The following is a 288,358-nucleotide window of genomic DNA, read 5'->3' as shown; positions in this document are numbered from 1 at the left end:
GTGGGCTCTGGCCCCCCCTCCCCCCCACGCCCCCAGGGAAAGAGTTGCTTTCCTGACCCACTAGAAGATCTAGGGAGACCTGTGGGAAGGACAGGTGGGGAGCAGGATCAGCAGGGGTCCAATTACCCAGCAAACTTAGGAGATGATTTTGTGCATGTAATTGCCTTTGGCACAGGTTTCTGAACAAACTTTACCTCCTCCCCATCTTGTCTTTGTGTAAGACAAGTAGATCATGTCAGGTGAGTGTTTGTTTGCCTTCTGGCTTTCATACAGAAGTGGAGAAAATTTGGAAAAAGGAAGGAGGAGTAGCGAGTCATGATATCTGTTGCTGCCCTTTGGGACAGAAGAGTTAAGCAAGGGTCACAGAAAGTTCCCTTACAGAAAGTATGGAAGTGGGGAGGAAACGGCCTTTCTTGACACTACAGGCAACACCCGCATAGTGCTCTTAATTGGTTCCTGAAAAAACAAGCATTAAGCAAAACGAGCACTAAGTGAAACTGAAAGTATCTGACGACCCAAGATGGTGAATGCAAGCATTATAACAAAACTCACTGAGTGCTAAGTGGAATCAGGTATTAATTTAAAATGAGCATTAGAGCAAAATAGTGCTAAGTGAAACAAATTGTTAAGCGGGAGTTGCCTGTATCACCCTGGGCGCATCTACACATACAGTTAATGTGGCCCAGCCCCAAATGGAAGATGTGAGATGTTAAATGTATTGCTGTCAGCATTTTTTAAATTAGTTCCTGTTTTCTCCCCTGTCTTTCCTCTTTTCTTTTTGAGAATGCTCATGAACATATGTTTTTTCTATAAGAGATGCTATAGTTTAACCAGAAGTTATGGGCTTGATGAAGCAGGATTCCCAACCCAAGACAATTTTTTTACTGACAATCTGCAAACATTTTACTGACAAACTTCTTATTTCCACTGTCAGTTAAAAAAATGTCTTGGGTTAGGAATCTGCGTGAATGCAGCAGTGCTTTTATACCCTGCACCCTCACCACAGCGGTCCTTTAGCCACCCTCACACACTGATACCCCAAATGTACTTTGTGCCACACTGCTCCTCCAAGCCCAACCAGCCTGACCCCTATCCAGAGGCATAACAAGGTATTTCAGTGACTGGGACAGAGGTGGGGGGACAGAGAGGGAAAATATGCTGATCACCTATGAGTAGGTGGGGATGGTAGGGGAAGGGGAATCTTACCTCAGGCACTCAGGCAGAAGCTGCTACAGTTACTGTGTGAGCATGGGTGTTGTAGCTGAGGGATGGGCTTGATGCATGCTGTGGCAGCAGTCCTGCTGTTGCAGACTCTATGGGGCTGGTTGTGCTGCCTCATTCTGTTCAATCCTCTTCCATTTCCCTTCCCCTTCCCCTGTACACGTCTGGATGCTTTAATTATGCTGCTGCCCCCAGTGACTCCTCTCCTCCTGTCCTGGCACAGACCCCCACCAGCATCTCTTCCCCTGCTTCCAGCCCCACAGCTCCATCTTTGTCCTGACCAGCCCGGTGACCACTTGGACACTCAATGGCAGCACTGGCTAGGATGGGAGGGGAGAAGGAGCTTTGGACGCAGTTCACTGCTGGGCTGCGAGCAACAGTACCTTTTGGACACCATGTGGTGCTGCTCTGCTCTGCTCTCTTTGCCAGCACCAACACTTGAATGTAGCTTCATTCTGACACAGATCTTGAAACAAGCTCAGTGCTTTGGCTTTTTACAGATGATTTAATTGCTCTTACAGACATCACAGACAGGCGTTTTTAGGCTGTATTTTTATGGACCATCTGTAAATTTACAGGAAATTGGCAACCCCTTGATGAAAGGATCATTTGTTGAAATCCCATGGCCTGTATTATAGAAGCATTCAGATTAGATAATCATAATGGTCCTGTCTGGCTTTGATATCTATGACTATATTCATCTGCATTTGGCATCTAGGAATATATGAATATACAAAATTAAGAGCTTTCTAAAACAAAAGTTGAGGAGGGAGACGAGAAAAGACTCTTTTCATTCCCTCTTTCTGTGGTTAATCCTAAATTCTACAGACAGCCTAGATGTCCAAGTAATTATGGTACACTTTAGTATTGAGATTTATGTTGTGAGTATCTGAACACCATTGCACAGAAAGTCCATGGCACATTTTACAATACTGCAATAGTAGTGGTCTTCAATTTGATTTATTTTTAATACAGACTATGCCCTTTCATGATAGGTTTAACAAGAATTACATGAAAATATAACTTCTCTAGCAGCAAGTTTGGGCTGATATATGATTACATGCAGAAAGTTAAGGTTTGGTTTGGTGGCTGGAACAAGTTTAAATAACCAGAAATAAGCGTGGTAAAATGGGTTGCTGTCATCAACTGAGTCAAATAAAAATGAACATTTTCTTTTGGGGGAATATTCATGAATGATTGAAGTATCAATTTAATTTGCTTGATGATTTAATTTGCATGATTTACTTGTCTTACACAATTTAATAGCTATTCACGCACAGTCATTATGTAAAAAGTAAAAAGTGTAAGAACTCCTATAAATGGCATTTTAGTTTTACTCTGTTGTATGCTGTCTGTGTTTTTTATATAAAGTGCACAATGTAATTTGCTTGTATAGGCAGGATAGTAAGTCTTCATAATGCAAAACAGAAGTTTTGCATACTACACTTAAGAAATGCACATGTATATTGCAAATTACTTCATTACAAATCATTTTGTGATGGCTTGGGGAATCTAGCTGCAATTTATGATTTCTGGTTGATACTATGAAATTGGTGTTTCAAGTTATACCTCAGTATGAGGTGAACCTGCCTTGAATTTACTGGGGTCATGTCATGTATCTGCCAGACAAGAGGCAATGATCAATAATTTGGCCACTGTTATATCCAGTTTTGATGGACTGTCTATTGGCTGAAGCTAGGAGATCTAGTTTCTTCAGCTTCTCCACAGAAGGAAATTTCCCAAACAGGAAAGAAATAATAAAACAGGAATTCAAAGCAATGGGCAAAAGGGATTAAAGCTGCACTTCAAAAAGGTGTTAATTACAGGAAGGATAAAAACTTATGCTTTTGGAGGATCAGGGAACTATAGGTTAGAGGGAGCATCACAGGGGCATGTTTTGGTGACAACAGGCTTTTTCAGCTGTGGGACCAGTTAAGGTTAAAGTCAGCTTGAAGTAAAGAATGAGAAATAAGAGACAGGGGCTAACTATGAATTAGAAGAGAAATATGAGCTGCAGGAGAAGGATCCCTACCTTAATCCAAGAATGCTCCACAAAAGTCAGGAACTTTAAGAATATATATATATATATAGATATATATATAGATATATATTAGAGCTGTGTGAAATTTCACTGGGTGTTTCACTTTGAGGCTGTTTCAATGTATTTTGAACTTGAAACAATGAAATTGAAATGAAACAAAAGCCTTCGAAACAGCTTTGAAATGAAACAAGGGCACTTGAAACAGTTTGGAAGTTTCAAAACTTTCCAAGTTTCAAAGCCGGGCTTGGCTTCAGCACCAGTCCCCGCTGGCAGCAGCAGCCTCCTGTCATCTGGCGCAGAGTCGGGGACTGTGTCCCCCAGGAGGATTCTGGCACAGCTCCCAGGGGGTGCCAGCCACTGGATCTGCTTGCCGGATGACAGCATGCTGTTGCTGCCGGCTGGGGCCAGCGGCTGCACCAGTCTTTCAGGTGCTGGGTGTGGGCTGCACCCAGCACCAGTCCCAGCCGGCAGCAGGAGCCTCCTGTGATCCGGCAGGCAGATTGGGGCTCACCTGCACCCCTGAGAGGAGTCCAGCAGAGCCCCACAGCCCTCCCATGTGTGAGCCCCTGATACAGGCCAAATCCAAATCTTAATAAAATAGGGTCCACTTTGCACAGCCCTAGTAGAGATGTATATTTTCTCCCAAAAGTGCATAATGTAGCTTAATGATACTTTTTCACATTTGTGAAAAATGTCAGAAAGCAGGTAATTTCATGCCATTTTAGTAAAGAGTGATTGAGCTTAGAAACTTTTGCAGTGCACATGTCTATTGCTCATCTTTGGAGAGTTGAAATGTAAACCCAGAGAACCCACAAAATAGAACTCTGGGAAAGCGTGCAATTTAAACAACAGGTTACAAGAGCCTAGGGCTCTGTGGGACTATGTTGCCCCACTTCTGTGAAAGTGTAAGATGGAGAGAGAGAGGCTTTGTTTAAGAAATGAACTGAAAAATTTACAGAAGGGAAAGAGTGGTGCTGGGTGAAGGCCAAAGCACATGATCCCAGCATGATGGGACACAACCACTTCACCCTGGTGAGTATCTAGCAGACAAAGCTCCACCAAGAGCTGTCACACTGACCTGACATTTTTCAAGGTTACGAGGAAGTTTCAGCAGGACTTGGGCTCCCCTTGAACATCCTTCAGACCCATGCCAGGACTCTGGCAGGATAACCAGTCCAGCAGAATTTAGGTCTGCAGCTCCATTGAGCTATGAAGGTGTATGGCTGAAGTGTAAGTCATACAGGAGTAGAGGATCCCAGCTTACAGTAAGATCTTGCTGTGGCTGTTTTAAGACTTTCTTGTTGTTTTAAGTTATCTTGCATCTTGCATTTTGAAACATGATTTGAGATGCCACAGAAAATGTAGTTTAAGTAGCAAACACTGTTTAAATGCTAAAAAGATAATGAAGGGTGGGAGACCGAGCAAATGGCTCTGCCCCAAGGCAATCCTGAGAATCATAACCTGATACCATGGGAGCAGTGTTTCAAAATCTCTGCCTGAAGAAAGAAAAGAGTAGTTAGCTATGTCAACTCTTTTCTGTGCCTTGGTTTCCTAGTTTTAAAATGAGGAGAATGTTGTACAGCTAGTTGAAGATGAGAAATCCCATTTTACATACAAAGTATTTTCATTATCATTATATAGCAGGATATGTGTCAACGCTGCTACCATTTGTATTTCTATTGTAGTTAAGCTATTCTGTATTTTGTTATAAAAACACTTGAGGTTTTTTTTTACATGCCTTTTATTCCTTAACTCTTGAGTAAAAACAGAGTATGAGCTTATACTTGACAGAATTATATACAACTCAGTAACTAATGTATGGCAGTTCAATGACTGATACCCATTTTGTCTTTCTAAGAATGTTTATTAGATTTTTTTCTGAAACATTTTTGCTGCTGTAATTTTACTTTGAAAACAGAAGCAATAAAATCATGTTGTGCCTTTAGCATTAATCCATTTTATTTGTTTGTTGTTACAGGTAGCCTAAAGGTCTTTCTTTCAGTCACTATATTAATCCATTTTTAATAGTTGATCTTATCAAGCTATAGGAAATTAATCCAAAAAAACAGAATAATATAATTAAATTATACTAAAATGGCCCATATGTTTTCAGTCCTGCTTGGTTGTGGCTTAGTTTATTAATGCTATTATTTTAGCTTTTGATAGTTGTAGTCAAATGCTGAAAAATATTAATATCAATATGTCATGGGGATACTGCCTGTATCCTAGTACTTCATTAGAGAAGTGTATATAATGATATTATTTCTTATTTACATAATCATTTTGTTAAAATTTCTAACTTAAAACATCAGGTTGAGTCCAGAAAGAAATTACACCCAAAAATTTTTGCAGCAAAATGTTCAGGTTTTTCTTGAAAAATTAATTTTAATGGACATTTTTTATTAGAGCAGATTTTTCTTTTATTGAAAATATTCACAGGGAAAAATATTTCCTATCCAGTTCTAATAATTAGACAGTTTTCCCATGAATAGAAACTCATAAGACAAAATTCTCTACTTGTGTATATTGGCGCCACTTCAGTGACTGTAGCAGAGATGTGATAATATTTACCAGCAGATAATTTTTTCCCTTGAAGTTCTCTCAGATTATATAAAGAAGGTTGAAATTATTGGGGTGCTTTTTTGTTTAATCACTATCCTCCAAAATTAAGCAACCAGGTGACTTGGGTTCTACTATTTGCTCAGGCACTGAGCTCTGCTGCTTTGTGTTTTTAGTTTCATTACCAGTAAAAGAGAGCTAGGTAATGACTCTTACCTACTTTTGTGAAGTGAGTGAGACTATGAATGAAAAGTTCTACATAAACATTTTCATATATTTTCTAGTTTATTTTGTTATTTCCTTGACAACAATGATCCTGATATGTTTGAACTTATCCCCAGCTTCTTTTATTGTAGGGCACCATGAGGAATATTCCCATGAGATAAATGTCTGGTTAAAAAGACAAAGGAAATATCATTCATTATATTTTCAACACATTAATCATTGAACTGTATAAAACATGTGTAAGCCACACCATCAGCTATAAAGAATGAGGAAATTAAAGGGATTTTTAAAGATTCCCAACTGCTTTGATAAGGAAGCGTATCTTTTTTTGTTTGTTTCCCATAATCTTCCTTCTTTGTCCTCAAAACCTCACTCGTAATCTCCTTTCCAAGCTTTCTCTAACCATGACGTCCCAGCTTCTTGAATCATTTCATGGCCTTCCCGGTTTTTACCACATCAAGATCCTTTCCTCCCCTGGTAGGCTTTGCACAGATTCTTTCTGTCTATTTATCTGCTTGTAGGTCTTCCTGCACTATTCCTCTTTTGTGCATTGGCAGTAAGACTATGTCACATTTTGTTCCATGATAGGCAAATGAAACAGGTTGCCATTAACAACATTTGATCAGGTTCTTTGGAGATTTCTGTCACACCAAGTATGGGGGGAAGCATATTCCAAAATGAATGTGTTTCCTGAGAGATACTTTGTATAACTCTTCCACCCTTAATTTCATCATCAGTGCTAAGGACAAAGAGATCGTCTCTTCAGCTGAAGAGACATTGCATGCTAGAATGCAATCATTGCCTTTCAATCTCTCTGGAAATAAAATAATCTTTTAAGAGGAAACCATTAGAAAGAGAATATGAACAAACTGTTTGAAACCAGCCTCCAATAAATACAAAATATGACAGTGACCAAACCAACAGGACCAGAAAAAATGAGTGTTAAGCTCCCCCTGGCCAAATACAGATCTTCTCTACTAATAAAAATGGCAGTTTTATCTGCTTATCCCAGTGCTGAATTTGGTACGCTATTCTTAGTACATCCTGATCCCTGTGGAAATAGAAGAGATGTCTGTGAGAACAGAAAGCTTTTAAGAAATACACACATTCTTATATCTAAAGCTACTTATTTGTATGAATTATAGTCATCTTGGAATTATTGTTTTCGACTCCATGTTCTCTTCTTCATGTACAGCAGATAAGTACAGAGGAATTGTAAAATCATTGTGCGTGTATTTGTTTTTACTTTTTTCAGACCTTTGGGTTGTAGCTTCCCTTCCCCCCCTGCCATTTAGCCTTCCTTAGCTCTGGCAGATTAATTTAGCCTCCTTAACCTTTTCTTTTGGCTCAGTTTGATAACTTTACATCATGGGGACAACATCAAGGAAATTAAGTAATTGTGTTATTTCATTTATATAATTGGATTGGTCTGAACTATATTTGAACCTGAATCCAAACTTGGGGAGTATAAATATTTGAAAATTTATAAGGAGGGAAAATGGTTTCTGGCTTTGAGACTAACATTTTGGTGTTTACCGAGGATACAGGACAACATGGACTGCAAAAGACGAGGTCATAGACCTAAATAGGAGTCACAGGGCCATACCCTTATAAAGCCACAAAAGTAAGGCTTATGTTGTCCTTGATTGTCCTGGCTAACAAATACTTTAGAATCTATTTCTTACACTAGTGTCCACTATAAAGTTGGGGAAATACAGTACATGATCGCAGACACAGCCATGCTTCTTTGTAAACTTTGTGGCATGCAATTGTCTTCATAGTAGTTCCATACTAGACTCTGTCACTAGTATAAAATGCCCCAGACATCAGAATGGCTCTGCTGCTGAGACTAGTCTTTATTCTTGCCTGTCATATGCTATAGGAAACTTTTTTCCCTAAACCACAGGCCTCTCTAAGATTAAAGAGTACCTGCCAAATTTGCCCATGCTTTGGACAAATTCTACAACCCACTTATTTTTATCTTGCCATAGTCCCAGAAAGACAAATCTTCCAACTTGTTCCCAGACTCTAAAATTAGAAATAAATGTTCCCAGAGAGTTTCAATCCCAGAGTATACATACATTTAACACACAATCCGGCACCTGCTGCCACATGTCCAGCATGAGACTCGATCTCATTGACTGATCTTATTTGGAGGGACAGAAATCAATATGTGCAGGAAGGGGCAGGCATGGGGATATAGGGTGGCAGGTTGGCTTTGATCCTGCCAAAAGAGTTCTGTGCCAGAAGCAAACAGCCCATTATGCTGGCAGTAGTAACTACAGTATTTACTTTCATCTTGAATTCACTTGGTTTTGAGACAAAAGGTTAAAACACCCTGTAAGGTGTGAGGTTTTGTCTTAGGTTTTCTTTTAATGTCCACTGCTATTAGGTTTAGAAATAAAGTGAGCTTAGATAACGGAAATGCCGTTGGTACTTTTAATGAGCAACATGTGTGTACTACAGAATCGCCAGTCAAGGCTATATAACACATTCCAAAATTATGTCCTTTCCCATCAAATTCTATCTATATTCAGATAACACAGCTTAAAAATAGCAGTTGGTGCCTCTTACAATATTGTTTCTATGCATCAGAAACAAAGAAAGGGCATTGATTCAGCTGATCTAGTACCCGTCTAGTGCCTGTCTCTAACAGTGGTGTGTATTAGCTGCTTCAGAAGAAGTCAAATGAAACCACATAGTAAGAATAGCCTGCTACCCCCACCATGAAAGTTTCTTACTGAAACATTTGGTTATGCCTTGAAACATGACAATGTATATTCCTTCCCAATGTTCCACTTTAGTTACAAACCCCCCCCAGATTGGCTGAAAGATTTAATTAAAATACCATAATGCAGAAGCCATTTGAATGGAAAGCATGTTATGCTGCATAGCAGCAGCATCAAATTTGTGTCCAGCACCAGGCCAGATCCAGAAAAAATGGTTCCTTGGGACTGGATTTGGAACTCAAGGAGCCTCCTTGGGGCAAATGACAGCAGACGAGAGGTTGATGCAGCTATCATTGGTAAGGCTGAGCATACTCTGTTAGAAAATATAAACTCTATTATTTCTACAACCTGCATTTTGAGGAGGGAAGAGTTACATAACAGTATGTGACACCTCATCCAGAATAATAAATCAACAGATGCCACTATACTTTGTTGTGTGCAATTCATGATCAGTTAAGTGGTAACATGGTATAAGAAAGATAACGTGGGGCTTTTGATGTTTCTCTGAGTCTACTTTCATAATTTTTATTTTTTACTGTAATCTTGAACCTTTTCATATCAGCTCATGCACAGTGAAGGGCTGGCATTCTGTGATGGTAGAGGCCATGTTCAATCATCTATTGTAAATTAATTAATTTAATGCTAGATTTTCATGTGGTTCAAAGGCCAAACAGTTGTCTTTGTAAGGAACGGTGGCAGTGAGTGACAGAGCATCTAGTACTTTCCCCACAAATATCCCATAAAGAAATTGGAAATGAAGTAGAGCTGATTTTGCATCTCTCTGGTGTTGTGCTCAATGCATAATCTTAAAAAGAAGTCAACAATTGCTCAAAACACTTGGAGAGCCAATATTTTAGATATAGTTAACACCATGCAAACATTCCACATAGCTGATTAAATGAAAAGCAACACTAAATAGCACTCTATCTATAGTACATATTTCATTCATTGCTCAGACCTGGCCTCAGGCTTGTTTAAAAAAGTACCAGATGTTTCTTTGCGAAATGTATTTGTCTTTGTGTGATGACAGATGCTCTTTGAAATCCTAAAGTATGTAATAGCGGAGTTTGCCATCTGAAATCAGGAAATTCAATTTGTTTTCTCAGAGGCACTACTGAAGGGCAAAACCCAGTAAGAATTGCTATATAAACTAATGCTTTTTAACATTATGTACAAGTCCTGCCACTTTGAACCTTGCTTCCAACACTGTTCCCAGACACAAATGGGAAAATTGGTTTCCAAACTCAAGGGACTTGTGCCAGTGAGAACCCTCTTCTGGTCCTGTCTTGTATGTTGTTTTTCTTACACGCAAGTTTACCTTTCAGATTAGCCACTTAAAATGGCCTCAGACAGTGAGTTTTTAATAAACAAATCACATTGCTAATGGGAAGAGAATGCTCTCTCTGAAGAGCAATTAAACAAGAGAAATATGGACACTTCATTATAGGGGCTCTTAATATTTTCAGTAAAGTCAATTAAAATGTCACTGTGCAGCTAAAGAGAAATACATGGTATTTGCCAAACTCAGTAAGAGCAGAATGGATTTTCCTGAACCTTTCCAAAACAAACAAACAACAAAAAAATTGCCATTAAGATGAACTCAGTATGTGAAGTTATAGTCTCTTATACTCAGTTAAAGTTATTGAGAAAGTGATGAGTGAGCAGAAACAGGAGGCTGGATTGAAATAAGTTTTTGACTAGAGTCAAGCCATACTCTCCAATGACTGAAGAAAAAAAATTGCTGTGCTTCAGCTTCTATTGCAACCCCAAAGCTTGTGTGAAGTTTATAGCAAAGTTTGTCAAGGTTCACAAACTGGATGATTTTCATGCCAAATGAGTTAATTAGTGGTTTGGGGTAGAAATTGTGTAAATCTCAGTGGGTTTGGCTGTAGTCAAAGCATAATTATGAGTCTGAGCTGCTGAAAAGGGAAGCCAGAGATCTGAAAGCTCTCTGACACACTGTACAGGGAGAAAACATCTCAGTATACAGTAATGCATCTCTCATCGTAGTCCATGGAGTTGATGGCCAGAGGATGAATCAACAGTATTACTATATTGTAAAACACATAGGTTTATGAAGATACATTTTTAATGTATTAATGATCTAAATATTCAGAATTTGTTTGGATTTAGCTTTGATGAATATCCAATACTTATAGTCTTCCTTTTTTTTAAATTATTGGTTATGTTAATATAATGCTCTGCTACTTAAAATTAGATAATGGATTACTTGTGTCTATCTGGTCTTCAACCATTGTCTAGTAATATTAATTATTAACACTTTCCATGTCCTTAACTAACAACTGGTTGTTATGGTAATATTGCCAGGGTACTTTTATTTCTTTGTCTTTCCCTGCACCTTTAGATTTCAAGGCCTTGTCTTTTCTCACCATGCTGGAATTTTTTCAATGAGTGTAAAATCATTGCTGCTGTCCTGCTCATTTAAAATCTCTACCTTTCCTAAAAGGACATAAAGCAAGGCATCAAAAATGATAATATATACTCTTATAAATACAGCATGAAAGGGTGCTAACCCACTAGGTTTACTATAGAAGTAGTGAATCTCTAGAGGGAAATTGCTTTTAGGAGTGACCTACTGGAAAACCCAAGTATAAAAACTTAAAGTAAGTTGCATAACGAGCATCTTGCACATCATCTATTCTTGCTAACTATAGTGAGTTTTCTTCATTCATTCCTTGAGAAATTGTGTAATTTTTATTTGAAGAAATCCTGACTCACCTGGAGTCAATGACAAATTTGTTATTGACTTCTGTGGGATCAAGATTTCATTGTGTATGACACCTCAGGAGTTTAAAGTTAAGCTGAAATATGTCCCTTATGAAGACCTTTTTCACTATCTTTGGTTTCCAGGTTTCCAATAAACTCTCCTAAACCCTGGATTCAAAGCTGCATCTGACATAATACTGAGAGGGACTTACTGGCTCATGGAACCCAGTTTCCTGCCATCAGAGATATATCATATAATTCTGTTAATTAATTTATCTCATGTCTATCACCACAGTACCAGGTTAGTGTCTTCAAGTTTTGTTTCATCTTTGGAGCTTTCAAAGTGTGCTGTATTTTATACTGTTTTATTCTTTTGATATTCTGCCAAAGTGGGATAATTCCACTGATTTATAGCAGCCAGTATATAAGGGACATGAAGCATCAGTGCAGAACAGATACAGACAAAATTATTACCAAATGTTTTTTTGTATATTATTTACAAAATTGATAAACAAACACAGTGTCTCATGTGACTTTTCAACATGACCATGTAATTTCTTACTCCTAGAATAAAACAAATGGATCCTTTTACGATTCTGAGTTCCTTTCAAAGCAAGGTATAGAGGATTTCCAGTGGGTGGTCTAAGAATATTGTCTTTTGTTCAACTAAATGTCCTGAGATGTGAATAGATCTGTGTTTACTAAATGCGTCAGTGCAACAGGAATATATTATCAGATAATTCACAAGGAAAATTGATGACGATAATGGGGTGAAACGTGAATGAACATCTTTTTGTGCAAGACTAATGAAGCTAGTGGCTACTGGTTATGAGCTCCAGACATCTCTGTTGGGGTGATCAGACCAGGAAATGCCTTGGGCTAGATCATTTAAAAAGGAAAAAAATAGACTTTTTAAAATCCTGCATGGCAGGCCTGCCTTTGGCAGCATAGTTTCTGAAAGAATTGCATTAGATGAATTGTACTAAAGATGATTCATGACTTGGTGGGCCCCTCCTTGTTTAAGATGTTAGTCCTAATGTTGGTGCCCTAATTTCTGGATCATGACAAGGGATATTTAACCAAATGTCCTAATCTTTTAACAGGTATCAGACAGAAACAGCCACTCCTCTTCTCTATAGTTCTGTATCTGTTTTATAAAATTATGCAAAAATTAAGCATGCCAACTTGGTCTCAGCTGATGGCAACTTTTAATTTGTGTTTTTTATTAGGATTTAGGGACCAGTTGATTTTTGTGTTAAAGCCCTTGGGATTTCAGACTAATAAAAGGAAAAACTTGGACTCCTACCAAGTTCAATAGAGGGCTTTGATTTTATAGTATATTCAGAAAATCAAGCTTTTTTTATTTTCCAACCGCTAAGGGAGATTCCATTCTGACAAAATCTGGGAAAGCAATGACATTCAAACAAGTGTTTAATCTAGGGCTAGACAGTTATTAAAAAAAAAAGGTCCCAAGAAGGACCTTTGCCAATGTATTCAGTAGAATTTTTTGGAAATTACCATTTCAGTGTTTGCTGTGAAGATATGGAAAACTGGACTATTTTGCTACCTTTTTATCTAGAGACGTCATGGGTTTGGGAATGTGGGATTCAAAATAATGCAGTCATTCATCATTTGTTATTTCTCATTCTCCTCTGTTGAATTTCTTTTCTGACCAGGCTTATTTGGGAAACTTGGTGTGGGATAGAAATCAGCTGGACTGTGAATAGATTAAAATTTTTACTTTCAAGGAGTCCTTTTCAGTACTTTTCTCCAAAATGCCAGTGATCAAAAGGTAAATATGTATGGGTACTGTTAAACAACAGTAGTAGCTTGTAAAAAGAAGGAACACATCTATAACTAAAGATTTTATTATTGGCAGATCAGAATCAATGGTTTCATTTGGCAGATCAGAATCAATTGTTTCATTTAGCAGATCACAATTTGGACTGAGAAAATTCATAACATACGTTCTTTGTAAAGACTCAGATCTCTGTAAGAAGGTACATTTTTGTAGAATATAAGTCCAAAATAACTATTATCAATGTTTTCAAGAAATTTGTTTGCAATCAAGATACAAGTGGGTAACTATTTTTTGCTAGATATTAAAAATGCAAAATCATGGAGGGGGGAACTCATTATCACTAAAGTAGACAGTAAGTCATTTTGGCTTCTTGCTTTATCATGATTTATTAAATCCAAAGCCAGAACCATTGATTAGGAAGTGACTGCAGAGGAGTTTGCTTCAATAACATTTATTGCCTCTTTTATCAAGCCTAGTTTCAAGGCCTGTATCTCAAGGTATGTATGGACATTGCATTTAGATCAACCTAACTAAAGTTAGGTCATTCTAAATGCCCATCTGTGCAGATGTTTGTGTGGGGGGGTGTTAAATTGGGCCAAAAATGTCTAAGTTACATTGGGAATCGGTTAACCCCATCTAGGGAATGTCTGCATGGATCCAGAGCATAGCCTGGGCTGGGAAAGCCTAACCACTCACCCCAACCCCAGGGCTATGCTCTTCCTATCTCCTCTACCCTGAGCAGGCTGTTTTTAGTTCTTCAACACACCCCCTGGCAGACCTGACATGTTTCACTGATACTGCTAAACCCACACCCCCACAGACCCTCTAGCCTCCTCTAACCCTGTTGTTCCCCCTCCACCCCTAGTTACTTACATCAGGTTCCCCACAGCTTCCAGCACCAGGGAACATCTATGCATGCCACTCCTGGTCTACTATCTCACTGCTTAAAGTAAACCATGGGATCATAGACCAAGTGTGGCAAATGTGTGTACACCCTCAGAATGTGAAGTTGTTCAGTGGCTGTGGAGGAAGTTCTCAAACACAGAATTTAAAATGAAAACACATCTTTACAGTAGTAGCTTGGATTCTGACTATACACAAATGCAATCTCTTAGAACAGAAGCTAGCTAAAATAAATATATATGGAAGCTGAAGATTAGGAAGTTGTGAATCATCTTTGGTGTCTGATTCTACAATGTGCATAGGCATTAAGGGTGCTTAGGTTTTGTAGAAGGGGCTTAAGCCTTTGCAATATGGGACAGTTTAGTTTCGAAGGTGATTGTCTACAAAATTTGAACAAAAAGGAAAAAATTGAAGGAATGTTTCTATTTCCCTAAAATGCTGGCTATCACTGAATGTGAAACACTTTCCACTCTACTAGAAATCCAATTTGTGCTCAGAGATATGGGTTGAACACTGAACAGTGACCATTAGTTAACAAAAAAAAGAAGTAAATCAGTTTTGCTTTTTTCACTAATCTGCCGGATGGAAACTCTACTTAGTCCATAAGCTAGTTCCAGAAATCCAAAAATTTGCCTGAATACTTGGTAGGAAAGCAGGAAAGAACACAACATAAAATCCGCTGCATGTAAACTTTCCTCTTTAAAAACACAACTCTTTCATGTGAGCTGACTTCCTAACTGCCTGTCTCTTTCAAAAAGCCTAGTCCTGGTATTTAATATTATATTAGTAAGGAGTTATTATTCAGTAATTGTTACTGGCTAATTATATTAATTAGAAGAGGCAAATAAGTAGAAAGAATCATGACTGGCTAATTACAGTAAGTAATATATAATTAAGTAAAGGGATAGGAAAACCTCTACAAGAAACTCTGGCCAGTAACGGAAAATGAACAAGAAAGGTTTTAACTGAAAGCCTTCTCTGAATACACAGATCCACATTAAAAGATCTTTTTATCTTTTATACAGTCATACTTTTGTTTTGTTTACGGCAATTCATTCATTCATTCATTCCCAAAGTTCAGTCCAGTCCCAGACTGCTTAGAGCATGACCCCGCAGTTCTTTTGTTGTCCTGAAGTTGCCACACTGACAAGAAAAATTTAAATGTCATATTTATGCTCAGAAAGTTGGCAAGTGCATCTTGAAACAAAAATGCTCACATCAAACAGACATCTATCTGGGGAAATGCTTTCCCGTCCAGAGACCAGTATACATTAGTAGCCCAAGTAACTAAGGCTTGGCAAGCAGACAGCGCTATGAAGAGATCCTGAAATGACCTTACGAGGTCAACAGTCTGAGATAGCACTGCAGTGTGTGTGGGTGTGTATTATACACCCTCTGAATATGCTTTAATGTTGTTGCTCTAAAAGCCTGCTCAGATTTTTTTCTGATTGTTTTTGGCGCGTTCCCTTGGCATGAGACTATCATCGATGTCAAAATGATCAAAGAACCCATTGTTATAGTGGAGTCAGTGACTCTGAATCACCCATCCCTTGCATATTTGTTTGTTTCTATCATTTATTTGAAGATCAGTAAAAACAAGGATGCTCCCTTGTATCTATTTTGTGCATCTTGGTATTTCTTTTGCTTGACACTAAGTTTTCCCCTTCAAGGATTGCCATAGGTATTTTCATACAAGGAATTCCTCTTCACAGTAATGTCCTTTGAAAAACAAATATGGCATTTTCTGGGGAAATTTACATGGAGTAATTTAGTTCTGCAAGTTTAAATATGCACATATTATAATTAACTTCGGCATCATTAGAATAGTTGGTGCAAAAGGGTGAGAGTGAAGAGGTGGACGAGAGTGGAGAGCCTTGGGCATAAAAAAGATGGAGGCAGTAAGCAGAATGCAAATCTGCCAGAGGCAGAGGAATGAAAGAGACAGCAGGTAGGATACATCCATGATCACTTGGAGGTGTGGAAGAATCAGTGGATGGAGTAGGGCAAGGAAGTCATTCCAATTTGAAGGGAAGGAAATATTCTGGGAGATAAAGCAGTTTGGGGAGTGAGTCAGAAAGAATAACACGCAGAAAGGTAGAGCTGGGATGTGTTTTTTAGCTGAATGGAAGATCCTTTATGGGGAACAAACGGTAAACTGTGTTTGCAGAATTCTTAGACCAGAGAGGCATTTGGCAGTATCTGAGGGAGGAAGAATATACTTATAAATGTCTGACTTGTTCAGACCTTAAATCAAACCTCAAACCTTCCAAAATGGTTTGCAACTGCAGAGGATCCCAAACCTTAAGAGGAATCTGAACATGACACCCAAGATTTGAACACAGTAAGAAATTGGCTTCCTTTGGATTGAAATACCATATTAAGTTAATCACTAGTTCTTTCTCTCACATTTATTTTGAAACTTCCACTGGACAAGTTAGTATAGTTCCTTGTTTTAATTACTAGATAATTTTTCCCTTTTAAGCATATCATTATTGATTGTGGTTCACTGTATTAAAACTGGATGTAGCAGAGCATCAGGCTTCATGTAAATGGATTACAAGTATGCACTCCTAGGAGTTCATACTTCATCCATTATCTTTCCAGCAAATACACACCTCTTAAAGTCTAGTTGCTGCCAAGGACCTTATGAGCTAAAATGTTTCCCTACTCCTACAAGGTCAGCATTTTCCCTGTTCTCTGGAAACTATGCTTAGATACAGCTGGAAGCATAAAACCTCTTTTTGCCTTTCTTACTGTTATGTTGAGGAATTATAAAAGGGGCTGCCAAAAGTGGTTGCGTCTCCTAAGGAGTTCAGTACCATTATTTAAATTGTTTGCATAAGCTTCTTTAAGAAGAGAACACATGCTCTTTCCTAGGGTATGAGAAAATAATATCCCTGCAAAAAGAATATTGGTTTGGATGTAAGGACAATATAAACACCACCTCTTCTTGCTGCAAGTCCATGGATCAAATTGTTGTTCAAATGTACAAATTGTGTCAATATCTAATAGTGTCTTAAAGATTCCAGCAGATAAGTTTTTGTACCCCATGCCAGTGTAGCCCAGAGACCAACCCACTGTAGTTAGTCTTCTTCGTGGTGTAAAAAACCAGAATCTCTCCTATTTTATTTGCCCTGAGCTATTTATTGCTGCAGCTCTCTTCCCTCATAAAAAACTATTTTTCCTTAGCAAATGAGTTAAATGTGTTAAGTTTCGTTCCTGCCCAACACAGATATCTGCTCATTAGGCATCTGCATTATGGAGTAAGCTGTAGATCGGCAGTTAAATATGAAACTTAAAGCAGATCTTTGTTAACTCTGGTTTGTTTTAAGCCCAACACAGATGTTTAACTGTTCATTTTCATTTAGTATCTAATATATCCCTGAGGTTTCAGTATTTAAATATCATTATTTTCCCTTCCATGCCTCAATCTTCATTCTGCACCTTCTTATTAAATATTGTTTCCAGCCATGATACTCAACTTACGGTTATTTCATTTTCCTTCGTTTAACTTTGGAACTGTATTTTCCCCAATATGTTCTCTCAATCCAAAATTGGAACCTTGACACTGGGTGAGATCCTGGCAAAATTCTATTAGCTTCAATACAGCTAGGATTTCACTCCCTGTTTTCATTCAGACAAATTCCCTTTGGTGCTGGATGGCATATAATCCTGGATGCTAGGTGCAGCCTTGTCCCACAGGCAGTCTGACCAAATAAAATAGAGAAATACTGGGCAGTCTGACCAAATAAAATAGAGAAATACTGAAGACTTGGCCCATATGGAATTGACTGCTGCTGTTTTATTCTACTGATTGTCATTCATGCCATCAGGGGAAGACTCTCTAGCAACATTATATTTGGAAGCTGTGCTTACTGTACTAGTTCACAATTGAAGATCATTGCTTTCTTGAGCACCTTGATGTTATGCGAAATCTTATTATATACAATTATAAAACAAGGACACATCTCCTTAACATTTATGCAGTCTTGTGCAATTTCTACTTCTGTATAGACCAAGTACAATCCTTGAACTTTCCAAGTCAGTGTAAATCTACAAGAAACAAGAATTACAGACGATAATGCTTAGATTTCAGGAGCTGGGTGGAGGGAGAAATATAACAACATGAATATGACATAGGAACAAATTAACTTTAAATTCCCTGCTGGCACCTTAAGCTTGTACATGTGTTTGGCAAAAACAAAATACTTGAAATCTGAAAGCAAGCAGTGTTGTGGTGCCAGATGTGCGTAGCATTATAAAGTATTCTTCCAAATACTAAAAGCTGTTGGAAAAACAGGCAAGTTCTAATAGCAAAATATAACCTGTAGCTGGGAGTACATGTGTATAATTTCCATTAATAGTAAAACATGTATTGGTATGTATATGTATTCAGGAGAGACTAGATATCATTAAGTAGCAAATGAGGGCCTCCATTTTGCAGATTTTCTGGCAATTTGACTCTATTCCATCCACAATACTAGCATAAAGTCAATTGCTAATGAAAGTTAGTGCCAACAAAGGTTCTCTATCTTTCAGCAAATACTCTGCTTTCTCGTGCCACTGTTTCAGCTTCCACATTGATCATAAAACAGAAAGTCAGTGGGGTCATCTTGAATTTAATCCTTGTAATCTTGTCAGATTTTTAATAATACAGATACATAAGATACACATTTTATTCCATTAAAGTAATTCTTTTAACTTAATTTCACATTCAGTTGATGTCACGCCATCTAGAATAAGTGTCCATGTCCAGAATACTGTGAAATGCTGAAGGTCACTTGGAGGTAAACTTTCAGAGCTCCCATGCACACTACCACTTAACACTAACCATTGTGACGCTGAGAAATACTGATTGGCATTTTTTGGTCATGGTGGCTTGAACATTATGTTGACTTTGAGTTTGCAGGCAGTTGCTGGAGGCAAGAGGAGGAAGGACAGGAGGAGGAGAGAAGCCAGGCAGCAGATCCTGCCCAGGAAATGTAAGTGATCCAGCTGCCTGTACCTTTGGTTTTGCTGGTTGTTTGTTTGGTGGCCTGTGTGTATTTGGGGCATGTGCTCTGAGAAGATGGGAGTGATTTCTGACTGGTGAGTGATTGCTAATTGTTGTGGGATTGCTGACTGCTGTATGATTGCTGTCTGGGCCTGACAGAAGTCCTAACAAAGGGGCTGAGTCAGCCAAGGCCCAGAAGGGTATAAAAGGAGACTCCCTGGTGACCTGTGACCAGGGAGCCAGGGAACAGGGACTGCAAACAGGGGAAGCAGTTTTCAGGCCATTTGCAAGCCAGTTCATGGGTAGTAGCATAACATGGCTTATTACCATACAGTGGTGGGGAAGCATCATACTCAGTGGCTTCCTTCCTAGGCCACAACTGGTGCTCCCTTCCCTTGCACCACTGAGGCCTCCACCCAGATGGAACCCATGGTTTCAGCCTCCACCCAGATGGAGCTCCTGGCACCAGACTGCAGGGGCTGCCTGGCAAGGCTGTCAGCAACTGGGAATGGGAGCAAGAGCACCCCCACCTGTGGTGTATGCCCTGGAGTGAGGTCTTTGGAGTCCCAGGTGACTGAGCTCCAGGCCCAGGTAGGCAGACTTCATGCCATCAAGGCCCATAAGCAGGAGAGTGATGACAACTACAGTCAGGTCCTTCTGAAGAATGAAGAAGAAGAGAAGATAGAGGAGAAGGTAGCCAAGAAGAAGGCTGGCCAAAAAAACCCACCTGGAGCTACCTGGAGGATGGTTGTCTCAGGCTCCAGAACATGCAGGGTTAGGGCTGCCCCTCCCTTGGCATTACACAATAGGTATGCTTCCCTCACTATGCATGAGGAGACTCCAATGGAGACACTGGAGGAGGAGGTGGGTAGCCAGTGAACTGCTACCCCCAAGGGGAGATGCAAGGTGGTGGAGGTGGGGGACTCCCTCTAACAGGGCACCATAGGACCCATCTGCTGTCTGGACCCCTTAGCCCATGAGGTCTGGTGCCTCCCTGGGGCCCATATCTGGGATGTTGCGGAGAGGATCCCAGGTTTGTCTGGCTCTCCAACCAATACCTCATGCTCCTCATCCATGTGGGCATGAATGACATGGCCAGAAGTAATCTGGACCGGGGCATGAGCGACTACAGGGCTCTGGGAGCTGGGCTCAAGAGGTTGGGGGCACAGGTAGGCTTTTCCTCTGTGTTTTTGGTTGCAGACCTAGGAGGGAAGGATGCATCAAAGAAGAAGATGACTCCAGCGGTGGTGCTACTGAGAGGGTTTCAGTTCCTTCAACCATTGCACACTTCAGGGAGAGAGGACTCTTGGGAAGGGACAGCATGAACCTCACATGGAGGGGTAAGTCCCTGTTCTTGGCCAGGATGTCCAATCTTCTAGATAGAGCTTTAAACTAAGGTTGCTTCGGGGGGGGGACACTGACTGGAGCATGCCCAGGGATGGGCACACAAGAAAGCTCTGAAGTTGGGGACACTAGGAGAGCCACTCTTGCAAGAGCTGAGGGAATAGTTCAGTGACAGGAAATTAAGGGTCTCAATTGGAGGACTCAGGTGTTTGTACACTAATGCCAGGAGCATGGGGAACAAGCAGGAAGAGCTAGCCCTCCTACTCTCCAGTGGGCATTATGATCTAGTAGGGACTACGGAGACCTGGTGGGACTTCTCACATGATTGGAATGTAGACATAGAGGGCTATACCCTGCAAAGAAGGGACCAAGTTGGGAAGAAAGGTAGAGGTGTAGCTCTCTATGTGAGGGAGCAGTTCACCTCCTTGAAGGCTGACACAGGCACCAAAGAAGAGCAGATTGAAACCCTCTGGGTCAAATTATGGGAAGCAAGTGGGGGGTGCTGTGAGAGACCTCAATTATCCAGACATCTCTTGGGAGGAACAATCAGCTAAGTCAGATCAGTTGCATTGCTTCCTGACCTGTATCGAAGAACTCTACCTGACTCAGGTAGTGCCTAGGTCAACCAGAGGTAACACTCTCCTAGACTTGGTCTTGGGCAAAGGAGACGATCTGGAGAGTGACTTGAATATAGAGGGTAGCCTCGGCAACAGGACCACAAAACCATCATGTTCACTGTCCATCACAAGGCAGGAAAATTAGCTAGCAGGGTTGAAGTTTTGAACTTCAAAAAAGCAAATTTCAACAGGCTCAGGATGCGTAGGGGAAGCGCTGCAGGACCAGGGAATGAAGGTGAAAGGAGTTCATGAAGAGTGGTTGTTCCTCAAAGACATAATCCTTGAAGCACAAAAGAAGTCCATTCCCAGGTGAAGAAAAGGTAGCGGAAGGGCTGGTAAACCCTCTTGGCTTAATAGAGATATCATGGTCCTCTTGAAAAAGAAGAAAGAGGCATACGAACAATGGAAGCTTGGGACAGCCTCCAAGGAGGACTATACAGCAACAGCCCCACTTGTAGGGAGCAGATTAAAAGCCTAAGGTGGTGACTGAATTTAAACCAGCAGCACAAATCAAGGATAATAACAAGTCCTTCTTTAGGTATATAGGGAACAGGAGGAAAACAAATGGAAGCATGGGGCCATTGCTTAACAACTCAGGACAGCTAGTTACTGATACTCAGGATAAAACTGAACTGAATGACTACTTTGCTTCAGTATTTCACTGGACTAAAGGGAAAATCATACTAGATAAGGTTCAGAATGGGCATAGTGGGTATGACCACCTTCCTACTCTTGATGTTGAGCTTGTGTGTGACCAGTTAGAAAAGTTAGACATTTATAAGTCAGCAGGCCTGGATGAACTTCATCCAAAAGTGCTAAAGGAGCTGGCCGAAGTCATTGTGGGACCTCTGGCAAAACTCTTCCAAAACATGTGGCGCTTGGGGGAGGCCCCTGAAGACTGAAAGAAGGCCAATGTTGTGCCCATCTTTAAGAAGGGGAGGAGAGAGTACCTGGGCAACTATAGGCCAGTTAGCCTAACTTCTATCCCAGGGAAAATCCTGGAAATATTCATCAAGGAGTCTATGTGTAATACGCTTGCAGATGGGAGGATTCTGAATGACAACCAGAATGGCTTTGTCACAGGCCAATCTGTGGTGGGGACATGGCCACAAATCAAAACCTACCTCTGCCAATGGAGTGGCAAGAAAAGCATCTGCTGCCAAATACCAGCGAACATCAAAGACGTGGTGGCAGAGACGACGCTGTCGGAAATCACGCCACACCAGTGCCAGAGAGGGGAGGAGAACAGCAGCTGCAGAATGCCACTGGGGATCAGGCGCACACCCCAGAACTGACATGGGCATGTCTTGTAGTTGTGTGCTGATGCTGGTTTGTCAGCCAGCCCTCAGAAAGTGGGATAAAAGCCCCACCGACCCACATTCAAGGAGGACCAGAAGTGAGGCCTCCTGAGTGCCTGGAGAGGTGTGAAACTGAGAACTGCCCTGGCAGGGGAGAGTGGTGGCAACCCCAAGGAGCATGATGCCCTGCTAAGACTGGCTTGGAGGAATAAACGTACTTACCGGTCCAGTACCCAGATGAAGATTATACCAGGAGCTTGAGCCCTTAGTCTCAGGGCCCTCGCCACCAGTGCCAGGCATCCTCCTCAAGAGGAGTGCCTACTTAGATCTCCTTATTGCTGAGGGGCTGGGAACTGCCCATTCCCAGCCTGGTGCCAGCCATAGCTCGCATTCTTCTGCCGTGGGGCAGTGTCAGCAGAGCTGCTGTTGCTGACACATGGAGCCTCCCTCCATCCAGTGTGCTCCCAGTCGGCTCTCCTTCTGCTGGCTTTCAGTGGGGTTTTTAAATTCCCCACGGTGGTGGCTCCACCCCCACCCACTCTGGAGATGAGTTCCCTGAGGCGTGGGTGTCTCTCCTTTCTGAAACTCCGGCATTTCTGAGGCCCATGGGGGTTTCTCACAGCCATAACTACCAAAAGGACGGGACTCTGTCTGAACCAGGACCAAGATTAGATAAGGGTCAGGCCCAGCTGTAACAGATTGACTTTGCTTTAGCTTTGGCCGAGGACTAACAACATCACTAGTTGGCATAAGGTGGGTTGTAGAGGAGCTGGAGCCACGAGACAACAACCTAAGTGAGAGACCAAAGAAGCAACCAGGAGAAGTTGGATTAGAGAACTCCGTAATTTCATAGATTTCATAAACATCAGGGCTGGAAGGGACCTTGGGAGATCATCGAGTCCAGCCCCCTGCCCAAAGGGCAGGAAGTCAGCTGGGGTCATAGGATCCCAGCAAGATAAGCATCCAATTTACTCTTGAAGGTGTTCAATGTAGGTGCTTGAACCACCTCCGCTGGCAGACTGTTCCAGACCTTGGGGGCTCGGACAGTAAAGAAATTCTTCCTCATGTCCAGTCTGAAACGGTCTTGCAGGAGTTTGTGACCGTTCGACCTCGTCATCCCATGGGGCGCTCTGGTGAACAAACATTCCCCCAGATCCTGGTGGTCACCCCTGATAAACTTATAGGTGGCAATCAGATCACCCCTGAGTCTACGCTTTTCCAGGCTAAAGAGCCCCATGGCTCTCAGCCTATCATCGTAAGATCTGTTTTCCTGACCTCTGATCATGCACATGGCTCTCCTCTGGACTCTCTCAAAATTCTCCACATCCTTTTTGAATTGTGGAGCCCAAAACTGGACGCAGTACTCCAGCTGCGGCCTCACCAAGGCCGAGTACAAGGGGAGAACGACGTCCCGGGATTTGCTCGAGAAGCATCTATGGATGCAAGCCAGCGTTTTGGTCGCTTTATTAGCTGCAGCATCGCATTGCAGGCTCATGTTCATCTTGTGGTCAATGATGACCCCCAAGTCTCTTTCTTCTGTAGTGCTATCCAACGTAGCACTGCCGAGCCTATAAGGATGCTACAGGTTTTTCCTCCCAAGGTGGAGAACCTTGCATTTTTCGGTGTTAAACACCATCAGGTTCTCATCTGCCCATTTGCTGAGCTTGTCCAGGTCAGCCTGGATCGCCCGCCTATCTTCTGGCATGGATGCTTTGTCCCAAAGTTTGGTGTCATCGGTGAACTTGGCCAGTCCACTCCTGACTCCAATGTCCACATCAATAATGAAAATGTTGAACAGTATGGGTCCAAGGACAGAGCCTTGAGGGACCCCACTGGTCACAGGGCACCACGATGAGTGACTGCCATCAATTACAACCCTCTGGGTCCAACCACGGAGCCAATTTCCCAGCCAGTGGATCGTGGTGGAGCCAAGGCCACAACTGGCCAGTTTGGCCAAGAGGTGATCATGGAATACCAGATCAAAAGCTTTTTTGAAGTCAAGATATATGACATCAATCTCATCTCCCTCGTCCAGGTGATAGGTCACCTGGTCATAGAAGGAAATGAGATTGGTCAAACAAGACCTACCCACAACAAACCTGTGCTGGCTATCCCTTAGGATGTTAGCCTGGGCCAGTCCATCAAGGATGGTCTCCTTAATAAACATTTCTAAGATCTTCCCCAGGATAGAAGTCAGGCTAATGGGCCTCTAGTTAGCTGGATCCACTCTCCTCCCTTTCTTGAAGATCGGCACCACATTGGCCTTCTTCCAGTCTTCGGGCACTACACCAGGGCGCCAGGAGTTTTCAAAGATCTGTGCCAGGGGCTGGGCTATGACGCTCGCCAGCTCCTTGAGTACCCTGGGGTGCAGATTGTCAGGGCCGGCTGACTTGAAGGTATCCAGCTTCTCAAGATGTTCCTTCATGAGGTCAGCATTTATGGAGGGTAGGGGATCCCCATCACCCAGATCTCCCTGTCCCATAGCAGGCATGGGCGTCCCATGGGACTGATGAAAGACTGACGCAAAGTACCTATTTAATAGGTTGGCTTTTTCCTGGGCATCAGTTGTCAGTTGCCCCGTCTGGTTTAGCAGGGGTCCAACGTTGCCCTTGCTTTTCCTCTGGCTCCCCACATTATCTGAAAAAGGACTTTTTGTTGTCCTTGATGCCTGAAGCTAGTTGGAGTTCAGTTGCAGCCTTGGCTTCCCTGGTTTGCTCCCTGCAGGACCGGACCAGTGCAGAATAATCCTCCTTGGAGGTGAATCCCGTCCTCCATCCTTTGTAGGCTTTCCTTTTTAGCCGCAGGAGGTCCGCTAAGTCCCTGGAGAGCCAGGAGGGCTGCTGTGCCTTCTTGCTGCCTTTCCTCCGTGTTGGAATAGATTTAGCTTGTGCATTGAGGATCGCTTCCTTGAGAAGCAACCACTCTTCTTGAACTCCCATCTCCCTGGGGTCATGGTGCCTAAGGGCCTGACCGACAAGCCTCTTGAGCTTGTCAAAGTCAGGCTTTTCTGAAGTCAAGGACTTCTGTGTTGCTGACTGACTTGCCAGCTTTACAGCGGATGGTGAAGGTGATCAGCTTGTGGTCGCTGTCACCCAGCTTCCCATCGATCACTAGGTCGCCGATTAGGTCGTCCCCCATAGCCAGTACCAGGTCGAGCAGCGCTTTGCCTCTCATTGGCCCATAGACTTCTTGAGTCAGGTAGAGGTCATCCACGCACGAGAGAAAGCTTTGTGACCACTCGGATTTTGCTGAGTGGTCTTCCCAGGAGATGTCTGGGTAATTGAAGTCACCCATGACAACGAAGGTCCTGGAGCAAGTGGCCTCAGTCAGTTCCCGGGCGAACTCCTGGTCAAGCTCAGGACTTTGAGTGGGAGGTCTGTAGTAGACTCCCACCGTTGTGTCCCCTGTGCCGTATTCCCCATGAATTTTTACCCAGAGGGTCTCTAGCTGTCCATGCCGGTCGCCAACATCAGCTTGCAGGGACATGTAGCTTTCCTTCACATAGAGAGCTACACCCCCGCCCCTTTTGTCAACACGATCCCTCCTGTACAGGGTATAGCCCTCTATACCCATGGTCCAGTCATGGGTGGAGTCCCACCAGGTCTCCGTTATCCCAATGATGTCATAATTCTTTGCACTGAGCAGGAGGATGAGCTCCTCCTGCTTGTTGCCCAGGCTCCTGGCATTAGTGTACAGGCAGGCAAGTGTGCCCTTAGGGGCTCTTGCCTTGCCCACAGATTGTGCCAGGGCTGGGGCAGGGGTGGGCTCCCTTAAGTGCCTTGGTCTGCTGGCTTTGCAAGGGTCGCTCAGTGGGCCAGCTGTGGCAGTAGTCCCCCCATACCCAAGTGGGCTTAGTTTAAAGCCCGGTGGAGCAGGTCAGCCAGCCTGGCTGAGAAGAGCCTCTTCCCCAGCGGGGAGAGGTGGAGGCCATCTCTTCCCAGCAGCTCGCTGCCTCTCTCGCCAAAGAGCAGGCTGTGGTCATGGAAGCCAAAGCCTTCCCGATGACACCAGCTCTGCAGTCTTTGGTTCACTGCATGGATCCTCCTCTCCCTCCTCAGCCCATGGCCCAAGACTGGGAGGATTGATGAAAACACCACCTTAGCTCCCAGATCCCTAAGCCCTGCTCCCAAATCCCTGTAGCGCCTCATGACCTGGCTGGGGGTGCTCCAAGCCGTGTCATTGGTGTCCACATGAATAAGGAGCATGGGATAGTGGTCTGTGGACCAGAGAAGCTCTGGGATCCTCTCCGCAATGTCTCAGATGCGGGCCCCTGGGAAGCAGTAGATTTCCCGGGCGAAGGGGTCGGGGCGGCAGATTGCCCTCTCAGTCCCCCGCAGGATGGAGTCTCCCACAACAAACACCTTTCGTTTTGTCTTGGGGAGAGCGGGGGCAGTAGCTGTGGTTGAGCCTGGGTTGCCTGCGGGAGCTGGCAACTGAGCAGGCTCTGCTGGGGCTGCAAGAGGTGCGAACCTGTTGCTAAGCTCCGGTGAGGGAGGGGCCTTGGTGTGGCAGGCCTTGGGGCCCTTGATCACGTTGGTCCATGCCCCTGACTGGGCAGAGCAGGAGGTCCCAGAGTCCTCCTTAGTCCTGGAGGGAGACGGTGCTCTACCCTGTGGCTCCTGGGGGAGAAGGGCCTGGCAGTAGGAGTCTACCTCCTGCTTGCAGTCCCTGATGGCACGCAGTTTCTGGACTGTGGCCTGGAGCTCCTCCAGCTGGTGTGCCAGAGACCCCAGTAGGGAGCAGACCCTGCAAGGGGAGGTGGCCATGCTCCCGGGCCCCAGAGCCTGAAAAAGGGACAGGCAGCCCCCGCAGCCAAGAGCCAGGGGCTCCATCTGCATGGAGCCTGGAACCATGGGCTCTGTCTGGGTGGCCATCTCTGAGGTGCCCAATGGGGGGGGCCCCAGAGCCCGAGGGGACCCTCAGGGTGCGGCGCGTGCCCATCCGTGTCATGCCTCTGGTAGGCTGGCTACAGCTGGGGCTGACTACTCTTGGGGGGTCGCAGGCAGGGTCTTGTGCCCTCCCACGCCCTCTCCTGCGCGAACTCTGTGCTAACTCGAGTGCCTGTTTACGCAGCCTGTTCGCGCGGCTCCAGTCGTGTGGCTCCCTGGGGGGCTGGGCCAAGTAGGGGCCTGGGCGGGGGCTTGACCCGGCCCAGCTCCACGCAGCTGCCTCCTCGCAGGGTGCGAGGAGTTAACCACTTCCCACCACAAGCCCGCTTACCTCTGGCTGTGCTGGGGGTTGGCAGGGGGCTCTGCGGCTGCTGAGGGGGTGTCTGGGGGGGCTTCGGGGGAGCGGGGGTGCAGCGGGCTTCACCCACGCATCTCTCACCACTCCAGAGCCTAACTGAGCTTTTTTTCCCTGTTTGGTGGCCCTTTTAAACTGTGCGCATGCGCAGTGAGCCTGCTGTCGGGGAACTCTGATTTCTCAGGCCATCAAAGACATGGCAGGAGAGAACCTCTGGGGACCCTTTTAGTAAATCTTGCTGGAGGGCAAGCTCTTGACCTGAAAGGAGACAGCTGTGTCCAAAGAGCTCAAAACAGCAAAGCATTCAAGTGAACGTCTCGGGTGATTACACAATCTCATCTCCTCCTACAACCATGTAACTTGTCACCTGGATAAGAGAGAGGAGGTTGTCATTGTATACCTAGACTTCCAAAAGGTCTTTGATCTGGTTTCCCATGATGTTCTCATGGGAAAATTGGAGGATTGTGGGCTTAGCTGCTCAACAGTGAGGTGGGTAGGAAGCTGGCTGCAGGGTAGGATCCAGACAATTCTAATGAATGGATCTGTGTCATCTGGCAAGAAGTGGCCACTGCTGTCCCTCAGGGGTCCATGCATGGTCCAGTGCTTTTCAACATTGTTATCAATGATGTGGGGCTGTAGAGTTCACTGGCCAAGTTCACAGATAATGGGGGAGCATGATAACGCTTGAAAATAGGCTGAAGATACAGGCAGACCTAGACAGGTTGGAAAGCTGGGCGGATTGGAACCAGATGAAGTTCAACACTGAGAAGTATAAAGTGCTTCATCTGGGGACAAACAATCCCCAACCTATTTACAGGCTGGGTGGCACCAAACTGACTAGCACCATGACTGAAAAGGGTCTAGGGGTAATGACAGACCATAGTATGAATATGAGCCATCAGTGAGATGCTGCAGCCATCAGGGAAAACAATTCTCTGGCATGCATCAACCAAGGCATCTCCAGCAAAACCAAGCAAGTGATTCTTCCACATTACTCAGCATTCGTGAGACCGCAGCTGGAGCATTGCATCCAGTTCTAGGCACTGCACTTCAACAAGGAGGTGGAAAAGCTTGAGAGCACCTAGAGAACAACCACCCATATGATCAGAGACTTGCAAAGCAAGCCATATGAGGAAAGACTGAGGGACTTGGGTCTCTTCAACCTAAAAAAGGGAAGGCTGAGAGGGGACATGGTAGCAACTTACCTCTATATTAGGAGAATACATCAAGGGCTCACTGAACAAGTGTTCACCAGGGCACCCTGGGGGAAAGCCAGGAGTAATGGCCACAGACTCCTGGAAGACCATTTCAGGCTTAACACTAAGAAAAATTCTTCACAGTTAGGGTGTACAGGTGGTGGAATAAACTCCCTCTGGAGGTGGTGCAATCACCTACCCTGGAAATCTTTAAGAGGAGACTGGATGGTCACCTAACTGGGGTCATCTGACCTCATTTGTCTTTCCTGCCTAGTGCAGGGGGGTTGGATGGGATGATCTCACAAGATCCATTCCAGCCCCTTACATTCTATGAATCAAAAATTAAAAAAGCATCCAAAAAGAGCATTTTAAAATGCCATGACATTTCTGAAATGATGTTTCACATTTTCTTTTTAGATTAAATTTAATTATTTAGTTTTTAATATTAAAAAATTAGAAAGCTTTATAAGCTCCACATTGGAACAAAATAAAATATTTCAGTTAAGACAATTCTCTCACTCTCTCTCTTTGTTCTTTTTCAGAATTTTGATTTTAGGCAATTTCAGCATTTTTGTTTCCACTGTTTCTAAAGGGAAAAATACAGCTATTGTGGATTTTCCCACAAAATGGAAAATCACCTCTATAAAGGCATTTTTGAACAGAGGAGGACTGTGAAACTGCCTGAAGTTGGTACATCCCAAGGACATTATGAGTCTAAGAAATTACACACTAGGAAAAATACGAAAACCCTAAGATTCTTGTGTAACCTCCTCCCCAACTTCATAGCATGAGTTATGACACAAGGACATTCAAGACTCCATGATGCTTTTCACAAGGTCAAGGAAGCAGTTTCTGCCTATGGCTTATTTTTAAAAATGTAGGTGAAACACTGTAATCTTTTTGAGTTATCATGTGATCATGGAGAACATCTAAAACTTGTTCTTTTGTTCTTTGCTTATGGCTACAGGGTAGAATCCCTACCAGGGCTTCTTCTGTCTCGATAAATACTACTGGCAAAAAGAGGAGCAATGTGTCCTCCAATGGATTCTTCACAAAATATTTGAATTTCTGGCAGTGGTTGACATGCACAGAATTAGGATGTCGATCCACTCTTCTGTTTCCTTCTTCATTCCGAATCTGTGAAGTACTTCTCTAACAGAATTCTCATTGGTTATGCACAGTCCTGGCCATGCTCCAATTGGGTAAATGTTTCAATTTGGTTTTAAAATTTCCATCTCCAATTGAAGCAGGTATTTTTTGCACCTGGTATAGTATTGCTGTATTTCCTTCATAATGTGTCCAACTTTGGAACCCACATTTCAAGCAGGATGTGAACAGTTTGGAAAGAGTGCGGAGCAACAAGAATGATCAGGGGCCTGGGAGACAATATATCTGAGAAAAGGATGAAAGAATTAGGGTTATTTAGTCTGGAAAAGAAAAGATGTAGGGTGTATTTGATAACCAACTTCAAATATCTGGAGGACGGAGAGAAGGTGGAGATTGGCTTTTTTTTCTGTGACTGAAGGAGACAGGACTAAGAGCAATGGTCTTAAATTATAGCAGGGGAAATTTAAGCTGGAGATTAGAGAAACCTTTTGAATACAAGGGTGGTCAAGTATTGGAACAGGCTTCCTAGAGAAGTTGTGGAATCTCCATCCTTGGAAACTTTCAAAAGCATTTAGACAAGACTCTTGACTGGGGTGGTGTAGTCAGAGATGATTCTGCCTTGAGTAGGGCATGGGCCAGATGACATGATGAAGTCCCTTCCAGTCCTGCTTTCCTATGATCATATATATGTTTATATAGATATTATGGTAATATTAAACTTGCATAAATTATACTTTTATTTGCAAAGTATTGCATTAGTGTTGCATCAAGTATACTTCTACTTTCACTTAAAAATTATACTTTTTGAAATGTATTTTTATGAACTAAAAGGGATAGAAACCCTGAGGCTACAGGGTGTGAATCAACCTATACTTAGAAGGGATGAGAGGACACTTCTCTGAGTTCAGATTATCCTGCAAATACTAGCAGCATGTCTGGTACTAGGGTTTGTGTGGATCTTGTCCTAGGTTTCCCATCAATGTACAGAGGTGAACCAGTAGTGTATTATGGGACAGTTATGTCCTTCCTTCACAGTAATTAAGCCAGCAATGATTTTAGTCCACCAAGACATGGAATTCTTTAAGCACTACCAATTCCTTAATGATATCCATTTGAACCATTTGGCCAAGCCATAGATCCAGTACATAAGCTGCTCTTGTGTGTCTATGGGATAGGTGCTTGATGACCCTTTGGGCTTATCTGAAATGTAGAAGTTTGTTGGACTTAGAGGAAAACGATGATATATTCATAGTGGATTGGCCAGTAGGCTTCTGAATCAGGGAGTCACCATAGTGTAAGGAGATCATTTTATCTTGCAGACCTAGGATAACCAGAAATGGCTCCAGAATTTCCACTTGGCAAGAAGACTGCAATTGGCTGGTGGCCTGTTTAACTTGTACTTTCTTTCATTGTCTTCTTAAGTTGCTTTTCCTGTTAGAACTCTCTGTTCTGGATCCTTAGTGAATGACTTATGTGAACTGAAAGAATCCTAAACTCAATAGATTGGATTTTACAGAGATGTGTAGAAATATAATTTGGTGTAAGGTACGTGCTGAAGTTTGAAGGAAAGTGCCAGTTGCAACAACTTGGAGTCCTTTAAACATCCATAGGAAGACTTATAGTCTTCAAAGGGTACAAGAGCTGAACAATAAAACCATGAGCTACATGCAGTGTTTCCTCTTAATTCAATGACAGACTCTTAGACTCTGTGGAAATTTAGTTTTTAAAGACCAGCCTGCATTTCATTATGCCAATAAACTCTGTAGGTCTATCTGCCTATTAGAGAAAACATCACTGGCATTGTTTTTAATATAATGTTTTTAATTTACTTAAAGGATACTAAAAAGGAGTTAAATCCATCATCCTCCAAGCAGTGTCTGAGAATTTTCAGCAGCCTGACATGCAATTTTCCTTCTTTATCGCTAACTAATGCAATGGAATATAGAAACATAAATAAAATACAGGCAAACAAAGGAACATCCTAGTATGGCCAGTATGGCTTTTGGACCCTTTAAAAGTGGAATTTGTAGTTGCAGAGCACAAGAATAGGAGTAAACATGAAACCTATTGGAAGTAAATATAAGGCTTTCTGCCTTTGGGGTCAGAAGTAACAGAGAGGAAAGACCCCAGGTTAAGTAAACTACAGTGTAGGTCTCAGTAGTAGGCAGGAGAAGCCAGCAAAGAGGAAGGGTATACATCCTCTGCTCCCACTAACAAAACTTGGATAAGGAAATCTGAAAAGCCTCAAGAGACTGGTATCCAGTAGTTTGACTTTATTCGATCTTACCCTGGAACTCTTGTATGAATATAAAATTGATCCCCAAAATAGATGTTCTGGACTGAATAGCTTTGAAGTGACTTATTCTACCTGCCCAACCCCTGTGTCTATTTATTCACAACTTGAAAGTTAGCCTCTCTTTGCCTATTCTATAGTCATTCTCTAACTTTTCATTCATATCACTTCACTTATAATTTCCACCCTTCCTTTTTCTCTTTCCCTTGTATTGTCTCTGTTTAATTCCTTAGTCATCTCTCTCCTTCCCTCCCCCCTCTCTCTCAAAAATAGTATTTCCCTGACCTATCTGCGGCCCACTTTTCCTCTTTTCTCCTCTCCAAAAGCCATTCTCTTTCTTAACTTCTTCCCCAGCTTCTCCATTAGTGGTACCCATCCATCCCTTTTTTCGCTCACTTTTGTTTCTCCTCCAACTTCTTTCTTCATGGCTTCTTCCTGCTTTGAAATAGGTCCCTGAACTCTGGAGTGCTTCAGGTTGCTTACTTCCCAGGCAATGTCTTCTTGATGCGCATTATCCATACTCACAGTCAACTGAGTGGAGCTGATCCAAAACCCATTGTGATGGGAGCCTTTGTATTGCTTTCATTGTGTACAGGTGCACTCATTTAAATCTGGTCTGTTGCAAAGAACATGTTTCTTTTTTTTTCTAGTTTGATCTGCAACATTAAAAATCTGTAATTCCATAACAATCTCAGGTTTTCTCCTTTTTTTAAAAATGTGAGCAGAATACACTGATCTTTTAGATATTTAAACCTAGCTGTGTTGTACAGTAACTAACTTACATTTCCCAACAATTAGCAATTAGTCTTATCAAAGAAAGAGCCTGAAATGAATGTGTTTTATTAAAGCTTCAGAAAGGATATAATTACCAAAGAAGCCTCTTGGAAGTAAGGCTTTTGGAAGCTTATTCTGTTTGACATTGGTAAAAGGCAAAAGCCCCAGTTAAAATAAAATGACAGCTGTTTATATAAGCAGATCCTAGTTACTTTAATTATTGCTTTTGGCAGGATACAGAAAGATTAATCTTGCTTAAATCTGACTAATGTCTGCAGGGTTCAGTTACCCTGAAAAATCTTCAGCCACTACCTAAGTTAAATATAATGTGCACTGGGCAATGTTACCCAAGATAGTTTCACTTGGATAAAGTGGTAAAATTGTTCTAATTGACTAATTCAGTTAGAAGCCTGTGGAACATGAGACACGCACAAATCTAATTTCTACAGCACACTGGTTTCTTGTTAAAAAAAAGACTTTCAATATTTGATGTTAAAATATTTTATTTCTATTTCCTGATGTAAATCAATTACCTCGGTATCATTTTTCTCAGCCACCCTTTTTAGAAGCCACTACATATAAACAAAAATATGTAATTTATACTTACAATGTGGAAAAACTGAAAGTGTCATGTGATTGGCTGACAGAGGAGGATCCCAACACATACATTAAGAGCATTTAATTTCAACTGTATTGCCAGATCATCAACATGTCTTTGAGTTGATAAAACAGTGCATCAGTAAGCCACAAGAGCCTGTGCACTGTTCTGGTCTACAGCTAGGCCAGGTACAGGCATCACACGTCTTCTGGTTTAGTTGGTTGGAAACTGCTCTATACCCATAACAGAAGTTCAGAGCACATAGACTGCTTTAAAAGTGTCAGATCCTGGTCTTAGATAGACCTGGATCAATGTGGTATCACATTTAATTGATCTAGGTTAAATAAGTGAATCGAATTGGAGTACCAGGTCCACTCACAAATCAAGGTAGATAGCTGTCTGCTGGCATCCCAGAGGCCTTTGCGAGTCTCTGCTAGTCCCTTTCCTCCTCCCCCTGCTCCCCACAGGGAGCTGGGTGGGCTGTAAAAACCTGTCACTGACATACTGCTGATGATGAGCAGGGAAGGGAAGGGGGCTCTGTCGTGCTCTGCTCCCTGGCACTGTGCCAGTTCACGGGGGGCATAGGCATACCCACCAAGAGACCCCCACAAGCCACTGCAGTGCCAGGGAGCCAGGCACAGCTGAGCCCCCTCCCTCATCAGGAGTGAGCCTCAGTGACAGGCTTCTGCAGCCAACCCAGCTCCCTGGCACTATGCCTGCTTGCAGGGGTATGAGTGTCTCTTGGTGGACTCACACACCCACCAAGGGACACCCACAGTCCTGCAAGCCAGTGCAGTGACAGGGAGCAGGCAGACTGGAAATGCCTGTCACTGACTCAGCAGTGCTTGGAAATCACTGGCAGCCTGGAGAGGTTGTGTGTCATGCTCAAGTACCCTCAACCTGCTGCCCTCAGCCAATGCAGGCAGCGTCCTTCCTCCCATCCTCAGTGTGAACTTCTGTTCTGTTCTGTTCTGTTGGCTCCCAACCTAAACTAGGATGCTTACAAAAACCTGCATAGGCTTGAGCGATTACACCTCGGGCTTTTTGAATGTCTATACCCAGCCCTAAAGATTTGAAGCCATTAGCAAGGAGTTCATTCAACTGCGGAGAATAGAACTTGATAGAACTTGAATTTAAACAACTTGGCCATTACCTTAGAAAGTACCTTAAAGCTGTGTAAATAAACTTCTGCTGAAATGTCTTAGTGCTTTTGTGCAGGAGGATGGTTTAAAGCTGTCAGTTTTTCTCTATCATCTTCCCACTTCTCTTTACCCACGATTGCCTTTCCTAACCAAGGCGGTCAGTTTTGTGTCCTTCTCCCATTGCCTTTTGTACTCTCGTCACTTATTTAACAGAGAATGTGCCAAAAAATTGTTGTTGAGATCCCACTTGTGCACTATTGGAAGCTGGAACTCAAACATGTTGAAAACATTTTCCCCAGTTCCCAATTCCTCAATGAAAACTTTCACATGAAAAAAAAAATTGTATAGAGGAAATGCTGAAGTTGAAATTAAATATTTTTTTTTCTGTTTAAGTTAGAAAATTTGCTTTGTATTTTGGTTTATTTTTAGAATGTAATTTAAATTGAAAAATAGTTGCAACTAAAATTATTTGTTTTTATCATGGTTTTATTAAAAGTGAGATGGAATTTTTGTTTTATTAATAAATTTCCTATAAAAATAAAATCTTAAAAATCACAATTTCCAGCAAAAATGTCACTGCCTATGGCAAGGGTGGGCAATTATTTGGACCTGCGGGCCACAAAGTAAGTCTTGGTGAGATGTCATGGGTTGGGTCAGTGCAGCCAGAAGGAGCCATTGCCACTGGTATTGTTGGGAAGCGAATCCAGCCACCACACTGCCCCATTCTTGCTGCACACATGGGGGTGGTGGGACTGGCCGCACACACCACAGCCTGGACTGCCTCTGTGTCTAGGCTGGGCAGGGCCAAGGGACCCACCATGAGCCAGACAAAACCCCTTGGTGGGCCGCATCTGGCTGTATTCTTCCCACCCCTGATCTATGGAATGGAAAATCAAAGTGTAAAAATAATTGGAGAAATATAACTGTGCAAGGTATTTTTTCACTTGAAAATAGTAACTTATACCAGCCCCTGGCTTCTTTACTATTCATTCCATCCAGGAAGAGCACATACCAACTGGAGAATTTTTCCAGCTATTTGAGTTGATTTAATAAAAGACATCAGAGTTACCCAAAGAACCTTGTCTGCCATGCTCTTCTAAACATCTTTTGGGTGATTAGATACAGATATGATGTCTATGGATGTTGTCATAGAAATATTAAAAACAATAGAAGGTTTTTTTCCTCTTTTTTTAAGGTTCAAGACCTGAGCAAACACGAAGGGAAAAAATAATTCCAGATGATTACCTAAAAATTTACTGTATACTGTACTGTACGTACTTCTTAGACTACAAACTTTGCAAACTCCTTGGGGTTTGGTTTTTATTTGTTATGCTTAAGGTCATTCTTTTGAAGTATTTTGAAGCTGGCAAACATTCATGTTATAGGGATAAAAACAGAGGTTCATTGTTTTTAAAAAAAAATTGTCAATCCCACCATAGATAAATTCAACTACCATAATGAGTATCTCCTTTTTGAGGTTGAGAACTCCCTGACATGTGAGCTGTACTCTCTGCAGGGCTGCAATGGGCTATGAAAAGGTACCTTTGTGCAATTTATACTGACTTGAGGATGCCCTAAATTGTGCCCAGTTTCCACGAAAAACCCTCTCAGTTAGGGCTTGTAGGTCTAACATAGACATGCTAAACTGGTAAAATCATTCAAATAGTCTTCTAATGTGGAGCTAGTCTTCAGATCCATTAAGTCACTCTAGCTATCCCTTGGAGCTCCTGGAGAGCTGGGGGTCACCATTTTAATGTTCTGTGGAGAGACTGTCTGTTGGAGGAGACATTACATTTTGAATATTTACATTTTTGTAATGCCTTTCCAGTGTATAAGTCATCTCTATTGCGCTAACAAACATCATGTCACTAGTTTTGGAACATTCTATAAAATTCTCGGATCTCAGAATAGAATTCTGCTACAAGAAATAAAACGTCTTTTATTTTCAAGACATCTATCATAATATCCAGAGGAAGCAGAGCCACACTCCACCTAAAACAATGAGATCTTGCTCTCTTCCCTATGAATCCAACTCCTAGTAGATCTTACAGCTCTTTTGACTTGCAAATTCTTCTTCCAAACCCCAGAAAAGTCTGAAGATATTCTACATACATTTACGTAGGGAGGGTAGAAGGGCGGTAAAAATGAAAAAAAATATTCTGATGGCTACATATCATGCAAAGAGTATTCTTCCTTAGCATCTGAAAAACAGGTAATGATCAATGTAAACAGAGAAGTAAACATACCCCTAACCCATTTATTTCTGAGCTTATTTAAAACTTAAACTGTTGTAATGCATTGATTTCTCTTTTGTATATTACTGAAGAAGAAAAGTTATCTAAGATTATCCTTAAAGGAAGCATCCAAAGAGCGATCATCAAATAGAGATATTTCGAAGTCAGCTTTAAAAAGAAAATTACTTTCCAACTGGGGGAAAAATATAGTGTATAATTCTAGTTATAAGTTGACCTGTTTTTTTCTTCCAAATGACCATAGAAATTGCACTGTACTTATACACAGGGCCTATAATCAGGCCTCCAAAATCTCAAATTTAGACTGGAAGTATTTTTTGAACATATTAAAAACACCTTTCAGCAAGCTGCCAGATAATTTCAGAACCAAGCAGTTAGCCATTCCTGTTTGGCTAGAATGGCCCCAGCCCGCCTCCCCCCCGCAACCAGCTGTGAGCTGTGGTCAGGGCCGTGTGGCGAGGGGGTTCCATCCAGCAGTAGGACAATTTTAACTGTTAGGGCAATAGTCAGACAAGTACTCTTTAGTTATTGCAGGCTCTGTGTTGCCCTTAGGCAAGGCATTGCACCCATCAGCCTCCTTTACCAAGGTTATGGTTGAAGTCATTGGATGTGCAGGATGATGGATCATCTGATTTGGTGGATGCCTGCAACTGGGACAATAATAGAGGAGATTTGCACAAGTTAGCTGAGCACTGCAACCTGCAACAAGAAATGGCAACCTGCTGCAGTATTTTGCTAAGCACAACCCATGGTATTTCCAGAATTAAGAAAATCACACAATGGTATTAAAGGGGTTCCTAACAGAAAAGGTGAGGACACCTTGCCTGGTAAGGATAGTTATATGCGACAGGTGACTCCTGACCATCAGCATGCTACCATTTGCACTCAGAAGACAGCAGTCTAAGTGGCAATGTGGAATGTGAAGACTCTACATCAAATTGGGAAATTGGATAATGTCAAGCATGAAATGCAGAGATTAAAGATCAGTATTCTAGGTCTGTGAGAAACACATTGGAAGAAGGCTGGAATTATTGTTTCAGAAGATGTGAAGAGCATCAATTCAGGACGTCAGATGCATGAAAGACGATCTGGGTTTATTTTTGATGAAGAAACCTCAAAATGTTTGCATGTTTTTTATTCATAGATTCATAGATTCATAGATGCTAGAGTTGGAACGGACCTCAACAGATCATCGAGTCCAAGCCCCTGTTTAGGCAGGAAAGAGTGCTGGGGTCAGATGACCCCAGCCAGGTGCCTATCCAGTCTTCTCTTAAAGACCACCAAGGTAGGGGAGAGCACCACCTCCCTTGGAAGCCCATTCCAAATTTTGGCCACCCTTACCGTGAAGTTTTTCCTGATATCTAGCCTAAATCTGCTGTCTGTCAGTTTGTGACCATTGTTCCTTGTTACCTCAAGAAGAGCCCTGGTAAACAGAGCATTTCTGATCCCTTGCTGCAGCCCACTAATAAATTTGTAGGTGGCCACAAGATCACCTCTCAGCCTTCTTTTGCAGAGGCTGAAGAGGTCCAGGTACCTCAGTCTCTCCTCATAGGGCTTGTCCTGTAAGCCCCTAACCATACAAGTGGCCCTCCTCTGGACCCTCTCAAGTCTATCAACATCTTTCTTGAAGTACGGTGCCCAAAACTGGACCCAGTATTCCAACTTCAATCTGACCAAAGCCGCATAGAGGGGAAGTATTACCTTCTTGGTTCTATTTGTCATACATTTGCTGATGCATGATAAAGTGTGTTTAGCTTTGCTAATGATTTCATCACACTGACGACTCATGTTCATCTTGGAGTCCACTGTGACTTGGAAATCCCTTTCAGCTTCTGTGCTGCTGAGAGGGTCACTTCCCAGCCAGTAGGTATGCTGGATATTTTTGCACCCTAGATACAGCACTCTGCACTTGTCCTCGTTGTACTGCATCCTATTGTATACTGCCCACTTTTCTACTCTATCCAGGTCTGCCTGCAATTGTTCCCTACCCTCCAGAGTATGCACGTCACCCCACAATTTAGTATTGTCCACAAACGTGGATAGAGTACACCTCACAATCACATCCATGTCACTGACGATGATATTGAAGAGCACAGGTCCAAGGACTGAACCCTGCAGGACCCCACTACTCACATCCTTCCAGGTTGATACCAATCCATCTACTACCACTCTCTGGGTGCAACCGCTAAGCCAATTTGCCATCCACCAGACCATGTAAACATCTATGTCACAGCCTCTTAATTTATTTATGAGAATGGGATGAGATACCATATCAAAGGCCTTACTAAAATCCAAGAAAATGACATCCATCTCTACTCCTGCATCTAAGCATTTTGTGACCCTGTCATAAAATGAAACCAGATTGGTCAGGCATGATCTACCTGCTATGACTCCATGCTGGTTTCCCTGCTGCATTATTTTTCCTGCTAGAAATATTTTGGGCAATATCTGCTAGAGTGATGCTTGTGAAAATAAAGGGTAAACCATTTAACATTGCACTAATACAAGTCTATGCACTGACAGCTGAAAGTGGAGAAGAGTACATTGATCATTTCTATGAAGACCTTGATAAAGCAAGAAAGCAGTGCAATCCTCAAGAAGTGGTCATAGTGATAGGAGATCTAAATGTGAAAGTTGGTTGTGAACAAGTGGATAATATTGTTGGAGCCCATGGATTTGGGGAAAAAAAAGAAAGAGGAGAGAGATGGAGTGACTGATGTGTTGTAAATGATCAAGTCATTATGAACACATGGTTTGAATACTACCCAAAAAGAAGGTATACATGGAAAAGTCCTGGAGATAAAGTTATAAACCAAATTGATTAAATCACCATGAACAGAAGTTTCAGTAATGCAGTTCAACAATGGAAAACTTACCCAGGGGATGACTGGAAGTGATCATGTACTTGTAGTGCGCACTATCAAGATAAGGTTCAATAAACTTAAGAAACTAAAAGTGACAAAGACGCTTGATTATTCAATTTTAATGGAAAAAAGTTCTGGTTAAAGAAACGTACACAGTTGCAGTCAAAAATCATTTTCAAGAACTTGAAGATGAAGGAAATATGTAAAACTGGGAAATTTTCAAAGAAGTACTAACTGAAACAGTTAAAGAGTTTTCCATCATAAGTAAGGCAAGAATACCCGAAATGGATGGGCAAAGAAGTCCTTGAACTTACGGCAAAAAGAAGAAAGATGAAAAACTGTAGTATGGAAGAGGATAAGAAACTAGACAAAAGAATTCAATCAGTGTGCAATGAAGAAAAGGAAAAATGGCTTAATAAAAAAAGTACAGAGTTAGAAAAACAAGAGAATAAAGATGTTCCATCAGTGCATAGGAATATCAAAGCCTGGGGGCTTTCTGCTCCTTTAAGACAAGCAGCAGCCTAGCCAGGTTGTTATGCAAGTTAGGCACAGGGCAGCAGCTGCAGGCTGCAAGGGCAACAAGGAAATGAGACAATTAGCGGGCACCTGCAGCCAGCCCAGGTGGTCACCTGACTGGAAGGGGGCAAAGCCCTGGAAGTACATAAGCCTGGGGCTTAGGCTGACAAGCCAGTCTGACCCTGCTAGCTGCAGGGTTAGAAGCTCCAGGCACTCAGGGACACTTGTCTGACCGCTTCACTGCCTGCAGGAACACTGAGATTCAGAGAGCTCAAAGAAAGCCAGGCTGGGAGGTATGCCAGCCCAAGGGTAAAGGAAGGTTTGCCCTTTGAAAGGGGCAGAGGGCTGCTTGCACTGTTGTGATTTACGTTATAGCCTGGAGGCTTATGTTTATGTTACTGCTTATACTGGCAGCTTGGTTTGGGACTGTTAGGGGTGGTTATGGAGGCCCCATTAGTGCCTGTGGGGCACCTGATAGTGTTGAGCCCTGCCAGTGCAGGCTCAGGACTTTAGTGAGTATTGAGCCCAGAGCAGGTATACTGCAAGGTGTCAGCCACACAGGAGCCAAGGGCATGGCACCTAAGAGGGGCACTGTGAGAGACAGGACCCAAAGGCCCAGCACCAGAGGGTGGCATAGCCACATGTGGGGCAGGGACCTGGCAGACAGGCCCAGGGACCAGGAACGACAAGTGAGAGCTAGTGCCTTAGAGCCAGATCTGATACAGTGGGCCCAGGACAGAAGGCCTAGCAAGATTAAAGGAGCAGAAGCTGAGGAGGCTAAAGCCTCAACAGAAGACACAAGGTTACGGTACCACCCACGAGGCATGGGGCATGGTATAGGGGAAGATTTGGAGCCATTCAAGTAGCCCTTAAGGCTTTGGGTGCCCTGCAGGGCACAGTTCACTTGAGTGGTTCAGTGAGGGACCTGTGAGGCCCAGTTCAGTTCCAGGGACCCTAGCAGGGGGTTCAGTCAAACTGGGGCCACACAAAGGCCTGTGGGTAGCCTCCCTATTTATCATTATACCATGAAGGCATGGTAGATAAGATGGGAAGGCGCCCTAGGTGCGGAATAGGTCACAGTTGCAGAGCCACCAGGGTATGTCATGGCCACCCTGGGACCCCAATGTGCTACACAGGTGAAGGAGGATATACTGCTACGGGATGTATAAAAGCCAAGTAATGAGGATGTAATTATGGAATGAGAACAAGTATTGAAAAGATGGGCAGAGTATATTGAAGAGTTATTCCATGACAGTTGAGAAGAAGAGCCATATTAAGAAGAACATGGATGGTTTACAAACTCTTAAGTCAGAAGTATGAACAGTTATCAATAGAATGAAAAGCACTAAAGCTACAGGACCAGTTGAGAGTGTAGTAGAACAAATCAAATGATTGGTATAGAAAAGTTAACACTGTTATCAATGAAATTTATTGAAGTGGAGAAATAACTGAGGACCTCAGTAGACCAATCTTTATCGCACTCCCCAAAAGACCTGAAGCCATTGAATGTGAACTCCATTGAACCATCGGTTTAATAAGACATGTGACAAAGATCCTATTAAAGGTACTGATGTTGAGAGCTAGAAGTGACTGGAAGAACTGGATACTGATGGTAAAGACTAGAGAATTTTAAGAAACCTCTATTGGGACCAAACTTCAGCAGTGAAGAATAAAAATAAGTGATTTCATCCAAATTAAGAAAGGCATGAGGCACGGCTGTGTTTTTCATTTGACTTGTTCAAATCATACAGTGAGAGAGATTTACCAGGGCTGATCACTGGCAGACAGAATTTGAACAATTTGTGTTATGCTGATTACAAAGAAGAAGATCATTCCTGTATGCAACATCAAAGTGGAAAAGGAACAGATAAAGTAGGTCAATAAATTTAACTACTAGGGAAGCTAGATAAAATCAGATGGTAAATGCGATCATGAAATAAAATGCAGAACTGGGATGGCAAAAGATGCATTTCTGAAAATGAAAAACATATTAACAAGTAGTAAAACTTCTATGGGGACCAAGTTAAGAGTATTGAATTGCTATGTTATACCAGTCTTCATGTATGTATCAGAACGCTGGACAATATTGCCAACTATGGAAAAGAGAATTGAAGCAAATGAGAAGTGGTTTTTAAGGCACATCTTGAAGTTATGTTGGACAAGTCACACTTCAGATGAAGATATGTTGTAAAGAGCAGACTGCAGGAGGAAGCTGCTGATTAACATGAGAAAGAGATAGTTGGAGTTTCTTAGACATGTTACAAGGAAAGAGGAATTGAAAATCTGGTTGTAACTGGAAAGACTGAAGGAAGGAGTGATCATGGAGGACAGAGGTTGACTTATGTCAAGAGTCTATCCAACAGGTGCATGTATTGACACTGGAAATTCTGTATGCCTCAAAGAGAAGAGATCTGTGGAAGACCATGGTCACCAACGTCCTGTTTGGATATGGTACCAAGAGAGAGAGACAGTAGTCAAAAAAACAAGTGAGCATTATTGTGCCTTCCTTCGGGTCTGTTTTAAACCAGCAAGAGGTCGGGGACAGACATTGCATAAACTGGTTTGACCCAAATTAGTTAAGTCTGATACTACATTCAACCAGATTTATCTCAAAGTGGTTTCAGCCATTTTCATACTGAACATCTGTTCTGTTTATCTGTTCTGTTACAGGTTTAAACCAGTTTCTGATCACTTAAACCAGTTTATGTGTAATGTTTGTCCCTAGCCAAGAACAACTCCTTTCTGACCATATTTGTCAAAGTGTCTAATGATGTCATAAGCCTTTGTTTGAGATGGGGGTTAAAAGGGGCTCAGTGCACTGCAAAGCATTCATAGAATCATAGCAAATTAGGGTTGTAAGGTACTTCAGGAGCTCATCTAGTCCAACCCCCTGCTCAAAACAGGACCATCCCCAACTAGATCATCACGGCCAAGGCCATGTTTATCCAGGTCTTAAAAATCTCCAAGATGGAGATTCCACAACCTCTCTGGGCAATGTGTTCCAGTGCTTTACTATTCTCCTAGTGATAAAATTTTACCTAATATCCACCATAAACTTCTCTTGTTGAAACTTGAGACCATTGCTTCTTGTTCTGGCATCTGTCACCACAAAGAATGGTCTGTCTTGCTCCATCCTTTTTGGAACTACCCTTCAGGTAGTTGAAGGCTGCTATTAAATCCCAACTCAGTCTTTTCTTCTCCAGACTGTACAAGCCCAGTTCCCTCAGCTTCTCCTAATAAGTCATGGGCCTCAGCCTCCTAACCATTTTTGTTTCCCTCCACTAGATTTTCATCAATTTGTCTACATCCTTTCTCTAGTGAGGAGGCCACAAGCTGGACACAGTACTCCAGATGTGGCCTCACCAGTGCCAAAGAGAGGGGAAGAATCACTTCCTTCAACCTGTTGGCAACACTCCTACTAAAGACCCTCAGTATGCTGTTAGCTTTCTTGGCAACAAGGGCACACTGCTGACTCATATTACTCTTATTGTCCACTGTAACCCCCAGGTCGTTTTCTACAAATCTGCTGCTTAGCCACTTGGTCCGCAGCCTGTACCAGCGCATGGGATTTTTCAGTTCTAAGTGCAGGTCTTTACATGTGTCTTTATTTAACCTCATGAGATTTCTTCTGGTCCAATCCTCCAATTTGTCTAGGTATCTGAATCCTAGCCCTACTTCCTCCAGCTTGGTGTCATCTACAAACTTGCTGGGGTGTACACCATCCCATCTTCCAGATCATTGGATGTTTATCTTGCTGGGATCCTGTGACCCCAGCTGACTTCCTACTCCTGGGGCAGAGGGCTGGACTCGATGATCTTCTGAGGTCCCTTCCAGCCGGAATGTCTATGAAATCCATGAAATCATTGAAGATACGGAACAAAACCGGCCCTAGGAATGACCCCTGGGGTACTCAGTTTGATACTGGCTGCCAACTAGACATCAAACCATTGATTAGTATCCTTTTTTCCAACAATCCAGCCAGTTTTCTATCCACCTTAGAGTCCATTCAGCCAACGCATACTTCCTTAGCTTGTTTGCAAGAATGTAGTGGGAGACCATATCATCTATATCAAAGAATTATATAATCTATGGCATCCTTTGCTGCAGTTGTCATCTGCAGCTGTAATGCTTCTTAGAATTTAGTCTCCAATTTTGGTAAGGTCTCCCTGATAGCCTGACCACTTGTTTGAATTTTTTAGGATCTTAAGATGTAGGGATTCTCAGTTGTAAGACTTTATTTCTTTTTGGATAATAACAGTATATCTAGATATGTATTGTGTTATACCAAATTTGGTAGCAGTTTTTGCAACTGGATAGTTCTAATTAATTTTGCTTTATCTCTATTGAAAATTTCCTTTGCATGAGGATAGAAATCCTTAGCCCTCTAAATATGCTCTGTGGGTCAACACTAAAAACCCATATAGAAGCAAAGAATGGGCTTAGAAGATTACAAAGTATGTCAGCAAAATGGTGACTTAGGGCACTTCGACATGTTGCCCTATGGCGACGTAGCGATGTGCTACATCACCATACGGTGCGCTAAGGCAGCATAGCAGTTGCATGGGTCTACACATGATCAGCAGCTATGTTGCCATGGCAGCATGCTCCCCTGTTTCATTGTGCTGCCATGGGAACAGTGGCAAAATCTAATTGTGCGCTGTGCGCTTTAGTACTTCCAAAAGGAAGTACTAAAGCACTGCGCTGTAGCAATGTCCCCATACATGTAGACATGCCCCTAAGGATTCTGTTGTTTACTCCCAGACCTTTTTGCAACAGGAACAGACTAACTGAGAGATGCTGGGGAATTAGCTTCAGATTATCTCAACTTTATCATCAGTAGAAGGGGGCTAGGAATGCTCTTCAATGTGTCTGGAGATCTAAAACAAAATGCTCTGCACTATGAAGTGCTTGTTCTTGTTATTCATTATTTAGTATCCTCTCTTCAGCCAGTGGCCTTTACTTAATAGTTCATTGGAAGGTTAAACATGTCTAATGCACCTGGTCAATTGTGCAATGCTACACAAGGATAGGTTAAAAAAAATCATTTCTGATGTAGCTGGAAATTATGCTATGCCCTGAAGAAGGAAGGCAATAGTTTTGTAATTCTTTATCTTACTGTGTCTATCTTTGTTGCAAATGTTAATCATTTTTTTTAAAAAAGGTTTTTTAGTTTTTTCCTCAATTGAATTTTCAATCAATTAAGAACAGGAGATATAGTTTTCCCCTGAAGTAGAAAAATGCGTGAAAAACAAAAGTATACACCAAAACCTAAGTGAAGATAATATTACAAACAAAGTTTAGTTGTGCAATTATGACTGTATAAAGCCCAGCTCATGTGATTTTTAAATTCAATTTTGTATATTTAAAGCTAAGCAATGTTAAATAGGTATTTAATTTCCCTCAATAGCTGTACACATTTATGTATGAAATAAGAACATTAGTTCTTTATAGCATATTGCATCAAGATTATGTATGTATTAAGTATATGTATAAATATACAATATAATATATAAGGCTGTAAAATTATTCACATAAATATACTTCTTAACCTTCTTGTAAACAGACTATTATCTCAATAATCAGTTCTCCAGAGGAGATATATTTTGATAATGGTTTAATGAATCTTTTAATTTTTTAAACATCAGATACAATGCAAACAAAAAGTTCCAAACATTTCCAAACTATGTATTTCAATTATTTTTGATACTTTGGGCTTAAACAGTGTAACCTTGATGAATTTGTAGAATGTGTTGTTCTTATTTACAGCAATGGCTGTGCAGTTTTTTACAATCGTGTGGATCTAAGATTTTGAAAATGGGGGTGGCAGAATGCTTAGTGCATTGTAACATATCATACAACATCTATTTTTTATTGAATTAAAGAGAAATTAGAAGCTTTATTCAGATGCTAAGGGAGTTAGCACTATATTTTTCAGTTTACAATCAAAGGAAAACCAAATATAATTATTGGAGTAAGACTGATTATATATATAGTTTTAAAAAATACAACAAACAAGGCAAAATAGTCAAAAGATATTGTGGTATATGTCTGGCAGTCATTACAGTTAAATGTGCATCACTTATTCAGATTCATAATGTAAAATGTAGGTGCCAAAGTGCTTTTCAAAAGTGTGTTTATGAAGTACCTGTGCTAAAGCTTACCTTTTTTTTTTTAAATTGCTGTAGTATGCATCAGTTCTGAATAAACCAAATGCATGGGTACTATAGCAAATTCCTACAGCCATGTTTCATTTCAAGGTTATTGCTTTCAGATTTGCCCCTTGCTTCCATGTGCTCAGGGAGAGCAGGGTCTGACAGGGGGGAAAGGGGGAGGGGCTGCCAAGGGAAAAAGTTGGGTGGAAGCAGAAAACAAAGGCTATCTGGCCCAAGATTTATTCTCCCTTCTACAGCAGTGGGAAGGGGACAAATTCAAGGCAAATCTCCTATGATTAGATTCTATATTTGGAAAATTATAAGAAATGTATACATTTTCCTTATATAGAATCTAATTATTGCGGGGGAGGCTATCTTATAATTAGGGTCATCTATTTGAATAAATGAAGTACTGGTCTGTTTTCTTGATGTGAAATGCTTCTCCTGACCTAGAAGCAGTTGTGGCTCTGAGTAATCCCTCATTGGCAAACACAGGCACGGTCACAGCAGCTACCAAATGCTCTTTTGTCATATTGCCGAGAAGTAGAATAATTTATGATGTTAATAAACTCTTCTGTATCCTCAGCTTGCCTTTTCCCCCTGGCATAGTATGGGAGTTTCTGTAATTGCCTGTCTTGAAACAGTCAGGAATTGCTTTTGGCTTTACATTCTGCCAATATGTTATACACAGCTTATCAGGCTGGTGGGTTTGAGAAGTGTCTAAACATACAGTTTGGGATCTGTGTCCATGGCAATAGTAATCTGGTTTGGGACCTTTACTAATTTCACTTCAGGTTCTTAATCACACTGATCTCTAGGTTGCATCAGAGACATTGTGTTTGGATGTAGGAACTTGCTGAATATTAGTAAGAACCACTCCAACTGAGTGTGCTGAGGAGTTGTATAATAAGAAGTAAATCTTACAGCTCTGTATGTGGAGCTGACAACCACTAGATGAAAATATCAGCTGGCATCCAGGCATTTGCTGATTTGTCATAATTAGGAGGAAGCTTAGTAATTTCCTTCATAAAGGATTTAGGATGTTTTGGCTTCCTAATCATCAATAGTTGGCACAGATAAGCAAAATTAACCCAACCATTGAAACTTTCCCATCTTCTGGTTTTTCCCTTTTCCTCATGTGTCTTATGTCATGGAGTCTTTTCAAATAAAATCCTATCTCATCTATATTGTAGCTGTCAGAGAGGAAAAATTTGTCAGCAAACTGAAGTCGTCATTCAGTTTATCACTGTGTGGTTGCTGGTTTATCTGCCAGCTTACTCTAACTGTGGGTCTTTTTGGTTCTTTTGCTGAAGAAACGTTTGAGCTATTGACTTAACTGTCCCTTGCCTTAAAATCATTCAAGCCACCTGCATTGGCAAGCTAATGGCTTCTTTTCTTTTAATGAGAGTTCAGAAAGTACTGCTCCCTGTGTCTTCTCCATAGAGAAAGAGGCCCCAAAACGTCAAGAGTTTTTCCTTCGCATTTATATTTGAAATTGCCCTTCACTTGGTCTTCTTCACAGTTGGTCCATAGCTTACCTCTGTACTTCCAGATTCTGCACCACCCTATGAACATCCTTCTTGACTATAGCTTGATTCTTGTTGGGCGCATCTGTATGTGCTTTTTAACGTGCATTAGGCTATCTTAATATGCATTAAAGTATCACTAAAAACAGTGCACTTTCACTAATGTGCATTAAAATAGGCTAATGCACATAAAGCATCACTAAAAACATGGGGTGCCTGTAATTACTGTGTGTTGGAGGAGCTCGATTAACCGAGTCTGCTGGAGTGTGGTAATTATTGTGTGGTAATTACTGTGCTTCAGCCAGCCTCTGTGTCTTGTGTTTTAGGGTCCCCACACTAAAAAATGGTGGCAGGGTCACTTTAACAAAAGCTCATCGAATGTGCTTTAGTTCAAGTGTCCCCACTGCCATTTTGAAGTGAGGAGGTGCTAATACATGAGACACTTCAGGCTTTAATTAGAGCTGCTTTTGGAGCCACTCTAATTAAAGCACCCCTCACTCCTCCCCTGGAACATGTGTAAAAGTGCCCATGTTCTTTAGTTAATGCGCTAATGCTCATTTTCCTAGTATCGCACAATGGAGGTACAGTAAAAACTCCATTAACCAGCACCTTACAAGCTGGCATGCTCTATTAACCTGCATGTCAGCTTGTAAGGTAAAGTGAAACTAGAAGTGCCCACCGTGGCACCCACCTGGTTTCTCTGAGCCCCCATGGCTCAGGTTGGAACATAGCAGGCTGTGTGGGACCCACCTCCTTGTCCTGCAGGGCCCACAGAAGAGGTGGCGACACCCTGGATGCAGCGGGAGAAGTGGCGGCCCAAACAGGCATCCTTGCTAAATTAACCAGCATATTTTGTTATCCAGCATCCCCTATTCCTGGGGGATGCCTGATAACAGAGCTGTTACTGTACTTGTTTTAATGTGCATTAATGGAATTGCTTTAATGCACACACAGATGTGCCCTGTGAGTACCAGAAGCTTGACACTCTCAGACAATGTTGACTTATTTTTTAGGTAAGCGACTTACCAGCATTTTGTCTTTGGGATGCTGGGATGTCCCTCACCTAATAAAGAAGTCAACATTTCTTCCACAAAAGAACCAAAACAGATATCTGCTCTTTAGCCTGGTGCTGAGCTTAGCAAGGACAAGTATTTTCCAGTCCAAAATTGTTGCTCTTATGCAGCTATGTTGCTGATATTGAATAGAAAGTACATAACAAGGAAAAGTGATCCCAAGGGAAATGATGCTGATCAGTAGCATTTGCTCTTACAAGATATTACTTCAGATGGGTGTCCAGCATATGAAGAAAGAAATAACTAATTTCAGTAAGCAGAAGAGATCCTTGAATGACCTACAGACCACTTGAAATTGGGGAGATTTTCTAAAAGTGTTTGAAATCTATACAGCTAAGCCAGTTTTGAAAACCAGCTGTAGTAAATTTCCAGTGTGAGATATCCTAGAGCTAGTTAGAAACTGTCCAAAAAAAAAAGTTTCATTGGAAAATGCTAGTTTATTAATCCTATGATATTTTGTCCAAAACAACTTGTCTTCATCAAAGTTTCTGTTTGGAGTCCTGGTGGGTCTATCCCAGAGAAGATTATTGGAAAATCCGGGTCCCTACCCTGAAGGCGGATGCATCTGGTGCCAGGAATATCCAATTAAAGCAGCTGAAAGGACTGGGGAGCTTTTGGTTGATTGGAAATTTTGAAAAACAGTTGGATTTGGTCCAAATCAAGACTAAAAAAAAGTATGCAAACCAAAAACCGTGCTTTTCTGTTAACTCCAATCTCAGTTCATTTTTCTACTGAAATAATTTCGAGTTGGAAAACCTGTTCAGCAAAACCCAGCCAGATTCTTTTACATAACCTAAAACTCTTTTTGTGCTACAGTTCCAATCAATTTAGCTAAATCATTTTTAAACAAGTTAGAAATATCTTCTGTGTAGATAGACCATAAGCTTCAGCTTCTGGTGTTTGTTTTTTAGCTGGTGCAATTTTTTACTCACCATACCAGCTGCGTAAAATGATCAAACCTGATGGTAATTCTAAATATGGGTATACTTTATGCAATCGCTTCTTAAAGTGTCATTTAACAGTTGTGCAGTCAGTAGCAGAGTGACCATATTGTGGCTTGACACTGTTTTGAGTAGTGATGATTTGGTAGGAAGTGGGCCTCAAGTTCCCTTAGCAACAAGTGAAGGATAAATGAAACACACAATGAATCATAAGGAGATTTCTGCTTTCAGTTGTTGACCTTTATTCTTGAATAATAATAGTTTTAATGTGATGGCCCCAAGCACGTATTTGGCTGTATAAAGAGTTTGTTTGCTCAGGTATTATAACTATTATTAATGCTTAAAATATAATGAAAACAGACAATTAATAAAGCTTTTCCTACTTCTTGCTCTTCAAATCAGCATTCACTATTTCCTTCTACTGAAGCATGCTTAGATAGTTTTATAGAACAAAAGCAAAAACTAAATAACTAAATAAATGGGAGAAGCCTGGCTCCATTGTAGTCTGTTACAAAACTATGACTGATTTCAGTGAGGCCAGAATTTTTTACCCATGGTTTATGCTTCTCAAATCCATAGTCTAAGAACTGGATCATGCAGACATGGAATGCTTCTGACTGTGATTTAATGTAATGAATTTTGATTACTGGGGTTATCTCTTGCAAGTGTTTCTTGACACTAGCCCTAATTTAGGGCATGAGGCAACGAATGAAAGCAAAAAAATAGGAGGCTGGGGAAAAGAGGAAAGTATGCTTATTTTGTTCCAATTCACAGTTCATTATGTGTATGCCTTTCCAGGCCCATATTGGAAGCAAAAGTTATTGCATAATGCAGTTCAGAACTGGATTAACGCACTTTTCATATATTAGAGTACATAAATGAAGTCCTATAGTGACAATATAAAGTAAAAGATGATCATTATGCACAGTATAAAGAATATTTGGTATGAGTGCTGGCTTAAGAATTTGTTAAGGAGCCAGTGTTTCCCAATAATTTTGTGCATTACCTAGGGAAGGAACCGTTTTAGACTTCAGAGCAAAAATAATGTTACAGAAGACCTTGCTTCAGCAGTTCTGTCATACACTCACATAAAACTCCAAGGCACTGACATTGTCTTATTCTAAAAGCCTACATACATTATTATTGTTTGGTTTCAGAACTGCAAAATTGTAAGAAACTCTTGGTATCCTGTGCAGGATTTTGAACTGGAAATTCTCTAGTGCTCATGTTTATTCTATATCCTTCTTATACTGATAGCCTAAACGTACATTTGATCTTTTTTGTGATTTGACTCAAGTTGGTTGCCATGTGGTCATTTACTGTATATAGCTTTTCATTGGGAAACCACATAAGGGCTAATATACTCTTCTATTTTTCTATTCTCTGCAGGTTCTCAAACCATTGCCATAGTATCTCTGAGTGCCCTGTAGTGAAGCATTCAGCAACATGAACACATTCTTTTATATTCTCCCTCTCATCTTCTATGACAGGGAGCATGGTGCAGTGTACTGTTTTCTTTTGGTTGTTGTTTTTATTTGTATCTATTTTAGCAAAGCAAGATCAGAGAAGCCTGTGAGCAGAAGGGAGTAAAGTTTGTGGTGGCTCATAATTCCTGGAGAAGTAGGGCCGGAAGGGACCTCATAAGGTCATCTAGACCAGCCCCTCACTCAAGGTAGGATCATCCCTGACTAAACTACTCTAGCCAAGAGTCTGTCTAAACCCTTTTGAAAGTTCACCAGTATAGAGATTCTACAATTTCTCTAGGTAGCCTGTTCCAATGCCTGACTACCTTCATAGTCAGAAATTTTCTCCTAATCTCCAATCTAAATTTCCCCTGCTGCTGTTTGAGACTATTACTCCTAGTCCTGCCTTGTACCACCACAAAAAAGCTCATCTCCATCTTCTCTATAATTGCCCCTCAGGTATTTGAAATCAGTTATCAATACCCACTCAGTTTTCTTCTGCAGACTAAATAACCCTAGTTCTTCCAGCTTTTCCTCGTAAGTCTTGTCTCCCAGGCCACTAATCATTTTTATTGCTCTGCACTGGACTCTTTCCAAACTGTCCACATCTTTCTTCAAATGGGGGGCCCAAAACTGGACACAGTACTCCAGATGAGGCTTCACCATCACTGAATATTATCATGGATACATCCATCTAAAAATATAGGTATGTGCATTTGTTCAGTAGCTCCTAAACAGCTAACCCTCCCCATTTCATGTATGTATGTGAAAGGGGAGGAGATTCTCAGATGGTGTTGTGTGTTATAGGCCTACTGAAGCTAACAGAGTTATAAAGTTATGTTATGTCTAGTTAACTTTCCTAGACTTCTAAACATTTTTGTCACTCTCTACTGGAAGCTTTCCAGTCTGTCCACATCTTATTGAAGTATGGAGCCCAAAACTGGACATAGTACTCTAGGTGAGGCCTCACTAGTACGAAATAGTGTGGAAGAATCACTTCTCTTGCATTGCAAGTGACCTTTTGGTTAATACAGTCTAGGTTGTTGTTGGCTTTTCATGCACCAAGAACATGCTGTTGGCTCATATTCAACTTGTGGTCTACTGCAGTGATTTTTTTTCAGCCAGGGTGCCATGGCACCCTGGGCTGCCTTGACATCCCTGCCAGGGTGTCACAGAGTCACAAGAGTATGCAAACATGATTCACAAGATAAACCCAGAGATCTCAATTAGGCATTCGTGGCATTGAAAATGTTCTGACCTGCTGTGGTCTGTCTGAGGTCTTGGTAACAGAAAAATGGCTGCATTATTTTTCTGTAGTAAAAAAATGAGTAAAACTAAGAGCTTCCATTTTCCCCAAGGGTGCTTTTAGTCTAAGTTGAGAACCCCCTGCAATCCCCACATCCTTTTCTGCAGTACTGCAGCCTAGCCAGTCATTCCCTTGTTTGTATTTGTGCATGTAATTATTCTGTCCCAAGTGCAGGGCTTTCCATTTGTCCTTGCTGTATTTAGTCTGATTGATTGAAGATAATTTTCCAGTCTATTCAGGTCATTCTGGATCCTAGCTCTACCCCCCATGGTGTCTGCAACTCCATCCCACTTGCTGTTATCAGCAAATTTGCTAAGTGTGCACTAGATCCCATCATCCAAATCATTATGGAAGATGTTAAATAATACCAGACCCAGGCCTTCTCCATACATCATCTTTATCCTTGCAGTGGAAAGCACTATTGTGCCTAAGGAGCAGAATCTTTAATCACTTACTTGATCCCAGAGCTTAATGTTATCTTTAGACATCCTAAGTGTAAGCCATTTTATGAAAGGTAAGTGTTGGAAGCACAGGACAATATAGTCAGAGTAATCTGTATTGCTGAGAATGTGCTACTGCATTCTGTACTAGCTGGAGTTTCCTGAGAGCTGACTGTGTCCATCTCCTTCCTACAGATATTGCACAGCTGTGGTCCAACTAGGAGGTAAAAAAAAAATCATATTTACCTCAGGCTACATCAGGATGGACTGTATCCAAATGAAATAATAGAAACAGTTTCTCACAGGCATGACTATATGAAAGCCTAATGCCATTGAGAAAGCTGAGAACATACAAACTCCTGATGAACTGATTATTTGTTGGTGTTTATCTTTGACCAAGGAGGCTGCTTCATAGCTACAGATTCCTCAAAGCACTTGTCAACCAATCCACTTAACCTCTGTCACCCTCAATACTGTTTTAACCAGGTATTTTTCATCCATGTATTAGTATGTGATTGTTAATAGTGCAGGCCCAAAAGGCAGTGACCTGTGAAAGTCATAGAGCAACAGATGAAGAAATGAGATGCATTTATTTTGCAGAAAAGCCCATATAGAAGAGAATATTGACAACAATATTTGGATATTTCACCAAGTATCACCAACTAGGAATCACTAAGGGCTTTTAGAAACCTTTTAGCCTCTAAAAATAAGCACTAGATCTAAATTAGTTTTGGCTCTGCTTTCTATTGCTAACTGAGTGAGTTCAATTACAAGGGCTCCTGGCATATTTCAGTCATATCTGTGTGATGCTAATCACATTATCATCTCTCATTATCATATGTAACACAGCTGAGTGAGCACAAACTGAGGATGCTTATAGAGCACCATGACTTCAGTGACACTGTGCATGTGAGTAAAAAAAAAAAATTAGTCTTGGAGACATTTGAAGTTATATGGTCCACCTTAATTCGCCCCATGTTTTTCTTTTACCTGTCCCCTGTCACACTGTGTTTCTACCAGCAGCACAGTTCTGTAGAGCAGAAGCATATGGTGTATCAGGATGATTTCTCTGTTTCCTAAAAAACTGTTTTGTAAAACCTTTCATTCTTGCTAAGAGAAAATGAAAGAGTGCAAAATTGCTTCTGGCTACCATCCCAGGGCACACAAAAAGGTTAGTTTAAATTAATGTACTGGCTTTCATATAAGGAATAACAGTATCATTGCTTTTATTGACTTTTCACTTTCTTTGGGTATGCTTTAAATTATAGAAGCACATTCACATATGAAAGATATGACTAGGTCATGATATACCCCTTATTTTCTGGGCTGAGCTCAGCTATAAAAAGTTTGCTTCCTTATAGCTGAAACTGAGTACAGAAGTTTCAAAGCCAGGACAAATTGTCTTTAACCATTTTCTCTCTCACCCTTATTGTGCCAGTGTAGGGCTAGCGTTCCCCAGGAAGGATAGATCTTATACCAAGCTAAGTAGTGTCTTACTCCACGGGGATCCCACTGATTACTGTAGGACTATTTGAGATGAGACACAATGGATGGTGTGACAGAACACCCTTTAGAGTGTCTGACACTCCTAAGAGCTGGAGCAGGGAGCTGCCAGGTTGCTAATGAGAGTAGCCATTTTGGAGAGTGGCCATTTTGGGAGAGTTGTTATAAGAGCAGAACATTTTGAGATCAGCCAGCTGGGAGTAACGTTCCCTGGTGGAGCTACTGTTGCAGAAATATCTTGGAGGTAAGGGTGAGGCTATGGGGAAGGAGGAGGCCTCAGTAGTCACTGGCATAACCAAAACTTGCACCCTGCTAGGATAGGGTGGCCTGGTGGTCCTGCCTGTGGTGAGGCAGAGCCACTTAAATACCAGGACCAAGGACCTCTCAGATGTAAGGTGGGTTGGGGCACCTAAAGCCCTGCTCCCACCTTTGGGTGGGTTACTGGGGGTGAGGGGCAGGTAAAGTTATTGAGAAGCGCCTGAGTCCCATGGGGTTTTGGACCCTGGAGGTGGGCCAAGAACACTTAAAGAGGGGCACCTGAGCCCAAGGGGGTGTAAGACCCTGGGCCCTGAGAGTTGCAGGGCAGAGTTGGGGAGCCAGTTAACCTCAGAGAGGAGTGGCTGAGTCCTAAGGGGTGTGTCACAGGGTCACGCAGGTGCCCTGTTCCTATGAAGGAATAAGGGCTGCTGAAGCTCCCTGAGACAGCACAGGTGGTGGTTGCCGGAGCAACCAGGCTGGTCACATGGCCAGAAGGGGGCAGGGCCGGGCCTTTACAAACAGCCCAGGCCGGAGCCTTAGTTGGCAGTTCCCTTCTGGCAGCCTGAGGTGCAGGAGCTCTGCAGGAGGGCTGACCAGTGCAGAACTGATTACTGCAGCCTGACCACCCAAGCGGCTACAGCATGGTGAGGGTGGAGAGGACCCTGACTGGGAGGCCTTTGTGAGAGAGCCAGGTGGGCTTAGATCTTATGATAGCCAGGAGGCTTATTGTTGTGTTTCAGCCGTTTGGCTTATGGTTCTGTTTAGTTACTGTTACACCGGAGGACCGGGTGAGGCTATAAGGGGATGGAAGAGGCCTCATCTAGGAGTGCCCCAGTAGAGTGGGGGTGCTCCCAGCACCGGAGTGTGGTGCTACATTGCGGGGTGTACTACCCCAGCCCTGGGGAGGGGCACAGTGCCAGTGAGGGCACTGTAGTTGGGGTATAAGACCGTAGCCCTGAGAAGGGCAAAGAGGATTTTGGGGGCCAGGCATGGCTAAGGCCACCTGAGCCCCACTGCAAGGAGCACCAGTGAGAAGCCTGAGGGGCTCGTGTTAGGCTTCAAGGGGAGAGCCACATGAGGAGAAGCCTAGGGTGGGTGCTACTAGAGAGATGAGCCCGGAGAGGGTGAGTCCATGATTATAGAGAGCCCGGAGGGGGCAGAGAGAAGCCCCAGGAGCAGGCGCATACTTGAGGGAAGCCCCACGAGGGGGCGAGTACAGAGAGAAGCCCCGGTGGGGGCAGGTTTTAAGCGAAGCCCCAGGAGTGGGCATATACTATTGATAGAAACCCCAGTAGGGTTGTGGACCAAAAAGGATCCCAGAGGGGCTCCCAGTGTCGGGGACCCCGAAGGGTCAAAAGGGCCAGGGAAGGCTCAGGCCGCCTGAGCCCCATTGGGAATCGATAGAAACCCCAGTAGGGGTGTGGACCGAAAAGGATCCCAGAAGGGCTTCACAGTGGTGGGGACTCCGAAGGGTCAAACGGGCCAGGTAAGGCTCCGGCCGCCTGAGCCCAACTGGAAAGAGTACTGTCAGTCAGCCCGAGTGGGCTAACGGACAGAGGGGTGCCGGCTGTGTGACAAGCCCAGAGGTGCCAGCGAAAGGGGCGCCGGTTGCGTGACAACCCCAGGGGCGCCAGAGAAAGGGGTACTGGTTGCGTGACAAGCCCAGGGGCGCCGGGCAGGGTGCAGAAAAGGACCTGATAACGTCTGGAAGAGCTGCGAGGCTTGGGGCGTGCTAAAGGGGAGGTAGGAGGCATGCATTGCCCATAAGGCTGGGGTGCACCGAGTCACCTCATACGGAACGGGGGATAGTTCAACATAACACCTCGTATCAGGGGATCAAAGGCAGCCTCCCTTCTAGAACCATATAACAACAAGATGTGGTGGGCGAGATAAGAGGGTGCTGGATCGCCTAATTGACACGGTAGGGGGCGCTAGTGGGATCACGGCCGCTCCTAGGCCCCACGCCGTGACACAGTGGTGCACTGGCCGGGAAAGCCGGCCGTGCGCGGGTAAGTGACCCGTGTTCCCCCTTTTTAAGGGGGAAGAATGAGCCCAGAGCGGGGCTAAAATCGAGATGTTATAGAAAGAGAATTTTTACCATAGCTCGACAGGGGGAGATGAGTAAAGATACCCATTGCTTAGAAGTCCTGAACAAAACTGAGGCCCTGGACCAGAGAAACTGGGTCAGGGTAGCTATGGCTCAGGACAAAATTATGGGGCATCAGGAAAAATTCCTCTGGTGGCTTAGACTTGAAGAGTTGACAGAAAGTGTAGCCCAGCTAGAGTGTGCCTTAGCCCTAGCTGAGGCCCAGAAGAAGGGGGCCGAGGCTAAGGTTGTGACGCTAGAGTGGCTGGGCAAGAAAGAAAAGGGAACAAAAGAAATTAGGTGCCTGATGGCAATAGAGGCAGAGAAAACCAAGGAATTAGAACGGCTGTGTACCCTAGAGGCCCAAAAGGGTCAAGTTGGAGAAGAAAGGCTGCGAAGGCTGCAGGCAGAGATGGATGACTGGATGGCACAGTCTCCAGAGGCCTGCGTAAAGGCGGCAGGGTAACTGCAGGAGATGCAGCAGAAGCTAGACGTAGCCAGGGGCATAGTAGCCGTCCTGCAAAAGGAAATTGACACCCAGGTGGAACAGATAGAGGGGCTCCATAAGGATATGGAGAGCTGGCAGGAGAGATGCCTGGGGACCGAACGTCTGGTTGACGAGTGGCAAGCAGAATTAAATGAGAGCCGGGTCCAAACACAGCAAAATAGTAAGACCATAGCAAGAGAGATGGAAAAAATCAAAGTCTTTATGGCAGAAAAGGAAGTAGAATTAGCTGACTGTAAGAAAGAGAAGGAGGAACTAAGTGTGCAAGTGCAGAGCCTGAAAGTAGAAAATGATCTCATGAAGGAACAGGCTCAGGCACTGGAGAGAAAGAGACAGGGGTTCTTGGAGGCTAATACCCAGCAGGTCCTAGAGGTCCACGAGGTTAGGGAAGTGGAGGAGCTGAAGGCCATGACCCTAGCAAAGAGAGAAGCACAGGTCTTAGAGATGATGAGCCTGCTCAGGCAGCTGTTGGAAGATCTTGAAGGGCAACTAACAAGGGAGAGGGAAGCTGTCGAGAATGAGATGAGAGAAAGAGAGTTGCTTATGAAAGCTCTCCAAAACGTGGAGACAAGTGTGGAGAAGGCTGGGCCTAAACTAACAGCAGGCCTAAAGAAAGAGGGCTTCATAATGGAGCGACTGGAGGTCTTAAAGAAGAAGGTTCTGTTGTCAGCTCACATGGGATCAGTGGCGGAAACAGCACGCCCAAGACATGAGCCATGTAAAGGAACAACTGAGAAGGCTGTCCTTACCACAGGGTAGGGTAGAGGGATCCGTATGTGGGGTTGAGAGGCCAGAAACAACTAACTTGGCAGTAGGAGCTGTAACTGAGGTGGCTAAATAAACTTCCCCTTACTTCGTTGGGTAAGAAAGAGGCAGCAAAGATCCCTAGCCCACGACGGCAGAAAGGAGAAAAGGGCTCAGTAAACAGGGACACAGTCCATCCAAAGAAAGGGGACAGAATGGAGGGTCTGGGGAAATGTAAGAAGGAGTCATCAGCTAAGAGAAGCACGGGGATCAAGGCCAAACCTCAGCTATGTGTGACTGGCCTACCCAAGAAAATAGGATGGAGGACACTGAGGAGGGTCCTAGAGGCCAAAGTAGGAGAGGTGGCCTTTGCTGAAATTTTTAAGGGACCTTGCCGGAGGTCCACTGGCCAGGGGAGAATTGAATTCTGGAAGAAAGAAGATGCACAGAGGGCAATAAAGTGCCAATGGGAAATATGGAGTAAGCTGCAAAATATCCAGAATGGAAAGACAAGCGCCAGGAATAGACCCGTGACTGCAGAGAAAAGACCCAGAATGTTGGACGGAAGAAGGAGATTTCAAAAAGCGAGCGGACACTCAGCCAGCGTAGTGGACAAATTACCAAGGTTAGCTAATGTGGAGGGACTACCTGTGGCAGGTATATCCCAAGAAATCCCCCATGATGCACCTCGGGTAAAAGGCGAGCAGGAGGCGCCTAAAAACCTCCGCCTCCAGTATATGTGCTGCTGAATGTCGGAAGAAAACACAAGAGCAGAAAGGACCTTGGAGCAAGAACACCTCTTGTGAATTGGAAGACCGGGCCCGGTGAGTGCTGAACTTAAGGGGGAAGGTATGTCACAGGGTCACATAGGTACCCTGTTCCTATGAAGGAATAAGGGCTGCTGAAGCTCCCTGAGACAGCACAGGTGGTGGTTGCCGGAGCAACCAGGCTGGTCACATGGCCAGAAGGGGGCAGGGCCGGGCCTTTACAAACAGCCCAGGCCGGAGCCTTAGTTGGCAGTTCCCTTCTGGCAGCCTGAGGTGCAGGAGCTCTACAGGAGGGCTGACCAGCGCAGAACTGATTGTTGCAGCCTGACCACCCAAGCGGCTACAGCATGGTGAGGGTGGAGAGGACCCTGACTGGGAGGCCTTTGCGAGAGAGCCAGGTGGGCTTAGATCTTATGTTATAGCCAGGAGGCTTATTGTTGTGTTTCAGCCGTTTGGCTTATGGTTCTGTTTAGTTACTGTTACACCGGCGGACTGGGTGAGGCTATAAGGGGACAGAGGAGGACTCATTTAGGAGCGCCCCAGTAGAGTGGGGGTGCTCCCAGCACCAGAGTGTGGTGCTACATTGCGGGGTGTACTACCCCAGCCCTGAGAAGGGCAAAGAGGATTTTGGGGGCCAGGCACGGCTAAGGCCACCGGCGCACCAGTGAGAAGCCCGAGGGGCTCGTGTTGGGCTCCAAGGAGAGAGCCACATGAGGAGAAGCCTAGGGTGGGTGCTACTAGAGAGACAAGCCCGGAGAGGGTGAGTCCATGATTATAGAGAGCCCAGAGGGGGCAGAGAGAAGCCCCAGGAGCAGTTGCGTACTTGAGGAAAGCCCCACGAGGGGGCGAGTACAGAGAGAAGTCCCGGTGGGGGCAGGTTTTAAGCGAAGCCCCAGGAGTGGGCATATACTATTGATAGAAACCTCAGTAGGGGTGTGGACCGAAAAGGATCCCAGAGGGGCTCCCAGTGTTGGGGACCCCAAAGGGTCAGGGGGGCCAGGTAAGGCTCAGGCTGCCTGAGCCCCATTGGGAATCAATAGAAACCCCAGTAGGGGTGTGGACTGAAAAGGATCCCAGAGGGGCTCCCAGTGTCGGGGACCCCGAAGGGTCAAAGGGGCCAGGTAAGGTTCCGGCCGCCTGAGCCCAATTGGGAATTAATAGCAACCCCAGTAGGGGTGTGGACCGAAAAGGATCCCAGAAGGGCTCCACAGTGGTGGGGACTCCGAAGGGTCAAACGGGCCAGGTAAGGCTCCGGCCACCTGAGCCCAACTGGAAAGAGTACTGTCAGTCAGCCCGAAAGGGCTAACGGATAGAGGGGCACCAGTTGTATGACAAGCCCAGGGGCGCCGGTTGTGTGACAAGCCCGGGGCACCAGAGAGGGGCACCGGTTGTGTGACAAGCCCAGGGGCGCCGGGCAGGGCGCAGAAAAGAAAAGGATCTGATAACATCCGGAAGAGCTGTGAGGCTTGGGGAATGCTAAAGGGGAGGTAGGAGGTACGCATTGCCCATAAGGCTGGGGTGCATCGAGTCACCTCATACGGAACGGGGGATAGTTCAGCATAACACCGCATATTAGGGGATCAAAGGCAGCCTCCCTTCTAGAACCATATAACAACAAGACGTGGTGGGCGAGATAAGAGGGTGCTGGATCGCCTAATTGACATGGTAGGGGGCGCTAGTGGGATCACAGCTGCTCCTAGGCCCCACTCTGTGACAGGGCAGACGACCCTAGGCCCTAGTGTAAAGGAGTGGAGTTGTGGCCCAAGAGAAGGGCATAGTGGTTTGGTGAGGGGACAGGGGTGAAGTAGGCCTGTAGCTGAGAGCTCAGTCCCGTTCAGGTGAGGGTCACAGGAGACACCCAAAAGACTGCACCAGGGCTGACCAATGGAGTGTAGAGAAAAGAGTAAGGATCTCCATGGAGTAGGGCGGAGTGAGTGTGGCCTGGATAGGCACTATGCAAGACACCAAGTGAGGGAGGGGTGGTGTGTGTGTGGCCCCAAAATGGGCAGTATGATGATGATACAGCTGTGTGCCCAGTTTGGCCCAGCCTTTAGCCGAAGTATCATCACACAGTGAGACATCAGCGAGGCACAGGACGTGTAGGGGTGGTGGAAGTGTGTACTAATCTCTCACCGTCATTTGGGTGCACAAAGGTCAGCCTCCTGCCTATTTGCTATCATAATCATTTATCAACAAGGCGTGGCAGGTGAGCAAGGCAGGCCGTTTGCCCAGAGATGAGGGCAGGGCCATAATAGTACCAGGCCTGGAAGGTGGCTGTCCCAGATGGTAATATTAGCATTAAAACAGCATCTGTATTAGACAAGTTGGAACCCATACCTCTTGTGGTATAGTTCCACGGGGTTCAGGCCACTTCTACAACAGTGACACAGAAATGGCGGCCATAAGCATGTATAAAAGCAGAAAGTCAAATACTAAGCAAAGACAGCTATGAGTTGTGCTGTTTGAGCTTTCTCTTGTTTCAAGGGTAGGGCTCAAACAGGGCTTTCTTTATCTAATTTTGGGGGCTATACCAAAAGCAGTTATACCGGTTGCTGACCACAGATTACCAAACTGTAGCTAGCCAAGTACAGGCAAAGCCCCAGATACTTCTAGAAGTATGTGACATTATGCAGAACTGTCAAAAATGTCTGGACCTGTCTATTCTGCAGCCTCTATCATTGCTGCCATCAGTGACAATTTGAATATTCCAGGTCCTAGGCTTCCTAATGTAGTCAAGGCCTAAGGCACTATGGCTGTGTCCACATGAGGAGATTTTCCTATAGTTTTGGTCACCAGTCCAGCTCTATCAGTGGCAATAATGGTGAGACTGGCTGTCAACATTTATATCACCATTTTGCAAAGATCAGTTCTGAACAAGGTCAGACAAAATGTTGGGAATGTTAGGACTGCTAACCAGCAATACCACCAGTGAGGTTACGTGAGACTTGGATCAGTGGTAAGAAAATTCCTTCTGTTTCTCTAAGGGAGGAAGCCAGACATGTACATGTAGCCTTTATACATTGCTAAATATAATGTGTGTTTACTGAAACATTTAATTTTATAAGTACAAAGTTTCTTCTTTTATGCTTTAATTTTTCCCCATCTCTAAAACAAAGTCATATTATTTTTTGTGATCTATTGTGCAATTTTTGTACTGTTGCTTCTGCTTCTTTTGTTAAAGGGCAGAATAAAGGGGAATAAAAAAAAAACTACCTTGGGAGTTTAGGAAGTTATTAAGACAAGAAACTTATTCAGAAAAGGAACTTCTTGTTTCCCAGAGATGCTAAACTCATACATAAGACTTCATGTTTATTTTAAGCTCGCCACATCTCTGTACATTAGTGAGAACTGCTGCCTGTGGCTCATTTTATTCCATCAACAAAGATGGTAAAAGGCTGCCTTTTTTCCTCTCTCTTTTAGATCTTGGTCCTATATCTAAATACACAGATTATTTGAGCCAGCTCTTTTTTTTATTCTAATGTTTACAATTTCACCTGGTTAGCCCTTGGTGTCACAGATGGGAATCATTTTTCTGATTTTTTTCAGTGTTATTGTTATCTCTGCAAATAAGAGATAACAGATAAGCCATTGTATTCTCTGAAGGGAAATTGTTTTTTCTTGTGCTAAAATGAGATTATGACAAAGATAATGTTGTCAGTGTATAAAAATGTTATGCAGATGCATACATGTTGGTAGCCTAGTCTAATATTATTTGTTGTCCTTATTTAAGCATCGTTTCATCCTAAATAAAAGGAAAAAAATATGAATTATTATTATGAAATAAAACCTTCATACATTGAACATTTATGGACAAAAACACAACTACACCTCTGCTACATGTTACATATTACACAATTAACCAAATTCTGTAATAAATTTAGGCCAACCTCAAAATAGTTATCACACAATAAAAATATGACTACCCATCTATAAAAAGAACCAATTGGCTATAAAGTTAGCACTTGAAAATGCAACAACTATATAGTTGGTTTGTATCCAGCCTTAATTTGAATGTGTAGTTGAGGTCCTGATAGTAGCCACATCTACATCAGGTGTGGCTGCCCCCAGGATGCTCCACCACCCCACCAGTCTGGGTTCACCAGCTGCACCTGTTTTGTGCAGTAGCATTGCATGGCACAAAGCATGATGCAATGCTACTGCACAGTAGTAATGAACTACTGCACAGTCAGCATCACCTAAAAGCCATTCAGTGATGCTACTGATTAATAACTCTGGTTGTGTATACAAGTACTAAATAACTGTGCATTAACAACTGTGCAGTCAGCATCTTATATAGACGTGGCCAGTAAGCACAATCTTAAGTCCCACTGAAGTCAATTAAACTAAAACACATACTTAAAAGTGAACTGCTTTTCCAAACAGGACCTATCTTAGTGTTCACCTTACAGCAGTAGCATAACTAGGGCAGAACATACAAGGCACCAGCCCTGGGCCAGACTGCCAGGGGGTTCCAGAATTGCCCCTTCAAGAGTCTACCATGGCAGCAGCCCTGTGCTGCCCCTGTCAAAATGCATCAAAAGTCAGAATAAAACCACAAGTCAGATTTTTTTTTTTTTTTGACACTATGGCTAAAAACAGACTGTCAAAAAGCCTGAAGCTGAATAGATTCAATCTTTATAGGTAAGTCCAAACTGTGTAGATTGAACTGGTAAGCAAGTGAATAGACATTCACTTTTGATTCCAGAAATGCAGCCAGATGCCCACAGTGGCCCAGGCCAGGAGCTGTGGAGTGCTAGAACATACTTTCCTACTTGGCTGGAGCAGAGAGCTTGGGCCAAGGTTAGCCCACCCACCCTGCAAGGTGGGGTTTGCAGTAGAGATGCAGAGCATCCTGGGATGCTGGGGACTGTAGACCTAGAGGGGATCAGGGACAGAAGTTCAATAAACTGATTTAACCTAAATCAGATACGTCTGTACTACATCCATCCAGGTTTATCTTAAACTGGTTTCAGCCGTATTGGAAGTAGTTTGTGTGTGCTGAACTTTTGTTGTGTTACAGATTTGAACCAGTTTCTGATCACTTATACTGGTTTATATATCATTTCTGTCCCTAGCCTATGGATTCCTATCCAAAATCTCTGGGTTTATCTTGTGAACTATGTGTATATTTGCACACCTTATAGTGCTAATATTGTGTGGCTCTCTGTGGCACCTTGAAAAAGATCCTGTGGCACCATAGTGGAGAATTACTGGGCTAGAGTCACAAACCGGGTCTAGTGGGAAGTATCACTTCTCTTTTAACCAAGAGTTAGAGCACTCAGTTGGAGGGTTTCAATTACTTTTTTTAGTCAAAGGGGACTGGAATATCTCTCTCCCACTTCTCAAAAGAATGTATTAACCACCATGCTTATCAGGTATTCTGGAATGGTGCCATTCAAAATGTCCTGTGGATTTCCTGTTCTCCAATTCAATGACTATATAATGTATACAAAGTGGAACAGTCCCCAAATAAGGGAATGATAGATTGGAGACCCAAGTTCAAATACACAGTCTACATAATGTAGAGGAGGAACTTTTGAACTAAAGTCTACCTTTAAGCACTGAGGTATAAGGTATTCTGAGGCAGGGTTCCTTCAACCTCTCCTTTTGGAGTTGTTCCATTTGGTATAACATAGTTAACTTATAAAATACATTGAGCAAGAAAGAGAGATTGACTCTTCTGTTGTGGATGGGATGATTTCATATTACACAGTTTATAGTGAAATATTAGAATGATGATTCATAGCACGCTTAGAAATTTTGAAACTTTAAAGGAAATGTGTGGTGGTGGATTGCTAAGCAGTTACAAACTGGCTATTTGTTGGAACTGGATATGCATTACTAAAGTTGATGAAATCTTATTACATTTATTTTGTAGTTTAATCCCTCAGCAGATTCAAATGCCATACAACTTCCCTTTTTAACAGTGTCACAAACTGAATCAGAATGCTTCTGTTTCACCTTCTTTTATTTTAACCATGTTCATCACAGTGTGGATGTAAGCACATCTGGCCAATGCTTTCCTAGCCACATTCATGTTCAAATGTCTGAAAGGTTGAGAATGTGGGCAGCCTACCCAGATGGCCCAGACAAGTCCATTTCCCTACAGCACCCATTACAGGATACAGCAGTGAAGTAGAATGAACATTTTTGTGGTTTTAATTGGTTTCTGAAGTTTACTTAAAGTCTCAGTAGTAGTGTATGCACTGTACCTTTAAAGAACTGTAAAGCAGGCGGTAGCAGATGGAGGAAGCAGGAGCCAAGAGGAGGAATTGGAAGGAAGAGAAGTGACCAGAATGGGAGTTTTAGATTTTGGAGAAAGCCCAGAACCAGCAAGTAGTAATTTGTTGATGTACTGTGCTGATTACATCTAGCCTAGGCTAACAAAGTGAAATAAAGTTACAAAAAAGACAACATGTAGTTGGCATTACTTCTGTGGAATGCAAGTCAGTAAAGCTCATCTTAGTTATTTCAACAAAAATGAAATGAATTCTGCTAACTGCAGGAGAATCATGACTAGTTTCTGGCATGGGGGAGTTTAGTGGGTGAAAAGGCAAATATTAGTAGCCCAACATTTTTACTCAGATACAAATATTAGACAACTTTAGCTTTGGTCAATTAGGAAACTGCCTCACTACTTAGTTGCCTACTCTGAGCCACTCTTCAGATTCTTCAAATGTGAAGAGAGAATTTTGAAAAATTTTTATTACACACAGTTTGACATTTTTAAAATTAAAATAGCTTTCAGGGGTGCTATTAAACATTTGCTATGGTGACAGTTTATGGGAATTATCAGAAGAAATGTTTATAAATTATTTATTTCTCAATAAAGAATTATGCAGTTGTGTATCTTGAGTGCACTGGCACAGTTTGCTGTATTGTGTATCAAATGTTTTCATTCTTAGTCATCTCTTCAATAAAGATTTTTTTTTTCAAGGGAACATACTGCCCTAAAGCACTGAGTGGAAAAGCCTAGCATTTCACAGAAGACAGGCTATTTATTTAGATAAAAAGATATTATTTCATTCTGAAAGTAGATGCTTATTTGAATGAGAACAAATGATCCGGATGGGATGTTAACTTAAGTTACTTATACAATGATTGACAAAACAAAACACATAATGGTAAGATTTCACCTCTGTAATGAGGCTTAGTTATTTATATTATTTATATTCTAGTAGATTATAAGAACATGACTGCAGTTTTGGACACAAACCTACCTGGAAAAGAATTCTTTTCTGTAAAGGGAAATCACCTGAATTCATATCTTATTTATGCTGCCTGTAATGAGATGCATGGCTTAGGGGCAGAAGCCCAGCTGCAGGGGGTTAAAAAGATGATAACCTGTGCAATGAGGTATGTGGCTCTGCTGCTGAAGCCCAGCTGCAGGGAGTTAGAGACAAGGAGTCTGCTGACTTAGGAGCCTGGAGTCAGCTGATTGATTGATTTGATTGACCGATTGGCCCTAAGAGGAAGTTAGTGGGTGCAAAGGGAGGGAGGAGCCTGGTGTGTTGAGGAACTAGCACTGAGCTAGGAGTCTGTCTCTCCCAAGGTCTGAGGAAAGACCGAAGGGTTTACTTTTGTTTGCTATTTGCCTATTGCTTGTATGATTGCTTACATTGTTTGTTATAAGGACAAGCATTCCCTGGTGGAATAAGTGGACTAAAACTGAAAGCTGACTGGACTTTGAAGAAACCAGCTCTGGAGTTGGTCTAATGGAGAGACAGCATGATACAGTACCTTATATATTTGGTGATCAGACTGCTTCTTCAAGGAAATTTATAAAGTTGCTAGAAATGTTCCCTCTCCAATGGTCCTCTACCAGTATGTTAAAAGATCTTCAGTTAAGACTTCCAGTCTTAACATCACAATATTATTGTGAAGCATCTAATGTGGCAATCTTAAGCATCTTTTGTTTGAAGAGAGAAGTTATTATGTGAGACATTACCATCCTTCAATTTTTCCATCAAAAAGAGGATCAAATTAATGCAGAAAAAATAAAATTATTATTCTGATAAATTACTTTGGAATGAGAAGTATTAAAGAATCTTTCAGTCATCTTATCTGTTAGACTGTGGGATTGCTTGTATTGTGTCTTGCTTAAAATTGATCACTTCAATAATGAAAATCTGTCTGGCCGCCTCCTTCCTGGGTGTGCTCATATACAATGGCACCAATGTAATCTCTTGTTAAAGGAGAAGGCTTAACCCTGTAGTCAAATCAACGAAAAAAATTTCTAGTCAAGAAACAAAAGAAACCTGAAAAGGAGAATGTTGGCTCAAGAAAAGTTGAAAGGGGAACAGCTTAACCAATTTTGGCAGGTCTGAGAAGCTATGTGGCTTCAGTGGAACTACTCGTATGCTTAAAGTTTAAGCATGTGATTTACAGGCTTATAAACAAGTGAAAGTTCTTATTGAATTAGCAGCCCACTGAGCTAGAATGGTAAGAGCATGCTAGTTTTTGTAGCCCACAGGAGAACAATGTAGAAGACAATGGAATGGTACACAAGAGAATTATGTGGCTAGCGTAATATCCAGCCCCCTTTGACACCTCAGCCCAAATGACCATATACTTATTGTCACAGATTCCCTCAGGTACTTTCTCAGGACCCCTCTAGTCTCTCTTATTACTCCTTGAAGCTAGCTCTGATGTGGCTTCTAAAGTGGGGTATGTCCCTGGCTCCTTTAGTCTCTGAGACCCAGGCATTCATTGCCTGACCATCCTTGATGACACTTCTAGGTCAGCTCCTGAAAGAGGGCCTTTACCTCTTCAAAAGTTCCAAGAAGCAAAGCAGACGGCTTCTCTTCAATAAAAGCAGTTATTGTGCAGAAGAAGTCCTTACCCCCTCCAAAGCAGTCCCTCTGTTCTCATTCCAGCCCACATAGCTTCTCAGACCTGCCAAAATTAGCTAAGCTGTTCCCCTTTCAACTTTTCTTGAGCCAACATTCTCCTTTTCAGGTTTTTTTTGTTTGCTTTTTTTTAACTGTCCTTATCCACATTCCCTTTCCCCTCTGCCTGCCTCCCACCCACTGGCTTCCAGGTACAGAGACAGCATCTCTTCCAGTGTTTGCTGATTGGAGTCTACTTGATATGTCAAAAAAGGCTATTCAGCTCTTTGTTGCTGGATGTACATCCTGTCTTGGTATATAGGCAGCTCTGGGGCCTGACAAGGACACTTAGCTTTTCTTTCCCTATGTACGAGCTAATTAGGAAAACATGCATGGAGCATTGTCACACCATGAATCTGGCCATCTGGAGAACAGATATGCAACCCTAGCAACAGAGGGGGAGGAGCACATTCCATTAGTGGAGGAAGACAGGCCAGACCTCACTAAGGTGGGAAGGATCAAAACTATGGCCACCAAAAGAAAGCGATGGGTAGTGGTGATTGGAGACTCCCTTCTGTGAGGGATGGAGGGAGCCATCTGCCAACCTGACCCGTTCTCTTAGGAAGTCTAATGCTTGGCTGGAGCCTGGATCTGAGCTGTCACAGAGGGATTACTGAGACTCATCTGACTACTACAGAGTTCAGGATCCTGAGGAAAGGAAGGGTGGAGAGCAACGGAGTAAGAGCCCTGAACTTCAGAAAATCAGATTTCAACTTGCTAAGGGAACTCATGGGCAAGATCCCCTGGTAAGCCAGTCTAAAGTGGGGGAGGAGTCCAGGAGAACTGGCTGTACTTTAAAGACACCTTACTGAGAGTGCAGGAACAAATCATCCTAATGTGCAGGAAAACTAGTAAATATGGCAGAAGACCAGCTTGGCATAGCAGGGAACTTGTCAATAAACTAAATAACAAAAAACAAGCTTTATAAGAAGTGGAAACCTGGACAAATAACTAGGGAAGAATATAAAACCGTTGCTTGGACATGTAGGGATGAAGTCCGGAAGGCCAAAACGCAATTGGAGTTACAGCAAGCAAGTGATGTGAAGGGTAACAAGAAGGGTTTCTACAAGAATGTCGGTACCAAGAAGAAAATCAGGGTCTCTTGAAGAAAGTGTGGGTCCCTTCCTGAATGGTGGGGGCAACCTTGTGACAGAGGGTGCAAAAAAGGCTGCCAGTACTCAATGCCTATTTTGCCTCAGTCATCATAGGCAAGGTCTGCTCTCAGACTACTGCATGGGGCAGCACATGTGGGGAGGAGGTAAGCAGCCAACAATGGCAAAAGAGCACATTAGGGACTATTTAGAGAAGCTGGACATATACAGGTCTATGGAACCAGATGGGATGCACCCAAGGGTGTTGAGAGAGTTGACTGATGTGAATGCAGAGCCACTGGCCATCATCTTTGAAAACTCATGGCAATCAGGAGAGGTCCTGGATGTTTGAAAAAGGGCAAACATTATGCCCACATTTAAGAAAGGGAAGAAGGAGAATCCAGGGAATTACAGACCAGTCAGCCTCACCTCAGTCCCTGAAAAAATCATGGAGAAGATCCTCAAGGAATCCTTGGATTTCTAAGTACTTGGAGGAAAAAGGGGTAATTAGGAATAGTCAGCATGGATTCACCAAGGGCAAGTCATACCTGACCAACCTGATTGCCTTTTATGACAAAGACAATCAGGTGACTGGCTCTGTGGATGCGAGGAGACCGGTGGATGTGGTATAGTTTGACTATAGCAAAGTTTTTGATACAGTCTCCCGTAACATTCTTGTAAGGAAGTATGGGTTGGATGAATAAACTGAAAAGTGGATAGAAAACTTGCTAGAGCATCAGGCTCAGAGTAGTAATCAATGGCTCAGTGTCTAGTTGGCAGCCAGTTTCAAGTGGAGTCCTCCACTCCTCAAGTGAAGTACTTCAGTCCCGGGGCTGGTTTTGTTCAATGTCTTCATCAATGACTGGAAGATGACAGAGTGCACCCTCAGCCAGTTTGCAGATGACACCAAGATAGGGGGAGTAGTAGATATGCTGGAGGGTAGAGCTAGGATTCAGAGTCAGCTAGACAAATTGGATGATTGGGCCAAAAGGAATCTCATGAGTTTCAACAAGGACAAGTACAAAGTCCTGCACTTAGGACAGAACAATCTTATGCACCAGAACAGGCTGGGGGCTAACTAGCTGGGCAGCAACTCTGCAGAAAAGGACCTAGTGGTTACAGTGGACAATAAGCTGAATATGACCCAGCAGTGTGCCCTTGTTGGCAAAGAGGCTAATAGCATACTGGGCTGCATTGGAAGGTGTGTTGCCAGCAGGTCAAGGGAAGTGATTATTCCCCTCTGTTCACCACTGGTGAGGCCACATCTGAAGTTCTGTGTTCCATTTTGCTCCCCAGTATAGAAAGGATGTAGACAAATTGGAGAAAGTCCAGTGGAGGGCAGCAAAAATGGTGAAGGGGCTGGGGGACATGACTTATGAGGACAGGCTGAGGGAATTGGGTTTATTTAGTTTAGAGAAGAGGAGACTGAGAGGGGATTTAATAGCAGCCTGTAACTATCTAAAGGGGGTTCAAAACAGGATGGAGCTAAGCTGTTCTCGGTGGTGGCAGATGACAGAACAAGGAACAACAGTCTCAAGTTGCAGCAAGGGAAGTTTAAGTTAGATATTAGGAAGAATTTTCCCATTAGGAGGGTAATAAAACACCAGAACAGGTTACCCAGAGAGGTTGTGAACTCTCAGTCCTTGGAGGTATATAAGACCAGGCTAGATAAAGCTTTGGCTGGGATGATCTAGTCCAGGATGGTCCTTCTTTGAGCAGAGGGTTGGACTAGAAGACCTCCTCAGGTCCCTGCCAACCCTAATTTTCTATGATTTTATGATTCTACACCAGAAGTATCACAGCTAAACCAGTCTGTCATACTTGTTTAAAGCTCCCCCTGACTAGGATCAGCCTTTGCCTTGTGTCTGGAGCAGGGCTCAAACCTCATACTGCTGCAACTATTGCAAGGCACCTTAGCTGCTCTCTGATCATTTTATAGGTAAATAATGATATAAGCTGATCCCAAGGCATAGTATTCTAGCTGTTGTCCTTTAATTAGGTTTAAGTAGGAATGGTGGGGGGTGGGAAAGAAGTAGAGAAGAGAGAACTAATGATTTGAAGTTGGACCTAGCCAGGTTACAGGGGTGGGCGGATGAGAACAGGATGAGAATAGGATGGGATTCAACACTGACAAGTGCAAGGTACTGCACCTGGAGAGGAAGAACCAGCACCATACCTACAGGCTGGAGAACTCCACTTCTCATCACTGCAGAGGCCGAAAAGGATCTTGAAGTCATCACTGATGCCAAGATGAACATGGGCCGGCAGTGTGGGGATGCAGTCAGGAAGGCCAACCGCACCTGTCCCGGGGAGCCAAATAGTAAACGGGACTTACCGGCAGAACTGGACGACGAGCAAGCGATGCTGAAGGAAAGACCCGCGCAGCGTGTCGGCCGCCTTCTTGTACAGATATGCCCAGCTGGTGACGTCAGAGAGAGGCACCAGCCGGCAAAGTTAAAAGCGGCAGCTGCAGCCGCAGAGGAGGCAGATAGCCCCATGGGAGAGCAGCTACCGGCTCTGCCAGTGATAGGGGTGGATAGCCCCACAGGAGAGTGGCTACTGGCTCCGCCAGCGAGAGGGGCGGATAGCCCCAGGGGAAAGCAGCCACTGGCTCTGCCGGTGAGAGAGGCGGCAACTGTGATGGCTGAAGAGGTAGAAGAGGCTCCGAAGGGGTGAAGACAGACCACGTGGTGATAGGCTGCTCAGGACGGGGAAGGAACGGGAAGCGTGGCCATGGAGGCCACGATGGAGCACAAGATGGACAACAGCGTGGCCCACAGGGGGAGTGCCAGAGCGACACTGCATAGGCTTAGCCTCACAAAGGGGGAGAAACCCTGGGAGAGCCCCAAGAGGGTGCAGCCGGGTGGGTATCACCGCCAAGCCACGGTGCAGTGAATCGAGGGAGGCACCAGGGAAGCTGGGGCCAAGGACAGCCCAGAAGGACCAGTGAGGTCCAGATAGAAGGCTCAGCAGGTTGAGGGGCTGAGTAGTGGGTTTTAGGTTTGTTTTGTTGTATGGGATGTCCCTGGTTGGAGAGGGAGAGCTAAGGTAGCATCCCTATAGAAGGGGGGTTGATGGTTTCTTGGTGAGGCCAGAACCTGTGTGAAGACCCTGTGCGGGGTCAAACAGGGAGGAGGCCAGGGAGACCGTGGGTCAAGCTTACTGACGAGCTCCACAACAGGGGCAGGCTAGGTGGGGAATATTACTCTACGGCTGAGGACCTGGACCCGTGAGAGGAGAACGCACTAAAGGTGGTGTGAGGCCGGGGTGCAGGGGTGGTGGAGCCCCGTGATGTGACCGCCAAGGGATCCTGGGCCACGGAGTGTACCACGAACCAACCTTGACACTGAAGAACATCAAGTCGTGGCAGGAGAGAACAAGGTCGGGGACTTGGGCAAGAGAGAACTGCTTCAATACCAAAGTGATCCCAAGAGGGGGGTGTCATCTACCTACAGAACTAGAGAGAACCACTTGAGAGCGAGGAATCAAAACCCGGAGGTCACAGCACCTTGTCATGCATCCACAGATGCATCTCAAGCAGGTCCAAGGAGGTGATCCTCCCCCTCTATGCGACACTGGTGAGGCTGCAGTTGGAGTACTGCATCCAGTTTTGGGTGCCGCACTTCAAGAGGAATGTGGACAACATGGAGAGGGTCCAGAGGAGGGCCACTCACAGGGCAGGCCCTATGAGGACAGGCTATGGGACCTGAACCTGTTCAGCCTCCACAAGAGAAGGATGAGGGGGGATCTAGTGGCCTGTTACAAACTAGTCAGGGGGGACCAGCAGGCATTGGGGGAGTCCCTGTTCCCTCGAGCACTACCAGGAGTGACCAGGAATAACGGTCACAAGCTGGCAGAGGGTAGATTTAGGCTAGATATCAGGAGGTGCTACTTCATTGTCAGGGCGGCTAGGATCTGGAGCCAACTTCCAAGGGAAGTGGTGCTGGCTCCCACCCTGGGGGTCTTTAAGAGGAGGCTAGACAAACACCTTGCTGGGGTCGTTTGACCCCAGTACTCTTTCCTGCTATGGCAGGGGGTCGGACTTGATGATCTGCTGAGGTCCCTTCTGACCCTACCAGCTATGAAACTATGCAATGGAAGAGAGGGAAAGACATAAAACAGCAAAGGAAAGAAAATGATTTTTAAAAATGAAAAGAAGATGGGATTGAGTTTAAGAAGTAGAATGGAAAAAATGACAAAAACTAAGAAGTTAATAAAGGTATAGGGATAACCCCAGTAAAAGAGAAGGCACACAGCTGGTCTGACCCAGTAAAGGTTCTTAAAGTGCCACTCAATAGGTAAATCTACATGTGCAATTAAGGCAAAGAAATAAACTCTGGCAGAGTTCAAACCAGAGTTTACTTCTTCTCGGCACAGTATTTACACACGTGTCCAGGACTGTAGCACACTGAACCGGGATGGAGTAGCCCCACCTAGGTTTCAAATGGCAACATTGGTCGATGGGTTGGATGGGGCACAAGAGTGCTACGGTGTGGAGCTATCCAGCAGGCAGCCTCCACATTATAGCATCCTCATGCCCCAGACAGTCCTGATCACTATCTACACATGCATTGCGGCAGGATAATTTATTCTACCATAGGATAGTACTTGTCCCAGACAATACTATCTTACAGCAGAGTTAAATTATTGCACCCTAATATGAGCGCATGTGTAAACAGTAATGCTTTACTGAGGACCTTATTAGTCAATTCTTCAGTAAAGCTCATGTGTAGATACACCCAGTGTGTTAAATTTGTATATGTCCCTTTGAGGGGAAAATAAAAGTTTGGTGTGCACTGAGGTGGGATGAGATTTGGGACTCATCTTAGGGCCAGGTGTATCCTTGTAGATAGAAGAACAGAATGGAATATTATCAGCATATTTTTACTTCTCCGGTTCTAACATACTTACAGAGAAACATTTGAGTAAATTGAGGAAGTGTAAATACATGGTATATAATCCATTTCTCCTTTCTTAACACTAACCATATACATCCTATTATTAGAGATGGAGAGACACAGGATTTTCATACTAACTTTATCAGCTTCCTGGTTACTATATCTGGTTATATAGCTTCTTACAAATAATGGTTAAAAAACTTTTTCTTAAAAGAAAACTGCACTGATAATTTTGCAGGTGATCTTACCTACTCAGCTTTTAAAGGTTCACTGAATAAAACAGGAAAAAAAATCTTCCCTTTTTCTGTTTGCTATATACATTCCTGTTTCAAGGTTTTGTGACAGTGCCTCTCTCAAAAATCCAGTAAGCATAGATCTCTGAATGCTATCCCTGTATTATTTAGCTTTACCTTTTTAATATGCAGACTCCAGCTTTATTAGCTGCTATGGCTCATTCTCATAAATAGAGCTACAAAAAATAGTCATTTGGATACATTTGCTGAGCCAAGGGTCACTCCACAGTGAAGGATGAATGAGAATGGCATTTCACCCTAGACTTTCTTTTGTTTCAGACTATATATCCTGAAGTATTTTCAGTGCTGTTCAGCAAGTAAAAGAAGTGCCATACTGTATCAGACCAGTGGCCCCTCCAATCCAGAATCCTGTCTCTAGTAGCTCTAGAACTGCATGTTTTAGAGGGAGAGAGCACTGATGCATCTAGAGCGTTCTGCCTCCTGTTCATTTCCCTCTCTGCTATCCACCGTTAGTGTTTTAGAGACACCAGAGGAAATATTTCTATCAATAGATCTATCATCTATGAATTTCTCTAGTCCCTTTTTGAACCTGGATATGTTGCCTTCCTCTGCTGTCTCTTGTGGCAATAAATTCCATAAGTTAACTAAGTTCCATAAAAAAGTACTTCCTTGTATTAGTTGCAAACCTTCCTCCTGTTCATTTCAGTGGGTGCCCCCTAGTTCTAGTATTTGGGATCTTTTGTTTCCTGTTCACTTTGTCCATACTCCTTATGATTTTATAGACCTCTATCCTATCCCCACCCCTTAGCAGTCTCCTTTTCAAATGGAGTCCTAGCCTTTTTAGTTGCTCCTGGTATGGCAACTGCTTCATAGCCCAGATCATTTTGGTTATCCTTCTCTGCACCTTCTCTACTTCTCTGCATCTCAAAGAGGATGTAGTAGACAAGAACTGCACATAGAATTCAAGATATGGGAGCACCATTGAGTTGTATAATGGCATGATGCTGTTCACTATTTTGTTTTTAATTGCCTTCTTAATGATTTCATAGATTTCATAGACATTAGGGCTGGAAGGGACCTCGGGAGATCATCGAGTCCAGCCCCCTGCCCAAAGGTCAGGAAGTCAGCTGGGGTCATGGGATCCCAGCAAGATAAGCATCCAATTTACTCTTGAAGGTGTTCAATGTAGGTGCTTGAACCACCTCCGCTGGCAGACTGTTCCAGACCTTGGGGGCTCGGACAGTAAAGAAATTCTTCCTTATGTCCAGCCTGAAATGGTCTTGCAGGAGTTTGTGACCATTCGACCTCGTCATCCCTTGGGGCGCTCTGGTGAACAAACGTTCCCCCAGATCCTGGTGGTCACCCTTCATAAACTTATATGCCCTGTATTATTTAGAAGCCCTTATTGGGTTTTTTTGGTCACTGCTGCACATTGGGCTGACATATGTAGACAACTCTCTCCAATGACTCTAAAGTCTCTTTCTTGAGTAATGACAGCTAATTCAAAATCCACCATTGTATACATACAGTTAAGGTTATTTTTCCCAAGTGCATTACTTTGCACTTGTCAGCACTGAAGTTCATTTACCATTTATTTTTGCCCACTCACTTAGATCGGGGAGATGTTTCTGCAGCTCCTATCAGTTAGGGATTTGACTACCCACAATCATTTGGTATCATTTACAAACCTGAAGATTTCACTGTGCACCCCATTTTCATATAATTAATCAAAACGTTGAACAAAATTGGGCCCAGCACAGATCCTTGTGGAACCCCACTTCTGCCCTCTCTCCATTTTGCTCCATCCATTGCTTCCCTACCCTGTGCTTCCTGCTCTTAGTTCATGACAGAATCTTCCTCCAATCTTGTTGCAACGTAGGTTTTTTTAAAAGGCTGAAGTGGGGCCTTGTCAAAAGCTTTTTGAATGTCCAAATATGTCAACTGGATCTCCCCTGCTTAACATGCTTGTTAATACCCCAAAAGAACTCCAGCAGATTGGTGAGGTAGGATTTCCTGTTACAGAAACCATGTTGACCTCTCTTCAGCAGATCATATTTGTCTCTGCGACTGCTGATTTTATTATAGATTCTACCAACTTGCCAGAGATGAAAACAAGACTCACTGGTCTATACTTCCCAGGACCACTTGTGGAGCCCTTTTTGAAAATGAGTGTTAGCAACCTGCCAGTCCTCTGGCACAAAGGCCATTTGGAATGGTAGGTTGCATATTATTGCCAGCAGTTCATCTTCGAGTTCCTTCAGAACTTTCGGGTGAACACCATCCAATCATTGTGACTTAGTAGTAACGATGGTTTTTTAATTTGTTAATTAATTAATTAATTAACAAATTAAAATTTGTAAAAATTTGTTCTAACACATCTCTTGTCACTTAAGTGTGGTCCAGACTTTCTTCTAAGAAAGATTGATCTGGCATGGGAATGTCCTAGGTAACTTCTGTGGTAAAAAATTATATAAAGAATTCATTCAGCTGCTCTACTATGGCCTTACCGTCCCTGAGTGTACCTTTTACAGGCTGGCCATCTAATGGTCCCACCAGTTCTCTAGCTGGCTTTCTGATTCTAAGAAGTTTTTATGATTAAATTTAACATCTTTTGTCTAGGTTCTCCTCAAATTCTTTTTTGGTTTGCTTTATTTCGCTTTTACATTTAACCTACCAGAGTTTATGGGCTTTCTTGTTTTCCTTATTTGGGCATGTCTTCCATTTGAAGGATACCTTTTTGCGTCAAATGGCTTCCTGAATTCTACTAGTAAACTATGCAGAGGTTTTATTGGACCTCTTGGTACTGTTTTTGATTGGTGGTATACTCAGGTACTTTACTGAGCCTTTAATACAGTATTTAAAAAAACTTCCAAGCTGCCTACAGGCCTTTTACTTTTTTGACCGTTCCTTTCAACTTCTTTTTAACTAGCTTCTTATTTTTGTGTAATTTCCCTTCCTAAAGTTGTGTATAGACGTAGTGGATTTTTTTTTGGCTTCCCTCTAGAATGCTGAATGTGATTATTTTATGGTTGCAATTACAGAGTGGCTCCCCAACTGATATCTTTTGAGCCAAGTCCTGTGTGTTAATCAGGATTAGGTCTAGAATTGCTTCTCTTATTGTAGGTTTCTAAGATGATCTTTTCTAGAAAGCAGTGGTTTATTACATTCAGAAATTTTATCTCACTTCTTGCCCTGATGAGGAGCTTACTCAGTTTATGGGAGGATAGCTGAAATTTCCCATTACTATTGCTTGTCCCATTTAACAGCTTCTTTAATCTCCCTAAGCATTTCATAATCACCCCCACCTTCCTGATCAGGTGGTTGGTAGTAAAATCCTAGAACTATATTCTTTTTATTCAAATACAAAATACTACCCACAAGGATTCTATGTTAGTTTTCCTTTTGGGTAAGACATTTATGCTGTTGCTGTTTATACTATGCTTCATGTACATGCATGTAGACGAGTGGCACTGCATTACTCTTTCACATTACACTGGATGATGTTGGGTATTCACTTAATGACTTGTACAACATATTGGGTGTTTCTATACGTGCATTTAAGTGCAACTAAATTTAATGTGCCTGAAGAGATATTTGACAGGTGTCTACACATGCAGGTGCCAAGTTCCTGCAGCCCTGCCATGTGCCCCTAAAATTAGAGCCAGGTTGCATCTACACATGCATTAATGCAATTTAACTAATCATGCCTAAATTTGATACCTGCATTTGCAGATATCAAATTTAGATGCAATTAGCCTTTTTCCCTTTTTAATGCACATGAAGGGTGCTTATGTGTAGATGTGTGCCCATAATGCACATTAAAGTAGGCCAATATGAGTTAGTGTGTCTCATGTAGTTCTATGCCTGTTGACAACTTAGCTGTTTTCTCTCTCCATATCTTGAAGAGGATATTGACAGAAGACTACCACTAACAAGGTTTTTCTATTACCAGTGTTTATTGCAACCTTTTAATGATTAAACCTAGTTAAATCATTTAAAATCTAGTTGAAGTGCATTCTAAATGTTTATGCAGCTCTAATGTAATTGGATAATCAATGGTAGATACGGTGAAATCTTGGTCCCACTAAAGGCATTGGCAAAACTTCCATTTAATTTAATAGGGTCAGGATTTCACTTTGCCTTGACAGGAGGGGTAATATAAATGGGGAGGGTTTTCCATTATTTTGTTTTGTATTTTACTATCAGAATGATGCTAGGTTACAAATGTCCTTCTCGGATTAACTGGGTAAGGGTTTAAAAATGGTATAAACAATCAACTGAGAGCTAAATAGCACTATCCAGTATCTTAATTACTATCCAGCAAGAAAATAAAATCTTCATCATCAGAAGGTGACTGGAACTACTTCAGTTGATACATTCAAATAAATTATCTGGTTATTAGCAAGACTGTGGATAAACAGAAGTTTTATGTTTTTCTAGTGGCAGTAAGTGGAACAGTTCATATTCTCAGACATGGGGCAAGCCTGCCAGCAGAGTGTGGCACTTGTTTTGTGAGGAAAACCCAACCCTTCCCAAATTCCAAGTTGAACACATCTATTGTTTTCAAACACAACCAGATGTGTCCCTTACCTAAGGGAAGCTTCAAAATATGGAAGAAAACAGGAGAATCTGATGTGAAACAAAAACAGTGCTTGACCTGTCTATATGCACCAATAATCCTAACTTTAGCTGCTGGCAAAATTTTGTTGCATTTGGTTTTCTTTGTTTGCATTTGCTTTTTTCCCTGCGGTATGTAAAAGCAATGAAGGGTATAAATATATTAGTTAATTTGGAGGTTTAATAAACAAATTCATGTTTGCTATCTCCTTCTACAGCCTTAATTTTTAAATGCATTGTGGCTCAGTTTTGTTAAAGTAGAGACAATATATTAAGCCTAGAAATTTGTATTTTTTAATATGCCAAACCATTTTGTGTTTTAGAGATCGAATCTTCAAGACTAGAGATATGAGCCCAAACCACAGATCATGGGCTGAATTTTTCTTAAATTTGAGCTCATTGGCATCCAAAGTCTTTGGTTTGGCCTCAGCTTTACTCAGTTCCAGCATGAGTACTGCTTTTGTACAACATCTATTAATTGTTTGCTGCTGCTGCCACCACAACTGTGCAGGTTAGTTCCCATTATCTTCAAATTAAGCTTCTTGTCACCTCCAGGTAAGTTCTCAGTTTCAGATGTCTGTGGGAAATGGAATGATGTGATAATGTTACATTAAGTTAAGATGGAATACAGTCACTGTAGAGACACTTCGCCAATTCATCCTCCAGCCATTATATTTGTAATTAAGATTTCATCTTCATATTATAATAATAGTTGGCATAGCAATAATGACAATAGTAATGATGAAAATGATGATGAAGAAGCTATGGTGCTAGGAGGAGGTGAGAGAAGGACAATAGACGTGGACTGTGTCAGGAAGGTTGGAAACAGAAGCACTAAAAAGATGGCTTACAGAAAGGGAAGGAGAAGAAACAGTCGTAAACAGGATAGGATCTCAGTGGATCTGCCTGCAAGTTTGCATCCAAGTCTTTATGACTGCAGGATTTGTATTTGGACCCTGATGGAGCACTCTACTTTGATCTCCTCCCATTAATTAAAGATACCCATGACTCCAAAAGAACCACAAACCTAAAACTGCAGTTTTTGCAGCTGTATTATATTTTTCAAGAGGTATCACTAGTAACTCACATTTTAGCATTAAATATTTACTGTAGAGTAGACTGCTGGAAAAAACTATTCTGGCAAGTTTTTGAGAAGTTCTTCATTCCTAGACTTTGTCATAAGAGACGATATATCAAAAATGTTCCAGTAAGCAAAAGACTTCTGTGGGCAACAGGCACAAAAAGGCATGTAGTGGTAGCCATTAACTTGAAGTTTCAAGTGGAATGGATTCCTAGATTTTTGTTGTTAAACAAAAATAATTTCCCTACTTATCTTTCTATCCTATTTGGTTTTTCCCCCTCTTAGTATTTTGTTTCTCTTACTTATGCCATTCTCTTTCCTGCTTGCATACCCATACCTGCACATGTCTTGTTGACAAGCTTGAGAGGCAACCGAAGAAAAAAAGTCCTCCTAGGCCTAAAGAGTCAGTTACTTTCTTATATTACACCTTTTTGGCCTGGTAGTGAACACAGTGTTGAAGTGTACTGGGGCTCCAGTGGGATGCATGGTATAAGCTCTAGGGAGAAAGAACTACTAGAAGTTTTTGCTTTTACCGACTCCAAACGCCTGTTCAGTGTAACAGGAAGCCTGCAGTTCTTGTTCCTCTAAGAGGGAAAACAGTAGCGGCCAGTGCTCAGGTAACTTAACAAGGGTGGGCTGCAGAAGAATAGGCAGCCAGAGGTTAGACTCTGAGGCCATACAGGCCCCTAGTTGCACAGCAATAGTATAATAGGACTGAGCCTTGCCAAAGGAACAGAGGCACAGCAATGGCAACTGGTGCAGCAAACCAAGCTGCCCATTAGAGAGAGAAGCAGCTGTGCCAGGGCTAGGCAGTCACCTGACTGGAAGTAGGCAGAGCTGGAGCAGCATATAAGCCAGGGCTTGAGCTAGCATCAGTCTGGCCTTGCAAGCCACAGGGGGAAGTGCTCTGCAGCAAGCTGGCTGTGGCTGAGCTATTGCCTGGAGATCCTGCTGTGCCTGGGAATGATAAGTAGGGAGCTGAGGTCTTACAGGTAGTTGGGACCTAGAATGAGTACAGGTCTTGTTAGACTGCTGGTGTGTTGAGAGTCTTAGTTCTGGCTACTTACACTTTTCTTGTTTGGGTTGTAGCCAGTGGGCTTGCTCTTTTGTTATAGTTACACCAGCAGTTCAGATGAAACTAGAAAGGGGTTGTCTGGAGCCCCCACTGGTGCCCAATGGGTACATGACTATCTGGAGCCCTGCCAGATGACAGGGGCTTGATTACAATGAGAGTGAAAGAATAGGCCAGTTAGCTTGCAGCCTAAGAGGGGCAGAAACTGGAGCCAGGGGCCCACAGCCCAAGTGCGGTAGAGATAGAAATGGGGCCCACAGCCAGAGCCATCCCTCGGGGGGCAAATTGGGGCAACCATCCTGGACCCCATGCTTTGGAGGCCCCTGCAGACAGTGCTGTATAGGCCATGTGAACAGCACCCTTAGCCACTTGCCTCTCCTGTGCTCCGGCTGCTTGCCACAACCCTCTCCCCCTCTGCACAGGCTGATATGGCCCTGCACATTCCTAGGGTCAGCTCTACCCATAGCATATAAAGGGCAGAGGTAAGAGCCCAAAAAGATGAGGGGCTGGAGTCCAAAAAGCCGGGCTCCATGCAGTGGCCCTAGGCCAAAGGGACCATCCAGAGCAGTGTGGGTCAGAAGCAGGGAAAACTGAGGTCCTGACAAGAGTGAAGGCCTGAGGTGGCTTGGCGGTCTGGGGCCAAGTGTCTAACTGAATGGTGATTGAAAATACCTGTGAAGCATGGGCACAGCTATAGGGGAGGTTCAGAGGTCCTGATTAGCCCATAAAGCAACGAGTGCTCTTGGGACGCACGTGCAGGCCAAGAGGGCCCATATAGCAGGGCCCAAGAGGGATCCGTGAGCAAAAGGAGATGTAGTGTCTCACCTTTGGGCAGTCTCCATTCCAAGTTTTATTAACAAGATCAAGACATGTCAGGCAAGAGCAAAAGGAGTGCACCTTTAGAGTTTGAGCAGAGCAGGAGCCGAGTCACTACCAGGTAGAGTGATGGCTGCCCCTGGTGCACTGGTAATGTTACAGTCAGCCACGGCTAATTACCTGGGCCTGTTAGATCTGGTTCTGCTTTCCCAGCTGAGGTGAGGTACTTGTTTAGAATTAATCATTTTGGGGAAAAGAGAGGCCTGAAATTCTACAAGGTTTCATCTTTCCTTTGTAAGATGGTATGATAAAGTGTAACTTGTCTATTTGAGATGAATTAGAATAATGATTATTTGAATTCCTTTTGTTTATATTTACCAGCTGATTTTAAGGTACAGTTACAGTTGGACCTGAACTGGATTGTGCTCTGCTAAAAATGTAGTTCACCTTGGTGTGAGCAATCTAAGGAAGACCCTCTGGGCCGGGACAGAGCCAGGGATTTGGGGGTCTCCTTGGGAAGGGGCCTGGAATAGCTCACTTGGTGCTGTGGCTGCACTTCACAGTATATCTAGTCTCAGCAATCCTTGGCATCATAGGAGTAATTAGGGATGGGAAGCTGATTTCTACTCCCCCTCCCCCATCTGCCTGTGTGGTCTGATGAGATGGTCTAAGAGTCGTCGCCTACCAATAAAAGAGGAAGGTCCTGGATAAGACCTAAGTGGGCTGGGGAAGGTAAGAGCCTATGGTTGCATGGTAATAAATTCCTATGTAAGAGATGTAGGGGCAGCTATTACTGATCATAAGTAGCTATCCTGCAGTGCTACACTTCAGTCCTGAACCTTGACTTTGGTTAGAAAGATGGATTTTTTTTGCCTCCCAACATCTTGCTAACTCGCAGTTCTATTACATGGTTTATACATGAGAAATAAATTTTTTAAAATTAAATTTTAACAATGTTGATGGAAGTCCAGAGAAGATATTACCATTCCTTCTAAATACTATACTGGTATTGTAGAGACTTATTTCTTGATTCCCTAGTGCCAGGACAAGAGAAGCTAGAATGACACGTTAAGTGAGAAAAGGTAAGGAAGGGGTTTCAAAGGACCTGTATAGTTCGCTTGAATTTGACATGTTAGTACAAATGAGGATGTTAAAGGAATTCAAAGGATGCAACTAGAAAAAAAAGAAAGGCATCATTGAATATATGTACCGCAAATCCAGAAGAACATCATATCAGAATTTACATACACATAAGCATAGTTCTTCGTAGCCAAGAAAGCAAGTGCTATAACTTCATATTTTTTTCTGATGCATATATTCAAAATATTGACTAGATTGATTTTACTTATAAATGAGTGATAGTTAAGATACTCTAACTGTGATGCTCCATTTTATTTGGTTCACGAACATGCTACACTCAGAGAACAACTCAGGTTTACTGTACAAGCTCTTGAATTGTAATCACGGTGATGTTTATCTCTTGTTCTTTGTTATTTCAGAACATGCATCACAAAATGTTGATGACCATAGCATGATTCATCACTTGTGGTTAAAAAGTCTGCCTTTGTTTTAGAGTTTCTGCTATGAGAACTTCTAGTTTTCTAGAGAAACTATATAGTGGGGTTTTTTCCCCTTCCCCCTGCCCCATCTGAGTTCTCTAATCTATCTCTTATCTCCATTTGTTTCAGAGTCAGCTCAGGACATGTAACACTAGAATTCACATACTGCAGCAGGGTGTTGGTAAATCTCTTGCACCATGAATGTGTCTTTACAAACAGTTTTGATAAAATTTTAAAGGAAAGTCTGTGCATAGCTTACATACTTTCCAGTTCATAAATTACAGACTTATGAACTGGCAATTTAGCAATTGCAAATCATTTTTGCAGTATTAAAAAGATTAATTCTGACCACTGTACAAAGCAAAGACCCTCTGAAATGAGAAATTATGTAGTTTTTCGTAGATTGTTAGGGGCTGGAAGGGACCTTGCAGATCATCAGGTCCATCCTCCCCGCAGGAAGACAACTGGGGTTAAGTGACCCCAGCAAGGTGACTGTCTAGTTTCCTCTTGACAACCTCCAGGGTAGGTGACTGCACCACCTCTGGAGGGAGTTTATTCCACAGTCTGGACACCCTGACTGAAGGAGTTTTTCCTGGTATTAATCCTGAAGTGGCCTTCTAGGAGTTTGTCTCCGTTGGTCTTGGTCTTCTCCAGGGCTGCCCTAGTGAACAGTTGTTCACCAAGCTCCTGATACACTCTGATACAACAATAAGCCACTATCAAGTCCCCTCTTAATCTTCTTTTCTTTAGGCTAAAGAGGCCCACGTCCCTCAGCCTTTCCTCCTATGGCTTGCCTCGCAAGTCCCTGATCATATGGGTGGCTCTTTTCTGGACCCTGTCAAGCTTTTCCACGTCCTTAGTGAAGTGCAGCATCCAGAACTGGAAGCAGTACTCCAACTACAGTCTCACCAGTGCTGAGTACAGTGGGAGTATCACTTCCTTAGTTTTACATGAGATGCATTGGATGATGCATGCTAGGGTGTTATTTGCCCTGCTGACCACCGCCTTGCACTTACAGCTCATATTCATGCGATGGTCAGTCATTACCATTAGGTCCCTTTTGGCCGTGGTGCAAGTCAAGCTGTCACCACCAAGTCTGCATGTCTGAGGGTTGTTTGCACCCAGATGAAGTTTAACACCCACAGTCAAATGGGTCGCCAACTGGCTGGAGGGCCGCACCCAGAGGGTGGTAGTGGATTGGTCCTTCTCAACCTGGAAGGACGTGGGCAGCGTGGTTCCGCAGGGCTCTGTCCTCAGGCCCGCACTGTTCAACATCTTCATCAGTGATTTGGATGAGAGGGTAAAAAGCACCCTGTTCAAATTTGCTGATGACACTAAGATGTGGGGGGACGTGGGCATGTTAGAAGGATGCAACAGGCTACAATCAGACCTAGACAGGTTACAAGGGTGGGCAGATGAGAATAGGATGGGAGTCAAGTGCAAGGTGATGCACCTCGGGAGGAACAACCGGCACCATACCTACAGGTTAGGGAACTCCCCTCTTGTCAGCACGGAGGCGGAAAAAGATCTTGAGGTCATTATTGACTCCAAGATGAACATGGGCTGGCAGTGTGGGGAGGCAGTCAGGAAGGCCAACCGCACCTTGTCATACATCCACAGATGCATCTCAAGCAGGTCCAGAGAGGTGATCCTCCCCCTCTATGCGGCACTGGTCAGGCCACAGTTCATAGATTCATAGATTCATAGATGCTAGGGTCGGAAGGGACCTCAATAGATCATCGAGTCTGACCCCCTGCATAAGCAGGAAAGAGTGCTGGGCCTACATTACCCCAGCTAGATACACATCCAACCTTCTCTTGAATACCCCCAGGGTAGGGGAGAGCACCACCTCCCTTGGGAGCCCGTTCCAGACCTTGGCCACTCGAACTGTGAAGAAGTTCCTCCTAATATCCAATCTAAATCTGCTCTCTTCTAGCTTGTGGCCATTATTTCTTGTAACCCCCGGGGGGGCCTTGGTGAATAAATACTCACCAATTCCCTTCTGTGCCCCCCTGATGAACTTATAGGCAGCCACCAGGTCGCCTCTCAACCTTCTCTTGCGGAGGCTGAAAAGGTCCAGTTCCTCTAATCTCTCCTCGTAGGGCTTGGCCTGCAGGCCCTTAACCATACGAGTGGCCCTTCTCTGGACCCTCTCCAGGTTATCCGCATCCTTCTTGAAGTGCGGCGCCCAGAATTGCACGCAGTACTCCAGCTGCGGTCTGACCAGCGCCCGATAGAGGGGAAGTATCACCTCCTTGGACCTATTTGTCATGCATCTGCTGATGCACGATAAAGTGCCATTGGCTTTTCTGATGGTTTCGTCACACTGCCGACTCATGTTCATCTTGGAGTCCACTAGGACTCCAAGATCCCTTTCCACTTCCGTGCCACCCAGCAGATCATTTCCTAGGCTGTAGGTGTGCTGGACATTTTTCCTCCCTAGATGCAGCACTTTGCATTTCTCCTTGTTGAACTGCATTCTGTTGTTTTCTGCCCACTTGTCTAACCTGTCCAGGTCTGCTTGCAGCTGCTCCCTGCCCTCCGGCGTGTCCACTTCGCCCCATAGCTTAGTGTCATCTGCAAACTTGGACAGAGTACATTTCACCCCCTCGTCCAAGTCGCTGATGAAGACATTAAAGAGTATCGGTCCAAGGACTGAGCCCTGCGGGACCCCACTGCCCACACTCTTCCAGGTCGAAACCGACCCATCCACCACTACTCTCTGGGTGCAACCCTCCAGCCAATTCTCCACCCACCGGACTGTGAAGTAATCCAAGTCACAGCCCCTTAACTTGTTCACCAGTATGGGGTGGGATACCGTATCAAAGGCCTTCCTGAAGTCCAAGTATACGACATCCACCCCTCCTCCTGCGTCGAGGCGTTTTGTGACCTGGTCATAAAAAGAGACTAGATTGGTCAGGCACGATCTACCTGCCACGAACCCGTGCTGGTTTCCCCTCAGCATAATTTGTCCTGCCGGGCTCTCACAAATGTGAGCCTTGATGATTTTCTCAAAGATTTTGCCAAGGATGGAGGTGAGACCGACTCGCCTATAGTTACCCGGGTCCTCCTTCCTCCCCTTCTTGAAAATGGGAACCACATTGGCCCTTTTCCAGTCCTCCGGGACTTGACCCGTGCGCCACGAGCGTTCAAATATTCCCACCAGTGGCTCTGCAATGATGTCGGCCAGTGCCTTCAGTACCCTCGGATGGAGGTCATCCGGGCCTGCCGACTTAAAGGCATCCAGTTCTTCCAAGTGACCCTGCACCACCTCAGGGTCCACGCATGGAAGTCTGGTGCCTTGCTGCTGCCTCCCTACACTCCCAGTGAGAGACTTGTCATGCCTCTCGCTTAGGAACACTGAGGCGAAGAACTTGTTGAGGAGTTCAGCCTTGTCCCCTCTGTCCGTCACCAATTGTTTCTGCCCATTTAGCAGGGGTCCTATTCCTCCCTGGGCCTTCCTTTTACTCCCTATATATCTAAAAAACAATTTCTTATTGTCTTTTACTTGGGTTGCCATCCTCAGCTCCATGGTAGCTTTGGCCTGTCTAACTGCCTCCCTACAAGCACGAGCAGAAGAGGTATATTCCTCTTTGGTGATCTCTCCCTGTTTCCACTTTTTATGTGCTCCCCTTTTGGCCCTTAGTCTGCCCTGGATTTCTCTGGTCAGCCAGGGAAGCCTCCTGGCCCCTTTCCCTCTTTTACCTTGCACGGGGATCGTCTCGCTTTGTGCTCGAAGGATAGCTTCCTTAAGGCACAGCCACCCTTCTTGGGCTCCCATCATTTCAAAACTACTACTCTGCAGTGCATCCTTCACTAATCGCCTGAGTTTGCTGAAATCAGCTTTCCTAAAGTCCAGCACGTTCACCCTACTGGTTACCTTACCCACTCGACGCCTTATGTTGAATTGTACTTTTAGGTGATCACTGTCCCCCAGATGGCTACCTATCTGTAGGTCCCCTACTATGTCATCCCCCATTGCCAATACCAGATCCAGTAAGGCATTCCCCCTAGTGGGACCATGTACCTCCTGCATCAGGTGGAGGTCCTGTACACAGGTTAGAAACCTGCGTGAGCGGTGGGACTTTGCTGTCTGTGTCTCCCAGCAGATGTCCGGGTAGTTTAGGTCCCCCATGACCACCGCCTCTTTAGCTTTTATGGTCTCTGAGAGTTGCCTCAGGAGCCCCAAATCTATTTCTTCCCCTTGATGTGGGGGTCTGTAGCAGACCCCTACCACCAAATCCTTTTCTCCTTGCCCCCCATGTAGCCTAACCCACAGTCCTTCTACTTCCTCATCCTTTGATTCTGTCTTGATGAGGGTTGATGTATATTGCTCCTTAACATAGAGTGCAACCCCTCCCCCCTTTTCCCCACTCTGTCCTTTCTGTACAATCTATAGCCCTCAATATGTACCGCCCAGTCGTGGGATGGATCCCATCAGGTTTCCGTCAGCCCCACTAAGTCGTAGTCGTTTAGTGCAACCAGGAGCGCTAGTTCATCCTGCTTGGAGTACTGTGTCCGGTTCTGGACAACACACTTCAAGAGGGATGTCGACAACATGGAGAGGGTTCAGAGGAGGGCCACTCGTATGATCAGGGAACAACAGGGCAGGCCCTGTGAGGAGAGGCTACGGGACCTGAACCTGTTCAGCCTCCACAAGAGAAGGCTGAGGGGGGATCTTGTGGCCTGTTATAAACTAGTCAGGGGGGGATCAGCAGGCATTGGGGGAGTCACTGTTTCCCTGAGCACCACCAGGAATGACCAGGAATAATGGTTACAAGCTGGCAGAGGGTAGGTTTAGGTTAGATTTCAGGAGACGCTACTTCACAGTCAGGGCGGCTAGGGTCTGGAACCAACTTCCAAGAGAAGTGGTGCAGGCTCCTACCCTGGGGGTGTTTAAGAGGAGGTTAGATGAACATCTTTCTGGGGTCGTTTAACCCCAGTATTCTTTCCTGCCACGGCAGGGGGTCAGACTAGATGATCTGCTCAGGTCCCTTCCGACCCTAGAAACTATGAAACTATGAAACTTCCAAGTGTAAGGTGCTTCATCTGGTTCCAGTCTGCCCAACTCTTGAGCCTGTCCAGGTCTGCCTGTATCTGCAACCTATCTTCTGACATGACCACACTGCCCCATAACTTGGTGTCATCCATGAACTTAGCCAGCAAGCTTTTCACTCCCCCATTCAAATCATTGATAAAGATGTTGAAAAGCACTGGTCCAACTATGGACCCCTGAGGGACACCACTGGCCACTTTGCACAGGGACAACACAGATCCATTCATGAGAACTCTCTGGGTCCTACCCTGTAGCTAGTTTCCCACCCACTGAATCATCGAGCAGCTGAGCCCACAATCTTCCAGTATTCCCACAAGGATATTGTGGGATACTAGATCAAAAGCCTTTTGGAAGTCTAGGTATATAATGTCTACCTTGTCTCCCATATGGCGAGAGACCTGGTCGTAAATAGAGATGAGATTTGGTAAGACAAGTCCTACCCGTGACAAAGCCATGCTGGCTGTCATTCAGAATCTTGCCTTCGGCAAGTGTATCGCACACAAATTCTTTAATAAGGTTTCCAGGATTTTCCCTAGGATAGAGGTTATGCTGATTTGGCTTATAGTTGCCCAGGTCCTCCCTCTTGAAGATGGGCACAATGTTGGCCCTCTTCCAGTCCTCAGGGATTTCCCCTGTATGCCATGAATTTTGAAAGATCTTTGCCAGGGATTCTGCGATGACCTCAGCCAGCTCCTTCAGCATTCTTGGATGAAGTCCATCTGGTCCTGCTGACTTATAAATGTCTAACTTTTCTAGTTGGTATTGCACCCACTCGGCATCCACAGTGGAGGCTGTCATTCCTGGTATGCCCACTATGAGCCTTATCTCACCTGTCTTTCCCCTAAGTCTAGTGATATACCAAAGTAAAGTGGGCATTTAGGAGTTCAGTTTTTGATTGAATGTCAGTTACCATCTGTCCCAAGGTGTTAAGCAGGGGTTCCACACTTCTACTTTTTTTCCTTCTACTGCTTACATACCTAAAGAAGGACTTCTTACTGGCCTGGACTCTTGCAGCTAACTTAAACTCAGTTGCTGCCTTGGCTTTCCTGATCATTTCCCTACAAGTGCTGACTACTATTGTATAGTACCATCCCTAGCTTCCACTGTGCGTGCACCTCCTTTTTTTTTTCCCCCCCCCCCCAAGGGGACTGCAATGTCCCTATTAATCCAGGAGAGCTTGCCAGCCCTTCTGCTACCTTTTCTTTGCAGGAACGGTTTTCTTTGTGCTTCAAGGATCGTATCCTTGAGCAATGACCACTCTTTGTGCACCCCATTCACCTTCCTGGCCCCACATCACCTCCCCTACTAATGCTCTGAGCCTACTGAAGTCAGGATTTTTGAAGTCCAGGACTTCAATTCTGCTGGTTGATCTGTTGACCTTGCAGCAAATGGTGAACCTGATGACTTCATGCTCACTGTCGCCCAGGTTACCCTCAATGTTCAAGCCACACACCAGATCATCTCCCTTGCCCAAGACCAAGTCTAGGAGAGTGTTACCTCTGGTTGCCCCTTGTACTTCCTAGGTTAGAAAGAGCTCCTCGATTCACAGTTGGGGAAACTGGTTGAACAATCTGATCTAACCAAGTATTGCTCCCAACCTATGTCCGTGTATCTGAAGTCACCCATGACAACCAAGTCCCTTGCATGCGTGGCCTCCATCACTTCTCAAGAGAATTCCAGATCAGCTCCTCCCCTTGGTTCAGTGGCCTGTAGTAAATGCCTATAGTTAGGTTTCTCTCACCTTGTACCTCCCCTGCTTTTCCCCTTCCCCTCCCATAACTTGACCCAGAGGGTTTCAAGCTGCTTATCTTTGGAGCCAGGGTCAGCCTCCAGAAATGTGTACTGCTCTCTCACGTAGAGAGCTACCTCTGCCTTTTCTCCCTACTCTGTCCCTCCTGTGTACGGTGTAGCCCTCTATGGCTATACTCCAGTCATACAAGGAGCCCCACCAGGTCTCCATGGTCCTTACCAGGTCATATTGCCCACTAGAATGCAAGAGGACTAGCTCCTCCTGCTTGTTCCACGTGCTCCTGGCATTGGTGTACCGGCAGCTGAGGCCCCCAACTGAGATGCTGTGGGAGAACTGTTTGGTTAGCATTTTCAAAAACAGTTGTGTTAGTGTCCTCCACCAGGGAGCTTTTCCCCTGGGCATGCTCCACTTGGAGTTTCCCTATCCCCCAGCGAAGTGAGTTTTAAAGCCCTTCCAGTAGATCAGCTATCCTGGCTGAGAACAGGGCCTTGCCCATCCACGTGAGGTGAATTTCACCGCATCCTGGTTATTAACTTGTAGCTTAACTTTCTTCTGATTTTGGTATGAGATTTTCAGGGTTTTTGGGGTTTTGTTGTTGTTGTTTTGTTTGTTTTTAAATTCAAATGAAACTTGTTGGTTCTAATGGGAAGAATATGGATCAAGGTATTTTAACATAAAACCTGATACTAACACTGAATTGTAATAATATTTTAGTATATTAGTCTTCTTAAAACTAATAAGACATCGATGCTAACAGCTCATTTAATTTTGTTTCATAGGGTGAAAGATAGCAAAAGTTTTACTCAACATGTTATGAAAATTTCCATACATAGAAAGTTTGTGTTTTTTGTTTTGTTTTTGTTTTTTGGGGTTTTTTTGCACCCTTCCCTGTTGACCTTTGCCTCTACTTGCCTAATTTCTATCCTGAACAGAAATTAGCTTTCACACTTTTTCAAAAAACAATAATTAAAAAATAAATCTTGATGAAACTGCACATTTTCCTGCTACAGAAAACAAGAGAGAACAAGATTTTTCCCCCAAGACTCTAGACGTAATTTAGTCTCTAATCATAAAATCTATATGAGTCAGCTAATAAAGGGGCTGCCCAAGTTGAAGTATCCCAGGATCTCTCACTACCCCTGTCTGTAGAGTAGGGATAGAAGCCTGTCCTGGCTCACCAGCCTTCTAAATTAGGGACAGACATTCAGGCTCAGGCTTTTTGAATGTATTCAATTTTTGCAGATTAGTCTAACATGTCTATATTGAATCAGTTTACAAGTGCACAGAGATTCCCTCTGGACTGAGGAAATGCAGGCACATGCCTGAAGTGGCTCAGCCTAGAACCTGGGGGGCACTAGAGCAGTCCTCTTTTACCTTCCATAATGCTGAGCTAAGGATGGGCATGACCAGGCCCTGGCATGACCTCTGATTAGGGAGGGATTTAAACACCCACCCTGCCTGCACAGTCCTAGGCTTTTCCCCACTCACTGCTCAAGGGGTGAGAGTGTTGCCATACTCCAACCCCTGGCTAGCACTCTGAGGGAAAGGCAGGGGTGTGTGGTGCATGCATCTGTTGATGATACTGAGCTTTTCAATCTCCCTGTTGTGCTTTTTCATACTGTTTGCAAACCTGACAGGCAAGGGAGCCAGCGTGGAGCTGCTAACACAGTGTTTATCCACCCATCAACAAAACAAAAGCCCTCTCTTTAGTTCTAGCTCTTCTTAAACAGCTTTTCCCAAGGAAGGAATGGAGGGACGTTACCAGCTAACCTGCTGTTTAGCTTCAAAAAGTCCTAAGTGGACACTGTCCTGTCTGCCTTTGTCCTGCCCCAGTGAAACTAGAGATATGAACACACAGACACCTGCCAGCATTAGCTAGCATACTACATGCCTAGGGTCTGGGGGGCTGGGGTCTGTGCTATGGGAGGGAAGGGGGGATCCCTGCATGGGTAGTGAGCAGCAAGTGATGGGGGGTGTAGGGGGAAGCCAGGCAGACCCTGCTGTGCCTGAAGTTTCTGCTAGAGCTCTGGCTAGGGAGCAGAGGGGCAGGATGGGACCAGCCCTGTTCTCTGGAGCAGAGAGCACAGCCCAGCCCAGCCCAGGGCTGCAAAGCCTCTGGGAAGCTGGGGGACTCTGATTTAATTGAACCAGGAAGGGATCTGGGGCAGACATTGTATAAACCAGTTTGACCCAAATCAGTTAAACCTGCTTGGATGTAGTACCAGATTTATCTTAAACCAGTTTCAGCCAGTTTGAAACTGGTTTATGTGTACTTATGTTCTGCTACAGGTTTAAACCATCAGATATTCTGATCACTTAAATCCATTTATGAGTAATGTTTGTCCCTAGCCCTAGTGGCAACTCAGAGCTACAGCTCTTACTCCTACCCCTGCTCACCAGACCTTTAGTGGCAAGTTGTGGCTGTGCAAGTGGGGGACAGTCAGAGAAGGTTTCTAGACTAAGTGTGTGACTGTTACAAACTCCAAGCTAGCACTAACACTGATCAAACATTTGTATGGTTTACAACACAAGGTGTAACAAGGCCTTAATTATCATTAGAACTGGTGAGCTGTTGCTTTAGCATGCCCTAATTGCAACAGGGAAAGTGTCAGATACAGAGGATGGCAATGGAGACATGTTTTGCCCTACCAAAGCGATTTTTGCAATTTCTGACTTTCAAACATGACTGTTTCCTGTTGCTGTACACTTCAAATGTGGCAGAGAAGATGTTTGAGTCTGAAATTGCCTTAAAATACCTGTAGTCCTATACACGTTATCTAGTGTTTGAATATATAGTGTGGAAAAGACAAGAAATAGAATTCTTTAATGAAATAAAAAAGGTAAAGGGAAGACAGAGAAACGCAAACCTATATTTTTAGAACATGAATATCTTAGTACAGATTCGTTCATGAATGGAACAAGCTGGCTGCTGTTCAACCACTACCACTTCCTAACCACCTTCAGAAATCAAAGACGATTTCTGCTGCCTAGACCAAACCCAAAATAAAAAGCATAAGCTATTTATAGGGTATAACGGTAGTACCAGTTGAAGCAGCAACTATTTCATAAATCAACCCTGCTGCAGTGTCAGCTCATTATCAAACACAAAGATATATCTGTGTGAAGACAGATACGTTTTTCCTTTAAAAATGCAATTTCACCATCAAAAGACATCAGTTTTGCTTCTGTTAAGTTCCTTAGCAATTTCAATCTCCATTTTTCATTTAATAACTCATTATAACTTGTGGTTTTAGTGAAGCTCATTTCAATAAGTAGATCAAGTTTTCTTATTTTATTTTGTCATGTCTTTTCAGGTTTGACAAATATATTTTCCCGATAATTTTTGGTTTGCAGGTTATTTTGGCACTCATAACATGAACTGTATTGATCAAATTGAACTGAACATGTGTGTCATGTTTTGTTCGTTGTAACTCTCTTAACCAGGTTTCCAGGATTCACATTTTCTGACTTAAAACGTACTTTCTGGGTAAACATCATTCTAGTAAAAAGGACAAACAGTAGGCTTATGCAATAGTTAAATCCCTTTTAAGAACTCAGAATCAAACATAAGTGGCAATTAAGAGGGGTATGAGAGCTCTGCTGGCCCACTGTGCAGCAGAGATTTTTCATGCCACAAGCACTCTGTAGGAGTCACTTAAATTAATGTTTCCACAAAGTCTTGTTGGATAACTTGTTTCTTGAAAGTCATATAAAATAAATACTAAAAAGATGATTGAACACTAAAAATGAAGACTAAATGTGATTTTTTTTTTAATTGAAGGAAAAAATCGAGTGAATATTCTCTTAAGTCCCTTCATAATTTTTTAAGGAGAGATAGTTTTGGTGAAAAATCTGTCTTGAACTCTGGTTTCTCATTACACTGAACCAGTATTAAAAATATACACATTCTGGTGAAGACAAATACTAATACTGAGCCTTTCTACATAAATTAAGGTTAATGCATAATGGTTTTGCCAAAAAAATAAGAATAATTTGCAATAAAAAAACAGGAAAATCCCATACAACTCTACAAGACTTTCATAATTATGAATTTATAAAAATGAAAAGAGAAAAAAAATGAAATAACCAAAAATGGCACAACATTAAAACATTTTTTAAATGTAACTATATTATTAGTGTTGTGCATAGTATACAAGCTTGTAAAAAAAAAAGAGTCCGGCTTTATTCAGTACTTAAATTTTTAATATTAAACACACACTTCCAAGATTTTAGTACTAAAAATCCAGTATCCCTTTGTGCAATGTTAATATTCTGTAGTGAGTCTGTTAAATACTGATATGTGCACATGCTCTAAAGACAGGCTTATTGGTAGGACACATTTTGCTATTTGGTCAGATTGTACGTAATATTAACGACAAAAATGGAAGACTGTAATGATAATGATGTTGTTGTTCATCACTTTTGAAAAATGGTACCAAGTACCCTGTTTGGAACCAGTGTTCAAAGACTGATGTTCATATATAAGAACCTTGGACACAGTACTTCATGACGTTTGACAACTTTCCTTTTTATTTTTCTTCTGTACCTGCATAGTTGTGTTTTGCTATGCCTTGTTCCTTGGGCTTTTCTCCTGATAGGAACATGGGAAAGTAGAGCACGAAGGAACTCTCAAAGTCACCTAGTCCAGCCCCCTGTTCAAGGAAGGATCATCACTAAATAAATTGTCTAAGCCAAGTGCCTGTCCAATCTGTTCTTGAAAATTTCAAAGGATAGGGATTCCACAACTTCTTTAGGTAGCCTGTTCTAATGCTTGACCACCATCATAGTCACAGACATCCTTCTAATCTCCCACCTAAATTTTCTTTGCTGCAGCTTGAGTCTATTGTTTCTAGTCCTACACAGACAAGCCCATCTCCATCCTCTCTGTAGTCACCCTTCAGGTAATTAAAGATTGTTATCAAACCCCACCTCAGACTTCTCTTCTCCAGAGTAAATAACCCTAACTCTGTCACCCTTTCCTAATAAGTCACACTTGCCAGGCCTTTAATAATTTGTGTTGTTCTCCACTGGACTCATTCCAGTCTTTATACATCATTCTTGAAGAGGGAGGTCCCAGAACTAGACACAGTACTCCATGAATACAGTAGAACTATGTCCACTGATTTGCAAGTGACACTTCTGTTTAATACAGCCCAGTACGCTGTTGACTTCTTTTGCAACAAGAGCACACTGACTCGTATTCAGTTTATGATCCACTGTAACCTCCAATTCCTTCTCTCCGGTACTGCAGCCTAGACAGACATTCCAAAGTCTGTATTTGTGCATGCAGAAGTCCCAAATTAAGGACTTGTTCTTGTTCAATTGCATCTGATTGATTTCATACCATTTTTTCTAGTCTGTTCATGTCATTCTGGATCCTACCCCAACCCTCCAGACTGTCTGCAACTCTATTCAACTTGGGGTCATCCATAATTTTACTAGGAGTGCACTTGATTTCATTATCAAAATCATCAGTGAAGATATTAAACAATACCAGACCCAGGACAGCCCCTGGGAAACCCCACTTGATACCTCCTTCCAACTAGTTATTGAGCTATGGATGACTGCTAGTTGAGAACGATGATCGCCAGTTATGTATTTAATAGTACTATGTAGTACTTTCACCTAGTCTGTATTTCCTTAGTTTGTTAATGAGAATGTTATAAGACAGTGTTTTCCTCCTTCCCTTTCTTAGGGATGGACACTATATATATTTGCCCTTTTTCCATTCAGCCAGGACTTTACCTGACTTCATGAGTTCTCAAAGAAAGCTACTAATGGCTCTGGAATCACCCTACCTAATGTCTTCAGTAGCCTAGAAAACACCCCATCCAGCCCTCCAACTTGAAAACACCTAGCTTTTCTAAGTATTCCTAACCTATTCTGCTAGTGCTCTAAACTGTTTGAGTCCTTCCCTCTCTACACTGCCAGCTGTGCTCCTCATCTATTAGCTGCCCCTATTTGTGAAAAGAGTGATGTAAAAAAGACATTAAATGCTTCAGGCATCTGTGTCACCTGTAACTAAATTGCCTTTTGCATTCTGTAAGGGATCTATGATTTCTTTGGTGTTCCTCTTTTGGCTCACCAGACTCCCTTTTTATTGCCTTTATATTTCTCTTACCAGTTGCATCTCCAACTGTTCCTTGGCCTTCCTAATATTCTCCTTGCACACCCATGCAATATTCTTATACTCTTCCCTTGTAGTAGGACCAAGTTTGCACTTTTTGTGTATACATGCATCTATCTTGAACTAACAAACATCAGTCATGGATGTGCATGGTAAAAACACACGGAGATCAATCTAGCTTGTGTGTTTCCTTGATGTTAGTCAAAGTTAACAGGAGACTTTTCATTTCAGATAAACAAAGTAGTCTAGGAGTTGAAAGGAATCTACCTCACTCTGTTACTTTTGTAAACAATAGAGAGCTTTGCCAGTTTTAAATCTATAAAACCCATCATCCCTGTGGGATTGAATAGGCATGGCTGATCAGGAAGGAGAGTCTAACAACCAGTTTTGAAGGGATTTATCAATTTAGCATGGTTGGTCTTTATGTGAATTTGTGACATGTATAAACCTCTGTAAATTCAGTGGATAGCTCCAGTAAAGTCAATGGGCTTTAGTGGTGCTTGAATCATGCTACTGACACTGACAATTCTGGGAAGTCTTATTTCCTTGGCTGCATCTTTTTTTTTTGTTTGCTTGTTTTTTTCGGTCATACTCTTTCTGGTATTCAACTTTAATTGTTTTAACCTTGGTAGACATGTGGAAAATCATGGAGGAACATGAGTCATTTAGGTGGCTGAGTGGGTATGGGAGTTGTGGATGTTAAAAACCCACAAAGGTACTAAGAGATAAAGTGGGAGGAGAGGTTGTATTGGAACATGATTTTGTCAACTTCAGAAGTTGTGGGCAGAGTTTCAGCTCTGTGTAACACTATCCAGTCACACCAGTGTGAAGTAGTATTAGAATGAAACCAGAAGTTTTCAGTCCTGGTAGGATTTCCATCATTTGATCAGATTAGCAAAAACAGTAACATCTTACTACCAAATAGTTAAACATTTCTGTGGCACAAATGTCAAGACATGCCAGTGAAATTTAGCTTTTACTTTTGAGGTGGGATAGCTATGAATACCCATGTGAGTTACTGTGCTAAAACTGGCACATACGTTATCCTAGTTTTAATTCTACTTTTAAGCTAGATAGAAAATCCTAGTGAAAAATTTGAAAATATTTCCAGGAAATGCACATAGAATATTATGAAACTAACCCAATTCTGTAATGATAACAGTTTCAGTTTTAAAAATAAATGGGTGTGAATTTACTGTCAATTCAAGTCAATATAGTGACAAATAGAAAATCTTTTATTTATACATATGCAAGTGTTGTCACTATACTCAACCCTCATACTAAGCCTGGGAGCACCATTGTGAAGTATACCCATGTGCCAAATCCTGGAAAGTAAGCAATGTAGCTCTTCTAGAGTGGCACTGGGAGATATTTACTGTTTTATAAGGGTATGCGAAGTGGGCCCTATTTGATTTGGATTTTCATTCAGCCTGAATCAGGGACAGTGAATCGACTTAGTTGATTCAGATCACTGCCCCTGATCCAATTCAGCCAAATCTGAATCTGAAGGCTTGATGCTGATTTTGGAGAATCAGCAATTCGGACATAGATACAACTTTAAAAGTTTTTTCTACATACCTCAAGGTACCAGCGTGGCTTGTGAATGCTGGGGTGGATGGAACGTCCCACAGGAGTGTGGGGGGCCCTCCACATGCTCGGCAGCAAACCCGGAAGTGGACTGGAAATACTTCCAGTCCACTTCCAGGTCTGCCAGGGAGTGTGCTAGGGCCCCCCACATCCCTCAGGCTCAACAATTTGGCTGCAAGGGGATCCTGGGTCCCCCGCTCCAACCCAGGGGCCCCCTTGCATGCTCCCTGGTGGACCCAGAAGTGGACCAGAAGTGCTTCTGGTCCACTTCCAGGTCTGTTGCCAAGCATGTGGGAGAGCCCCCTGCACTTCTGTGGGAAGTTCCATGTACCCTAGCATCACAGCAAACACAAGCTGCCTGCTACCTGGAGGTATGTAGAAAAAACATTTAAAGCCGTGTCTATGTCCGAATCTCCAAATCTCTCTGAATTGATTCAGAGGGTTGTGATTCAATTTGGAGAGATTAAAGGGTCCTCTGATTCAATTCAGATTCAGAGATTTGGCCACCGAATTGGACTGAATCTCCACCAAATCAAATCAGGGACCGAAGCTTCTTACAGCCCTACTGTTTTAGTCTGAAGTCAGACAAAAAGCAGATCAGGATAGCACTTTAGACCACATCCAGACATGCAGGGGTGTGTCCTTGCAGTGGCACAAATTGCCATAGCACACACCCCAGCATGTGCACATTGCTGCAGGACAGATTATCCTGTAACAGGCAAACAGCCCTTGTCTAGGTCCTCCCAGCTCTTCAGCCAGGGAGAGCTGGAGGCTGGGGCCAGCACCAGTGCTGACCCTAGCAGTCTTACCTGGTGGCCTAAAGCAGCAGAGGCACAGGTCAGGTAGCACGGAGGCCTGGCTGGCAGCCAGAATATTGCTCTGGACAGCCTAGTTTCTGTGTGCCAGTGCACGCTTGTTCTGTGTATGTTGTGCTGTTTTTTGTCAGGTTTTTTTTTTCTACAAGGAAATCCCAGTAACAAACTTTGGCCCTGTGCTGCAAATTTGCAGGACGGGGCACATTTTAACATTCACTGTGTGCAGTTTGTGGTGCCACAAAACCCCACACCCCTGTGTGTCTAGACACGGCCTTAGGGACTAAGTCATTCAGAAAGGCATAAGCTTTCATAGGCAACAGCTGCTATGATGAAAGCCACTCTAAGCAGTTTTGGGCTTGCTTATTGGAACTCACTCAGAACTGCTCTAAGGTAGCTATACAGTCTCATTTTCAGAGTTTGGCACATGCCAAAGGAGTGAGTGGGCATGTTTCTTGGCAGCAATTTCAGGCTCAGCATGAAGGCAGAGTAGACTAACCAAACTGTCCATTTGCCGTTGTCAAGCAAAGATGGAAAGGATTATTAATACCTCCCTGTGGGGGTTGGAGCCAGTCTCCCCTGTTTTATGATGTATCCCCTTTAAGGAAATAAATGATTGAAAGATCAAGAGATGAGGTGGAGAAGTGGGTGGAAGGTAGGAGGAGTGGGGGTATTAATCAGCTACTTTCTGGTCAGAATTAAAAGAAGCCAAACATCTGTGAGTTGACTCTGAGAGACTGCAGAGAGGAAGTACTGGGAATTGCTGCTTCAAAGTGATAGAGCAGCAGCTAGACTTTATTAATGAGTTTTTTCTACTTAGAGATGCACTTTATCTCACAGCACAGAGCTGAAGGTGTAAGGTTGAAGGGGGTAGGCAACACCTTGAAAAACTAGAATATGGAGAAGAAACCTGTCAGAGGATGCTTTCTGCAGGGACAGGACTAACATTCCATGCATTCCCTCTAAATGGTCAAGTGGCAATGTGTTGTAAACTCTTGGTTAAGGCTGTACGTTCTTGTATTTCCATGTGAGTGATAAGGCAATGCAATTGCAGGAAGCAACTGAGGCAGTGGCTAGTTTGAAGGGCTGTGCTCTGCCACCTGGGATGTTCAGGGATGGCACCCTGCCACAACTTGCTCTTTGAAAAAACAAAGGTAATGTGTTTTAGAAAGCTAGCTATAAAGGCTGAATCAACATGATATTTCAAAACCATATCTTATGCTTTACAGAAGTTCCAAAGGGCAGACCTGCAACCCTTTCTGTAGTGCTGCTCTGCAGATCTGCCCTAAAAGGCAATTTTTTTTTCACCTCAGTGGCTGGGAAATCTTGCACACATTAGAAAATAACAATTAACAGGAAACTTTCAAAAATGTATTAATCATAATGAAAAAATAGATTCCTTTCCATGTCATGCTGTGCAAGTGTTTGTAAGGGAATGCTGTTCCCTCTTGCAACATTTTTAACAAGTAGAGGCCAATTCTGTCCCTTGTTCCAGTTCTAGTTTGCTACATGGGTAGAATAAAGAAATGAGCTAGGGAACTGCAATGGTGTAGAGCTGACACAAATAGCACTATATTATGTTTCTTCTCCCCACAGGAAATAGAGCCTGTCGGATCAGGGATGTGGCAGAATGCCGGGCTTGCGATTCCGGCACTGCTTGGGGAGCCACGGGCTTTACGGAGCGGGCGAGCACGCGGCTTGTGGGGCGGGATTGGAGGTAGCTTTATAACCGCCTTTGAGGTTCGCTGAGCTGGCACAAGTAGACGACTTAGAGTGAGTTGTTAGTTTTTTTTATAATAAGTCTATAGGATGTCTGTTGGTTCACGGGGTTTTGGAGTAAGCCCTTGCTTTCCACTACTGGAACTAGTCCAATGATGGGTGCGGCTGCCGACTCCTTAAGTCCCAGAACTGGTCAACAGCTCATTGACATGGGATGTTAGTAGTAGAAGTTATTACGGAGTAGATATAAAGTGAAGTAAAAATTTGTTTTATTCACTCACCTGGCCTCACCGTGTTACGAATAAGAGGGGGGGCCGGCAAGTCAAATTGGGACAGTGATTCAAATCACCAAATCGAATCACTGTCCTCCAAGTTGGCCGAATCTGAATCTGAATCAAATACTTCCCTATTCGCACAGGCCTAGTTGTAAACAGATTAAGCCAATGGCACTTTATCGTGCATCAGCAGATGCATGACAAATAGGTCCAAGGAGGTGATACTTCCCCTCTATCGGGCGCTGGTCAGACCGCAGCTGGAGTACTGCGTGCAATTCTGGGCGCCGCACTTCAAGAAGGATGCGGATAACCTGGAGAGGGTCCAGAGAAGGGCCACTCGTATGGTTAAGGGCCTGCAGGCCAAGCCCTACGAGGAGAGACTAGAGAAACTGGACCTTTTCAACCTCCGCAAGAGAAGGTTGAGAGGCGACCTGGTGGCTGCCTATAAGTTCATCAGGGGGGCACAGAAGGGAATTGGTGAGTATTTATTCACCAAGGCCCCCCCGGGGGTTACAAGAAATAATGGCCACAAGCTAGAAGAGAGCAGATTTAGATTGGATATTAGGAGGAACTTCTTCACAGTTCGAGTGGCCAAGGTCTGGAACGGGCTCCCAAGGGAGGTGGTGCTCTCCCCTACCCTGGGGGTCTTCAAGCGAAGGTTAGATGTGTATCTAGCTGGGGTATTTGTAGGCCCAGCACTCTTTCCTGCTTATGCAGGGGGTCGGACTCGATGATCTATTGAGGTCCCTTCCGACCCTAGTATCTATGAATCTATGAATCTATGAATCTATGGAACAAAGTTGCAGTAAATATAAGTATAGAGAGTGTAGATATGCTGTCTAAGCTACGAAGAGAGGCAGTCGAGAAGTGGAGTCTCTGATGTTTTTTCAGTTACAGTATGCCGGATACAAAGGCGGTCTGTTGGTTCATGGGGTTCCGGAGCAAGCCCTTGCTTTCCACCACTGGAAGCAGTCCAATGATGGGTGCAGCTGCTGGCTCCTTAAGTCCCAGAACTGGTCAACAGCTCATAAACGGGATGGTGAATACAAAACTGTAACATGGTGAATTGTTGTCGATTGTTAGATTTTCGAGGCCTTGGTTTTCGCTGGGATCGGGGAGGCTGAGGACTGGCTGCAGGGTGATCAGGCCTGTAGGGTCATCCAGTCATCGTCTCTGCTACTTTCTGCCTCTATGCCTCTTTTATAGATGTTGGTTGGACTGCCTCTGTGACACTAACTATGATATAAGCCAAGCATACAGGGATAGGATAGTTTCTTTTACACAGTAGTTACTAGGTAGATTTTCTACATAAGTTTCGTTTCTGCAGAAATGACACTTATAGATAAGAAATGAAACTTTCAGAATGCACATGTGCAGCTTAATACAAGCGTAGAAAAGTACAAAGCGTTCATTTTGATTAAAAGCCAAAACTTCAAGGTTACATAAATGTGAGAGTGCCGCGTGGCAGTTATACAGAAATAAAATAAGATCTTTACAAGGGAGAGGAGGCAGATCACTATATGCACTTAAGTTTCATTGCTTCTGGGCATGTCTACATGTGCCACTACAGTACCATTGTTACTGCGTCTACATTACAGTAGCAATGCGCTATAATAAAGGAGTGTCGCTATAGCTATGTGGCTGCATCATCAAGAAATCTACGAGCCAACAAGAGGTAAAGCGCTGCTCGACTTGGTATTGGCTACTGGGGATGACCTAATCAGTGACCTAGTGATCGATGGGAAGCTGGGAGACAGCAGCCACGAGCTGATCACCTTCACCATCTGCTGTAAAGCTGGCAAGTCAGACTTCAGGAAAGCCGACTTTGGCAAGCTCAGAAGGCTGTCAATGAGACCCTAAGGGACCATGAACCCAGGGGGAGGGGAGTTCAGGAAGAGTGGTTTCTCCTCAAAGGAGCGATCCTCAATGCACAAGCTGAGTCTATTCCATCTCAGAGGAAAGGCAGCAAGAGGGCACAGCAGCCCCCCTGGCTCTCCAGGGATCTAGCAGACCTCCTGAGGCTAAAAAGAAAGGCCTACAAAGGATGGGGGATGGGATTCACCTCCAAAGAGGAATATTCTGTGCTGGTCTGGTCCTGCAGGGAGCAAACCAGGAAAGCCAAGGCTGCAAGCAAACTCCAAGAAGCTTCAAGAATCAAGGACAATAAAAAGTCCTTTTTCAGATGTGTGGGGAGTTGGAGGAAAAGCAAGGGCAATATTGGACCCCTGCTGAACTGGATCTGATAACTGACACCCAGGAAAAAGCCTACCTATTAAATGGGTACTTTGCTTTGGTCTTTCATCAGTCCCATGGGACGCCCATGCCCACTATGGGACAGGGAGGTCTGGGTGAGGGAGATACCCTGCCCTCCAACAATGCTGACCTGAAGAAGGAACGCCTTGAGAGGTTCCATACCTTCAAGTCAGCTGGCCCTGACAATCTACACCCTAGGGTACTCAAGGAGCTGGTGAGCATCATAACTCAGCCCCTGGCATGGATCTTTGAGAACTCCTCCTGGTGCTCTAGTCTAGTGCCTGATGACTGGAAGAAGGCCAATGTGGTGCCTATCTTCAAGGAAGGGAGGAAAGTGGATCCGGCTAACTATAGGCCCATCAGCCTGACTTCTATCTCAGGGAAGAGCTTAGAAAAGTTTATTAAAGAGGCCATCCTTAATGGACTGGCCGATGCCAGCATCCTGAGGGATAGCCAGTGTGGGTTTGTTGTGGGTAGGTCTTGCTTGACCGATCTCATTTTCCTTTTATGACCAGGTGACCTATCACCTGGACAAGGGAGAAGAGATTGATGTCATATATTTTGACTTCAAAAAAGCCTTCGATCTGGTATCCCATGATCACCTTTTGGCAAAACAGGCCAGTTGTGGCCTCGGGTCTACCACGATCCGCTGGCTGGGAAATTGGCTCTGTGGTCAGACCCAGAGGGCAGTAATTGACAGAAGTCAATCATAATGGTGCCCTGTGACCAGTGGGGTCCCCCAAGGCTCTGTCCTTGGACCCGTATTGTTCAACATCTTCTTCATTAATGATGTGGACATTGGTGTCATCAGTGAACTTGGCCAGTCTACTTCTAACTCCAAACTTTGGGGCAAAGCATCCTTGCCTGAAGACAGGCGGGTGATCCAGGCTGACCTGGACAGGTTCAGCAAATGGGCGCATGAGAACCTGATGGTGTTTAACACTGAAAAATGCAAGGTTCTCCACCTTGGGAGGAAAAACCTGCAGCATCCTTATAGGCTCGGCAGTGCTATACTGGCTAGCACTACGGAAGACTTGGGGGTCATCATTGACCACAAGATGAACATGAGCCTGCAATACAATGCTGCAGTTAGTAAAACAACCAAAAATGCTGGCTTGCATCCATAGATGGTTCTCAAGCTAATCCTAGGACGTCATCCTCCCCTTGTACTCTGCCTTGGTGAGGCCAGAGCTGGAGTACTGCGTCCAGTTTTGGGCTCCACAATTCAAAAACGATGTGGAGAAGCTTGAGAGAATCCAGAGAAAAGCCCCACACCTGATCAGAGGACAGGAGAACAGACCTTACGATGATGGGCTGAGAGCCATGGGGCTCTTTAGCCTGGAAAAGCACAGGCTCAAGGGTGACCTGATGGCTGCCCAGAAGTTTATCAGGGGTGACCACCAGAATCTGGGGGAACGCTTGTTCAGCGGAGTGCCCCAAAGGATGATGAGGTTGAATGGTTATAAACTACTGCAAGACTGTTTCAGGCTTGACATAAGGAAGAATTTCTTTACTGTCCGAGCCCCCAAGGTCTGGAATAGCCTGGCATCAGAGGTGGCTCAAGCACCTACATTGAGCACCTTCAAGAGTAGATTGGATGCTTATCTTGCTGGGATCCTATGACCGCAGCTGCCTTCCTGCCCTTTGGGGGGGGGGGGGGGGGCTGGACTCAATGATCTTCTGAGGTCCCTTCCAGCCCTAATGTCTATGAAATCATGGTTTTTGCCCATGAACACTATGGTGACACATTGCTATGGTGATATGGCATCATGTGTAGATGCACCCCCGACTATAAAACTACCCATAGAAGATTAAATAAGTCTGTCTTCCCCTGAGACTAGTCTAACTTTCAACAGGTACAACAAGAGTAGCATAAAACCACTTCTGCCTTATCCAACTGGTTCCCTTAGCCTCTATATTCTGTGCTACAAGTCTTCCAATAAGGGATTCACTATTTTTATGCATTTCCTCTGACTGGTAAAGTGGCATTGTGTTGTTAATGATGCAAAATATTTAGACTCGTGTGGTTTAGAAAGCACTTCATTCATAACGAAAAATGTGGTTTGGAGGATAAGGTTAAAGAAAACTGTGTCCTTTGAGTAGGTGAAGTTATAAAGAAAGCAGATAGTCTCTGACATTTGTGTGTTTTTCTAGTTTTCCAGTGCATAAGTGGTGACTTAAGGTTTTTGGCAAATGAAAATGGAAAATTTTGTCTTATCTTGTGGCCATTTTTAGTCACAGACATGGAGCTCTTCTAAGATCTCTGGAAGGGATGAGCCACTGATTACAATGTATTTTGTTGTTTTGTGTGGGAGCTAATGGACTTGAACTTGTGCCAAAGAAATCTAACACATTAATATTCTAATTGCTGGGAATGAACAGATTAAAAAAATTGGTGAATTGAAAACTGGAAAGTTCAGGCAACTGAAGCCATGTGGCTCAGGAAGCTCATTTGATGTGAGGACTAAAAGACTGAGTACTTAGTGTAAAGCATCATTAGTTCCTCCAAGAAGTTAATAGTAGATAAGGCTGTAAGTATGGATGTAGCCAAAGCTACGTCTGTAAATCTCTAGCCTCCATGTGTGAGAGAAACCTAACTTGTAAATTACAAGCATGACTCTAACAAATTATATTTCACTAATTGTACTTTGGTATTTCTAACACACTTAAATTTCAGTTTCAATAGTAATTTCTGCACAGTCCAATATTCCTTTTGTATTAGTGCACAGTTGTATAACTTACTTTTTTCAAAATGCAAATATTTAAAATAAGACTGAATTTATCAGCAGTGAAAATGTAAAACTTTTAACTCTCTAGTGAAAAAATTAATCAAATGGTATTGTTTTGCTGCCTAAATCTCAGTAGTGTTTTAAGAATACTGGTATATTTGGAGTCTTCTTTCATTTAACATTAAACAAAGCCACTTCCCCTATGCCAGAAGAATTGTTGGGAATCCCTTCAATATTGTGATCCCAGTTTCATGTTTCTGACTTATAAATGGAACATCTTGGAAATTGACTGGTCAACAAGAGGGTTCTAAGATTTCTAGTAAATTAACCAGCTCATAGAATTATTTCCATATTCTCTTGGAACTAACTTACTATAAGTCTTAATGCAATAGTCACCAAAAACATTGTATTGATTTACTGATATACCTTTCTTAATACAAACTTAGTTTTAAAAAATATAATTCATAATTTCATAGTTGTTAGGAGCTGGAAGGGACCTTACAGATCATCGGGTCCAGGCTCCCTGCACTTGGGTAGGAAAAACTGCTAAGGTCAGATGACCCAGCAAGATGGGCATCAAGATGCTTTTTGAAGATTGCCAGACTGGGTGACTGTGTACTACCTCTGGGGGGAGGTTGTTCTAAACCCTATGTACTCGACTTGTAAAGAAGTTTTTTTTTCTTGTGTGTAGTCTGATGTGATCTTCAATCAGCTTGCGCCCGTTATTTCTAGTTGTCCCCTGGAGGACCTTGGTGAATAGTTGCTCCCCCAGGCCCTGATGTACTCCCCTGATAATGGTCCTGTTTTCTGATTATTTTTGATTTCCTGTGTGTGTTGCATTATGGCTAACCATTCCTCCCAGGTACATGACCATCGTATTCGTACATTTATCAATTTAATGTCATCCTCAGTTTGAAAAATTCTAATTTTAAGTGTCTGATATCTACTTTGTTTCAGATCTTTACAAAGTATTGGTCCTTACCATGCAGAGCAGATATTCATTACTTGCCAGACCTACAGAATACTCCCCCACATGTGCACACAGCACTAATTTCCTCGAAGTAATTATTTCTTTGTCAAATTAATTTCTGGTTTTCTGGACTTTGTAACCCCCAACTACACTTTCCTCAGGATGGGCTTTTTTTTGTGGAATTCTTATTGCTCTTGATAGTGAGCAGCTAAGTCTCATTAAGACTAGGTCATTGATGTTCATGCCCCATAAGTGGTGTGGCCAACTCCAGGCTCTACTGTGGCTACATGTCAGCTGTTGAGATGGACAAATTGTAGGCCTGTGTGAAGCAGCTAATATTCGCTTCAGATTCAGATTCGGCCAATTTTGGGCCGAATTGGGGGGGACAGTGATTCACTTTGGTGATTTCAAATCACTGTCCTGAATTAATTTGGCCGAATTTGATTCAGAGATGCAGCCACTGCCAAATTGGCTGAATCTCTAAATTGGCCTCATCCCCTGTCAGCTCTCAATGGCTGCCCCACATGCTTTCCCAGCTCTTTTAAAAAAAAAACAAAGCCCCCACTCTCTGGCTGCCAGGCAGGGGACGATCCCTTCTGCCCCATGCCATGTGGGGGGCTCTGCCACAAGTCCCTGACCCCCACCCACTCTCCCAGACTCTCCTGGCCCTTGGGGGGGGGGAGAGAACCCTGATTCACCAGCTGCTGCCAGGCCGGAGGTGGGGGGTAGGTGATCCCTGCTACCCCCCACTGCCATGTGCTGTATGGGGGGGGGGGCTTTCCAGAAGCCCGAAGGCTGCTGCAGCAGCTGGTGAGGCAGGGACTTTTTATTTTTAGGGGTTGGGTGGTGGGGCATGTGTGACAGCCATGGGGGGATGGGAGAGCAGGCAGGGGTTGGGGGGGCTTGTGGCAGAGGCCCCCATGCAGCGTGGGGCAATGGGAGGCAGCAGGGATTGCCTCTTTCACCTGGCAGCAGCTGGTGAGTGGGGGGGCTTTCTTTTTAAAGTGCCAGGAGCTGGGATGGGCAGGGCAGCCATGGAGGGGCTGGGAGAGCAGGCAGGGGTCAAGGGGTACTCAGGGGGGTTGGGGGAGCAGGCAAGGGATGGGGCCTGGCAGGGGTTCCCCCCATAGTCCCCTCCCCCACCCCCTACTTACCAGCATGGAGTCTGGGTCCAGCTGCCTGCTGCAGCGAGCAGGCAGCTGCCGGAATCGCCAAAGCTCTCTGAATCTTTTCTGAATCAATTCGGAGAGCTTTGAATCAATTTGGACCTTTTAATTGGTCTCCTGATTCGATTCAGATCCAGAGATTCAGCCACCAAATTGGGCCGAATCTCCTTCAGATCAAATCAGCACCTGAAGCTTTGCACAGTCCTAATAAATTGTATCAGTATATAAGTAAGCATGAGCCCGATGTAGAGCAGGAATGCCTACTGTTAGGTGCTGCACACTATATGCACACAGCTCAGTGTGTTTTACGGGACTCGGTATTTATCCAATTGCATATTGTTTTTCCACATATAAGGGATGCACAGGGGAGCAGAATCATGGTTATTTAGGCAATCCTATATCTCTTATTTCAAATGCTTGACTTGGCAATCTAGATTAATGTTCTTTTAATGTATCTTGTGTATGTAATTATTTCTATTTTATAGAAATGCATAAGTACATCTTTAGTGTTAATTTTGTTGTCTACTTTTAAAAATCGCTAGATTCTACTGAGCTGTTAGGCTCATATAAGACTTGTTTTTCTAACCACATCCTGTCCTCCTGTGCATGTTGTTGCTGCTGCTTTTCTCAGAAAAAGAAAACGAGACCACACCTGCAGCTGATCCTTAAGAGCACAGTTCTGGTGCTTCAAAGGTTTTGATTTGAGATGGTCCTCTAAAAGTGTTTTGATTGGCTGTCATAGGAATATTGAACATGCAACCCCTTCTGATTTAGTGCACTGCTTTTTCTTCACATGTATGCAAGCCAATATGAATGATAATTACAGGGTTGCAAAGAGAGTTGGCTTGGCCCTTCATGACCTTGGAATAGAAGGAGATATGGAAGTATCCTCATGGCTGCAAAGGAAGAGTGGAAAGAAAAATGGGGGATACAGTTCCCAACTTGGTAATACTTGCATGCTTAATACCACGCATACCAACATCAAAGATATGCGGGTGGAAGTGGAGGAGTCACTGCGTAACTGTTGCTTTGAGTGAAGAGTACAACATAAATTATCATCACATGTAACTCTTTTCTTTTTTAATCAGTGCTTGTTTATATGCTACTAAGTTCTTCTTGAGAGAGTATCTTGGGTATCTTGGGTATTTATCTGGTAAGTCTTTTTTCAAGGGACAGAACCATATCTCAGATGATGGTGGGATTCTCTGCACTCTAATCACACTTTCCTATCTCTAATTTACTATGATCAAATAAAATTCTCTTTGCTTATCTGCTTGTTATTCTGCTTAAGGACCTGGCCTTGAAAGATACTGACATGCTAGTTACAGGTGTTCAGCACAATTCCATGCAGGCTTTAAAAGATTGATGGCATCTATTGGGTATTTCCTAGAGATAGATGAAAGGGTCCGAGGCCAGGGTTGGAAGAAATGTTGTTTTAATCATTTTTATTGATGGTCTTACATTACAGTCAAAACTTTTTATAATCAAGAATGAAAGAAGACCCCTATAAACTTAAAAAAGCATGTGTCAGATTGGTATGTTCATTGAGACAACTGATAGACTATATCGTACATAAACCAGGAAACGGTTTAACTTTGGATCCAATTTTGAGAAACATTTGAACATATGCTTAATTTCATCCCTACTCAAGAAAGCATCTGAGTAAATGTCACTGAGGTAAAAGAAAGTATGTGATTCAAGATTCTTCTTGAATAAATATATATATATTTTAATCAAGGGCTTCAATGGGGGGATGGGAGCGATTAACAGTAAATTTTTAGAGTCCAAATAACAAGTAGAATAATTTCTAACTAGAGGTGGGCTTGACCATAAAGTTCAGGTCCATTTATTTTTCTAATTAGCAGGGTATTTGGAATCAGTGATTTGGCTGAAGGCCATTAGAGACAGACAATACAAACTTATTTTTTCAGATCTTGGTCTGTTTTTCCTTAAATTCAGGTGTCTTCAGAGCTAAGGTATTGATCTAAGCCATTTCTAGCATCTATTCATTCTCAGTGTTGCTTCTGTTTATGATTTTTCTGTGCATGTAAGCCATTTTGAACCAGTTTCACATTTTTATACAAGTCTTTCCTGGCTGTTCTTTACCTGCTTTTCTTCTAATTATCTTATTTTCTGAAGGGAACATAAAGAAACTAAGTCTATAGTACAGAGACTATAACATTTCTTTTAGAAACATCTGGCCAAATACATTTAATAAATTAACTGTGCACTGAAGGCCTAGAATCTTTCCTAGAACTTTTATGAATTAAAAATCTTTACAATTATAACAACTACGAGCTTTGGTGCTAAATAAACAATGGACATGGACCTGAACCAATAACTAGATTTGCCAGCTCTGTCAATATATATGAGGTTTTCTTGGATGTTTTCCGAGCAATAAGGTAGGATGGAGAATGACAAAACTGCAATCTTCTAGAAGCAAAGCTCCTTAAATCATTCTACCTCCCTCTTTCTCTCTTTTTTTCCTTTTCATGTCTTTTTTGTTTTCTTCTTTTCTAGTTGTGTCCAAAAAACTGAATGGAAGTTTCACTTTGAATAATGTGGGAATATGCACTTGTAACTTCAGTCTCCTTTGTTGAATAAGACAATTGAGGTCTCATTACATGAGAGGCATTCAGAGAGAGCATGACACTGCATGTGCACCTTGTTAAAATAGAGCCTGTTATTTGGACATAAGCTGTTGAATGGGCTAGGGAAAACTAGCATGCTGGGACAGATGTGTCTGGATAACAGTAGGAGCCTCTGGTTCCCTGTTTCCCCATTCAAGGTAGCCAACATCCAGGGATACTAGATTTTTTTTTTTTTTTTAGGCTGTATTCCTTGTGTATCTTATTTAATCTCCCCAACTACCTACCACAAAGAAAGGGATGACTGCCCTGCTGAAATAAGAGGAGATAGTCTCAGTATTTCCTCTGAACACTTTATTCAGTAGGTATAGGAAAACGTAACCGGCCATCACCATGTTCTCTAGGGTAGACAGTGGAGGCAACTGAAAATCACTACTAGCCAACTTGGAGAGGATCCTACAACTAGTATTTGAATAGGCTTCTAGTGCTGCAGATACATGGTAGACTACAGTGCTCCTAATGGTTCCACATCACAAAATCTGATGGGTCAGACTGAAAATGAAATTTAAAGAGTCAAGTAGTGCAATCCTAAAAAGGTAACATATTACCTATACATAATATAAAATCTTCCCAAGCCTGATGAAGTGTGTTTATGCCCAAAAGCTAGCAAAGGACTTTTTGCCAACTATTTAGTTGGTCTAATAAAATATATCACATCTACCCAAAGAACCTTGCCTCCCAATGTCTGCACACTTCTTAGTGCTTCATAATCAATCTAATCTAACAGCTGTGTACTTTTTTGCTCTGGAAGACATTATTTCTGAACTGTAATGAATACAGTAGAGTTGCTCTTTACCGATTACAGATTTTTTTTTTCCTTTTTGTGCAAGACATTGCTACATAATTTTAAATTACAGTGTATTAAAGCTGATTCTTGTCTTTACAGTCATAATGTAAAAAACACTGTAAGATTATGAGACAAAGCCTAAAATGTTAATTCCATTATTGTGCAAGGTTATATAATATGGTAGCTAACTGGAAAGGGGAAAAATTACATCCATGCTTTATAAAGGTATATTTTAGGAGTGTAACAAGTGTGTGTCCTGGGGCTGGTCAAATCATTGGCCTACTCACTTGTCTCTGGGCAAACTGCCCGCCTAGATGATAACAATTAAATAATAATAACAAGGTGGGGGGCTACCTATTTACTTCCCCCGATGCCAAAGGCTTATATACACAGCTCTAACCTGCCCTACACTGTGTTCCATGCATCCCAGATGGCATCTAGGGCCTAACACCTGGCCTAGAAACCCATGTCCTCACACTGGGACCTGTGCTCCAGAGTCTTATGTGGGTCTCTCACTCCCCACTGGAGCTCGCAGTCGCTGTGCCCTCATACTGGGCTCTCCTTCAATCCATCAGAGCTCCAAGCCCCTATTAAGGCTCCAAGCCCAGCTCAGGACCCTCTGTCTCCTCACAGCCCAATACTAGGGCCTCAATCTGCTGCCCTACGCTGGGCCTCACAAATTCCCTTATCCCCTTGCCTGAGGAGCCTCTCATCTAGGCCCCTTGGCTTAGGGCCCCTAACATCTGGATCCATAATGCAACTCAGGTTACACAGGGAGCCTGGAAGATGCATCGGGTCCCTCTCCGACCTGGACCCTGTCTCAGGACTCACTGTGAGCATGGGCCCCTGCTTTGACTTCAGGGCATGCTCCCCAAGCCTTTCCCTTCCATGGGGTCACCCACAAGGCATTGGGGGCTGAGGCTTTCTGGCACCCCATACTTGCTCTTCACTGGGGAAGTCCCAAGTGTGGCATTTCCTGAAGACTGCCCCACCACCAGCAGTCCCACCACACCTAATCCTCTCCAGCATGGTGTAGTTTTAGGTCCTGCCCCAGGACCAGGAGTCTCCTGCCATCCCCGTAGCTCCTGCCCTCCAAGATGTCACGAGCAACAGCTCTAGTCAAGTGGCATTCTCCTGGCTGCTAACAGCAGACTGCTGGCCTTGCTGCTCAGAGCCCTGTTCTTAAAGGGAATAGCTGGGCCCTGTTCCCAGTAAGGCAATTGGGCCTAATTGAGATTGCAACCAGCTGCAGGCTGCTTTGCTGCTTCTCATGCCCCTGTGAGTAACAGATCGCACCCTGTGCTCTGTTAGGATGAGATAAATCTTGCTGCCTCTTGAGACATACTGGTACATTGGAAATAAATTTACAAAGAGATCACAGCCACATAAATGTGGATATTTACCCAACATGGTTTATATGACAAAGAATGAATCTTCACATATGTCATACTATGGACAGTAGTTAAGTTTAGCAGTGCTATATTAAGCATTAATCTCATTATGCCTGGGAATTGCACATTATGCCAATATGATTAAATGAAATCTGAGGAAGACTGAATCCTAGTGTGCTAACAAGCTTGAAGTGACAATTATTAACTCTAACATATCTTAATTAGAGAAAAATGTTGACGGACACATTTTTCCTTAAATATTTTTTCAGCTTTAATAGGTTCCCTTGCTGGTCTTATATGCTAAGACTTTTTCCCCATCAAATCAAATCAAATCACAACAGATGGCTAAACTTTCTAGTACTAACTGAGTATTTGTACACATTACACAATACTTAATATTATGTTTATGATCTGTACCAGAAATTCTATATTTCTTGGATTACTTTTGAAATGTTCAGTTAAATTCTAGCTCTCTGAAATTAAAATTTTGGGAACTATTTAAGGCTATGCATGAAATACTGTACAAAAAATAAATAACTGACCCTAACTCCATTCTGGCACAAACAATGAATGGAACCTCGTGTATTTATTTGTTCATAGGTTTCAATAATATGAATAAATATTAACGTTTAATAGAACATTTTTGCCTGTAGAGAGGATCATAAATTATCAAAGGCCCTCTTTCTTTTCTTGCTATCTGTCCTTCTGGCTTTGTAAAATGTTATTTACAAAATTCTGCATAATGGAAATGTACTCATTTTGAGACTAGATTCATGATCCATTTCACTTCAGTAGCGTTCTGGTAGCTTTTATATTAATTTCTGTCTTTCTTGTTCACTACTTTGCAGCATGATCCTGCTGGATCTACTGCTTTAATATTCAACTGAACTCATTGTTTTCATCACTTAATGATATAAGTGCACAATAAATATAAAGTGTGTTTAAAATAATCATAATCCATAAACTACAAAGTAAACTCTTTCCTTGTACGCATACTAAGTTAAACAGCCAACATCTTCACTGAACCTCAAACCCACTTGAAATTCACCGTTGGTTTGAGGTTTAGTGTATTTTCAAAACTTAGCTAACAGAAGCTTGTTACAGAAGCTTGATAGTGTCTACCAGATTACACAAATCAATGGGAAACTTATGCATTTCCATTTCAAATTTCCTTTCAAACTTCCCCCTTCTAATACTTTGATCTTCAGGGAAGATCTGGATGCTTACTCACTTTTCCTTCTTTGACTCAGCATCCTCCTGCAAACATAAGAAAGAAGGGGAGAAGGATCTGGGGATTGTCTTGAATGAAGGAGTGAAAACTGAGAGAGTGAATTTGATATATATCCCCTTGGAGTTGCAAATTCCATGAATGTGAAGCTAAAACAAATCTTTGAGTTAGGAGTTTTGTTCCAGTGAGATTTTTTTCAATATTGATTTAGACCTATTTATTTTTATTTGTGCTGTCCCAGGCTCTAGAAGCCTAAATATTATGCTCATGCTTTGCAACCAAAAAAATCTGTATTTGTTAGATCTCATTCAAAATGTTCAGTTAAATTATAACCACTTGAAAATTCAAATTGTTTGAATTCAAGTGGTCAAGACTGGCCAAAGACCATCATAAAAATATTCAGAAATTCTGAAAAATAAATATCACCTGATCCCTGTAGTATGATAGCTTGACAATGTAGGGAATGCAACCTGGCTCCAGTTTCCTAAACTTGGAAGAGTAAGGGATACCATAGACTGTACAAATACCTTACACAAAGCTGTGCTAATTACCTACATAGTTAAGTTTTGGTGCTTATACTTTTCACTTCCCTTCTCAAGTTCACTGATCCAGAATCCTGACCTGGCCTGATTATACTGTCTCTTGTTCGGAGCACCTGCACCAAGCTGAGATGTGGGCATATGTGTATGCTCATTCCCCAGAGCAGAGTACTGCCACTGAAGAGAGACTTCTGGTTCAACGTGCAATATGGCATCAGGCTACAGTGAAAGTATGTATGGCTTGGAGTGGTTACCTGGAGGTCTATGGCCAGATATGAGGTTGGAAATGAAGCTCTGCTGCTGGCAGGGAAAGGTGCAGACTTGTTCTCTAGAGTAACTTCTAGCTTTGGGGCGAGGGATGACTTACCAACTGTTTCATTAAGCATTTTTTTGTGCTTAGTACAAGGGAAAGGGCTGCAAGTACTGCACTTAAAAAAGGAAAGTGATGCCATTGACAACAGCTTCCCACCACATCCATTTGCAGGCAGTTACTCGAGTGGGGCACATAATAGGAGTAGCTGCACTGCTAACATAGGAATTATGTCCACCACCAGAGATCCTTGTTTCAGGCTCCTAGGAATTTCCACCACCAGAGATCCTTGTTTCAGGCTTCTTTGTAGGCCATCTTGTAAGTTCCTTAATACCAAGCCTGTCCGTTTTATATGTAAGTTCCTTGCACTAGAAATGCTCAGCTAGTGGAGCTTACATTCTTTACTGCCTTTGACAATATATCAGTCCTATCTATATTTCAAGTAAAGTTGTCAAAATATGTTTTAAGAGACAAAAATATTACTGTGTCCATGAAACTGCACACCTTAAACTTTCTTACTTTAAAAACATTAATCAATGCTGGCATGTGTGCTTTTCCAGTCTCACAACTACATCTCCTTCCATCTCCCATCAACTAAAACCCCCAAAACTAAGATTATCTTTTTGCCCATTGTGCTCACTCTCTCTCTCTATATATATATATCCTCCCATTTACTATTTTGAGAATCTCTTCAGTATGTCATCCTTTCTTACCACATCAAATTCAAGCATCATGCCCTTCATATCTCTGCCACTTCCTACTTACATGATCTTGTTTCCTCAGAAAGCAATCTCACCCCTTCCGTCCTGCCAATAACACCAACCTCATCTATGCCTACTTGTTAAATTCAGATTGCCTTTTATACCTATTTTTTTTAAATACATAATGCCCTCCCTGAACTTATCCATAAAGCTACTACTCCTCTCTCCATAGAACTCCCCTTTAAGACCTACCTCCCTGTGATTTCTAAGAAAACCAGCCATTTAATAATGGCCAGACTAAGTTAATCTTACTTTATTTATATGTTCTTTAGAACTGTTTATATATTGTAACATTAATCATAATTGAACAACTGATTATGGCAAGTAAGGTCAATAATAAAATATTTAATGTGTGTTGGTACATTATAGAAAAAATGAAACAGTCCTAAATCAAATCTGAAAAACTCCTGGATAGGCTAAATGAGGTTAGCTATGGTAGCATACACAGACAATGAAATTTGACTGGACATAAAAAGTGAAAACAATTATATAAAATGATAAGGTCAACCAGAATGCAAACTTTGAAATGTAATCTTCAGAATTTGTTCTTCAGAATGAAACTAGGATCTTTCAGAATGTTGCATGAAAAAAATAAGAGTGAATGGAAAAATTTTCAGAATAAACATTAGTTTGTTGGTTAGAGCAGATCCAATAGAAATCCCTATTCTAACTGATTCTATGTCTCGATAAATACCTAACTATACAAAGCAAGTGGCAAGATTGTTGCCCATGGAAGCTTATTCCTCTCTGAGTCAGTTTATCTCCATAGGTACCTATACATGAGCATGGAGGCATTGCAGACTCAATCAAGTCTGCTGGAGCATGGCAATTACTGCACTCCAGCAGCCTCCTGCATCTCATGTATCAGTGTCCCTACACTAAAAAATGGTGGGGGGGGCGTACCTGAACTAAGGCTCATCAACTGATATTGTGTATCACTGATATTGTGTATGATATTGTGTACACAATATCAGTATACACAATATCAGTCGATGAGCCTTAGTTCAGGTACCCCCCACCATTTTTTAGTGTAGGGACGCTGATACAGAAGATACAATTTTTTTTTAATTAAATGTCTCTGGAGCTGCTCTTATTGAAGTGCCACCCCCCACCCTACAAACTCCTGCAAGACTGTTTTAGGCCGGACATAAGGAAAAACTTCACTGTCCGAGCCCCCCAAGGCCTGGAATAGACTTTCTCCAAAGGTGGTGCAAGCACCTACTCTGGACTCTTTAAAGAAATGTCTGGGCACTTATCTTGCTGGGATCCTTTGACCTTAGCTGACTTCCTGCCCCTGGGACAGGGGTCTAGACTCAATGATCTTCCGAGGTCCCTTTCAACTCCAATCTCAATGAAATCTCTGAAATCCCCAGGGCACATGTAAAAGTGCCCTTTAAGGTGCCACTCTGTTCTGCCTTCTGTCTGACTTCAGACTAACAGGGCTAACTATTTCTAATTATAAAAAGTAGAACAGATGTGGTTACAGCAATTGCCAGGATGTGGGGGAGAGAGACTTTTACTTCCATCATTTCCATCATAGGTGAATGCCCTAATCAGTAGGATATTTTTGGATTGTGTTATCTCTTTGGGTATGTCTAGAACTTCTACATTGGAACTGAGAGGTCTGCCCTTGCAAACAAGCTTGCAGAAATAATATGTTTAAACAAAATTTTTACTTTCAAAGTATTAACATTTTTCAAAGCCAAAAAAATATTTGGTCTAACAATTCCTCACCAATTTGAATGGAAAGCCTTGAAAACAAGAGAACTGGTAGAGATCAGTAAATATGTTTATTGATCGAAGTCAATTCATCACTAGTTAATTGTATAAAAACTGGAATACTGTTGGAGGATAGTGCAAGAATGCAACATGGTGACCAAGGAGAATTTTTTCCCATTTAGAAATTTGGGGAAAAAAATGTTGTCACTGAAACATACAAAAATGTTTTGAAACTGCCAAATGTTTAAATTCTCAGTTGATGCAAACTCATGTGGTTTTGTGGTCTTTTCTTTTGCTGATTTCTGTGTAGCTGTGAAATGAGGCTGGTATTAATGGTAGAATGGGAGGGGTGAGATTGTTCTGTTAAGAAAGAATATCATATAAGTAGGAAGTGGCCAGGGTTCTTTAAAAAACAACAAAATAGTAACTGGGTGCATCTACACTTGTCATTAATTCAAAGCAATATATTTAAAAGCAGTTTAAGACAGAGTAAACTACTCCCAGGTGCAGAATCTACACATGCACCCAAGACAGCAGCAATTTGAACCCAGGTGGAGCAGTTACACTAGTGCCGCTCCTGCTCTGCTCTGCCCCAGGCCCCACATGGGGGTAGTAGAAGGCCTTGCTGGGGTACAAGAGTGCTAAAAGTATGGAGCCGTGTGGCTAGGTGATCAGTCTGGTACCCTGCTGCCTGGGCTGACCAGGTCCAATTTATGCCCATGGTAAGTGCATACACATGTATTTAATTACAGTTAATGGCTCTGCTGTAAGATAGTACTGTCCCTAACACTTTAGTGGTGTTAATTAGTTTACTGAAGCCTAATACTGATATATGTATAGATGATGACACTTTACTCTGCACCTAATTAGTCTACTCTGTAGTAAATCACATATGTAGATGTGGCCAGTGTGATTCACTTACAGCAAAAATGGCATTTGTTCTAGATTGTGACTAAAGTTGGGTATTTTTTTAATGAAATTTTCCAAGAAATCAAATTTTGAAGGGGTTGAAATTATTCATAATTTTGGTCAGATGGGACAAATGTTTATGGCAGGAAAAAATAATGGAATAATTCCAAAGATGTTAAAAAGATTTAATTCTGAACAGCGTTAGAATGATTTTTTTTTTCATTTTGGAAATGCCAGTGGGCTTTGTTTAGACAATTTCTAAATGAAGCTTTTCTAATTTTCTTTTTGACACTGCATGTTTCATTCAATGATAGGACTCATTTTTTTAAGTTTCTACAAAGAGAAATTTGAATAAAAATAGTTTGGTTTTGAGCTAGCAAGTATTTTGGATTAATCCAAAATGAAATGTTCATTTTTCTCACTGAAATAAAAACCTCCTGATATTTCTGTTTCAGTATGTCCCGGGGAAAGTGTAAGACATGGACCCCGAAGGGTCAAGAAGGGACCCTCGGGGACAATACACCCCAGGAAAAATGCAGAAAAAGAGAAAATAAGCGAAAATACCCTACCTGCTGCAGGAACTGCTGCAGTGGCGGTGGGACCTGGCGGCTTGTTAGCCGTGGTTTTTTCAAAGTGCGGACAGCTGGAGAGAACAGGGAGGAGAGCCAGCACAGAGGAATAAGAAGGGCAAATAGCAAGACAGAAGGGGAGGAGAGGCTGAGAAAGGGCACAGGGGAACTATCCCCTGGACCCACCATGGAGGAGGGAGAGCATAAGAACACTGCCCATAGGGCAGGAGAGTGCCCTGGGAAGCATCAATATAAAGACACCTTTGCCAGGCTAAGAAAGACAGAGGTGGCCAGGCTGCATATCACTCTAAAGCCGCGAGGAGAGACTACAGGAAAATCCCTATAGGCAGAGCCCGGCACCAGTGATCCACCCAGTGATCCGCCAAGAGACTAGCGAAAACTGACAAATACTGGACTGAAGACCCAAAAGAGTCTGTCGGAGGAAGGTTTACTCTGAGTTGGAAGGGATGTCAAGGGTTGGCTTCATACATTCCACACTAGGGGTAGAAAATAGGTGGCACCGAGGGAGCAGTCGGTGGAAGGACTGTACAATTGTGGGGCACACTGTAACTAAGGTGCCCCAGGATAGTAATTAGAGGATCACAGGAGTTGTAGGCGGTTTTGTTGTTAGCCTCTTTTTTTTTGTTTGTTTGTTGTTTCTATCACCTGTTGCGCTTGTATAACAAGTAAGGCAGAGGGCAACGTGAAGCCTAGGACATTCTTGGTGGTTAGGAAGGTCCGGCAGGGCATAGGACCTAGATGGACCAGTAAGTCCTTGCCGTATAGCTTAGGCTCAAGCGATACCCAGGGATAGGATCTTGTAGAGATAGGGTTGGCTGCGTTAATAACATCACTCTGTCGTGGCTGGGTATAGGGCGAGGTACAGGGGAGGCTGGAGCCTTCGGCCTGAGATAGGCAAACCCTGGCGGTTGGACCCCACCACTGAGAGGGTCATCAAAGTCATGGCAGGTGGGATTGTGGGGGATAAGACTGCCTGGGGTGAGACCTCGTCACCCTAAGACCATTGGGACGGAGTGGAGAACCATCATCCAAATCCAGAGCCAAGCAGCAAGGGACCAGATGATTGAGGCCCGGCGGGAGCACAGTACAATCCATACAATCAATTTTTCTCACTGTTTTCCCAGTTCTGTTTGTACATGATTTTATGAATACATTTGTGGATAGAAATTGGAAACAAGCTATGCTCTGATCAACTGGAAAAATGGCTGGGGTATTTTGCAAATATTCTGGGTGATTCTGTTTCTCTGTTCAATTTTTCTACCTGCCTGAATTCATAAAGCTAAAGATACAAATAAAGCTGCAAAGTTAAGGTCAGGAAAGATAAAATAAAGACAGCTACTGCAACTTCAAAGGAGTTGTGATGACAATGGCTGATCATTTAGTGAGGGGTAACTGGGCAATAGCCTAGGATCAAAGAAGATCTCTCAAATCCTAGAACGGGTAGGCAACGTTTTTTGGCCAGAGTGCCAAAAAAACCACAATGTCTACCTTGGAAGGTGCCAGACATGCCAGAGCCCGGAGCAGCTGTTTGGAGCCTCCTGGCTGCAGCCAGCCCACAGAGGCCAGTATGCTTGCAGCCTCCCAGCTGCCTGCTGGGAGCAGCCTGGGCTCCATGGCTGGCAGCAGCTGCTGGAGCCTGGGTTGGTGGTGGTGTGACGAGCAAAATCCCCTTATATGCCATGCTCAGAACATGTGCCGGGATTTGCTGACCCATGTCCTAGAAGGTGGTGGGGTGAACTGAAGTGGACTTCCACACAGATAAAGAAGATGCTGATGCTATGAACAATGAGCTGCTGCTTCTTTTAAATGGTGGAGTTAACTGGGCTGAGAAGGATTTACAAAGATGCAGGTAATATCCAGGTGTGTAGGGGTTTTCATAGAATCATAGAAGTAGGGTCGGAAGGGACCTTGTAGATCTTCAAGTCCGACCCCCTGCCTGGGCAGGAGAAAAACTGGGCTCAAAAGACTCCATCCAGGTAGGCATCAAGCCTCTTAAAGACCCCCAGGGTAGAAGCCAGCATCACTTCCCTTGGAAATTGGTTCCAGATCCTAGCCACCCTAACTGTGAAGTAGTTCTTATGGATGTCTAATCTAAACCTACTCTACAACAACTTGTGGCCGTTATTCCTTGTTATGCCAGGGGGTGCTAGGTGAAACAAGGTCTCTCCCAAACCCTTCTGGTCACCCCTAGTGAGTTTATAGATGGTCACAGGGTCTCCCCTCAGCCTTCTCTTGTGAAGGCTGAACAGGTTCAGGTCCTGCAGTCTCTAATTGTAGGGTCTACCCTGTTGTCCCTGGATCATGCGGGTGGCCCTCCTCTGGACCCTCTAAATGTTGTCCACATCCCTCCTGAAGTGGGGCGCACAGAACTGGACACAGTATTCCAGTTGTGGCCTGACCAGTGTCTCATAGAGGGGGAGGATCACCTCCTTGGCACTACTTGAGATGCACCTGTGGATGCACGACAAGGTCCGATTAGCCCTGCCAACCATGACCTCGCATTGTCAGCCCATGTTCATCTTGGAGTCAGTAATGACTCCAAGATCCCTTTCTGCCTCTGTGCTCTCAAGAAGAGAGTTTCCTGATCTTATAAGTGTGCTGTTGGTTACTACTGCGCAAGTGCAGCACCCTGCACTTGTCAGTATTGAAACGCATCCTGTTTTTGTTAGCCCACCCCTGTAGCCTATCCACGCCTTGCTGCAGTCTTTCCCTCCCTACTAGCATGCTCACCTCACCCCAAATGTTGGTATCATCAGTGAAGTTAAACAGGTTGCTTTTCACTCCATCATCCAAATCACTGATAAAGAGATTGAACAGCATGGGCCCGAGGACTGAGCCCTGGGGGACTCCGCTGCCCACTTATCTCCAGGTCCAATATGACCTGTCCACCACCACCCTTTGAGTACGACCCTTCAGCCGATCTGCACTCCATCTGACTGGGTAGGTGTCAATGCCACAGTCACCTAGTTTTTTAATGAGGATGGGGTGGGAGACGGTGTCAAAGGCCTTGCTGAACTCCAGAAAGACTACGTCCACAGTGACACCTGCATCCAATGCTTTTGTGACCTGATCATAAAAGGCAATCAGGTTGGTCTGACATTTCCTGCCCCTAATGAAACTGTGCTGGTTGCCTTTGAGCATCATCCCTGAAGCCGGCCCATCACAGATGTGCTCCTTGGTGATCTCAAAGAGTTTCCCTAGGATTGAGGTAAGACTGACGGGCCTATAGTTGCCTGGGTCCTCCCTTTTTGAAAGATGGGGACCATGTTGGCTATCTTCCAATCATCTGGCACTTGGCCCAAGCACCACAAGCGCTCGTAAAGCCATGCCAAAGACCCTGCAGTAACCCCTGCTAGCTCCCTCAACACGCTGGGGTGGAAAGCATCTGGACCCGCTAATTTGAACATGTCCAGCCCCTCCAGAAGCTCTCTAGCCTGGTCCTCCCCAACCTGAGGTCTGGAGGCATTCCCCTCGAGTCCATCTTGCATCATGGTGGGGAAGTCCCGGTCCCTGCCCAAGAAAACAGAGGTGAAGAATTGGTTAAAGAAGTCAGCTTTCTCCTCTGGTGCAACCACCAGATTGCCCAGAGAATCTTGCAGGGGCCCCACATTTCCCGGTGCCGCCTTCATCCTCCCTATATACTTGAAAAAGGACTTTTTATTATCTTTGATCTTAGATGCTAGTCCTAGCTCTATGTCCGCCTTAGCTTTCCTGACAGCCCCTCTACAGGCCCGAGCAGAGGAGGTATACTCCTCTTTGGAGATACAACCGGTGGAAGAGGGGAGCTATGCCACCTTTTTGGCAATCAGGCATTCCCAGACACCCTTGGTGAGCCAGGGGGGCTTTCAGGCACTCCTGCTCCCCTTGCTTCTTGTCGGGATGGTCACCCTTTGGGCCCTGAGTATCGTCTCCTTAAGGAATGACCACTCATCTTGGGCACTGCTCTCAAGAACCCCAGTGCCTGTCCTATTAATCTCAACTTGTTGAAGTTGGTCCTCTTGAAGTCTAGGTCTACCGCCTTGCTGCAGGCCCTTGACACCCTGCGCTGGATGGTGAATTCCAGCAAGCGATGATTGCTATCACCCGGGTGGTAAAGAACCTGGAGGCCCCTTACCAGGACCAGGTCCAACAGGGCATTTCCTTTGGTGGGACTGTGCACCTCCTGAATTAAGTGGAAGTCCTGTATCTCGGCCAGGAACCTCCTGGAACGGTCCGACCTGGCTGACTGTTCCTCCCAGCAGATGTCTGGGTAATTTAAATCACCCATGACAACTACATCCCTTGCCTTAAGTGCCTCTCCAAGCTGGCCCAAAAATTCCCCGTCCAGCTCCTCCCCTTGGTTGGGGGGGTTTGTAGTAGAACCCTACCGTTAGATCCCTCTCCTCATGGCCCCCTTGTATCTTGACCCAGAGCACTTCAGCTTGCCCCTCCTCTGACCCCATTCCGTTGGCAAAGGATGTGTATTGCTCCTTGACATAGAGTGCCACACCCCCACCTTTCCTTCCTTCTCTATCCTGCCTGTAAAGCTGATAGCTCCTAATGCTACCTGCCCGGTCATTGGATGAATCCCACCACATTTCTGTAAGCCCTATTATGTCTGGGTCTGAACGGGCTATTCTGAGGGTGAGTTCCTCCTGTTTTATTCCCCATACTACAAGCATTGGTATATAGGCATTTAAGGCCTTGCCTAGCTGTGCCACCCCCCCCACATTTGGGAGACTATCCGGACCACTGTTTCTTACCTGGGCACTCCTTGCATTTGTCATCTGTCTTGCTCGGGTGGTGTCTCCTCACCTTCCTGTGGCCTCCTCCCCCGGCAAGGCTAGTTTAAAGCTCGCCGTATGAGATCAGCCAACCTGGAAGAGAAGACATGCTTGCCTTTAGGAGAAAGGTGAAGGCCATCCTGCCCCAGCAAGTCCCCCGCCCAAAAGCATGGGTCGTTATCTAGGAACCCAAGGCCTGCCTGGCGGCACCAACTACATAAGCGCTGGTTGACCTCGCCAATGCAGGCCCCGTGTCACCGCCCCTGCCTACTCACCGGAAAAAGAGAGGAGAATACCACCTGCACCCCCACCTCCTTAAGCTTGTCTCCCAGAGTCTTAAAATCCTTCATAATGAAGGATAATGAAGGCCCCTGGCCGCGTCTTTTGTCCCCACGTGGATGACAACCATGGGGTACTGGTCTGCAGGTCGGATGTAGGCCAGGATCCTCTCTATGATGTCCCTAAGCTGAGCCCCAGGCATGAAGCAGACCTCTCGCGTCATGGGGTCAGGCCAGCAGATGGGACCTTCCAGTCCTTGTAGGATGGAGTCTCCGATGATGAGGACCCGGCGTTTCTTCCTGCTGGTATTCACTCTCTGCCCATTCTTTGTTATGTTGGGAGTGGCATCATCCCTGCTGGAGCCAAATTCTTCGTCTTTCTCCATCACAGCTGCCAAGGCATTGAACCTGTTCCCCAGGTGAACCTGGGGAGCTTCCACCACTCTAGGCCTAGCAGCTCTGGATTTGGACACCTTCTGCCATTCCTGCGTTGCATGCGTCTCCTGTGGAGGCTGTACAGTGGGCGACCGGGCCTGCAGAGAACAGAAATAGGCATGTTTCATCCTCTGCATCCCTGAACCCTCTCAGCCTGCTCACCTCAGCTTGGAGCTCCCTCACCTGCTCCTCCAGGGCCCTAAATCGTGCACAGGAGGGGCAGGCAAGGGGACCACCAGGCCCCACCCAGGACCCCACCAAGCCCCCCCACAGACAGGGGGGCAAGGGGCCACCAACCCTGCTATGAGCTCCGTCTGGGTGGAGGCCTCAGAAGAGCCCATGGCAGGCAGCAGCGCCTGGGCAGGGCCCCTGGCAGCCGTGCTCCATGTCTGCACCATGTCATTACCTTTTTTATATTTTTAATAAAACTTTGTACCCTTGAGGAATGGTAGATAATGCTTTGTTTTGAAGATGCTGATTCTGTATAACTACAAACAGATGCTGTATAACTGCAAACACGTGCTGCTGCATATTCCCGTAGGGAAATTCATGTCAGGTCCAAGCCCCAGTTGGTCAATATTCAAGGGCTGTAACCCAGCTCTTGGTCTGTGTATTTGAATAACAAAATTATATCACATCCTCCACCTTGCCCAGAGATGTGCAGGTATCTTAGTGATCATGCCACACATCACACAAACCAGAGAGAAAAGCATCCCCATGGATTTAGACAAAATTATTATTTTTTAAATATACACTGGGCATGTCTACATGTGCATTAATGTGCCATTGTTACTGCTCATTAAGTTTAGTACCTGTAAAAATGTGTATTAACTCTATGTGCTGTAAATGGCACTACTGCACAGTAAGCATGGTCTTTTAGTGCTGCTAATGTGCAGTAGACTCATTCTACTGTGTATTAGCATGCCCTTTGCTGTGACACACTAATGCACAGTACAGTTAGTCTACTGCGCATTTAGTGTCTTATGTAGATGCACCCACTAAGAGCTAAAATCTTCCAGTAATATTTTACTTCATGACTAGTCCCATAAACTCAAAGGGAGTACTTGCAGGATACTACTCAAGGGCATATCTAAACCACTGTAGCTGTGCATCCCAGGTGGGACAACCACAAGTGTGCCTTGGTACTTGTGCTTACACATGTGCCCCAAACCTAGAGGTACACCAGTGAGGCCACTCAGGAGCATCCTTCTGTGGTCACTCTCAGGACCTGAATCTCTTGTGAGCTTAAAAGCAGCCTCACGGGATGAGCACAGAGCAACTGTGCTGCCACATTTCCAGCTTTGGCACGTAGAAGCAGGGGTGGGGGTTCAGAGCTACACCACCCAGGTTACAAAGCCATCACAGTTTAGATATGCACAAATAAGGGGATAGGAAGCTGACCTTAAAAAACAGTAACTTCTAGAAATAAGATAGATCAAAAGTAATACAATCCATGGAGAAACCACGTGCTTCTGTAATGGGATAATAGCTATATTTTTTCACCTCGTACTGCCTCTGAAATAGGCTCAATTACAAGAGAAAGCAGAAAGTGCCTCCAGCTTACTAGCCTGATTTTTTTGTTTTAAGCAACAAGCTTATAAAGGACAGATTTGTTTCCATCTGTGTGCCTCTGTACAGCTGTTATGTTAAATAGATTGAGGAGACTGGGAATCTTACTGGACTAAATACAAATGATTTCTGTATTTTTGTATTTAGTTAGCTATGACCAAGCTACTCAGAATGAAGTTCTCTTTCATAAAGGAAATGGGGGAGATGGGTGGGAGGTAGGGTAGGTTTGAAGAAGGAATACAGTTCCAAGGTCATTTTTAATGTATCTCATTTTCATTTGCAAATATTAAATGCATGTATTTTTGGTTCCATGGGCACATGTCTTGTTATGTCCTTAGCACAAAAAGGATTAAATTGGAGTATGTTGCATAACTTCATATTGTTAAACTTGCCTTCTCTTAGGATAGTACTGATAAAGTGTTAAAAACATACATTTAATAATATTTTTAATTGCACCCACAATAATGTATTTACTTTTTCTAAAACATTTTGGCATTAAACCAGAAATATGTCAATAATGAAAGGAATGCATTCCTTTGTTGAAAAGTCTTGTCTACACCACTTCTCTTCTTACAGAATGCTGGCTGAGATTAGAAAGGGACCAAGTTATTTCTTTCCTTTTGTATCAGAAACTCAAGGCATATTAATCAGTGTAGTTAGACGTATTACATATGTGTAAGGCAGCTTATATTACTACGGAATGAAGTTTGGAATGACCTTGGAGAGGAAACTTTGGTTCAAAAAGGTTACTAATAGTCCCCACTTAGCCATCATAGTTAGACACTTGTGGTACGTCCCCACATACAGGGGTGTGTGTTTGCAGCAGCAATAGTAGCAGCACAAATTTGTACTGCTACTTTTTGCTGCTGCACATGCCCCTGCATGTGCACCTGGGTGTGCGGCAAAATGCCCTGCAGTGGGGAAACTGCTTTTCCCCCACTTCTCCTAGCTCCCAGCATGCTGGAGGAGCCTGGGCAGAACTAGAGGTGCATCTCCCAGGAGGACTGAGCCCTCCAAGTCTGTCGGCACATGCTTCTGTGGCGTGCAGCCATTTTTTGTGGGTTTTTTTCTTCTGCTATTGGGATTTCCTGGTAACACATTTTGCCCCAGTCCTGCAAATTTGCAGTGTGGCATCCATTTTAATATGCTAGACGTGCAGTTTTTGGTGTCATAAATTGCATGTGCCTGCATGTCTGGATCCAGCCTTGGAGGAGCTGAGAATCAGTAACAAATGGAGGGTCAGGTAGAGGAATGCACCAGTAGCCTGAGGAGTAGAGGGGAGGGGTACTAGAATCACCCCCAACCCTGTAGAGTCCATGCCGTGGCACCATACCTATTCCAGGAACTCAAAAATAGTTCCTTGTTGCTGCTGCTGCTTTAAAGGCAACAGCCAGGGCCCCAGTTACAGCATAGCCAGAGGCTGTTTAGGATTTTGCAGCATGGGTAAGACAATGGGTAGCTACATGTTGGGAGTGAAATGAACTGATCTAAGCATTTTGTGAAAACATATTTTTAATAAATATTTGGAGCTAAAAACACAAAACAAAGCAAGAAATTGGAATCTTGGTGCCTAAGTCATTATGGAGAAGTCATCTTCAAGAAGACTAAATACAAAGTAGGTACAAAGAGTGCTCTGAGGTCTTAATTTGCTTTTAACTTTCATTAAACAAAAATATTATTGTGTTAATTGAAGTAAGATTCACATATGAAAAGAGGGAGACATTTTTTTCCATGAATGTTGCTTCCCACAATAGGCCACTTTTAATTTAATCAGATGCTCTGCACTGTTATAGGACCCCCGCAGGATTCTGCCAAAGGAAAGAACTGAAGATCCTTCCCTTATCACACGCCCCTTCACTCACTTATTATTTGGACTGCACTGACAGGGTTCAGAGATTAATGATACACTGTGGGTATGTCTACACAAGACACGTTAATGCACCTTAACCTAATTTAATACAGGTGCACATCCACATGTGCACACCCTTAACATGCATTTAAAAATGGTGAAATTAGGTGAATTGTGCCTAAATTTGATACCTGCAAATGCAGGTATCAAATTTAGGTGCAATTAGTTAAAGTGCATTAATGCAAGTGTACATATGACCCAGCACTAATTTAAGGCTGGGTCTACCAAGCCACTAGGGACACATGGCAGGGTTACAGGAACTTGGTACTAGCTTTAGTGCCAATTTCCTGCATAGGTAGATATCTGCCAAAATTGCTTAATGTATATTAAATTTAGTTGCGCTTAAATGAGCGGCTCAGTGTGCCCTGTGGGCACTTATACACATGAGGGGAACCTGCTCCCATGTGCTGGAAACCCAGGGCTTTGGAGCAGATTCTATTAATCAAGTGTGCTGGAGCATGTAAATTGACATGCTGTGGCAGTCTTACATGTCACATGCATCAGTGGCATGGTGTGTCTCCATGCTGAGAAAATGGTGGTGGTGCACTTTGAAATAAAATACACCGTTGATGCATGTGATGCATGGGTGCTTTTAATTAGAGTAGTTTTCTAATTAAAAGTGCCTGGTGCCAAGTCAGGAACACATGTAAAAATGCCTTGTGTTGCTATAAATTACTCCAATGCAGACTTTGCACTAGTCAGAGCCTCTGTATTAGGTCCTAGACTAGCTTGCTTATGTGAATTGGCCGTATGAATGTAATAACAATCTCCATAATTCTGTTTACTATGTTCTATTAGTAGGAGCTGTTATATATTTTTTAGGAGTTTTGTTTGCTTTCCTTTCTTTTTTTTAGCAATCAGAAGACAAAATTCTTTAAATCCTCAGTTATTGTTAATCCTATCCTCTTTTCTGTAACTGTCTTTGTCTAATGGCAGAGTGAACCCTTCAGCTCTTTCTACCCTCCATTGTTGTTTTCTTTATTCTCCTTGTCCTGTTTTGTCTCCACTCTCTTAGCCTCCTCTCTTTGTATTCCTGTATACACTCCTACATGCACCTATTACTTTGGAAGTTTGCACTTTCTTTCTCCTTTCTTCTCCACACTGTTCCTGGTCAGGGAACTCCATTTCTCATTCCTTACTTGTTCCTCTGTTTCCTGTCATTCTCCAAATGAGTCACCTTATTTATCAATCTGAGCAGTGTCTGAATCCAAATAACTGATCTCAGACAATCCCACTTGAACTATGGCACTAATAATTCTTAATGATATCTCCCAATACATAAACAGTTAAGGATTTCCTAAAATATATGAATTATCTGAATCTCTATACATATGTCATCATTCACCATTTCTGTAAGCTTATGCCTATGTGTTTGACTCCAGTAATAATGAGATACTGGTTACGTGCTGACCTGTGTTTAGATGGTAGGAAAATGTTCTGCTTAAGAGAAAAAGTAATGCATTTGCTTGAAAGAGCAATAGTAACTTGGAAAGCTGTTCTTCCATAGTTAAAATGACTCGAATGATTTTCTCTTGAAGAATAGTGTGTGTGGTTGTAGCATTCTAAAGTGTTACAAATAGGTTCTAAATATCAGAAAGTTTTTAATAGGTGATATTTTTGAAGACCTTGCCTCAGAAGAAGGTGGCTACACAATGTCTCATTTTTAAATAACTGCTGACAAAACTATTTATCAAGTTATATTCCTTTTTTCAGTGACTTGATCAAAACTTTTGTCTTAAGAAGTAAAACTTAAAACAATGTTGGAGCGGTTCCTGGGTCTTGCTATAAACTGGGACTGTACAACCAGCAGCTTGTAGATCACATGCAGCCCACAAAGGGTTAACATGCACCTCTAGGCTCTCACGCAGTTATTGCTCCCACTCCCCACAATAATCCAGGCACCCCACTCCCTTCCTCCAGCTTCTTCCTGCCTTCACCCCAGTGTGGCAGGGCACTGTGTGTGCTTACCACTTCAAGGCCCTGGAGCTGGCAGCCACCGGGTGCCTAATGAGGGCAGCCATTTTAGGTTCAGGGCTGCCCATATAAACAAGGCAGTTTGGTTGCTGGAGGCTGGGCAATAACATTGCCTGGCTAGAGGGCAGCTAAGTTTCATCTGGAGGTAAGGGAGGAGCTGTAGGGGATGGTTTAAAGGCTCCTGGTTCTGGGTACAACCTAAAGCTACACCCTGCTGGGAGTGGGTGGCCTGGTGGGGGTCCCAGTGGTGTGGGAGCCCCCAGGAAATGCCAGGCCAGTGATCACCCCGGCGAAAGGCGGGTCAGGGCACTTTAACCCCTAGGCATCACCTTTGGGTGGGTCACATTCCATTGGTGGTAGTTGTGAGGGGGGCTGTGATGAGCAGCCCCAGTGTGAAGGGGCAGTGTGAGGTGGAACCCAGTGAGGGAAGAATGGGGGCTCAGCCAAAGAGTAAGAGAGCTGAGTCCTGACTCCAATGAGTTCTCCACTGTGGGGAGGCAGAGTGTGGGTTGAAAATAACATCTGTAGTAGCACCACAACCTGCTGCCCCAGGGCGGGAGTGAGAATCCCTTGTGAGACCCTGAGGCACCAGTTGTGTTGTGAGGTACCCCAGTGCCTGACATCCAGGAAGGAGGACCCAGAGAGGGGAGCCCCTGGGGAAGGAGTGAGGGTCATACATCGAAGCCTGTCAGAGCTTCCCCTGACTGGCCCAGGCAGGGGCTAGGACCAGGAGGGTCAGAAGGGCTAGGAGGCCTAGTGAGAGGGATGCCCAAGAGCCAGGGGCGGGTTGGGGCTGGAGGTGCCAAAGGTCCCAGTGAGGAGACCACACCTGAAGAACCGGTTGCAGGGATATGTGTGGCCCGGTATGATGGCGGCAGAGCCTGCCTGAAGGGAGGAACACAGGTGGGGCTCTACACTAGGATTCTGGGGCCCATTGTGTGGGACTGGTGGGTATGAGAACATCATGGTGTCATCTGGGCCCAGAGGGTGGACCCCTGGAAGGAGTGAGGGGTTTGAGACTCTGACCTGATCGAGAGAGTACCCTCAACTGGCTCATGCTGGGGCCAGGACCAAACCAGTCAAAAGGGCCAGGGGCCCACTGCAAGGGACACCCAAGAGCCAAGAGCCAGGCGTCCCAACTGGCCTAGAGGTGGGCCAGGGCTGATAGCCAAAGGTCCTGGGAGGGGACCACACCCAAGAGGGAAAAATAGTATCAGGGAGCTACATAGCCTGTATGAAGGCGGATAAGGCCGCCTGATGAGAGGACTCTAGGGTGGGGTTCAATCAGGAAGATTTGGGGCCCAGTGTGGGGCGGGTGATGAAGAGAACACCTAGATGCCATCTGCAAGGCTTGGGCTGTGGTGTAGGGAAGGCATGGAGCTGCAGATAGCGCCCCTTGGCATCGGGGCAGCGAATGGTCAGCCTTCCGCTTAATTACATCAATTAATTAAGATCAAGGCGTGGCAGGTGAGAAGGTGGGCAGTTAGCCCAAGAACAGGTGGGTGGGCCACGGTTGGATTGGCCCCAGCAGGCCCCCCTGTTACACTCAGTAAGGCAGTGTAGCACCATGGGGAGCTGAGGATAAATCCAGGGCCATGCCTAGTAGTGGATTTGGGCTGTGTGCTGGAGGGAGGATCCAGTAGAGTAGTGCAGTGGGAAGCATCCCTGGACAGCCCTGGTGTAAACAGTGTTTAGTTTACAAACACAGACAGTTTATTAGCTTTACCAAAAGCATAGATTAATTTGCATAGAGACAATGCTGCAGTTAAAGGCGCGAGGATAATTTATGCTGTCTTTACAGAGATCGGCTCTAATCAATATTTCTTTGCATCAAGATCCAACTTTCTACAGATACAGTGGAGAAGAACTCCTTTCCTTCTGGCAAACTGCCTAAGTATTGCCAGGCTTCCCTAACAAAGCATAATATCATATGAGGTCAGTTGGCCTGCAGCCAAGCCAGATAATTAGAAAGCTGCTCCCTCCTTAAACCTGCTGCTTTCTGCTGGTTTCTCTTTCTATTTTTCTGGATGTGAAGCATTTCTCTGCCAGTGGGTTGGGACTTTGTCATCATGTCCTGAGATAAATTTATACTGTGTGGGAGTCCTGGAGTCTTAAATTTCTATCAGTCCTGCATGAAGGAGGTATCTCTTTTTACAGGCGCTCACTGCAATGGAGTGAGCTCCTGTAAGCCATGGAGTGAGCTCACTGAAAGCTACGGAATATGTTGCAAGGCAGAATTAATTTTAATGCTGAATTCTCTACTGTAGCGTTTTAAGTTATCCCAATCATGATTTCTCTCCCAAGTCAATGATAAGTCATCTTTCTGTTACAAAGTCACTTGTTTCAGCTGCTATGCCTGGTTTATTTCTGAGTGCAAATATTGGGGACCATTTCCCTACTTATTTGTTACAAGAAGCTTTCAAAAATATATTACTGTATTCTTCTATTGTTGGGTCTAAGAGCATCAAGACAATTGCAGGCATGAATTTCACAGCCAAGTTTCCCGTTCTAATTACTTGTTTGTGGTCTTGACAAGTTTGAATCCGGGCATTATTAGCCCCAGAATTTTAACAGCTGATTTCTGTGAAGGAGTAAAATAATATATTTTGGTGGTAACTCAGCTGTTCAAAGACAGGATATTTTGAAATTGCCTGATTTGAAAGATAACCAATGTGGAAAATTAATGTGATCTACAGTACTAATTTTTTTCTGTTGTACCTGGGAGGCATATAGTCATGAGTAGAACCATCTGAACTTCTCAACCGATCTTAAAAGTAAACTCAAGGAAGTCCATCTTGTAAAGGCCAAGTGTTTAGGTGGCAAAAAGTGTACATGGATTGTTGTGGCTAAGTCCAAGGATGAAAAAGCATTGCTGGTCATTTTTGCTATCTGCATATCCATGAAGAAGTGGATTCATTTGGATTCACAAGATCACACTCCCTCTTTGGAAAGCAGAGGCACAAATTTTGATAGATTCTATGCTTCCTCTTTATCTCTAGGATCCAGTAGTTTCACTGTGTTGTTTCAGAACTGTTTCTTTTAGCCCATTGCCCTCAGACTAGGAAATCAGGGAAAAAAGCTAAATAAGATTTGGGAATCATAGGCATATTGGCAGGCCCATAGCTCATAGTGTCTCCAGGTCTATTACAACAACTATACAGGTAGCAGAACTACAATTAATGATTCTATACCAAATAATTTGTTTACACAGGAGATGCCAGTGTGCAGAGCTGTCCCTGGGGTGGGGCAGGGTTGGGGGTGGCAAATCAGGGCAACTGCCCTGGGCCCTGTGCTTAGGGGGGCCCTACGGCGCTGGGTGGAGCGGCCGTGGTGACTCTGCATTGCTGCCGGCTTCATGACTGGCTGCTCGGCTCCCTCCCTCCCCCGCCGAATCCACCGCTGGCTCCCTTGCATCCGGGGGCAGGTCCCCACACAGGCTGATTTGCCCCAGGCCCTGCACCTTACTTCAGTCATCTCTGCCTGTGTGTAATTTCTTTTACTGTGGAGAAGCTGCTGCATCTCAGCTACCATATGGTTCTTGACAGAACAAGGAGGCCAAGACAACTGGAGATCTTGTTCTGCTGCAGCCTTCATCCATTTATGCACCCAGAGATTCTAATATATTCTGCCTGCTCCACTGTAGACCCAGGGTTGGGTGCTGGACAGGCTTATACTGGAGGAGACCTGTATGCACGATATCACAGCACCATCAGAAAACATATGTGGCTTTTCAGGAGGAAAAGCATTTCCATCTGCTGTTCCCACTACATCCTCGTGGTGCTGCTGCTTGGTCAACAACTGCTTATTTGTCAGCTACCCCTGCTTATTTCACAGATAACCTATCCTGTGTGCATCCGCACGAGATGCTTTACTGTGCATTAGACTATTCTAATGCACAGTAAAGCATCAGCATCTACACATGTGTGGAATTTACTGCACGTTAAATTAGGCTAATGTTTCATTTGCTATTACCAACAAATACAGGTACTAGATTAATGGCGCATTAGCTACTGCACAGTAGTGCACATGTAGGTGCTGACTGGGAGCAATTTGCTCCCAGTCATCCCAGGCAGCAGGGGGCTACAGGGGCTAGAAAGGGTGTGGGAGCTGTCTGTGGCTCCTGTGCTGCTCACCCCAGCTTCCCCCAGGCATGAGCAGCTCTGTTCCTGGTCCCAGTGCTGCTCAGCTCCCGACTCCCCCCAGGGCTATGTTCCTTCAGCCCTGCCACTGCCTGTGCAGCACACACACCAGTCAATTCCTGCTCCCTACCTGTGCCTGGGGGGAGCTGGGAGCTAAGCAGTATTGCGACCAGGGGGAGAGACACGAGGAGGAAACAGCACCAGTCTTTGGCACTGCTTCCCCCCATAACTGGACGCAGTACTCCAACTGTGGCCTGACCAGTGCCACATAGAGGGGGAGGAACACCTCCTTGGACCTGCTTGAGATGCATCTGTGGGTGCATGACAAGGTATGGTTGGCCTTCCTGACTGCCTCCCCACACTGCCGGCCCATGTTCATCTTGGAGTCAATGATGACTCCAAGATCCTTTTCCGCCTCTGTGCTGACAAGAGGGGAGTTCCCCAACCTCTAGGTATGGTGCCGGTTGTTCCTCCCCAGGTGCATCACTTTGCACTTGTCTGTGTTGAATCCCATCCTATTCTCGTCCGCCCACCCTTGTAATCTGTCTAGGTCCGATTGTAGTCTGTTGCTTCCTTCTAGCGACCCCACATCTTAGTGTCATCAGCAAATTTGAACAGGGTGCTTTTTATCCCCTTGTCCAAGTCCAAGTCACTGATGAAGATGTTGAACAGCGCGGGCCCGAGGACCGAGCCCTGCGGAACCCCACTGCCCACTTCCTTCCAGTTTGAGAAGGACCCATCCACTACCACCCTCTGGGTGCGGCCCTTCAGCCAGTTGGCGACCCATTTGACTGTGTGGGTGTCTACACCACAGCCCCCCAGTTTCTTGATGAGAACGGGGTGAGAGACAGTGTTGAAAGCCTTCCGGAAGTCCAGGAAGACTATGTCCACTGCTACCCCTGCATCTAATGATTTGGTGATCTGATCGTAAAAGGCCACCAGGTTGGTCTGACAGGACCTGCCACTGATGAACCTGTGTTGGTTGCCCCTAAGCATGCAGTCCCCAGCTGGCCCCTCGTGGATGTGTGCCAGAATAATTTTCTGAAATAGCTTGCCTAGGATTGAGGTAAGACTAACTGGCCTATAATTTCCCGGGTCCTCCTCCTTCCCCTTTTTGAAGATGGGAACCATGTTGGCCCTCTTCCAGTCCTCCGGCACCACACCAGAGCACCACGAGTGCTCGTAAAGCAGTGCCAGGGGTCCTGCAATGACCTTGGCCAATTCCTTTAGAACTCTAGGGTGGAGATCATCCAGACAGGCTGACTTGATACGTCCAACCCCTCCAGAAGTTCCCTAACTAGTTCCTCACTAACCCTTGCCCCAGGTGTGCCTCCTCTGGGGCCCGAGGGCGGCCCAGCAGGGAGGTGACTGTTCTGGTCCCTACTTAGGAAGACAGAGGCAAAGAAATTGTTAAACATGTTAGCTTTATCGTCTGGTGTGACGACCAAATTTCCCAACGTGTCCTGCAGGGGCCTCACATTACCCGGAACCTTCTTTTTACCCCCTATGTATTTAAAGAAGGACTTCTTATTGTCCTCAATCTGGGAAGCTAGCCCTAATTCCATCTCTGCCTTGGCCTTCCTGACCACCCCCCTACATCCCCGAGCAACTGCAGTATAGTCGACCCTGGTGATGTCCCCTTCTTTCCATTGGGTGTACGCCACCCTTTTAGCAAGAAGACATTCCCAGATGCTTTTGATGAGCCATGGAGGCTTGTGTGCCCTCCTGCTCCCTTTGATCCTCATTGGGATTACCTTCCTTTGGGCTTGGAGGATTGTCTCCTTAAGGAGCGACCATTCTACTTGGACACCTGGCTCCCCTCCCCTCTGGCGCTTCCCCAACTATCCTCCTTAGCTCGTTGAAGTCTGCCCTCCTGAAATCTAGGGCTGCTGCTTTACTGCAGGCCTTTGCCACCTTGTGCTGCATGGTGAATTCCAGCAGGCGATGATCACTGCCGCCCAGGTGGTCAAGCACCCGCAGCCCCCTCACCAGGTCATCACCCGTGGCCAGCACTAGGTCCAACAAGGCGTCTCCCCTGGTGGGGCTGTGCACCTCCTGGGTTAGATGGAGGTCCTGCACTCTGTCTAAGAACCTACGTGAGCGGTCAGACCTGGCTGACTGCTCTTCTCAGCAGATGTCTGGGAAGTTCAGGTCCCCCATGACTACCACATCCTTAGACTTCACTACCTCAGTGAGCTGACCTAAGAATTCCTGGTCAAGCTCTTCCCCCTGATTGGGAGGTCTGTAGCAGACCCCCACTGTTAAGTCTCTTTCCCCTCGACTGCCTTATACTTTAACCCAAAGCACTTCAGAGTGCCCTTCCTCTGACTCCTTGCTAATTGACGAGGATGTGTATTCCTCCTTGATATAGAGTGCCACGCCCCCACCTCTCCTTCCTATCCTGTCCTTCCTGTACAGCCTATAGCCCTTGACATTCACCGCCCAGTCATGTGTTGAGTCCCACCACGTTTCAGTGATCCCCACTATGTCCGGGCTGGTGTCAGCTAGCAGGAGGGTGAGTTCCTCCTGCTTGTTTCCCATACTACGAGCATTTGTGTAGAGGCATTTGAGGCCTCCTGTGGATGTGTGTACTGACCCCCTTGTCCCAGTGTTGCCCTGGCCTCTGTCGCTTACCTGTTTATTTGTTTCACTCGTTGGTCTAGGCTGGGCTGTAGTTGTGGGTGTTTCATGGTCTGGCAGTCTGATGTTTCCTCTGCCCTCAACTTCCCCTTCCCCCCACGAGCCTAGTTTAAAGCCCGCCAGAGGAGGTCCGCCAACCTAGAAGAGAACACACGCTTACCTTTAGGGGAAAGGTGGAGCCCATTCCTTCCAAGCATGTCTCTTGTCGTGATGTGCCGGTCGTGGCTGAGGAAGCCAAAGCCTGCCTCGAAGCACCATTCCTGTAGCCGCCAGTTGGTCTCTGTGATGCATGATTCATGCTGTCTGCCTCGTCCACTCACTGGGAGGATAGAAGAGAAAACCACCTGTGCACCCATCTCCTTCAGCACGCACCCCAGAGCTTGGTAGTCCTCCATCAGGTGATCAGGGCATCTCCTGGCCGCATCATTAGTGCCCACATGGACTAGGATTATGGTTTGAGCATCCCTTTCACGACCTGAATCATTGCTCCAGGTAGGCAGTAGACCTCGCGTGCTGAGGGGTCCTGGCGACAGATGTGATCCCTATCTTACTCAATGGAGATGATACTTGAGCAGCATACAGGAGATACCTCAAATTGCTGGAAAAGTATCATCAATGCTGCTTAAAGAAGATCCTTCAAATCCAGTGGGTAGACAGATGCATCAATGTTAGCATCCTCTCGCAAGCAAACACCACAAGCACCGAGGTGATCATCAATCAACATCAACTTGCTGGGCCAGCCGTGTCATCTGGATGTTTAACTCTAAACTCCCAAAGCAAGTTTTATTCTTGTAGCTAAGTTGGGCATACACTCAAATGGAGGGCAGAGAAAGTGCTTCAAGGACATTCTCAAGGTCAACTTGAAAAAAATGGAACACTGACATCAACTCATGGGAGACTATCACACAGGATATCTCCCAGGCAGAGGGAGGAGGTGGCTGAGTGGGCCGTGGAGGGTCTTGCACCGCTTTAGCCCCTACTTGGCCCAGCCCCCCAGGGAGAGAGTAGTGTAGGGGAGAGGGTACTTACCTGTCCCTCTCCAGTGGGGCAGGGTACCCTAAATCCCGGGTAGGGTTCCCCCCTAGCCCAGGAACAGTGTACCACTGATGGTGGGCCCACTGCACATGCACGCAGTTTAAAAGAGCTCGGCAAACCAAAACAAAAACAAAAACAGTCAGGCTCCAGGAGTGGCAAGAAATGCATGGGTGAAAGCCCACTGTGTCCCCACTCCCCTGAATCCCCCCAGCAACCGAGGAGCACCCCACTGACCCCCAGCACAGCCGGACGTAAGCAGGGCCCATGGTGGCAGGGGGTTAACCCCAGGCAGTGGAAGGAGGTGGCTTAGTGGGCCAAGGAGGGTCTCCACCCATGACAGTACCACATATATAGATCGCTATACCCTGTATAGGAGGGACTGAGTGGACAAAAGGGGCGGGGGTGTAGCTCTCTATATTGAGAGCTACACATTCCTGCAAGCTGATACTGGCGACCAGGGTGGACGACCCTCTGGGTTAAAATCCATGAGGAACATGGCACAGGGGACACTGGGTGGGAGGTCTTTAGTAGACTCCCACCATTAAGTCAAGAGCTTGACCAGGAGTTCACCACAGAATTGGCTGATGCCGCACACTTCTGGTTCATGGTTGTCATGGGAGACTTCAACTACCCAGACATCCCTTGGGAAGAGTGCTCAGCTAAATCTCAGCGGTCGCAAAGCTTCCTCTCATGTGTGGATGACATCTATCTGACACAAGAAGTCTATGGGTCAATGAGAGGTAAAGCTCTGCTCGACCTGGTACTTCCAACCAGGGATGATCTAATCAGTGATGTAATGATCAAAGGGAAGCTGGGTGACAGCGACCAGGAGCTGATCACCTTGACCGTCTACTGTAAAGCTGGCAAGTCAGTCAGCAATACAGAAGTCCTCAGCTTCAGGAAAGCTGACTTTGACAAGCTCAGGAGGCTTGTCAGTGAGGCCGTAAGGGACTATGACCCCAAGGGGAGGGGAGTTCAGGAAGAGTGGTTGCTCCTCAAGGGAGCGATTCTCGATGCACAAGCTAATGCTATTCTGTATTGGAGGAAAGACAGCAAAAGGACACAGCAGCCCTGTAACAGGGAACCTTAACCCTGTTACTAAGAGACAGGTTGGCCCCTTTAAGTCCAGAACCTTCTGGTCATGGCCAGCCAGTCAAGTAGGGGTTAAGGCTCAAGCCCTGCCAGCTGGTCAGGTGACAGGAAGAGGAAGTCCAGGATCCTAATGGCAAGAAGAAGGCCAGAGAGGCAGCAGGGAGGTAGACTCCCAATGACTACGGTGCTGTGGTGGCAGTCTCTGTCAGAAGACTACAGCATGCCCGGAGCCATCCTCACGATCATCTGAAGTAAGCAGGCATGTTGCCTTCCTTGTTTAATGTTAACAACTGGTGGTTTGGGTAAGGCTATTTGGGGAAGGAGGAGGCCTCACTGGGGACCCACTGCAGTGTGGGGACCCCGGCGCCAGAGAGGCCACAGCATTTTGGGTGCACCGACCCTGGTGCCAGAGAGGGCTCAGTATCCAGGGGTGAGTAAACCCCAGCACCACAGAGGGGCAAGAGCCCGAGTGAGGGTTGGGTTTTTTTGAGAGCTGAAGCCTGGGAGTCAAACACTTATTAGTGGGTTTTGGGGTTTTTTTTGACTGACAGGCCTAGATAGAGAGAGAAAAAAGGGGTATGCCCGCAGTGGCCTAGACCCCAACATAAAGAGGAATTTACAAATATCATCTGTGAGGCTTGGGCTGCGGTGTAAGGGAGGAATGGAACTGCACATAGCGCCCACTGGCATTGGGGCAGAAAATGGGCAGCCTCCTGCTTAATTACATCATTTAACTAATTTCCTGCCATGCCTTGTTGGTAAAGAAAGTGGGTGGTTGGCCCATAACAGGCGGGCAAGGTCACCAAGCCCCCTTGGCTCTCCAGGGAACTAGCGGACCTCCTGCTGCTAAAAAGAAAGTCCTACAAAGGAGGGAGGATGGGATCCACCTCCAAGGAGGAATATTCCGCATTGGTCTGGAGCTGCAGGGAGCGAACCAGGAAAGCCAAGGGTGCAATTGAACCCCAACTAGCCACAGTATCAAGGATAATAAAAAGTACTTTTTTAGATATGTGGAGAGCCAGAGGAAAAGCAAGGGCAACACTAGACCCCTGCTAAACCAGATGGGACAACTGACAACTGACGCCCAGGAAAAAGGCAACCTACTAAATGGATATTTTGTGTCAGTCTTTCGTCAGTCCCATGGGATGCCCCTGCCCATTATAGGACTGGGAGGCGCGGGTGAAGGAGATTCCTTGCCCTCCATCAATGCTGACCTTTTGAAGGAACACCTTGAGAGGCTGGACACCTACAAGTTAGCCAACCCTGACAATCTATACCCCAGGGTACTCAAGGAGCTGGCTAGCATCAGAGTTCAGCCACTAGCACAGATCTTCAAGAACTCCTGGCATTCTGGTGAAGTGCCCGAAGGCTGGAAGAAGGCCAGTGTGGTGCTTATTTTCAAGAAAGGGAGGAAAGTAGATCCGGCAAACTACAGGCCCATCAGTCTGACCTCTATCTTGGGAAAGGTCTTAGAAAAGATTATCAAAGAGGCCATTCTTAACAGACTGGCCAACGGTAACATCCTGAAGGATAGCCAGCATGGGTTTGTTGCGGGTAGGTCTTACTTGACCAGTCGTATTTCCTTTTATGACCAGGTAACCTTTCACTTGGACAAGAGATTGATGTCATATATCTTGACTTCAGAAAAGCCTTCGATCTGGTATCTCATGATCACCGCTAGGCAAAACTGGCCAACTGCAGCCTCAGGTCCACCATGATCCACTGGCTGGGGAATTAGCTCCATGGCCAGACCCAGAGGGTGTTGGTTGACAGAAGTCAATCGTCATCGTGCCCTGTGACCAGTGGGGTCCCTCAAGGCTCTGTCCTTAGACCTATATTGTACAACATATTCATTAATGATGTGAACATTGGAGTCAGAAGTGAACTGGACAAGTTCGCTGATGATACCGAACTTTGGGGTAAAACATCCACACCTGAAGACAGGTGGGCAATCCAGGCTGACCTGGACAGGCTCAGCAAATGGGATGCTGAGACCCTGATGGTGTTTAACACTGAGAAATGCAAGGTTCTCCACCTTGGGAGGAAAAACCTGCAACATCCTTATAGGCTCGGCAGTGCTACGCTGGCTAGCACTATGGATGAAAGGGACTTGGTGGTCATGATTGTCCACAAGATAAACATAAGCCTGCAATGTGATGCTGTGGCTAGTAAAGTGACCAAAACGCTGGCTTGCATCCATAGACTCTTCTCAAGGAAATCCCAGGACGTTATTCTCCCATTATACTCAGCCTTGGTGAGGCCGCAGCTGGAGTACTGCGTCCAGTTTTGGGCTCCACAATTCAAAAAGGATGTGGAGAAGCTTGAGAGAGTCCAGAGAAGAGCTGGAAAACAGACCTTACGATGACAAGCTGAGAGCCATGGGACCCTTCAGCCTGGAAAAGCACAGGCTCACGGTCAATCTGATGGCCACCTATAAGTTTATCAGGGGTCGTCACCAGGATCTGGGGGAACAGTTGTTCACCAGAGTACCCCAAGGGAGGACAAGGTTGAATGGTTATAAACTCCTGCAAGACCATTTCAGGCTGGACATAAGGAAGAATTCCTTTACTGTCTGAGCCCCCAAGGTCTGGAATAGCCTGCCATTAGAGGTGGTTCAAGCCTTTAAGAGAAATTTGGATGCTTATCTTTCTGGGATCCTATGACTCCAGCTGAGTTCCTGCCTCTGGGGCAGGGGGCTGGACTTGATGATCTTCCGAGGTCCCTTCCAGCCCTAATGTCTATGAAATGGAGAAATGGTCTGTTGCAAGGATCTCAGTCCTTTGAAACCCCATGCTTAAGTGCTTTGGGGATTTGTTTAAAGTAGTCTATCTGCACTGGTGTGTTTGAAGGGGTGAAAGGAGGCTGGAAGCAGGAGTGCAGCCATTCCTTCTGTGCAGGTCTCCACCCCTCTTTGCCAAATATGGATCCACCTCTGTCTGAATACATACTGAAAAGTTTAGGTATGCTTTGATTATCTGCATGATCTGAATTGAAATTTTTGTAGAGTATCTAAAATGAATCTCCATTTTAGCCTGTCAAAACACTTTACTGCACTACTTAATACAGCAGCTTTGAGGAGATATTTCCCATATATGTTTGTGATGCTAAACAAGCTGAAGTGCATTGCCTAAAAGAGGTATGAAAGAAATAGTGTTTAATCAACATCTATCAAGTTAAGTGGACTGACTTTCAGCATAGTAATGCAATTGTAGTGATAGCCAAGTGGGTATATGAAGAGGAGATGGGTGAGTGAAGAGTTTCTAAGTCTCTTCTGTGGAGATCACCAGAACAGATAAATGTCAGTTTTACACAACAGTCTGCACTTTTTGCTGCACTTCTCCAAGTACCTTCTGAGAGAAAAGAGAACAAATTGTTCAAAACAAACAGTTCTTTAAAAATATTTGTCTAAAGGTAACAACTAATTATGAATTAATTTTACTTTAATACATTTAATACTACAAATATTTAAAAATAGACATGCAAAAATTAATTAATAACATTTCAGTCGGTGGAACGTTTTGATAGAACAAACAGCTTTCTAATTCAGTATCTAAATCAATAGGAATATGAGAGACAGACAAGCTCTTTCAAGCAATTATTTTAATATAACTCCCTGAATATTAAGGTGGTTTTTTTCCTAAAGTATTTCAACACTGAATATGTACAACAAAATCATGCTTCATTTATTCCATGAAGGGCACTATTCAGAAATCTTTTACTGCATAGAGCAAAAATTGAAACTTTCAGTTTAAGTGTTGTAGAACTTACTGCAGTGATCAAAAATAGAAACCTTGTGAGATTGCAACTGGCATTATTTGCAATATGAAATGAACACGATTGATAGAAAACTCCAGATAAAGAATCTTGGGATTCTGAGAATGTCAAATACTTCAAATAATCTAATCATATTTCTTAAAAATTACTCCTAAGAAGTTTATTCAGTACAGTTATTCTACATCTCCTGTAGGCCTTAAGCATTTACAATAACAGTATTTGCTGATTATAGGTCACTGAGGCTGCATACACACAAAACACTGGCTGCGCAGTTGTTCCTGTGCAGTTATTTAGTACTTGCATACACAACCACTGCAGTAACCAAACAGCTTTTAGGTGATGCTGACTGCACAGTAGCTTGTTACTACTGCACAGTAGTGTCACATCACACTTCGTGCCACACAATGCCACTGTGCAGTAGTAGGGAGCTACTGAGCAGTCAGCATCTCGTGTAGATGCAGCATGAGTGTATGAAACCTGATCCAGAAATTCAAATGTCTCAACTGAAATTTTGATACTTGATAGACACTTCTGAGTATGGAGAAAATCAGAACTTAATTGCTTGATTTCATTTGAATTGCTGGCAAAACATACTATTTAGAGCCTACCATTTTATCTAGAATTTTGGGATGTTTTACATATGTCTGCTTCCATTTGTTTTTTAGTTCTCTCAATAGATCTGCTTTCATAGTCAAAGGGTGCTTCTACATGTACCATTAGGGGGCAGCAATAACCTGTGGAGAGTAGGCTCTGCAGTTTATTTTTCCTGGGAAGCTCCTGGGCACGTGGTATACACAGCACATTGAGCTGGGTTGCAGCAGCCCTGGCTGGAAGGGGGTCTGGGGAGTCAGCTTGTGAGTCTGAGGCTGCTCTTACTGGGCTCAATGTGCTGTGGAGGGGCTAGCTTGGGCACAAGGGTTCTTCAGTGCTGTTACACAGCAGGCAGCCCCACACTGAAGCACCCATGTGCCTTTGCCAGCCAACTCAATATCTACAAGTCCTATGCTGCTGTGGCGTTTGTTAGTTTTATGCACCCTAATAGGGGCACATGTGTAGATGCTGAGATGTTTACTGCACAGTAATTTATCATCTGTGCAGTAAATGTCTCACGTAGATGCTCCCTAAGTGAGCTAGATTCTGGCATGCTTATTCAAGTTGAGAAGAGCTTTACTCTTCAAATTGGGTTACTGAAATTGATGTTTGAAACATTTGAATATTTGAAATTTTAGGGGACTAGAGCTAGAATAATTTAATGTTTTCTACTTATTAAACATAATTTTCAACACTTGTTACATCTTCCTCTAAAAGAAATGTTTTTTCCTACAACCTTGTAAACTACATCTCATCATAGAATTGAGAATTCTTGGGAAGTTTCTAAAATCCTCTTTTTAAATTTGTACATGGTTTACATTAAGAAATAAAACTGCACTTTCAATGGGTCACTGGAAAGTAGGGCTGAAAGGGACCTCACAAAGTCATCTAGTACAGCACCCTGCTCAAGGCAAGATCTTTCCTGACTAAACCAGCCCAGTCAAATGTTTGTCTAAACTGCTCTTGAAAACTTCCAAGGATGGAGAGTCCACAATTTCTTTAGGTAGTCTGTTCCAACACTTGGTCAGAAATTTCCTTCTAATCCCCAACCAGCATTTCCTCTATTCCAGCTTGAGGCCATTGACCCTAATCCTGTCCCCTACAGCCACAAAGAAAAACCCATCTCCATACTTTCTAGAATTGCCCTTCAGGTATTTGAAGACTGTTATTAAATCTTCCCCTCAGTCTTCTCTTTTCCAGACTAAATAACTTTAGTTCTTTCAGCCTTTCCACATAAGTGAAGCTTCTTGGGCCCCTAATCATTTTTGCTGTTCTGCACAGGGATTTTTCCAAACTGTCCACATCCTTCTTGAAGTGTAGAGTCCAAAACTGGGAACACTATTCCACATGACAAGTGTGTTAATATAACATAGTATGCTGTTGTCTTTTTTTTTTTTTTGCAACAGGAGCACATTGTTGGCTCAAATTCAACTTATGGTCTACTGTACCCCCTCAGGTCCTTCTCTGAAATATTGCAGCTTCCCCAAATCGCCAGTTTAAACTACAACATAAGTGCTAAGCCCCTAGGCTATAAGAGAAAAGAAAAAAATAATACCGGTACCGTCCCTACTTACCCTGCATCTCTTTCTCTCTAGGTTGCTCTGTCTTGTGCCCTAGCCTGCAGAACTGTTTTCTTCTAGTCTCCTGGGCATTCAGGAGCCCCACACTTCACCACAGCCAGGGCTAGCTGTCCCCCAGCTAGCTCAACCCAGGGCTTATATAGCTCTGCCTTGTACTCTCTCCTGGTCATGTGACAGCCCCCAGTCAGCTGACTGGCCCGCAGGGCTATCCTTTAACCTTTGCTCTGCTGGCAGACTGTGTTCTGAAAACTCTGTCCTTAAAGGGGCCACCCCACTTTCTAGTAACAGGCCTAGGGTTCCCTGTTACAGTGTGTAACTATTCTCATCTGATTACTTGTGGACCATTTCTTCTGTCTGTTCAGGTCATTCTGTATCCTAGTCCTACTCCCTAGAGTATCTGCAGCTCTACAAGTTTACTAAGAGTTCACTCAATCCTATCATCCAAAAATAAATGAAGATATTAAATACTGGACCCAGGGCAGACCCCTGGGGAATGCTACTTGAAACTTTCTTCCAACTAGACCTTGAGGCATCTATGACTTTACTGAGTACAATGATCCAACCAGTTATGTATCCACCATACAGTAATTTCATCTAGTCTGTATTTCTTCAGGATCTTAATGAGTATGTCAGGAGAGATGGTGTCAAAAGCCTTGCTAAAATCATGGTATATCACAGTTGCTGTTCTTCTCCCACCCACAGAGCCTTTCACCTTATAATCAAAGGAAATCAGATTGGTCAGGCATCACCTGCTCTTGGTGAATCCGTACTGGCTATTTCTGCTCACTTTGTTCTCCTCTAGGTGCTTCACAATAGGTTCCTGAGGATCTCTTACATAATCTTTCTAGGTATCAATGTCAGACCCTGCGGTGCCGTTATTAATGCACCATCATTTAGTACTTCCTTTTGGAAGCCCATACTGTACCATGCCGGTGGCACACGGTTATTTTTAGCTGCAACATTGCCGTAGCAACATGCTATAGTGAGGCAACATAGTGTCTCATGTAGATGTGCCCCAGTGATCTGGGAACTCACCCAGTCTCCTTGAGTTCTCAGAGTTTAGCCAATGGTTCTGAAATTAACTCCATCAGTTCCTTCAATAGCCTACAGTATATGCCATCTAGCCCCGCTGACTTGAAAGCATTTAGCTTCTCTAAGTAAACCTTAACCTGTTCTGGCATTACTCTAGGCTGGCTGTCTCCTCCTTTATCTTTGCTGCCAACTGCCCTTGCCATCTGGTAGCTGCCCTTATTTGCGAAGACTGAAGTAATAAAGGCATTAAATGCTTCAGCCTTCTTTGAATCATCCATAGCTAGATTGCCTTCTGCATTCAGTAAGGGACCTGTGGTTTCTCTGGTCTTTCCCTTCATATACTAGTCAAATGCCTCCTTATTGCTTTTTATGTCCTTTGTCAGCTGCATTTCAAATTGTGTCTTGGCCTTTCTAATTTTCTTACTGAATACCCATGTGATATTCTTCCATAGAACTGAGACCAAGTTTTCACTTTCTGTGGGATTCCCTTTTTGAGTTTCAGCTCATTGAAGAGATTGCTGTCTAGCCAGGCTGCTCTCCTGTTGCACTTCCCATTTTTCTATCAGATCAAAATAGCTTGTCCCTGCACCCTTAAGAAGGTCTTCTTCAAGTACAGCCAACTTTCCTGGACTCCTTTTCCCCTCAGACTTGCGTCTTAGAGGATCCTATCCACCAGTTCCCTGAGTGTGCATTTCTGAAGCCCAGGATCCTTATTCTGCCACTCTTCTTCCTTCCTCCCCTTGGGATTTTGAATGCCAGAATATTATGGTCACTGGGCACATCTACATATGTAATTTATGTGCTTTAAGGTGACTTCACATTAAAATAAATAAGGTGCAGTAAACTGCACCTGGGAATGTGTCTACATGTGCACCTACATTGGAAGCAAATTTGCTCCCAACAGGAGCAGTTGAGTTTAGGACTGCCCCCCACCACCACAGCAGCTAGGGGGAGCTCCAGGCTCCCCCAATGCCAGCTCCAGGTCAGCACAGGACACACGGGTCAGGTCTGGGCTCTGGGGAGCAGGGGAAGGGAGCTGTCCTAGAGTGGGGTGACAGCTCCCAGCCATGTACAGTCAGGATCACAGCCTAGCTAGACACCTCTGGCTTTGGGTGAAGCCCCGTGGCTGAATGGCAGCAGTGCCCTGAGCTCTCCCCTCACTTTGCTTGCTGAGGGGATGGGAGAGCTCTGTCCCCAATCCTACTGCTGCTCAGCTCCCAATTCCGCAGACACGGGAGATAAGCAGCACCAAGATGAGGGAGCTTTTTGTCCCCTCAGTAGCTGGCTTCGAACAAAGAGCTTCCTCACCCACTCAGTCCTGCCACTGCCTGAACAGTACACACCCCAGTCAGCTCCCACTTCTTGCCTATGCTTGGGAGGGAGCTGGGGGCTGAGCAGCACCAGGACTTGGGGGAGCTTTTGGGGAGAATAAGCAGTGCTGGAACCATGGGTAGCCATGGCAGTGTGGTGGGTAAGCAGTGCCCAGACCAGAGGGGAAGACACAGGGAGGGGTAAGCAGCAGCAGGACCAAGGGTAGCTATGTCTCCTCCCTGGTTGTGGTGCTGCTTACCTCCTTTTGGCTTCCCCTGGTCCTGGTGCTGCTTACTCCTGCTCTCCCAATGCCCCACCCCTGTGGCTTCTGCTGGCCTCAGTGCTGCTCAGCTCCTGGCTACCTCCAGGCATGGGCAGGGAGCAGGAGCTGACTGGGGTATGCACTTCATAGGCAGCAGGTGGACTGAGGGGATATGGAAGCTCTCTGTCCCCAGCCTGGCATTGTGAGGACAGAGAACTCCCTTGTCCCCTCAGCAAGCAAAGCAAAGGGGGAGCTCAGGGTGCTGTTGCTGCTCAGCCACAGGGCATCACCTAAGCTAGAATTGCCAAGCCAGGCTATGATCCTGAGCTCTGCACCAAAGTAAAGGTGGAAGTCCACCCTCTTCCATTGTCTAGGATGACAAAGAGCAAATTGCATCTACGTGTTTGCTATTGTTCAGTATTTCATAGATTTCATACGCATTAGGGCTGGAAGGGACCTCGGAAGATCATTGAGTCCAGCCCCCTGCCCCAGGGGCAGGAAGTTAGTTGGGGTCATAGGATCCCAGCAAGAAAAATATCTAGGTTTCTCTTGAAGGCATTCAAAGAAGGTGCTTGAACCACCTCCAGCCACTCCAGACCTTGGGGGCTCGGACAGTAAAGAAGTTCTTCCTTATGTTCAGCCTGAAACGGTCTTGCAGGAGTTTATAACCATTCAACCTTGGCATCCCTTGGGGCGCTCTGGTGAATAAACATTCCCCCAAGTCCTGGTGAACACCCCTTATAAACTTATAGGTGGCCATCAGATCGCCCCTCAGCCTGTGCTTTTCCAGGCTGAAGAGTCCCATAGTTCTCAGCCTCTCGTCATAAAATCTGTTTTCCTGACCTCTGATCATGCGCATGGCTCTTCTCTGCACTCTTTCAAGCTTCTCCACATCCTTTTTGAATTGTGGAGCCCAAAACTGGACTCAGTACTCCAGCTGCAGCCTCACCAAGGCTGAATACAGTGAGAGAATGATGTCTTGGGGTTTGCTTGAGAAGCATCTATGGATGCAAGCCAGTGTTTTGCTCAGTTTACTGGCTGCAGCATCGCATTGCAGGCTCATGTTCATCTAGTGGTCAATCCTGACCCCCAAGTCCCTCTGCGCCCGTAGTGCTAGTCAGCGTAGCACTGCTCAGCCTATAGACACGCTTCAAGTTTTTCCTCACAAGGTGGAGAACCTTGCATTTTTCAGTGTTAAACACCATCAGGTTCTAGGCCGCCTATTTACTGAGCCTGTCAGGGTCAGCCTGGGTTACCCCCCTGTCCTCAGGTGTGGATGCTTTACCCCAAAGTTTGGTATCATCGGTGAACTTGGCCAGTCTGCTTCTGACTCTAGTGTCCACATCATTAATGAAGATGTTGAACAAAATAGGTCCAAGGACAGAGCCTTGGGGGACCCCACTGGTCACAGGGCATGATGACGATTGACATCCATCAACCACCACCCTCTGCGTCTGACCACAAAGCCAATTCCCCAGCTAGTGGATCATAGTGGACCTGATGCTGCAGTTGGCCAGTTTGTCCAAAAGGTGATCACGGGATACCAGATCGAAGGCTTTTTTAAAATCGAGATATATGACATCAATCTCTTCCCCCTTGTCCAGGTGATAGGTGACCTGGTCCTAAAAGGAAATGAGATTGGTCAAGTAAGACCTACCCGCAACAAACCCATGCTGGCTATCCCTCAGAGTGTTGCCATCAGCTGTCCCTTAAGAATGGCCTCCTTAATGACTTTTTTTTCTAAGACCTTCCCCAGGATAGAGGTCAGGCTGATGTGCCTGTAGTTTACCAGATCCACTTTCCTCCCTTTCCTGAAGATAGGCACCACATTGACATTCTTCCAGTCATTGGGCACTTCACCAGAGCTCCTGGAGCTTTCAAAGATCCATGCAAGGGGCTGAGCTCTGATGCTAGCCAGCTCCTTGAGTACTCTGGGGTGTCAGGGCCGGCTGACTTGAAGGTGTCCAGCCTCTCAAGGTGTTCCTTCACAAGGTCAGCATTGATGGAGGGCAAGGAACCACACTCACTTAGGCTTCCCTACCCCATAATGGGCAGGGGCGTCTCATGGGACAGGAAAAGCACCACTGGCACTTCCGGGCATGCCTCTGGCACTACCAGGTGCACCACTGGCACTTCCTCCTGAGTCAGGAGGCAACAATTGCCCATGAAAGAGCAGTTAATCTGGTACCTGTATTTCTGAGTACTAGCAAACTACACATTAGCCTAATTTACTGCGCAGTAAGCCCTGTGCCTGTGTAGAGAGTAACAATTTACTGTGCATTAGATTAATCTAATGCGCAGTAAAGAGTATCGTAAAGATGTTTTTACTGTCACCCAAAGTATTGTCCACCTTTATATTCTCAACCAATTACTTCCTGTTTGTTAGTAGTAAGTCAAGAAGAGTCTCCCCCCAGCTGACCTCTCTACCATCTGTATCAAAAAGTTATCTTCAGAATATTCCAGGAATTTACTGAACTGCTTGTGCTTTGCTATTTCTCTCCTAGCAGATGTCCAGATAATTACATTCCCTCGTGAAAACCAAGTCATACAATTTGGAGGCTTCCATCAGTTGTTTAAAGACTGTCCTCTTCTTGCTTTGGTGGCCTGCAGTAGATGCATTGCCCTTGCTGTTCTTCCCTCTGACCTTTACCCAAAGGCTTTTAACAGGCCTAACTTCCACTTTGTACTGCATGTCCAAACACCTCTTTATCCCCTTTTTGTATAGAGCAACACCTCTTCCTTTTTTCCCCTGCCTGTCCTTCCTGAACAAACTTTACCCCATCTATGACCATACTCTAGTCATGTAAACTAACATGTACATGGCAGGAGGCGAGACTGTGGGATACAGTATCAGATCCTATCATGCCTTATTGCTGGTAAAGGGGAAGCCCGCGATCATGATCCTGGGCTCTCTCTGAACTACAAGTAGTAAGCTCCCATAGGTGGAAGCCCTGTCAGCTGATGGGGTTTCCAGCTGTGGGGATGCACCATGTACTTCTGCAGCTGGGATCCCCATCGGCTGGACTGGGCTCTGAGCCATGGAAGCACATGGTGCATCCCACATCTGGAAGCCTGGATCAGCTGAAGGGGCTCCCAGCTGTGGGAATTCACGGTACGCCCCTGTAATTGGGAGCCTGGATCAGCTGATGGGGCTCCCAGCCAGGGGGAAGCACCTGGCCACATGTTCAGTTAATGCCATGATAGGAACCAATCACGTTTATTACCCTTTTTTGTGGAATGATTTTGTGGCATATTCCTTATTTTATGATGCCTGTCACGGATGGCCCCGCGAGCGGCCGTGAGCTCGCGAGCGCCCCCTCGCCGTGCCAATTAGGGTGGTCTGACACCCTCTACTCGCCCGCCACGTCTTAGATCTTATTGGTTCAGTATGGGAGGCTGCCTACTCGCACCTAATGGCGCCGCAATGGTATCACTACCGCTCCAAAGTGGGGTCCTCTCCCCCAGCCTTATGGGCAAATGCGTGCCTCCAAAACCTCCCCTTTAGCACGCCCCAAGCCTCGCAGCTGTCCCGGGGGACGTTGTCTGGTCCCCTTCCTGTTCTGCGCCCTCTCCGGGCCTCGCCCTCTCTCTGGGGCCTGTACCGCGCTCTCGGCGCTCCGCCCTCTCTCTGGGCCTGTGTCGCGCTCTCGGCGCTCCGCCCTCTCCGGGCCTCGCCCTCTCTCTGGGGCCTGTATCGCGCTCTCGGCGCTCCGCCCTCTCCGGGCCTCGCCCTCTCTCTGGGGCCTGTATCGCGCTCTCGGCGCTCCGCCCTCTCCGGGCCTCGCCCTCTCTCTGGGGCCTGTATCGCGCTCTCGGCGCTCCGCCCTCTCCGGGCCTCGCCCTCTCTCTGGGGCCTGTATCGCGCTCTCGGCGCTCCGCCCTCTCCGGGCCTCGCCCTCTCTAGGGCCTGTGTACTGCGCTCTCCGCGCCGCGCCCTCTGCGGGCCTCGCCCTCTCTGGGGGCCTGTGTACCGCGCTCTCCGCGCCGCGCCCTCTGCGGGCCTCGCCCTCTCTGGGGGCCTGTGTACCGCGCTCTCCGCGCCGCGCCCTCTGCGGGCCTCGCCCTCTCTGGGGCCTGTGTACCGCGCTCCCCGCGCCGCGCCCTCTGCGGGCCTCGCCCTCTCTGGGGGCCTGTGTACCGCACGCTCCGCGCTTGGGGCTCAGGTGGCCGTAGCCGTGCCTGGCCCCCTTGACCCTTTCTTGGGTCTTTTGTCCCACTGGGCAAAGTGCACCGTGCTCACCGCACTGCGCCCTCTCCGGGCCTCGCCCTCTCTGGGGCCTGTACTGCGCTCTCCGCGCTGCGCGCCTCCCGCGCTTGGGGCTCAGGTGGCCGTAGCCGTGCCTGGCCCCCTTGACCCTTTCCTTGGGTCCTTTCTCATCACCCTTCCGGGCCGGGGTCCAACCCCGTGCTCTGTGCCACTCCGGCACCACCGTTGTGCCCCCCTGGCACCGTGCCCCTACTGGGCACCCGGAGCCCCCAAACTGCTGGGGAGCCCCGCTGAGGCCTCCTCGCTCCCCTACAGCCTCACCCGGTCCTCCGGTGTAAACTGTAACTTAAAGCCAAGCCCGAACGGCTGTAACAAAATCAACGAAGAGCCTACCTGCTCGTAAAGCCAACGCTCCATCCTACCTCTCATCAGGGCGATCTTGTTCCCTGCATCATTGCAGCCTGTTAGGGGTAAGGCTGCAACCCCCGACTCTGGCCGCTCAGCTCAGCCACAGCTGCAGAGCTCCTGCTCCTGCGGCAGCCAGAAGGGAACTGTTCCCTAGGCTTTGGCCTAGCTGTTTATAAGGGCCTGGCCCTGCCCCTCTCTGGGCCACATGACCTGCCTGGTTGCCCTAGCAACCCCCATCTGTGTTGCTCCAGGCCTCTCCTCTTCCTGGTCTCTCCTTAGGAGCGGGGCGTGGGAGTGCCCCGCGACAATGCCATTAATTGCTTTAACATGTGGTCAGGTTATAGCTTAAGATATGATTAACTGGTTAGTTATGTCTTAAGTATAACTTGTGGCAGGGGCCTAGAACCTCCAATTTTTTGTTTGTTCCCTATACTTCCCCACATGAGCATATAAGCATTTCAGGTATCTGACTGTTCATCTTCTTCCTCAGAACGTTGCTAGGCTTCTATTATTGCTTCCCCTTACTAAGTTTTCTCCAGGTGCCCAGGCTCTTTACCTACCTCTGGGCTTTTGTTTATATACCCCAGTGAACTTAATTGAAAGCCCTCCTCACTAGGTTAGCAAGGCTGTATGCTAAAACACTTTTCTCTCTCTGTGTCATACATAACATGAATCTATGTTATGTATGTAATAGTTTGGGTGAAGAAGGCCATATTATTTTCTCTTTCTGAAAGTGTACAAAAGAGGAACTTCTCTAGCATTCTGAGGATGTCTATGCAGGATGCTTTACTGCACAGCAGATTAATTTACTGCACAGTAAATCATCACTATCTATACATCCACAACAATTAGGGCACAGTTTACTAATTTAGTGCACTACTGGATAGTCCCATCAGATACAAGCCTTGCTGGGGCAGGGGGCCACAGGAAGATGAGGAGACACCACCTGAGCAAGACAGGTGACAAATGCAAGGAGTGCCCAGGTAAGAAACAGGGGTCCAGACAGTCTCCCAAATCAGGGGTGTGGCACACACAGCTAGGCAAGGCCTTAAATGCTTATACCAATGCTCATAGAATGGGGAACAAACAGAAGGAACTCGCCCTCAGAATAGCCAGTTCAGACCCAGACATAATAGGGCTTACAGAAACGTGGCGGGATTCATCCCACAGCTGGGCAGTTAGCATTAGGGGCTATCAGCTTTACAGGCGGGATAGAGAAGGAAGGAAAGGTGGGGGTGTGGCGCTCTGTCAAGGAGCAATACATATCCTCTGCCAGCAGAATGGGGTCAGAGAAGGGGCAAGCCGAAGTGCTCTGGGTCATGGGGGTTAATAAGATGCTATTATCTAGATGCTATTAAAACACAGTTTCAACTGTAAGTTTATTTTAGACTGTAATTCTATTTTCAAATACATAAACACACTGATTATGGTACCAAAATGTCTGTCAAGTCTATGGTCCTTGCAGTATGTATTCAGACCCAATTAATGAGATTAAAATAAAGAACACATGTTCTCTCCTTTTTCAAGTTCTCTATAATTAAGGAATTGTGAAATTTCTGATACATGGTATACTCCCTTGGGTGCATCACCTCATGACTGTAAAAGATATGTACTTCATGTACATAATGCTCATTAACTACAAGAACAGACTGTGCTCAGCTTTTCCTAACTTATTAAGGCTTATTACCTTGTTCTGCAAAGCACCTTAGGCATCTATCTAATTGCAACCTTGAAATTGACAAGACTTAGTCAGCTCAGGGCTCTTTTAGACACCTTGTAATTGGAGTTTCTTTTATTATGCAGTTAAACAGAGTAAACCATGCAGCTGAAGAGCTCCTGTATAACCAAGTTCTTTATACACTTAAAGAACAGATATTCAGATACTTTGTTTTTTTCTATAAGCATATTCTGGTGAGAAAATGGAATTGGCATTGTGTTCAAGGAAATTTTTCTTATCCAATACGCATGCAAGTGGAGTACATGATACACTATTTCATGGTGTTATTGTATAGTATTGACGACTAGATTTTGCAAATGTTTGATGTAAGATGCAGATTCCCAAAAGATAAACTGGGATCTTTATCCTATTTTGTAAGCACAGACTTATATTGAAACCTTCCAAAAGTGATAGATACAGAACTTCACTTTTTAATATACATTAGTTTGACCGGTTCTGACTAGAAATTTTGAATTAGTATGTAACATACATACTAATTTGACAGGGAAAGATAACAGGAATAATGTGCATTGATATTAAATCTTGTAAATGTTTGTATATAATTGTTTCTATTCAGCTAACACGATAAAGATAAACAGAGAAACTGAGAGTCCATGCTAAAACTGATACAGCTCATTAACTAGTATTGGTACAAAGAAGGAAGAAATGCACCCTAAAAAGGAAGTTGAAGATTCCTTTTGTGCAGAGAATATCCAACAAGTCAGAGAGCGCCATTATCAGCTGGGATTAATTTTGAATGGATGTAAGGAGGTTCTTTTTTGCTCAGTGCGCCAAACTCAAGTCTTGCAATCTTGGAGACTGGAAACATTCACGTCTGACATGCAGATGCTAGGAACCTTTATATCTCACCTAGTATATTAAGTTTTGGGCCATAGTTCCCAACTGGTACCTTAATGTTACCTATTTAATTTAGATCAAATATTGTAAGGATAGACTTAATGCAAAGCCAGAGCTGGAACAGACCAGCTCACTGGCTCTCTAGCAAGCCCTTGTAAATACATATACTCTCCTACACCAAGCAGGAAGAAGAAAAAATATGCTTTGGCCATTGTAGGTAGAGTAGAAAGACAAAAAGTCTTCAGACAGTTCCTATAACAAAGGGACTTTCTCCATACTTCTGTTACACCAACAAGTACTACGAAACTCAATAGCTATGTGTATTGCGGTAACATCCAGGCTATCAGTAGGGATTATACCCTTGTGCAACGAAAGTTTTCCTATCTCAAAGAGCTTGTTACCTTAAGACCTCTTCTCCCCTGGTGTTCATATTTATCTGCTTTAGCAATCCCAGATGCCTTCCTCTGTAACCAAATAATTCTTTAGACCCGAAAGGTAGGGGTATAAAACAGGCCCTATTTGATTCAGATGCAGTGCGAATCAGAGACAGTGATTTGATTTGTTGATTCGGATCACTATTCCTGATTTGATTTGGCCAAATCCGAATCTGAAGATTTGATGCTGATTCAGAGAATCAGTGATTTGGCCATAGATGTAGCTTTAAATGTTTTTTCTACATACCTCGAGGCACCAGGCATGGCTCATGAATGCTGCAATGCTGAGGTGGATGGAGCATCCCACCAAATGCATGCTCAGTGGAAAACCCGGAAGCAGACCAGACATACTTCTGGTCCACTTCCAGGTCTGGTGGGGATTGTGAAGGCCCCCCCCCCCACACCCTCCAGCTCAGTGATCAGCTGTGGGGGGACCCTGGGTGTCCCCCCAGACCCAGGAGGCACAAGTTGCTGAGCCAGGGGGGCCCCCCTTGCATGCTCCCCGGTGAACCCAAAAGTGGACCAGAAGTGCTTCTGGTCCACTTCTGGGTCTGTTGCTGAGCGCACTGCCCCCCCGCCCCCCCGATGCTCCTGGGGAATACTCCATGTGCCTCAGCATCGCAGCATTCATAAGCTGCCTGGTACCTTGAGGTATGTAGAAAAAACTTTTAAAGCTGTGTCTATGTCCAAAGGGCTGAATCTTTCCAAATTGATTTGGAGAGTACTGGTTCAATTCAGAGAGATTAAAAGGCCTCCTGATTCGATTCAGATTCAGAGATTTGGCCACTGAATTGGGCCAAATCTCTGCTGGATCGAATCAGCGACCGAAGCTTCGCACAGCCCTACCAAAAGGTTTGTTGACTTAAGTATTTTTTTCCCTGAAGCAGGTTATTTCCTCTATTAAGCTTCTGTAAGTCACATTTCTTGAGACTATTCTTTGATATTTCATAGTATTGACTGCATAGGTGACTGGTAGGGAGTGTACGTGCCTCCCCTGACAGGGCCAGTGCTCCCCCTGATGGCCAACACTGATGCTATCAGCAGGGCTGGTGTGCCCCGACTGGGCTGCTGCTATGGGCGGCTTCTGCAGGCACCCCCCCACCCAATTCAGGAGACACCATTCACTCATGATAAACTAGTAAATTTGTTCACCCAGGATTACTTACCATTTTTACTCAAATATAATGATCCCCCAATAATTAGATTCTATATATGGAAAATTTGTAAATGTATTATAATTTTCCAGGCATAGATCTAATTATTAGAGGTTTACCATGAATTTGTCCCTCTCCCATTGCTACAGAGGGAAAATAAATCTAGCAGGGGGTTCAGGTGGCACCCTTGTGCTGTGACCCCCCAAATTCTTCCCCCTGCAGCCCCTTTCTCCCCTTATAGTCAGACCCTTGCTCTTCCTGAGCACATAGAAGGGGAACATTTAGAAACACTGACTTTGAAATAAACATGTCTATAATATTTTGCAAACTACTGTGGGTATCCATAGGCTTATTTCTTCAGAACTGATGTGTTTTAGCTTCTTTTTTTCTGAAACTGATGCAAGTTTTAGCACAGGTCCTCCATAAACACACTTTTAAGCAGCACTTTTGGACTTATACATAGTACAAACGATGTATAACATTAGTCCAAAGCCAAAAAGCTCATGATTTACCATATAGTTCATTGGGCCAGGCCTCAGCAGAATCAATGATGTTTCAAGCCAACATGACCCTATAGCACAGCACTGCTTAGTATGTGTGTGTATTCCAGATACACCGTCAAAGGATCCATGTGCTAATTAGCCCCCACTCATACCTGGAACTGAGTGTTCTTGTCATGAGTCCTGGGATCCTCCAGAAATTTTTATGTACAGGACAGCCTGGTCCAGCTCCACTTCTTGGAAGGCAGGGCCACACTATTCATATGCACCAAGCTGAGAGGGAGGGTGACAGGGATTCTATGTGAACTGTTTGGGGCCTTATTGGTGGTGTGTGTCAGACACTTAGGGCTGGTAAAGAAACAGGAATTACTGGAAATGGAAAAGAAAGGCACAGATCAGCATTTGAAGTAAAGAGGAAGTCAAAATGTACTCACTGTAGTGGCTCACCATAACTTGAAAAAGAGTCAGTGGTGAGGGAGATTGAGTGCAATGGCCACTACCACATATCTTATTCAGGTAGGTTATACTGGCTTATCCTTGTGGTAGATGGGGGACTGCTTTTAGGTTTTTCTCCTAGCTGTTCCTTGGCCTTTTGACTAGGAGCATGCAAGACTAGAGGGCATCAGAACTCCAAGGCTTCTGTGCCTGGGGCTTGTATATAGGATGCCACCCAAAGAAAAAAATGTTCCTAACAGCATTTCTGGCACCAAATTTCTGGCACTTGCTCCAACCTCTCCAAATGCTGGCCTGGTATTGCAGTAGCTCCACTCCCAATTCTTGTTTCCTTCTGGGGGAGTACTGCCTTTTTTTAAGGTTCATACAAAAATGGTTTCCATCAGTATGTTTGCCCAATATAAGCCATGTGTTTTATAGTCCTGGTCAGTGTTGGCTGCATTTAATCAACTACATAATTGGTTTCCATTACTGAACACATGCTGTTTTTAGCAGCTGTTTAATGATAGACAATGTATTTAGTGAGGTTTTCTTGCATGCAAATCTAAGACAAGTAGTTTTTTTTTCCCATGCTGATTTTGGGGGAACAGCTCATCTTGAATTTCATAGATTTTCATAGATTTCATAGACATTAGGGCTGGAAGGGACCTCAGGAGATCATCAAGTCCAGCCCCCTGCCCAAAGGGCAGGAAGTCAGCTGGGGTCATAGGATCCCAGCAAGATAAGCATCCAATTTGCTCTTAAAGGTGTTCAGTGTAGGTGCTTGAACCACCTCCGCTGGCAGACTGTTCCAGACCCTGGGGGCTCGGACAGTAAAGAAATTCTTCCTTATGTCCAGCCTGAAACGGTCTTGCAGGAGTTTGTGACCATTCAACCTCGTCATCCCTTGGGGCGCTCTGGTGAACAAACGTTCCCCCAGATCCTGGTGGTCACCCTTGATAAACTTATAGGTGGCCATCAGATCACCCCTGAGCCTGCGCTTTTCCAGGCTAAAGAGTCCCATGGCTCTCAGCCTGTCATCATAAGATCTGTTTTCCTGACCTCTGATCATGCATGTGGCTCTCCTCTGGACTCTCTCAAGCTTCTCCACATCCTTTTTGAATTGTGGAGCCCAAAACTGGACGCAGTACTCCAGCTGCGGCCTCACCAAGGCCGAGTACAAGGGGAGAATGACGTCCCGGGATTTGCTCGAGAAGTATCTATGGATGCAAGCCAGCGTTTTGGTCGCTTTACTAGCCGCAGCATCGCATTGCAGGCTCATGTTCATCTTGTGGTCAATGATGACCCCCAAGTCTCTTTCTTCTGTAGTGCTATCCAACGTAGCACTGCCGAGCCTATAAGGGTGCTGCAGGTTTTTCCTTGGAGAACCTTGCATTTATCGGTGTTAAACACCATGAGATTCTCGTCTGCCCATTTGCTGAGCTTGTCCAGGTCAGCCTGGATCACCCGCCTCTCTTCTGGCGTGGATGCTTTGCCCCAAAGTTTGGTGTCATCGGTGAACTTGGCCAGTCCAGTCCTGACTCCAATGTCCACATCATTAATGAAGATGCTGAACAGTATGGGTCCCAGGACAGAGCCTTGAGGGACCCCACTGGTCACAGGGCACGATGAGTGACTGCCATCAATTACCACCCTCTGGGTCCGACCACGGAGCCAGTTTCCCAGCCAGCGGATCGTGGTGGACCCCAGGCCACAACTGGCCAGTTTTGCCAAGAGGTGATCATGGGATACCAGATCAAAGGCTTTTTTGAAGTCAACATATATGACATCAATCTCTTCTCCGTGGTCCAGGTGATAGGTCACCTGGTCGTAGAAGGAAATGAGATTGGTCAAATTTGAGTAAATACAGTATATACATTTGTAACCCTTTTAAATCAGTTTTTTTAAGACTGGCTGAATGAATTACATCTCTATGCCTATATTACCATTTTCTCATATTCTTGCTTGTGATGTTTATTTGGTCAGCTTCATGGGAAATCTACTGGAAAGAGATTTTTTCTATAAATTGGTATGTTACCTGCAGCTTGTGATAACTTGAGGGATACATTTTATTATACTGGGAGTCAAGGACAAGTTACAACCTATAACCTACAGCTACAATTAGTAAGATTGGCTCAGGTTTGCTGGTAGAAAAACTAAAGTGTAGCATACCAACTACATTGTCATTTCTAATTTAAATTTTTTTACTCATTAATCTTATTCTATGCTATACTCTTTTCCTTTTAAGAGCAGAAAGGGAATTCAGCCTGCTGAGTTAGACATCATAGTTGTTAAGCTTGTGTTAAGCTCTCTCAAACAAAGATTTTTGTTAATGTCATAAGCCAATTTGGTAACAAAACCCTAGCAATCAAAATAACTCAATAAAATTTTAAAATATGAGAAAATAATAAAACAATGATCACCATTACTAATGTATCCTTTTAACAGGTTATTTAGTACAGCAGTAACTGTATCATATGTTGCTCATTATTTGCTGATTGAGATACTAACTTTATGACTGGGATAAAATTCTTCCTGCTTTTAAACAGAATTGTAAGCTATATGCTTCCTAGGTAGTCTGAAGCCAATAAAAGTGGGTTCACATGGACTTTTGTGGATGTAGGATCCTGGTAGCAATCTATATGAATACTCTGCAATGACTTCAGAAATATATTATTCTATGCATACTGAAATAACAGTATACAATTATTAAAAATAGCAAATATGTGCATTTTATGTCAATGCGACTGTCAGAGAGCATGCCTCATAGTAGTTACTTCTTACATTCAGGTTCTTGCACAGCAGCTTGGTATCTGACTGTGTTATAAAAGTATGTTAAGCAATATGACTGACATATTTCAGATGGTTCCATAGGAGAAACTGTACAAAGGCTTTTTATATTTTATTCATTAAATGCATCTGCCATGAGGTTTGTGTTGGTTTGTGGATCCTGTGGACATTTGTTCCACAATTTTGAGCCACCCCAGAGAAAGTTTGGGATTCTTTTGGGTATAGTTCCATTTTGCCGGGGGCGGGAGGCAGAGTTATTGATAGTACTCCTCATCCTTAAGCTTTAAGTGTTCTTTTAGATGTACTAGATCCCATGGAGTACCTTGAAGATGAGCTCCAAAAGCTTGCATTTGAATGGGTGTTCAATAAGAAATCAGTATTTTTTACTTGCATTAGTCTGAGTTGCTGAGGAGGTATGCTATATTGTTCTGTATTACTGGGAACTTTGTGTCTAAGTAGTTTGTTCTGAGATATTGCAGTGAGGCGATGACAAAAATTAATACAACTGATGCTGATATTCATCTGCCAGTATGGAATGGATCTTCTAGTCCAATGAGAAAGGATATAGTGTATTACCTGGAGAGGGTGACAAGTGATTGTTCATTAGCAGCAGCACTACCCCTAAACTGCTGATTCAGTTCATGTGATTGTGCATCTGTAGCTCATTATTAGGGGCCTACTTAAATTGTAAAATCCATGAAAAAAACAAAAAAAAATTCTGGCTCCCTAGTGGGACCCAGCAGTCCTCACTGCCAGGACGTGAAGGTGCCAGCTGGCAGGGAAACATGAAGGGCAGTAGACAAGATGGAGGCTGTCCCCTTGAACCTCCTTCTCTTGCCAGGGCCTCTCTGCCAACTGGCACCAAGGGGTGAGGCTGCACAAAGAGCAACCAGCAATCAAGATGGCAGCTGTGCCCTCATCCCTCCTGTCACCCCAGGCCTCTCTGCCACTCAGCACTGAGGGGCAGGGATGTCATAAAATAACCATGGAATTAGAACTTTATTCCATGATAAACCCACCAAAAACAGTATACCCCACCCTGTGATTTAGGTGTACACCTACTCATTATGATTTAAGACTCCTCAAAAGAATTCTCTATCAATCATATCAACCTATTCCTCCAAGGGTCACAACCTTGACATGTGTGCTACCAGGCTACAAACTGCGACAGGCTTCTGTGCTATCAATTAACTTGAAAGTGATAACAACTGAAGTTTTGTACTCCTGATGGGGTTACCCATGTCAGCAAGGTTGAGAGAGAGAGAACTGAAAGAAGTGAAGGACCTTTCTCAGGACCGGAGAAGTTGCACAATTCACTGCACCTGGTGAGATCAGATGTGCAGGAGAGAAGAGCTCATAGATTATGGTAGTGGCTAAAACTTTTTTTGGAAAAAAGTTGAAAAAGACAGACACATGGCACTGGTTTCACTATGAAGAACAAGATTGTTACTTCAGATGCTGAAATGTCCAGTTGGCATCAACAAGACTTTCATGACCCTTTGTCTTTAACTGGCCAACAGATAGCATGTAACAATCATCAGTGCATATGCCCCAACCTCTGCTGCAGAAGGCAAAAGATGAATTATATTTTAAACTCAACCAGATCTTGTCTTCTGTCTTCCAAAGAAGATAATTCTTCTTGGTGATTTCAATGCTAAGGTGGGCAGGGACACCAAGCTATGGAATGGAAGGGGTGGGGAAAGTAATTTCAAATGAAATTCTTCTCCTGAGTGTTTGGAACATGGTCTCATCATCACAGACTCCTTATTGACAAATGACAAAGTAACAAATGAAAGTCATTGTGGATATGCCACCACTCAGAACACTGGCTCTTGATTGACTACATCCATAGTGCATGTCCAGGACCATCACAACTAGGACTACATCTATGACTGTCAGGCCATCGCCTCAAACATCGTGTCTCAGCCTGGCCATCCCATGGATGCTCATCCCAGCCTGATACCCTACAGCTGGTAACCCAAGCTGGTCAAGGCTGTCCTGAAGCCTCCAGAAGGACCTAGCCTCCCACCCATTCACTGGAGTGACTTAGTCAAAGTCAGCTTACCCTCCAGTTTCCCCCACATAAACCCCTGACCTGGAACAGGAAGTGTGTGGGCAACATGGCTCAACTTGATCCCAGACTGCCTTGCTGTTCACTCAAGCTTGTCTTGGTTTCTTAACTCAGCTTGCTCTCTGACTCTACTCTCTGCCTGAACCCTCAGTATCCTGACTCAGCTTGTTCCTAGACCCTGTACTTCTATTGACCTCTTGGCTTCCTGACTCAATTTGTCTATGGCATCTGTCTCATTCCTCCTGTCCCTGGTCAGCATCTTGTTCCCTGAGTGGCCCCACACCTGGCCATCCCTGACCTGGCACAACAATGACCAGCACAGATTACTGCTGGATAGATCATTGCTTGATATGTTTCATCACATCCATTCGTATTGCTCTAAAGTTACATAAACAAAAGAAGCAACCAAGGAAGAGCTCCAATATCTAGTGCTTAAAAGCCCCTGCTAAAAGTAAGCATATCCAGCAGTGTCTCAGTGAGAAACTCTGATGATCTTGACACCATTTATCATTGGGAAAGCCTCAAGAAAGGCATCCATAAACGCGCAAAAAAAATTGCTAGGCTTCTTCTCCATAAAGAAACATCAGGACTATGACCGCTAGAAAATGGTATTTAGAGGTTTGCTTTTGGGAATTGATTTGTAGGTAAATATATATGCATTAGAATAATGGTCCAGGGTGGCAGCAAGGCTTAATTGATTTCTAAAGGCCTGGTCACATAGTCACACAGTTCTCATGGCCTTTAAGGTAGACAGGGTGTCTAAACACAACAAGGCCAATGGATATACACATAGCCTGGGAAGATATGGACATGTACCACACTGTTCCATAATATGAGATAAGGTGGCACCAGCTTACAGGGCCCAAGAGTGGGGGGCCTGAGAGTTACAGTTTTGGGGGAGCAGACCAAATTAGGAAAAAACCCAGAAAGCCCAAATTAGGATGTGTGCATGTGATGGGCTTGTGAACCAAAGGAATGTGCTATCAGGACAGAACATGGACAGTATGACGACCACAAAAAGGCCAGTCAGCAAGAGCCACGGATGAAGAGTCATTAGGAGGGAAAAAGAATACAAAGGCAGAGACTTTAAAACAAGGTCCTTGTCCCTGAGAGCGGAACCTGAGGCCACCATTAACAGAGGGCATACCACCAGCCTGTCTCATTCACCCCACTGGGGGGAGGGTGTGGGGGGGGATGGGCCTTGGCCTCCAACCTCCAGGTTGCTGACATCTGACATTCAAGACAGAACCTTAGAATGAAGCTTGTCTCCTAGCCAAATGTATCTTGACTCTGATGATGGCCCTAAGATTGGTAGATATAGAATTGCTTGTATTATTCTTTTCTGTTATAACTTTGTATCAACAAATTTGCCTATTATTGAATGGAAAGGTCATGATCAGTCTGAGGGTTTTGGGTCCCACAGGAACAAAGCATCTGAGTCCTAAATCCAATGCCAACAGACTGGTTTGATGAGAATGATAGGTAGATTTAAGCTCTCATGGACAACAAAAGGAGAGCTTTCAAAGCTTAGCATAATGATATCAACTCCAAACAAAAGAAGTACATTTATCACCACACTAAAGCCAAAACCCTCAGAAAAATTTGCAAATGAAAGAACAATATGGTGGGAGGACAGAGTAAAAGAGATGCAAAAGTTTGCTGGCAGACGTCACATGTAGTTTCTTCAGTGTAACCAAAGTTACCTGTGTGCCAAGCACACAAGGAACTGTCCCTCTGAGGTCCAAGAATGGAACAACACTCTTCGAAGACAGCATACATGGTAGAAGGAGCATTTTCAAGAGTTCCTGAACTGAGATTCTAATGTCAAAGACATTACATCAATGTGATTCCACAACACTCCATTGAGGACTACCTTGCAGATCCACCAACTTATTAAGAGGTTTTGGAAGCCATTGAGTAGATGAAAAACAACACAGCATGAGGTCCTGATTGAATACCAGCTGAAATCTATAAGTAAGGTGGGAAAAAAACTCTCCCACCAACTACATTTCATTATTACAAAAATCTGAGAATATGAACAAATTCCTAGTAACTTGAGAGATGCTAAGATTTTTACTGTATTCAAGAAACAAGATAGATCAACTTGCAGCAATTATGATATTGCAACTCCTGCCTATAGCTGGGAAGATCCTCACCAACATTCTCCTCAATAGACTCACCTTCCTCTCTGAGAATATTTTATCCAAGTCCCAGTATGGCTTCAGACCACTCAGATATATAACAGATATGATCTTTTTTGGTAGACAGGACATGAGAAATGCCATGAGCAGCGCTGAGATCTTTACATGTCCTTCGTTGAACTAAGTCTCCCATAGGTCTAATCAATGGAGAGATCCTATGAAAGATCCTGATGTGATTTAGATGCCTGCCAAAATTTGTTACCATTATACAACTTCTTCACAGTAGTATAACAACTATACAAAGCAACAGCTTAGAAATGGACCCCTTCATCATTAGAACTGGAGTCAAGTAAAGATGTATGATGATTACACCAACACTCTTCCGACTCTATTGCTCCTTTTCCATATATTGTTGTTGATAGACTTCCAAATGGTCTGAAAATCCAAAGGAATCTCTTTAACATCAACCAGTTTCATTCCAAATCCAAGATAACCAACACCTCTCTTGTTCTCTGTTGGATCTCCTGGCTTCCTGACAGCCTGTTTCTAGACCCTGTTCAATATGCTGCTGACTGCTTCAACTGACGAGCTCTGGGTCACCCTTGATTATTTCTGTGAAGCACATGAAATACTAGTCACACACTATCAACTTCACAAAAATCAAGGTCCTTTACTAACCCACCCCAAGCCAACCCAGATACTCTTCCACGTATTACAGTTAGGGGGCAGTTTTGGGAGAATCTTGAGCATTTCCCCTATGTGGCATACCTACCTGTGGTGGGGATGCTGCCACAAGATGAGACTCACCTCCAGTGCCAGAGCAGAGGGAAAAGCAATGGCCGCCGAATGCCGCCGAAGATCAAAGGTGCTGCAGCATGAACACTGCTACAAGAGGAAAAGCATGGGTGGCACAGAGGCAGCAGGAAAAGCCGCAGCAGCACAACACCACCGAGAACAAAAAGTGCCCCTCCATCCACTGTGGGCATGCTGCCAATGATTCACCAGCCCTCCAAGACAGGGATAAAATCCCACCAGTCAAAGTTCAGGGAGGACCAGAAGTGAGGCCTCCTGAGAGCCTGGAGCAGCAAGAAGTAAATGGACGCCCCGGTAGGGGCTACTGGTAGCAACCCCAAGAGTTGGGATGCCCAGATAAGGCTAGCTTGGAGGAACCAGGATACATACCTCTCACAAAGCCATAGTTGCCAGACAATGCTGATAGAGACTGGGACAGCAGCAAGCCTACGGAGAGAGAAAAAGAAGAAGGATATTTATTAAAAGCTGTGAGTAACACCTGGGGAGGAGTGAGCCCTCAGGGAAGGCACCTGTCGAGCCGATGTGAGACCTTGACAAGGACAGTAAACCATCTGAACTGGGACTGTAGGGGCTAATGCCTAGCCATGGCTGACTGACGATGAGTTAGCCTCGGCCAAGACCTAGCATCATCTATCGTTGGCGTAAGGAAGGGTGTAGGGGAGACGGAGGCCCAAGACAAAGACCTGTGTGAGAGATCTAAGAGGGAACCAGGAGAGGCAGGACTTCAGACTTCCTCCCAGCAATAATCTTTACACTCAAGTTGTGGCAGGTCAGAACCTTAAAGACTCCCATTGGAGGACAAGCTGCTGACCCACAAGAGGACAGCAGCACCTGATTGGCCCAAAAAGTCAAAATGCTTGAGTGAATGCCACAGTAAACTACACCACCTTTCCCAAAAAAGTAAATATAGATGACAATATTCAGCACCAGATAAAATCTGCCAGTGCTACCTTTTGGATGTCTGCAGAACCATGTATTCAGGACCCAAACTAAACTTTTCATCTACCAAGCGTTTGTCATCCTTAACATGTTGCATGGGTGTGAACCTTGGATGACATATCAGGAACACCTGAAAGCTTTGGAATATTGCCATCAGCAATGCCTTAGGACAGTGGTTCCCAACCTTTTCTTCCTGTAGACTGGTACAGGAGAGGGACAGGGCACATGGAGCCATCTGCCTCCTTCCTGGGGCTGCTCCAGCCCCCAGCTTTAACCCTGTTCGCCCTGGAAGCTGCTCACTTGGGCAAAAAGATGGGGGTCTGAGCAGGGGGCTCATGCCAGAACCCAGCAACCAACCCTTTGCGGCCCAATGGTTGGGAATCTCTGCCTTGGGAAAATCCTCACTATTAACTGGAAGGACAGAAGAACAAACACCAGTGTCCTGGATCAAGAAATACCACCAGCATTGAAGCCATGTTTATAGTTCCATTGGACAGGACATGTTATAAGGATGCCTGACAACCAGCTCCCAAAACAGGTCCTATATCCCCAACTCACCAATGGTCACCACTCTAGAGGTGGGCAAAAGAAAAGCTTCAAAGACACCTTGAAAGCCAATCTGAAGAAGTATATTAACACCCACATGTGGGAGACTCAAGCACTGAATCATCTCCAGTAGCACCATGATATACAACAAAGCATTAATCATTTTGAGCAAATTCACATCCCTATGGAAGCAGATAGACAAGAGAGAAAAAAGGAGCTGTGACCTGACATCTCTAGTATCTACTACTTTCCCTGGAACTATTTGCCGTGTCTGCAATTAAACATGCAGATCTTGGATTGGCCTCCTTGATCACATACAGACTCATTGATGACTTCGCTATTTACCGGAAGGCTGTCATCCTCATATTGAAGACTGTCACTGCCAATTAACCTATGTTTTGGTTGTTTGAAATAGAGGCCACTTAGATGTGCAGTGAGGCTGGTCTGACACACAGTAATTAATCCTGTAATTACTGCACTTCAGCAGACCTGTGTCACATGTATCAGTGTCCCTACACTGAAAAATAGCAGCGGGGCATTTTAACTGAAGTTTGTTCAATGATACACATGATGCTCCAGGTATTTTAATTAGACCAGCTCTCAGAGCTGCTCTGATTAAGGACTTCCACCCCACACTATGCAGACTCCTGGACCATGTCTATAAATGCCCAGAGAGTCCTCAACATGAACTAATTTTGAAGAAGCACTGGGCCACCTTTATGAAAAAGAACAGACATGCACTGTGAAAGAGTTAAAGATGTTTACTGTCCATATATTATTAGTACTTGAACCCGTGTCCATCTCAACAATAGAGTACAACTGACACATGAGGGGCCTGGAAGTCAGGTGCAATTTGGGTGCATGGCTCAAAGAAAGGACTCAGAAAATTATTATGTTATATCTGATAACTACAAATAGTACTAGTATAATGGATGTGGCCATAGAGCAAAAATAAGGTACATATTTTTTTGTTCCTTCGCTAACAGAAATCTATGCTGTGTCATACACCTGTTACACTTTTAGTTTTTGAAAGATGGAGCAGGAGGTCATTTCTGCTCATTCTTTTCGCTGAGCTTAGGTCTCCTGATTCTAGCTCTACGTTTCAATAGGGCTCTTGTGCACTTTTTGGCAGCCTCTTGGAGAACACTCTTTGCACTGGATCTCCTAAGGCAGTGTAGAAATGGATGACAGCTGAAAACTTGTCTTGGCCCTAGTTCCCCTCTTGGGACACTTGTTTTTAGAAAGGAAGAAACCAGAGCGTAGTGTGATATAGGGATGGTGGGAATGGGGAAGAGCATGAAACAAGTTGAGGCTGAAGGTAATTAAGTTTATGTGGCAGATGGAGTGTTCAGAGGACAGCAGTCGTTTTAGTCACGGGTAGAAGAGCAAAGGACGCTAGAGGTTGAAGGGAAGTAAAGAGATCACAGTACATCTCCATAGTCATCTTCTTAAAAAATCTTGACAAGATCTCACGTGGAGACAACAGGATGAAAAGGAGAGGTTATGAGTCAATAGTGGGAGACTATAGGCAACAACAATCACAGACTTGGTACTCAAATTCAGAGAACCTGTAGGTTTTCTTGCCCAGGAAAATGTCAGAATTAAGGGTGGCATAGTACTAGATGCTTTTCAATACATTCTGGAAAGCTTTATTTACTAAAGGTTTTGAAACATAACAAATGTACTCCATCTACTCTGGAGTTTACTGCCATTTTCACTGTTAGTGTAGTAGCTTTGCAGTACACAGCACAGGCAAAGCTTGAGAGAGAAACAGCTGAGCCAGCCAAATAAGACTTATAATTAGACAAGGTGTGGCCTGCTTTGATTAGTTTCCTTGGTTCCTTCTTTTATGTTTTCAGTCCAGGACCCAGCATACTCATCAAATGTTGTACTGGGGTGTTCAGAGCACCAGCTCTGGTGAAGCCATCACGTCGCTGGAGAACAACTGTGCTGGCTTTTCTCAGTTATGCCATCCCCTTCACTCTGCTCCATCCGGGCTGTCTGATTTGCCTTATCTCTGTACTGTTATTTCTCAGCCACTGCTTTTATGTTAATGCCGGTACTCCACCTAACAACTCATCCCGGTATTGTTTTGAAGAGCCCTAGAGTGAATATGCAAAGCCGTGCTGCTGGCTGGTGAAACCCCTTTCCTTCGCCTGCTCCCGTGGTCTGCTCCGAGCCCTGTGCCAGGACCAAGGACACTGCCTCCGGCTTCCTTCTCCTTCCCCCGGAGCAGCCCTCTGGGCCGCGGGGAGGCCCGAGGCTGCCCTCACCTCCCGTTGCCAAGGAAGAGGCCTCCGGGAGAAGCCAAGTCCCGGCTCTTCCCTGCTTGCGCCAGGGGCAGGTGGCGCTCAGGCTCAGGGCCGAAACAAGAGGCTCCAGAGCGGCCCGCGAGCGGAGGCAGGGTGGCGGAGCGCCGGGGCGAGGAGAAGCGAGGGTTGGGTGTGAGCACCAGCACGTGCCCCCAGCCGGGCCCGACTCGCCCTCCCCTCGGCCCGTAGCGCCCTTCTCAACATGGCGCCGCCGCCCCGCGGGGGCCTCCCCAGCGGGGGCGGGGCAGCCGCCGGCGGGGCGGGGCGAGGCTAGGCAGCAGCGGGGGCTGCCGGCGGAGGGGAGCACGGCGGGGCAGTGCCAGGCGGCAGCGGGGATTTCGCTCCCTCCCTCACTCCGCGCGGGCAGGAGGCGCCGGGAAGCCTCGGCCGCCCCCGCACCTGCGCCCAGGGGAGCCGCCGCGGGTCACCTGCGCGCCCGCCTAGGGCTGCGGCGGCTCAGAGCGGGTCGGGCGCTGCGCGAGGCGGCGGCGGCTGCCGGGACCGAGACCGGGGCTGGGGCCGGGCCGGGCGGCGGCGACAGCATGAACCCCAATGTTACCTACGCCAGTCGGAAGCGGCGGAAGCCCGTGCAGAAGATGTAAGCCCGGGCGGTCGGGGCGGGGCGGGGGCGGGTCTCGTCTCGGAGCAGGTGAGTGCGAGCAGCCCCCGGGCGGGGGGCGCTCGTTGCTCCGCGGCCGCCCAGCGGCGGCCGCCGGCAGGGAGGCAGGCAGGCGAGCCCGCGCTGCTGACCCGGGCGAGGCGGCGGCCGGGCGGTGACCTAGTCTCAGGAGGCATCTAAGGTGACGGGCGGGCGGCCGCCTCGGGCCGGACTCGCCCCGCCCCGCCGCACTCGGCGCGGGCCCTGGCCACGAGCCCGAGGGCAGACGGGCTCCCCTGCATCTCGGCGGGTTTCCAGAGTGCCCCGCTTCCATGTGTGCCCCCCATCCCCCCCGTGTGTGCGGGAGCAGCTGCACTTGGCCAGGCGCTGCCACGTGTGACTGTGAGACACACGTGTCGCTTGGCAGCTCCTGGGCCTGATCCTGACTGTGCTAGAGCCCCTGCTGCATGGCGATCCTTGCTTAGCTGGCCTTAGGCTTGACTGGTCTGGCGTCAGGGTTACTCACATTTCTGTGACAGTCTATCCCAGCAGTTCCCCACCAGGACTGGTTTGTAAACACCGATGGGCAGTCCTGACCCGCTGCACCCACGCCCCAGCCCTCAGCATGTGGCACAGGGTGGGCCCAAGCAGCCCCTCGCAAGCTGGAAGTCTGCCAGCCTGCAAGAGCAGCCCCACAATTTCCCATGTTTTTCTCCTGTAAAGGAAAATAGATTTTTGAAGCTTGTTTGCAGCCGTTTCATATATTCTTGCGGCCTGCTTTTGGGTCACAACCCACAGGTTGAGAAATGCCGGTCTAAAGGAAGGAGTTAGGTTTTGACATTTAGGTCTCAGGCATCTAGATGACTGGCTTTTGCGAAGAAGTAGAATACAAGACTGTAAGGAAGAAAACGAAGAAACCCCCCGCCCCGATGATTCAAAGCCAAAGCAAGGTTCTTATTCTTGTTAATCGCCTGCATTTGTGCATATAGCATTGCTGGAGTACATCTGCTACACTGAAATCCCTTCCAAAATGTTAGCAAAGGAGGAAAAGGAGCATTTGGGAGACTAGCTGAGTAAGCAGTATTTTTTATTCATCACAGCATACAACTCTTATTTTGGATTGCTGTTTTGGGCTAGGATGGCTGTTGCTATTAGGGTTTTGTGTGGGGGGGGTTTGTTGTTTGTTTTTCAAAAGGAGATTTCTCTTAAATGAAGGTGCTATATTATAGACTTGAAAGAATTAAAAGCTCTGAAAAATTCATGACTTGGGCAAACAGCAGCATCTGGGCAGAAAGTGTTGCAATTATAGAAATAAATTGGGGATGGTCATGCTTTGAGCTGGGGGTTGGACTAGATCAGGATTCTCCACCCATGGGTTGTGACCCCAAAATGGGTTGCAAGAATATATGAAAGGGTTGCAAACAAACTTTAAAATGGATCAACAAACTTTAAAAATGGATTCTCCTTTAAAGGAGAAAACTGTAGGAAACCATGGCTTTTCCCCTGCAGGCTGGCAGAGTTCCATCCTGCAAGGGGCTGCTTGGGACTCCCTTGTCCCACACTGGGGGCCTGGGGGTGGGGCGCAGTGGGTCTGGAGTGAGGGGCACTGGTTTGGGACTTGCCGTCAATGTTTGCAAATGGGTCCCTTACAGAAAATGTTGAGAACCACTGGACTAAGTGACCTCCTGAGGTCCCTTGCAACCCTAACATTTTACGATTCTGAGATACGGTAAATAGGCCTATCCAATGTTGAGTTAAAATAGAGAGGTTGAGGTGTTAAAGCACTTCAGCAGTATAAATTTACATTTTATAAAGAAAATAGTAACTCTGTTGCTATGCATGGAAGAGTATACATTCTACCACCTGCCCAGCTACTAATAACTTTCCAACTGTGTATAATTTCTTTGGCTAAAACTTATTCAAGGTTGTGGAGATATTTGCTTTTTCTGGTCAGAGAATTTCATGATTTACTTACTAATAAATTCACTTTGATTACCAGTTGTGCAAACTATTTTTATTTTGAGCTATTGATATAAAATTGTTGTATAATAACTCACCGTTACTATTTTATATTTCTTATTTCAGTTGGCTGAACTTCTCTTATTTGTTGAACCTGAAGAATAGTTCCTTTTTCATGAATGGAAACCAATTAAACAACATTTTAGGGCTAAAGGGAAAATAAACATTTCTTCTTAAAGTAAACGTTTTTGGTTTGAGTGTATCCGATATCATTTGTGCTTTACCTACCTTACTTAGGAAAAAATGTTTATTACATTATGTAGTGCCCTGTTGAATTGACAGACAACTCACTTGTGCAATATAATTATTTTTTTGTTCAGTGCATCATTTATTATCCTCCTCTTACTTACGCTGAATAGTCCTTGTTTTTTTGCATTTGTCCTCTTGGATGTTTCCTAAAGCTGCTCTACAGGCCCCAAAGGGTTTGATTTCTTCAAATAAAAACTAACCATAGTACATATCTTCAGGCAAAAAAGCTGAGTCAGTTAGAGAAGCAAACAGTTGTCAGAACTGATTTAAGAGAGTCGGTTTTTGGTTACAGTCTATTGTTTGGTAGTGAAGCTTTTACATGTTTGTAAAAAGATTGTGTGATGTCTATGCCTTCCGAAAATCAAGGTGCCCCACCAGTGGGACGTAATTAGCCTAGCATCAACTTAATTCTGAATTCAGACCTCTTGAGAAAGCGGTTTTAAAGTAGAAGAAAGTACATGCTTTAGTGATTAGAGTAAGTTGTTTTTACATTTGTCATATAAGGGAGAGATGAAATCTGTGAAAATGTGTATTTGTTACTTCCTTTGTCATATGTGAAACTGCCTGAAGCATGACAGAAGCACTGCTTATGATATTAGGCAATCAGTATGTATAAATACCCTTTTTCTCAGTTGTGTAATGGCAATTTTTACAAGATATCTAAATTCTGATTTTTTCTGACTGAAAAAGAACGGCTGAAGATTTTGGGCATAGTTTGAAGCTAACTTGAAATACTGTAGGCAGTACACAGGACTGAAGTTGTCAGGGGAGCTTGGACAATTGCTGTGACAGTGCTAAGTATTAAAATAATCTTTTCTGATTCAGTAGAGAGCTATCTTTTCATTGCAATAGATGTTTATTAAATTTTTTTTTTTTTTTTTAGAGCAATGCAGTAGCAATCTGCAATGTAGGAATACTTGCTTTTTTGTTGAAGAAGTAAACGCCAGGTAAACACAGTGTAATTCTGCCCACTCCCAAAAAATCTTTGTCATGTATTAGGTAAAATGCTTTCTTGTTGCTTTTTAATATTTTTACTTCTATTGTATTGATTGAACAATGTGGCTTCCCCCTAGTGGCCATATTTCCATGGCTGTGTAAGAATAATGGAACGAGATGAGTGAATAGCATGTTTTATGTAAGTTATTGAATTCAAATGTTCAAGTGTGTTCAGTTTTCATGAATCATTGGACTCTAGTGCTAATTTATTAATAGCTTTTTTCATACCAGGCAGAATAAAATGCAAGTTCTGCAAAACAAGAATTTGTTGTAAATTGTTTGTAACCTTAGGAACATAAGGAAGAGATTAAATGTGTGCAATGAAGTATGTTAAATATTTTCTTTAAATATTAATTTAACTGATTTTATGATTTTGTGAAGCAGAGTACATAAACAGTTAAAAAGCAGGTATCTTTTAAATTGAATAAATCCTGGTAGCAGGGGATTAAAGAGGGCTTAAAGTTACTATCATGTATTCACAATTGAGACTGCTGATCTTAAGCTTAACTGCATGGAAGGTGAACAAGAAAATGTGACTGGCTTTATGCAGTAATTATATAAATAGGATCCAGATAAAATATTCCTGGAAAACATGTTTACCTAGTGGTTTGGTTGATTCTTTAAAACAGGATTAAGGCATGCCAATACACAAGGTAATGTAGAGACACTTGTGTTGTCATTGGTTCTTCCTTACCTATATATAGGTTTTCTTTTTCCAGAGCCATTATGAATGCTTTTCATTATCTCTAACTGAGCTTAACAAACCGGACAGAAATAATAGTAAAATCCAACTACAAGCTTTCTTTTTTAAAAATGAACACCCATTTTTGCAGTCAAACATATCAGTTTGTAGCAGATCCTACTTTAAAGTTAAAAGAAACTTTATGTTCTTTTGTTTAACATGTTAAAAATACATACATACTCAAACCACACAAAAAGACTTAATGTATTTATAGGCAATGTGTTGTGTGAATTTGGGTAAAGAATAGCTATATACTTAAATAGTTACACATTCCTGTATTATACACAATGATTGCTACTTAAATCATTACCGTTATTTTTTTTCCTTGGTGTTTTGTGCAAGGAAACATTAAAAAAATCTGTTATTAAGATTTTTATTTTCTAGAAGTTAGTCAGGCACTATGGTGGGGAGCAAGCAAATTATTAATCCATGGCAAATAGTCTTAAAAATTAAATATTGAAAATCTGTTGGCATGAAACTTTTCACATTAGTTGTTTGGTGTGACATCTATTCCAGTATTCCAGTAAGGAAGGGAGGATGCAAAACTATTCTTGCCACACCTCTGGGTACTTTGTTAAAATAATAACCTCATACTTCAAACTGTGAAAATTCTTCTGGTGCATAGCATCTGATTAAGTAGGCTGTTGTCACCAGTGAAAGCTTTTACCTTTTTGAACAAACTAGCTTTTAAGATGCCCTGTCTTCTGTCAGAGACTGGTCGGAACAGAACTGCTGTCTCCTTCAGATAGGTGTGCCTCCATCTCAGATCATAGGGGTCAGTGGTCCACAGAAGTCCTGTCCCACCCACACCATTCCCAAACTACACATTTATTCTCTTATTAATAACAAATACAATGGAGGGCAGTGTGAAGGAAGTGTTTTAAAAAATCAACATTGTGCTTAGGATTTTTAGTAGCTTTGGGAAATAGTATGACATTTGAGGATGGCATTTTACATTAGTACAGGTGGGTTGTAGTGGTATAAGAATTTCAGGGACTGACTAGTTTGAAAGTATGGTGGTGCCTGTAGGGGGTTATCAACTTGATTTAATTAAAAAACAGAATTTCTTATTTTATTGAAATACTTATTTCTATACCTTTTACATGTCCATTTTCATATAGTTAACACGTGGTTGCTAATTATTTGGAAGGATAACTTCATTGATTTCATTTGTAATCTACAGTGACATCCCTACGTATGATATAGGCACATCATGTTCACCATAGGCTGTAGATTTGCTAAATAAGAAGTTTAAAAATAATTATCTTGCCTGTTATATAAAGGTGGGCTGTGAAAACATGCAGCACTTTGCAGCCCATATATTAAGCCCATCAATAGGTGACAGATGCCTGTTCTTCCCTAGGGTCCCTGAAACCCTCTTTCTCTTCTTAAGGAATAAAAAAGATCCCTAATATTTCTAATCAGTTTTCTAGTGACATGTTTAACAATATAATTTTTCATGTCTGTCTTGCTCTTGTTGCATGTTTTTTTTTCTTTCTGCTTTCACTTCACATTGTCGTTTTCTTGTAAGAGATCACAATGTCCCATTTTCCCTTGTGATCTTTTCACTGTGTTTCTTTACTCCTTCCAACCTTAATAAATATAACAACTTTATTTACAACTGTTTCAAATTTATTTTATTTTTTAAAATCCACTAGTGGGTATTGAATCTTTCTTTGGTCTTTTGGTATAAATTAAGGATGAAGACCCATGCTTTTTTAAAATTTTATATCTCTAAATATATTCTTGGTGAATACACGTGTGTGAGTACGGAACCTACTCTGTAGCAGGCCTGGGAAAATGTTCAAATTATGTTAGGTTGGTAACCGAATTTAATCTTATTTTATCTCTCCATGACCATACTTGCTTGTCTTGAGCTATAGATTGCAGTTCAACTCTGAGAGATTAATTAAAAATGACCTCTGAGTAACTGATGTATTAGAGAATTCAAATGTCTGATAATTGATTTTAAAGGTTGGAGAAACAGAATTGGAAGGGGATTTGTTTCCTCCTGAAGTATTTTTGTTTTTTTACTCAAAGTATACACACTAAGGATTAATCTGGACAAAGCATTTATTTTCACTTGAGAGTAGATTGCTACAGTGCATTTACTGCTGAAGTCTCCATAACTGATGCACATTTTAGTCAGCCATTTAAATCTGTATATGGGAAATGGCACACACGGTGCCCCTCTGTTCTCCTCACTGATTTCCTGATGGCTGTTCTAGGCTTTCATTCCTCCTAACAGATTCAGCTTACATCCTGGTTTTTACTGTGTGGAAGGGGATGGTTAAGGAAAATAAATGTTTAGATAGGGGAAAGATAAAGAAATGATGAGTGTATTAGTTTCTCAGCTATTCAGAACCTCAGTACTATTGCGTCTCATACTCAGTATTTCCAGTGTCATTGTGCATTAGCTGAAGTAAAGAAAAAAAGAAACAACAAAAAGACTTCAAAGTAACCAGACTCATAAACTTCCCATCCCCAACAATTGGAACTGGTCCAGCTCCATTAACAAACTCTGTCATCCACTAAATCAGTTGTATAATACCTCCTGTAATTTCTAGTTAGCTTGTCAAATTGCCTGTGGATGTTACATGTTTAAATGGAAAACGGGTGGAGATAAGTTGTGGCATAGGCTTTTTATTCTCTTGGCTCTTTGTGACTTGGTAACAAAGGGATCAGACACTGCAAGCTATTGCATGAGAAGATGCACTTTCTGAAGGTGGGTACAGCTGACTAAAATGTGCAGCTGTGTGAATGGATGGCTCACTCTTGCTGCCCAAAGTTATTAATATATGTTTAGTAGGAGTTTATTAATCCAGTTCTTACTGGCAGTTGTACACATAAAGAAGTCAGTTGCAGGGATATGTAATATTGTTAGTTGGGATGGTTGTGGGAAAGTTGGGTTATCTTCAGCTGGGGTGAGCTGCAGGTAACCTAAAGTTGAGCTGCCTCTTTGGCTCATGATTGCCCTTAGAAAGCCAAGACTCAAAATAAAGGCCTTGGTTCTTCTGTTGCTCAAAGCCACATAATCAGTTTACCTCAAATTGTATTTGACAAGGCACCCACTACACACAGTGCTCTTTTCATTTTGGATCTTTTCAAAGTCAGAATTTTCACAACTGTTCATTCCCTTTTCTGTATCCTCCCCCCACCCCCACCCCTTTTTCGCACAAGTCTATTCCTGGACCAATTTCCAAACAGTGGGAAAACTGACCCTTTATTTCTAGAACAAGCTCAGTATTAGTGGGGATTAATATAAGTACCATATTAGTTGTTGTCCTGGAGGTTTTGTGTGTATCTGTAAACGTATTATAGTCTCTATTAAATAGCAAATGCAGGAAATGCGATGGGACATCTCTTTAATGGTAACAGCAGCACACTTTTTTAATATTGAAAGTGAACAGCTAACAAAAATTAAACTTAAGTACTTGCCAGTTAGAAAATAGTGTTACTGGAGAAGCACCTGCCCTTTTAAAAATTGATTTAAAAGGTTTAGATCTTAAGTAAAATTGTCAACACAATTTCAGCCAAAATAAAAAGGGGAAACGCAATTGAAATGGAGAAATATGAGGCTAACAATGTATGGCATGCATGTATGATACGATGTCAATTCTATCCGTTATTTATTTGACTGGAAATCATGAAACTGTCTTGCAGTTCATATCATATCTGCATTTCATCACTGCTGGAAATACTACAGGAGCTTTTAAATTGCTAGCTAGTGCAAAATATTAAGTTGATTGAAGTCAGTACTTTGAATTAAGTGCTCCCAGGACTATTTAGACTAAATAAAGCCTTTAGGTACAGACAGGCATGTCATGTCTTGCAAAACCAATATACATAATAAAATAGCATAAATCGTAGCAGGCTGACAACTTTATAAACTTACATAAAAGTGAACGATAATATAGAAGCAGTAACCCATAGCCTCTCCGCTTAAACTGTGATTTCCTAATTGCATGCATGTTGGAATACAATACAAAGCTAATCTGTTAACAAAGTATTTGCTTATATTGCTTGAATATAATTTCAGGTAACATAGATGAGTGAGGGACACAACCCAGTTCTTTAACTTTAATATATATAAAAGATTGTGAAAATTCAAGGGCATGGCAAAGGAAATTTATAGTGGGTGTAAATGGAAACTAGAAGCAAGATTACATAAACCCTATTATAATAATTCACATTGGAGCACTGTTACTTTAACTGTATTTGGACAGTATATTTTGGCAATTTGTCATGTCACACAAGCTATAAATTTTGGGATTATCTGAAAGTTGAAGGGCAGTTTTGTGCTTGAAGCAGGGAATGCTCACTATGCTTTTGGCTCTGAGAGGATGTTTCTTGGTGGCTGTATGCATCTCCCCCAGTAAAATCTAATTAAAAGCATCTAGAGCAGTGGCTTCCTCAGGAACTCCCAGTATGTTTCAGTGTGTTCTCTTAGATTAGAAGGGATGTGGGGCAGGAGTTTGTCTGATAATAACAAAGTTTTCAGCAAAGAAGTTCACAGATAATGTATTTGTCAACTGAAAATAAGCTGTACAGTAAACTGAACATGTATCAAATGCTTTTCAGGACCAAATACAAAGAATTGATTTTCATTGCAGCATATTTATTAAATTTTTATTATTTGTTGATATTTAAATGACCATTCTTTTATTTTTAAAATAAAGCAATTGTAAAATGAAATGTGATTTTATATATTTAGACTAGTATGTACTAATCTTTTAATACATTTCAATAAAGAGTCTGCAACCCCTGGGGCTCTATTAAAAATAACCCCCCTTAGAGTAACATGGACTCTTCTGTGTGATGAAACGGGTAGGGGAATATCTAACTTTATAAATATGCCACAGTTGCCATGTAGGGCTTGATCTAGTGAGGAAGCGCCACTGGTGTGCTTTGGGCCTTGGTCCCTGTTTATTGGATGCATCATCATGTAACTCGAGAGTAAATTTCATTTAACGTCCTAATGCAGCTGTTTGACATACATCACAAGCAGAAAGAATTATCAGTTAAATAAACAATCTGTCCTTCACCATTTTAATGCATTTAATAGGAACAGGAAAATATTGAGCTGTATAATTGTTTAAATAAATGTGCTTAAACATGGACGCATAGTTATAGTATAGATTCTTCTAGGGTGCAAAAACATGTACCAAATCTAGAATGCAGACTGTATTTAATTATAAAATTACATGTTGTAAAGGTTAATTAACTAATGGGAATTCTTTTTTTAAAGAAAGCAAAGTAACTGAAATACAGTTGGAAAAGTTGATTAAAGTTGTTTTAAATTGACTTATTGTTGATTTTGGCTGCCATTACTTAAATAAAGTCATGCTGTTGATTGTTGCTGAGCTAAGTTTATTTGGACTTGGTCTCAGCTGTTACTTTTCACTGAAGAATGTACTAGTCATTCTGGGAAAGGAGATTCATGTTTTAAGTTTAAAAAATGATTTGTACTGGTAGTCATCAATTTAAATGGGAAAAATTTGCTGCCTTTCTATGGAAGAAATAGCTATGATATAATATTTTGTGGGAGAAAAGTTTGTATTAATACAGTTTCTCTTTTTCACAGAGTAAAGCCATCTCCAGTTGAAGGAGTCAAGTCCAATCCATCCAAGAGACACAGAGACCGGTTAAATGCAGAGTTGGATCGCTTGGCTAGCCTTCTGCCTTTCCCACAAGATGTTATCGCCAAGCTGGATAAACTGTCTGTGCTTAGGCTTAGCGTCAGTTACCTGAGAGCCAAAAGTTTCTTTGATGGTAAGAGCTTAGAATTTAATTTTTCTTGGACTGCTTATAAAATTCTCTTAGTACTGTATGTCAGTTTCAGCTGTTTAAGTACTTTAAAATGTTGAATTTATTTATAGTTTTATGAAATGTCCAGTTCTTTGGTGATGTACAGTATAAGTTTATAAAATCAGTTTTCCAGTTTCTTGAAAACCAAATGCATCTACTTGTATGTCATTTAATTCACCACCCTTTGAAAAGTTTGCACTTGAAAGTAATATTACTTTCAAATGACTTTTCCAGATCTTTTCCTTAAGCTTTCAAAGCCTTAGTGATATAAAAATTTTTAAAAGAAAGATTTTAATAAAATTATTGCTGTACTTGCAACCCTTTTTCCTATGAATTTTCCAGAAGTTGGAAGTTTTCCTTTGCGATGCAGCAAAGATAATTTTGTTCTGAGTACTTATTGTTACATTCTCTTCCCATAACTTGCTTTGCCTTTGAAACCACTGGAGGAAGTGAAAATAATTAAGACAGATTGTCTCTTGTCCTGTGTTTAAGCTCGCTTTTTGTATGACAGTGGGAGGTATTTAAAACCAGTTTTGGTTCCTTAATTCTGTGGGCTGCCTGGCATTGCCCCCGTCTCTAGTATATGCAGTATCCTATAGGGCACATCTACACATATGCTTTACTGCAGTTGACAAATTAGCTCCACAGTTAAGCATCACCATCTACATCTGTGCAGTATTAGGGTGCAATAGATTAGTTAAATGTGCACTAAGATGATGCTGTTCCCCCAGAGTACTATCTTAGGGCTCAGTAACTTACTGTGCCAAAGCACATGTTTAGATGGTGGCCAGGGCTGGCTGGGACATGACGGTATAAAAGTGCAGGGCTGCCTGCTGCCCAGCCCTGCACTTTAACACGCTTGTGCCCCAACCAGCCCTCCGTCACCCAAACATGGCACCTGCAGCCCGGGCCTGAACCCCACCCCCACCCAACCCTCCTGCCAGCCTGGGGGTGCTCTGCCCTGCTCAAACTGCTGCAGTCCCAGGCACAGCACGTGCACCCTAGACCACAGCAGTTTGAGCATCTACACATGCTATTCAGGCGCACAAACTGTGCCGGAGTTTATCGCAGCACTTTAATGGTACATGTAGATGGCCCCACAGAATGTAAATTTAGCCGAGCAGCTTACATCATCTGAGAATTGATGCTCTCTGTATCTCCCCTAGAGAAGCTGTCTAGGATGAAATGGTTGGTTTAATGCCAGCTGAGAGCTGCTATATTGTATTTGAATAAAATCTGTCTTTTTTGTTGGTATCAGTTGTTATGATGTAGCAGTTGAATTTCTGTCTATAGATGCAATTTAAGTTTATCAGCTAAACAAATTGATGAACTTCAGCTAACTGTAAAGTTGGAAGTACTTCTTACGTAGCCATATGATGTTATAATCTTCTGGCCTTATCCCCTACTGGTGTCATGTTTTGGCCTGATAGTACAATTGCTTATCTAGGATAATTAGGTTTCATATTCTAGCTAAGAGAGTTTCATAACTGTTTTTCCCCTGTAGGTCTCCAGTGCAGACCTAGCATTTATATTGCATATAATTATTAACTAGCCCTAGTAAATTTTTTTTTTGTCCTTTTTTTGCTTTTTTTCTGCCTTGTTGAATAAATGGTCTATGTTATGTCTGCTTTTGGGATTGTTAAAGTTAGTTGAAAATATAAACCTGGTCGCACTAGAACTGGTTGAAGATTTTCCAGCAGAAATGATGCTTACTGTCATGAAATCAACATGTTTTGCAGAAATGTATAGGTTTCCTCAAAATATTAATGGAAAACAGAAGAAGTTCCATTTTAATAAGAGCGAAATATTTTCTTTTTTGCATGTATATATCAAAGCAAGGTGTTTTAGCCTTATCAAGAAAAATATTTCAGAATATTTTATTTTCCCAAATATTTAGAGACTTTTGTTCCTGGGATGAAATTTTTAAATTTCCTCATTTTTCTATGAGATAAAAATCAGAAATAAATCAGAATCAGACTTCCTTTTTTTTCAGTTCTTGCTCAACAAAATAACTTTAATCTTTCAAAGTCTGTGAATAGTGACTGACATTCCTGTCCAAGTTGTGCGCGAGTCTGTCCTTTTATTAATCCTTTTAAGGATCAGATCTTGATCCAGGTTCATGCTTTACAAAAGTATGCCAAAAGCTTCAAATATCCCATCCCAAACTTGTCTTATGTTGCTTGCATCTTGGTAAATCTAGATGTGGAAACAGTTTCCACTCATTCAGAGAATTTATGATTTTTATCTTGTCCTTTTGGCATCAGAGAAGCATGGGTACTCTTCAGGGTACAAATAATTTTCAGTGTGTCCAGATTTGTAGCAAGATAATACAATATAGAACTGAAAATGCAATCTTTTAGGATGAAAGCCATGGAATTTGCACAGCAGTATGCAACTAATGTACCATATTGGACATCAATAGTTGTGATATGTGAAGTGTTTTTAATTGTGTTGTATAGTAATAAGTTATTTTGCAGAATATTGATATACCTGTGTGTAGGAAACATAGCATTATGTGCATATACTGCAAGAGTATTATGGCAATATCCATTAAGCTGTATGTAGAAATGGTTAGGAATACAAAGAGAAACAGCCTGTGTTAGACTGGTGCTCATCTATCTTGAGTAGAATTGTCAATGTAAGGGGTTTGTTAACGTTTTTCTTTTAAAAAGACTTTCACTAGTTCTTTCCCAACTTTAGTAAGATAGTTTAAGTATACCAAGTGGGTTGGTAATTGAAAATTTGTCTCATTGTGTTAACATGTACAACAAATTGTTATCGCTAAAAGTGAAGGTCCACAAATAAATGTAAATGTCTAAGATTTCAACAGATTTAATATTAGGAGTGGCAGTAATCTTAATCTCATCACTATTTTTAGTAGACCTATCATATAGTTAACTAACAAAATTCCAACCTAAAACTGTTCAACAAAAGAAAATCACTAACGTGGCTACAGTTCGGATGCACAATTCTACACCCCTTGGACACACCTGATTGCAAAGTGTATTTTAAAACAGAGGTGCCTTCTACAGTATATTATGTACAGCAGGCTTTTCAGAGAAATGTAGTTTACCATATTTTGTGCTGTGAGCTCAGCTATCCTATACAAAGAATAAACCTGATGGTCAAAATGCTCACCTTTTTAGCATTTATTTCAACTTCAGTGCATAGCCTGAACCACCAGCCTGAAGTAAAGGGAAACGCTAAATGAATAACAGGATGCAAACGGGGGGGTGTGTGGATTCCTGCGGAAAGTAAAATATAAACGTATAATCATATGATCTTGTTTGAAAGGAAACCCAAGTTTTTGCTGTAACAATAGATATTTTTTCAAAGAAAGCACTTACATTTTTCCAAGTTTAAATAATCCAGAGTGGATGTCTGTTTTCTGAAGACGGAAGTCTGTGAAAGAAAAAACTACTTTTGTAAAACACATGAGTAGAAATCACATTTGGGTTTTTTTAGTAGGTTTTTTTTCCATTTAATTAGCCATCTTTCAATCATAGCTCTGAAAGAAGAAAGTGGAAAGAAATTCATGGGTTGCTCAGTCATTAAGATGATGATGATAGTAATGTTTCCATGTCAAGATTGCACATGTTCTTAGATTTAAACAACTAAGGAATTATGCAGACTGCATTTTTATTAGAAAACTAGTAGGGAAGGTGAACTCAATTTCTGCTGCATTGTGGTATTAGAAAGCACACCTTTTTCAGTGATTTATGGTCTTATTTAGTCTATACAAAGATTTTTTTTGGTTCGAGGCGGCTGGGTTAACTAACCAAAGTGGTTGTTCTGACATCTTGTTTGGGTCTTTAAGCTGTACTACAATTGAGTTGCTCTGATTTTGGATCACTGCAACTTCAGGTATGCCATTTCAGTGACACAACATTCACAGCTGTGTAGAACTATGGGAAAAAATGTGTGCTCATTGTCTTGGTTTTTATAAGATCAATTGGTAACCATTTCCACGACTTTAAAAAAAAAAAAAAAAAAAAAGGAAAAAAAGGGTCTATTAATAACAAGTTTTCTCATATTTACAGAATGGAATTTAGGCTGAAGGGCAAAATATAGTTAGGTAGAATTCCTATTATGGCATGCTAGTATATTTGTCTTATTTTGGGGAGCAATCTAACTTGCATTTGACTTGTTAAATTTTGTATTTAAAAGTCCAAAGGGTAAGAAAGAGGACTCATGGAAGCTCAGATAAAGTAGCTGTTCTCTCACGTTTATCTGGTTAGCATAATGAGCCCAATTGATCTGAAGTATCAGAAGCTGAAATCCAAGCATAGTACTCCAGGTTTGGTAATATAAATTATTAAAAATGATGTTAAAACTAAAAGTTTTTCTTAGAAATCTACTTATCGGTGATAAATAAAACGATACATGAAGGCATAAGCTGTACCTAATATCAAAGTGAGGAAACTATACAACTTAAAGTGCTCAACATAATGCCCCTGAACTACTCATGGTACTGTAATTTTTGTTATATCAAAAGGTCTTAGAAACAATGTTTAACATTTTGCTTAATCATATGACTCTCCCTCCATTTTTATTAATTCCTGTGGTTTTGAGAATGCAGTCCTTCTTCTCTTCCTTGGTGGACAGTATCTGGAGTTGCAGAAGAACCTTTCTGTTCAAAATTGGTTTCTTATGGTCTATGAAAGTGATTTTTAGCAAGTCCAGCAACAAATAATTTAATGTAGAGTCTTTTTCTATTGAAGTTGTATTGCTTAAGTTTCCTTTGAAATATAATTAACACACGTTATTTGGCCTTGATTGTATCGTGCATCTTGTCAACATGCTCATGGTGGCAAATTTATTTTGTTTCAGTTTACTACCTCTACTGCAGATCATGCTGGTGGTCCCCAGTCAGCTTCCCACTGTGCTGTGCATCATAAAATCATAATAGAGGCAGTCTCTATTATAGAGGATGAAAAATGGGGGAGACAGACAGGGAATCCAGTGATCCCAGCAGAGCAGCTGATTAACTGGTATATATATAACCTTTTTCTAGGTGCTAGACTGTTTAAAGGGGTGGTTCAAGTGATGTCTAAGAACACTTCCAGGGGTCCCTTAGAACGTTGAAGAGTGGCTTAAGTCTCCCATAGAGCCTTATGCACATTTTCATAGAATTTGAGTTTAGAAGAGTTGATTAGATCATCTGTTCTATTTGTATACATATCCATTAAATTTCACCCTCATGGTTTTACTTGTTTGTGTAGCAGGTCCTCCAGGTTGATTTGACAACTTGGAGATAGATAATCCAACCGTTTCCTTGGTAAATTTTACACAGAGGTTAACTACCCTCACTGGTTTTAAAAAATGTTAGGCCTTATTTTTTAAATTCTGAATTTGTCTGGTTTCAGGTTCTAATCAGTAGTTTTTGTTCTGCCGTTCTCTACAGTATTAGAGCTCTTTTTATAGCTACAGTAGTAGTTTCTCCCTGCAGAATTACTTTTAATTACTTTTACATAGTAATCAAGTCATCTGTAATTTCTTTATGAATGAGCCATTTGCCTGTTATTGAAAGCCACTTTCTCCAGTCCTCCCTTGTGAGGTGATTGAACCAGTAGGAGTTCAGAGCATGGTTACCAGATCAGACTCCAGATGGAATGCAGTGGTTTCATAGTTTCTAGGGTCAGAAGAGACCTGAGCAGATCATCTAGTCCAACTCCCTGCCATGGCAGGAAAGAATACTGGGGTCAAATGACCCCAGCAAGATGTTCATCTAACCTCCTCTTAAACACCCCCAGGGTAGGAGCCTGCACCACTTCTCTTGGAAGTTGGTTCCAGACCCTAGCCACCCTGACTGTGAAGTAGCGTCTCCTGAAATCTAACCTAAACCTACCCTCTGCCAGCTTGTAACCATTATTCCTGGTCGTTCCTGGTGGTGCTCGGGGAAACAGTGACTCCCCCAATGCCTGCTGATCCCCCCTGACTAGTTTATAACAGGCCACAAGATCCCCCCTCAGCCTTCTCTTGTGGAGGCTGAACAGGTTCAGGTCCCGTAGCCTCTCATAGGGCCTGCCCTGTTGTCCCCTGATCATACGAGTGGCCCTCCTCTGGACCCTCTCCATGCTGTCGACATCCCTCGTGAAGTGCGGCGCCCAGAATTGGACGCAGTACTCCAGCTCTGGCCTGACCAGTGCCGCATAGAGGGGGAGGATCACCTCCTTGGACCTGCTCGAGTTGCATCTGTGGGTGCATGCCAAGGTGCGGTTGGCCTTCCTGACTGCCTCTCCACACTGCCGGCCCATGTTCATCTTGGCGTCAATGATGACCCCCAGATCCCTTTCTGCCTCCGTGCTGACAAGAGGGAAGTTCCCTAACCTGTAGGTATGGTGCCGGTTGTTCCTCCCGAGGTGCATCACCTTGCACTTGTCTGTGTTGAAACCTATCCTATTCTCGTCCGCCCACCCTTGTAATGTGTCTAGGTCTGATTGTAGCCTGTTGCATCCTTCCAATGTGCCCACGTCCCCCCCACATCTTAGTGTCATCAGCAAATTTGAACAGGGTGCTTTTTACCCCCTCATCCAAATTGCTGATGAAGATGTTGAACAGTGCAGGCCCGAGGACTAAGCCCTGTGGAACCCCACTGCCCACGTCCTTCCAGGTTGAGAAGAATCCATCCACTACCACCCTGCCACTAATGAACCCATGCTGGTTGCCCCTAAGCATGCAGTCCCCTGCTGGCCCCTCCTGGATGTGTGCCAGCATAATTTTCTCGAACAGCTTGCCTAGGATCGAGGTAAGACTAACTGGCCTATAGTTTCCTGCGTCCTCCTTCCTGCCTTTTTTGAAGATGGGGACCACGTTGGCCCTCTTCCAGTCCTCCGGTACCTCACCAGAGCACCACGAGTGCTCGTAAAGTTGTGCCAGGGGACTTGCAAAGACCTCGGCCAGTTCCTTTAGAACTCTAGGATGGAGATCATCCGGGCCGGCTGACTTGAATACGTCCAACCCCTCCAGAAGCTCCCTAACTAAATCCTTGCTAACCCACTGCCCAGGTGTGTCTCCTCCAGGGCCCGAGGGGGGCCCAGCAGGGAGGTGGCTGTTCTGGTCCCTACTTTGGAAGACGGAGGCAAAGAAATCGTTAAACATGTTAGCTTTGCCGTCTGGTGTGACGACCAAGTTTCCCATGTCGTCCTGCAAGGGCCCCACATTACCTGGGACCTTTTTTTTACCCCCTATGTATTTAAAAAAGGACTTCTTATTGTCCTTAATCTGGGAAGCTAGTCCCAGTTCCATCTCTGCCTTGGCCTTCCTAACTACGCCCCTACATCCCCGAGCAACTACAGAATAGTCCTCCCTGGTGATGACCCCTTCTTTCCATTGGGTATAAGCCTCCTTTTTAGCAAGGGGACATTCCCGGATGCTTTTGGTGAGCCACGAAGGCTTATGTGCTCTCCTGCTCCCTTTGATCCTCGTTGGGATTACCTTCCTTTGGGCTTGGAGGATCGTCTCCTTAAGGAGTGGTGTCTGCTGCTTTCTTTTAAAATCCCAGGCAGAAGAGGAGGGGCAACAGGTTGAAGTGGTGAGTGTTTGTGCAAGTGTTGTGCCTACTTAGTTACTTATGTAAAAGAGAGTCATCTTCACCTCCTCTGAATATCTGGAGGAATGAACTCTACTCAGTTTTTAAGAGAAGGTTTAAGTGCTTAACTTCGTGATAAGGAGAGGGTTCAGGATTGTGAATTTTGAGTTGAGGGAGGCAGCTAATTTTGCCCCTCCGTGTGGCATAATATTTACTTCTGTCTGGCTAGGTTAAATGGTTCTTTGCTTAGCATTTTCTTTTGGGAATTGCACTCTGAAGTGCCTTATCTCTTCCCATGCATTGTATAGGAAACCAGCTTGCCCTACTAAGGTCTGTGTATTCTGCGGCAGGAACTAGGAACCTAAATTTACTTGCTGTGATTATTTTGTGGATCTGAGACTCTGACTCCTAAATAGTTTTCAAGTCACTAGTTCCAGTCGTTCTGTTCTGTAGCCTTGCATTGCATTTATTATTCCTAGATTTATAATTGAATTTGGCTGTTTTAAGGTGCATTGTCTGAATAGACCCAACCTAAAAAACAGTCCAGATTATAGTGTGTGTCTGTCCTATCCTTCACAAATCCTTGTCATTAGTCAGTTTTATCAACAATTTTTATATTCAGTGCAAAATTGGGTATTTGCCTCCCTCAGACTGCTGATTAGAGCTGATTGGCATGGTTCAGGAGCCCTTGGTATGGGTCAGATCTTGGCCCAGGTGGTGTAAAGGAACATGCTGTGTAGACCAAGTTAAGGCTGTACATCTGAAAGTATGGAAACGTACTTGGAGAAATTTCAAAAGGGCAGCAGCTATTACATTCTGGTTGTTATATGTGAACAGGTTAGGAATGACACAAATGTAGCAAAACTGCTCCAGCTTTAACCCTGCTTCATGAAGTGTTAACAGTGGAGTAGTTTTGATGTATTTGTATCATTTCTGGTTTGCCCACCCATAATGATTAGAACCTAACAGCTGCTGCCAATTTTAAAAGTTTCCCCTTTTGAAATGGTGCCAAATATGCATGTGTCCATACCCTGAGGTGCTTCTTGGTATTGCAAACCCTTTATCAATCTAAGTTTGTTCATTTCAGTTTAGTACTCCTGAAAGGTTCCAAGTTAACAGTGGGCTGTTCACAGAATGCACCTGTTACATTTTATAGCATGTGTGGGCATTACATAATGTATTAGCAATGTGTCAGGGAGGCATGAAGGGGCACATGCCCCACAAATTTGTGTGCTGACAGTGGGGTGCAGGGCAAAAGGCTGTAGCCTGGCCAGAGCCAGGGCCTGGCAGTGGGTGGGGGGGAGGGGTGGAAGGGGCGGCAGCAGCATGATTTCTGCACCAGTGGCAGGGCATGGAGCTGCAATGCAGCTGGACCCAATACCTGGCAGTGGAGGTGGTGATGCAGAGTTGTGTTCCCCCCCCGCCCCACACGTCACCTGTGATATAATGCAAGCATTTGTTTTGTCACATTGTCTCCTAGACTGTGATCTTGCAGATATTTATGTACATGAATATTCCTATTGGGTGTCATGGGATTAATCATGCTTGCAAGATCAGAGCCTAAGGATGGGTGTTGTCCAAGGAAAACTGAATACTAAAATAATTAGGATTGACATCTTGAAGGTAAGCATTGGCCCAGGAAACAGAATGGGCAGAAAGATCAGACTGCCTTATGGAACAGAGCATAATATATTGCAAATCTATAATGTTGTAATACCCAAAAGTCACATTCCAGTTGGGCCCCATTGTGCTTGGCATTGTAGATACTGTAGTCAACAAGAATTCTTCCTCAAAGATGCTTTCAGCCTAAAAGTTTAAGGAGGTGTAAAAGTTTTTGGTGAAATCCTGGCCTTATTGTAGTTGAATGGCAAACTCTCATTGATTTTAAGCTAGAATTTTATTCTTCAGATTTGTTCCTTGTTTGATTACAGTTTTAAAAATAAGTGAAATTTAAAATGATCGAAGGACTTATAAGGAAAAACTCAAATAATTCTAAATACATGGTATGCAGTTAAGACTGCAAAAGCTTCTTATGCTTTGTGTTCCTTTTATGACTCAGCATTTTCCCCTTACATGTGCTGGTTGATACCAGAAATGTCCTAGATTTTCCTGTTTGACTTTATCTGTTCTGACTTTATCTGTACTTTGATAAGGAAATGACATACTTGAATGGTTGAGCTCTGTAGATGTTTACAATTCTAGCCATTTATAACATAATCTATTTTCCCTATATAAACAACAACTTCAGTTCTTAAAACGGTTCCTACTCTGAGCATGCTTTTATGGAACAGTTAGTGATTGCTTTGTGAACAATTCTAAAGTTTAGAGCAGCCTCAGTCAAATTTTTTTTTAAGCTTTGAAGCTAAGGTAAAGTTGTAATCAATGTAGAATACGTTTTCAAAACCTTTACCAGATCAATTTATATGGATAATGTTTTTAATTTTTTTTAAGTATTATGCTAGTTTCTAGAGCTGTACTACGAACAGTTATACTTTAGTTCATAACATGCTTAATTTATCAGCAAACACAAAAAGGCTCCAGTTATCCAGAACTTTTAAGAAGTGGGAAATTGATTTAAGTGTTGTCTTTAGCAATCTCTACACCACTGGTTCAGTCTAAACATTTTAGACTCAAAGCACCCCTCAGTAGACTCAAGGCACCCCATAGAAACTGCCTGCTATTTGTTTTCACTCATTTTTTGACTACAGAAAAATAATAGAGGAATTGTTCTGTTACAAGGAACTTGGACCATAGCGGGTCATTTAATGCTAGGAATTCCTATTTTAAAAGACTACCCTATTTGAAATCTACACTAAATCTTGCATTGATTAACTTTGTGTTGATCTTATGCTGAGATGATAAAATGAAGTTTTCCATCTCAGTGCAATGATGGACTAGATGTCAAAATAGAGAAAACAATTTCATGTGGCATTCCATTGAAAATTAATCATAGTCACTATAGGCACTTAAATGAAATGAAGCAGTTTTCCTTTTCTTTTCTTTTTTTCAGACAGAAGTATTATGTGAAATTGCTTTAGGAAGTTGCAGATTAATTTGGCTTGCTAACTATGAACTTTAAAAGTGATATGCAAATAAGAACATTTTAATCACCTTCAGTAATACCTGCTGAATGCTGCTTCTGAACAAGTTAAGGGCATTCAATATAGTACTTGAAATCTGATCTGTGGGGATGGGGAAATGGGAAACAGTTGGTATGTGCCCTTTTACTACTTTACGTCAGTGAGGGCTTTTAATAAGCTTGTAAATACACCCCCATACTTGACCCCAGTGGACCAATTTGAACCAGTTATATAATTAGAAACATTTGAGATGATGTACTCCTCTAGTTCAATATCCCATCTCCAGTATGGGCAAGCACCAGATGTCTTGGAAGAAGATGTAACAAATTATTCAATCCTTCTTTTAACTGTTCTAAATTCTTAACCTTAATGACATCCTGTGGCAGCAATGAGTTCTAGTTCTAGATAAAGCAAAAATGTATTTTATTTTTCAGTTTTGATTTTTGTCACATGTTAATTTCATTGAGTGTATTCCTCCTCTTGTGTTCTGCGATAAGAGCCATGTCAATACTGTCTCTCTGTGGACTCTGAACTGTGGGACTGCTGCCAAGAAGCAAGCAGTTAGGCAGAGGAGATGGGCAAAGGGGTTCTAAGAATTAGGGCTGTGCAAAGCATCGGTCGCTGATTTGATTTGGAGGAGATTTGGCCCGATTTAGCAGCTGAATCTCTGAATCCAAATGGAATAAGGAGACCCATTAATCTCTCTGAATCGAATTGGAAGCCTCTGACTTAATTCGGAGAGATTCAGTGATTTGGCCATATCAAGCTTTGTCTATTTTTTTTTTTTTCTGTGTGCCTCAAAGTACCAGGTGTGGCTTGTGCACGGTGAGATGGTGTGGCGGATGGAGCGTCCCACGGGAGTGCAGGGGGGGGTCACCTGTATGCTCAGCAGCAGACCTGGAAGTGGACCTGAAGTACTTTGGTCCACTTCTGAGTCCTCTGTAGAGTGTGCGGGGGATCCCTCCCCCGCCCCCCCGGCTGCCTCCTGGGTCTGGGAGGAGCACCCAGGGTCCCTCCCATGGCTGATCAACATTGGCAAGCATGGTCCACTTCCGGGTCCACCGCCGAGCACGTGGGGGACCGCCCCCGCAATGCTCTGCTGAGACGCTCCATCCACACCACCATCTTGGTGTTCGCAAGCTGCCTGATATGGCAAAGTATGTAGAAAAACCATAAATCCATGTCTATGGCTGAATCACTGATTCTGCAAATCAGAATTGAATCTTCAGATTCAGCTGAATTGAATTGGGACAGTGAGCCAAATCAGCAAATCAAATTGCTGTCCCCTGAATTGGGCCGAATCCGAATCAGATACTGCCTGCTTCAGCCACCCCACTGAGAATGTACCTGGACACTGCTCTTAGTTTTTCTGCCATGTAGGAACCCTAGAGGACTTGCTTAGGAGTCTGAGCCACATAATTGTCAGACTTCGTTGTAGGTGCAGTAGGAACAAGCAGGAAGACTCTTCCTGCAAGAAGAGAAGCTTTCCACATCTGTCATATTGTTTATTATTCTTTATTTATTATGAGCCTGTTTGTTTATCTAAGATAGGCAATCGATCCTGATTTTTTTTTTTTCAGTTTCTTGCTTATGCAAGTTAACTCATGTCCTAATCAATCTCTCTGCCCTTCTCTGAACCCCTTTTAGTTCTGTGATATCCTATTTTGAGAAAAGATGAACAGTACTACACACAGAAATCCACATGACATAAAAACATTGATCTGACTACATCTAACAAAATGGTAGAACACATGTAAATCTATACACAGACCTCTAAAACAATTAACTGGGATTTCAAAAATAAAAAAGTTTAAGCTAATCTCTCTTTTCTTAGTCTGGCTAATAGGGTACAACCTAAATGTCATAGGATTTTTATTTTCTGTCATGTAGTTCATCTATAAAAGTGCTGGTACTTACTTTTCCTGTTTGCGAATCTTAGTCATAATATTTATGCATTTAGACAGAAATACCTGTTGTGAAAAAAAAATAAGTAGATTGCACACATGTGCATCCGTTGAACAAAACAGCAATACTTTGGGAAGAGTCACGATCATTAACTATTTCGGTGCTGATTTGTTGCTGATGCTTTTAAGGGCCCCACGAGTGGAAATCCCTACAGGGCTGCCTTGAATATTATGTTTCTGAAGCCTTACTACATGCCTTCCCATTAGGTAGCTCCAGCTTATCTCTGGGCTCAACCAGCCAACTGTGGGCTTTTGTTGGAATTTTTGCAACGGCACGCTTTCCACAACTGCAAATGTATAGGGCAAGATGTAACTAAGTATATGTGCTGTTAGCCATGCTAAATTATCTAATGACTTGATGAAAGAAAGTTTTAAGGCAGAGATGGGCAATTTATTTAGGCTGGAAGGCCACATAGGGAGTTTTGGTGAGCTATTGCAAGCTGGAACACTTCCTTCCCCCTCCCCCCACCAGCCAGCAATAGCTCACCAAAACTCCTTAAATGGTAGATTACTAGACCAGTTTGGGAATTTCAGACAGAGTGAGCAGGCGGGGGCTCTGTGGAGAATGGTCCAGGACTCCCATGGGCAGGGCATGCTAAGCTGAGTGGATGGGAAGGGACTGCAGGCTGGCAGAGAGCAGCATTTGGGAGCAGGACAGGTAGGTGAGGTTGGGGTCATAGGGCAGTGATAGCTTGGGGCCAGGGGCCAGAGCAGAGCCACAGTCTACTCCCTGCATGGCCCCATGCTGTCACTACCCCATGATCCCAATTTTAATTGCCTGTCCCACTCCCAGACACCACTCCCTACCTGCCCGCAGCCCCGTCCCATCCACCCAGCTAAGCATGCCCTGCTCATGGGGGTCCCAGGCTAGTCTCTATGGAGACCCTGTCTGCCTGTCCACTCTGTCCAGCTCCCCAAGGTCGTGGGTACAAGGCAGATGGGCTGGTCTGCCCATGCAGCAGGGCTGGGGTATGGTGGCAGTAGCGATACCGGTAAAAGCAACTGGAAGGAGCAACTGCCACCGGTGCTGCCAGGAAACTGTGTCCAGCTACCATGCTGCCCTAGCTCTGTTCTGCAGCTGGGGGCGGTGGGACAGGCTGTATGTGCCATAGCCTAGGGCCCTTTGCTGCTTCCCACTCCTGGGCTGGGTGTTGCCAAGGGACCTGCCATGGGTTGGATAAAATCCCTTGGGTTGGATCCAGCCTGCAGGCCATATTTTGCCCACCACTGGTTAAAGTGAGGTGTAAGGGTAAACTCAGGTATAAACTGAGGAAGAGCTAGAATGCTTCTTTGTCTCCTAATCCTGTAGGCTGCCTTGGCACTTCATTGTGAGCTATATGTGAAATGACATCTTAACTTTATTTGGATGGCGTATGTTTTTCCCTCAATCTAGGCAGTGTATGTTTCTAATAGAAATTGTTTGGTTATTAAGTTATTCTTGCTATAATAAAAGGGGTATAAAGGTCACCTCCCACCCAAAGGATTTTCTTTGTAGCCATGGCAAAAAAAAAACCACCACATAATTTTAGAAGACCAATTAAATTGTCCTGCTTCATTTTAGGACATCAAAGACAATTGCCATTTTCCTTTCTACAGATGAAAGCACATAGAAATCCATCAGCCAAAAATTCTGGGAAGTTTCCTTGAAGTAACAGAGAGACAAGCCAAAGTTAACCGTTGTTTCCATATTCAAGAGATGTATTATTTTATAGGAAAAATGATGAAGTCGAGATATCAAGTCATTTCATGTGCCATACTTAGCTTTGAACTGAAAAGGCAGCTTATTGAAAACATTTGAAGTTTTTTAGAAAAGCAATAAAATACTATTAACTGTAAAGGGAATTTGAAAAACACTGGATATCTAGGCCTTCTAATAAAAGTTGAATGTTGGATATGCACAGGTGTGGTGAGTGAGATTTTTTTGGAGGATTTGTCAAGAAATTTAATCATTTGTGAATGTGAACAAATTGGCACATGTTTAACAATTTGTTTCACAAATACCTATTTGTGATTGGTTAATCTCAGTGACTGTGAAAGAGCCCAGTCAAAAGCATAAGAAAATAAGTCTAAGGAACTGGCAAAGAGCTAGTTTATGTGGTATTTTCTTTAGTTGCCAAAATGGTCTAGGAAAATTGTTTTGGAAAGTTTAAAAAAAAATAGCGATTTTCAAAGTCTAATATTAGACTTGTTTGAAAAATATTATAAAAAAATAAACCTTTTCTAGGATTTTTTTTTAATTTGAAGAAACTTCTCTGCTGTTGGAAGCTGAAGGGCGTAGTTAAGTGGATGTGATAAATATTCTAGGTCCTGCTAAGATTTAGGGCCAAATCCACAAAGCTATTGCCTGACTTCTACTTGATTTCTGTGCTTCTGTATCTTATTTTCATTATCTGAAGCAGTCTTGTGAAATCACACAGTATAAATTTAATGGGATAAAAAAGTGAAAATCATGGACATAGCATCTCCAGCTGGCACTTTTTCAGCCCTTCTTCAGGAAGGCAAGGTCAAACCAGGCCAAGACTGGATTGAGAGATGCATCAGAAAATAAAGGGTATACTTCAGGACACAGTCATAGCAGTTCATTGGGTGACTCTCCTTGATTTGGTATTGAAGGTAGACCTGATTATGCTTCCACATAATTTTGCTCATATCATATAGATGCTTAAAAAGCTTCCAAAAGCATTATTAAATAGCCACATCTTCATAGGTAAGCACCAGTAACTCCTGTTAACTTAATGAGTAGTCTGAAGTCAATATCAATTACACTTTGAGTTTCTGTAGCCCCTTCATTTCAAGAATTTCAATAAGTTTTACAAGTCAGTGGTTTAAGGCTGAACAAACCCTCCACATAGTACAGTAAATCTGTTTTACAGACAAGGGAATAGTAATAGAAAGGTAAGATAATTTCCTGGCTCAGTATTATGTATGGTGCACAATATGCATATTCTATAAGTGTAATAAGATATTGTATGTTATTTCAGCATACATGGGCTCAAATGTCTTTCCCTTCATGGAAGATCTCAAACCAAGAGTTGAGTGATTCTGCCTGTCATAATATTTCACTTTATTTCTTATATTCTACTGAAGCTTTGTAAGTGATCTTTTTAATCACAGCATTATGCAGTCACTGATTAAAAAGTCAGTACAAGTCTGTTGCCTTAAAGAGACTTCTGACGCATGAATTTCCTACTTAGGAAAGTAGCAATATGTTAAATACCACATTATGATTAAGGAAAAAAAGGTTAATGCATCCCTTTAATGCATGTTTAAATCATAGTGTCACTTAAAATTTCCAGACTTTCTAGACATCTGTTCCCTCCTTAAAAGTATGGGAATGTAAGGCATAACAATAGTGTCCACAGTGAAATTCTCACCTGTTTACAAAGATTCGTGTTCAACTCTCCACCCTTCTGTGGGGGTTTCTATCTATGGTTTATGGTCTTTCCTAGCCTCACCACAAGATGAATTTCACTTTGTATACGTGGCTTTTAAAACTGCTTACATAAGATGATACCCATCTGCTTTGACAGTTTTTAACTAGGAATGGGTCCAAAGAAAGTATATCTTACAAAATCTGCAGTGGCTTTAATTTTTTTCAGAGATCTTATGATCTCTGTAATATTTGTGTTACTGAAACCTAGCCGAACCCAGTGTCCACTCTCCCATTAAAAGGTATTTTAAAATTATATAATAATAATTCTTCAGTCATGGCTTGAAGCAGATTTTAGCATGTTTCATAGCTATTACATTTTAAAGCTTTTTTTTTAAGTAGGATCTTAGGTACTGTGAAGCTGTGGGGAAACTGATTCACTTCCTTTGCTACTTGCAAAACAAATTAGTATTAACCTTTGTGCAACCTTATTGAAGGCACGATAGATATTACTTGTTAAGCCCAAAATGGTGTCATAGTCATTTCTGAAGTAAAATCAGGAGGTACGCTGTGTTAATCTAGATGGCTTACTTCCTTTTACCTGACATACCTGTCTTAGTGACTTTGGACCAAAGGAAAGATCATGTCTAGAATTTATAATTTTTAAAAATGTATGTGCTTTATAAATTTATTGTCAGAAATATTCTATTAGAAATAGAAACAGCCCCCCAGCCCTCTTAGCCAGGGTCTGCACAGCACATGGGGGGGAGGGAAAGCCCCATGTGGTAGGGGCTTTTCAGGCTCTGGCAACCCTCTCCCCTCCCCCTTCTCAGCTGCTGCTTGCTTCAGTAGCTGTGGCAGGAGGGAGGGGGAAAAAAGTCCTCCAGGTTGGGTGGCTGCCTGTGCAGCCCAGCCTGGGGCACCAGGTTGCTCCCCGAGGCTTCCCTCAGCTCAGCCCAGGTCCTCCAGCCTGGGATAGCCTGGGAATTCATCCCCTTGCAAACTGCAGAGCTGCTTGCCTTAGCCTCTGTGAGTTTTGGGGCAGCTTCAGGGAGCAGAGGGAAATTCTCCTGTTCTTCCACAGCTGCTAGAAATCTGAGGCAAAACTAATGCAGGGGAGCAGAGGAACTTCCCTTTGCTGTTCCTGAGACACGCAGCACCTAAGGCAAGGGGTTGGGGCTGGGGAGGGGAAGAATTCCCTCCAGCTGCCTAGGGCTGGGGGACCTGTGGGTTGGAGCGGAGGGAAGCCCTCCAAGGTGGGGGCTTCCCAGTGCCCCCATGCTGGGTTGCATGGGTAGGCACCTGGCCTGGAGGAGTCATCCTCTCTCCTTCCTGTGGCAGCGGCTGAAGCGATCAGCAGCTGGGAAAGGGGAGGAGGAATTCCCCTCCACTCCCCAGGGTTGCTTGGGCTGGGGAACTCCTCCTGAAGAGGAGGCTCCTCCAAGGTTGGCCCACACCAAGACAGGGGGCTTCTTAACCCCCTGTGGGGTACAGCTGGGGTTTGGGGACACTTGGATGAGCTGGCAGCCAACAGGTTGGGAGATGTGCTCTAGCTTCACCTGCCTACTGGCCTAGGTCAGTGTATGCCTCTCCCAATTGAAAACTGAATGTCAGTTCAGTTGGTTGTTGATTCAACCTATGCAGCTTAGAGGAAGCTGCCTAGATTGAATTGATTCAGCCTTAGGCTTTTTGACTGTCTGTACTTAGCCCTGCTGATTGACATTTCATGATGCTAAGGATGAAAATCAGGGTTTGTTATGAGAAGTTTGTATGTTCTATGTAGTTTTTGATGGAAATAATATATCTTGCAAGTGTATTAAGTATATGTCATACGCATATTTGTAACATTTCTAAAAAAAGACTCAAGCTTCTAACACACTTTTTTGTCATTCAGGAAGAAACAGGTCGTCTTTGCCCAACAGCTTTTACTTGTAGTACAGTTTAAGCAGTTTCACTTCTTAAGCTATGGTGTATCTGTTGGTGTTAAAGTTCCTGTATCAGTGATACAGAAAGTAATACTCATTTAGAAAACATTCAAAGATTGTGGCTAACTGTCTGGTCTTTGAGCAGTATGGTAGACAAGGTGGTTTCTGTCTCAGACGTTCAACTTCTGTGGTTAACTGAAAGGGTTGATGGGCATGACGATACAGAACTTTTTTGGGGGAAGGTAAGTTTTTAAAGAAAGCAAATAGATTTGTGGAGCACAACAATGGCTTTGACTAGGCAGTAGGAACATCCATCAGTATGTAGTTGGGAAGGTGATGTAAAGACAAGAGAAATTTAAGTTTTTAGGGGCTTGAAAAAAAATGTAGAGAGAGAATATATTAGGTTAAACTGACTTAGCCTTCATCAAAATGGAACCAGACAGCTGCCATGTAAAGTGAGGTTTTTGGGTAGTGGTCAAACCAAGAACTGGGGGGAAACTGCAAGAGCTGATGCATACATAAGGGGAACTAACTCATGTTCTTACTGACACATTTAGCAGATGTCTGTATACTTAGTAAAAAGTAGGATGTCAACTACAGTTTAACTAGAGCATAAGAGCAGAGGAAATAAATTTCTGTAAAATCAGCAGGATGCTAGATTAGGGAGTTAAAAAGAAAGGACAGCTGGTCAGAAATAAACTGTAAATGCCTGTATACAAAGGTGAGAAGCTTAAAAGCTTAAATAATTAGCGTGACTTTCAGTAATAGGCATTATAGAAACATGGTAGAATGATGACAAAAAGCAATGAGATACTGTAATACCTATCTGTAAACTACAGAGACAAGGCTTGCTAGGTCAAAGACGGCAGGTAATAATACTGTATTGAAAGTGCTAGGGAGATATGTACCCCTGCAATTGCTATTTCCAGTAAGTCATTAAGCTCCAGGGCGTGTGTATTCAGGAGCCTGGAAAGAACTTAGTTGGTGTTCTAACACATTTCTAATAAAACTCTATAATTATATAAATTATAATAAAGTTTGTTTGCATTTTCCATGAAAAGATCCTGCTTTCAGTTGTTATAAATTTACCTAATTTTAACCATTAGGGTAGAAGTTTTCTATGTTTGTGTAGCAGGGCGCTAAGGTGCCTGCTGCTGATAATGGTAACATGGGCTTAGCTGCCACTCAGTAGGGCGGCACAGGTGTGAGCTGCTAAAGCAACTGATTGTGTCAGCTGACTGGAAGGGGGCAGGGCCTGGCCTTTATAAACAGAGGATGCTGAGGCCAGAGTTCGGTTCCCCTCTGGCAGCCTAAGGAGCAAGAGCTCTGCTAGAGCGAGCAGGGCAGTGTTGTGCATCACCATGCAGATACAGGGATGAGAGAAGGTTAGCCAGGTTGGCTTAAGATTTACGTTGTAGCCAAGGGGCTTTGAGTTTCTGTTTTGGGTTGATAGTTGTAATTACGAACTGGAGGACCGGGCAAAGCTGTAGGGGTGGAGGAGGCCCCAAGGAGAGCTACCCAGTAGAAGCGGGGTTCCTAGCGCTGCAGGGGCGCTGTGTTTTGGGGTGTCCCAACCCCGGCCCAGTGTGGGCAGCTTTGGGAAGAGCTCAGTGTTGTGCGTAGGCAGAAGCCCCAGTGGGGCATAGGCCCAAAGAGGCAGGTCTGGGGGCCAGGGAGGGCTAAGGCCACCTGAGCCCCAATCGTGAGAAGCCCAGTGGGCATAGGACCCTAGAAGGGGTCTGGGGCCAGGTGAGGCCAAGGCCACCTGAGCGCGAGGAGTGCGAGCACAGGCCCCAGTGCGGGCGAGGAGTGCGAGCACAGGCCCCAGTGCGGGCAGGGTGAGGCGCGAGCACAGGCCCCGGGGCGGGCACGTGCATATTGGAGCAAGGCCCCAGGAGGCATATCGGGGTAGGCCCCAGTGTGGCAACAAGGCCGCGAGGGAGCACCTGTGAGGGTGCCGGCGGGCAATTGGCCAGAGCCCCGGTACAACAAGGCAGGCACCATGCCGAGGAGGGCAGGAAGGCAGCCTCCCATTAAATATTTACCAACAAGATGTGGTGGGTGAGACGGAGGGTGCATTCAAGACCCAGGCTTGGCATGGTAGGCAGGGACGCTAAGGGGAAGACTCGGCACCCCTAAGGAGTCGTCCTGCCACAGCTTGGTAGCTGTTTTTTGCTGAATTTGGGGAGAATACTCTGGTCAAAATGCTCTGCTGTATTTTCACAAACAAGGCTACAAGTATTTATATGCTTTGTCTTACCCAGGTAAAAGAAATTCCAGCAATCTTTTTTGTGAATAGCTCTAGTGCTCCCTGTATATTAGACCTAAAATTTGACAGGGAAGTGTGTGCCTGGAATATGCTATTTTTCATCCCTTTGAAAATCCCTTCAGGTAGGGCTAAATTTATAAGCTTCAGGGAAAAAATCAGTGTTTGGTTTTTCCTCTCAGTTTGGTAGACAAGACTTGGATTCCAACATTTAAATGCCTTGAGCATGCTTCAGATAAAGGCTGAATGGGACTTCAGCAGCTACAGACAGAATTGGAGCCAGGCAAGTGTTTCTTCTCTCCGGGTCCAGCAAGAATGGGGGGAAGAAGGGGGTCATATAGTGTCAAGGAGGAAGCAGGCCTGCTTTGAAAGGAGAAGATAAGAGTCAAACCTCCTCTCATTGGAACAAAAAGTTTAGGGTATGAGTTTGGGGTTAGGAGTTAATAAGGACAAGGAGTGTAAGCTAGTTGGGGTGTATAAAGGCCACAGTGAGGTATAGAGCCAGATTAGATGGGGAGTTTTATAAGGGAGGGCCCTTGATTTGGGCAGAGAGGTGGGATGAGAAGCCTTTGCAGGTGGAGACTGAATTTCACAGACAAGGAGAATGGGACTCGGATGAGAAGCCATGTATGTAAAAGAGACAGGACTGCAAAAAGTTGGATGGGATGCGATAGGGAGCAGGGAGGATGGTCAGGGCTCTTCCCACAAGGACCCATATTTCCTGTATCTTGCCGTTCCTTTTGTCAGTAAATATCCCTGAAATTAAAGTACACAACAAAAGATCCCATCACCCTCTATTGCTGTGGTAAGCATCAGCTCATGTGGCAGTGGTATTTTTAACCCCTCTGAATATCAGCATGATTAGTTTGCTTCCTTTAGTTTAATTATGAAAACTTTCAGTTTCCATTTCTAATAAATGTAGAAAATTGTGCACATGTGCTATGTTAAAGCACGGTCAGTTTGTGGGAGATCAAGCACTTTAAGAGTTGGGAAATGTGAGGAGTAAGCTTGTCTATGCAGTCTTCATTTTGCTGCCTTTTTGATATGTATTATGATCATCTAATCAAAAGTATGAACAGACAAAACAGTCCTTGAACTGTCCCAAAAATATCATTTGGCAACTGATTTGGCAACCAGTTTATAACCTTCCTGGTTTAAAGGTGTCCTGTTGGGCATTGCAATGCTGTGAAACAACCACCAGGGTATGGTAAAGAATATTCAAATGATCAGCCCAGCATGCCTCCCAGTGATAGGTGCCTGAATTTTTCCCCAGAATTTCCTGAGCAAGGGAGGAAGACCTGAACTGGTAGAATACCAAGGAAGAGAATGCTTATGTCAGTTTTTCTGCATATGCAAATTTATGATTCCCCTGATCACTAACATTGAGATCATCCTAATAAGGACTATTCTTGCACTTTACCGAAATCTGTGTGGAGGTACTCTGATGTGATATGCGAAGTGTATATTTGCATGGACTACCTAGACTCCTGCTTTTGAGCTCCTGGGAGCTGGATGCTCTGGGGCTGTCAGAGTTTTCATAATTCTTAATGAGGACTTTCCTCCAAGCCAGTTATTAATTTACTTCAATTCCTGGCAGTGTACCAGGGTTTGGTGCATAATGGGCTGATTTTTGGGATGACTAGTTGGTTGGAGGGTCTTGACTTCTATTTCTCCTTTCCTAGTGGGTCTGATTATTCCTGTGGGCTGCCCAAGGTATCTGGCTTGGGTTGCTGCCTGGAGAAGACTTTCCCTAGGGTTGAGTGGGGGGGGTGAAGGGGGGGGGCGCGGCGGCACAGGACTGGAGCCCTGCTTCTGGCCACAGCTTTTAAACAGCACTTTCCCCAAGCCACTTCCCAGTTTCATTTCGTTTCATAGAATCATAGAAAATTAAGGTTGTAAGGGACCTCAGAAGGTCATCTAGTCCAACCCCTTGCTTAAAGGAGGATCATCCCAGCCAAAGCTTTGTCTAGGCAGCTCTTAAAACCCTACAAAGACGGAGATTCCACCACCTCTTTGGGTAACCTGTTCCAGTGTTTTACTGCCTTCTTAGTGAGAAATTTTTTCCTAATATCTAACCTAAGCTTCCCTTGCTGCAACTTGAGACCATTGCTCCTTGTTCTGTCATCTGCCACCAATGAGAAGTGTAGCTCCATCCTCTTTCAATCTCCCTTTCATGTAGTTGAAGGCTGCTATTAAGTCTCTTCTCAGTCTCCTCTTCTTCAGACTAAATATGCCTAGTTCCCTCAGTCTTTCCATATAATTCATCCCTCACAACCCCTTCACCATTTTTGTTGCCCTCCACTGGACTCTCTCTAGTTTGTCCACATCCTTTATGTAGTGGTGTGCCCCAAACAGAACACAGTACTCCAGATGTGGCCTCACCAGTGCTGAATTAGAGGGGAATAATCATTTCCCTTGACCTGCTGGTAACACTTCTACTGATGCAACCCATCATGTCCTTATGCTTCTTTGCAACAGGGGCACGCTGTTGGCTCATATTCAGCTTATTGTGCATTGTAACCCTCAGGTCCCTTTGTGCAGAGCTGCTCTCCAACCAGTCAGCCCCAAGTCTGTACCAGTGCATGAGATTGTTTCATCTTAAATGCAGGACTTTGCACTTGTCCTTGTTGAACCTCATGAGATTCCTTTTGGCTCAATCCTCCAACTTGCCTAGGTCACTCTGAATCCTGGCCCCAGCTACTTCCCCCAGCTTGATGTAATTTGCAGACTTGCTGAGGGTGCACTCTCTGCCATCTTCCAGGTTGTTGATTAAGACATTGAACAAAACCAGCCCCAGGACCAACCCCCTGGGGTACCCAACTTGATACTGGCTGCCAACTACACATCGATCCATTGATTAATACTCTCTGAGCCTGATGCTCCTGTCAGTTTTGTATCCACCTTACTGTCCATTCATCCAACCCATACTTCCTCAGCTTGACTGCAAAAATGTTGTTGGAGACCATATCAAAAGCTTTACTAAAATCAGAGTAGACTACATCCACTGGTCTCCCCGCATCCACAGGGCCAGTTATCTTGTCATAGAAGGCAATCAGGTTGGTCAGGCATAACTTGCCCTTTGTGAATCCATGTTGACTGTTCCTAATCACCTTCTTCTCTTCCAAGTACTTTAAAATGGATTCATTGAGGATCTGCTCCATAATTTTTCCAGGGACTGAGGTGAGGTTGACTGGTCTGTAGTTCCCTGGATCCTCCTTTTTCCCCTTTCATAAATATGGGCACTATGTTTTTCAGATCATCTGGGGCCTCTGCTGATTGCCATGAGCTTTCAAAGATGATGGCCACTGGCTCTGCAGTCTCATCAGCCCACTCTCAGCACCCTTGGATGCATCCTGTCTGGCTCCATTGACTTGAGTATATCCAGTTTTTCTAAATTGTCCCTAACCTGTTTGTTTGCCACTGGCTGCTTACCTCCTTCCAAACTGTGCTGCCCAGTGCAGTAGTCTGGGAGCTGATCTTGCCTGTGAAGACTGAGGCGAAGGTACCGTTGAGCACTTCAGCCTTTTCTGCATCCTATGTCACAAGGGTGCTTCCCCCATTCCACCCACACTTTTCTTGTTTCTCCTCTTACTACCAACATACTTGTAGAAACCCTTCATGTAACCCTTTACGCCCCTTGCTGTCAGCAACTCCAATTGCACTTTGGCCTTCCTGACTTCATCCCTGCATGCCTGAGCAATACTCTTCTACTCCTCCCTGTTTGTTTGCCCAAGTTTCCACTTCTTATAAGCTTACTTTTTGTGATTTAGTTTATTGAAGAATTCCCTGCCAAGCTGGTCTTCTGTCATACTTCCTTGTCTTGTGGCAATAGACGAGGCTTGGGGGCATCTCAGGCTGATTTGGAGTGGGGAGTGCTGGCCAGGAGATTAGGAGTGCCCTGGGTCTGGGTGCTGGGTACTCTGGGGGCACTGTCAAAATCTCTGTGTCAGTTGCCAGGAATGGAATGAAATTGATCCCAGTGGCTAGGGAAAAGTGCTCTGTAAAAGCCACAGAGACCTTGGACAGCTCCCTGAGAATAAAGAAGCAGGGTACCTCCTCTACCTGCATAGCTGTTTCCCCAACCCAAATCAGCCCCTGATGTCCTGAAGCTTGGTCAGTTGCCACCAGTGGAATGAACCTAGCAAGCAGTTTGGAGTCAAGTGCTGTTAAAAAGCTGCAGAGACATTGGGCTGCCTACAAAAGTACCCATCACCTTAGGAACCCAGGAGCTGAACCCCCTCTCACCTATCTAACCACACCCTCACCTCTCCAACTAAAATCAGCCTGTGATTTATGGACAATATAGGTTGGGAAATAGAAGTCAGGTTGCATCCGAAAATATCCAGTTACAGTGGTTGTAGGGAGGTTGTGAGGAATGATACAGTGTGGGGTGCCTGGAGGACCAGCCAGACAAGGTTCTTTGAGTAAAAGTGATATCTTTTATTAGACCAACTAAGTAGTTGGAAAAATTGTTATTTGCAAGCTTTTGGGTGCAAACGCCCTTCTTAAGGCACAGGGACAATCTCCTGTCTCTTGTCTTCCTGGTTGGAGGACCAACCAGGCACTGGTCATGGAAAGCTTGATGTCTGCACAAAACATTAAACCTGTTCAAGGAGGACCAGTTCAAAATAATACCTGATTATCCAGATGTACTTTTGAAATATTTCAGGAGGTTTAACCCATTCTAAAATGGCTTTTATGTCTGGACATATGCAGTTCAAACATTTACAATTGTTTTATGTCAGTCCACATTCTTAAGGTTACTTTTTGTCATGGAATTATCACCTTGTTTAATGCACAGTATGGTTCTGCTTTGAAGATCAGGATTGTGTATTGAATGAAATATGTATCCAGCTCCTGTTTTGTTGTTGCAAAATGTGGAATGTATGCAGAAGTAAGGCAGATGGTTGGTCAAATACTTAATCAACAGTCCCCTTTAGGATGTACGTAAATTATAGGAATTCACAAAATTGATAAGTCAGTGAATCTGTAGGTTATCTCAGCTATTTTGCACGTATACAAACACACAAATCAATTAGGTACATACACACACTACCAGCTCTGGCACATACACATCCAAACCAGCTTAGGCACATGCATACCTATCACCAATTCAAGCACATACATTATACACCCCAAAACTTAGACACAGATCGTTAATTTGTGCATCATGCACACAGTGACATTCTATATACATACGTATATATACACACACACACACACACACACACACTCACCAGTTCACACACATTCAATCCACCTACACATACACACAGGTAAGTTCCTAACTTGGATGGTGCAGTGTGTATGTGTGTGCTTGGGGTACCTGGGATACTTGGGGGAAGGTTCAGGTGAGAGAGAGTTAGTGTAGGGAGTGAAAGTTGCCAGAACAGGGATTAGAACCAGTGGACTAGAGAGAAGCTGGCTGAGACTTGGGTTTACTTAAGGTAGACTGGGGCTGGAAACTGAGGCAGCTGAGATATTGGGGGGGGGCAAGGAGGACACAGCCAGGAAAGAAACTGAGGCAGAAACCTGGTTGCTCAGGAGAAAAGGCAGTGAGGATAAGACAGTGGCAAAGAAACAGAGGGTTTGGAGGAAGAGAGGAGCTCAGGACAGGTGTTGGAGTTGGCAGTGAGCCAGAAGCAGGAGAGGGAGACATGAGACGGAAGTTAGAGGAGTGAGGAGCAGAGATTGGAGCAGGGCCAAACCACAGTAAAGCAAAACCCAACTTAAGGATCCAAATAACAGTTTTATTAAACAGACAACACACTACACAGCCCCATGAAGTTATTGGTTCACGCACACACGCACTCACAATGGCAGCAGGAGAAAGAGGCTCAGTGGAAGGGTTGGAGTCCAGGTGGGGAAGAGAAGCAGAGTCCAAGTCCTTGGTTAAACAGGGGGTGGGGGGTGATAGCTACCTATCCAGGCTGGAAAGGGGTCCTTGTCCAGTGGTGTTGTTCAGAGGGGGTTTGCCAGCAGGGCCTCTGGGTGGATAGGTGGTGTGGCATGGTGCTGGTCCAGATGGAGGGGGCATCCCACTGGGTCTGTTTTCACTGTCCCTTTTTATAGGGGCAGACCTTGTGTGACCCTAGTGACAGGAGCATGCATCAGGCAAGGGTCAGCCCCTGGTGTACTGAGCATGTGCGCTCCATGCACGGATGTGTAGTTTTGGGTGTCTGTAATGGTGGAGTACAATGGCAGATTTGCTGGTTCTGCAGGGTCTTTTGTCTTTCAAATGCTGGGTTCTTGTCTCTGTTCCTGGATGAGGTCCGTGGTTCCTGGATGAATCAATGCGAGGTAATGGCCTGGTCCTTACAGACCATTCAGTAGAGGCCTGCTACCATTGTATTTCAATCATTCCCAATCACTCTCATTCATCCAGGAACCAATTTACATGGGAGGGGTACATGAATCATGCAACACAGGGGATGCCCGATCAGAGGATACAAGATGGAAGCTTGGCATACAAAATGTAAACTTGATATGACTTGCACTAACTTACATATATAGGCATAAAACAGTAATCACACAATATAAAAGCCATACAAACATAATAATTATCACTTGTAAAACAGTGGGTATCAATATCAAAATAGCAGGGCACCTGTTTGCAAAGAGGGGAGAGAAAAATAAAACTTACTACCTACAATAAAATGTTAAAGCTTATCCTACATCTTAGCTTACTTATACTTACCTATAGGGAGTAGAGAGGGAGAGAAAAAGTCAGAAATGGTTGGGGAAGGGGAGGGAATGCATTTTAAAATAAATAAAAAAAAGAAAAACTGGGGGTTTTGCTACATGGGCAAACATTGAACCAGCTGATTGGGGCAGGAACTGGCTGTTGCTCTTCTTTCATGGGACTCCAGAGCCCAAGGTGTGAACACTGCTGCTTTTCATCCTTCCCCTACCTCCCCATTCTCCAGTGACTTTATCAGCAGGGAAAAGGAAGGGATGAGTGGTGGCAGCAGCATTCATCCCTGTGGACCCTAGCACTGTATGAAAGCAGGGGCTTTGGCTAGACCCCACACAAATGTGCTACAAGTGACCCTTAGTGTTTGTGGGGGAGAAGAGGAGGGTGGAAATCTACCCCTTCTGGATCTGATCTGACCTTTGATGTGCATTGTCTTTTCTCTACCTCATTAAAGCCTCATCTGCTGTTTAATATATGTTTTATTATTTTCCTTGCACTAAAAGATACAGCTATAATGATACATCCACAGAGTGAAAGTTTTAATTTAGGAAATAGTGCAGAAAACCTTTGAAATCACTTTTAAGGGATGATCCAGAATGCTATTGTGTCCTTAATTGGATCCTTAATGATTACAGAAGAGACTTTGGACCTATTGTTAGTCCAAAATAAAATGTAATGTGGGTGAGAGAATTCTTTTTTTCACTACTAACTCAACCGTATTATTATGGCTGTTTTAATAGTTACCAGAAAGTTCAAAATATTTTTTGGAATTCCCCCCAAACAAAAGCTGGGGAGGATAAAATAATGCCTTCAGGCAGGGGATGGCCAATATGTGACATGGATGCCACAAGTCATAGGCATGTCTAAGCAACTAAACCTAATTCTTTTCTTTGGGACTCTCATACAGTAGGAAAAAACTACAGCAATACCACAAAGCAACCCCAGAATAGTTCCATTGCACTTTGGAGCCTCATCTTAACATTTATCCCCAGATCTTTCAGGATTTCATGGAATTCTCCATTTGGGACTTCCTACCCTATTCCAGTTCTTCGTGGATGGATTTTTCTCTGGCCTTTGGCCCTAATCTTGAGTTCTCTCCTGTCTGTTCCCAAGTTGGAGGCAAGAAGTCTTATGTTCAGGTACTCGGTACTGATTTAGAGAGGACCTGTAATCAGCAGTTACGACTTCCAGGTTACAGCTCACAGAGTGGAAATAAGCATGTGGGGACATTCACTTGAGTGTGATCCCGACTGCATTGTCACAGTAGTTAAACATTGGACACCATTTCTCATAACTCATGCCGGAGCAAAGTTAACAGCATTACATGGGTCAAAGTACAGGATTCTTTTGAAGGCCAAATACAAATTATACTACTAGTAATGGTACCTGGGATTAAATGTCTGCAGTGCTTCCTCTAGCTACAAAGATGCATTTAAAGCAATAAATATGAAGTGCATGGTCCTCCAAGAATTTGCACAACAAAGATGACTACTTATAATCATCTTGTGATACAACAGGGTTATGGCTCCTTTATTTCATAGATTTCATAAACATAAGGGCTCAAAGGGACCTCGGAAGATCGAGTCCAGCCCCCTGCCCAAAGGGCAGGAAGTCAGCTGGGGTCATAGGATCCCAGCAAGATAAGCATCCAATTTGCTCTTGAAGGTGTTCAATGTAGGTGCTTGAACCACCTCTGATGGGAGGCTATTCCAGACCTTGGGGGCTCGGACAGTAAAGAAATTCTTCCTTATGTCCAGCCTGAAACGGTCTTGCAGGAGTTTATGACTGTTCAACTTCATCATCCCTTGGGGCGCTCTGGTGAACAAACGTTCCCCCAGATCCTGGTGGTCACCCTTGATAAACTAATAGGTGGCCATCAGATCACCCCTAAGCCTGCGCTTTTCCAGGCTAAAGAGCCCCATGGCTCTCAGCCTGTTGTCGTAAGGTCTGTTCTCCTGACCTGATCATGCGCATGGCTCTTTTCTGGACTCTCTCAAGCTTCTCCACATCCTTTTTGAATTGTGGAGCCCAAAACTGGATGCAGTACTCCAGTTGCGGCCTCACCAAGGCCAAGTACAAGGGGAAAATGACGTCCTGGGATTTGTTTGAAAAGCATCTATGGATGCAAGCCAGCGTTTTTGTCGCTTTAGTAGCCGCAGCATCACATTGCAGGCTCATGTTTATCTTGTGGTCAATGTTGACCCCCAAGTCTCTTTCTTCCATAGTGCTAGCCAGCGTAGCACTGCCGAGCCTATAAGGATGCTGCAGGTTTTTCCTCCCAAGGTGGAGAACCTTGCATTTTTCGGTGTTAGACACCATCAGGTTCTCATCTGCCGAGCCTGTCCAAGTGAGCCTGGATCACCCAGCTATCTTCTGGCGTGGATGCTTTGCCCCAAAGTTTGGTGTCATCGGTGAACTTGGCCAGTCCACTCCTGACTCCAGTGTCCACGTCATTAATGAAGATATTGAACAATATGGGTCCAAGGACAGAGTCTTGGGGGACCCAACTGGTCACAGGACACCATGATGATTACTTGGAAAGTTAAAACTATACACATGGTCTGGCTCATTTGACAGCCTTAATGCATAAGTGTGTGCCACTGTATAGCTAGGGAACAAAATGACATTGGAAGCCCACCTTCAATTTATGCTTTCACTGGTGTTTAAATCATTGTAATAAGATGGCAACTCGGCCATACAGCTGTAATGAAGCTTCATTAAATAGTGCTGATTTACTGATAATCATTCAGGGACATTCCAGTGGGATATCTCTTATTTTTAATATATTTAACCCCACAAATTGCAAGGCATTTGAGAGTAGTATCTGATTTTTATATTACAGTTTTTTTCAATGATGAAAATTATGTATAATTATCAACAAAACCACAGGTTCATCAATATAGTTCACCTTTTCCTGTACTGTTCTAAAAGTAGATATTGTCACCTCATCACTGATTAAATACAATATTTGTTAATGAAATTACCAGTTTAGTGACTGATAATTCTAAAAGATAATTTAGAGAGATTCAATTTAATGAAACTACGATGGGGCAGATTCTTGTCTATCTATAGGGCTTCTAAGTGGACTTTGGGTGGCAAAGTGTAACTTTTTCACCCTGTTTAAATCTTGAAAATCCTTGAATGCTTGTACTTTTGCAGTATATGGTAATCTTACCTTAAGACTGACTCACAGAACTGCAGCAAGAAGGAGGAGGACTTGCTTGGTTTTCTGTTAACTTATTTTGAGGGCCTCAAGCATGGTGTAATAGAACACACAGAGATGAAGAAGTTCAGTTTCATTCCCAATAGAGGGAATAGAATTTGGCTCAATATGTTACATATGTATGCTGGATGGAGCAAGCAAGGTAAGCTATGTAAGCAACTTGATTTAAAAATTAAATCTATCTGATACATTTCCTACGCATTTTCATGGAATGAAAAAATGACTTTGTAATATCCGTAAAGAATTAATTGAATATAATCTTGAAAGGTAGAATTTCATTGTCTACTGAACATGAAGTGGCTTAGTGAAGGTTTTTATGTGTTGTATAAGGGGCTAAGACTACTTGAAAGCTTACTAAGGGCATAGGTTGGATGTCAAAACAAAGTATTTGTACTTAGTCACTTGCATTGGTTCCATACGGATGACATCTTCTTTATTTTTTTCTTAAAGTACTAGGCCAAGTACGTATTTGGAATGAAGTAGAGCAGAGCTGTCAAGCATACAGTCCATAAACTAGATTCAGCCTTCAGAACCATTCTATCCAGCCTGTTGGTAGTCTGGTGGACTACTAGAAATTTGGCATCCCTGGATCCTGGTGGGCATGGTCTTTGGCAGCAGTCCCATGCCACACACCCATCCAGTTCCATGTTGCTGCCCTAACACAGCTCTGTGCCTTCACATCTGGACCTGAATGCTGCCATCTGAATGTGGCTCTGTGCCACTATACACCCCCACATTTTGGCTATCAGCTGAACACAGCTCCACATTACCACCCAGCTCTAGATGTATTGCAGTTACCACTGGCCCTGTGCCTGGAAGCAGCCCCTGAAATCCGCAGTGGGTCTGGGACCTGGGGTGAGTTTGACAACACTAAACTAGAAGATATTCTGGCACTGAGATCTGAAGGAGGAAATGCCATTTGGTACATGAGAATGTAAGATTGTAAGCTATTACTGTACTTGCCAAACTGAACCTCAAAGGATCTTTCAGAGTTCTTAAGAAATATGGTGTTTTTCTAATTTATGGACATTTTACCACTATATTAAGCATAGCCATGATTACATTTTTAGAAAATTATCTGTGGTTTATACAACCTTTCCTTCACCAGCCGCTTACTATTATAGGATGAGGAAAAGAAATTTGATATTGTAAACACTGTTCTTTGAGGCAATTCTTTCTGTCTGCTAGCGGTAGAAATACATGAGGAAAACCTGTTGCAATAGATTATTTTCTTGTTTAGTAACAAGCCAGGCTTTCCTGAAAGGGAGTATTTGGGTGGCTCATCCAATCCTGTTATGTGACCAGATAGAATTAGGTCCATGCTAGTGTGTCAGTAACATTGTTTTCTAGAAAGGATGGACATGAAAGAAGGGTCCCAAGACTACTAGTCTCTTTCGTTTCTAACAGCTGGCTTCCCTGCAGCACAGTGCTTTCTTTTCTTTCCATCTCAATATAATCAGCAACAGAAATGTTTGTGGGTTTTTTGTTGGACCATAAGGTAGAGGGCGTGACCAGAAAATAGCTAATGCTTTCATTGATTGAGCCAAAACACTTTTTCAGTTGCCGAGGTGGTGGATGTGTTTATGAAAAAAAAAAAAAGCCACATAGATGTTTCTTCCTAATCCCTAAGCAGTGGGGGTACATTTGTTTGTAACTTGGCTCCCACAACCTAGCTTTCTGCTTAAAAAATAATTAAAAAAAAAAATTGTTGATACACTTATTTTTCCCCCTCTCCCACTTAAGGGGGGTAGGGGAACTCAACAATTTGCTTTATTCTAGTATTCCAAGTTTTCTTTGTCCAGGTTCTCACTCTCTCTGCTATTTTAATATTAGGGTGTTATATTTACAAATAATCAGTGACTGCACACATGGCTAATTTTTAGAGCTTTGCAACATTTAGACAGTGTATAAAGTATTAATCTATAACTGACAGTACTAAATATGCTTCTACAAGACTTTAACAATGCATCTTTTGAGCAACTGTACATACCATACTTATGCCACGAACAACCCACAAAAATTGGTTAGTTTCTCTGTGATTTAAGTAAACCCATGTTTATTAGGCTAGATATATAAAGTCCACTTGTGCTATCATTCTAATGAAAGAATGATTTTATGCTAACACAAGGATTATAAATTTAATGTTCTTTAATTTATTTGAAACAACACAAATGTTTCTCATTTTAAACAAGATCAATATGTGAAGAAGAAATAAATTAACTAAAAGGTATGTAAAGGACTCTAATTACTAAAGTTAATGAAATATGTAATAGTTGGAAAACTAGCTATTAGAAAAGTTCTTTATACTGTTTCTAGGTCCCTTACTGCAGTGTTGTTACACCACTGTATATATTTAAAAAGTATTATTTTGGGCTGCTTGTGTTGCACTGGGTAAGTGGAGTTCTTTAAATGTATAAAATATATTTAAAGTGAACATATCTTTGCATATGTGGAAATTCATTAAATCCAGATGCTTTACCCACGCATGGAAAAAGCAAGATCAATTTCCATTTGGTGATAGATGCCAACTTTTTTTCTGATGGCAGCTTTCCACAATGTATATATGCCTTGTCACACATGCAGGTGAGACATGATTTGATAATTTAATTTGTTTTATGAGTCCCTGCGGTGTATTGGTAGTTGTGATTGAATGAAGCACTACAGCAAATGTATTCAGTTATTTACAGAACGACCCATAAGAAATATTATCATACTCTAGAAGTGGTTATGCTTACTAAACAAGTGGAGAGCTGCTGCTATTTTTTACGGCCTTAGTTGGTACGCTAAGTATAATATCAACATCCGGTCTCTAAATTTCTTATAGGTGCAACAATGTGTAGCAGCCAGGAATGTGGTTAAGAGTTGCTGTTCTTTAACAGGGTTTAATGAGCAGGAAAAATACAGAACTCCTAAATGAGTACTGCTCAGGTTTTTTTTTCTCTACCAGAAATGCGGGTTTATTTCTGGAGAGTAAACATATGATTTCATAGTAATGGTTAACTGAATTTTGACCACTGATACTTAAGGTCAACTGACTTTAAATGTGTGAAAAGGCTTAATATTGGAAAAGAAGCATTATTTTGATCCCATGAGTAAGCAAAAGAATGTATTATAGCTCTCAACACTACTTCCTTGTATGCTAACTTCAGAATTGCATAATAAAATAATTAGCACAGAAGCACTTGTAAATGTGGATTACAGCATGTACTAATCCATGACGTCTGAAAATGCAGACATTTATATGCATTTGGTCAGAATGGCATTAAGTCTTTTTTCCAGGAATTTTTTTTATGTTCTATCTTTTCTCCATATTGCAAAATGAGGCTGACTCGTTAACAAGACATTCTAATAGCTGAACTGCTGAAAAGTAACACACTCAATAAAACACATAAAATGCTCATTTGAGCAGTGTTTGCCATAAATATAATATTTCAGAATTACCATGACCATTAGGGAATAGAAACTTCTGTTCCAAATAGCTAGTAATGGATAAATGAAATTATATGATTTCCCCCCCTATGTTTAAGGTATATTAATCATATCCAAAATCTGTTGTTAGCTACAGAACGTACGAAGAGTCTTTAATGTGCAGCGTAAAGATTTGAAACTTAGGGAAGACAGTAATGGAAATACTTGTATAATAACATTCGCTCTGATTTTACAGGCTTTCTGATGTCCTGGCTCCTTATTTACTTAAACTTTTAACCAATCTCTTCAGAGCATTACCTTAATTTTATCACAGTTTGCCTTTTTCATTGTGGCTTTTATTCTTTCCAATGGATTGCCAGTCAAAATGAGACCAAAAGAGACCCCCTAAGTTCTAAATCAAGAAATGAAAGTTAGGTCTTGTTAACATACTTTTATGTAGTTTGTGCATAATCCATCCTACTGCATTATTTTGCTGAGAAATTAAGAGATTTGTTTGTCACTGAGAATGAACATAGGAGCAATTTGAGTATGTACCAATCAATAGAAAATTTCAAATCATTATGTGCAGTTACATTTAAACTATGACCTGTAGGCTTAGAAGTGAATGCAGTTTCTTTTGAGAATAACCCTGTTGTATATTAAGACTCATATTTCCTTTCTAAAATGGATTTGTGCACCTTCTTAATATTTAGAAGAAATGGTTAACTGATTACTGTTCTTCAGGTAAGAAGATATAGCTGAAGATAACTTAATGTACACTTGGGAGGAACTGCCCAACAGCCCAAAATACTTTTGCTTTTTTCCCTGGCAAAGTTCCAGGTATTCTAAGCATATGGAAAATGTTAGCAGAAAATATATAATTATCAAACAGATCTTTCTTTGCCACCTTGAACATTATTCCTTGTGGCAGAGTAAATGAAACCTCCTGTTGGGATTTTGTTTCATTTGATCTTGTGCTCCATCAGCATAAAACTGAAAAAACATGACAGATGACACTCTAAAATTCAAGTTGATTTTCATTTATTCTGATAAGAATCTGAATGAACTTCATACAGACAGGGGTCAGAGTTTTAATTGAACTTTAAAGCAAGACCAACTAAATCTTTCTGAATACGTTCTAGAAAAATCTCTTTAAAAATCTTTGTTATTGTTTTGGTGTCATATATAAAGATGATGCTTTGACACGTATTTAAAAAAAAATCAAACATGCTACTATATTCATTACAAATAAAGCTGTATTGGAATGTTGGCTGTAAGCTTGTAGTTTCAATTCTCAGTTTCCTATATAGAGGCCAAAATCAGTTGAATGCTGATTCTTAGTTGATGTACCTAATGTACCTTTATATTTCCAATATAGCATTAAGGACACTTACCATTAAGGCAGGCAGTGGAGGCAGCCATGTTTATTTGTCCCCTGCAGCCCAGTTGTGCTCCCTAGGGTTGTCCCTGCTTGCAGAGGTATGGTGGTCCTTGGTGGTCCTTGGGTGAGCTCTTGCACACCTACCCAGGGACCCCAGTGCCCTCATGAGTGGGTGCAGCCCCAAGGGGCTTGGCTGGGCTGCAGGGCATAGTCAAGCTCATCTCCCCCTGTTGCCACATCATGATCAGCCATTGTGCTGACCTGGCTCTGTGAGAGCCCAGGGGTGGGGCTGTGGCTGGGTGCTTGACAAGAGCAGCTGAGCACAGGTCAAATACTAATCTGCCTCCCTGCAAGGGGCGGGGGATTGTGCATGGCCACAAAGGAGCTTGGGATGCTGGAGGACAGAAAACGTGAATCAATAGGGGATCTGGTATACAAGTTTAATGCACCAATTTAGCATAAATTTATTAAGTACGGGTGCACTTGATCCAGGTCTATCTTAGAACGGGTTCCACCAATTTTAAATCAGTCTTTGTGCACCAAACTTCTGTAGTGTTATGAATTTAGACCCATTTGCAAGCACTTATACCAGTGAAAGTATAATGTCTATACCTGGCCTAAATGAAATGCACATGCAACCATAATTAATTTTCAGTGACCTACCTTGCTAAATGCATACCCAGATTTTCTGAATTAGCTTGCTTAGTCACTAGCCCTTCAATAAAGGAATTCTTATCCTGGCTCCAAGGACTGTTTCTTATTTATATGAAATAGTAGATACAGTGGTTAAACTATAATCTAACGGAGATGTGCTGCAGTAGTTTGAAATGGTGTAAGGCAGTAGAGGCCAAGCCTTTTGGCAGGAGTGCCACAAATTAGCCCTATGCCCATCCTGAGTGCCAGTTCAATCCTCTTCCATTGCTGATCAGCCGCTCCACTTTATGCACCCAGCCCTGTGCTCCCAACGGGAATCAAAGGGAGCAAGAGTACTCAAAAGCCCCCCTGGCTCTCCAAAGGCGTTTGGGAACACCTAAAGCCAAAAAGAGGCATACACCTAGTGGAAGGGAGGGGCTATCACCATAGACGTCCATCACTTGGGCTTGTAGGGGGGCTGTTAGGAAAGCTAAGGCAGATACAGAACTAGATCCATCAAGGATCAAGGACAACAAAAAGTCTTTTTTTTTTTAAATATATAGGGAGTATAAAGAAAGCACTGGGTAACATGGGGCCCCTGCAGGATATGCTAGGCAATCTGGTGGTTGCACCAGAGGAAAAGGCAGACCTTTTTAACAATTTCTTTGCCTCCATTTTTTTGTTCAACTCTAAGGTGTCACCCTGCCCTACCTTCTACCATTCTAATAAGAACAGTGGAGGCAAAAGCCTGTCTGATTGAGCCTGGAGGATGCTTTCACTCCTATGTTCTAAGCAAAGTAGTGACTGAAAGTTTTGTCATGGTAATATCTGGAAAAATATTCTCTAGTTTAGCTTTCTGCCAACTACTTTAGGCCTAGTAGAGAGGCCCTGCATGCTTTTAAAATGGTCTTTCTTTCAAGAGGAAATAATAATTACTCGTGTTCAGCCTTTCAGTTGTCTTAATAACTTGCTTAGGCATACCTTCTGTGTAACTTCCATAGGGGTAAAAATGTGTGCTTTACAAGCAAAAATGAAATATATATGGAGTTATCATTTTGTGAAAATGCTTTTTACTCTCATAGAAAATGCTTTGACAGAATTGAAAGACTCTATTTAAATACTTCATATAAAGACTTGCAAGCCTTTGCAAGTCAAGTACTTTGAAGAATGAAACATAAACACCACCCCCTACATTTTAATTTAACAACTTCTCTTAGTCTTCTACTGTATCTTGTTTTGCTTTATGTGTTCAGCCTTTGGGGCTGTCAGCTTTTCAAGCAGGGGCTTTCTGTACTTTTGGATATTATATAGTATTATGTTGGTCTTAATATGTAGATTATCAACAACCCTGTTGATTTTTCTCAAACACCATATTAACCACTACTTTAACAAGTAAGTATTATAGGCGGCTATTGCTTAGGTTTAGTATAGCATAGAAAATTGGCACGATTTTATGCACTCATTCTGCTGACATTCTGGAAGAAGCATAGAAAAATAGTCAATTTCTGGGGTTGCTTGGGTTTTTTTACCCCCCCCCAGAGCTGATGGAATAAAATTCTCCAGGCAAATAAAATAAACTTTTTAAATCATGAGTGAATTTTAATTACCAACTTTAATCCTTTACGTTTTCAAAAGGAAACAAATCTTGCCTGGTGCTGAGTCAGAAAGTATTACCTATTTGATGCACTTGAAATGTAAATTGCCTGATTGAAAGTCTAATAGGCCTGCCTTCTTACCTTAATCATTTGTTATAGTGGATTGTTTTACTACTTATGTTTCTCTTATTTCATATTTTTTTAAAGATAATTCTCCCTTTTTACAGTAAAAGTTGACTAATATTATTTTGAACTGTTAATAATTTCGTTCTTCACAAAACTTTTACATACAGGCTTTAGTAGTAACAAGGTATTAAAAATAATAACGAAGGCTACTTGCAGGTGTTTAAAAAAAAAAAGTTGTGTTTTATTGGAAAAAGCAGCGGATTACTTCAGCCTGGCTCTGTAGTGTCTGTAAAGGCTGGGTGCTGTATTGGGGCTTTTTGGTGCTTTTACCTAAAGCTGATTCAATCAGCATTTCATAAAAGCACCAAAAATCCCTGCTAAGGTACCTGATCTTTACAGAGCCAGGTATCCTGGTTATAGCTGTATTGGTCAAGAGGAAAAGGCAATCGGGACTCATAGTACAGATAATATCTTATTAGCCCAACAAGATTTTTTGCAAAAAAATGTCTTTAATTGCAAGCTTTCAGGCACAAGCACCCTTCATCAGGCATTGGAGAAAAGAAAAAAATATGAAAATTCATAGGATTTCACAGAGGAGTCAATAGACTGCCGCAGAGGAGTTTTCCGTCTATTGACTCCTCTGTGAAATCCTATGAAATATGAACTTTCATTTCTACTCAGGAGAACTTTTACAGTCTTTTCTCCAGTGCCTGATAAAGGGTGCTTGTGCCCGAAAGCTTGCAATTAAAGAAATGCTTTTGCAAAAATCTTGTTGGGCTAATAAAAGATATCATGTCTGCTATGAGTCCTGATCGCCTTTTGAACTTTACAGATGCTGCAGAGCTGGGTTGAAGTAATGCATGGCCTCTTCTGAGCATGGGTGGGGATTGGCATGGGAACACATAGAGTTTCACATAAAGTATCATTTTGTTTTGTGTGGGGATTTGGGGTTTTTTTGGGGGGGGGGAGGGGTTAATGTCTGCAAACAGCCAATAATCTGAGCACACAATGAGTTTTTCAGGTTTCCCCTCTGGCTTTCCCTGTACTATTTATAATAACTTTTTTTTTCTGAACACAGAAGAAATTTCAAATTCAGACTTTGACAACAGATTTGGTAAAACAAAATTTATGTTAGAAATATTCCCATTGGAAAGAGTGGATGAAAGTATCAGAAAAGTTCCTATTCCTGTTTTTCCCTTAAGGTTTCCTGTTTTAGCTCAAGTCTTAACATTCTTGTTGTCTCAGAGTGGTCTCAGTTAGGGTTGTAGTATTACCCCTAGACTTAGACATTATACTTTTTTCAGTTTAGATGGTCAGAAACCAGTCTAAACCTATAACAAGTTTACATACAGACTGATTTTAAAATGGCAGAACCTGATCTAAGATAGATCTGGATGGATACAGTATCAGATATAATCGGTTTCGGTTGGAGCAGTCTGTCAAATTTCTATCTCAGATCCCCTTCTGACTCAAGTTAGGTCACAGTCCCCTGGCATCCCAGGAGCCTTTGCAGCTCTCTAACTCCCCCCTTGCAGGGTGGGTAGGCAGGGTGACCTTAACCCATGGTCATGTGCTCTGGCCAAGAGCCAGACTGGCCTCCTCATCCCAGGCCTGTCAGAGCTGAAGCAGCAAAGCCTCTAGTCCCCAGCCCTGTGTCCTCCCTGCTTGTCAGCCAGTCATACATGGGGGGGGCACAGGGCAGCAGGGGCTTCCCCACTTTTCTCTTCCCTGGCCCGCCTGACCAGCATGGCTTCTCTTTGCAGGGGAAGGCAGGCAAATGCCTGCACTGGTTGCAGCCATCCCTGATTTTCCTCTGACACATACCCCCAACCCCCTGCTATCAGCTACAGGGAAGGCACATACTCTCTCCCCAGCCTCCCCACTCCTTCCAACTGTGGCAGGGAGGGAAAGTAGGGGAAGGTAGAGAACCCTGCCACACTGACCCAGCCCCTACCAGACCCAGCCGACACAGCTGGGGGTCTGTATTTTCCCCCTCCTGCCCCGCTCCCTGACAGCTGTAGGCTTCTGGCTTTAGCCAGTGCAGGCATCTGCCTGCCTCCTCCTACCATAGGGCAAATGTGTGTTCCCTTTGCTCCTGATCCTATCTATGCAGCTTAGAGACACCTGTGTAGATTGGATCATTTTTGCCTCAGGCTTTTTGAATGTGTGTACATAGCTTAAGTGCTGTAGACTGAGCCTCAAAAAAGTAAAATATATGAACTTTGCTGAAGTTTATTTTGCTGTCTTTACTTTGGTCAGGGTTATACAGGAAATCTGTCAGAGCAGGGATTCGCAAAGGATAGGCTATTTACTATTCTAACAACTGAGCCACATTTCTTCTCTTATACTTGTTCTTGACAAATTTATAACTGTATTCACATACAAGTATTTCACTTGTCATAGGAAATTCCATAAAAGCATTTGATATGGTGAAATGTTTTTAATTGCTTAGCATTTATATTTGTATTTTATTAATATTAAAATCTAGGAGAATATTTGATTCTTCACCTCTTCTAAGGTAGAAACCTGTCTGTGGTCTAAGTAACAAAAACCTACATGGCCTTTTAAAATTGCCTACGCATTCAGATCCAAAGCTATCCTGTCTTATGTATTAATGTTACTACTTGTCTGGGGCAGCTGAAAAGTGAGGCAATATTACAAGTCAAGTTTTTGAATAGAAAAGATAAGGGGAGGGCTCAACATAGTATCCTGCTTTGAGTAAATGTATTGAACTGCTGCCTTATAATGAAAATAAGTGGCAGTGATTGTTGGAAATGATAGTTTGAGTACAGTTTGAGATTAACATTTTTGTTCTGATCATCTCTTATTTTTCTCAGAAAAGTTTGAATATTGGACTTGTGCTGACCTAACTAATTGGAAAAATATGGAATCTATTTTCCTCAAATATTCATCCTTTTTTATAAAGAATACTTCCTTTTGCTCTTCATTTAAAAATTTTTTTTTTTTGATCACTGACTTTTAAAGTAAAGTAAACTTGTAAAAAGGATACCAAAAGCAGCAGAGGCCTTTGAGAATTCTGCAGGTCTACCAATAGTTTCAGTTGCTGGAAAAGAGGATTGTGGGTTCCTGGCTTTCATCCTGTTCTGTACCACACTTTAGCATAGTTACTTGCCTAGCAAACTTCTGCATTTTGATTAGTACAGCAAAATATTAATGTACTCCTACCAATTTCCTGACTAGTGTAGTGCTATCTGTGTTTCACTTGTGGAATCTTTGCATTTCACTGAACAAAAACAGTATGCTTATGTTTATAAATTCTCTCTTTTTTTTTTTCATTTTGCTGAGGATACTTCTGTGATTATTTTTTTCATTATGCAAGTTGATAAGCAGAATCATACTGATGTGAAAATACTTATAGAGCACCCTAATGTGATATAATCAAGTAGAGCTGAATAAAACATCAACATACAGTAAAATACCCTTGGCGCACTATTTTGCTGCAAGGATGCTTATGAAGTCTCTCTGTAGCTATCTAAAACAGCATGGAGAAATTTATTGAAACCTTTGTAAAAGCTTTTCTGCTTTTATTTATTTTCTCATCCATAAGTTAGTAAGTCACATCAAGTAGCCAACTTAATAAATAAGAGCTGTTCTTGTAGAGAAACAAAAGGGTTCCTGGTGATCTATTAAATGCATACTACTGCAGTTTCTTGTAATCTAGAAATGGAATTTCTGGGAAATTCTGGGCTGCCTTTCAGTCTTGGGCAGTGAAATGTAACTTAAGTTTAAGAAAGGAAAAAGAGAAGAGAGTGCTACTCCTGCCAAGTTCTTGTCTGTCCAGTGATTTAGAGCACTGAACATTTGAAATATATCCCTGTCAGAGGCCTGGAAACCAAGTAGCACTAGTTTGAGCTCACAATCATGTCAATTTTGAAAGGGCAAGTAACAGATTTCCTTATGCCAAAAATAAGTTTTTGCAAACCTAATTAAGCAGAATGTTTGATAGCAACTGAATGGATAATATCAACTTACACTGTTCACACCTTTTTTGAGTTGGGTGAATTAATTTAAAATTAAACCCTTAGCCTTAGATTAATCTAAAGTATCTAAACCCTAAACTTTAGTAGCCTGTCTGCCTTGAAAACATAAGCAGTTGTAAAAAAAATAAATACAAAAGGGGGGGCGGGGGAGTTATGTCTGAATTTTTGTCTGTTCTGTTTTATCTTGGTAACTTGCAATATGCATTTAATGGGTGAAGTAAAAATGTAATTTTTGCTGACTACTGCAGCAGCTTGAACAATACCTACTGCATTTACCCCTGTCTCTCTCCCAATTTAAAATATGTATGAGGACATGTTTCATGTGTAAACAGAGGAGGACCCTTGGGAAGTTCTGTAGCTGTACATTAAGTTATTTCAGTACAATACTGACAAAATATTTTCTGTTTTGAATTTTGTTTTGTAAATCTGTTTTCAGCTGTGCTCTCTGAAATCTTCAACAGCAACTTCTTGTAAATCTTAATATTGGCAGGACTTTACTGATTAAACTGAAATATAAACAGTGACTTTTATTTTAGCAACCAAACATTGCTCTATTTTAGCAGTTACTTTAATTGTAACCTCAATAGTCAAGATTTTAAAAGTTTCTATTAAAACCCTCTGCATTCATAAATTTTAAATTTTCTAAATGACTAACTTTAGGTATGAAGTTTGTATATTGTTTAGTGTTTTGAATGTTTTCATAGAATTTGAACAAATGCTACATTTTTATGTATTGGATAAAAAAAGAAAATCCTGCCCTCCTGTTTTTCTCAGAGAGCACTCACAACTGGATATGCTTTACCACATGAAACAAGGCATAGACATGGTCTTGACTGCTGAATACATGTTTCAGTAAGTTTGAGGAGTGATTCTAAAATAAAGGAAGATACGGATAATTGGAAATGCAGGGCTAGAAGTATTTAGCAAATGCTTCTGCTTTAAACTCTTGGCTGGGGAGATGAAAGGCTCTGCTGACTGAGAAAATAATTATTCTAATTGTGTCCTGATGCTTAATAGAAAATGTATTGAAGTCTGTGGGTACATACTCAATGATGCATCATAAGTATTATATAGTAATTAAAATAGTCTGTGTCAGTAACTGAGAAACTTTCAGACATAATCAGTTATATATATATTACCGTATATGTACTGGTTATAAAACAAAATAAAGCAAAAACCCTAAAGATTGTTTGTGAAGTGACAACAGAAGCAAATAATGGCGGTGCTTTGCTTTTCTGCATTGGTATCTCATCTGTGACTACTAATGTCTGCATCAATAATGGAGTAGCTGGTGGCTTTGATTGACCTCCTGTGCATGGCTTAGGGAAAAAGCCCTTCTCACTCACTTCCTCCAATCCTTATATTAAAATGGTGCCATCTGCCACCTGCCCTTTCGCTGGTCAAGAGCATATCCTGAAATTAAATAGTCTTGACTCACTGATTCTCTCTTATGGGCTGTCATTAAGGCTGTTGCTGCTAAAAACTTCTCTTGATGTATAAAGTAAACTAATTTTTTTAACAACATATAAACTATTTTGTTTATACTTCCTCTTTTTAAAGCAAATAATCTAATTATATGAAAGCTCCTATAGAACCAAATATTGCTGAGGCAACAAATATATGGAGGCAGCCATCCTAGGCTAATAAATAGGTGACAGTTCTGATGAGCTAGGTGAAAAATTAAAAAATAAGATGCCCATCATTTTTTTACATTGTATGTTTCTGTGGACACAATGTTATAAATTTGAAGTGGAGTACTTCCCTTTTAGCTGTATAGTTTATTTTTGCAGCTCTTTAAGTGAAATGTTACAGCTTTTGGTAACACATCTGTTTATAGCACTAGGATTAGATATGTAGGTGAAAGATACACATGTAGGGATAGGCAAAACTTCCTTCTGTGTCACTTACAAACTTCGCAAGCAGTAGCTGAGCTTTGAAAGCTGCAGTTGACTGCTACCTAAGGATACCATTCTGCATGCAGCTTGCTGTTCCTTTCTCCAGTTTCTTTGGCAGCAGCTAATACAGGAAAATACACAAACTTAATGATGAAGAATAGGAATCATATTTGTTGCCTCTTAATTTCCAATTTATGACTAAATGTTTCCCTTCCATTATTGCTTTTCTGTGCTGACTTTTAAAAAAATATTTTATAATATGTCAAACTAATTTAGTTTAACTTCACAAGCTTAATCATTTCTAAGATGAGAAATGCAAAAATGAAAACTGTAAAATCTTAACCCTTTTACTTTGTGCATGCTTGTTAAGATGTATTGTAACTTTTCTCAGTTGTACATTTAATTCTACAACCTTTTTCCAAAAACACTTTCTTTTAATATAACTTAACTCTAAAATCCATAAGGATGTAAGTATTCTATCCAATTTGATTTTATTATTGTATTTGTGTTCCTAATTGGGTTTTATGGGATAAGTGGGATTCCTTTTCCCTAGACTCGTGCAGTAATGACCTAAATAGTAATCCATTAATAAAGGCCACTCTATAATGAGGCTTTAGTAGAATTGTTGTTAATAAAGATCTCATCCTTAGAACCTTTATTTACATGAATTTATACTCTTTTCCTTGCTGATCTGTTTTGTTATAGCTTACTTAAAGTATTTGGTTTATTTGCATTTCATTTGATACAGTTTACTGAAACAATTTTCATATAGTCTCTGCTTTACATGGTTACAGTAATACGGAAGCAGGCAGAATGCTCCCTGTAACTCTGAGTTAATTAGGCAGATTTAAGTTTGCATTTCTTAAACCTGCATTACTATAGTATGTATGTCTTTAAATTGATTCTAATACTTTAATACATCATTCACCAGAATACCTTGAAAAATATATTTTTTTCTCTACAACTTTTAATCAAAATTAATGTTCTGTTAATGGAAACAGTTTAATATGTGTTAATGATTTAGGGAGTAGTTAATATTAACTCAGCATTCCAAATAGTGTCTTCCTTGAGGCCTTTTGAAACAGATCTAGTCTTGGTTGTTAAACTTTGTTTTGGAGGTGGGTGGTAGTTACTCAAGCAACCAAAAGCCTCCCCCTCCTGTGAGCTGTTTTTTAAAATAATCTAGAACAAGCATTGTTGAACTTGTAATCCTACTGAAGGGTTATGAAACAGTCTAAATTGGCTCTGACTACAAACTTTGACCTGTTTGGCCAAATTGTGGGAGTTGTGCCAAAACTTGATATAAAACAGTTCTGGGAAGCTCTTTAGGATTGAATTCCAAAGCTATGTGAGTGATGTGCTAACAGTCTATTTTTGATATTGATGTAACACTTGCCCAATACAGTTTTAGACCTAAACAGATTATTTTAAAATTGCATTGACTCAGATTTAAGTAATTGGAAACTTCTCAATGAATTTTAAAAGGGATCATTTAAAAATAGGCAACTTCAGACTTCTTTGTTCTCCCTTCAGTACAAGTAATAGCCTATGTCTGTGCTTACTTCCTAGACTTGCCTCTTTGTCCATGACTGAAGGCTTTTTACACTCGTCATGCGTCTTTCCAGCTAACAGTAATTAGATCAGTCAAAACTGGGTTTTTCATAGACTTTACTGGTTTTGGAAGTTGGGGTACTTTTACACATGTGAGGATGCACTGTAATTGCAGCATATCAGAGCTGACTTATTTAATCGAATCTGCTGGTGCCTGCTAATTAGCGTACTCCAGCAGCCTGGTGTCTTGTGTATCAATTTCCCCGCGCTTCAAAATGGCAGCAGGGAAACTTCAACTAAAGCTCATAGAACAAGCTTTAGTTGAAGTGCCCCCACCCCACCACTTTGAAGCTCAGGGACACTGATGGACAAGACCCTGCGGGTACTTTAATTAAAGCAGCTCTTGGAGTTGCTCTAATTAAACTGCTCCCCCCTGCCTCCTGGAGCACACATAAAGACCCCCTTTGAGCTCGGAAGTCTGTTTTAAGTAGAGGTAAAGGATATTTGATCTGTGAACTTTGGCTGTGCAATCCTGGATGAATCTCCAGACGCTAGAACAGTGGTTCTCAACTGGGGTGCCACAAGATCCTGCCAGGGGTGATGCGAAGTTGCTGGCTTGGGATGAAACCACCCCATGCACCTGTTTTCATTAGGTACATCGCAGCTGAACTGACAAGCGGCTGTAGCAGGAAGTCATGCCTTCCTGCATTACATTATGCAGGCAAGCACACCCTTTCTGTTACAGATCTTCCCATTTCATCTTTGAGGTGCTTCCTGAACACAGAGGTGTGGGGGCAATTCTGTCTGGTGGCAATGTAATAACGAAATGCAGGCTGGCACACCTTTCTGCTGTAGATCTCTGTATTTGTCTCAAACACATGTGCTGAAAAGATACTAGCAGGACAGTTCCACTTGCTCTGTGTGCTTCTGTTTCCAGGAGATGCCATACAGGACTAGAAAGGCTATGACAAGAGCACACACTCCTGCCACAGGCACTTCCTGGTCTAGCTTTGCAGTTTTTTAGTTTTTCAGTTAAATGGGGTGCCTGCCACTAACTTTTGAGCTTTTAAAAGGCCTTGAGTCTAAAAACATTGAGAAGCACTGCCCTAGAATTAAGAACCAGCAAATGTGGAATATTTCCCTTGCTTACTGAAAAGAAATCTTTTCAGCCCAAAACAGTTCTCTTATTTTTAGAGATTCTTTTTACCTTTTATTTTCCCTAAGAGAAGTCTCAGACAGAAAATAGTTTGCCTGAGTTTATTATTTCAAATGTGATGAGATCAGTAGAAGTAGCTGATTAGTAACCACTGCTAGTCAATTGAGTGTTCCATAAGTTATCTGATATGTCCATTTATATCCTTGAGCACTAACAAACTTACTAAAACCTACAAAAAATACTTCCTTATGGGGTTTTCTGTTGAATATAAGGATTTAGTCTCATTTTCACAGCTGAAGAACATGAAAGATTCAGGGATATATCCAGTTCTGCCTGGTGGGTGTATTTATAGTGCAGTCAGAGAGGTGATTACTATTCATATAAACATACAGAAGATAACTTTACACTAGTAGCTCAGGTGCTGCTGTCAGTGTAAATGCAGAACAAAACTCAACATGGGCTGCAAAATCCATCTGTAAATCTAGGTAGATTGACAGGTAGCTGGTCTGTGCTGTAGTCATGCTAGTTAGCCCACATGAACTGTGGTTGGGATCAGAGGGAAATCACAGCACATAAGCCCAAGAGCACCAATAGCTCAGATGCATCAATAGCAAGACTGAGGTTTTCTGGTGGCATAGGGGTTACATTTTCAGAGGAGTGGGGATAATTGCTGAGAGTTGCTTGAGAGAAGCAGTTCTCATAGACATATACCCCAGAGTCAAAGGTTTTGATGATGAAGGAGATCACTGTTGAGTTTCTGTTAACGAATAAAAAGCCTCAAGGTAAGAGAGAAGTTTACATAAGCTTGTAATTGTTTTAAAATCCTTCTTCTCTTTTTGCTGTACTGTGTTCCTACTTTTAAGAATAAAAATATTTTGTTTATAAAAGTCTAGTCACACTGTTCTCCACTGGTCACAGTTTCCCAAAGGAAGATTTGCAGGCAGCAATCCCAGTTGGAGCTGCTGAGTAATCATGTTAATACACAGGTTTCTGCAACCTGGGAGGCTTGTGGGATTTCACCCTAGGAGACGGGCAGAGTTTGGCACAAAGGGGACGTAACACTAGGAGTGATATACTAAAGGTGGCAGGGGAGGGCCAAAAGTAATGTTACCTCTTAAAACCATAACAGCCTCCATGTTTCTTTTTTTCCCTCACAACCGATATGTAAATTTGTGACATTTCCACAAACTATATACTCAAAAATATGTTTCCCCTAGGGTGTCCAATTGCTTAGATTCAGTAAACTCTTTATACATCAAGCAGTTGAAAGTATACCCTGAAGCTTCTCAAAGTGGAAATTCTTCTGTCGAAAGGAAGCTGTTGAATAGTTATCTCTCTATGTATTTAAATGTCACCTGCCAGTTCATTTTTTCCATTAATAGTTCTGTCTATGCAAACATCTGCTTTTAAAAATTAAAAGTCAGCATCTGCCAGCAGTTAGTACAGTGTCACCTGAGTTTATTATCGTTTCTCATGTACTTAGAATTAGAGATATGAGGTAGGTAAACATTGGCATTTTTACTACTTCTGTGTTATACAGGATTTGTATTTAACTTGTCTTCTGTAGATAGAGTAAAAAAACTGAATCAATTAAATATATTTTGATTTTGCTGGTAAGTCTGTAAACAGATTGCCTTTTACAACCCATGCACATGCACCAGAAACTGTAAGGCTAATCTATATTTAGAAAAGCCGGTAAAGGTTCTTACTTCGTTCTCTTAAGTATGGGTTTTAATCATTACTTCAAATCAGAAAAGTCCTGGCAATGCAAGGAGTGTATATTGCTGAATGGTAAATTTTGGATTAAGTGGCAACCAGTGAAGTGTGAAAATATACAGAGAGCTTTTTTTTTTTTTAATACAGAGATCTATATTAATCTTCTTGGTTAGTTTAGCTCAGTGGTTTCAATCTCTTTTTCATTTGTGGACACACAAATATTTTGAATGGAGTTCTGGACCCCTTTGAATAGTAAGTGTGGGTATTCACATACTTTTGATCATAGTCATCTTTCACAGACCCCTTAGACGTAGTCTGTGGACCCCCAGGGGTCCATGGACCACAGGTTAAAAACTGTTGGTTTAGCTTATTGCTAAAATAGAAAATTGTGTAGCATTTAACACAGTCATTAAAATGAAAACTCTGCTTCCTTATTTATAAACTGGTTTTGAGGTTGCTGAGGATTCCCTAATTAAAAGTAGTAACAGAAGATGCCCTCAATTTTGCTTTTCAAGTGTAAATATTACTTCAGAATTTTAAAATATTTTCTGTTTTTAATCTCAGAATGATCAGATTTTGACTTCTGATTGTAGGGTGGGAGTGGGCAAGTGATATCACAGTAGACTGAAACATGAACTATGGTGTTACATTACTTCATTTAATAATTCACAGATATTTAAGTTTTTAAAGCCAGAGAGGACCACATTGATCCTCTTGTCATACCTTCGAAATAATACAGGCAGTACTACTTCTCTAAATTAATTCCTGTGTGAATTAGGACAAGTATCTGAGAAAAAACATCTACTATATTTAGCTGAATACAAAACCCTGAATTTAAGATGGTCCCCCAATAATTAGATTCTATACATGGAAAATGTATACTTTTTTTATAGTTTTCCATGTATAGAATCAAATTATTAGGAGGGTCATCCTACTTTTAAAATGGTTTTGGATTTGGCTAAATATGATATTAAAACTCTTGGATGCAAGTAGCCCAGACTTGATGTGAAAATGTCTAACTTAAGTATGTACTGTTTAAAATCCTCCCTAGTTACTGCTGGAATGGAAAGTATCTCACTTTTATTGTGTGTTCAGAATATATCACCGAGCCCTTTTCCTAAATATAGAACAAAACTATTTATTGAATACTTTGCCATTTTTACTTACTATTTATAGATCTACCATTTCCATCTGCCAGTAGATTAATGTTATTGTTACAATTCTTTTTGTTCCTAATATTCTTTTTAAAAATCTTGCATAAAAAATTCATATAGAATGCTGGGAGCAGTTGGTGTGAGCCTAGTCCAGTCAATGAAGATTGGGTCATTACCCCTCTGAGCCATCCCCTCCTCTTTCTTCATACACCCTGAGTTGGGCCCTGCCTTCCTTGTCTCCTCTCCTGTCCTGTCCTCTCCCCTCCCCCCCCACCCATGGTCTCCCTGGGTAGAGCTCGGGAAGTACCCACATCTGTACCTTTGATCTCTGGGTCCTGCAGGCCAGGTGTTGGGGAGTGGCAGGGCAATGTATGGCACACAGGGGGATCCAGCAATACACCCTGCCCCTTGAAGAGAGAGGTCTGGAGGGAAGTGAACAGAGTGAGACCTGCAGCACCAGGCACCTGGGCACATGTGCAGGCACTTCTTGCTGTACCTATAGGAGCAAGAAGAAGTTGCACATCGTAGTCATCCTGGTCCTAGCAACAACTTGGTGACTGAGTGTTCTTAGTGGTGACAGATGACCGTTGCTCCTGGAAAAATGGTCTCAAGTTGCAGCAAGGGAAGTCTAGTTTGGATATTACAGGAAAAGTTCTCATTAGAAGGGTGGTGAAGCATTGGAACAGGTTAGCTAGAGAGGTGGTGGAATTGTTATCCTTGGACATTTTTAAGGCCTGGCTAGACCGAGCCATGGCTGGAATGATTTAGTTTTGGATGGCCCTTCTTTAAGCAGCAGGTTGGACTAGATGACCTCCAAGTTAGATGTCCCATCCAACCCTAATTTTCTGTGATTCTATGACTGGGGGGTCATGTTTGATACCATGGAATGGGAAAGGGATTGTTGTGTCTGGGTTGTCTACATGCTTGTAATCCATCACCTTCCTAAGCAGAGCCTGTTTCTTGCTCTCTTGAGCCCTATTTAGGCAGTAGACCAACCAATTTCAGCAGGAGGGCTGTTTGGCACCTTCCTCTATTTTTCCTAAACCAGAACCAGAATAGCCTTTCATTGAGCTCTGAATAGACTAATTGGCATGGCAGTAGGGGAATTGACTTTGCTGCTCCCCGGTACTAATCTGCCCATGTGAAATGCAACTTCCAAGTTAAGAGCCTTTTGCATGGAGGAAAGCAGTCTATTTGAAGTTACCACTGGCTAACTTGGCATTACCACACAAAGCTGGCTGCCCTGCCCGGTCCCAGCCTTCTGACACGTTTTTTTAAAAGCCCTGCACTCGCCAGCTCTGGCAGCGGCAATCTGGGGCCTCTGGGAACTTACAGCAGAGTCTCCCCTCCCCCCCGGCACAGTGCATAACAGTGCAGGGCAGCAGGAATTGCCCCCGGCACCCATGCAGCAGCTGTCCCATGCACGCACTGTCCTGGAACTGGGACAGCCCCACGTATCAGCCAGAGCCCGGCAGTGCTCAACCCCAGCTGCCTCAGCTCCCAGGCAGCACACAGTGCCCTGCCAAACCACGCTGAACCCACACTCTGGGGCAGCTATCCCACTCATGCTGGGGGAGCGCTATACCTGCTGCCCCTCAATGCTCTGCACTGCATGGGGGGTCTGCCACAGGCCCCCAGAGGCCTCAGTCGCTGCTGCGAGAGCTGGCGAGTATGGGGCTTTCTTTTTTTTTTTTTAAGTGCTGGGAGGCTGGGACCGGGCGGGGCAACCATCAAGGGTGGGGTTGGGCGGGAGGGGGAAGATTGGGTAGTGGGGGGTGCTCTGCTATGTGACCCCAGAGCCCCCACAGCAACTGCTACTACTGGTGAGTGCGTTTGTTTGGGTTTTTAAGTGGCGGGGGGGATGGGGCCAGGCAGGGCAGCCATGGAAAGTTCTCCCACAGCTCCCCCTCCTGGGGAGAGGCAGGGACAGCCAAAGGAGCCACCTAGCTTTGCCTGCCTCTCCCCAGCCAATCTGAATCACCGAATCTTCCAAAGCTGATTCAGCTGAATCAGTTCATGACAGTGATCTGAATCGAACTGATTCACTGTCTTCCAAATTGGCCGAATCCAAATCGAATACTTCCCTATTTGCACAGGTGTACCAGCCACCACCAAGGAGGATGGTGGCACCAACTTGGCCATCCACAAGAAGAAGGACCTGGGCTGTCAACAGGTTATTCAAAGCTAGAAGGCACCCCTGGGTGGGTGCTGCTTAAGGGTGCTCTTTGGTACTGCCCTCTGGTATGATCCAAGGGTCTTTTTTTTCCCCTTTTTTGTTAGGGTACTTAAATTTTCAGGGGAGAGGAGCGATAGCAGCAGCCCTTCTGTCAGAAAGAGTGTTCAGGCGTGGGGGTGATGTTTGAGCTGGATGGGCGGCAGGGGGAATATCCCCTTGTAGTGAGGTGGGCTGGGGGGGGGGGTGAGTAGGTGAGAAGTGGGATGCTGTTGGAAGAGATTCTTGTATCTTAATGTGAATGGTGGTTGGGGGGTGTGATTGAGTTTGGCAGGTGGCTTTGTTTGTATGGAGACTTGGGCAGGAAGTCATTGGGTGGGAAGCTTGACATTTTTTCAGTTTTGCAGGTTTGCTGGAATCCTGTCTATGGGCTGCTTGTTTGTTGTAGGTCACTGAGCCTTTTGACTAGGTTGGGATATAAAGCTAATAAATAAACTATCAGCTTAGCTCTGCCAACCACTGATTCCTCATTGCATCCTTTGTCTCACCAACTTTTTCTCTTACAGTTCTTGGCTTCTGCTATATATTCAGCATTATCAACTTATAATTTTTTTCATTTGTTATATGTTTATATATAATCTGTTTGTTTTTCAGAAGTTGATTTTACTTCTCTACCAAGTCATATGTTAGTCTTTTAACCAACATAATCTTTTGGCAATTATGGGATTTTGGGTTTCTAGACATTTAGTGAAATGTTTTTAAACAGTCACCGGTTATCATTCACATTTTCCCATTTTAAATTCTTTCGCCCAGTCAATTTAGCTCTTGTTTGTTTGGAAGACTGGCTCTGCCAAAGTACCAACCATATATTACTGGGTTTGGAATTTGGCTGTTTACACACCAGGCAATAAACAGTTTAATACAACACTTTGATTTAGAAGTCATCTAACAATTTAGAAATTTGGGGGATGTCTTAGTGCCAGCAGCATAAGACTTCCTCCAGCACATAATTCAGATCAAATTCCTCTAATAAAGCAATTTTTGCCTTACATTATGCTGATGGGAGCCTAAGGAGCCAGTAATCCAATCCTCTGGTGCGATTTAGTGGTATTTAGCTAAATATTACCTTGCCTTGTGCCTTACAGATGCACTAACTTTTCCCAAAAGATAAGCATTCAAGATCATTTACTTCCAAGTTGTAAGCAACTTGGAAAAAAGTGTGGGCATATTTTGACACAGAGAGCTACTCTCCTTTTTACCAACTGAGCCTTTTAAAATTTCTTTTTAACATTCCAATAATGGAAGCTTTCCCACAAGGTTTCAGTAATATCAAATCTGTTGGTTATTGTACAATATTGATTGCATGTGAGCAATTCTACTTTCTTAATTACTTACCCCTGCAATCATAGGTACTGACTCCAGGGTTGCTGTGGGGCTCAAGCATCCACGGAAAAAAAATTACCGAGTGCTCAGCGCCCACGAGCCATAGCCACAAGCTGCTTGCAGACATTTTTTTTTAAAAACCACTTTACTGGAAGGAACAGTGCATTACTTCAGCCCAGGTCTGCAGCATCTGTAAAACTTCAGCATGGCTCTTTTGCACTTTTAGCTAAAGCTGATTCAATCAGCTATTAAATAGAAGCACCCAAAAAGCCCTATTAAAGTGCTCAGTCTTTCCAAGCTACAGAACCGGGTTGAAATAACACTCTGCCTCTTCTGAAAATCTGCGGGGTTTGGTGCAGGAACACACTGAGTTTAAAGTAAAATGAGTTTGAAGTAAAAATTTTTACGTCTGCAAGAACCCACTGCCAAGAACCAAAGTTCATATCTGTACCAGCTCTTACTCCGTGCCTAGCAATTAAAGAATTTTCTTTGTATCCTTTGGTTTCTTGACTACTTTTATTCTTGTCATCATAATCCATTAGTTCCAAGTGGAGGTTCATCTAGTCCCCTTTTCTATCTTCCAGGTTTGTCTTTAAATACCCTATTGACTAATTTCATCAATCCATTCTGGGGGAGATTTGTTCTATTGACATGCTGGCCATTGTTTCAGCTTCCATGTGATTAAACTAATAGTGGTTTTGTGTTGAGTGCTGTACAGGAACTTGCCATTTCTGTTCTGTTTTTGCAAAACTGGGATTAGATTTTGATTTTGAAGCGGGTAGTAGACATTATCCTTAACCATATTTAATTCCATTTTTATACCAATTTTTAACCATTCGATTTTATATTATTTAGGAGACACTTTTTTTTTTTCGGTGACTGTCAGGAATACTTTTAATTAAAACAGACTGGATTAGCATTTGCTAGCTGTGTGTGATTATGCTGAGATGTTTGAAGTGCATTAATATTTTTGTCAGCTATAATAGTTTAGAAATTTTGAAAGGCAAAATTGAAATGGTTTCTATCATTTTATTTGTCAATGGAGGGAATAAGCTCTGTTGGTCTGAAGTTGAGCAGAAGGCAGGTATGGTGGCACTGAGTTAGTCTACAAGGTATCACCCTGCACCTTAATTTTATTTTTATACAGTACCCTTAATATAAAAGATCATAAAACAGACATTGTGACACAACAAACAAACAAAGCAGGAGTTCCCAAAGCCTGAAGCAAGAGACGGTTAGTTTTTGTGGCAAAATCTGAACAAAGTGCAATAGAACATTGAATACTATAATTTACTAGAAGCAGAAAGATTTTAATTAGTGGTAAGCAATAGAATAAATTTACAGATTAATCAATAATTGTCTAGCCATTGTTATAGATACATGTCTTAACTTGAAAATTTGTTTTATAGCAAGCAGACCAAAGATTTTCTGTAACTTCAAATGGGTATCTCTTACTGTTTTAATGGAATTTGGGTGCCTGTTGCTAATAGCCCCATATTCAAAGTCAGAGAAAAGGAGATGCTGTTATTAAAAGCTTTATAAGATAAATTGCAAAACATTTTTCATTTGATTCTTTGTCTCTTATTCATGCAAGTAGTTTCATTGAAATCTGTTAGATTTCATGTCACAAGTAATAGATGTAGGATTTGTTCCTTAGCTTCTGATTGAATGTCTGTATTATTGGTCAAGTTATTAAAACTGTAGTATAGGGACTTATTGTTTTAAGAAGATTTCTTATTTTAAGTAACTCTAGGAATATTTTTTGTATTTAATATAAATGTTAAGTTATAGCTGAAATATTCTTCTGCTTTACTAGCAAAAACAGTTACTTATGCACAAATTAAGTTACTTTTTCATGCATTTCTACTCTGAGAATTAGGATTAATTTAACTGAATATATTGCTTTGGGGGGGAAATAAAATCAGTTATATAAACTTAATGCCACTTTTCCTTAAGGACAGTATAATGCTGTTGGCATCCTGTTAGTATGTAATGCCAATGTGTGTTTAATAAATACTTGAGTATCAAAAATGGTAATTACAAAAAAGGTTAAAACACTTGAGTATAATGAAAATAATAAAAGGAAGCTGCCATTCCGACAACTGGATTTTGCTTGCTTAAAGCCACATCCTAGTGAATAGACAGCTGTTTAGACATAGGGCTTTAGAGGAACTTCTATTAAGTCAATTCTAGCAAAAACCAAACAACCCCCTCGCTCCCCCCACATAGTAAATATTACTATATTTTGTGTCTTTGGGAAGTTAGAAACCAGTGTGTAAAATATTGAATATTAAGACCTCTTGTTATGTGTTTCTTCTTGCTTTAATAATAATATAATAAAGGGTATTTACACATACGTTTACAAGTAGGTCAATCACAGAAAAAGTCAAACTTTTTTTTTTTTGTTTTGGATTTGTAGTTGCATTAAAATCCTCCAATTCTGCAAGGCCTGAAAGAAATGGCATTCAGGAAAGCTGTAGAACAAACAAACCTGGCGGAGGCATACATATACTTGAAGGAGAGCTTTTACTGCAGGTATGTTTTACTGTGGATGTAATATATAGTGGCAAAAGTAACATTCATTTGTTACAACTAATAAAGAAGTCTTTAATGGATGAGATTCTTCTACTATTTTAATTTTTGTGGACAAACTCATGAAAAAAGGGGCAAAAACATGAATTGACCAATAGCTAGAATGCTAACCTTTTGTAGCATGCATAATTGATTATTGGCTTAGGAAAGGTAATTCAGTGTTAAATTATTACTTTTAAAAAAAAAAACCTTTTGTACACCTTAAATATATACTTCAACATTTCTTTGTCAGAAATTGTTTCTAATTGTGATAATTTCATGCAAAACCTATTTTGGTTTCAAATTAGTTTTCAAGGAGAAGTAGTCAGCTGCGTTAGTATGAAGTCAAGTAGAAGGCAAGGTAGATTTCCACCTTGTAGGCCCCATCTGCATATTATATTTTTATTAAGCAACTGTCAATCCTCTAGACCATGGTGTACATGTAAGAAATCTAGTCAGGTGCCTGATGAATTCACTTGTGGCTGACGAGCCCAATTCAAGAGTGACATAGCTTCTTACAAGTTTCACAGATCCAAGTCTTACCTAAAGTGGAGTTCAAGTTTACAGCACACTGCTTCCTTCTTTCTTGGTTTGCTTCCATCCTCTGGATCAAACCCACTTCATTTTGAGCTGCACGTAATACCAGATGTTCCCTCCAGATTGGATGGGGTTCTGCACACTTCTCCCAGCCTTCTACATTGATGTTGAATTACTTTGTATCATTTTTGCACCATAAAGGACAACCCTGCTTTCTAAAGCTATTTCAAATCTCACTGTACAAAATAGTTTTGGGGATATAGTCTTCTTACATTCTCCTGACATGGCCAAGCCATCACAACCTTCTCTTCTTGATAGTGGTTTCTAAGTGTGTCAGTCCTGTGCACTCCAGCACCTGTTTGGCATTTTCAGGATCATTCACAGGCATCTCACATGAAAAGTGTTCAGTCTTCTGATGTGCCTAGCTTATGTAGTCCTCATTTCTGAACCTTAAATGCAAGCCTCATAGATTTGCATCTTTAGCTTGGTTGATAGTTTGTTGTTGTTCCATGCACATTTTTATAATAGGCCAAAATTCCTAACTGCCTTTCTGATTCTGTTAATCAGTTCAGACTGAAGGTCACCTTGTAGACCCTATCTACATACTATGCTTACTAGTTAATTAAGTGTTTACTCAGCCACATGTTCAGTCAATTAATGTTGTGATAAAAAGAGGAATAAACTACAAAGTTATTCCAGAAAGTTTGTGGAATAATTATGTAGCTGCTTCCTATCACTCCATTAATTGAATGTGTAGCCAGGCTCTCCTGTAGTTAGGAGCACTATCATCTAATCAGCGCTCCCAGCTGTGTGGGACCCATGTTCACCCCTTACCTGGGATCTCCCAGATGATGCTGGCTCTCAGTCACAGGAGCACATGCCTCTATGGCTGGGAGTTGCATTTAACTGATGGGGCTCCCAGTGCACCACATGCATGCCCGTGGCCCCAGTACTATAGCTGACATGGTGCCCTAGCCATGGGCATGTCTGGAGCATACCTGAGGCCAGGAGAGCACATCAGCTGCTTGCCACTGGGATACCTGGGGTGCCTCTATAGCTGAGAGCCCAGGTCAGTTGACAGGACTCCCAGCCATGGGGAGCAAATGATATGGCCCCATGGCTGGGAGCTCCATCTACTGTGGGGGCTCCCTTCCATGGGAGCTTGCTTCTTGCTGGTGCAGAGGGAGCCTGTGATCCTGGACTCCCCCACACTGGCAATAAACCGTGATGGGATCTGATTTGCAACCCCACATTCATGCCCTGCCATGCACATGTGGCATGGCAGAAGGTGCAGTTTCGTGAATCATGTATCGGATCCCATCATTTCTTGACCTGCACATCTAGAGAGACTGACAGATCATTTTATTTTTTTTTATATCTATCTATCTATCTATCTATAGATAGATATAAATAAATAGATAGCTAGATAGATATAAATAAATAATAGCACAAGGTTTTGTGGGCTGAAGTTCACTTTATCAGATGTTAAGGTGACATCATCTCTTGGAGTGAGCTTCATCCCACAAAAGCTTGTGCTTGCTTGCTATTCATCTACCAACGTACCTACCTTCTTTGGTTAGTCTGTAAGGTGAAAATCTATCTATAATTAGTTTTCAGGCCATTTCTTGTAAACAGGAAAATGTACATTATTCATAGTGCTGTTGTGAGTACTTTCCCATAGTATTTCTTTGGCAAATTAAGTAGTAAATGGGGATAATTATGAAAAAGGGAAAATACAGAAGGCATCTTTTTAGAGACTATCAGACTAGCTTCTGCTAGAAGTCAGAAGCTGATACTTTCTAAATAACTCCTGAGAGAATCAGACCATAGAATTTTACCCTGCAAAACTCTGTCCGCTTATTTGTTAGTGCTACCCAGTTAATCCAAGTGAATAATTATAGGAAGTTCCACCTGATCCAGAAAAGCAATATTAATGTATTTGTTATGAATAGAGACATATAATTAAGAACTTTAGACTAATAGTATTGGGCACTGGAACAATTTACTGTACCAAAAACTGCATAGGAAGTACTGCAGGTACTTCTTGCCCCAGACTCTCATAGTAGACATTGTGACCCTGAAAGAAGCAGAATTAAAGTTGGAGTAGTTTTACTGCATTTGTGTCACTGTAGAATCCTACAGAGGTAGCTCTGTCTTTTTGATAATGATGCAGCTGGCACATCTGTTTGTGTCCTAGTCCTTGCTTCAGCTTACAGGCTATTCAAGGGCAGTCATTCAAATACTTAGATAAAGGAGAAATGTATTACTAAAATTGATTTTTCAAAAGTTAGAGAGCAAGGATTGGCATTCAGGGAGACAATTATTCATTTCTATAATGCATTCCTGAATAGCAAGAAAAATATTTGTTGTTAATTATTCATCCATATAGACTAAAATGCATATAATTTAGGCAGTGGTTTCTAGTAAAACAGATGGCTTATGGTGTACCAAACCTCATTAAGTGGGCAACTTACTGGATATATGCAGTCTTTCATTAATATTAATATGTTATCACCATTCCATCCTGTTGTTGCTGTTAACTGCACACAGTTTTGAAAACTTACTAATTTCCTAGCAAGAAAAAAGTTTGAAAAGGCTAGTATTTAATAATTTAAAACTCAGATTTTAGAGAATTGTGGTAGATTTAGTTCGATGCTCCTTAAGGCATAAATACCTTAAATTTTGAAGGAGCTGAACGAGGGGTTGCCTCACCTGTGAATCCTTTGTAGTCAAAGATGACAGTGTGTATTTGAAGGTGGTTAAGTACTGTTGGCATGCAACTGTACAGACCTATGCACCTTTCATAATAAAACTTGAAATGCTGTTCACTCACTGTGCAAACTGATCTGCTGTTGATGAATTCTTTACTGTGCAAACTTTTCCTGAGTGAAGACAAGCTGTTGCCATCAAAAGGGTTTATACCTACCCTCAACTTGGTACTTGATTGGTGTCTGTTCAATAGTAAGACCTCAGAGGTAGCCAGTAGGTTGCATTTGATCAATTGCATCTCTGGGAAGTCTTGAAGGACTTACTTGGGTAACTGTGCTTTGTCTTCCAGCACTCCAGTTCATTTTATAGAAGCTACATGGGGATTCACACATCATCTGAGGCATGTGCCTGGCCCATTATTAATACATTGGTGGTTGGCTGTGCAGTCAACACATTCCAGAGCCTTGTCCTACCACCTTACTTCAGACTAGGGCATAAAGGTACTTCTGACACTTCCCAGGTGATGGATGTGCCTGGTTTATAATGTTCTAAGCTCACACTCATACTGTTCATTCCTCTCTCCTCTTGCCTCATCACAAATCAGTTGTTAGTTTAAGACATCATCATGTGGTAAGCACCACAGCTTTGTACACCTTCAGTTTGGTCAAGAGTTTGATCCAGTACTGCTTCCATAAGCCTATAAGCCTTCTAAAGGCCAGACGGGTTTCTTGATTGTGAAACTGCTTCCCTACCAATACAAAACTGATGCCGTGGCTTGCTCAGACACAGCTGAGAGCATATGTTGATGTAAAGATATGCTTTTGGCAGCTGCAGTTCTCAGAATAAAAGAGAGTAATTGCACATATCTTATGACCTAAGGAGGCAGGCTGAAAGTTGAAAAAGTATTGTCTCTGCTATTGTAAATTAAACTCAGATTGAGACACAGAAATAATTATTTAATAAGATACGTTAAGACAATACACATTTTTATTCAATTTTAAGGTTGTCTTTCATGATGAAATAGTAATATTTACATGATGAAATATGTCAAGTATTCTGATTTTTCTGTATTTCTTCTCTGTTGTTAGTGAAACTGGCATACCCTGTTGTTTTCACTTTTTCATGTATATTGATTCTTCAACTCTTCCCTGCACAGTGGCAATATTGTAGCCAATGAAGTTAATCTGAGGCGCAGTTACTGCTAATTGGAAACTTCTCACCTCTTTTCTGATCACAAAGCAGTTGTTAATTTATGATATTATTGTCTTCAAAGTAGGAACTGACCGTATCATAAATGGAATGTGGTATGGAACCAGAGATTAGGGACATATCCAACTTCTGAGTGTTGGGGGCCACACACTCCCATGGGCTGCACAGAGGCATCCTACCTTCCCCTACACAGCTCCTCTCCCCTTAGCCGTACCTGGAGTGCAGGCAACAAAGACTCTGCCCTGGGTCTCTTCTCACTGTGCTGCCCCATCCCTGGGAGTGGGGGCAGAAAGCAGATGGCTTGGAAATCATAAGTTAAACATGTAACTTGATACAGATATATTATCTTCTCATGTGAATGGCATGTAAAAACTTCTCAAAGACTGAAAAGAATTATTTCCAAGAATTTTTTTTATCTCGCCTGCAGTTTACTTACTGACTTTTCCCCTATCTGGAGCTATCAAAATAACAATTTAGAAGTCAAACTTTTTATATCCTATTGGTTGTATTAACACCATAACTCTGGTTAGCCTAATTTAGTATTTCTACTGCAACAAAATAATATATCCTTTTACAAATTTTGTTATTCATCTCAAGATGTTATTTTAGACTCTACAAAAGATACAGAACCGTAGATCTTTCAGTGACCGCAGTTTGGCAGGTGTTATTTTAACGTGGGTGCCAGAAAAGACTTATGAAGAACATCACCAATCTCTTAAAAGTGCATGGTTTGGTTGGTGACATTGTTTGGTTTGTGGTGAGCATAGGGATTTCATTTTCTTGTGCTGTTGCTTCACCTTAGATCTCAGAAGTCAAACATACAAGCTCTTGGGTGGGTCTAACCCTAAAGACAATTACTGTCTTCAAGTCTTATCCCGAGCCCCCTGGCACACATGACACTTAAGATGTAATTAACCAGTTATCCGGCCACACATTAATGCAACTAATAGCATGATTAAAAAAAGGAATGATCCACAAACTTATGACACAAAATATGTTAGTAATTTTGTGGCTGGTACCTATCATATCATTAATTAAATGTGTGGTCAGGCTGGGGCTCCCAGCCACTGGGGTGCAGTTGGGAACCCTGTCAGGTGATTCAGGCTCCTAGCCATGGGTGTGCACTTTGTTTTCCCGCAGCTGGGAGCCCAGATGAGCTGATGGGGTTCCCAGTCACAAGACTGCATGGTGCACTGCTGCAGCTGGGAACCCAGATCAGCTGATGGCTCCCAGCCTCTACTGCATATGGTGCAGCCCCATGGCTGGAAGCCCCACTAGCAGATGGAGCTCCCAGCTGGGAGACCTTTCTATTTGCCAGTGCAGGGTAAAGCCTGGGATCCTGATCCCCAACAGCAATAAGGCATAATGGGATCTGAGGCTCGATCCCATAACCACGCCTCCTGCCATTCATGTGTGACATGGCAAGAAGCACAATTGTGGGGATCACATATCAGATCCCATCGCACCTTTAACTGCATGTCTGCCAAGTCTTAGAAACATCTTAGAAAATCCCAAAACTTAGAACCAGGTTATAAATTGTAATAGTGCATACCACTACATTGACCCATGCTCCCATGTACTTCATTGAGACTGCAGAGACATATGGAGCATCTATACATGCGCACCAGAGTGCAGTGCAGGGTGGGTGTTTTAATTAGATTGGCTCTTAGGAGTTGCTTTAAAACACCTGCAGCATCTCATGTATTCAGCTTCCTGCACTTCAAAATGGTGTCAAGGGCACTTTAAAGCATGTTGAATATGTTTTAGGTTAAAGTCTCTGGCAAGCTCTTAGATACTTTACTTGGAAATATGAATATCAAAAATGATTGGGAAGATAGGTGCTGATATATGTAAGCCATAAAGGGGCAGGTCCTCAGCCAATGTAAACTATTGTATTTCTATTTAAATCAGTGAAGTGGAAAATCTGGGAATAGCTTGGTCTTTGAAGTTGGGACTGAAGAAGATTTAGAAAAGGCATTTGCATCAGTTAAAATGAAATTAAAATGCCCACTTATAAAATTGAATAACTTTAATGTAATATTTTAAAGAAGAAAATGTTTGCATTTAGACAGTTACCTGCCATACATAGTCTTCCTAAAACTGGAAAATTAGATTGAAGATAATTGTTTGACATTCAAAAATACTTTGTTGGTAGGGGTGCACTGATAAAGATTTTTTAGGTCAATCCCAATGGCTAATTTTTATCAAGCTATATCAGCTGATACCAATCCAATTGCTAGTATGTAGCCTGACAGCTTGGAGAGCAGCATCTGCCCGGTAAGTCTGTGAGAGGGAAGGAGCGTGGAGGGGTAGGGGGTCAGGGAGGGGGGTAGATCAAGGCCTCTATGGTAAGGGAGGGAGTGGGGCAGTGGCAGGGGCAGGTGCTGCCCAGCCAGGGCGGAACAGAGCCATGGCTCATTCAGGGGATGCAGGCAGGGAGGGGGGAGCTGCTGCGTGGAGCTCCATGGGAGGCATGTGCCCCCTAGATCTGTATACAGGGTAAGGGCAGACTGACTGCTGTGCACTCAGGGCTGCGCCAGGCTCTTCTCGGCACGGGCTGGGCCTGGGCTGTGGTTGAAGTGGGCAGTGGTGGCACTGGGAAGGGGGCCTACTGGGGGGGGTAGCTACAGCCACCCCAGAATTTTCTGTAGCCCCCCCCCCCATTTCTCCTCTGTGCTACAGCTGCTGCCTGCCTTTCCTGGCCCCAGTGCAGCCCGGGCCCAGCTCCCCCCACCTACCCCCCCACCAAGAAAAGCCCAGCACCACCCCAAACCCACAGCCAGTCCTCACCCTGCACACAGATCTGGGGAGCATACCTTCCCCCAGGGGTGCATGCAGCGGCAGGAGCTGCTGGTCCCCCAGACGAGCTGCGTCTCCGTCCTGCACCCAATCCCAGCTAGGCAGCACCTGCCCCACTCCTTCCCTCTCTGTGGGGGCCTTAATCTGCTTCCCCCAAGCCCTTTTCTCCCCAGAGACTTACCAGCTGGACGCTGCCAGGCTGTATTCCTGACCCTGTGCGTGCTGCGGCTGTGCATATGCACGTAGCATTTATTGGTGACATTATTGGCCACATCAGGTGAAAAAAGCCTATTGCCAATGTCAGTTTTCCTTTATCGATGCCAATATGATATGGACTAATGTACTGGTGCACCTCTACTTGTTGGTGAATGTGTCAATATAAAACTCCTCTGAAGGCTGTGATTCTATCTAAATATTGGAAATGTGACATATCTGCCATTGAAAAAAAAATCACATTTAGTTTTTTAGCATGTTTGACAACTTCACATAAAACTGACTGTACATTATGTTCTTTGATGTACCCTTTACACCCAGTCCCAAATTTATTTTAGACCTCTGCAGGCCAGATCCTGTTCCATCTATAACCCGTCTAAGTTTGATCCTATTCCAACCTGCTTCAGTGCTTGTACAGCAGTTAATGCCAAGACATGGCTAGGTCCTCCTGCATGGTATTTTAAAAACTTAGTCTTAAACCTAAGATGGTGGCATCTCAGAGCAGTAGGTATTTTAACTTTTTCAGGGACTTAAGCTGGGTAGAAAAGGACCATATTTACTGTTAAAGTAGACTTAAGCACCATCCCTGTGTGGTTTTAAGGAGCTTTCAGTACCTTGCTGTAGTAGAGGCTTGGGAAAGTGCGTTTCTGGTGCTACATTGACACTGATGTACGGTTTCACATGAAGGCTAATATAGCTGGGTTTTGTTCATTTGTTTTTTGCCCTGAATAGTCAGGTCTCAAAGCAAACTAAGCAACAGAGTTAATGTAAAATATAGGTTGCAGTAGAGAAGAGAGCTGTTCTGTTCATACTACAGAATTCACAAAGAATCTTTGCTTTAGTTTTTCGGATGAAAAGAAACAAGAGTACTAATTTTAGCTGCTGGCCAGAATCACTGTACAGTTTACAGGCATTTTATTGGACAATAGGAGATGTATTTATAAATCAAGTTTGCAGAGCACCCACATGCAGGCCATAATATTTTTTCAATCCTATGTACTTGGAGGTAATGTGACTTTTTGATTCTTTTTTTAAAAACAAAACTAGGCAATGTTTATAAAACTTGGACAGCATTTATTTTGAGGTTTTTGGACCTCTAGTAACTGAAGTTATAACTCACTGGCATAATTTACTCAAAAAAAAGGTTGTACCAGTGACGATTGTGTTGGGTGAGAGTGGGAAGCTTTGTAGTAAGTTGCTTTCATTTAATTGTGTAGATAAACACAACACCACAATCTTTCATTTGCTTTATGTGATCCGCTAATTCTAGTACTCGTTTTCAGGCTGCCGACTTAAAGTGTGCTTATATGAACACTCTTGAACTCAATCTCTAAATGCAGCTATGGCAATTAAGTAGCACAACAGTCTTAGTTCAGTCCCTTGAGCCAGGCTTTTGTAAATCTTGACTGGAATCCATGGAAGTAAATCAGCACCTTTTAGATGAGCTGCCAAGTCACAAATGTTCTGTTTGCTATCACAACAATTGCTATGAACCGTATTGATTGGGAGTTCAGATAAACGCCCTTTGCATGACTTTAAATAAGGAGCCACTTTGTCTGCTTCTTTATAAAGGGGGAAATCTCTTTGAAAACATTGTTTGCTTACAGTAAGTCTGCTGGTGTAGAAGTTTTTAGCTGTATATTTTAAGTGAGCTGTAAAATGCTTTTAGTATCATGTGAGAGGTGGGGATTTCATGATTTACTCAACTTCAAGCCCATCTGCGCTATAAGTAGAACAAATCTGGGAGACCTGTTTTACAGCATGGTTCTGTGGAAGAAGTTTCATCTGTTACCTATGCCAAAAGCTTGGGCTTCCAATGGCTGTTAGCTCCATTTACATTAAGTAATCGAACTGTATTTCAGAGTATTGTCATAACAAAATCTTTTAAAACTGGTATCTGAGTACTTTCCATAGAAAATCAATAGTGGTAATGAAATCACTCGTGGACTTTATTGAACCTCTGAGGTTTCTCCCTTCTGGGAATCAAAACTCCATTATTTGTTCATTCATTTATTTATTTATGTATTTAAATTGGATTTTCCAAGTTGCCATACTTGTAGTGTTTATTTGCCTATAAAACACATATTTTTTCTAATATTTTACTTTCATTGTTGTCTTTAAAATTTAGAATATATTATGAAATCTGAACTATTTCCTTTTTCTTATATTCCTTGCTGCATTTTCCTTTTAAGAAGGAAAAAAGTGTGTTTATGATTTAATTTTGACTTCAGTGGAGTTTACTTTGATTATAGTTTAATTAGTAATTAATTTAACCGGGTATGCAGAACATAAATATGTCCAGTTCTTTGACAGACTCGTTTGAAAATAGCTTATGCTTACCTAGGTCTTGTATCTGTTTGGAGTACATTATTCATATCAATGTATGATATACATTGTGATGAAGGCTGTTGGGTTGGAGAACTCTGAAGGCAGAGTTAATTACCTTGATACCATATGCCCAGAAGGACAATGTGAAGAATTATGTGCTAAACCTTTATATAAGGTTTTCTTTCAAATTGCATTTTCCAGAATGTTTTTGTAGGGACCACTGAAAAATCAGGTTTGTATTGAACAGTAAAACAAAAAACAGATATGCATTTTAAAGTATAGTTTTTGTCTATCATATTCCATGCAATACTGAAACATAAGACCAGTAAGTAGACTTACAGCAACTATTATCATGGAGAATTTTATCTTCTAAGCTGACAGTTTGCTGTCTTCTCTCTAGGCATTAAATGGCTTTGTACTGGTTGTTACATCAGATGCTCTGGTCTTTTATGTCTCTTCAACCATCCAGGACTATCTGGGGTTCCAGCAAGTAAGCCTATTTCCCAGTTTTTCTTTTCCTCTACTGTATTCCCCCTCACCCTCCCTGCCTAATACAGGTGTTCACTGATATCTAGGAGATTTTTGTTAATTATTTCTAAAGGCTTTGGTGTTCATGATGTTCAGAGACTTCAGTGTTCAATTAATTATTTAGAATTGGATCACTTTGGTGCTTTATAACCTTTATACTAACTGACATAGTAAAGAACAAGTCTTGGGCCCATTAAAAGAAGATTCTGGTTCGCTATATTGAGTTAGGCAAGACAGGGAACTTTCAAATTTTATTAGCCCTTTACTGTAACAAATGTTTGGAATGTGTATGTGGTATACAGTTTAGTCTGTTGAACAGAACTTAATTCTTTGGAAAGGTAGTGATTTTAATAAAAACCTTTCTCATAAAATTAACCATGTGTGCTTTGAGGCTGATTTAATTATGTATCAGGTTAGCTTCCTAATATTTTTAGTTTCCTTTCTGTTTTATGTAAAGACTCATGCATACGTCAACAACAGCGTATTGTGTAAACGAAGGAATTGCTTTTTCATTTAATGATAAATCACTTATATAACAGAGTGTTGTGCTATACAATAAAAGTCCTGATAAGTGGCATTATTGACCTCCTGAAGCAAAGACTGCTAATATACATTTGTACTTAATGTACTGCCATGCTATAAACTTTTCAACTTTTGAAATTTGCAGTTATTGAAACAGATTTCAGTCTTGTGAATACTGGTTTTATCCTAGATGATAGGTGTAGTTGCTGTTATAAAAGAAACAAAAGATTCAGTTATGTTGTTGTTGTTAGCTCATTCACAAGGGATTTGGGAATGTGAATTTAAAAGGAAATGTTCCAAATAAAGTGTCATATTTCATTAAGTTAAGAGCTCAGTGTTGAAAAATAAGAACAGTGAAAGCAGTTTGTATAGGCAATGCATATAGTAACTACAACAGATCTACCATGTATTTCTTATGGTATAAAAAGTTAAATTTTAAAAATTACATTAACATTTTTAAAATAATGTTTGTGGTAGGATTTCTTGGGACACATTGCCTTTATAAAATATAGTAATGCAAAGGACTGATTAGTTTGAGCTAATTTGTTGTTTCTACCATATCATCTTACATCGTTTACAGTCCTTGTTTAATTTTAAATTCTGTGGCTTTGTTATGCTTACTTCAGACAGAAAAAATATTCTATAAGGGAACAAACGGCACAGTTCACTTCAGTTTTACTGTCCCCTCTCTTGAATGTTCTCTTCTTATATTTAAAAAAGTTTTTTTCATTTCTTCCAAAACCTGATACTGGAAGTTGCTGTTTGTGACTCATATCCCATTCCTAAGCACCAGTACTGCTGGTGATAAGGAAGTTTAATTATTAAAGACTTCAGTGCACCTATGCGGCGCAATAAAGATTGTATGAGCAAACAAAGCCAACATTTGTAGTTTATACTTTTCTTAGATTTGTGTGCTCTTTCGTGCAAGGAACCTTGATTCCTCCAAATCTTGATTGGCACTGTGCTTAGTTTACTCCTATATAAACTGAAGTTTAATTTACAAAATCCATTTCAGCTTCAGCTCCAATGAAACAAGTAGATAAATATTTAACATTGTCATTTTTTATATGGCAAATCTGTGTTTTTCCCATTTTTTAAATAATTCTAATAGATTTGCCCTGAACAAAAATATAACTTTCAAGATATGCTGCAATTTCAAAATAAAAATCACAAACATAACAAAACATTTAAATATAGTGAATATGATTGGTGGCTCTTCTGTGCTATTAAAAATACTTCATTATGTATAAACTTAGAATAGTGTACCTCCAGGAGATCCGTTGCATTATACCTTTAGAAATCAGCTATGTCAATAAGATGTTTTTGGTACTATCATCACAGCTGTCTTGTTATCTTAAACATTTTCCTTTTTTGTGCATAGTCTGATATTATACACCAGAGTGTGTTTGAATTGATTCATACAGAAGACAGGCCTGAATTTCAACGTCAGCTTCATTGGGCATTAAATCCTGCTCAAACTACAGATTCTGCACAAAGAGTGCAAGGTGAGAATGCAGTGGACTAAGCTATGTATTCTGATTGACCAGATTTTGCTTTAAACACATATGGGTCAACCCTTTTTATACCATCAGTGGGGGCCCAAAGGGATGTTTTAATTTTGTGTGTAAAAGGCCCCAGTGAAGAACAATGCTTCCAAGTTGTAAATTCTCGTTTCAACTAACTACTTACACATTTAACAGCCAACTGTTGCATAAACAAGATATTAATTTTGCTTCAAATGAAGATTAGAAATGCAAAATTATGTAGCTACCCAAATCCAAGACGAGTTCAAATTTAAGATGATTTTCATCCCCAATAATAATACATGGAAAACTATTAATTTCTTATCAATTTCTTATATATATATCATTTTTCATGTATAGAATCTAATCATTGTGGGGTTATGCAGCAGGAAGGAGGAGCAAATAGCCAGACCCCCACCCCTTGCTTTCCTGTTGTGCTTGTACCTGTGTCTACATAGCCTACTGCCTGTCTCCTCTGGCCATTTGCTCACCCTGCTGCCTCACCGCTTATCTTCTGCAATGGCTCTGGCTCCAGGGGAGTCAGCACAGTGGTCGTGACCAAGCAGAAGCAGCTCCAGACTGCTTTTTCTACGCACTTCTGGTCCACTTCTAGGTCTGCCGCAGACCACGCAGGGGACTCCTCTGCCCCCTGGCTCAGTGACTGGTTCCTCCTGGGTCTGGGAGGGCACCCTGGGTCCCCCTGTGGCCGATCGCTGAGCTGAGAGGGTGCAGGGGGCCTCCCCTGTGCACTCCACGGTGGACTAAGTAGTTCCAGTCCGCTTCAGGGTCTGCTGTCGAGGGTGCGGAAGCTCCCCACCCCCGCGCTCCTGTGGAATGCTTCACCCACCCCACCATCTCAGCATTCACGAGCTGCACCTGGTACCTCGAAGTATGCAGAAAAAACATATAAAGCTATGTCCTATGGCCAAATCTGAATCTGAAGATTTGATTCTGGTTCGGAGAATCAGCAATTCGGCCAAATGGAATCAGGACTGTGATCCAAATCAGTGAATCGAATCACTGTCCCCTGAATCAGGCTGAATCCAAATCAAATACTGCCCACTTCACACACCCCTACCCAAAACCCAAATTCAAGACCAGACTTTTTCCCCCCCCAAGTTGATTGTGGGGGAAAAAAGCCCCATTTTGGAGTTGAGTAAATATGGTATTGATTTGAACTATAAAGCACTAAGAAATTTCCACAAATCTCCATGACTTGAGCCATCAATATCACAATATTACTCATTGTTTTCATGTTAGGATGAAATACTTTGTTTTTTTTAAAGTGCCAACAACATGATTTTTATTAAACTAATGGCATTAACACACACACACACACACACACACACACACACACACACTTCAGATCAGTTTTTCTGTTCACATCTGCTAGGATTTTGATGTCTATGAATAAGGTGACACCTGTTTCATGAAACTATATGTGTTCATTTCACATCTGTTTCTATTCCTAAGCTTGATATCAGTTAGCTCAGGCATCCAGTCACTGAATTAATGCATGACATACCTATTCAACACTTCTGACTCTGAAATCCATTCTTAAGTTGATGAAGGGGTTTAAGTCATGTGTTAACATTGGATCAGTCTTCTCCTCTCTCCCTCTGTCTGTTTGTCTTCCTCCCCCCTCTCCTACTTCCCCCTTCCTATCTGAAGTTTCCTATATAACCCTGTGCCTGTTGGGAACAGGGAATATGATGCAAAAGGATTGGGCCTTTTAGAGCAGAGCCTTAATTGGCTTTTAGAGTTAGTATGGACATGACCTGTAGAAGTGAGAAGCAGTTTGAGAATAACATGTTACATATACAGGCACAGAATGACTTTCCTTTATAGCTGGCTTTCTGTAATACAGGAATTGGATCCTACCTAGTGAGGTCCATCAACCAGCTAGAGCACTTGGATTTTATGTTTAGAAATGACACCAGTTTTTTTACAAAAAGCTAGTTGGTCTAATAAAAGATATCTATTACTTCTACCTCACCCATGTTATTGTTTTTGGATTACTGACACTGAGTTCAGCAAACAGTAGCTGAAATGTGGATAGGGTTAATCTACATAAATAAACCTTTAAAATCATATGATTTCCCATTTATCTTTGTTATTTGAGCGCAGATGCCATAAATTAAAGGCAGATGTCCACTACCCTAAATAATAAGAGTAATTTATTGATCTGTGCTTTTTTCACTCATTTATAACTCACTGTTCATCAGTGTTGCTAGAACCACATTTTTATATCAATCCAGTTGAAAATACGCTATAGTGTACATTTCAAGGCTTAATGGTGGGACTTTATTTAGCAAACAGCTGCTGTCAGAAAGCATATTTGTATGGGGTTTACTCTAAACTAAGACAGCATACCAAAGATCTCTTAAGACTTAAAAAAAATAAAAAAAAATAAAATAAAAAAGACCTGTTACCAGTGCAGCCGAACTTTATATATAATATTGTGCAAAAAAGTATGACATCAGTTTGGCTCGTGATCAGATTTCACTTAGAAGACAGACGTTCTACAAGTGCAAAGCAAGGAACATTAATTCTATTGCATTTATATAGTATGTTTCCTGTGACTTAAAGCAGGGTGTCACAGATACGGCCTGCGGGCCAGATCTGGCCTACAGAGCTGTATCATCCTGCCTGCTGTGCTGCCTGCTTCATGTAGCACATGCTTGCTCCAGCCCCCCACTGCATATGGCATGCAGAGCCTGTTTGGATCCGTCTGTGCATGTCACGGGGCTGATCCCGGGTGCCCACTGCAAGTGATGCCTGTTCCAGACCAGGCCTGAGTGCTGGATCCAGGCCAGGTCTGACCAGGCCCATAAACTATCCCTGCATGCCAGATCCAGTATGCAGGGCCAGTCTTGCATGGGTGCCACATGAAGCATGTGCCCTAGATCAGCTCTGCACTCTGTGTGGTACAGATCCTGGACCAGCCCTATGTATCATGTGAAGGGCCAAGCAAGAACTGGCATGTGCTGTGTATGGTGTGCAGGTCGGAAGTGGCTGACGTACTTTGAGCAGCTCATATGGTATGCACTTCAAGCAGCACAGTCCAGGGTGCATGTTGCACACTGTACCTCCGCTGGACTAGCCTTGCAGATGGGCTGGTCTGCGGGCTTGATCCAGCCTGTATATTGGTCCCATACCCCTTATCAGACCTGTGGAGCCAGATCAGTTTCACATGCCTGACTTTACTCTTTTGAAATGTTTTCACAGCAGCTGACATAAAAATCAGAAAGGAAGAAACGTTGTTTCAATTTCATGGCTTTTTAATTTAATTCATATCTACAGTTGTCACTAAAGATCTTGAGCACTCCAAATTTGTATTAAAAAAATTCCCAATTTAATTCACTTTCCATTTAATAGCCTTATCGCATATATTCGTGTCCTGCTTTATACTTCGTTTCTTGAACCACTGGATAAAGTTGATATAGACACTGAAGAATCTTGTTGCTACTGAAAGTCATAATTGACATAATGGAAGGGAACAGATCATCCTAGCCATCCATTTACTAGATGCTATATTTCAGATGCTTTATTTTTCTTGTTGCACACTCTTTGTTTTCATTGTAATTCCAACATTTTACAACTAAATGGGAAAGTGTGTACATTGTGTCAATCCAAACTATTCAAATTTTTTTGTGTTTTTTGGTATTTCTCTCACTGAAAGATCTTATTTGGAAAAACTGGAATTATCACAGGTGTGGCAATGGCCATGCTACTCTAACTTTCTCTTTGTATGTTGATTTTATTTGAGGTAATGAGTACAATGATAAATCCACATTTAGGCATCTAAATGTTATCCTGTTTGAGTCCCTGCAAACATTTATGCAAAAGATGGTTTGTTTTTATGAGTTAGTTTTACAGCTAAGATGATGACATGTTGAAAAAGTAAACTTGCTAACATTTTTTTTCAGGGACTAGAGCATAGGGCTGAAAAAGTATTGAAATAGAACTGCAGAGTAAAACAGAATTGCAGTTAGATAGCTAAAAGGTGCTTAATACACTCATAGCACTCAAATATAAAATGGCCATATATTTCAACTGTATATGCTTATCCTAAACTGCCAAACCAGCATCACTTTTAGTTCAGTTACACATTCTAATGCCTTATTTTACCTAATACTCATTCCCTCTGCTTCTTATAGGTACACACTGGACACGTCAACATGAGATGCTGACTACACAGTAGCCAAATAATACTGCTCAGTAGCACGTCATAGCACGGACAGTGCTAATTCACTATCGCACAGTATTATTAGGCTACTGTGCAGTATTATTATGCTACTGTGCAATAGTATCACTTAAGACTTTCACTGGCACTACTGCTCAGTAACTTGGTTACTGTACATTTATTTGTATAAACAAGTACTAAATAAATGGACACATTTATTTAGTACTTGTTTATACAAATAAATGTGCAGTAACCACTGCACAGTAGTGTCTTGTGTAGATGCACCCACTGATTAGCACTCTGTAGACCAACTCTTGTTTATGTAGTAGCTACGTTATGAACCATTCTTACGCTTATTTTTAAATGACCACCACAACATAGGTAAATATTTAATTTAGTAGGTAAATCTGTAAATAAAAACAGTAAATAAAACAGACCAGAATAGGTGATTTGTGGTAACTTTTCCTTATTGAATGTTGCATAGGTGCTTGGAGATGCATCATCCTAGCCTGGGGGCAGGCAAAGTCCAACCCACAGGCTGAATCTGGCCATCAGTGGACTCCATTTCCCAGCAGCCCCTGCCTGCCTGGCTGGGGCTGGTTTCCATGGACACCCCAGCAGCAGACAGCGGGGGGCCAGGGTTTCCGTGAAGCCCGCCCCAGCAGCACTGGCAGGCAGCCTCTTCCTGGTGTGGGGGCTGTGCTCCAGGGAGGAGCGGGGCAGGTTCAGCTGCCACCGTCTGTGCAGGGTGAGCAGCAGCAGCAGTGCCACTGGGAAGGGGGGCTGTGGGGAATTTTGGGGTGGCTGTAGCCCCCCCAGGCCTGTCTAGTGCTGCCCCTGCTGGCAGGGTGTGTGACAGGGCAAGGATCTGCTCCAGAGCTGGGATGGGATCTTGTGGTGGTGACTTTGTGATCGAGAGCCAGGGCAGAGCCACAATATGCAGCCTGCATGCTCCAGGGATATGCAGGCAGCAGATCGCGGCCCTGCCCCAGCTCTGAACCATGCTGTCACCACTGCAAGAAGCCAAGGCACAGCTGCAATCTGTTGCCTGCACGTCCCAGCCCCGGAGCATGCAGGCTTCAAATCGCAGCTCTGCCCTGGCTCTGGACCACGCTTTCACTGCTGCAAGATCCCAGCTTAGCTCTGGAGCAGCTCTGCATCCTTCCACTCAACCTGCCAGCACTACTGGTGCCAGTCTTCATGGAAACCCTGGTCTTGCGCTATCACAGTGTAGCTACTGCTGGGGTCTCCATGGAAATTGGCTTCAGCCACACAGGCAGGGGCTGCTGGGAAATGGAGTCTGGCCACTGGCCACATCTGCCACTTTGTCCACCCCTGCCCTAGGGCCAACCAGATATAATGTAGGCTAGAATTTTTAGAAAATCCTAATGGAGTTAGGAGGCCAATATCAATAGTAAATGGTAATAGAGTGCCTAATCCTTTCGTGCCCTTTTGAAAATGCCACTCACACAGCAAGATTGGATGTTCTCTCCTCTCAAAAAATCTAATTTTCTAACACTGATTTAGAATCTGTGAAATTAGCTCTTTTTTTAATCTAAGAAAGCAAAGCTAAAAGGTGTTGCACACAATTCTCCAGTACCATGCACAGCTAAAAACAACTACATCATAACTGATATTTAAACCAGCACTGTAATCATTATAGGTCTTGAGGATGTTTCCAGTTTACATTGTTCATGTTCAGGTCATGACCTGAGACTTTGTTTATGGGGCGGAAAATTATTTGTTATAGATAGCCTTCACTAGGTGTTCCTCTAAAAATAATCCTTATAAATAATCTCTTCCTGCAGCAGATAATGGCTTTTCACAGCCAGCAGCCTATTATAACCCAGAGCAGCTTCCTCCAGAGAATTCTTCCTTTATGGAAAGAAATTTCATCTGCAGATTACGGTGCCTCCTAGATAATTCATCTGGGTTTCTGGTGAGTGTAGCATTGTATAAAGACTTCTGCTCTGATCTAAAATGTGAAAACCTACAAAATGATTATAATGTGTAGTATTTTATGTTTTAAGCTTTAGCGAAGGGTTGTCTACTTGGACCAGCATACGCTATCACCTATGGCATGTGCACCACAAGTGGCACATGCAGCCTCTGTGAGCAGCATGTGAAGGCTGGGGGAAGGGGTAGCAGCGAAGATGAAAGGAGGTAAAGGCTAGGGCAGCATCTGCACTGGCCCCCTGGTGACCTGCTCAGTAGCTGCACGGTGAACTTTGCTTGTCTAGAAGAGCCAGGTGTGGGAAATAACCCTATATGGCTTGGCTGGAAGGGCTTGAGTGCAAGACACAACTGCAGCAGCTTCTGGGTCTTTGCCTCTTCAGAAAAGGGAACCACCCTTCTTTCCCCTTTCCCACCACAGGGCACAGGAGGGTTTTGCCTGAGGTAAAGAACTGGTCATTGCACCTCTGCCCTGGCACAGTCCAGCCTGGCAGTCCCAGACCAAGACCTGGATGCCTGCAACAAGGTCTGAGTTCAGGAATCCTAGAGTAAAACCAGCCCATCATTGCCCCTCAGCAGGTCCTCTGTGCTGGGTACCCCTGGAAACACAGCAGGGCACCCTTCACACAGCCCCACATGCCCTGGTGCTGCCCCATACTGAGCCTTTATTCTTACGTGCTCTCAGTTCCACCCAGACCTGGAATTCCAATGTCACTGCCCACAAGAGTCCTGACACCAGGGTCCCATGGGGTGGCACTACCTCAGAGCTAGCCCTTGGGGACTCTCCATCCCACTGCACCTTGGAATCACACAGACCCTGAGAGTACATCCAGCTGGGCCCTGAGAGTAAAACTGTGGGCAAGTCCATTAAGAAAGTTCCTGTTAAAAGGGCTACCCAGTAACAGCAGCTTCAGAAAAGGCTGCTCCAGGAGACCCCAGTGACACCCTGCAGGGAGCCTCCAGAATGCAGCCACCCATGGGTGTAAGTTGCCCTGTCAAGTGTCGTATGCTTTTGAGGTCTTTCAGATACCAGAGTGCTGCTCCATCACTGGACCCTACTTGTTCTATCCCTTGGGAAGTGTGGGCACTAAAACTGTTACTGGGCATATGGCAAACCCATCAATCACTGAAAGTTTCTTTAGGTGCTTCAACCAGTGCCATCCCAGGGTAAAGACACCTGTTACCCATGTAGCCATACAATAATAAAGCTATTGCAGCTGATAAGGGATATGGGAACCCTCAATCCTGAAACTCCTTTGCCAGAGATTCTGTATATAACTAGTGCACAGCAGTGGTTTTCCACATCTCTTTAAAAATGGTTACAATAAATGGTTTTACTTTTTTAATTCTATGTCGAAATGATGCAAAGCAATAAAAATAGGGGTGGCCAACCAGCAACACGTTTGCCACAGGAGGTTTTTGTGTGCACTGCATGTGAGCTCCTCAGTAAAGAGGGTGTTGGGCTGGAAGTAGTGGGTCTCAAGCCTGCAGCTACGCAGAATGGAGAGGCTGCAGCCTCTTTCTGCAAGAGGTGTAATTGTTAAGAGGCAGATTAAGACTTCTCTAGGTCAGCAGCTGTTGCCAAATTAAGGGCTTTGGATCATCATTCACCAAATAAAACTGCAGTGGTTGTAAGGCAGGGAAGGCCCTATGATACCTCCACTCAGCAATGTCCTGCTGAGTCTCCACCATCGGGATAGAGATTAAAGCACCCCCTGCCTCCTTTCTAGCACCCCAGGGTACAGGCTGTATCAGGTACACCTCTGGGAGTGATGATTGGAGTGGCACTTGAATAGAAGTAAGCCTGGTGCAACTTGGGGCACACCTGCCAAAAAAGTTGGCCCCTGCAGCCCTAGCAAATAAGGGACTAAGCTGTGGGAGTACTGGATCTATTCCTGGCTTGGCAGCTGAGCTGTTATATGATATTGGCAAGAATCTCCATATTTTGTGCTTCAGTATTCTTTATCTATAAATTGAGAATAAAGAGTTTTGTGACATTGTGTTTGATTTATAAATGATGGGGCTTTCCTTATATAAAAGTTTGTTGCTGTTGTTGTTTGTGACTTGATATGAAAGACGAGTTTTCCAAGAGTTAGCCAAATTATAGCTACTAGTCAGAAAACATCATGTGCTGTTCTTAACAGTTTAATAATCTTCATTTTTAACAGAATCTTGAGGTAGGGCAGATTTCTCACAGTCTACAGGACTGCTTATAGATGTTAAATAGACTTAAATAGATTTTACCATGGTATATTTTATAATAATGAATAGATAGCAAGCTGTATGATGAAGAATAACAAAAGGTCATCTGAATCTGTCAGCGTTTAGGATTCAGAAGGATGCAGCTGTTATTTGCTATTTATTTCTTTTACATCACATCTGCTGTATTTTGGGGGGGAGGGTTGGACTGAGGGTTGCAATGAGTTTGAGATGGTGGCTTTCTAATAAGAAATAAGCAGCAGCACTTTGTTATTAAAACTTAGGAATTAAGTTTTAGGTAACCTGGTCATTGATATTTTTTTTCCACTTATGTGAAGGCCATGAATTTTCAAGGGCGATTAAAATTTCTTCATGGACAGAACAAGAAGGGGAAGGATGGTTCTACTCTATCTCCTCAGCTGGCTTTGTTTGCTGTAGCTACCCCACTGCAGCCTCCATCCATCCTTGAGATACGAACCAAAAACTTCATCTTCAGAACTAAACACAAGCTGGACTTCACGCCAACAGGCTGTGATGCAAAGTATGTGCAAGATCTTTTGTTTAAGATGTTATGTAAATCTCTTCTGTTATGACCTCCTTCATGGTTCAAATTAGCCATTAGCCATTTAAAACCTTGAAGTGCTTAGTACTTAGATTGATATTGCTGAGCATGTATTGGAGTTGTAGGAAGTATCTTGATATTAGAGGATTTTGGTGTCTCTTAGCAAATAAAGGATTTGTAAGTTGAATGGGGACTGTGTAAAGGAACCATCTTTAAAAGCAGTTTTTAAAAATAATTCTCATTCCAAAACAAAACAAAATTGCTCTTCAGAATAACCTTTATTAAATATGATTCAGAGTAATATCCCCTGATGTGAGTGGATTACATCAAACTCGGAGTAAGTTTTTCATCACTTCCATATAAATATCCTTTCAATACATATAGACTTAACTATTATGGAGAGGTCATCTGCTGAAAATTAACTATGAATTAAAATGGTACAGAAATTAAACAAATGAAATCTGTTTTTTATAGTGTGTTTGACCAACTTCCAAACGAATCTCTCTAAAAAAAAAAAACAAAACAAAAGACAACTACATTAGCAGGTGACAGATCAGCATAGCAAAAATTCCATTAAGTTGCTCACGGTTCAAGCAGAAAGAGCCCTCTGGCTTCTCCTTTTTCCTCCTTTTCAAATTTAAGATTTGTTGTGCTTTTAGGCTTCCCCTTCATTTGTAATTGGCCATCTGAGTTTGACTTCGTAATGCAGCCAGGTTGTTGTCCACCATTTTCCAGCAAGCTTTTCTCATGTTCCTGAAAATACTGGTAGAGAAAAGTAGGCATACGAGTAAAAAGTTGTGAGCCGTAATGTTTCTATCTTTCTTTACCCATTTTTCTTTGTATTCACTTTTCAATTTCCACGATCTCATTTTCTTCTTATGTCCAAATCATTTCTTTCCTTTTCTTTGTCAGTTCATTTTGCTTGTCTTTCCATTGTATCTGCATTTCTTTTGCTTCCCTTCTTTTTTCATTTCCTTCCCAGTCCCTGCCCCATACTGCCCTTTCCCTGTCACCTTTCATTGTTACCTGTCCCCCCCCCAGTTCCTTCCCAATTACTGTTTGTTCATTTCTTCCTTCCCATCCCTGATTGCATCTTGTTGACCCTTCAAAAGGACTTTTACAGAGTCGTGTTTAACTCTTATGGCTATTTCTTGCACAGCTGTTTTACACTATTAGTAAGCAGAGTGTGTATCCACTCCTAAACTGAGCTTAGGTGAGTGGTGTGTCTTTGGGCATTGAAGATGGGAGAAGGTACCTAATTAATTACTGGATGAAAAGGTGCTTAAAATATTCTCCTGTTTTTAATGGTACTAGGGTTGAAGTGGCATGTGCTTCTGGCCTGCTAAAGGAGAATCAACAACGACTCAGCGACTTCTTCATTACAACATAAGGGCCCATAGATTATTGATTAACAAAACAGCATATTTGTGGTTAGAGTATTTACTAGAAGAAAATTGCCTGGAATTTTGAATACCTGTCAGACTAAGTAAGAAAATCGAGAGCACATTTCCCCCCTAAAGTTAGGCTATCTAATTCCATATTTAGGCACATAGCAATAAGAAATTTTGCTATATAAAAGACCAAGAAACCCTAATGTAAATAGGAGTAGCAACCTATATTGCCAGAAATTTGTCTGCTAATATAGTCATAGGCTCCTAACACCACACTTAAGTACCCAACTTAATTTTAAGCCTCTGTTTTTGAACATGCTAGCTTTTTTGTGGCCCTAGTTCTATGTACCAAAAATGGCATAGCTAAATCATGCAATCTTTTTATTGAAACTTTAACGGGAATTATAGACATACCTTTGCATATTATCTGTTGTAAATCTTCTTGTCTTCTTTTGCTATAAGTAATATATCTACAGGAGGTTTACTTTTTGTTTAAACTGTGAATGGGTTCAGCAAATAGAACTGAAGGTCTTCCTTTTTGTCTTTCAGAGGGAAAATTGTTCTGGGATATACTGAAGCAGAGTTGTGCATGAGAGGAACAGGTTATCAGTTTGTTCATGCAGCTGATATGCTTTATTGTGCTGAGAATCATGTCCGAAGTAAGTGTAATTAATTGCTGGTAAGGCAGTCTGCTAAAGCAAAGCCAAGATTATATTATACTGAAGAATTATATAACACAGCCTATATTAATCTAGGTATTAACAAAATAAATAGTTTTCAATGTAGATGTCCTTCTACTACATGTAACAGTTTATGCTGGAAGAAGTATTCTATATTCCTATCTAGACACCTTTCCACTTAAATAGCTCAGTTCCTGTTGCATCTTGCTGTTCACGCTTCCTCTTCTTCATAGCTCAACTATTGCTATTTCAACAACGTCCCTGGGGCAGAAGGACTACTTTTAAGAGAGGTTTCCTGTCAGAGACTAAACTGAGTGCTTTCTTTGATCCTGATTTAGCTTTCTTAACAAAAATTAATCCCTAAAGATGTCTATTCATGTTTTATAAATCTCTGTTATTGTGTTCTGCTCGAGCTATTTAAGACGAGAAGTACAGTATACTTCTTTATTTCTAATGTCAACCAGTAATATGGTGAACTTCTTTCGGTCCTTTGTTTCTGACACTTGTAACATTGTGCTCTCTGGAAGCTTTTGGAGGTGTCATTAAGAGGTTCCGTACTAGCAAACACACTTTTACTGCTGCTGTCTTTTGAAAGAATGTTTAATGTCCTTACTGGTAGGTTTTAGGTTACTTGCATATAGTTAAAACACTTGTGACCCTGCTTGTTCATAATTAGTTGAAGAGCAAACTGGTAGCCATCTTTTATTCCTAATCAAGGAGGGGTGACAAAGAGATGTGGGCTTCTTCCCAGGTTGTGCTTGCATAGTTCAGTGTCTATGTAGAGTACACTTAGAGTTAGTACATGCAGGACACATCTATACATGAATATTAATGGAACACAATAAACTCCAGCGCAGTTCATGGTGCAGTTTATTGCTCCTGGGTACACAGCACCCAGGACTGCAGCACATTGATCCAGGGCAACACAGCCTTGGCTGGCAGGGAATCTGGGGGGTCAGCCTGCCAGCCCAGGGCTGCTTCTGCTCAGCTCAGCGTGCTGTGGAGGGTCTGGCTAGAGCTCAAGGGTGTTACAATGCAGTTCTGTCTGGCAGGAAGTCCCACCCTGTAGCACCCTCATGCTACAGCCAGTCCTGGTCACTGTCTACATATAAAATGCAGCAGAGTAAATAACTCCTCCATAGAATAGTATTTGTGTTGGGCAGTACTATCCTATGGCAGAGTTAATCAGCTTACTCTGGCCTTACAGCAGGCCTTTGTTGGCAGTGACACTTTACTGTGTAGCTAATTAGGCAACTTCACAGTAAGCATCTTGTATAGATGCACCCACAAATATTACAAATGTGGGAAGCCTTAGAGAGAAACTTGGTGATAGACTTAGTCACTCCAACTAAAAACTAGTCAAAAGAGTGTGAAGATATTCAAAGATAACTACTGATTACTTCCAGTTTTGGCTGAGACCAGGAATGAAAATGGTGGTGCTAATAAGAAACATAAATTTCATAGATATTAGGGTTGGAAGGGACCTCGGGAGATGGAGTCCAGCCCCCTGCCCCAGGGGCAGGAAGTCAGCTGGGGTCACAGGATCCCAGCAAGATAAACGTCCAAATGTCTCTTAAAGGAGTCCAGAGTAGGTGTTTGCACCACCTCTGGCGACAGTCTGTTCCAGGCCTTGGGGGCTCAGACAGTAAAGAAGTTCTTGCTTATGTCCAGCCTGAAATGGTCTTAAAGGAGTTTGTGACCATGTTCCAAACTTTTTAGAACTTCCTATGTTTGGAGATTTAATATATCTAATAATGAAAGGTTCTAGGAAGAAGTGAAGTGAGGGTCTCCATATTGACTTTCTCCAGTGCTAGTGTTCTCTATAATAGATTATTTTCCCTTTACAGTTCTTAAAACTTTATTTTTCTTTTTAACTTAATTTTCTCGTTCAGTTTTAATGCAGTTATTGATGATGCAATTATCTTGACAGTTTATATACAATTAAAGTGCAGGCATACTTTAAAGGAATTTGCAGGAAAAGTAATAGCAGTTACATTTTTGAGAGAGACTTCAAAAATTTACATTTAAGCTGCTCACTATTATACCACTGTTATTGTGCCAGTGCTATAACAATTAAAGCATGACACAATCTGAATTAATAGCAAACGCTCTGTCATGTTTATCATTACTATTGCTTTTTATCTGTAAACTAGCTCAAGGCTTTTTTCATATACTTGCTTTTGTATTTAGTGGTCCCTGCAGTTGGGGACATAATGGACAATGATTCTTATGGGGTATTCTCAATCTTTAATGGATTTCTTGAAATTATTTTTGTGCTTTGGCTTTTATATATTGACTGGTAACTAATGTCAAGCATGGTGGCAAGTACGCTTCCAACGTATCATTTAGTTTTATTTCCTGGGGTCAAATGGGCTTAGTTTTCATGTCTCCATGGCCTTTTCGAGAACATAATGTTATAATATGGATATATGTTTACACTATAATAATTACCACTATTCAGTATAAAATTGCTCTTCACACAGCATGCTGTAAACATAATTCATATGTTTCATTGTTTTTTAATTGCACTGAAATAAATAAGTCTGACCATATCAATTCTAGTGATAAAAACTGGAGAGAGTGGCATGACGGTGTTTAGACTTCTTACCAAAGAAAATCGATGGGCCTGGGTACAGGCAAATGCACGCCTTGTCTACAAAAATGGAAGACCGGATTACATCATAGCAACACAGAGGCCTTTGACGTAAGTAGTTATATAATGACAGTATCATTTAAAATTTTCCCAGTCATAATTTGAATTGTAGATCTTAAGCAAGGGTTTGGCAGGGGAGGTTTGTTCAGTTTGAAATGAAGTGTCCTCTGTCCTGAAGCAGAAGGCTTTATTGTAATCATTCTAAATGTGTTGAAAACAATTGTTGCACTACTTCCTTTCTTGATAAATTCCTCTCTTGATTGTCTGAATCTGTATGTAATGCTGATCATGACAGATGCCATTGAGGCTCCAGGTACAACAGTACTTCAACCCGACCTTTAATTTTCACCCTATCTAAGCTGGAGAAAAGAAGATACCCAACTGCAGCTGCATAGACATAACAATTACCTATAGGGATTAGCCTCACAGTACAGTACTAACTGTATTTTTAACATCATTCATAGAAACTCATTACTTCCTCCTGGAAGGTGAGGGGAAAATAACAATTCAATACTGAATTATTCATACATCTAGCCAATCAATAACAATTTATTTGCCAGAATATTGTGCACTAATGTTCATTCTCAAATCATAGTATTATAGAAAAAACATGGCATATGTTATTATGTAAATATAATATTTGGAAATGTACAGTGGCATTACAGTTAATCTCTGTTTCATAATCTGTTATTCATTTTACCCACTGAAGTTGAGTTTTAGTTGACTTTTTTTAATGTTTCAATTGCAAGGGACAAAAGTAGCACTAAACATTTGCTGTAATTAGTGTAGCATTCCAGTTACTGTACCATATGTGTGTTTTAATTTCAGAGATGAAGAAGGTGCAGAGCATCTACGGAAGCGAAACATGAAGTTGCCATTTATGTTTGCCACTGGTGAGGCTGTGTTGTATGAGGTAACTTTCCCAGTGCCTAGCCTAATGGATCCTTCTCAGGCAAAGATGAAAAGTGCCAGTGGGAAAGGAGCTGCTGCCAAAGCTACACTACACAAAGAATCTGTTGATCCCAAATCACTGCTGGGTGCCATGCTAAGGCAAGATGAGTCTGTGTATCTCTGCCCTCCAGCATCAAATAAGCTTTCCTTTGAGAGAAGCTTCTTTACAGATGCCAGGGACGAATTGGGTAATGTTATCAGCAGCAGCTGGCAGGATAATCTCTTACCAGTTGGAAATAACATCCTGAAGCAGGAGCTAACTGAGTGTCCCCAAGAAAGCAACTTCATACTGCCTGAAGATGGTGCAGAGCTCTTTCAAGATAACAAAAACAGTGATTTGTACAGCATCATGAAAAGTCTGGGTATTGATTTTGAAGATATAAAATGCATTCAGCAGGACGAGGAGTTTTTAAAAACAGAATTTTCTGGTGTGGATGATATTGGAGACATGGACATAACTGATGAAATCCTGACATATGTTCAAGATTCCCTAAATAATAAAGCTGACTTCTTATATTCAGGTTGCCATCAGCAACAGCCCATGGTTCAGAATGCCAGCTGCTTGGTACAGCAAGAGTTTGACCAGCAACAACTTCATCAGCATCAGCAGCAACTGTGTCAGAAAATGAAGCACATGCAGGTCAATGGGATGTTCTCAAATTGGAATTCTGCCAGTAGTGTACCTCTTGGGTGTTCACAACAGCCAGAGCAATATGCATTTTCTGGCACCCATGGAACTACACAAGAGTGCACTTACAAATCGGAAGTCAACGTTGCACCTTATGCATGTAGACAAGAGTTTATTCCTTACAAGCAACCCACAGACATGGTGCCACAGCTTTCTAATTTTACTCAAATAGACTTCCCTGTAGGAAGCTTTGATGGATCAACCTATTCTGCTTCTTCCAGCTTGGAAGGTTTTCTCAATTGTTTGCAGCACATCCCTGAGAATCAAGGGTGTGGAATAAATTCTGAACCAGTTATGCTGACTCCTCAAACATGTTATGCAGGTGCTGTGTCTATGTACCAGTGCCCACCAGAAACTCAACCCAACTGTATGGATCAAATGCAGTATAATCCTATGATGGCAAGTCAACAAGCATTGTTACACAAGGTATGGGAAATGGTGTTTTAAATTCCCTTAATTTTCTGATTGTTTTTAGCAGGGAACTAGATGATTTATAAGATATAGAATCTATTAAATCACTGGGTTTGAAACTCTCAGAGATTAGGAATGAATGAAAGCTACTATATCATATGTTCATTAGCATGATTTGCACTTGTACACATTGTACCTGGTACCAATTCCTTATCCACATCACAGGAACCGTCCCAACTGACATCTCAGTTGGAAGTATTAAGGGGAAACCTCACTTAACCATCTTCTTATACCTGGAATTAGGTTTGAGGGAAACTGGCAGAGTAGCAGAAGTTGAGGCTTTCCCTGCAAAATAGCTATAAGAAAATAAGATCACTATCAACACAGTTACCTGGCAAATTTTGTTATCATGAAATGCCCCTTAAATCCTTAGACATCCGTAGCACGTATGAAAAAGGTTATATTATCAGTATTTGAATTAACTGTTCAGATTAAAATTAAAATTTAAAGGTGATATTAATATATTTCAGTGTCATATAAAATGTGTATGGATCATGGATTGCTGTCCTCCTTCACATGTGAACGTATTGTAAATACATTTTCAAGCTGTGTAAAAGTACACATTTACTTAAGATGAGAATCTGGTATATATGTGGCCTATGCTTTACACGTGAAATATTTTAAGAATTAAGTTTTATAAATATGTTTTATGTTTATAAAAATCCAAGTAGTCTATTAATCACAGTTGACATCAATGTTAAGGACTCTAAGTAAATTAGGCACATACTCAAAAACAAAACGTAACTATTCCATTAATGGCACTGAATATGATAATACATGAGGTTCAAAGCAGAACATGAACATCACTGATATTAAGATGCTGCCCCTAAAATGCAATTTTGTTTCTGGTTCTGAGCAAACAGATTTAGATTAAGCAACTTCCAAAAAATTAAACTAATGTGAAAAGTTGATTAAAATCTGACTATAGGGCAGCAGACATATTTGACATTTATGGTACTTGCATGCAGCAGTTTATAGATATGCCGAGGCAGCCAGGGCAAAGCGCAAATGGCAACTTCTGGTTCATGACCAAACGTGAATGTGAAGCTGCTGGCTGCAGTCACTTTTTTCACTCTTCCCCATTGCCTCACTAGTTATGTCACTTCTTGCAGTCAAAACAAAAAAGTGAATACAGATTTAAAATAGTTGTCTTGTTTTAAATATTTCAAATTTGCATGGTCACTACCTAAAGTGTTTCATAATCAAAGTAGAATAATATGGACAGTAGAAAAGAACAAAATTCATTTATTCCCTTTCTTGAAGATACTTTGGCAGAATTCAGTGAGTAAGTTGATGCAGCATTTGGTTGCACTATGCCTGAATCTAGCCAGTGGTATTAATCCTTCAGAGTCCCAGGTACTAAGCCTGGAAAACATCCCCTGGCCCATCTAGGTTTATTCCCATGAGAAGCATCCCTATGCAGCATTTTCCTTTACACAAAATCCATACCTGTATAGTACCGCTTTCTTATACAGTTCTAATACTGGTACATGAATTATTCCATTCTCTACTTCATGTAATAACAGTTTACATTTTCATTTTTTATGTGTAGGCTGTTCATTTCTCACAGTATAACTTTTAACCACTTAAATTATTCCCCCTTGTTTGTTCATATTGAGTAGTTTTACCTCTTTCGTGTTTCATGGCAAAATACCATACTGGGTTCTCATAGTACTAACACAGTGTCATGTTATGCACCGTTATAGAAATAGTGCTACTAGCCTGGCTGTTACAACAAATTCACATAGTACATTTCGTGATATGGCATCTTTACTTGTTTATTGGAAGGCAGATCCAGTGTCTTCAGCCTCTACAGGTCCATGCACCACAGAACCGAATTTAGGTACCAGGACAGTAAACTCTATAGAAGGTTTTAAGGTAGCACTACATAAAGAACAAGATGCATTGCCGGCCAGGCAATGACAGGGTGGGACCATTTTATGGACTTTCTGAAGAGGGCTGTATAATTAACTGCCTCCCTGTGCTACTTGGGCTAATGGAGCACCAAATTTCTTGATGAGGCAGCAGAGTAATTATGACCCTGGTTCTGCCAGTAGACACAATTGGCCATATACACAGGAACTCGAAAGACTGGAACTTGTGGGAACACACAGGAGTGGGATTTTTGCTACAAACAACTGTTTTTGGTTTTTCATTTTATTTTTATATTGAAAACTATTCACACACAAAATGAAACATGTGTCCATTTTATACTTTGATCAAATAGACCATATCCACTTTGATCTATATTTGTTTGCATAGAAAAAACTTAATGCTTTATGTATTAAAAATAATGCTACTAGCTGTGAAAAGGGTTAAACTATCATGTTCTGATTTTTTTTTTTTTTGTTTTCATAATATATTTTTTACATCAGAGGAGATGTAGAACAATCAGGATAAACCCAGCTTTAAATATATTTGTATCATGGAGACTAGATTTCTTGCCATCAAAGAGCAATTTTAAATAATTGTGTTTGCATGAGACAAATAGGAAATAAAGGCATAGTTTGTACACTTGAAGCAGTAATTATAAAAAATATATTGCAAACCAAAACTATAAAGGTAAATTAAATATATAAGATACGTTCACTGTAGAGAGGAAAAGAATTGATTCATAGTTTCTAGGGTTGGAAGGGACCTAAACAGATCATCTAGTCCGACCCCCTGCCATGGCAGAAAAGAGTACTGGGGTCAAACAACCCCAGCAAGGTGTTCATCTAACCTCCTCTTAAAAACCCCCAGGGTAGGAGCCTGCACCACATCCCTTGGAAGTTGGTTCCAGACCCTAGCCGCCCTGACTGTGAAATAGTGCCTCCTGATGTCTAACCTAAACCTACCCTCTGCCAGCTTGTGACAGTTATTCCTGCTCACTCCTGGCGGTGCTTGGGGGAACAGTGACTCCCCCAATGCCTGCTGATCCCCCCCCGAATAGTTTATAACAGGCCACAAGATCCCCCCTCAGCCTTCTCTTTTGGAGGCTGAACAGATTCAGGTCCCGTAGCCTGTCCTCATAGGGCCTGCCCTGCTGTCCCCTGATCATGCGAGTGGCCCTCCTCTGGACCCTCTCCATGTTATCCACATTCCTCTTGAAATGCAGCGCCCAGAACTGGATGCAGTCCTCCAACTGCGGCCTGACCAGTGCCACATAAAGGGGGAGGATCACCTCATTTGACCTGCTTGAGATGCATCTGTGGATGCATGCCAAGGTGCGGTTGGCCTTCCTGACTGCCTCCCCACACTGCCGACCCATGTTCATCTTGGAGTCAGTGATGACCCCCAGATCCCTTTCCGCCTCCGTGCTGACAAGAGGGGAGTTCCCCAACCTCAAGGTATGGTGCCGGTTGTTCCTCCCCAGGTGCATTCTGTGTTGAAACCCATCCTATTCTCATCTGCCCACCCTTGTAACCTGTCTAGGTCTGATTGTATCCTGTTGCTTCCTTCTAGTATGCCCACATCCCCCCACATCTTAATGTTATCAGCAAATTTGAACAGGGTGCTTTTTACCCCCTCGTCCAAATCACTGATGAAGATGTTGAACAGTGCGGGCCCGAGGACCAAGCCCTGCAGAACCCCACTGCCCACGTCCTTCCAGGTTGAGAAGGACCCACCCACTACCACCCTCTGCGTGCGGCCCTCCAGCCAGTTGGCGACCCATTTGACTGTGTGGGTGTCTACACCACAGCCCTCCAGTTTCTTAATGAGAACGGGGTGAGAGACAGTGTCGAAAGCCTTCCGGAAGTCCAGGAAGACTATGTCCACTGCTACCCCTGCATCTAATGATTTGGTGATCTGATCGTAAAAAGCCACCAGGTTGGTCTGACAGGACCTGCCACTGATAAACCCATGCTGGTTGCCCCTAAGCATGCAGTCCCCTGCTGGCCCCTCATGTATGTGTGCCAGAATAATTTTCTCGAACAGCTTAGGATCGAGGTAAGACTAACTGGCGTGTAGTTTCCCGGGTCATCCCTCCTCCCTTTTTTTGATTGTTAAAGTAAAGCAGGTAAAATTTCATCTGAGGTTGAGAGTCATGGTTGTTGTTTTTTTGTTTTGTTTTTTTTTATCCTTCCATGCTTATATTACTCATGGATTATAAGGCAAAAGAGAAGTCTGATTAGCTCTTGCACAACCATAGAGCTTCCTTTATTACTGTTTGAACCAAAATATATGTTTACAAAAAGTTGCGTCCTAACTTTTGATAGTGGTTCCAGAAGTTATGTCTGATCAGTACCACTTTGGTTGTCTCTTCTTCATCTTTCTCCACCCAAACTAGTTATTTTTACCTGTTCAGGTAAATCTGACAGACCTGTCCAAACATGGAAAATTAATCACATCAACAGAGAAACATAAAGGAAAATACCGAGGAAAAGGGAAGTGACCCAGGAGAATTTTCCCTTCTCTAGCTGGAATAATAGATCAATAGTATAAATGATCTCAAAAGGAATTGTCATTTTTTGCATTAAAAAGCTGAATCTGCAGCTGCTGTCTGTAGCCATTAGAATAAAAAATAAATGCAGACTTACCATCAAATCTCAATAACGGTCTTAGCTAAAAAAGCAATTTCCAAAGATCTGCCTAATTTGTATATTGAGTAGTTTATGGCTTTACTTAAAAGCTTATATGAGGCCTCTTTACAAAGAATTGAGGGGATTTTTTTATTTGTTTGCTTTATTTTCTTTCTATAAGTGAAGCACAGTTTTGTACAGGAAATATTCATCAGCTGATTGACATAATCCCACAAGTAAAGTGTATTTAAAGATAAAATGCATTTCAGCAATTTTCAAGACTGATGACAGCCATTTGGTTTATTTGGCTTTGTCAGATAGATATGGTCATTATTCATTCAAGGAAAACTCCAGTTTTTAGTCGGTGTAGCAAATTCCAGTTTACAAAGTGGACTGACTGTGTGGCTATAGGAGTACTGTAGAAGCTGAAAACAGTCACCTGCACTCAGCATGTGGTATTTAGCTGGATTTTAATTGTAGCATTCTTGATGAGGAAATTTGAGGTGGACTGTGCATTCCACAAGTGAAAATTACACTACAAATCCAATCTGTAGGAACATTCAGTATGCCTAATTCTTCACTTGTTAATTAGCAACAAATCTACCTTTGACTTCAGCAGGATTAGGATCCCCCAGTATTTTTGTATAACTTTTCACTTCTCTAAATGTTGCAGTGCTTTTTATTTCATTTGAGAGCAGGAATCAGGATTTTACCATTTGGTTTCTTAATGCAGTATGTTCAGTTGTAGAGAGTATTCACTGTCTCAAGGAGTTACTCTTGAGAAGATTTAAAGTGTATGGAAGGTTTTTCTTTTTTCCATTAAAAATATGGCATTGCCATTCATATATTTATAGAAAAAGGAAGAACTCTTTAAGTGTCTTTTAACTAAAAAAAAAAAAAAAAAAAGGCTCCCAGAGTACCTTGGAGAAAAGGGATTTGATTTCAGAATTATTCATGAGTGGCACCCACCAATCAACTACCATTTGACAGTATTTGAATACTTCAAAAGTTTAATCAAGTCTTCAGCATCAGAACTAATTTTAGAATTGCTAAATGGCTCTTTCATTTGTGGAATACGAATTAAATACAATAGTCACTATTAGACTCAAGTATTTAGAGTCCTAAGTAACTCTTTGAAGGGTTACTCATCAGGAATTCCAGTTTTGTGTAGTACTTACCTTAACCTTGTTTTCCTGTATACCTCAGCTCTTAGCAATAATAATCTTTGCAGTTTTAGGATTACAGATCTTTAATGCTATCTGTGTGAATCTCAAAGCATATCATAGGCATGGTGACCATAATATTTTTAAGGAAATCTGGGACACTGTGCACCAGACAGGAGAAGCAGTACCCAGACCAGCCTGCCCCACCTCCAGCTCAGGAGGACAAAGGGCACCAGAATACAAGGTCGCCCAGTGCTATACGCACACTCACAGCAGTGCTTTCGCCCCAGCCCCAGGCAAGAGAAGCAGTGCCCAGCCCAGCACACCCCTGCCTCCAGCTGCTGCTCAGAAAGAGCCAGGCCAGGGAGTGCAGGCAGGGTGGTGCCAATCCAGGACTTTTGTTTCCATTTTCACCAACTGGACAAAGTGCCAGGACAGCCTACAAAATTTTGGATTGTCCTGGCCACATCCGGATGTATGGTCACCTTAGTCATAGGGGTTTCTTTAAAGACAGGTATTGCTTTATACTAACCACTGTAATATTTTTTTCCAGTTCCAAAACGGTTTCAATGGAGGAAATTTAAATGAAGCATATCCCCCTCAATTAAATGTGATCAGTAACACACAGACTACTGCGCACCTTCAACCTCTTCATCATCCCACAGAACCCAGGCCCTTCTCAGACTTGGCATCCAATGAATTTATGTAATTTAGAGCTAATTGACCTATTTGTTGTTTTGTATTGGTGGAAGATTGAATTGTGAAGAAGAACGTCATCAGGCTAAAGAAGTTGGGCTTTAAAGATTAAAATACATATTGAGAGGTTGTGGTTGGTTGCACTATCTGCCACTTGGATAGGTAATCCAAGACCTACCATTCTGAGGGTGGGAATTAGAATTATAATTTGTCTAGAAGTGAACATGCGCTGATTTCCATCAGACTGAAAATGTGTGTTACAATATGGATTACATATGTAGGACGTACTACATCATGTTGTAGAACATAAGATAAGGCAAATGGTTTTATTGTTGAGAAAAAAATTGGCACTTTGACAATGTTATTTGTAATGGCAAGGAGAAAACCTTTTCACACTTGAATTTTTTTCAGACTTCATTTTAAAAAAGTTTAAAAAGCTCTAAATCTACAAGCATCAAAAGCAGTTACTTTTATTGCATACTAAGCGCTTTAATTGCTTATTTGATATTTTAACTTCTTTTGGTTTAGGTCTCCAGTTCTAGCACTTTAATAAATGCATAATTCAAGGGTGTGATATGCAGTTTTAGGTTTTATATAAAACAGATCCATTGCATTCCTTTACTGTCAACCTCAAGTGCCTCACAACTTGGCTACCTTGTTTCTCAAAGGAGCTTGTTTCTGAAAAATATTCACCATAAATTAATTAGCCATATTCCATGAACTTTTAGGTAACACCTACAGTGCTACTTGCTGCTTGTTTTTTTCCCAATACATCTTTTAGTAAATTCAACTTAAGTTTGTGTCTGCAGAAGTTTTAAACTGTTATCTAGAGTTTTTAATGTTCTGAATTGAGTCCATCTAAGGGTTCCTTATTCTATGTTATCGTTTTGCTTTTCTTCAGGTAAACAGGGTTAGAAAAGAAGCAGATTTTGGGGAGGGAGGGAATTGTGGGTTCAAAGGTGGGGGATGATTTCTCAGGATTAGTTTTAGAATATTAATGCTGAAAAACATGTGCCTTATCTTGTGTTAAAACACTTAAAATGTTCTTTACAAATAATGCAAAGCTGCTCTATGCAAATACTTTTCATTAAAATGGATATTAAAAAGGGTTACATTTTAAATCAAGGGAAAGGAACTCTTAATAGCAAACAATAGTGAGGCTTACTTTTGTGTTTAAAAAAAAAATGTACTCCACGTCACATTTTGATTGGCTGCAATATTTAACCGTCTCAGTGGGGAAGAGGTCTGCTGTTTTAATGTCCCTGATAAATTGCACTCTTAGAGAGAGAGAGAAGCTATCCTTTTTATGTATGTAAACTCATTTTTAAAGTTCTTTGTGCAAAATACATAATCAAAAATATTTTAGTTCAGATTTTAGTGAGATATCCTTGTAATTAAAGGATTTTTGTAATTTTTGTTTTCAAAAAAGCAGAAAACTTTTTTTATCTGAGGATTGTTAGAGTTGTAGACACCAATGTTTGGTGCAAAATACTAGTCTAAGTGAGATATAAAAATGTGTATATGTTCAAATTATTGCATACTCGAGTGCTGTATAGTTCATATATAACAAAGATGTCTTTTGTAAAATATTTTAAACCAGTTAATTTTGAAGTGTTACATCATTATATATAAAGAAAAAAATGTTTATTAAGTTTGGTATATATAATATAAATGGTGTTGTAAACGGTTTGTTAAAAAGGAGAAAAAGAGCTCCATCTAGGTTGGTGTTCATATTGTTTAATACAAGGACAGTAACTGAAAATTTGAAATCATTCTTCTTTAAAATAGACTTTCCATGAGGGAAAATGTATTTAATGTGATCTGCTAGACCAAATTTCAGTTTGTCATAGAATTTTCAGGTGTAAGACTTTACCAGTTCTTTTACTCAGTGTTACTAAATGTGAAATTTCTTCAAAGAAATAACTGTATTAATAAACAGCTGTTATTCAGGAAAACCCATTAAGTGGCTTATAACATGAGATTCAATTCCTTAAAATGTGTCAGACTTCTTGTTTTCAGTAAAAGACATCACTAGAAGTTTTGAACTAGCACCTGGACCCATATCATATTTTAACATTTGAGTTTTTTATTTATTTAAGGTCTTGTTTTAAACTAGTATATGAAGCATCTTCTAGTCAGTGTGCCATTTAAGAGTGGATTTGATGATTATATAAATACTGTAAAACTAAAAGGTTCAAAGGGATAATGTAGATTTTACATCAATAGAAATATTTTGTTTATCAGTTTAGTTAAACCAAATACTTGTTGTCCTATCACTAAGTGCCAAGGAAGCAGTACTACTAGTTTACTGCCTTACTGCAAACAAGTTAGGTTTGTTATATGCATAATATCAGCTTATTTTCTGTGTTACCTACGTCTACAACAAAACTGCGATTACTAGTGCACTCTTGATCTGCACCAAACCATTGTTAAAGTGCACAGGCATTTTTAATGTGTTTTTAGCCCTCCAGCTCTGTTATAAGTAAGATTATAACTCAGTGTTAATCAGTATTACTATCCAGTTTTGTAAAAGTTTTCCGAATTTGTTTTTTTCTGTCCTGTTCTTATCTGTAATTTGCTATGCCTGCAAATGTCATGCAATACATTTCTTGTGCTAGAGTATGGCTTTGTAGTGCTCTTGCTGAATTTCAGGAAAGTTTGTAAAACAAAATATATGGTAATAAAATAATCACTTGAATGTAGCTGACATGCATTCTTTCATGACAAAAATGTTATTTCGCTATAGCAGTGTAAATATAAAAAAGGCAGCACAAAGAAAGAAAGAATGAATGCTTCTTGTAAGACTGGGTGCTTGTCACCAAATATATATTTTATAAACTATTGGTATTTGCATCGTTATGAGCTTTAGAATTTCCCAAGTGTTAAATGCTAACACAGGTAGACAGTTTGGTGCAGCATGTGCATCTGTATTTGCATCTGAAATGTACATATTTTTTGCCAAAGTAAAACAGAAAGAGGTAACTGGTTTAATCATTTAAATTTTAAAGTATTTAAATGTAAATAGCAGTTAACTTAATAGTTGAAGTTCAGTCAGACAGAGTAGGCAGCTTGAGTATGCATGTCTTTGTGCTGTCGTCATTCCACTGCATGTTAAGCAGTGAAAGATTCCCCTAGCCATTGAAGAGTTTATTGGTACGGTACAATATTTTCATTCATGCTCTTTGGCAGCATGGCATATACAGGTACAAGATACGAGAGTAGATTTTAAGCAATATATCATAGGTTTAACAGTTGGTAGGAGTGATGTATGCATAGAGGCATTAAAAAAATGCACGCTGGGCAAACCCTCCTTACTCTTAGGTTTGAGTTCCATTCCATTTTTTGGCTACTGAAGCCCATATCCAGAAGCCAAAAAAATGCTGAATTCAGCAGCAAAATATAAGTCAGTTCTCCCCCCACAAGCAACAGAAACCTCACTGCAGCTCTACAACTATTCCCAGAATGCCTTGCACTGGGCTTCTGCTTCCTGAAGCCATAAAGTTCTGGCAGAGCAAGACAAGGCAGGAAACAGCCAGGTAGGCTGTAGTGAGTAGCCCCAGGGTGAAGCATTCTTCCCCACCCACCCTGGTGCCCCTCCCCTTGGACCATGCACCCTGCTTGCCCACTCTGTTATGCTGCTGAGTATGCCCATCTCCTGCACCAAACACCTAATTAAGTCCACTCAGAGGCATAGGTGTCACACCAGCTACACAACCCTCCCTTGCCAGCCTGTCCCCAAGATACAGCTCACTTCTAAGTTGTCTAATCCTGTGTTTCACACAGAGAAAAGAAACATTAAGTGAGACATTGAGTCTCTAAAGACTTCAAGCCTCCCATTACAGTCCACCAGCAAAATTCCAGGCCTCACCTTGGGGTGAAAGTGGCCATCATGACAAACACTGTTTTGTATCTCTTTAATTCTGACTCTCTTGTAGTTCAACTCTCAATGAGATGGCCTCAGTGCTGAAGCTTAGTTGTGATATACCTGCCAACCTCACTTCTCGTGTGAGTTCAGTGCACAATAAAGTGCTTGCAAATTCAGACCTTGACTTTATTTCCAATGTCTTCTATGATCGGAGACAGGTTGAGGTTAGATCATACTGTTGGCCTCTGCCAGCAACCCATCAATATGATAGATGTACAGCTTGAAAACCCAGATTTTCCAGTGATGGGTTGGCCCAAACCTTCTGATAGGTCAGTGATTTAGCAGCTGTCTTACAGGAATTAATACCAAATTGCCAGCTTCAAACTGGCTCATGCTTTTTTGAAAGTACACTCGCTAACCCTGTGTACCATACCAAAGCCAACACTTCTCTTAGTTTTCTCCAAACAATGTGCACTGCTAGTACTGGGAGATGATGGAAAAAACCTAAATAATATTCATGATTATATCCCGCACTGTTCCTTATACATGACAAACAGCTATGCACATTGCATGCCTTAGGTAGCATATTCCCAACCCAGTAGTTTAGACGCACACCTCCATTCATTCATGACATCGAAGCAAGTCACCATATTAACACTCTAGAACACACTTCCTATAGGTGGGAAATAGTTCTCAATTTCTGTAGTATCAGCCCAATACCATGATGCTGTTTGATTTTATAGACAATTATAGACAAATGCAAAATAGCCCTTCCAAGGATGCCAGCCTCCATTCAGGTCCAATGCTCACCACTGAATTGCTGGAAACTCTAGACTTGATTCTCCACTAGTATATCTGAACCAGTTTTCAGGTCTAATAGTCATCTGATCCTTCCATCAACAAACTACTGCTCTGATTATTCAACACCCAATATATCCTCCATCTCTTGGACTTTTCCATAGTAATAAATAAGGCCGGGCCACTCAGGAATGCAACCAACTGCCAAGTTCAAAATACCACCTCCTGAGGCACAACTGAGAATATGAAATTTATGATGGCCAAGTTCATTTGTAATTCCTGCAAAGTAATCTTGAATGCCTCAACCTCCTAGCTAGCTCCCATACACCTGCCCGTTTAACAGTGAGTAGGGATCTGAATCTAATGCTCCAGACAGACTAGGCAACTCATTTTTTTTCTGGCAGTGCTCCTAAGCTACGAGCCAATTTTCGAAGAGCACAAGAGGCTTGTTTCCTTCCCTGAATGCTCCCTTGCTACAAATAAAAATGTATACAATGCCCCACTGTCTGTAAGTTGGCAACCCAATCTGCATACCACTCTTGACTTTGACCCTATACTGAACCTTCAGAGCCTGAGCACACACACAAACATAAATGGGTTTGGCCATCAAAATTAAAAAAACCCAGCAAATTAAAGCCAGAAGGCTATGTGAACCTAAATGACATACAGTCTTTAATCCTCCTATGCTTACAGTAAGGTGCAGGAAGAAGAGTGAGAGCTTTGTTTCAGGTCTTCTCTGCATTCACTTAGTGCTGAAGGTCTGTTTGCTCCGAACAGACCTCATGCCCTGCTTGGCTAGTTAATCAAGCAACACTGCCAACACCCTAGTTACCCAATATCAGGGTGTCCAGGGATTCAGATTCCCGCATGTTCAGCATGCTGTTCATGGGAATTTACCTCCGGCCTACGTGCCACAAAGACGTTATCTTAGCTCTTTAAGATAGCCCTCTGTTCCTTAGCTAGGAACTAATTTTTTTTCTCTACCTCACTTCTTTGTGGACTGTAAACCAGGGTGTCTCCCCAGCATTCAGGATCACACTAGAGTCATTAGTTTGGAGGCTTCAAAGTACATCTCTAGGGCTTTTCTAACTTCAAGTAAGAAACGCATGTTGTACACGGCTCCTTAACTTCCCTTTACCACTTTGGGGTGGTTCTTAACTTTGACAGAATTCATATGAGCCTCTAGTTACCCAATAAGGTGAGAGAGTGAGCTAGCTTGTTCACTGAGCTTGGGCTCCCACACCATGGTGATTTGAGTAGGCCTGTCCAACTCGTACCACACTACTCCCTCCTCTCAGTAGTCATGCAAGTGAAGCAACTACCTCACTGAAGATTAACTGGGGACAACCACCTGAAATATTCCCCCTTAAATGGCCTTGGCCCCTTCCTCCTCTGAGTTGGATCAAAGTGTTTACTCTGTAACATTGTGCTTTCTTAGAGCTGCAGATCATTTCTCCTACTAAAGGAAACAATACTTTTTTTACTGTTGGTGTTACAACTTTTACAGTATCTTCTCGGAGACAAATGTCCTTCAGCAAAATTTTTAGTTTATTTTCCTGACCTCTCTCCCTGAAACACAAGAAGTTTAATCTCCACTGAAAAGGGGAATTATTAGAATGAAGGAAAAGCAAGCAGAAAGAGATCTGACCAACCCACAGTCTCTGAGTGAGGTGTCACTCACAATTCTATTTCCTAGATTCCACAGACATTGTGGCTGGAAGGGACCTTGCAAGATCATCGGGCCCAGCCCCCTGCCTAAAGGGCAGGCAGTCAGTCAGCAGGGGTCAAATAATCCCAGCAAGATAAGCATCCAAGTGTTTCTTAAAGGAATCCAGAGTAGATGCCTGCACCACCTCTGGGGAAAGTCTATTCCAGGCCCTGGGGACTTGGACAGTAAAGAAGTTTTTCCTTTTGTCTAGCCTAAAACAGTCTTCCAAGGGTTTGTGACTGTTGGACCTAGTCTTCCCATAGGGTGCCCTGGTGAACAGATGTTCTCCCTGTTTCCAGTGCACACCCCCTATATACTTATAGGCTGCCACCTATAAATATATAATTATGCCCCAGTCTGTTGCCAGACCGTCTAGAAGTTCTTCATTCTACAGCAACATCACAGTCCCTAGATGGCTTCTTCTGGACTCTGGTCAGCCAGCCCATTCTCTTGCATGCTTTCTCTTTTTCTCTACTTTCTTGCTTTCTCCTCTCTATATGCAGATGGAATGCTCTTCTTTCTTATTTTTCCCCCTCTAAATTCATAGGTGGAGTGTGGCTCCAAACTCTTTAGTCCCTATCTAATATATTGTATACTTTAAGCCTCCCTGCAAATGCCCCATTTACAGATGCTTTTTTTTTTTACAAATCTTCTGTTATACCAGTTATATACTGTAGCCACTACACTTTACAAACCTGAATTAAGGTCAAGAACCCTAACCTCTCCCAGCTACTGTAATTGTGCCTCTGTAGCCTTAGGCCTACAATCATTCATCTGAAAAACTCCAACTAAGAAGATGGGAAAGAAAAACTTTAATTTCTATGGAAGAGCGGCAAAGCAATTTATACAGAAGAGGCAGAGCCTTTTAGTTAAGAGACTGTTGGCACCTGAGCCTAGCAGAACAAGACTTTTCCCATCTACCTCATCTGTAAGGTGCAGTCTAACAGATGTTCTCAGGATACACCTACTAGGTCAAGTCATGCAAAGATCACATGAAGAGGAGAGAACCTTTAATAGCCCAGTCATCTGAGACCTACCTGGATTGTAAAAGGTAAGTAGTCAGGAAGGCATCTGTTGGTCTCCTGACAGAGAACAATGAAATAGAATTGTGCCAAGTGAGGCATCAGCTCACTGAACATTTGTGAGTGTGGTGGTAGAGTCCAATTCTTGAGTAACGGTCCCTTTTGCACTTATCACATTTGACGGTCCTATCTAACAATCCTGAATGTGGTGCAGGGTTCTTCCTGAGGTTTCTTTTTTCCTCTGCATGTTGGACTCTTCTTTCCTCAAAAGCCTTCATTCCATACTTAATATACGGTTTCCAATTGCTTTGATCCTCAGGTATCTTCTCCGAGTCATTTTGCTCAATGTTCATTGCCTTCATATCTCTCTTGCAAACATCTTTGTAGCAAAGATAAGAACATCCATGTAGTCTTCTTCCTGTAAATAGATATCCATATAAGAAATCCTTGGGTATTCCTGGCTATCATCCAGTCTCCACATATGACCAAGCTATTGAAGTCAGCACTGACTTTGAGGAGAATGAATGCACATTCCACAATCTCACCATCGGAAACTGTCCCACCAGAAAACTCCTAGAATGTGGCAAAGGCAACATCAGTAGAAGCTGTTGAGGTACTTTTCTTGAACAAAGTATGTGGCCCAGGATTCACAGCCATACAAAAGGGTGTTTGTGACAAAGTGTGATATACCTTGAATCTTGGCCTTAATCAGTTTATTGTTCCACGCTTATTTGCCCAGCATGCTCATGATACTTGATTTTTTGCCAGTACGGGTATTCAGTTCAGCCTCAGATAACAGGTTGTTGGTAATAATGGAGTCAAGGTATGTAAAACTACTAACAAAATTCAATATGTTTCACCTCTTGTGATCACTGGTGATAAATCAATGTTTTGGCCCATAACATTGGTTATCTTGATGTAACTAAAAACCAAACCAAGGCAGGCATAAGCAAGGTGACTGATGAGGCTTTGAGGGTCACTCTTTCTGGGCTATCAGTGCAGTGCCATGAGCAAATAGCATCTGCACTTTAGCCTTCACTTTATTCAAAGCATGTGAGTTTGAATAATTTGCCACCTGAGTATGTATGCAGATAAATTCCTTCAGTGGCAGTCCCAAAAGTGTACATCAGAAGAATAGAAAAGATAAAAGACTTATTTTTAGAGCACTCCTCCATTTGATTTGAAGCAGGGATTTGAAACCAGATTTTGTACCTAAGCTAGAGAGCTCTCACAGCCAAGATTTTCTCAATTTCTCTTGATGATGTTATCTCACTTTGTATAAATACATATTCATTGAACAACACAGAGAAAACGACTCTATACCCTAGTGGTTGGCACACCGGCTTAGGAGAAAATGGTTGCAGGTCCTACTCCAATGAATATTTTATACAGTGTGGAAGGACTTCACCAGCAGATGAGAGAGACTTACCACAGAGCATCTTGCTATCCTGGTGGTTACAATACTCTTTGTTGCTCCCCTTGGCTCATTATTCCTTCCTCTACTATGGAGGAAAGAAAGCAGCCTTATAGCATCTAGTTATGGGCCTTTTTAGTGTATAGAAGGGATCTAGCTTGTACATCCACCCTCAGATTTACAGAAAATAAGGGGACATTGTGTACAGCTGAGACAGGCGCTGAAAAAATCCTATTGGCCATCCCTGTTTGGTAATAGCTGTTAAATGCTGATGAGGCCTCCTATTGGGTATTGACAGATGTGGGAGAAAAAAAGTGTGCTTTACCGGAGGAGGCAGACCCAGTTCTGCAGCATCTGTATAGATTGGGCACTTCAGCAGGGCTTTTTGGTTTAATCAGGTATTAGATAAAAGCTCCAGAAAGGCCCCACTAAACCTATACAATCTATAGAGGCATTAGGCAAACCAGGTCCAACTAACACAATGCCTCTTCTGGGCATGGGCTGGGCTCAGCACAGGGACACACAGAGTTTAAAGTAAAGCACCAGAGGTTTTTGACATCTGTAAGCAGCCATTATGGTTTCTGCATATCACTGTTTCCATGTCCACATCAATACTATCATTAGGACAAAGTCGGGCTCATTGTTATTCAGTGTATGAATGTAAATGCAGAGAAAGATCATAGGAGAGTCCATCATTGTGGAAGACAGATTGGTGGGTTGCTCTGTCAAAGCTGGAAAATTATGGAACAACTGAGAACCAAATTGAGACTTGGGAAGTCTATAGTAGGTGGCATTGGACGCATAGGGACAAACCACATTAAAGCAGGATCTGATAATGATGATCAATATGCCAAAGAAAGTCTTAAGTCGACTGTGATAAGTCTAAACCTCTAAAGTCTTAGAGAAGCTTATGACATTTCATTCTGTTTCTGAAATCCATGTACACTGAGTTCTTGTCAGCCCATGAACTTGTATGCACTTATCTTTCTAACTGACATCTACCCACATTTTTAACAGTACTTAAAAAACATTTAAAAGGAAATTCCCAAACCAGAAAAAGAAAAAAAACTATAGACTTTAAAATTTCTAGGTAAAATCAGTATTATAGAACAACATATGAAGAGGGCTGTAGTTAATAACAGCTAAGGACTGAAAATACGAAAGTGATTACTTAAAAAAAAAATCATTAATACAAGTGTAAATCATGTTCCCATTCAAATTCATATCACAAAAACTACTTGGACTTGGAGTTATACAAACATACAAAACTAGAATATCTAATGTTTCTTCCTATACACAGAAAAGAAACAGATACTTAGATTCAGATCTGGATCCAAAACAAATCAAAACTCAGTGGGGTATTGAAATAAATAGAGCCAATTGCTTACTATTGGTAAAACCAGGAGGAAAAGTCATAATGTGGATTCAGATCCAGCAAGCCCATTTATTTTTAAGAAGGGGCACATTAGATGTAAAGTTATATCTAAAATGGGCTCATCCTCGATAATTCTCATAACTGCCTTCCAGAAATCAGATAATGTACTTAAATCTCCTCCTCACACATTCTAAATGAATAAAACTTTTTTAATTAACCAAGTAGACAGACACTAGGGCTGTGTGAAGCTTCAGGTGGTGATTCTATTTGGAGGCGATTTGGCCCAAGTCAGTGACCAAATCTGCGAATCTGAATCGAATCAAGGAACCAATTAAAAGGTCTGAATAAAGTCAAAGCTCTCCGAATCATTGGAAAAGATGATTCGGACAGTCCCTCGTGGCTGCAGCAGGTAGCTACAGCCAGACTTGGAGCTGGTAAGTACTAGGAACGGGGGGGGGGAAGAGGGGGAGACTATGGGGGGACCCCTGCCAGCCCCCAGCCCCTGCCAGCTCTCCCTGCTCCCCCAGCCCCCCCATGGCTGCCCCGCGTGTCCCAGCTCCAGCCCTTTGAGAAAAAGAAAAGAAAAGCAAGAAAAGCCCCGGGACTCACCACTCCTGCAGCAGCAGCCTCAGGGCTTCAGGGGGCTTGTGCAGAACCCCCCACATGGCGCAGGGCAGTGTGGGGGGGGGGAGTAGGGATCAATCCCACTGGCAGGAGTGGTAATTGAGGGATTTTTCTGTTGGTTTTTTTTTTTTCTTAAAAGGCCAGAGTCATGGCAGGCAGGGCAGCCATGGGGGGTTGGCAGGCTCATGCAGAGCTCCCCATGCAGTGTGGAGCAATGAGGGCAGCAGGGATCACCACCCATCCCCCAGCTGGCAGCACCCGGTGACCCGGGGCTTTTTTTTTTTTTCAAAGTGCCGAGAGCTGGGGCTGGCAGGGCAGGCATTGCTGAATCAATTCGGGGCAGTGATTCAAATCACCAAATCGAATCACTGTCCTCTGAATCGGCCAAATCCAAATCCAAACTGAATACTAGCTGCTTCGCACAGGCCTAACAGACACTACACATTTGGGTTTGTTTCCAACATTGTTTTGTAATTAAGACACCTGAATATAATTAAGACACCTTTTTGCTTGGAATGGCTAAAGCCTGCTCTGAATATATATGTAAATGACTACATTTTTCTAAGCCCTCATCATGATTTATTTAAGCATTTATTTCAGCATGGGGGATTTAAATATGGCATAGGGCTCCTGAGCTCCATATCAACTAATCAACAGATTAGTGGGCTGGGTAAACTGTTTGTTTCTTTGAGGAGAAAGGTAACCAGGTATCTTGCTTAGCTCTTAAATATACTCCAGCTAAAACACTGTGAAGACAGGGACCCTACAGAGCTCAATGTGCAAAGATGTCTCAGGGTTATAAGTAAGACACTAGACAGGGACTCAAGAGAGTCTGCCTCTACCACACTCTTCCTGTGTGATGCTGGACAAGTTACTGAGGGCTAGAGCTATAAAGGAGACCTCATCATACAACCATAGCAACTACCTTTAAGCGTCTTGTGCCTATTACAATCAGTACCCCTTCATGATGCCTTGGAAGGGTTCCTTACAACTGGCAATCACGAAAGCCAGAACACGTGAGAGGAGAACCAATCGCAGGAAACAGAGGTAAAGAGTATATTTTAAGCTCACCTCTCTCAGAGATTTGGGCACATTCTGGTATCTATGTGCAGTGCAGTCTCTAATCAGGATTCACAACTGTGACCCTTCTGCTGAAGATGAGTGGCTATAACAGCCCTTTCTTATGAAAAGGAAGAAGGGTACCGTTTGAAGGTTGGGTGACCTAAAGGGACCACCTAAAAAGCCTAGAATGCTTTCTATCCAGTGCTATCTCCAGAAGATCTTTAGCATAAAGTGGGAGGATCTTCTCACAAATGCCAGCGTCCTCACCAATGCTAACACCACCAGTATGGAACTATTGATTATTCGACATCAGCTGCAGTGTGTGTGCATGCCTGATGTATGCTCACCAAAACAACTGCTATAGTCCCAACTCAGGCAAGGACAAAGGACATGTGGGACCCAGAGGAAATGCTTCAGTGATACCCTCAAGGTGAACATTAAGAAGTGTGGCATTGACAACTGAAATTGGGAAAAACTAGCCCTGGACAAGGCTATATGGTGATGCCTTGTGAGAGAAGGTACATTTCACTTTGAGGAAAATTGTCTCACCCCAGAGACAGAAAAACAACAGAAACAGAAGGAAAGGAAACAAGACCAAGAAATCCATGGCCCAACCTTCCCCTTTACCACCTGTGGCACATGCCAGAGAGTCTGCAGCTCTAAAATCAACCTTCTCAGCCATCAACTAGTTCATTTACAACCTTTTACTAGGCCCAGGGAGTAATCATATTCAACAGTGAAGGATTGCCACTGGCAATGACTCTTCTCCACTCAGAGGTTAGAACATACACCAAAGATATAGGACACCCAGCTTGCGCCTTTATCACTATCACTTCCTCTTGACAGGTTAAAAAGTGCTGACACAGGCATCTAACTACAGGAAAAAAGTCCAAGGCTGTGAATACCTATTGCTTCTGAATCACAGCATTCATTAATGTATCACAATTGTGTGATAAATAGAAGAGAAGTCCCAGGAATAGTTATAATGTGATACTTAACCTAGCTAGGCCTTGTGAGTACTTCATTTTGAACAGTACATTTTAGGATAAAATTGCTTGTCACTCAGTATTTAAAGACATGAATAAAATGCTCTTTCATAGCCACATTAGCAACCAGCTTCCTTGCTAGTTGTAATTGGAAACCAGATATACTCTTTTATTTACAAAATAAAATAGGCGGTATGTGGTTTTGTTGTAGATTGCTATAATACTGTTGAAGGGTCCCATTGCTGCTCTCTAATTTATGATGAGCTATAATCTAGGCATATTTGTGCCTAGTACCAAAAGAAAATTGAGCACTAGAAGAATGAGAAACTCTTTATCATCATGAATGAATTTTCTGAGCATGCATATTTTGGAACAAATTATTCACATATAGACCTTTGGGGTAATGCGAGGTGGGCACGCTTGAGGGGAGGGATAGAAGCCAGCTAGATCTAGACAGGTTACAGAGGTGGGTAGATAAGAATAGGATGGAATTCAATGCAGACAAGTGCAAGGTACTGCATCTAGGGAGAAGGAACCAGCAACACACCTATAGACTGGGGAACACCCTTCTTGTCAACACAGTGGCAGAAAAGGATCTTGGAGTCATTGTTGACTCCAGGATGAACATGAGCCACCAATGAGAGAAAGTGGTCAGTAGGGCTAACCACACTTTGTCATGCATCTACAGATGCATCACAAGCAGGTCCAGGGAGATGATCCTTCTCCTCTGTGCAACATTGGTCAGGCTGCGGTTGGAGTACTGCATCCAGTTCTGGGCGCCGCACTTCAAGAGGGATGTGGCTAGCATTGAGAGGGTCCAGAGGAGGGCCACTCATATGGTCAAGCGGCAGCAGGCCAGGCCCTACGAAGACAGGCTAAAGGGCCTGAACCTATTCAGCCTCCACAAGAGAAGACTGATAGGGGATCTGGTGGCCATTTACAAACTCACCAGGAGGGACCAGTGGGAACTTGGGGAGGCTCTGTTCCCCCGGGCACCGCCCAGGGTTACTAGGAATAATGGCCACAAACTGTTAGAAAGAAAGTTCAGGCTGGATATCAGGAGACTACTTTACAGTTAGGACTGTCAGGCTCTGGAACGGGCTCCCAAGTGAAGTGGTGCTCTCTCCTACCTTGGGGGTCTTCAAGAGGAGGCTGGACAGATATTTGGCTGGGGTGATATGACCTCTGCACCCATTCCTGGCCAGGGCAGGGGGTCAAATGATTTGTTTAGGTCCCTTCCGACCCTATACTATAGATCATGTTTGCAGCTATCCTCAAGATACTCATATGGCAGTCACCCTGAAGCCTTCACTTGTTTCCACTATTATTTTATATTGTAAACAAACTTTTAAAGTAAGAAGGTGGTTAAGGATTGGTACAGATGGCCAAAGGAGGATGTGGAATCTTCATCCTTAGTAATTTTTAAGATCAAGTTAGACGAACACTTGTCTAGAATAGTTTACATAGGAATAATCCTACCACCTGGGGGTCCCTTCCAGCCCAATTTTTCTAGGATTTCTAAATTGTTTAGTATCTTTTATGGAATCTTCAAGCAAAACCTGCATTTACTGCTTCTAAGCATTTCTGGCAATACTGAGTCGAAATCTTACAGCACAGCACAACACATTTAATATAGCTATATTTATAATATGTGAATTCTTTTTATAAATATTTATATTATTTAATGTAATATAAGCTATAATATGCCACATATGTGAGTGTATATACACACACATACATATGCATACATTATATAATTTTATATTATATATTTTATTTATATAAAGGTAATATATTTTAATGTTTATATATCATTTATCAAATATCTGCATATATTTACCCTCTGACTTTCTGTCCTCCTCTCTATCCCTAACTACTTCCTAATCCTGACTCTTCTTCCTCATTGTAGAGGCCCAATCACAATGGGTTTACCTTAGTCTGAACAGTAAGAAATTTGGCTTGTCAAATATGGTATGTTAACTTAAAATTGGTCTAGCTAACTTAGAATATACATGCCTAGGGAAAGCGATCATTTTTCCTAACCACATAGAAACATGCATATAATGTTTTAAAAAATAATTGTACCAAGCTCTTCACTGTCATCTAAAAATAGTCAGTCTACAACACTCTGTTTCACCTCTCTGCCTCTGTTGCTCACTGCCTTTCCAGATTAAATAGCTGGAGCTTTGGGACACAGCACGTTTTTCATCAGTGTATAGGGGGAGGGGGAGGGCAAGCTCTTGTTTTCTAAGTCCATTTAAAAATTAAATCTAGTGTAAGTCCTGAAAGCACTGATTGTATATTGGTTTTCTTATAAAGGTTATGGCCTTTATGGGGAACACAGAAAACGAGACAGAAAATGCAGTAATCACTGATAGATCTCCTTTTTCATTATCCACCTGCTAAGATACAGTCCTTTACAATGATGGCATGTATCTTTTTTTATAAGTTACAACTTGCAGCTTGAAGTGGCCATAGTCAATATACAGTCTTTTGCCTTCTATAATCTGAGAATCTTTAGAAGATGCTCTTGTGGAAGTTGGTAAAGACTGTAACAGTTCATTTTTTAAAAAGCTGCTATTTGCAATCGCTTTTTCTTCAATATTTAGATGGCAGCTGAATGAATACCTGTGCTGCACTAATGGGATTTCCCTGTTACTACAGAAATTTTAAATCTCTACTGCAGCAGTGACCTATATAATTAGTTTATTGGTAATATTTTATCCTTCTTACACAGGGAATGTCACAATCCATTTTGATCTCTATTTCGGAAGATGAGCAGTGACTATTGAAAAGATCTCTCTATAGTGGAGGGAGAAAATTTCTTACTAGATATAACATTAGATACACCTCTTTTCTATATCTTACGAACTATCACATTTAAAGACCACGATTAATGTGGCAGATAAAGTGCTACATTTCACTTCCATGCTATAAATTTGACAGTTACATAAATAAACTTTAGTATTCTGGCCTCTTAGATATATCTTCTCTGCCCTACCAATGGCATGGTTGTTTCCATAGTAACTAATGTACTTCAGAGGTGAAAAGTTGAGGGAGGCTAAAAATGAAAACCCCATTATATTGTACTATATGAAAAAGTTGAGACTGTTCAGTAATGTAAGGGGAAACTTGATATGTTTACTTGTAATTAGAAAAGCAGTCAATTCTATCAAGCATCCCAAAAAACATAAGTAGAGGTGGCAAACAGGGAGTGGGGCAGGGAGAAAAATGTAATTAAAATGTTTATTTTTAATTTATTTATTTTTCCATGTTAACAGTGCTTTTGTGCCTGTTTCCTATAAATCATCCATTGAGTTTCATTTGCAAAATATATCTGAGGGAACATCTCCATCACTGGTATCAATGTCACAAGTGCAGGTATTTACAAAATCTTTTGTAAACTTTTGCAATTATATATTTAAATAAATATATCACAAAGGCTTTTAAGCTCATCCAGTAAGAGAAGAAAAATCTGATACATTTTCCCCATCATCATTAAGCAATTTAGTCTGAATTCTGAACCTCTGTGCTCAGTTCAGAGCATAAAAACATCAAGATGCTCACCTGGTAAACTCAACTTGCTTCCTGCATAAGAATAATATTCAAGGAAAAGCCATGAACTGCCAGCTTTTCATTCCTCTCTGCCTATAGCAATAACATCTCTTTACGTCAACCCACACATTGCTAGTGGGTGGGTGACAAGCACAATTTTAAGGTTCTTTTTTCAAAAGGAAATAAGCAATGAGTCAACCTGCTGTGATAAGCAGCCAGCCTAAATGTGCTGTTATGCACATAAAATTGCCATTGAGGAAATACAAAGTTCAAGTACTGCAATTCTGTTCTTGTTTTAATCATCTTGTTTTGTATGCTTGTTTGTTTTGTATTGTTTCTTTGCTTTGGCTGAGAGGAGAACTAAATGAAATCTCACGTGGAGAGAATGAGAACTCTGTTGGGAAATGGTCAAAAAGAGAGAAATGATTGTTCTGGTACCTCAGGATGTGGGCAACAAGATTCTTCTTGCTCCATTTTTAGCACAAGTTCACCATCAAGCCACTTCAGATCTAGTCAGGCACTGCAACCACCGCGCCATGTAATGCTAAATGTCTGTGATGCTAACCAAATGGTAAAACCCCCAGCTCACTTCTTGAATTGTAACCTTCATACATAATTTACACTCTGGCCTCCTATGCACCATGGGCACTTTTACACGTCCTCTGATGTGTTCTGATTAATTGAGTCTGCTGGTGCGTTCTAATCAAAATGCTCCCGTGTGCTATGGCATCTCATGTTTCAAAATAGTGGCTCATAAAGCGAGCTTTAGTTAAAGTACCCCTGCCACCATTTTGAAATGCAGGACACTGAATACACAAGATGCTGAAGGTGTTTTAATTATAGCAGCTTCTGAGAGCCACTCTATTTACAACACCCTCCCATCCCGTGCTCCCACACACACCAGGGCACATGTATAAGCACCTCATGTGATTCAAGAAGAGACTATCCCACATTCCAAGTGCATTTGATAACTGGATGTTATAAATACAAGCAAGTGTTTATAACATCTAGTTTTCTCTAAAATATATAGTTTCAAGCTTGTGCCTGAACAAGTCATAGAGGAGGGAAATCACTGAAAAGAACACTTTTGAGATAAGCTGTGCTCTTGAGAGCAACATACAATTCTACACAACATACAATATTTGGATGCTGTCTTCAACTTGGGGTTACATGGCCATTAGGTATCCACCTAATCAACTTCTGAACCGATGCAATATTCCACCAATCCATCTCACATCTCTCAAAACAGGACTTTTAGTCTGAAGTAGTCTGAAGTAATCTTACTGGCCATCTCAAAACCCTTGTGGACAGCGCTGCACCTACACAGGACAGTGCATGATCACCAGGGATCCTGGTTTTCCATTTGCTATGGAAAAATGCAAATTGTATCTTTCAACAGAGAAAAACATGGATTTTCTCCTTTAAAGGAGAAAATCACGTATTTCCCCTTTAAACGAAAAAAATGCAAGAAACCATATGCTTCCCTTGCAGGCTGATGCAACTGATAACACCTTGAGAGTACAGCTATTCTCAGTCAAATTCTTGAAAAACTTGCTCTGAAACCTAATGTTGAGCCCAACACATTTCCTTACACTTCATACTTTGACCTCCTTTGTGTTCACTGGTAACATACCATAGTTTCTCACATATAACACACCCCATAACATAATAATCACCTTGTTTTCAAAAGATCCTTCCTTGTAGTAAGTAACGGAGCAGCAGCTGCTAGGAGCAGAGCCTACTCATTTTCTGTTCTTTGGTTAGGTGCAGATTTTACCTTTGCTTTTACCCCGCCAGCAGAATTTATTCTTGCCATATTTCTTGCATGGCAATGTGCATTGTTATTTTTAGCAACCGATTTCAGGGGGAAAGTGCAAATTTTATGTCAGAAAATATGATAATAAAAATGAACGTCCCCTGCTTGGTACAACCCTGTACTAAAATCACTGGACATTAATGTACACAAAGTATCATTAATAGGAAGTGTGTTCCATTCTCTCTGAAAGTTCCAGTGAGTTATCTTTGCCTTATGGAAAAGGCTGTTTTCTTAGCTCTTCAATAACACATTTATATACTCAATTTTCCGATTTGTTTAGCATCGGAAGACTTGTTTCTATCAGCAACCTGGCATATCATTTACCTTACTTTACCTAAATCTAAACAAATGTAAAACCCACAAATATTTATGCTTTAAGTTTGTTCTTGAAAACCTCTAAATAAACCTAAAACCCACTAATATTTATTCTTTTAATTTGTTTTTGAAAATCTGTCAGGCATGATTTTTTCCATAAAGTTGTGGATAACATGCATTCTGGTAGGAGAAGCATGGATCTACATACCACAGCCTGAAGAACCCATACAATTAAGATCAGTATCTCTTTCAGCTATATTATGGTATCTTAAATAGAGGAAAATATCCCAATTAAATTGTTAATTGTTCAATGGTTGCTGCAGATAAACAAAGGTCAATATAGCAGCTAAATTAAATTTAAAATGTCTGGAACACTTCTGAAATATGGACTCACTTTTATTTCTATTCTCTCCTCTATTTAGTAACTTATAACATGTTACTATTACAGCAGTTGTTATACTCTTTTTATCAAAAGTTATTTTAAGAAAGGATCTGAGTACATTATTGTTATGCTGACCAGAACTGTAATGAAATCAACATACTCTTTACTGTAGGCATAATGTAAAGCAGATGGTTTTTTCCAGCCAATGAGTACATTAAAATCCAAACTACAATACAATGTATATAGTGCTTCTAGATTAAAGCTCTTGCATGCCAGATTTATAGCTTTGATTCACTCTGAATTTAGCGCTTAGTAGGATTTATTTCAGTGATTCTACCCTGAGGCCAGAATGAATCAGCTTTTATCTGGGATGATCATATATTGCCTAAGCCTTGCAGTTTTTCTTTTAATACACATGTAACTTTAACCTACCATTACATATATCTGAAACATATAACAAAGTGAGCTCTCACCCAACACTATAGCCAAGCAGAGTCCATTAAGGTTTGAGATAGAGTTTATGTTTAGGGTGATCTAAATAATGCTTTTAATGCGTGTCTTTTCATTTTCCTCCTTGTAATAGAGTCAGCTTTTTATGATCAGATTTACTCTCCTATAAACTTAGAACTTGCTCACAGACACCAAAAGGACATAATTCCAAGCTCCAGTTTTCAGTTTAAAGAGTAATATCTTAATAGCAAAGCAATTTTAAAATGGAATTTAATGGTGTAAGACTGGCCCTTTAATCTCTCCTACTTTTTCTCCTGTTTGTATGGTAACTTTTCAGAAATGCTTGTTCTTGAATCTGGCTTCATTTCTTAAACTACTTTATTTTTCATGCATTTAACTAGGTTTTCTTTCATGAAAAGTGTGTAACCTAAATTATAAATGAATATTGTTATTTTCCAAATGGTTCAAAACATAGTATGTACCTCATGGAACAGGTGAACAGTTCTTTTTCTTCAATGGACTACTTTTGCACTGCTCTGATAGGGCCAAGGCAGAGAAATGTCCTCTAAATCTCCTGCCAGTAAAGTAATCCTCCATAGCCAGATTTTTATGATTCCTTTCAGTCTCCAAGGCAGGGAGCGCATCAAAGATAAGGCTGGAAAGTGACCAGACAGCAATATGCACTGGCAAATATAAAATTTCTAGAGGATCAGATTCAAGCCGTGCTGGGACATCATGCAGAAAACAGACCCTGTTTGCTGCTTTCCCCTTCCTGTTTCCCCCCACAGTTATCTTTTCC

At 42.6% G+C, this 288,358-nt stretch overlaps 2 protein-coding genes and 1 pseudogene across 5 annotated transcripts; 2 read left to right on the top strand and 1 right to left on the bottom strand.

The window, feature by feature from the left end:
• Positions 1-109,358: 109,358 nt before the first annotated feature.
• LOC149864813 (uncharacterized) lies at positions 109,359-169,881 on the bottom strand. Its single transcript, XM_090046839.1, has 6 exons — positions 169,080-169,881; positions 165,089-165,145; positions 136,678-136,836; positions 123,849-124,384; positions 123,553-123,666; positions 109,359-122,320 (listed from the first exon to the last, which is right to left on the bottom strand). Exons 1-4 carry the CDS (start codon positions 169,309-169,311, stop codon positions 124,302-124,304), a joined length of 531 nt encoding a protein of 176 aa, XP_089902965.1. The 5' UTR covers positions 169,312-169,881; the 3' UTR covers positions 109,359-122,320; positions 123,553-123,666; positions 123,849-124,301.
• AHR (aryl hydrocarbon receptor) lies at positions 168,781-270,889 on the top strand. 4 transcript variants are annotated; one of them, XM_090046836.1, is made up of 11 exons: positions 168,781-169,114; positions 178,705-178,892; positions 233,573-233,688; positions 243,920-244,009; positions 245,951-246,074; positions 252,090-252,217; positions 254,769-254,971; positions 256,933-257,042; positions 259,626-259,767; positions 260,545-261,781; positions 268,045-270,889. In XM_090046836.1, exons 1-11 carry the CDS (start codon positions 169,059-169,061, stop codon positions 268,198-268,200), a joined length of 2,550 nt encoding a protein of 849 aa, XP_089902962.1. In that variant the 5' UTR covers positions 168,781-169,058; the 3' UTR covers positions 268,201-270,889. The 4 variants fall into 4 exon arrangements, with proteins under 4 accessions (XP_089902962.1, XP_089902961.1, XP_089902964.1 ...); XM_090046835.1 differs by having other exon boundaries at positions 168,782-169,114; positions 252,087-252,217; XM_090046837.1 differs by lacking the exon at positions 168,781-169,114 and adding an exon at positions 172,220-172,329 and having other exon boundaries at positions 252,087-252,217.
• LOC149864812 (U4 spliceosomal RNA) lies at positions 238,115-238,245 on the top strand (annotated as a pseudogene).
• Positions 270,890-288,358: the final 17,469 nt, after the last annotated feature.

The sequence above is a fragment of the Crocodylus siamensis genome, chromosome 5, assembly GCF_052110815.1.
Source record: "Crocodylus siamensis isolate JL-2025a chromosome 5, ASM5211081v1, whole genome shotgun sequence".
Classification (NCBI taxonomy): Eukaryota; Metazoa; Chordata; order Crocodylia; family Crocodylidae; genus Crocodylus; species Crocodylus siamensis.
The sequence above is the reverse complement of the archived record's forward strand: the minus strand, read 5'-3'. Positions and strand labels throughout refer to the sequence as shown.

Coding starts and splice junctions, on each gene's coding strand:
- LOC149864813 (XM_090046839.1), bottom strand. CDS start 169,311: ATGCCTCCTGAGACTAGGTCACCGCCCGGCCGCCGCCTCGCCCGGGTC. Junction 165,146..169,079: donor TTCCGCCGCTTCCGACTGGC/GTAGGTAACATT, acceptor CTCTCTCCGTAG/GCTTGCTGCTGTCCCAGTCT. Junction 124,385..136,677: donor GCTCCACCTTTCCCCTAAAG/GTAAGCGTGTGT, acceptor TGTTCTCTGCAG/GCCCGGTCGCCCACTGTACA.
- AHR (XM_090046837.1), top strand. CDS start 172,235: ATGTTTATTAAATTTTTTTTTTTTTTTTTAGAGCAATGCAGTAGCAAT. Junction 246,075..252,086: donor TTCTGCACAAAGAGTGCAAG/GTGAGAATGCAG, acceptor CTCTTCCTGCAG/CAGATAATGGCTTTTCACAG. Junction 254,972..256,932: donor CCAACAGGCTGTGATGCAAA/GTATGTGCAAGA, acceptor TTTGTCTTTCAG/AGGGAAAATTGTTCTGGGAT.